The sequence below is a fragment of the Sander lucioperca genome, chromosome 4 (assembly GCF_008315115.2).
Source record: "Sander lucioperca isolate FBNREF2018 chromosome 4, SLUC_FBN_1.2, whole genome shotgun sequence".
NCBI classification, from domain to species: domain Eukaryota; kingdom Metazoa; phylum Chordata; class Actinopteri; order Perciformes; family Percidae; genus Sander; species Sander lucioperca.
The window spans coordinates 41,820,953-42,109,310 of NC_050176.1; the positions used below are offsets into that span (position 1 = coordinate 41,820,953).

The 288,358-nt window shown below is 42.2% G+C and overlaps 4 protein-coding genes and 3 long non-coding RNA genes across 15 annotated transcripts in view; 3 read left to right on the top strand and 4 right to left on the bottom strand.

Moving 5' to 3' along the window:
- Positions 1 to 10,369: 10,369 nt before the first annotated feature.
- Positions 10,370 to 35,292, bottom strand: mark1 (MAP/microtubule affinity-regulating kinase 1). 4 transcript variants are annotated; one of them, XM_031301148.2, is made up of 18 exons: positions 34,861 to 35,292; positions 28,704 to 28,907; positions 26,085 to 26,138; positions 24,397 to 24,445; positions 24,015 to 24,080; positions 23,669 to 23,739; positions 22,380 to 22,436; positions 21,976 to 22,110; positions 21,671 to 21,772; positions 21,230 to 21,349; positions 18,649 to 18,748; positions 17,896 to 18,008; positions 17,592 to 17,742; positions 16,310 to 16,443; positions 15,818 to 15,903; positions 14,674 to 14,823; positions 11,692 to 11,961; positions 10,370 to 11,099 (listed from the first exon to the last, which is right to left on the bottom strand). In XM_031301148.2, exons 1-18 carry the CDS (start codon positions 34,918 to 34,920, stop codon positions 10,757 to 10,759), a joined length of 2,265 nt encoding a protein of 754 aa, XP_031157008.1. In that variant the 5' UTR covers positions 34,921 to 35,292; the 3' UTR covers positions 10,370 to 10,756. The 4 variants fall into 4 exon arrangements, with proteins under 4 accessions (XP_031157008.1, XP_035856453.1, XP_031157006.1 ...); XM_036000560.1 differs by having other exon boundaries at positions 10,371 to 11,099; positions 17,592 to 17,739; positions 17,905 to 18,008; positions 34,837 to 35,291; XM_031301146.2 differs by having other exon boundaries at positions 10,371 to 11,099; positions 34,837 to 35,291.
- A 4,650-nt stretch (positions 35,293 to 39,942) lies between these two features.
- Positions 39,943 to 204,449, top strand: LOC116050921 (NACHT, LRR and PYD domains-containing protein 12-like). Its single transcript, XM_036000526.1, has 20 exons — positions 39,943 to 40,077; positions 44,757 to 44,870; positions 45,428 to 45,550; positions 45,641 to 45,685; positions 46,090 to 47,845; positions 47,963 to 48,136; positions 50,036 to 50,209; positions 52,339 to 52,509; positions 89,174 to 89,344; positions 89,555 to 89,728; positions 90,227 to 90,397; positions 93,814 to 93,984; positions 128,484 to 128,654; positions 134,405 to 134,575; positions 139,527 to 139,682; positions 167,323 to 167,493; positions 172,866 to 173,036; positions 193,821 to 193,997; positions 195,638 to 195,811; positions 203,848 to 204,449. The coding sequence occupies exons 2-20, from the start codon at positions 44,810 to 44,812 to the stop codon at positions 204,035 to 204,037; spliced, it is 4,572 nt and encodes a 1,523-aa protein (XP_035856419.1). The 5' UTR covers positions 39,943 to 40,077; positions 44,757 to 44,809; the 3' UTR covers positions 204,038 to 204,449.
- On the top strand, positions 85,170 to 85,594 carry LOC116050967. The gene is made up of 3 exons (XR_004105217.2): positions 85,170 to 85,259; positions 85,350 to 85,446; positions 85,540 to 85,594. It is a non-coding gene; the product is annotated as an uncharacterized LOC116050967 (long non-coding RNA).
- LOC116050974 lies at positions 130,917 to 145,103 on the bottom strand. Its single transcript, XR_004105224.2, has 4 exons — positions 144,339 to 145,103; positions 133,400 to 133,402; positions 131,718 to 131,721; positions 130,917 to 130,928 (listed from the first exon to the last, which is right to left on the bottom strand). It is a non-coding gene; the product is annotated as an uncharacterized LOC116050974 (long non-coding RNA).
- Positions 204,450 to 214,741: 10,292 nt separating the features above from the next.
- LOC116050929 (atlastin-2-like) lies at positions 214,742 to 237,564 on the bottom strand. 3 transcript variants are annotated; one of them, XM_031301150.2, is made up of 15 exons: positions 237,461 to 237,564; positions 237,324 to 237,326; positions 229,766 to 230,037; positions 227,373 to 227,504; positions 226,298 to 226,402; positions 225,718 to 225,768; positions 223,602 to 223,658; positions 222,921 to 223,013; positions 221,810 to 221,948; positions 220,783 to 220,910; positions 220,333 to 220,389; positions 218,830 to 218,901; positions 217,126 to 217,557; positions 216,724 to 216,738; positions 214,742 to 215,814 (listed from the first exon to the last, which is right to left on the bottom strand). In XM_031301150.2, the coding sequence occupies exons 1-15, from the start codon at positions 237,522 to 237,524 to the stop codon at positions 215,704 to 215,706; spliced, it is 1,731 nt and encodes a 576-aa protein (XP_031157010.1). In that variant the 5' UTR covers positions 237,525 to 237,564; the 3' UTR covers positions 214,742 to 215,703. The 3 variants fall into 3 exon arrangements, with proteins under 3 accessions (XP_031157010.1, XP_031157011.1, XP_031157012.1); XM_031301151.2 differs by lacking the exon at positions 237,324 to 237,326; XM_031301152.2 differs by lacking the exon at positions 216,724 to 216,738.
- Positions 237,565 to 255,101: 17,537 nt separating this feature from the next.
- On the bottom strand, positions 255,102 to 278,543 carry LOC116050948 (heterogeneous nuclear ribonucleoprotein L-like). 4 transcript variants are annotated; one of them, XM_031301169.1, is made up of 13 exons: positions 278,323 to 278,540; positions 271,780 to 271,898; positions 266,492 to 266,729; positions 266,118 to 266,203; positions 264,822 to 264,918; positions 262,865 to 262,937; positions 262,234 to 262,293; positions 261,419 to 261,651; positions 261,182 to 261,303; positions 260,738 to 260,936; positions 256,749 to 256,806; positions 256,315 to 256,416; positions 255,102 to 256,134 (listed from the first exon to the last, which is right to left on the bottom strand). In XM_031301169.1, the coding sequence occupies exons 1-13, from the start codon at positions 278,446 to 278,448 to the stop codon at positions 256,079 to 256,081; spliced, it is 1,569 nt and encodes a 522-aa protein (XP_031157029.1). In that variant the 5' UTR covers positions 278,449 to 278,540; the 3' UTR covers positions 255,102 to 256,078. The 4 variants fall into 4 exon arrangements, with proteins under 4 accessions (XP_031157029.1, XP_031157030.1, XP_031157031.1 ...); XM_031301170.1 differs by having other exon boundaries at positions 256,315 to 256,413; positions 278,323 to 278,539; XM_031301171.1 differs by lacking the exon at positions 260,738 to 260,936 and having other exon boundaries at positions 278,323 to 278,543.
- Positions 278,544 to 281,641: 3,098 nt separating this feature from the next.
- Positions 281,642 to 288,358, top strand: part of LOC118494911 — a 13,385-nt gene continuing 6,668 nt past the window's right edge. The window contains exons 1-2 of the long non-coding RNA XR_004897119.1: positions 281,642 to 281,749; positions 285,795 to 285,799. This is a non-coding gene — a long non-coding RNA (uncharacterized LOC118494911). The remainder of the gene's footprint in view (positions 281,750 to 285,794; positions 285,800 to 288,358) is intronic.

Below are 288,358 nucleotides of genomic sequence, written 5' to 3' on the forward strand. Positions count from 1 at the left end.
GCTTTTCTCTAGAATGGGGGAAAAATAGGGAGTGGGTTGTCTTACATATTTTAGAGGGGGACAAATCTATCTCTCCTAAATATTAGCGGGGATATAACCCCACCCCCCTCATATCATCCCCTCAGGCTGAACCCAACTTGTGGTTCCTGATTATTATTTTGTCTCTGTTCAAGCAGCTGACCCTCAGAGGGGAGCAGTCAACGCCAAGAATGGAGGGGTCGTCAACACACCCCAGTTTAACGGTGTTACCGTCGGAGGGAATCTAACGGTCCAAGTCACGCAGGGTAATGTTTCCCCTTATGTTTCAATTAATCAAATCAAATAAAAAAACACATTTATGTTTAACTATGTACATGCTTAAAATGTAACCAACAACATGCCTATAATTATTTTGCATTTCTAAAGAGATGGTCTATGTTTCTTTCAGTCACAAACTCGAGCAGTTTGACTGCTACCATGAGCAGAAAACACAAGACTTTCACCCAGGAAGCAAGCTAGTCGTGTCGGCGTCTAAACTTAACTGTTGTCGCCGCATGGCGCTCACTTTTCTGTCGGCTTAACTCAACTGCAACGGCCGCTGAAACGACTGTCATCTTAAGCCGCCTACACGATAGGCGGCAAAACCGCGAGTTAGGGTGCGGATCAGAGAGGCAACGCGCTGAGCAGGAACCTTCTGTAATGGGTTGCTCCTTGAAAGGTCAGCGGCAGCGAGGTCAAAGTTGAAATGATTTGAACATCGAGCGCAGCGCACAGCGGTGCGCGACGCCAGGGGTAACGCAGCGCCTAGTTGGGCCCCGCCCCGAAGGAAATCAATGGAACGGCCGGCGCAGAGCATTTTTACCGCGGATAATGTGTAGGCGGCTTTACAGTGCTCTGTACTAGAGGGTGACACGGGAATCAATCCTGTCCTGCAAAATCCCGAGAGAAAGACTCCCAAATCCCGTCCCGCTCCCATTTGGTTCCCTATGTTGTCTAAAGTTATCAGACTCTGATGCCCCCCTGTAGCATGTTTGGTTAATCGTGGTCAAATTACTGAGGTTGTCTCGGTAATTTAGGCTACACTGTACATGGTATATCACTGGCTTGTGAACAGGGAAGCTGCTTTGTCTTGCTCAGATTGGCTACTGCAGAGTAGCCTATCAACAAGCGTATTGTGAGTTGTAAATGGTTCTCTTTTCTAAAACAAAATGCCTCGCAATCTTTGGGCACACTCACCGCATTGCAGCGTCAGTTTTTAATTTAATCTCCGGCTCCGTCCCGCTCCCGTTGATTTCTATGCTCTATTCCGTCCCTATCACGTTACCAACAGTGAAATTGACTCCCGTACCGCGGGACTCCCGCAGGAATACTGTGATCCGCGGGAGTCCCGAAAAATTGTCACCCTCTACTCTGTACCCTGCTCAGAGTCACCTTTTCTCGGCTAAACTCAACTGTCCTGTGACGTAATTTCGTAGGATATCTGGGTTGCATGCTTACACAAAAGATGCTATATACAGTAAATAGTGTTGAGTTCTATGTATATATGTATACTTACGAACTAAACACAAGTTTTTTTATCCTGGTTGTCTTCTAGGTCCAAGTGCACCAGTTGCACAGAGGAGCGTCCCAGCAGAGCACAGCGTCCCCACTGACGACAGCGTCCCCGCTGATAAGAAACTGCTCTCAGTTCGGACACAGTTTGTAGCAAGAGTGACTAATCCTGTTCTGGACCAGCTTCTGGATAAACTGTTTGAGCATGAGGTCATAACTGATGGTGAAATGCAGTCAATGAAAATTGAAGCCAAAGCAGACAAAGCACGAGACGTGATCGACACGGTGCGAAGGAAAGGAACTACAGCCAGCTCGGTTCTGATCGCCACTCTCCGTGAGGCGGATCCGTGTCTTTCCAGAGCACTGAAACTACTCTGAAGCAAAGGCTCTGAGTGTAGTGATCAATCTCTAAAATAACTTACTACTACAAGTTACTTATCAGACCTTCCTCACCCTGAAAACGGCCGCATAGGTCGATTGTGAAAGCATTTATAATGACCCATATTTACGTTTGTTGTTAGGCATCGACCTCTCTCCAAACACAACCTACTCCTGAACTTAACAATCTCTGTTTCACAATGTTAACTACATGTTCAAAATGTCAAATTCAAACTTTTTTTCAACGTTTGGTTGTCTTTCCTGATATTTTTGTCACTTTTTACCAAGTTTTTTTCTAAGTTTTGTCTTACTTTTTCCGATGTTGTTGTCAATGTTTTTCTGCGCTTCTGTTTTTTTTTTTTTTTTACATTATTGTCATTATTGTATCATTTGTTCTCCAAATGCTATAAAATGTAATAAACACCCAAATTCAATGAAAGTATTGAACTGATCATTTATTTTACTTATTAAGAGCGTTGTATGGAACCAACCACGTTATTTCTTTTAACAACTTGGTTGAAAGAAACCCAAATTTTTGATACAACAGAAACTTTTTGAAAATGGGTCAGATTTGTCCCGAGAACAGGAGGGTTAAAACTGTGATTGTTACGTTAAAGCTACAGTGCGTAGTTTCTGTCCCACCATGAGGAATTCTAAGTAATAACAAAACTGTCGGCGCGTCCACGATACAAGCCTTCTGTAATCACAGCCTTCTGTGTATACAGTTGTGTTCAAAATAACAGCAGTCCAACATCACTAACCTCATAAATCAATTTTTTTGGTAGAAGTGATATTTCTACATGGCAAATAATTTACTAGTAAGTGTTGTAGAGTCATAGAAAACCAACAGAGCCAACAGTCATGACATCATGCTGCTCATTCTGTGGAATTGAATCTGTAATTGAAAGGGGCATGTTCAAAATAATAGCAGTGTTGTGTTTAATTAGTGAGGTGATTGATTCTGTGAAGAAACAGGTGTCAGTTATGGCCCATATTTAAGGAAGGAATTTGATTAAAAAGTTGATTGGAGAGGGGAAAAAATACAAAGTGCAGAAAATGATAGGCTGCTCAGCCAAAATGATTTCAAATGCCTTGAAATGGCATCCAAAGCCTGAACTTTTCTTCATTTTCTTTAAAGGTATAAAACAAACTTCATCAATTTTGGTCATGTTTTGATTTGGAATTGAATGTGCCGTGTTCCCAATGCATTGATATTATGGAATTAAAAGCTATTCTAAGGATTTTGAGCATTATTCACTTTTATTAAACACACCGCTATTATTTCGAACACAACTGTATATACACACAGTACAGTATACCCACTACAATACATTAGACTACACCACTGCCCTCCTCCACGCAGTTGCTGGTAGCCAAGGAGGACACGGAGGATTATGAAAACATGGAGTCTTCAGAAGAGGTCATTATCTTCACTGGAGTTTCTGCGAGGGAAAGTCGCTGGACGCCCCAATCTTCTGAACATAGTCATACTGAGAAATCCAGAGAGAGTTGTGTGGAGCTGATAGTCTTAATTAGCTTTGTAGCAACTCATTTGGTAATGGCTTGAATGTAACGGACGTTCATTAATATCAAAAAGTTACTCACTAAAGCTATATAGATAGCTTTAGTATAGAATGCGGATAATAGAACGGTCACACGTTTTAAATGTCATTAAATGGCAATGAACGGATCACTCCCATTTGTGGTTTTAGGAGTCATTGGCAGCGACGTATTCTGTCATTTAGGTATGAGGACAGGTTGTTATTACGGTCATCTTGCTGTCGTGAATCTGTCTCATTCCACTCCGTGAAAACTGACCAAAGCCTCGCTCATCAGTTTTAATTTGTTACTTCCTAAAGATTAATCGGTGTGACACTTCCTCTCCTCTGGTCCCTTTCTTATCTACCTTTCTTCACATATTCACTCACATTCAACTGGGCAACTTCCATTTGCCTTTTTGTCATACATCAAGACATCAATTTATCAGATACAAAACTCCGAGCTGTGGAGTTCATTGCTGGCCTTCAGGTCACAGTTAAAGAAGTTTATAGAAGTTTAAAGAAATAGATCAAATATGAAGGGTTATTTCATTAATAGGAACAATTCTCAGTGGAGCTACCGGAGAGAAAGCAACATTGTCAGAGCGATCTCCCTTTTTCAGGCCGTTACAACAGCATGGTGGGCTCCATGCTGCATTCATGTACATCTCCGTAAACTTTACAAACTCTGACAAACTCAAACTGTTGTTGTAAAGTAGCCTTCTGCCAACTACTAGCTCTTACTGTGGCACTGCAGTTTCTGCTGAAAAGTAAATGTTTGAATCAAAAGTCAAATCGAATGGTGGATTTGGAGAATCGTGACACTCCTGAGTACACACTCACACTATCAAAGGCTATGTTCTGACTGCAGGCAAAAGTGGCCCAAATCTGATTTTTTTGGGATCAAGTGACCAAGTCAGACTTCTTCAGAAGTAGTGTGAACACTCAAATCAGATTTAGACCACTTCCATATGTGATCCTGAATCAGACCCAGGTCTGATTTTTTTTTCAATGCAGCCGCAGTGTGAACAACGGAGGCGGATTTGATGCAACTTTTATGTCAATCTACATCGAAATTTGTCACAATTATGCACCGGTGGGAGTTAGCCCTAGACACAGACAGAAAAATTAAAAACTTGACCGAGATAATCAAAAGTTGCCCTGGACATCCGAAAGTTTTGAATAAACTGTGTCTCTGTAAAGCTTATCCCAACGCAGTCCCACCACTCCTGGCTTCGTCTCTGCATCCACACAGACCTCTGGAGTGAATTTGGAGCCATAACCCCGCAAAAGGCCAAAATAGCCAATTTGGCTCTCTTTCTCTCCATTCTTCTCCTCCTCAGCACCTGTTCATTAATGTTACAGCTGGCATTACACAAACATTTTGAAATAACAGTGAAAATGCTTCCTTCATCCATAACCTCCCTAACTTTAGTGCGACAGCGTGCTGCGTCTGATGTCATTGTTCTTTTGCGCATGCGGGTCAGTTCGAAACCGCAAACAGTTCACACTGGACTTTGGTATAGGCCACATTTTTAAAGGTCATGAGAACAGCCAAACAAAAAAAATCAGATCTGAGCAAAAAATCTGAATTAAGCATTAAGACTGTGTGAACGTAGCCAAAGAAATACACAGGTTAATTTTATCCATCAAGCCTTCCCAAAGACAAGATCAGCTGATATCAGAATGCTCACTTAATAAAGAAGTCATTGAACAGCGTTAGTGAAATGTTTCATCGTTGTGGTTTTTATTTAAAATGATCACGGCTACACTGGACTTCTGCTACGTTCCTGTTAATGACGAGCCTGACAAATCAGAGTCGGCTCCGATGGTAAGAGTTAACTTGTTATCTTAAAGCTGAGGCGAAGGCTACTTTCAAGTAAGAGGCTCAGATTTACAGTCTTTCCCCACGTGACATGAAGGCAGCGTCACATGTCGTCGCCCCTCTCCGCCCTGTCGGACGGGGATGCGAGCGAGGTTTGCATTGTTTGATCCCTTCCTGGTTTTAAGTGCTACAACATACAGTGCAAAGTGTTCTCCGTTGCACGGTGAAACCTCTGGACCTCGACGCGGTACAGACAAGTAGAGCTAGTTAGTTAGACCCTCCGTCCATTTGTGGGAACAACATTTCAAAATATACAGAAAAAAAACTTAAAACCACAAACTGCTCATTTCTTCGGAGTCCCTTTGGGGACACGGGGAATTAGTTTTTTCTTGTGTGCGTGAGATACTTTTCTCGTGAGGACGCTGTCACGGCATAACCCTAACCCTGGGAAAAAGTTGATATATCATTATGTGTCTAGGAGCTTCCAAGGTTTGCATATGAATCTAAAAAGCTGGCATTCGGCCGCCAGGCTGCAGGTTAAGTGGACGGCCCAGCTGTCACATTTAAAGCTATAGGGCCCTATTTTAACGATCTAAGCGCACAGCGTGAAGCGCCTGGTGCAGGTACGTTTAGGGCGTGTACGAATCCACTTTTGCTAGTTTGACGGTGGAAAAAAGGGCTGGGAGCATGGTTCAAAAGGGTTGTACTTAGTGTCTTCATTAATCATAGATGTGTTTTGGGAGTAACATGCAATAAACCAATCAGGATGGTGGATGGAGGAGGGAGTGTCATCTCCCATTCCCTTTAAAAGCCAGGCCGCAGGTGAAATGATCGGGTTTACCTGTCGTCCTCGGCTCTGCGTTTCTTTGATCCGTCATTTCGACCAGCCCTGTCTGTGGTTCGGCACTAATCAGCGTTGACAGTTCATTTGTAGACATTAAAGAAATGGACAAAACAGTAACACAGTTTTGTGGGGATAAACAGGGGATTCGACTGTTCTCCGCCACGACACACAGAAAACATATGTCTGAATCGCAGTTCTCTTATTTTATATCTCCTCGCTCGAACTGGAAGTGGTTCTGGTCCTCCTACTTGAAGGCCGTCAAAGCTCTTATTCCTGCCCTGAAGAGCTAGAATAAAGGAGGGATCTGTGAGTAGCTATGAGCGAGGATGGAGGAGAGATCTGTGAGTAGCTATGAGCGAGGATGAAGGATGGATCTCTGAGGAGCTATGAGCGAGGTTGGAGGGATCTCTGAGGAGCTATGAGCGAGGTTGGAGGGATCTCTGAGCAGCTATGAGCGAGGTTGGAGGGATCTCTGAGGAGCTATGAGCGAGGATGGACGAGGGATCTCTGAAGAGCTATAAGCGAGGATGGAGGAGGGATCTCTGAGGAGCTATAAGCGAGGATGGAGGAGGGATCTCTGAGGAGCTATGAGCGAGGTTGGAGGGATCTCTGAGGAGCTATGAGCGAGGATACAGAGAGAAGCCTTCCTGGAAGCCGTGCAGCTGAAGGAGTTGCTAACTCCACCCAAACAGCTGAAGAATTCACACAATGCTTCAGAGGAAAGGACGTCTCATCCCTCTATAACATCTAATAGATCTATCTAATTTTTTTTCCTCTCTCCTCTGTGTCTCCCGTGCTACCTCGGTGGGACAGACTAAGACACAAGGAAGGGAGGCAAGTAAAAGAAACGTGGATACAATTTAAGAGAACTAAGATTCAGTCTATTTTTTTACTTTCTTCTTAACTTCTGCTTTGTAAGCTCTGTGACTCAGATAAGCCCCACCCACTGCAGCCTGGCAGCCTATAGGAACGATTGTGCCGTGACAACGTTAGCAGTACTTCGTTGGATTAGATTGGTTTCCTGTGAGCACGAGACAGAAACAAATCCCCATGTCCCTTTCGTAGCTCCGTACATTTCCTCTGCTACAACTGACTGCATCAGAAATACAAAGCAGTACATTCAGAAGGCATTAAGTGGTGGAATACTTACATAATTATCTACAGGGAAACAGCAATAAACAGGCTTAAAGGGCAATTCAGCAACTAGCTGACGAGAAACTCACCTTTCTGCTCAAATTGTCCTTTAAGGATAAATCTGGTGATTTTCTACATTTCTCCTTATGTCAACAAGAAAAGACTCAAACCAACAATGTATCCAACAAGTATTGTGTGTAAGCTTTGCTGCTAATTACTCACTAGAGTAGGGCTGCACGATATGAGGAAAATATGTGGTAACGTTGTTGGATATCGCCATAACGATATAGGACTTGAGACCTGCTTGAATTACATCAATAAGTGACTCGACTTTGAGGCAAACGTAGGAGGCAGCTGTCATGGTAGGGATTATGCCCCAAAACAGTAACATTCGGATTTAAGGAGTTTGTTGTCGATGCTCTTGTAAAAAAAAGAACAGCAGTGTGCAAAGATTGTAACTCCAAAATTACGGAGACGACAACCACGACATCCAACTTCACCCGTCATTTCAAGCAAAACAACGGTACGTAAATGTTTCTTACACCTAAAATGAATGTATGACTTGACTTGTGACTTGCTTGACTTACAGCAGGGACTCGACTTGACTTTCTTGATTGACAGAGGGACTTGAGACTTGCACGTGTGAATTATTCCCACCTCTGGTATTGAGAGAGGAAATAACAGAAAAATAAATAGAAAAACACCAGACTGATCCTTTAAGTTTAAACATGTGGATGCTTGATGGTTTTATGTTCAACAGCAACATAAACATGACGTTTTATCTGCTGAAAGCTTTTTTAAAAGTAAGAAATAAAGTCATATTTTCAGCGTAAACAAAAACAAAGAATGTAGCCAGTGTGGATCAAATAAAATCAGACTAATCAACACTGTACCTGCACGTATTCACCTGGACAGGTAAATCATAAAAACACATTCTGTTCTGTCAGCTGTAAATGTGTAAAAAAAGTCTCACGGAGCGTTTAGAGTTTGTGTTTTTGAACCACCGACACCATCGACCCAGAGCTCCGGTATTATTGCAGAAGTGTTAACGTGAGCCAGCACACGGGAGGTCAAAGATCACAGGCAGCAAACAACCAACCAACCAACCGCCAGGATGCAGCCACTTCCTGATTGTTCATCACACTTCATGACTCATTACCTCGACTGTAAGCTGTGCAACTCGACTGTGCAAATGGAAAACTTTAGACATACACGAACATCAGTCAGTTATTTTAAACCTAGACGCTATCTTCCTGTGATCTGTGTCTGAGTGAATGCTACAGACAACAATCTTTGAATTTGGTCCAGTATTAATCAAGAAACAAGCTGGAATGTAACCCTACAGGACTAATGTTCAGCATCAGTTTGCGTCCCCTAAAAGTTCTGTTGTTGCTGCTGACAGACTCAGATTATTATTCTAAGTGTCTGACAACATTATGGGATGGATCCCTACAGAGATAGACCTTTTAGTTAAAGAGTAAGATCCTTTTAGTTTAACATGAAACAGCCCCGAAATCACCATCACCAAACTACACCAGACTCCATGTAAATAATCAGTAATTTTAGCGTGTATAGAGCCAGCATATTTCCACCAGACTCCATGTAAATAATCAGGACTTTTAGCGTGTATAGAGCCAGCATATCTCCACCAGACTCCATGTAAATAATCAGGACTTTTAGCGTGTATAGAGCCAGCATATCTCCACATGTAAATGGGTGAATTAAGGTTTTATTCCAACCAAACCAGAGTGGTGATTGTTGGAACAGTGGAAAGATGAACCAAGATGGCTTTTGGTAGTTTTATTTAGTTTCTGTCCACTTTGAATGAAGTGTGTTTTACGATGATAAAAGTACTGATTATTTACATGGAGTCTGGTGGGATCCTTTCCATAATGTCAGAGACAAAAAAATGGTTTTAAATTGGTCTCTAAAATGTGGATCAGAGTTTCCCAAAAAGCCCTAGATGACGTCCTCTAATGTCTTGTTTTGTCCACAACTCAACGATATTCAGTTTACTGTCACACAGGAGAGAAGAAACTAGAAACATATTCACATGTAACAAGCTGACATCACACAAGTTTACCTGTTTATACATTAAAAAAAATGACTCAAACTGATGAATGGATTATCTAAATAGTTGGAGATTAATTTAATAGTTGACGACTAATCGGGTAATCTTTGACATAGAGCTGCTATGTTAATAATTAATTTAGCGTCATAACTTTTCAACAGTCGCGTGTGTGTATATATACACCTTTTTATGTGTATTTATTTCTGTACATAGTAGTGAAATGTAGAAACCTTGTTCAGTTTTGTTGTCCAGGTTTTAGCTGTAAGTCTATTTCTGTGTTCATTGAGAGAAATAAACCCAAACTTCCTTGTACGTGTGGACACACTCGGCCAATAAAGCTGACTCAGTAACCCGTCCATAACCAGCCAGGAGAGTTGCACAGGCAGAGCAGAGGTCATGTTTCACTGACTGTTTACCTGCACTCCAGAAACCACATTACGCTTTCAAAATAAAAATCAGATAATACGCTTGCGGAGCGGAGGAACATCTTTTTAGTCCTCACAGCATTCCTGGATGGGAGAGAAACCTGCTCTGGTTTATTGGCATTTCTTTAAACCAATCACAATCATCATGGGCGGGGCTAAGCTCCGGACGGAGCCACGGTGCCTCTGCTAAATAGTCTCAGGAAGGAACTTGTTTTGGTGGAACATGTGTACGTTCAAAAGTAGTTTTAGTCGTGCAACAGAAAACTCAGATTGGACAGATAGTCTAGCTAGCTGTCTGGATTTACCCTGCAGAGATCTGAGGAGCAGTTAACCATAGTCCTCACAAATCCACCAGATTGATTAGAATTAGAAATATTAGAATATCTCCTTTTTTCAACATTTTGTTGCATTTTCACCATTTTTTTTTTTACATTTTGTCGCTTTTTCTAATGTTTGTAGCCGACTAGACCAGACCAACAGTTTGTAACACAGAAAAAAAATTGATTGTAGATCGTTTTATTTCTATAGTTTGCAGCTGACTTCTCTATTGGCTGTTGAAACAGGAGGCGTCTCTTACGTTCTAAAACCAGCCTCTGGAGACTCCACCAGCTGAGTCGCAGCAACAACATCAGCTGTTTGAGTCGAGCTGAGACGGGCCGGTCTGAACTGGGCTTTAACTTGAAAATCCGACATTATAGATCTGACAGGAAATACAGAAAAGCATAATAGGTCTCCTTTAAAGACAACAGATCATTTCTCTCTACGTGACGTTTCCGAGGATTTGTTAAAATCTGAAGTGCATGTAAACAGTGATGAACCAACGTTAATGTCTCGCTGCGGCAGGAAGGGACAGCTCCGAGGGGTTGAACCAACCTACTGAACATCCGCACCATCAGCTCTAATATTTGGTTTCACTGGCAAACATTTAGTGAGAACATTAAATAGTTAAGTGTTGAGTATAATAAGGTGGGTTTCCTCCGAGTCCTACAGCAGTTAGCGAGGTATCCTCCGTCACAGCCGGAGCTCGTTGGCCACTTTGGAGGCAATGTTTTTGAAGGCGATGGACGTGCCGGAGATCCGTTTAAAGCGCACGCCGTTGAGCGAGAGGCGGGGCAGCTTGCACACCTCCATCTCCCATTGGACCAGGCTGTCCTGCCGGGCATCGCCGTGCACGCAGAACAGAGAGTAGCGCTCGCGCTGCTCGTAGTCACAGTTGTTGGCGTCCAGGACTCTCCGGATCTCCTTCATCATGTCCCCCGGCTCCATGGAGGACGTGGTCTTCATGCTCCAGGTGAAGCGCAGCGCCCGAGGCTTGGAGTCCCGCCCCTCCTCTTTGGGCTCACCTGATAAACTCCTGGAGGACGGAGACACAACAGACCCAACAAACCCATCAACAGGAAACAGGAAGCTGCAGCAGCTCCCAACATGGTGACGGAAGAGCGTCAAAATGATCACGGTAAACCAGCGGTTAATACATAGACCGTCAAAATAACGGACGTAGCATCGGGGACGTCGCACATATTTCTTTTTTGAGTGTCCAATATGTTTGTGGTTATTATTAGTTCCCTAGCGCTGACAGCGGCGAAGGCCCTATTGAAACTATTATTATTACGTCAGATGAATTGGCTTTTTGAGGTGCTTAACATATTAAAAAACTCACCAAAATTGGCAGGCGCATCACGTCTGGTAAAAATGTACGTTTTTAAGGGTTTCGGGAATAGGCGCACAAAAATGGCTCGCTAGCGCCCCCTAAAAACGTACAAAAATTGAGCCCCTGCAGTACGTTTAACGTAGACTCCCAAAACTTGGTACACATATGTCACATATATCTTCCCATTCTTTTTCGAAAAGTCAAAAACCACCTCAAGCTGAGCGTAAAAACGTATTATTCGCGATTAAACAGCCTTCATTTCTCCATACAGTATATCTTCCCGTCTCTGACTGACCTGCGTCCAAACTTGGAGGTGATCTTCCCGATGAGGGAGGTGGAGGTGCCGCGGCGGGGCGTGGCCAGCGAAGCGGCGGCGTGCGTGGACAGGCTGGGCGAGGCCGGTGGACCGTTGTAGGTGGCGGGCCGCCGGTCTCGGAGCTGAGCGCCGTGGAAGGTGGAGCGGCTGGAGGAGCCGCGGGGGAAGCGGGTCCGGTCCGGCGTGGCGCCGCTGCTGCTGCTGGTGACGCTGAAGGCCGAGGGGGAGGACGGCGGCTGCTGGGGGGCGCTGAGGGGAGGAGAGGACGCTGTTAACCACGGTATATGAGGGGGAAATGTGGAAAAATGGTCAAATACATCGACAGTAGAGCCTGACTCGATATATCGGCCGATAACAGGCATCATCGGTATCGGCATTTATAAGGCCGATAAATTAATGTTTTTTAATATTCATTTATCAGAATCATTTATAATGACAAAATGATTCTGATAAATGAATATTTAACAGAACCCCCTTCAACCATGTTCTGAGTGTTGGCGTTGAAGAGTTTGTCCACCAGAGGGCGCTCTACACTTGTGTTTAACCCTTTAAGTTTCATCTTTTTTTTTTCAAGTTTGTATTTTTATACATTTTATTGATCAGAACTTTAATATATTCTGATGTTCTGTTGTGACAATAAAACAAACAAGTTTATTTTCAAACTGCATTATCATATTATTTTAGTGAAGACTCATAAATAACTACAAATAACTAATGTTAGGGAAATCTGTTTATGTTTTGTTACGCATTTCTGGATTTTTTGAATGAAGATTTAATAATAATATGTATATAGTTTTGTTAGATTTATTTGTGCTGGCAGATGGTTAAGCAGACGACAAAATGGTAAGAAAAAAAATCGTCTTTAAGGATTTATATTTTAGTTATGAATAAGTCACTCAAAATGAGTTTTCATCCCAGCACCTGTAGCCTGTGGAGTTGTAAACAAACTTTTTGTTATATATAAATAATATATATATATAAATATAATAGTGCCATGTCAGTTATATAGTGTGGCACTGATTGAGAGCTCTTGGACTGTTCAGCACAATCTTTGTCCATCAGCTGTCTCTGTGTTTTATTTGACATATAGGCTTACTTGGCTCAACAAGTGACACATTATTACATATGCATTCATCAGATATTTGACAGTTTTTTTTTAGTTTTTTTTTTAACGGTTTTAATTTTAAAATGACTTGGTAGCAGAGGGCCCCGTGATGAAGCTCCGCCTCCACTGTACTGAGAGTCTAGCTCCGCCTCCACTGTACTGAGAGTCTAGCTCCGCCCCCACTGTACTGAGAGTCTAGCTCCGCCCCCTCTGTACTGAGGGTCTAGCTCCGCCCCCTCTGTACTGAGAGTCTAGCTCCGCCCCCTCTGTACTGAGGGTCTAGCTCCGCCTCCACTGTACTGAGAGTCTAGCTCCGCCCCCTCTGTACTGAGGGTCTAGCTCCGCCTCCACTGTACTGAGAGTCTAGCTCCGCCCCCTCTGTACTGAGGGTCTAGCTCCGCCTCCACTGTACTGAGAGTCTAGCTCCGCCCCTGGTAGCTGCGTATTGTATCGTGCAAATAGAAGCAATTTACACATATCTAAGAATCTAGATGTAGATGCCTCATGTACTAACTAACGCTTTTGCGCCCACTTCAGGCGAATTTGCGCGTAAGAGCATGGTGAGGTATGTACTAACAGGCCACACTGAGGTAACAGCATGGTGAGGTATGTACTAACAGGCCACACTGAGGTAACAGCATGGTGAGGTATGTACTAACAGGCTACACTGAGGTAACAGCATGGTGAGGTATGTACTAACAGGCTACACTGAGGTAACAGCATGGTGAGGTATGTACTAACAGGCTACACTGAGGTAACAGCATGGTGAGGTATGTACTAACAGGCTACACTGAGGTAAAAGCGCAGACTGCCTGTCGCGGGGACTGAAAATGGCAAATTGCGCTTTTCCGTGTCATGCATATGGATTCATGGGAGGGTGAAGGGGAAAGTGGGAGTTTCCCATAAAGAGATGGGAGGGGAAGCATAAAGTGCGCCTAATTACGTATTCTGTGGTATGTACAAACACCGCCCGTAACAGCGCGCCTCTATCTTGTGGTGAAAATTCTCCGCTCTTAGAAGCAGGTCTAAACCAGCCGCCAGGCTATCCAAGCAAGACGAAGACATAGGCCAAGGAGACGAGCTGAAAGGATCACAAGGCGCTGATTACCCATGAACTGCAGGTTTGGTAAATACGACGGGAGCTGAAGCATCACAGCGTGCGCTTTCTGCGGGTTGGCCATGGCGCTGATAACGCTGCGTTCGCAAATGTACGTACATGAGGGCCTGGGTGTGAATGTTCACATAATGTACGTAGAGTCTGAAAGTGACTGTCATGAGAGGAAGCGATAGGAAGGTTTAACTTTACATACAAAGAGGAAACGAAGGAGCGTTTACGGCATCATCTGGAGTTGAAGCATGTCGTCGTATTGTGAAGAAGTGAAGTACGGTCCCCGATGTGTTGACAGCGTTGATGTTCATTTGGGCGACTTGTTAAAACCCCGAAAAACCAGCGAGTGTTTGGGCACGGGTAGCGCCCGGCTAATTTATCGATATTAGCTTCCTTTTGCCGGCTCTTGTGAAGACAAAGCTAAAGTAAACGGTTCAAATGATGTTCTGTTATAGAAGGCAAGAAGTTAGACTTTAGTTAGACACCGTTACATTAACTGAAAACATCACACCATCATTTATATTTATACTTAACCCTCCTGTCGTCTGTTTCTTTTAAACCAAATGCCCCAAACTAAGTGAATGAAGTTGGACAGAAGTCTCGGTTGAACACGGAACAGGGTGGTCATTTAGATTTATGCTTTACAAACAAAAACAGCTGTGATTATGTGCAGCCATTCAAAGAAATGAAATGACTAACTACGGGGGTTAAAGACAGACTCTGATTCTGAACGGGATGTGTGACGGACCTCTGGTACTCTGCGTTGTCGTCGATGGGGGGCAGGCAGGACTTCATGGGATGTCCCGACGCCGACATGGACTTCACATGGCGGGGGCGCGCGGAGGAGACGGTCGCCGCCGGCGATAAGGACGGGGAAGCCGCGGGTACCTCGGGGAGACTGACACAGAAACAAAAAGATTATAGTTAGGCCTGTAACAATTATTACATCATTGTCTTTGTTTAAAGCTTCCAAAGGGTCAGACTGTTTGATGTTCATTTAAGAAAAAGAGAAAAGAAAGACTTTATGATAATAAAGAGGCGTTGGGTGTTTGTGTCATCTCATTATCTGGGTCACCGATTTAAAGGATATAGTTTAGCTTAGTATATTTTGAACATGTCAAAAGTGGAGTTAAAGAGAAAGATAAAAGATAAAGAAGAACATGTACCTTTCACCACAAACAAAAAACGAAATACTCAGCAAACATAGCTGATGTCTGATGAATGATTGTAAATGATTAAAATACAGATTCCCAGGTTCAAAAAGGAGCAGGAAGAAGTTAGAAAACTCTTCTGATCCTACCCCCTTTTTCTACTTTTGTACTTGGATACAAACTATTTAATTCTTCACTAATTTATATATACACACATACATGCATATATACTATACATACACATACATGCATATACAGTATACTATATATACACATACATGCATATATACTATAGGCTACTTACACTCATATATACACATGCATATACACATACTGTACATATAGACAGTGTTTCTTTTTCAACTATCATCTGTGGTGTCCATGTTCATCTGTCAGTTAAATCCAACCCAATAATAACCCATCCAGACTGGACATACTGTAATATACAATACAGTCACCTCGAGTCCCTCTCCTATCCATTCTCTGGATTCATTTTATAATAGTCTTTTGAAACTGCTCATTGTTGTACATGATGTTATCTCTTACAGCTTTAACTCGGTTGTGATGCAGTGATATTTAGCATTTGATGATGTTTGCTCTCTCTCATTTGCAACATCATTCTGTTTACAACCAGACAGATATAACCCAAAGATGTATCTGGAATTCAGTCAAAACTTTCATTTATTTGCAAAAGTAATACATAACATTGGACTGAAAGAGACATATTGTACTTCCTCTCACCTGCCATCCTTCCCGTTGGAAACAGCCGCCGAATGGCGTTCAGTGCTCGTCCTCTCGTTGACGTACGTGTTCCTCCGAGTTATGCTCTGAAACGCGCACACACACACACACACACACACACACACACACACACATTCTAATGATCCAACATGCTGCTGCTCAGTTCATGTTCATCTGTTGTCGCCAACAAACCACAAGAAGACTTTGTACTTCACAGTTACCGTTTCCCGTCAGATCGTTTCTACATCTCAACGTTTCCGACTGCACTTGAAGGCAGCTTCATTTCACAGAAGAGAAACCTCCCGGGCCCCCCCCCCCCCCCCTTTAATAGTGGAGCATATTCATATAACAAAGCTCGAACAACAACAATATGACTAATGTTCATTAATCGTTTGGGGTAAATGTTGAATGGTGTTTTTGGGTACTGGAGTTGAACGTGCTGTTTGACCTTTAACCCTGATTTCAACCCAGAATGGGAATCCTCTCTCTCACCCCTGAGGCGGTGGCTGACCTCCGGCGGTCAGGAGCGCCGCTGGGCGACGCTGACTCGTCCTTCCTGTCGCTCTCCACGCTGTTGGCATGCCCACGCTTGGTGTAGGCGACAGGTGGGGGGATGGAGGGCGCCACTGAGACCCGGGACAGAGAGCACACACACAGATCTGGGGTTAATACTCCGATTCTCCAAGATTAAAAGGCGCTGACACACCAACCTGATTATCGGCCGCTGGACAGTCTGGCGAGGTCGGTGACTCGAGTCTGTTAGGGGTGTTCCGTGCCGTCGTCAGTCGGAGGAGCCGTCGGCCTTCATTTCGGCCGATTTGACTTGTTGAATCGACCAGTGGCCGATCGGACTCAATGACCAATTACCGGAAATGACGAGCGGGATGAGCGTGACTAACGCCTCTCAAAATCTGACGAAAATCTTTCAAACTGACCTTTGTTGATCTGAAATGAAGACAGATTCAGCAACTGCACGGCCTATTTCTCTCTTAAAATGTTTTCAGGAACACGCTATGGTGAACTATTTTAGTCCAATATGAGATCGTATTCTGAACGAGCCGCCATTATGGTCAGTTTTGTAATTCTGGAGAAGCCAGAACCACGGGACTCTTTTCCTGCTATTGTATTAAGTTGCTGTGAACTGGCAGAACATGACGTAATCTCGGAGAGTATTCCTTCACAGCGCTGTGCAATGTGAGAACATCTCAGAGCTGAACTGGGCAGACATCAGTTTTCATCAGACTCGCCCTGGGTCGGGTTAGTTAAGCCTACTGCTAATTTACAACACTAATAACATTACTGTCACCAAAATACAACCACCAATCAAATCCCTACTTCACCGTTAACCGTCAAGCCACTACACCTGTATGGAAATGAACACCTCTGCTGAAATGTTAAATTGAAGTGGTTTGGGGTCCTTCTGTAACTCATTTTGGGGTACAATTTGGTTTTGATGAATTCTACAAGCAGCAACAGCACAGGCCAAGCAATTGGCCCGTTCCAAACAGGCACATTTTCAACGGGCTCTGCACTAGTACCTTAAAGAGAGGAATTCAAGAAGGGATCTAAAAACGTCCGTAGACCTCTGAGGGTTAACTGGGAACATGTGATTAATGGCGATTATAAAATGTAAAGGATTGACAGGCCGAATGTTTTAGAGTCTGACTTCTTCTGTTCCTGTTCTTTCCTTTTGTCGTTATATAGCTGTACCCGGAGCGACGTGATGAATGAAATGAATAATGACCTCGGTGACGACGTCTGGACAGAAACTCACCGTGGTCGCTGAAGCGCCGCTGCTTCTGATTGGCCGAGGCGCTGCGGGAGTGGGCGGGGGACTGGTTGGAGCCGTTGAGGTCGCTGCTGGGGCGAGACCTGTGGAGCAGGTTACTGCTGGACAAAGACTCGCCGCCGCCATCGCCGCCCTGCCGGAGAGAGACACAGCAGAGAGGATTGTGGGTAAAGGAACTGGCTCAGCTACAGTTTCCTCTGAGCTGATAATATAATGATAATAACTTGATTTGTAAAGCTGTCCTGAACCCACCCAGCTGTCCGTACTGGATGTGGACGGTGGAACTAACCTCAGCAGCTTTCCTCCCCAGCAGCAGGTAGATGGCCGTCACCTCGTTGTACTTCTGACCCTCCAGCGCCTTCTTCACTTCCTCCTGAGGGAAGCCCATCGTCGCCATCAGCTCTGATTGGACGGAAAACACACACAGCTTTTACTGGAACTGGACTACGTGTTGTTGTTACATGACGTACTTCATTAAGGTTAGTTGGGATAAAGATATTTCATGTGTAAATTAATCTACAGGATCAGCTGCTTCCAGATAATAAAGCAACATCATCAAACAAGGAGTGTGTGTGTGTGTGTGGGTACATGCATGTGTGTCTCTGTGTGTATCTGGGTGTGTCTGTGGTGTGTGTGTCTGTGGTGTGTGTGTGTGTGTGTGTGTGTGTGTGTGTGTGTGTGTGCGTGTGTGTGCGTGCATGTGTCTGTGTGTGTGCGTGCATGTGTGTGTGTCTGTGTGTGCCTCTGTGTGTGTGTGCGTGCGTGCGTGTCTCTGTGTGTGTGTGTGTGTGCGTGCGTGTGAGTGTGCGCATGCATGTGTGTCTGTCTGTGTGTGCGTGTGCATGTGTCTGTGTGTGTGTGTGCGTGCGTGTGCATCTTTCTGTGTGTGTATGTGTCTATGTGTGTGTGTGTGTGTGTGTGTGTGTGTGTGTGTGTGTGTGTGTCTCTGTGTGTATCTGGGTGTGTCTGTGGCATGTGCGTGTGTATCTGTGTGCGTGCGTGCGTGCGTGTGTGTCTATGTGTGTGTGTGTGTGTGTCTAACCAATGCGTTTGAGGTCGTTGAAGTCTTGTTCCGGTTCATTGTACGTCTTCAGCTCCTTCTCGTCGTAGCCGACGTTCATCCATCGGTCCTTCATGATTTGCTGAGAAACAAAAACAGACATCAGCTGTTAAACATTCAGGGTCACGTCTCAAACACACAAACACGGCGGCGAGCACAGCGCGGCACGTAGAGCTGCACAGATGAATCCATTAGTTGTCAACTATTAATCTACTAAACTATTTTTAGAATCGATGAATCAGTTTTCAGTTAGCAAGCACCCCCTGGTGGCGAAGCTTTAAAATTGCGATGACAATAAAATGATAGCTTAAGAATATCTCTGGTTGTTGTTTCTGTTCCACGACATTTTGTGGTGTGGATGTGGGATGAAGAGAGGGATAACTGTAGTCATTTTAAAATAATTTAAATTTATCTTCAGTGTGTATTTGTCAATCAGATTTGTCTTGACGCGATTGCAATTCAGCCTATGCATAGCATGCATGCACGAGTTTCTACTATATCTATCAGTGCTACTTACTTACTATGTATACTAGAATTTGGGATTTGGGACTAACGAGACGCAGCTCAGCTGTACTTCATGGGGTGGAGGGGAGGGGCGAGTGAGTTTTTAAAAGGAGACAATACACAGCCTGTGTAACATAGTATCTTTAGACTCTACGTGGACCCCGCCCCAGCACCCCCTGCCAAAAATATCTTCTCGCGCATCTGCAGGAGGAGCGGAAATGCTCTTAAAGAAACATCAACACTTTAGGGCGTGTCCACATCCCCTTTTGCTAGTTTGATGGCGGTAAAAAGGGTCCGTGTGCCGGGTGCATGGTTCTAAAGGGTTGTACTTAGGGTCTTCATTAATCAGGGTGTTTTGGGCGTAACATGCAATCAACCAATCAGAGATCATCTCCCATTCCCTTTAAAAGCCAGGTGCGTTTGGACCTTGGAGCATTGCTGTTATGATGGAGGATTTACACCGTAATATTTTTATTTGTAATCTTCTGCATGTGTGTGTATCTGTGTGTGTGTGTGTGTGTGTGTGTGTGTGTGCTGTGCGTCCCTGTGTGTGTGTAACAAGCATAGTGTGCGTGCTGTGCACGAGCCTAGGAGCATTTTACTAATGCTCTGTTAAAATAACAATGAAATGCTGCGTTATTGACTTTAGACCAGGTTTTTGTTGGTCAATGGTGCCATCACTTCCCGCTGCCTCAAGATAGTAATACTCCCAGAATGCACCTGAACACACCTCCCTGTAAGACCAGCACGCCCAGAATGCACCTGAACACACCTCCCTGTAAGACCAGCACGCCCATGGGCCACAGATGGGCGCAGGTGCATTTGCTATTTAAACGACGTGGGCGCTGGACGGGAAACTGAAAACTGGGTCGGTCTTAAACTAGAACGGCCATGACGGTCATTTTGACCGTTTTGAAATGTATATGTGTAATAACTTTGCTGAATAAAAAAAATACAATCCTGCTGCTGCCTGACTTTTCCTAAAAGAGTCTGTATTTTAATTTAAAATTGTTTTTATATACATTACACAAAAGGCAAAGAAAATACAATCATTTTTACCTATTTCGGCCATACACGGTCATATTGACTGCTCGGATTTTCGCGGTATTGTTTTTCATTTTTCGCGCGGTTGAAGATGCATCTTGGTTGCTTAGTAACTACCATAGTCTCTGTCAGAGCAACGTAACTAGCGGTCTCGAGTAACAAGTGTGGGCATCACCGATGGGCCGAAGGCAAAGCCAGAGTCGGTAACGTAGGCTACTACGGCGTGGATGGACTCTGTTCTGAATCAGAAGGCAAACACCGGGCGCTCGCTCTGTGACAGGCGCCGTACACGTAGATGGCCGGTAGCTGTCTACGTGTTCATATAACTTTATACATCCTCGAACTGACTGGAATCATTGCACACATCCTCTCCAAGGAGGGCACCAGCTGTAAAATTGTCCGGAGGAGGTTTATGCAGCAACTGGCAGAGGAGCTGAGAGCGGAGTTTATGGAGGAAAAAAGGGCAGCGGCGCCAATCCGAGCAGCAGCGCTGACACCGCAGCAGAAAACGGAGGCAGTGCCAGGTTAGGTTATAGCTAAATGTTCAAATAACATACTTATAATTGTTATTTGGCTGTTATGAGTTAAGTTGAATGAATTTCCACACCATATTTTTCAGAATATTAATGTATGAAATAATTACGGTTTACTATGCCATGATATGAATTATTGAAACACGTATTACTACTCAAATGTATAATTAAACTCGTTACAATTTACATTTCGGTGTTATTACGTTTTTCTAAAGACATCCTAACACAATACATAATACAATATTGCAATTAGGTATTTATCATGAGAGATTATAGAGTTTGGAATCTGGCGGTCAAAATGACCGCTCACGGCACTTCTAGTGTTAAACTAGCAAAGACACTTAGCGCTGCGCAGGGTGCAAGATAGGGTCCTTTGTGCTTCACAGTGAAATCAAGGTCCATCTGGAAACTACTCCGAGGCTTTTACTGTGAAGCAGCTTGAGGAAGCGACAGACAGACAGGTTAAAGGTCGCGGGGCGTACCTGCAGGCTGCCTCGTTTCCCCGGGTTCAGCACCAGCAGCTTCTTCAGCAGGTTCTCACAGTCAGTCGACATGTAGAAGGGGATCCGGTACTTTCCTCGGAGGACACGCTCCCTCAGCTCCTACACACACACACACACACACACACACACACACACACAGACACAGACAGACAGACAGACAGACACACACACACACACATAGACAGACAGAGACACACAGAGACACACAGAGACACACACACACACACACACACACACACACACACACACAGGTTAGAAGTTTGATCTTCTGAGTTATTTAATAAAACTAATCCTCACTCCAGGTTCACTAACTAACCAACAAGTAGTTTTTACTGTAACCTAGCAACAAGCAGAGTGTCTCAACATCAGAAACCATCCTGTATTTGTTATTGAAAAGTGTTTCTGTTATTTTGTCCACACCTTGAGGTTCTGCCCGTCGAAGGGCAGCGAGCCGCTGACCAGCGTGTACAGAATCACTCCCAGACTCCAGACGTCCACCTCGGGCCCGTCGTACTTCTTCCCCTGCAGAGGTACACAACTACATTACCCAGCAGCCTTCACACCTCACTGGCCGGTTCAGACCGCTGAAACGTCTCTCTGCGACGTTCGCGTGGTGAATCTTTGGTCTGAACAGGGCTTAGTGGAACCAGTGAGGAGTGTAACAGTGAAGCTGAGATAAATCTGAAACAGAAGCGTAAAGTGTGGCTGTGGGCAGACGGGGTCACCTGGAAGAGCTCCGGCGCCGCGTACGGAGGAGATCCACAGAAGGTGTCCAGCTTACTGCCCAGCGTGAACTCGTTACTGAAGCCAAAGTCTGCGATCTTTATGTTCATGTCGGCGTCCAGCAGGAGGTTCTCTGCCTGAGACACACAGGGACAGTTTATATACTGAGAGATATATATGTGTGTGTGTGTGTGTGTGTGTGTGTCTGTGTTTGTATATATATATATATATATATATATATGTGTGTGTGTCTGTGTGGTGTGTGTGTGTGTGTGTGTGTGCGTGTAAGCATGTGTCTGTGTGTCTCTGTGTGTGTGTTTGTATCTGTGTTTGTTTGTTTGTATATATATATATATATATATATATATATGTGTGTGTGTGAGCGTGTAAGCATGTGTCTGTGTACCTTGAGGTCTCGGTGTACAATCCTCTTCTGGTGACAGTACTCCACCGCTGACACAATCTGACCCAAACACACAGAGAAGGAGAATCATTAGAGACCACACACACACACACACACACACACACACACACACACACACACACACACACACACACACACACACATCTCTTTTACTATTTCAGTTTTCAATACAGAAAATGACTTTTTACATACAGTATATTACATGAGATGCACAGGAGAGGGCCAGGTGGGTCTATTATAGGTGTCTGACAACATTATGACCAAAGTGTTGGAAACGATGGCCTATAAACTGAACGACAGTTTACAGATGGTATAAGTCACAACATAAGACACAGAAATAAAGACAAATCAGGAGAAGCATCTTAGAGACTGTGTCTCATTCCTCATACTTCCGTCAGTACAGTGCTAACGTGCACTGACTACGATATGGGCTGTGTTGTATGCAAATGAGTAGTGGCTGCTCGGCTCGCCGCCTCTCAAAATCTGACGAAAATCTGTTAAACTGACCTTTGTTGATCTGAAATGAAGACAGATTCAGCAACTGCACGGCCTATTTCTCTCTTCAAATGTTTTCAGAAACACGTTTCGGTGAACTATTTGCGTAAAATACGAGGTCCGAACGAGCCGCCATTATGGTCGGCTTTGAAATTCGGGAGCAGCCAGACCCACGTGAGGGTTCGTCCAATCAGCTACAGGTCGAGGGCGTGGTCCCTACCCTTCCACTCTGTAGTCAAGATGGCGCCCGTTTAGGGTCCATCGTTCCACACTGAACTTTTTGAGCGTTTTTAGGGGGTCATCCTGGTCCTTTCAGTGCACTGACGTTATCTCCACTACACACTTAAAACTAAGTGTTAGAAGTGTGTAAGTAGGCGGTTTGAGACACAGCCACAATGAATGTTTCTCCAGCTGCTCTGATAGCTGCTACGCTCACAGACCATAATGAAACTGAAGTCTTTTATTAGTGGTTACACTAATGCAGGCTGAATGGTCCTGTGGTCTGGTTCCTACATGGAGCTGGGATCTAATCACAGTGTTTAGTTCACACTGGAGAGAAAATACTATCCAAATATAATATAATAATAAAGTTACTGTGTTGGAATCAGACGGTGACGCAAATCGCTGAACATTTACACGACATGTATAAAGAAACCTAAAGACGACTGTGAGAACAACAGGATGGGTTTCCAAGTTAACTGAGACGCCCCCGAACGCACCATTAAACACATGACCAGGACACGGTGCATTGTGGGATATTTAGGACCAGATCTCACCTGGCGAAACTTGGCCCTGGCCTCCTTCTCTTTCATCCGTCCGTGAGCAACCAGGTAGTCAAAGACTTCACCTGAAAGACAGACAGACAGGCAGGCAGACAGACAGGCAGGCAGACAGGCAGACAGGCAGGCAGACAGGCAGGCAGACAGACAGGCAGACAGACACAGACAGACAGACAGGTCAGCAGATGTGTCACACCCTAGTTGGAAAACCAAAACCTCTGGATGACTTTACTGTGAAGACAAGATTATTTTCCTTGTCATTTTTATGCTCCACATAAAAAAATACAGACAGACAAGAGGACAGACAGAGAGACAGACAGACAGACAGGTTAGCTGGTCTCACCCCCGCTGGCGTACTCCATCACCAGGTACAGAGTTTTCTCCGTTTCGATCACCTCAAACAGCTTCACTGAAGAAACAACACAAACATGATTACTGAGGAGGAAGAGGAAGAAACTAGGGCTGCACAATTCATCCCAATGTTGGCGAAATAGCAATATGGACTAGTGCAATATCCAAATAGCAAGGGGGGGGACGGGACGGGGAGGGTGGCAGACATGTTGAACAATTCTGGATGAAGTATGGTGTTGCTGTAGAGACGTCCCGGCCTACAAATCCTATCCTACAGACTCCTCGCACACATCTCACTACATTTTAATATTTTTCAATAAAAACTAGAATAATGATACAAAAAGAAAAAGGAGGAGGAGGAGGAGTAGACTCACCGATGTTTGGGTGGTTGAGGATCTTCATCACGCTGACTTCCCTGAAGAGCTGAGGAGAGGATCAGATCAGATCAGATCAGAGATGTTTAAAACGTCTCGTATTCTCACAGACCTCACAAACTTTCATTACGGTTTGTAGAGATCACGTCCACGTGGATCATTCAGAAAGAGTTACTCAGGTACTTATGTCACATAGGAGTCTCTGAACACATACACACACAGCTGACTTCAGTTGATCTGGCTGATTAGACCTCTGCCGGAGCTTAGATGGGAACTTATTAGGTCACAAATCTTTTCTACCAATAAGAATGGTAAAGCTGTCATTTGTCCCGCCCTAACTGGTGCAACAACGCTAACGAGAGACTCGGGAAGATAGACAGAGATAGATAGAGAGATACTTTATTCATTCCGAGGGAAATTTTAGGCATCCAGTAGCTTAGACAACCATAACACAACAAACACACATACACACATATATCTCAAATACATAAAAATCACTCAAATGTAAAGAGTTAACAATTTGTGAAGTGATTCCAAAGGTCTGGTATGAACTGACCACGTGATGCAATGACCATGATAAGCTGCTATGGTAGAGTGTGTGTAATGGTGGTAGTACAAAAGAGAACAGTGCAGGGATTGAACAGTGCAATAGCTTATTATTAAATATTAACTATGGCTATGAAAAGACAAGAATGTCAATCAATCACTCAGTCTATCCGCACCCACACAGTCCTGGGAAGAGGTCAAATCAGCCAGGTTAACTCAGAACACCTGTGTGGGTGTTCAGGTGCATGCGGTGAGTTGGTAAAAATGAATTTTTTTATTTTTATTTAACCTTTATTTATTCAGGGAAGGTTCACTGAGAGGCAGCCTCTCTTTTGCAGGAACGCCCTGATCCCATTCACACAGTTCCACATTCATACCTGAAAGCTGCCCGGTACAACCACAGTCTGATCTGCTGCCACTGAGCAGCTCCACTGCAGCGGTTGGGGTTAAGGGCCTTGCTCAAGGGCACCTCAGTGGTATTAATGAGGGAGGGGAAAGCGCTGCTCTTTCACTTTCCCCACCCAGAATCGACAACCTCCCGGTCACAAGCTCTCTTCTCTAACCTCTAGGCCACCACTGCCCCAATGTTTGACCTGAAGTCTGGAGTCAGTTCATTCTGAAAATACTGCAGGAGTATCGCTGTGAGTTAATCTTTTGGATAAGGTGCTGCTACATTGCCTGTTTGTTATTGAAATTTCCAGCATTAAAGCATGACAGGCGTGTGGCTAATACGTCAAATGTCCTCTCTCTCTCTCTCTGCGTCTGCCGTTCTCAAACTCTGTTCTCTTCCGGGAACAACAACAACCTTCGAGCTACACGCTGAAAATGTCAAGTTCTGAAGAAGATGTGGACGGTGCATCAAGTCAGGCCTGCTCGGTTCTTTCAGGGAATGACTGTAAAGATTTACTAAGAATATGTTTAGATCATTTCCTCTCTAACTGGGAGGTTTTGGGACTGATTGGTGGGATTGCTGTGGATGAAGTACACACGGAGATACACTGGTAAGAGATAATGAGGTGTAACCATGTATCAGCTAATTTAAATAGCTCATGTTACTGTATTGTGTCAACAGTTAACTTCATTTAATATTGGATGAGGAGTTTTCTTACAGACAGACAGACAGACAGACAGACAGAGCGTACCTTCTGCAGACTGGTGGGGTTCAGCTGAGTTTTGTCGATGATCTTGATGGCAACCTGCACACAACATCCAAACTATTAATATATAAATACATATAATTTCATCTCGCGGAACACGGAAGCTGCTGGTCTACCACTGCCTCGGTTGGTTAGTTGGTTAGTCTTGTTGTGCTGACTGTTGTTGATACAATCCACCTTAAAAACATCCAAACTACCCCTTTAAGGTGTGTGTGTGTCTGTGTGAGTGTGTATGTGTGTGTGTGTCTCTATGTGCAAGTGTGTGTGTGTGTGTGTGTGTGTGTGTGTGTGTGTGGTGTGTGTGAGTGTGAGTGTGTGTGTCTCTATGTGCAAGTGTGTGTGTGTGTGTGTGTGTGTGTGTGTGTGTGTGTGTGTGTGTGTGTGTGTGAGAGCGTCCGTGCGTCAAGTTATGTAGATATGAAGTATGTGTGTCTCTATGTGCAAGTGTGTGTGTGTGTGAGTGTGAGTGTGAGTGTGTGTGTGTGTGTGTGTGTGTGTGTGTGGGAGAGCGTGCGTGCGTCAAGTTATGCAGATATGAAGTGTGTGTGTGCGTAGGTGTTCTATTTTGTCGTTACGATTGTGTGTCTTTGCTTTACTGATGCAGGAAGTTTATGGGATGTAGATTAAAGATTAAAATCAATGCAAACAACTGACATGACGTTATACGATGCTGGGGATCCCAGGTTGTTCTGCAGGTTTTTATTTAGTATGTATGCGTTTAGTCGGGAGTTTTATTGCTGCAGTTTGGGTGAGACTTCCTGGTAACATTTGTAAATTAAATTAAATCCAATGCAGCACTTTCCTGCTGTCACCTTAATCTAATTCACTCTATAACTTAATATACATGTTCTGATGTTTTCACATGAAGATGTTCAAACACTGCCGATGACGTCTGATGTGACTGAGTAATAACTTAAACATTTAAAATATTAAGTTAAATGCACAGAAGAATTCAAAGAATTACAAACTGCCGAGCAAACGGAAAGTGTTTTACAGTACAGGAGTCAGCAGGATGAAGAGTTTCTCTCAGGTCCAAGAGATGCTTTAAAGAAGATCGATGAGATCAGAATGGACTTCATCTCTCAGACCGGCCGCAGCCTGGCGTCTCCAGGGAGACACGCAGCAGCTGATTGGACGGCGCTGGCTCGCGGAAAGGGTTCTTAAAATAAGTGCAAAGCGTCACATACATACACGCACAGAGACACACACACAGATCGTCTGACCAATGGGCTGTGAGCGGCTGACGTCTGAGCATTAATAATTCATGGTGCAGCGTTACGTTTCCAGCTGATTTAACCCCAGTGACTCAGATCAAAAGAGTCTGAAACTGTATCAGGATGTCATGTAAAGCTGGAAATACTTCATTTAAAAGATCCTGGACATGTACCAGGTCACCTTGACAGTAAAATATAGAATAAGAATATAGAGGGAGGAGAAATTAAACTTCACGATGGGACAGATTTTATTTAGTCATACTTCACATATACTAAAGACATCTTAAGCTCCATGGGAAATAGTTATGTGTTTACCCACAGACCAGACACAGACACACACACAGATTTATAATTCATAAATAACGCCTCCAGATTGTGACGCTGCCACCTTGGGACGGACATCGGACTCGTAAAGACTCGTAGAAAAAGACAGACTTCTGTGTGACTTCGCAAGACACTTTTTAAAGAGTAAGATCCTTTTAGTTTAACATCAAACAGCCCCGAAATCACCATCACCAAACTCCACCAGACTCCATGTAAATAATCAGGACTTTTATCATCGTAAAACACACTTCATTCAAAGTGGACAGAAACTAAATCAAACTACCAAAAGCTGTCTTGGTTCATCTTTCCACTGTTCCAACAATCACCACTCTGGTTTGGTTGAAATAAACCCTTAATTCACCCATTTACATGTGGAGATATGCTGGCTCTATACACGCTAAAAGTCCTGATTATTTACATGGAGTCTGGTAGAAATATGCTGGCTATACGCTAAAAGTCTGATTTCTGGATCTGGTGAAATGCTGCTCTATACACGCTAAAAGTCCTGATTATTTACATGGAGTCTGGTGGAAATATGCTGGCTCTATACACGCTAAAAGTCCTGATTATTTACATGGAGTCTGGTGGAAATATGCTGGCTCTATACACGCTAAAAGTCCTGATTATTTACATGGAGTCTGGTGGAAATATGCTGGCTCTATACACGCTAAAAGTCCTGATTATTTACATGGAGTCTGGTGGAAATATGCTGGCTCTATACACGCTAAAAGTCCTGATTATTTACATGGAGTCTGGTGGAGTTTGGTGATGGTGATTTCGGGGCTGTTTCATGTTAAACTAAAAGGATCTTACTCTTTAACTAAAAGGTCTATCTCTGTAGGGATCCTTTCCATAATGTTGTCAGACACTTAGAATAATAATCTGAGTCTGTCAGCAGCAACAACAGAACTTTTAGTGGACGTTGACTGATGGTGCATGGTCCCTGCAACTCTCCCGTGGCCGCCTATGGAGGCACGGCACAGTGTAAAGATGTCTGAAGTAGAGAGTATGGAGTTATTTAGCAGTAAAGGTGTGTTTGACCTGCTGAAGAGGAGTGTGTTCTCACCTCTCGGCCGGTCAGCGAGTGCTTGGCCAGTTTGACTTTAGCGAAGTTGCCCTTGCCGATCGTCTTCAGCAGCCGGTAGTTGCCGACGTGCGGCTGTTCGTCCGCAGCCGCCGACCCGGCGCTGCGAGACGGCGGCAGACTGTGGCGGCTCGATGACTTGGTGGGCGGGGCCGGCGGCTCGGGGAGGCCGTCTGAAGTCTTTGGCTGGAAGAGACACAAACGGATTTATTAGAAACATTTAGAGATCAGGGGGGTCAAACTCAATTTCGCTAAGGGCCAGACATGTACAGTTTACATGCTTTTATTGAAGAGAAAAAGTTAAATATTTTGACTGTATTGTTGCATGTCTCATATAGCTTTCTCACTTAGAGTTTGGGCCACATAAAGCCCCCAAAAAGTCAGCAAAAAAGTTGCTTAACCATCATAGAAAAAAAGCACCAATATTGTCTAAAAAGGCCCCACAAACATCGGAAAAAGTGCCGTTATTTATTGTGAACCTATATTGAAATGTGGGCCGGATCAAAATCTGGATTTGGCCCCCTTGAGTTTGACACGTGATTTACAGTGGCTTGCATAAGTGAATACACCCATGCTAAAGTTGACTAAAAAGATGAATAAAAATCCATCTTTTGGAAATTGATCTTAATGCCTTAATTAAAAAATGAGGAAAAATCCAATCTTTAAGGACACCAATTTTCTTTGTGAATGAATAATGTATCGTAAATAAATAAATGTTCCTACTTAAAATACAGGGGGCATAAGTCAGTCCACCCCTATGTTAGATTCCCATAGAGGCAGGCAGACTTTTATTTTGAAAGGCCAGTTATTTCATGGATCCAGGATACTATGCATCCTGATAAAGTTCCCTTGGCCCCCACATCATCACATACCCTTCACCATACTTAGAGATTGGCATGGGGTACTTTCCATAAGATCATCTCTCAAAAATAAATCAAACCTGAAATAAAACCATGCCAATCTCTTTACTCAAATTAGGTATTATTTCATTTAAATGAGGTTTATTGACCATGAATTAAAAAAAAAAAAAAAAAAAAAAGTGTAAAACTAGAGTTTATAAATTGATGTTAGTGGTGAATCCGGTGGTAGTAAAAAAATAAAAATAAAAGCACAGGAAAAAAAAAGGAGAAAAACCTCGAAAAAAACATCTTAAATAGGGTTCATTTCCTATTTTTAACAGAGAGAAAAACAAGTAGCATGGTCGACGGGAAGAAACACGAGGGTTAAAAAGGAATGCTATTTCACATAATTTTGGACCATTGTTATCACCATATCTGGGTCTAAAACTTTGGAAAAGCTAGAGCGGATAATGATGATAATGATAAATAACACGTAGCTTAGTATTCTACGCACTAAAAGGTATAAAGGCTTTAAGCCGCCCTACACGTTATTGTAGGCCCAGTTTGTTATGCTATAACTTCATTTTATACGTTATATATGTAGTAGGGGGTCCCTGCTCCGTCTCTCTTTCAGCTGAGGGCTCCTTGTCTTAGAAAGTGTTGCAGACCCCTGTTCTGTTCTATGGGTGGTAGGCATTAGGTGCAGCCCAAAACAGCTTGGGTGCTGCACCTAGGCCTTATAATGGTGGAGAAACCCCTGATTATCTCATCAATAGAGACGCTGCAGTTCAGGGTGCTCTTCACTCTTTGGGGGGGGGGGGTGCATTGAGAATCACACGGTGTCTTTATTGTTTAATTTGTTCAAGTTAAGCTGCAACAAAAGCTGCTCGGTCCCTTTTGTGAATCCTCCCCTCTGTGTGATGGACTGCACCCGACACAGGGCCCGGGGTCAAAGGTCACGCCACCACTAGGTGAGGGGGAGGGGGTGTATCCGTGTGACTGTAAAGCTGCCGCGTCACACTTGAGGCTTTTAGAACGGGACTTCTAGAAGACTAAACGACATCAGTGAGCTGCTGATACTTCCTGCAGTGTATTCTGGGAAGGATCAATAGTAGACAGACAGGAGGAGGCGGCGGGAGCTGCTGCTGAAGAGTCCCAGATTAGAGGGAACGGGCAGACGTGACCGAGCAGTCACCCCTAGGGTTGGGCATCGTTTGGATTTTGACGATTCCGAGGCCGAACCGGTACTTTTAAAAACGGTTTCTGATTCCTAAACCAATTCTTGAAAAGCTGAAAAATGACATCAAAGATGAAATATGTTTACTAGCGATCACGTGCAGTGAATGGTTAATATGCTTTAACGTCCGTTTTGGTGAGCCAGAGGGAAAATATGGCTACATTTATGGTAGCTAGCCAATGGTAGACTACAGAGAGAGGGGCATATTTTTACGTCCGTTAGGAGCGACAGAGGGAAAATATTTCAGTCGACACATTAAGTGGACCCGAAATGAGGAACCAAAATTTGCGTTCTAATCCGGTCCAATTCCTACCGGTTGCGTAGGAACCGGTCCATATGGAACCGGGTTTCGGTACCCAACCCTAGTTCCACCGTCAAAACAGGAAAAGTACGAAGCGAAATGTCTCAGTTGGAGGTGTTTTCACTGTTGATTTGTTTTTATAACTTCAATAAATGCAACATCTTTCCTAAAGTAAATGGGTAATCTACAACACTACTACTACCAAATAACTGTGATTAAGACTTCTTCTATTATGGAGCAGCCCAAGAAGGAGACCCATTAAGACTTTACAGAGTGATGAGGACGTGCACGGGGAGCCTGACAACGGCCCTCTGCTAGCATTCTTGCATTAGCATGACAATGAGGAGGCTGCGTTTACCCAGAATTCCTTTAAAGCCCATCAGCCTCCACACACCCAAAGACTCGGCTCACGAGGCATGAAAACATCCCACTGCTACTCCCGTGTTTGACAGGTGACACATGGAAGCTGTAAGTATGCTTCACCCCCCTACATCCACAACTCCAAAAACTCAAAGACTCTTTAGTCAAAATGTACAGATAATCAGCAATCAAAGCAAATATTTCCTCTATTTCACAGACGGGAAACACATCAGCTGTTAGTACGGCTGACGCTGTAAGATGACGTAGTATTAATAATAGTCTAGGATGTCCAGACCTTCCTCGACAGCTCTGTGGAGGAAGGTCTGGCTAGTCCACATAGCATTCCTGGATGGGAGTAAAACCTGCTCTGTTTCGTCTTGGTTTAAAGGTGACAAAAAAGGCAACGAAACAGGTGACAAAAAAGGCGACAAAAGGCAACGTCAAAATGTGACAAAAACAGCGGAAAAAGGCAACACCGCTAAGCTCCAGACGGAGCCACGGTGCCTCTGCTAAATAGTCTCAGGAAGGAACTTGTTTTGGTGGAACATGTGGACGTTCAAAAGTAGTTTTAGTCGTGCAACAGAAAACTCAGATTGGACAGATAGTCTAGCTAGCTGTCTGGATTTACCCTGCAGAGATCTGAGGAGCAGTTAACCATAGTCCTCACAAATCCACCAGAGGTTAGAACTTCTGGCGGCACCGGAGCAATCCCGGAAGTGGATATAGACTAGTACAGCTGCTACTAACGATTATTTACATGGTTGATTAATGTGTGAATTATGTTCTGGATGAATGGATTAGTTGTTTGGTTTCAGTTTCCTGTCCCAGAGGAGAGAAGAAACTAAAACATATTCACATTTAACATGCTGACGTCACACAGTTTACCTGTTTTATCATAAAAAATGACTCAAACTGATGAATGGATTATCAGAATAGTTGGATATTAATTTAATAGTTGACGACTAATCGATGAATCTCTGCAGCTCTGTCAGCTTCCTGCTACATGACACGACAGATACGCCCTGAAGCTGTTTGTCTCTGACTCAGATCTTTAATACGCCGGTGTAGAAATACTCTGTTACAAGTAAAAGCTGTCGAGCTGCATCGTGGGTACTGTAGACACCGAGTTATTTTACAAGAAATAAGGATGTGTGGGATAAAAAAGCACAATATCTGTGGTTCTGCTTCTTCAAGCTCCATCATCTTTCTTTTAAACTGAATAATATACATCAGGGGACTCTTTTGAGACAAAACCAGCAATGTAATCTGATCTTAAAGTTTGGATGTTTGGTCAGTGTCTCCATAGCCAGTGTATTAGCTACAGCAGATCTCAGTTTGGAGAAGCAGGGAACTAAGCAACGTCCTGCTGTGGACGGGGGGCAGCAGCTAAACCCATTTTTAGACCCCTAAAAACATCTGTATCAGTTTAAATAGGTGCTAAAATTACAATATGTTCCCCACTTTACCTTGCTGTCAGACTACATTTATATTTGAGACAAAAACATGTCTCCATGCACACAGGAGATTTAGCTCCAGCAGCCATTTTCACATCTGATATCACACATCACATGACCGTTCACACACACTGAGCATGTGCGTGCCGATGTCAATATCGTTCAACCCCTACCTCAGAACTCCAAGTTCAATGTAAGACTTTTTAAGACCTTTTTAACACCACCTAGGATGACATTTAATGCCAACTTCAAGGCCGTATAATAGAAATTGTGTGTGGATTTAAAGCCAGAGAAAAGAAGTGTTTACAAAGTAACTTCACCTGAATTTAATAAAACATGTACCTAGTGTGTTTCAGGGATCCATCATAGGGCCGTTTTTGGGCAGCACTTAGCTGATGAATGTGAAATCAATGACAGCATCAAACTAAGCATCAAACATATGTGTGCACCAAATCTTCCACAACCGATGTTAACAGGAAGCAGATTGTCTGACGTTACTCTGCGGTTGGAAAACACGGATGCAGAAGTTTAAAAAAAAATACAGAAAATACTTTGGAGACACAACAACAGTGAAAAGTAAGAGCAGGGATTAATTATCTTGGAGCGACGACGAGGTGAGACTGTTACTGAAAGGTCTGGAAGCATCAGAGACAGACAGAGAGACAGACAGAACGACAGACAGACAGATAAGACTGACTGACAGGCATCGTTGTTTCCAAAAGTCTCCGTTTGTGTCCGTCCAGACTACAAAGCAACCCCTGAGTTTTCAAACCTAAAACGAGGGCAGCAGTGTTTCCAAACGTTAAAGTTTTCGGGGCTCGGAAACGCCGCAGTAGTGTGGACGCGAGGCGTAAAACTTGGCAAAAGATATGTGTTTTTAAACCCAAAAGTAGTGGTGTAGATGTAGCCTCAGACGGCCCTTTACGGAGTAGAACTGAAGCCGTTATCTCTGCTCGGTAGCACGGTGGCTCAGTGGTTAGCACTTCTGCCTCACAGCAAGTTGGCACTGCAGAGTTGGATCCCCGGTCCGGGCAGGGCCTGTCTGGGTGGAGTTGGCGTGTTCTCCCCGTGCTTGCGTGGGGTTTCCTCCCACCATAAAGACATGCATGCTGGGTAACTAGGACTACGGTTGAAAACTGGCGCATTTACAGAAATGTTGATTAATGTGCATTGTCTTAATCAAATAAATGAAATCTCTCAGACTCCTTCAACTAAAAGATTTGACCTCGGGTTGGTGATGTAATGCAACGGATGCTGATGTTGACGATGGTCGTTGTTGATTATATTGTGTTAACTTTGTAGGCTGATAAGCACGTTTTCCTACCCTATGTAGGTTACTTTGACGCTGCTATCTTGTACAGGTATGTATTTGTCCTCGTACTGTTACGCTCGTGTTCCAGTTGGACTGTGTGTAGAACTTGTATGTAGTTATGTGTCTTGTATGGGTTTATACTGCTGCACACCTAGCCTAAATCGCCCTTCGGGGACATAAATGTCACACAATAACACAAACATACAACCAAGATTTAGGTTGGTTTGGTTAACAATCGTACTACTGCCGTTACTTACTTTCAGATACTATTTCAACTGTTAAGTCTGTACTTTCAGATACTATTTCAACTGTTTAGTCAGTACTTTAAGCTTCCTGTTTACACTTCTGTGTGCAGGTGCAGCATATTCTTTGTATCCAATCAAATAATTTCTATTTTTTCAAATGAGTTTGACTGCTCACAACCCAGTCTACGTGATACGCAGGTATATAGGCCAATATACAGTAGCCTATATATACAGTTCAGTATGCCCACTACAATACATGAGACTAGACCACCACACACTGAGATAGTAATTCAATCAATCAAGGTGATCATCAGACTTACCTGTCAGAGACTCCATCAATAATAACCAGGGGTTAACCCAGACTCACCTGGTCAGACTCTCTCTCGCTCACCGGGGTCAGAGGCGTCCTGCCGGACATCTTCCTGCTTTCCTTCGCTGCTTTCTGCTCCATTCAGTCCGGAACATGCATCTCCTCCGCCGGGCTGCTCTTACAGCATCTCTGCCCCCCGGGGGAACCAGGCCACCTCAGCGGGGCTCAGCTGCGAGGCTCCGCCGGCCGCAGGGCGAGGGAGGCCGGGGCGGCGGCTACAGGAAGGCCCGCTGTTTGTTTGCGTCGGTGCGGGGCAGAGACCCGCATGGAGACGAACACAGACGGGGAGAGAGAGAGAGAGAAAAGGAGGAAGAAGATAGGGGGAGAAAGAAGATGAAGAGGAAAAAGAAGAGTTGAGAGAAGTGTAAAAAGTAATGGAGCTTCCTGCAGCTTCCAGCGGTTTGTCAGCTCACACAGCAGCAGCACTGCGGAGCAGAAAAAAGGAAAATGATCTATGACGTCAGCGCTCCTCCTTCCCGTCATCGTCGTCATCGTCATCCCTTTCAAAGTAAAGCTCACTTTAAAAACAAGGAAGTGTTATAATTATGAAAAACAAAAAAAAAACAATTAAAACTGTAAGATTGTGCTCCCTATTTAATGTACTCTATTAATTAATTAGTTTTATTCTTTCCTGACGCCTGTCGTGTGTGTGTGTGTGTGTGTGTGTGTGTGTGTGTGTGTGTGTGTGTGTGTGTGCGTGTGTGTGCGTACACGTTTTTATTCTTTCTTGACCCCTGTGTGCATGTTTTATGTTAATTTATTTTGTTTCTTTTTTGTTTGTTTTTGTTTTAATTGTTCTGTATATTTTTATATCTACTTATAAATAAGTGATGTGTTACCGTTATTTCACATATTTGACTAAGTTTAAATAAACATCAAATAAAAAAAAAAATCACCGTCATCCTGAAAATATCCCAGAATCCTCAGCAGCTTCCTACCAGAGTATATATAGAGGATATTCATTCCTACTAAACACTCCATCCATTCCATCCATCTTCGTCCGCTTATCCGGTATCGGGTCGCGGGGGTAGCAGCTCCAGCACTAAACACTCGTCCCTTTATATTTTATATTTAGCGCACAATTTCGAAGTCTTTTATTTTGTAGTATTTGTATTGTTTTAAGACACTTCAGTCTGGTTCCAGAAGTTCATTTTTCTCGGTAAGGATTGAGATTATTATCCATAATGTCTAAACCATCCAAGGTAGAAAATAAATCAACCTTGTTTTAGAAAAATAACACGTTTTATTCGCGATGTCACGGAGAAGCACTACACTACCCACAATCCTCAGCGTAACAGCCACGTCTCTGATTGGTGGAGCTCGCTGTTGCCATGGAAATCTTTACCAGAACACCTTTTTTTTTTTTTTTTTTTTTTTAACTTTCTTTCAACTTCTTTTTTTTGCCACATTCTACTTTCACTCCAAAACTATTTATTTCCTTCTTTAAATCATCATTTTCATTTCCATCTCCACATTTGAGGAAATTATATGCTTCAGTGTTTTTGGAACCATTTCCTGAGGAAACAACAGTTTGTGCTCGTGTGTCTGTCTCATCTGACTGCACTACCTCCACGTCACCAGCAGATGTCGCTGACGTCACATTCACTGTGTTCACTGGTGCTCAACACAATCTGCTCACAGTTTCTGCAAAATTTGGCTCATTATGTCAAAACCATACACACAAGCACCATTTGAATGCAGTCTTTGTGTTTCTATTTTTATTGTCAGACTCAGTCTTCTGTAAAACTCAAAAGTAGAATGTCTGCAGTAATTAAACAAGAGTTTTTACAAAAAACAAAAATAAAGAAAAATAGAATCACAAATCAAATTTAGCAACAAAACAAAAGTTAAAAAAATAAAACAATTACTGGATAAATTGCTATTGGGGAAAAAAACACATACTTGTTTTGTGTGTGTGTGTGTGTGAGATTTGTTTCATACCTCTAGTACCTTTAGAAAGGGTGGTCCTCACAAGTGATTATTTTAAAGTTGGTCCTCATCCAACATGTAAACTGGTTTGTGTGTGTGAAAAAAAACAAAACTGTAAGATTGTGCTCCCTATTTAGTGTATTCTATTAATTAATTTGTTTTATTCTTTCCTGATGCCTGTCGTGTGTGTGTGTGTGTGTGTTTGTGTGAGTGTGTCTGTGTGTTGTGTGTGCGTGTCCGTGTGTGTGTGTGTGTGTGTGTTTTTTGTTTGTTGTCGTTTATTTGTTTTAATTGTTCTGTATATTTTTATATCTACTTATAAATAAGTGATGTGTTACCGTTATTTCACATATTTGTAATGCATACTAATCAAAAAAATCACCGTCATCCTGAAAATATCCCAGAATTCTCAGCGGCTTCCTACCAGAGTATATATAGAGGATATTCATTCATACTAAACACCAACACTCGTCCCTTTAAATTTTATATTTAGCTCACAATTTCGAAGTCTTTTATTTTGTAGTATTTTTTATTGTTTTAAGACACTTTAGTCTGGTTCCGGAAGTTCATTTTTCTCGGTAAGGATTGAGATTATTATCCATAATGTCTAAACCATCTAAGGTAGAAAATAAATCAACCTTGTTTTAGAAAAATAACACGTTTTATTCGCGATGTCACGGAGAAGCACTACACTACCCACAATCCTCAGCGTAACAGCCACGTCTCTGATTGGTGGAGCTCGCTGTTGCCAAGGAAATCTTTACCAGAACACCTTTTTTTTTTTACTTTCTTTCAAATAAATTATTTTTTTTGCCACCTTCTACTTTCACTCCAAAACTATTTCTTTCCTTCCTTAAATAATCCTTTTAATTTCCATCTCCACATTTGAGGAAATTATATGCTTCAGTTTTTTTGGAACCATTTCCTGAGGAAACAACAGTTTGTGCTCGTGTGTCTGTCTCATCTGACTGCACTACCTCCACGTCACCAGCAGATGTCGCTGACGTCACATTCGCTGTGTTCACTGGTGCTCAACACAATCTGCTTACAGTTTCTGCAGAATTTGGCTCATTATGTCAAAACCATACACACAAGCACCATTTGAATGCAGTCTTTGTGTTTCTATTTTTATTGTCAGACTCAGTCTTCTGTAAAACTCAAAAGTAGAATGTCTGCAGTAATTAAACAAGAGTTTTTACAAAAAAAAAAATAAAGAAAAATAGAATCACAAATCATCAAATTTAGCAACAAAACAAAAGTTAAAAAAACAAAACAATTACTGGATAAATTGCTATTGGGGAAAAAAACACATACTTGTTTTGTGTGTGTGTGTGTGTGTGTGTGTGTGTGTGTGTGTGTGTGTGTGATTTTTTTCATACCTCTAGTACCTTTAGAAAGGGTGGTCCTCACAAGTGATTATTTTAAAGTTGGTCCTCATCCAACATGTAAACTGGTATGTGTGCGTGTGAAAAAAAACACTTAAAACTGTAAGATTGTTCTCCCTATTTAATGTATTCTATTAATTAATTTGTTTTATTCTTTCCTGATGCCTGTCGTGTGTTTGTGTGTTTGTGTTTGTGTGTGTGTGTGTGTGTGTGTGTGTGTGTGTGGTGTGTTTGTGTGTGTGGTGTGTGTGTTTGCATGTGTGTGTGGTGTCTGTGTGTGTGTGTGTGTGTGTGTGTGTGTGTGTGTGTGTGTAAAACTTAACGTTAGGTAAAGATCACGGTGAAGAATATATGTCCCCTCCAAAAGAGCCAGTTTAGCATCAACATTAACCTATAAACCTAACGTTAAGAGGCCAACAGTTAACGGCCATTAGCCGACGCTCTTTGAGCTGCAATCATCACAGCTGTCATTCTAAAAGATAAATGAAAGAGAAGAACAAACCGGTAAGAAAAGTCGCTGGATTTCTGTTGTAAAGACGTTATGGACTTGAAACCTGTGAGCAGCTTCAGAGAGAAAATATACTGAAAGTCAACAATGTCGACGTCACAACCTAAAAACAAGACAACATGAAGCAGAATCACTTTCTGCTTTCTCACGTCTCAAAGACAAGTCTGGGCAGCAGCTGAGATACAACTCACGAGGTTTGACTTTAATCTCTGCTCCTTTAACATGAACTGTGAAGTTATTATTAACTAATCTGCTCTTTTTACTGTTATTAATAATAACTGGGCTCACAGGAGAACTGGATAAAAACTTTATGATATAAAATCCTGTTTATTTCAGCTCCTATTAATATTGTCTGTGTGATGTTTATGTTTCTACAGTCAGAGCAGCTGGGTGAAGAAATATCAGCTGAAGATCCAGAAACATCACAGCTGGTAAGATGATGGCTCACTTATTAACTTATTAACTGTCACTGATTTATGTTTTGTGCTCTCTGGTTTCTCTGGTTTCTGGCGTCAGCAGTCACGATACAAAAAGTCTGAGAGAAGAGAAACACTTCCAAGAATATTTTGGACCTTTTGGTTTTTTATTGACAGAATACAGTTCAGGGTTTACATTACAAGGTTTAGCTGCAGCACCCAAACTGTTTTGGGAACCACCTAAGCTAAATTCAATTAAAATCATTTTGAGCATCAAAACTAACTAAATTACTTTTCTCAGATCTAATGATTGTAGTTGGTCCCTCAGTTTTAGTATTTATTTATTTATTTATTAATTATCTGCTCTACCTTTTCCAATGTTTCAGACACAGATATTGTAATAATAACGGTCCAAAATGATGTGATGTTTTACTGAAAAACGTAAAATAAAAAAATAAAATCTTAGGGTAAACACTGCAGTTGAGATGGAGACAGGACATGTGGACAGACAGAGAGAGGGAAGATGTTAGGCTCTTTCTAGATGAGCTGCGTCTCGCCTGTAAAGTGGACGTTAGCAAGCAGCAGCAGTGGACGATGACAAAATGCTGCAGTCAAGTCGAACAGTTTCTAGCAGCCGTCAGGCTGAACAGGAAGTCACAGAAACTCACATCCTGTTAGATCTGACCAACCAACCCCCGTGACGTCCTACCTTACGCAATAGGTGAAAAAACTATAAACAAACAACTATAAACTAACATAACATGGCTCCTATGAATTATATATATTTGACGCACTGCAACACTTTTCATCTGTGACAGTGTTTAGTTTTGTAAAGAAAAGAGATGCAGGTTTGTCCACACTGGTGGGATAGTGTGTGGGTGTTAACATGAAGCAGAATCCCTTCCTGTTTTTCTCACAAAGACAGGCTGGGCGGCAGTTGAGCTTATAACAGGAAGCAACTCACAAGGTTTGACTTTGTTTTCTGCTCCTTTTACATGAACTGTAAAGGTAATATTAACTAATCTGCTCTTCTTTTCCTCTCTTTAATAACTGGGCTCCCAGGAGAACTGGGTAGAAAGAGGCTTTATGATATAAAATCCCTTTTATTTCAGCTCCTTGTAACATTTCCTGTGCGATGTTTATTCTTTACGTCTACAGTGAGAGAAGCTGGGTGAAGGAATGTAAAACAGGAAACAGCTTTTAGTTGGGCTGTCTTAATTTATGTGCATAAGTGTTCTAGGTGTTCAGACAATGATAGCACATGTTAAAATTTAAAATGTTTATAAAATAATCTAATGTCAACATCAACAACAGCTGTTATCGGAGAAAGGTTGCTGAAGATCACTGAGAAGCCTCGATCATTAAAGACCTCATATTATGCTCATTTTCAGGTTCATAATTGTATTTAGAGGTTATATCAGAATAGGTTTAGATGGTTTAATTCATAATCCATTAATCCATATTTTTGTTGTACTGTACATTGCTGCAGCTCCTCTTTTCACCCTGTGTTCAGGTCTCTGTTTTAGCTACAGAGTGAGACCTCCCACTGCTGTAACATCTTTGTTGGGAGTCGCACATGCTCAGTAGCTAGGTAAGGACTATTAGCCAGTCAGAAGCAGAGTATGAGGGCGTGCCCTGACAGTACCTAGGTAAGGACTATTAGCCAGTCAGAAGCAGAGTATGAGGGTGTGCCCTGACAGTACCTAGAGGACTACTAGCCAGTCAGAAGCAGAGTATGAGGGCGTACCACGCTAGCAGCTAGGTGAGCATTATAACGTGTGTTCCAAAGTGACCACGTTTGTCTCTGAAGTAAAGGCTGGACTACAATAGAGCTGTTTGGAGCAGTTTGTGAACAGTGTTTTCTGTTGGAGATGGTAAGTCCCTTTGGGGGGGACTTTGGGCTTTTTCACTTTGTAAACCTATAACATGCACAACAAAAGAAGAGCATGTTCACAGTTTCTTAAGTCTGTCGACATACAAGTTAGGGCGTTTTCACACATGAAAGTCCGAACCAAGGTCCGGACCAAGGTTCATGTTTTTGTTACATTGTGTACATTTCAGTTCAGTTCAGTTCAGTTTATTCTTTGTCCCAGAAGGGCGATTTGTATGCAGCAGGAAGACATCACATGGAAATATACAACACAAACCACACAACAATGAACTTATTAAAAACAGCAATAAATATAGCAATAAAAACAGCAATAATTAATCCGGTAAGTTTTGGTTTCACACTGCAGTTATGCACTACGTCCTGCCGTCATCACCTACGTGAGCTGCGTCTCCAGATACTTATAATTGATTGGTTTGTAGACGGGCTGCCCTGTCCTCTCGTATCCTCTCTCTGTGTCGGAGTTTTTTCAACTGACTGCTGCTCTCTCCTACTGCCTGCTGCTCTCTCCTACTGCCTGCTGCTCTCCCCTACTAACTGCTGCTCTCTCCTACTGACTGCTGCTCTCCCCTACTGACTGCTGCTCTCTCCTACTGACTGCTGCTCTCTCCTACTGACTGCTGCTCTCCCCTACTGCTGCTCTCTCCTACTGACTGCTGCTCTCCTCTACTGACTGCTGCTCTCTCCTACTGACTGCTGCTCTCTCCTACTGACTGCTGCTCTCTCCTACTGCCTGCTGCTCTCCTACTGACTGCTGCTCTCCTCTACTGACTGCTGCTCTCCTCTACTGACTGCTGCTCTTTTTGTTTTGTTGCGATGTTGAGAAGCGAGACACGGGAACTTTATTTGAACTTGTTGGTTTTGTGGTTCTATTCTACATGAATTCGTGAGATCTCGTGGGTCCTCGTGACTACAGCTGTCAGTCATGGCCGCAGCCGTGCCGCAACAAATCCAGACCTGGTGGGTATTGACGGACGGCGGAGCACGCAGCCGTTCAGCAGCGGAGCCGGTCCGCAGACGTTCTGCAGCCAGTGGAAATCCACTGTCAGCTTTGTTTGGCGCAGCTCCCTGCTGCCTTCATGGACACGGGACGTCAGAGCATCGTCTTAAATGAGCTCCGTAACCTACTTCAGCGTGAAGCTGTGTTCAGATAAAAAAAAGAAAGAAAAAAGCAATCGCCGCAGGGTGGTGCGACATCCTGTTGTGTTCTTTAACCCCCCAATGTAGCACAAGTAGACTTTATATTTCACAGTAACAGTTTTTCGTCAGATCTTTTATAGAACCCAACGTTTCCTACTGTAACTGAAGGTAGCTTCATTTCACGGAGAAAGAGAGAAAGAAAAGAGACGAGCGAGAGATATCGACTGTGCTTTGTTGTTTGGCAAACAGTCAGCTGTTCCCCAAACTCCCGGGCAGTTCAGGGCTTGTGTTTGGTGTTTTAAAACTTTCTTATGGAAGCAATAGAGGCAGTGATGTAACTGTTTACTGTACAGGACTCTCACACCTCCTCAAAACGCAGCGTGATGTGGGGTCGCGTTTCTCCAAACGTTTTTTTTCTGCTATTTACACGCAAGAGAGGTGATATCAAACCTAGAATCTTCAAACCTATACTATTCTAACCTATACTCTTCTAACATATACTCTTCTAAGCATCAAAAAAGGGCTCTCACTAACTTTCAAAGGTTGTAAACTTATTTCCATATGGAAGTAAATCCTTCTGCTTTTTCCCCTTGATACGTGCAGCTTGTTTTCCATTTGGAACAATTCGATTATAGATTTAGATTTGAATGAAAAATAGATTTGAATGTTAAATTGCTAGCTGTTTCTAATTGGCTACTGTTAGTGTTTGTTTACCTAATTAAAGTTTGAATCAGAATCAGAATCAGAAAAAGCTTAATTGCCAAGTACGTTTACACACACAAGGAATTTGTCCTGGTGTTGTAGGTGCATGTCACATTAAAGCAACACGCACAGACACACAGAGTCGCCATATGCGGCGCCATCACAACTCTCTCTTAACTCTCGCAGGGAGAATACAGCATCACATGAGGAGAGGAGAGGGGAAAAAAAGCAACTCTCAGACTATCCTCATAAAGATAAGAACAGTGTGGGAACAGGAAAAAACACCTCAGCACATAAGCACACAAACAGTACATTTGCACTGCTGAACACAACATAACATAACATAACATAACATAAATGTACAGTTGCACATTTAGTGGCGAAGGCGTGGGACTGGGGAGAGGGTAGGATGGGGGAGTTTGGCCTGCTGAGAAACGCACAGCCCGGCAGTCCCACTAGTGTCCCAGTCCGCAGAATGTTATAGCGATAACACAGCACGTTGCCGTGGTGACACCCTTGAACAGTCCAGAACCGATACGACAATCAGCAGACAGTGGGGAAGACGGGGGAGGAACCAAGAGAGTCTCGCTTGCAGAGCCCCAACAGGGTGACTGTTTGTTTCAAGAAACGGCCTTGGCAAGGCCGTTCAGGATAAGGGGGCCGAAAGATTAAATTTGTTTGGTCTACACGAATGGCTGCTCTAATTTAAACATTCATTCTATTGTCCAACTGTACAATTGTTCAACTGGTCAATTTTTCTTTCCAAATCCATGACCTTCTTCATGATGGTATCCAAGCCGCGGGTCATTACCATGTTGTTTTCCATCACGCGATTAATAGTTCCAGTTTGCGAACTGATCGCTTTTTCGACAGCTTCAGTCAGGCCAGGCAGCTTCCTTAGGCTTTGGACAGCTACCAAAGTCTTTCCAATTTTCCGATAAACCAGAGCGAAGCATCCTCCAATCAGCAACATTCCAGTTATCAGGGTTCCAAATAGGTAGATATCCTCAACGTTCTCCACGGAAAATGTCCCGTCAGGACATGCTGGCTCACCCGAACCAGTGCTCCTCCTCGAGAATACAGTGTCAATTGCGCTGAGAGACCAGTTAATCAATTCCATGATTTTAGGTATTTGTAGAGCCTTGCAGGGAGAGTCTCTAAAAAGTTAACAACAGACAACACGAGACAAGATAGCAAGCAGGGTAGGCCTGGGAGGGAGAGGGAGAAAAAGCGACCACCTTCGCTGAGAGCTGGAAAGTTACATATCTAGTTGTTCTGATTGACTGCTGTTATTTAAATTGAATGTCAAATGGCTGCATTTTTTTAAACACCTGTAAATATAATTTCTATATTCACATGACTTTTTGACACCTGGGAAACTAATAAATATGTTGATTGTCATTCAATGATATGATTTTTTGATTATTTGTGACAACAATAGTAAAAACAATAATAGGCCTAATATTAGGGCGTAATCATTAATATTTGGGGCAACTAGCCACATCTACATCTTATTGGGCGTTAGGGACCTGGATTATGGATAGGGGGGCATTGGCCCAAAAAAGATTGAGAACCACTGATTTATATCAACAGATCACATATAGGGCATTTAAAGAGGCTACTCTGTCATTATCAAAACAACTGGAGACTGAGTATATATGGGTCTGATAATATTTAAATACATCAGAATCAGATCTAACAGGATGTGAGTGTTTCTGTGACTTCCTGTTCAGCCTGAAGGCTGCTTCAACCGGCTGGAAACTGTTCGACTTGTCTGCAGCTTTTTGTCATCGCCTACTGCTGCCACCTGCTAACGTCCACTTTACAAGCTTGTCTCGAACAAGTCTAACGACTAACTTGCTCTTTGTCTTCTCATTATTAATAATAACTGTGCACTTATGGAAAGATGCTTTATGATATAAAATCACTTTCTGACTTCAGCTCCTTACCTGTGTGATGTTTATTCTTCTTCAGTGAGAGCAGCTCGGTGAAGAAATGCAGAATGGGAAACTGGTTTACGACTTGGTTTAGCTGGCCTGAGGATCCAGAAACATCACAGCGTGGTAAGATGATGGCTCACAGGCTGTATACACACCAGCCTCTGAGAACAAAAGAAATAAAAAAAAGATTACTTTGGGCCTTTTTGTCTTTTATTGACAGAATAACCCAAACCCAAACTATGATGGCAAAAAGTACGAGCCAATCACATGACTTGGCCATCCTAAGAGAAAGATGATATACAGTTGAGGGGGACACAGGAAATGTTGGCAGACAGAGAGAAGATACGTGGTACCTATCTTAGAATGTTTGTCCTCCCTCACACCTAAAAGCAACGTTTAAACATCTGAATAGAGATTAGAAGCAGAAAACTGTCCGTCAGCCTCCCTCACCAACTTATCCTCCAGCTCTGCTTCTCATTTTGATTTTTAGGGGTCCAATCCCGAGGGGGCTGGGAACCACGTATTCAAGGCAGCGTTTTTATCTACCAAGCTTTATTTGTTCTTGATCTTTCAGGTCTTTGCTAAATCAGCTCTAACAAAACAGAATATCTGAACCTCTTTATAGCAGTTCAGGAGTTGATGAGTTGTGGTTCCTGATTATTTTGTCTATTCTCAACCAGATGAAACTCAGAGTGGAGCAGGAAGACCAACACTCACCGCCCAGCATGGAGGTGTCGTCAACACACCTCAGTTAAGCAGTTCCAATGTGGGGAGGGATCTAAATATCATCAACAACACGTATGGTAAATGTTTCCCCTGAATTTATAAATCAAATAAAACACATTTATGTTTAAATATGTACTGGATTAAAATGTAACATGTTTGTGTTTCAGCCTCGTCTCCTGACAGGACAGACGAGACTTCTCCCAAAAACAAAGGTATTGTGTTTGTTAACAGATTTTCACAATCAAATGATAACCATAAACTTCACCTTACTTCTGCAATGAAAACAAAACTAGACTGAATTATTATAAGGTTTTGTGGAGATTACATTGTTGAAGGTAAAATGTTTTTCTTCTCTGTTGTCTGTCCATCTTATACTTCATGTTTTGCTTGCTAAATCTTGTTAGCCTTCCAGCATCTGAGCATCTTGTTGGTGTAATGATCTAAAATGAATGACAGTTATTTAGGGTTACTTGCACTTATATGGACCAGATATCCGTCCAAGTAAATCTGGACATGGATATGAAAATACCAAGGCACACATGGACATACATACTGTATTTGCTAACGTGAAAGAGTTTGTGAAAATAATGTAACTATGATTTCATTCATCTTTCAGCAAACATTCAAAGGTGCCGAGATAACTTAAAATCTTTCCTTGAAAATACAACAAAGGATCTGTCACAAGGAACAAAGGAAGATGGATCGACTCCTTTAGACAAGATCTATACGGAGCTTTACATCAGACGAGGAGGCAGTGGGGAGGTTAATAGTGAACATGAAGTGGTTAACTTGGAATGCAAAAGGAGCTTGAGTGAGGATGAGAAAATCCAGGTCAATGCCATTCTTCAACCTTTATCAAATGAAGAAAACCCTCCTCAGAGAGTTCTGACGAAGGGAATCGGTGGCATTGGAAAATCTGTCGCTGTGCAGAAGTTCACTCACGACTGGGCAACAGGAAAAGCCAACCAAACTACTGATTTCATATTTCCATTCACATTCAGAGACTTAAACTTGATAAAAGATAAGGATTGGAGTCTTCTGACGTTAATAGGTAACTATTTTGACGAAGTAAAGGATTTGAAAGAGTCAGACTACAGCAAATCAAGTGTTTTGTTCATCTTTGACGGCCTGGACGAAAGCCAATTACCTCTGGACTTCAACAACAATGAGATGTGCCGCGATGTTACAAAGACCACACCATTAGACGTCTTGCTGACCAACTTAATCTCAGGGAAACTGCTGCACAAAGCCTCAGTCTGGATCACAAGTAGACCAGCTGCAGCCACTAAGATTCCTCCTGAGATCTTCCACAGGGTGACCGAGGTACGAGGCTTTAATGATGAGCAGAAGGAGGAGTACTTTCAGAAGAAAGTTAGTGACAAGGAAATGGCTCAGAAGATCTCTGATCATCTTCAGTCAAAGACGCAAAGAAGTCTGTACATCATGTGCCACATCCCAGTCTTCTGTTGGATTTCAGCCACAGCTCTCCAGAGTCTCCTAACAGAAACAGAAGAAGCTGAGTTGCCCAAGACTGTGACTGAAATGTACACACACTTCCTGATCATCCAGACAAAGCTGAAGGAATATCAGGAAGGTGAAACAGACAAAGATGTGATCATGAAATTGGGAAAGCTGGCATTTGAACTGCTTCAGAAGGGCAACATACTCTTCTATAAAAACGAGTTTAAAAGTTGTGGAATTGATCTGAAAGAAGCTGCAGTTAATTCAGGAGTTTGTACACAGATCATAAGAAAAGAATCTGGTCTTCACAAACAAGAGATTTACTCCTTCATTCATTTAAGTGTTCAGGAGTTTCTGGCAGCTCTGTACGTGTTAGAGACTTTCTTAGATAGAGGAGAAAATCTGCTTCCTAGCCAGACAAGTGTGAAAGTGTCATCAAAGAAAAAGGAACGTTCCATCTTCCTCCTCCACCAGAACGCAGTGGATATGGCTTTGGTCAGTGATAATGGACAATGGGACTTGTTCCTGCGCTTCCTGCTCGGTCTGTCGCAGGATAAAAATCAGGAGCTTCTTCAGAAACGAGTTGGATTCAAAGAAAGACGTCCACAGAGCAACCAGAAGACAATCAAGTTCATTCACAAGAAGATCAAGAAACTGTCCAACAGCGACAAGAGCATCAACCTGTTTCACTGTTTAAATGAGTTGGGTGACCAGTCTCTGGTAAAGCAAGTCCAAAAGTACCAGAGCTCAGGACATTTTGGTAAACTCTTACCTGAACATTGGTCAGCTCTGGCCTTTCAGCTGCTCGTTTCCAATGAAGACCTGGATTTCTTTGACCTGAAGAAATACAAAGGATCAGATGAAGTTCTGGAGAGGCTGCTGCCAGTGCTCAAAGCATCAAAGAGAGCTTCGTAAGTATTCAACCTCGAGAAACCCAACAGCTCTGCAGCTCTCCGGTTGTGTTTAAGTGTAGAGAACAGAGGGAAGTGTTTGCTAAATGTTAACACTCATTTTGTTTTTATCTTTAGGTTAAGTAACTGTAACCTCACCTACAGATGTTGTGAGAACATTTCATCAGTACTCAGCTCAAAGTCTTCTGGTTTGGAGGAGTTAGACCTGAGTGGAAACAATCTGCTGGACTCTGGAGTGGAGCTGCTCTCTGACGGTCTAAAAAGTCCCAACTGCAAACTCCAGAGACTCCGGTAAGAACATCCAGATGCACAGTATGTTTGTGGTGATTCATAATACAAGTAATGTGGACTTTGGAACTCTCAAACTGGGAGTAGTTTACTTTGCTTTCATGTTACAGTGAACATAGATGAAAGATTCCCTTCAGATATCTTATATCATGTGGCGATAATGTGCATTTACCATCTTTAATCGAGTCAGATGTTTCAGGTGGATATCAGTTTTAACTTTGTCCAGAGATAGCTCCTAGCTTAGCACAAAGACTAGAAGCAGGGGGAAACTGTTAGCACAGCTCCATCAAAAGATAAAAACTCACCTCCAACACCTCCAAGTCTGTCTGATGTACATGTTACATGTAGCTAACAAGATTCAACATGTTGAAAGGTGGAATACTTCACTTTCAATGGGGCTGCTACTTCTCTTTGTGCTAAGCTAAGCTAAGCTAAGCTAAACACATTCTGCACCTAAAATAAACTGGACACACAGAGATGAAAATATACATAATATTATGTGAATCTGGGGACATTTAACATCTAAATTAGTGTCCAGCTGGCTAAAACTCTCCTGTTGACCGTACTCCTGAAAATGTCCCGATTCTGATGTTCAACATGTGTGAGTCAGGTCTAATTATTAATATTTTCTAATTAGTTTTAACACCTCAAAACTTCATGAAGCAACATAAAACCAAATCAAACTGTCACCTACATGCCACTAGGGCTGCAACGATTAGTCAACATAATCAACAACGTCGATTATAAAAAATTGTTGACACATAATTTCATTGTCGACGTGTCGCTCCAGATATGTTCTTAAGGGGCAGGGCTCCAAACAGCCAATGACCATTTTTTGAGACTGTGCGAGTCATTTTTAAAACTTCTCGCACTTGTCATCCTGCAAATTTTATGACTTTTTATTTTTTTATTTTATGTTGAAAAGGAGAAGAGAGCGAGTCTGCCAGAGTTGGCCAATGTGTGTGAGAGGGAATGTGATTAGTTACTGCGTGGGTAGGTAAAGTCATCTACACTAGTGTCTCGCTTTCATAGCACCAACCTCATCATTCGCAGATGCTGTTGCACAGCGCTGTTGTTACCATGTTTCCGTGAAAATCATGATGTTGCAGTCCATAATACATTTAGGAGTGGTGATCTGCAGTGAGGATCATCCATTTTGTTTGCTAAAGGCCGTACACTGGCGAGGAAAATGCTGCGAAGTGATAGACGATAAGGAGTTAGCCTTAGCCTATTTACTCCTTCATTCATTTAAGTGTTCAGGAGTTTCTGGCAGCTCTGTATGTGTTAGAGACTTTCTTAGATAGCGGAAAAAATCTGCTTTCCAGCCAGACAAGCGTGAAAGTGTCATCAAAGAAAAAGGAACGTCCCATCTTCCTCCTCTCCCAGAACGCAGTAGATATGGCTTTGGACAGGGATAATGGACAATGGGACTTGTTCCTGCGCTTCCTGCTCGGTCTGTCACAGGATAAAAATCAGGAGCTTCTTCAGAAACGAGTTGGATTCAAAGAAAGACATCCACAGAGCAACTAGAAGACAATCAAGTTAATTCACAAGAAGATCAAGAAACTGTCCAACAGCGACAAGAGCATCAACCTGTTCCACTGTTTAAATTATGTTGCAGTCCATAATACATTTACGAGTGGTGATCTGCAGTGAGGATCATCCATTTTGTTTGCTAAAGGCCGTACATTGGCGAGGAAAATGCTGCGAAGTGATAGACGATAAGGAGTTAGCCTTAGCCTAACGTTAGCCCGCCTCTCTTTGTTTAGAGAGGCTGCTGCCACTGCTCAAAGCATCAAAGAAAGCTTGAAGAAACCCAACAGCTCTCTGGTTGTGTTTAAGTGTAGAGAACAGAGGGAAGTGTTTGCTAAATGTTAACACTCATTTTGTTTTTAACTTTAGGTTAAGTTACTGTAACCTCACCTACAGATGTTGTGAGAACATCTCATCAGTTCTCAGCTCGAAGTCTTCTGGTCTGGAGGAGTTAGACCTGAGTGAAAATGAGCTGTATGACTCTGGAGTGGAGCTGCTCTCTCATGGTCTAAAAAGTCCCAACTGTAAACTTCAGAGACTCCGGTAAGAAAATCCAGATGCACAGTATGCTTGTGGTGATTCATAATACAAGTAATGTGGACTTTGGAACACTTAAACTGGGAGTAGTTTACTTTTCTTTCATGTTACAGTGAACATAGATGAAAGATTCCCTTCAGATATCTTATATCATGTGCTGATAATGTACATATACCATCTTTAATAGAGTCAGATGTTTCAGGTGGATATCAGTTTTAACTTTGTCCAGAGATAGCTCCTAGCTTAGCACAAAGACTAGAAGCAGGGGGAAACTGTTAGCATAGCTCCATCGAAAGAGAAGAACTCACATCCAACACCTCCAAGTCTGTCTGATGTACATGTAGCTAACAAGATTCAACATGTTGAAAGGTGGAATACTTCACTTTCAATGGGGCTTGCTACTATTCTTTGTGCTAAGCTAAGCTTAACACATTCTGCACCTAAAGTAAACTGGACATACAGATATGAAAATATACATAATATTATCTGACTCTGGGGACATTTCAGAATCAGAATCAGAATCAGAAAGGGCTTTATTGCCAGTACGTTGCACATACGAGGAATTTGTCATATTGTTGTTGGTTCATGTCACACATTCAAATATAAGAAGGATAAAAGAATATAAACAATATAAGTATAAACATATACACACAGTATGTATTAATAACGATAAAATAAATTTAAATAAATAGTAAAATAAGTTAAACAGTAGTAAAAAAGGAACGCTACAGCAGAGTAGGTACAGTGGCATGAGGAGCCAGAGGTGGGGTGTGGAGAGAGTCAGGGGGGGTTCCGGGCCTTGTTAATAAGGCTAGTGGCGGAGGGGAAAAAACTGTTTAAGTGGCGTGAGGTTTTGGTCCTGATGGACCTCAGCCTCCTGCCAGAGGGGAGTGACTCAAAGAGCTTGTGTCCGGGGTGGGAGGGGTCAGCCACAATCTTTCCAGCACGCTTCAGAGTCCTGGTGGCGTATAGGTCCTGGAGCGGCAGCAGATTGCAGCCAATGACCTTCTCAGCTGACCGAATGACACGCTGCAGCCTGCCCTTGTCCTTGGCAGTGGCAGCAGCGTACCAGATGGTGATGGAGGAGGTGAGGATGGACTCAATAATGGCTGTGTAGAAGTGCACCATCATTGTCTTTGGCAGGTTGAATTTCTTCTGCTGCCGCAGGAAGTACATCCTCTGTTGTGCTTTCTTGACGAGGGAGCTGATGTTCAGCTCCCACTTGAGGTCCTGGGAGATGGTAGTTCCCAGGATGCGGAAAGACTCCACAGTGTCGATTGTGGAGCCACAGAGGGTGATGGGGGCAGGTGGGGCTGGGTTCTTTCTGAAGTCCACAACCATCTCCACTGTCTTTAACATCTAAATTAGTGTCCAGCTGGCTAAAACTCTCCTGTTGACTGTACTCCTGAAAATGTCCCGATTCTGATGTTCAACATGTGTGAGTCAGGTCTAATTATTAATATTTTCTAATTAGTTTTAACACCTCAAAGCTTCATGAAGAAACATAGAACTAAATGAAACTGTCACCTACATGCAACATCACAGACTAAAGACCAGTTCAGACCAAAGATTCACGATGAGTCAAAATCATAATAATATGTTAAAAACCTTTCTGAGTTCTTGGCAGAGACACTTTGTCCACTGGAGACACTGGAGTGAGTATTGTGGTCGTTATCACACTTTGAATTAAAGTGATAAAATGTTGTCACATATTCAGGTGTTCAGACAGTTTTCAGGTATTTGAAGCCATTTTCACACTAAAAGTGTATTTACATTATTATTAAATAAATGTTTTATAACTTTATAAATATTGTGAGCACATATAAGGGCATTTTAAGTGTGTTTTAATGTAGTGTGTTTGTTGTTATTATAACTTCTATGAAACATGTTTTATATGATTACAGCTGTTTTACTGTGTTGTTATTAATGATCTGTTCATACAGCAGCCTCCCCTTGGTCTCCACAGGAGGAGTTATAGATGTTAATACATTAAGAAACACTAAATCTGTTCACAGCTACATTATAGTTATACTACATTTATTATATTATTTATTATATATTTATTCTCTTCCACAAACAGTTAGAACACAAAACAAACTCTGATCTGAAAACTGTGTTTAAATGTCTCCTTCCAGCCTGAGACACTGCGAGTTAATAGCAGCTGGCTGCCGGTCTTTGACCTTTGCCCTCAGCGACTCCTCTGATCTCAGAGAACTCAACCTGAGCTACAACGACCTGAAGGACCAGGGGGTGGAGCTGCTCTCTGATTGGCTGAGGAAACCCCAGTGTAGACTGGAGATACTGAGGTGAGACTTCTCAGACAGTTTTCTGTAATTCTTTCTTCCCTGAACACCTGTTCTGAGATTAATATAATCTATCTAGCTTTTAATTTCAGATAATTTTAGTGTTAGTCAGACTCAGACTGCAAACATGTTTCAATCTGGCGCTTCATCCTAGCACAGTACAGTTAAGTAAAACATTTACTGTTTGATACAACTCAAGTAGCAGCCAATAAGTCAGAGTATTATAGTTGTTTAAAGGAACAGTTTGACATTTTGTGGAATATGTTTTTTTTTTCCCTCTCAGAGTCAGATGTTCAGACTGATGCAAATCTCATGTCTGTACGCTAAATATAAAGCTACAGCCACTTAGCTTAGCATAAAGGCTGGAAACTGCTAGCTGGCTCTGTCCAAAGGGAACAAAATCCACTATCAACTGGTTTATTTAATCTGTACTCAAACAGAAGTTTAAAATCTACAATTCACTGTTTTATAGGCGGTTACGTTCCAGAAGAGCCCACTAAAGCTGTATTTATAGTCGACAGGGTTAATGGTCCCGTCGTTGGCTGTTCTTGGTACCAGTAAGGAGTCTCACTGTTACATGTTAAACCAGCTGCAGGTGAGATGGTTACAGCAGTCAAGACCTCACCAGCTGGCTAAAACTCTCCTGTTGACCGTACTCCTGAAAATGATCCAATTCTGATGTTCAACATGTGTGAGTCAGGTCTAATTAATATTTTCTAATTAGTTTTAACACCTCAAAGCTTCATGAAGCAACATAAAACCAAATCAAACTGTCACCTACATGCAACTAGGGCTGCAACGATTAGTTGACATAATCAACAACGTTGATTATAAAAAATTGTCGACGCATCATTTCATTGTCGACTTGTCATTCCAGATATGTTCTTAAGGGGCAGGGCTCCAGACTGCGACCGACCATTTTTTGAGACTGTGCGAGTCATTTTTAAAACTACTCGCACTTGTCATCCTGCAAATTTTATGACTTTTTATTTTTTCATTTTATGTTGAAAAGGAGGAGAGAGTGAGTCTGCCAGAGTTGGCCAATGTGTGTGAGAGGGAATGTGATTAGTTACTGCGTGGGTAGGTAACATTATCTACACTAGTGTCTCGCTTTTGTAACGTCATACTCATCATTCGCAGATGCTGTTGCACAGCGCTGTTGTTATCATGTTTCCGTGAAAATCATGATGTTGCAGTCCATAATACATTTAGAAGTGGTGATCTGCAGCTGAGGATCATCCATTTTGTTTGCTAAAGACTGTACGTTGGCGAGGAAAATGCTGCAAAGTGATAGCCGATAAGGAGTTAGCCTTAGCCTAACGTTAGCCCTCCTCTCTTTGTTTACGGTCTTAACCCCGCTTGCCTGCACAAAGGTTCAGATAAAGTTCTGGAGAGGCTGCTGCCAGTGCTCAAAGCATCAAAGAGCGCTTCATAAGTATTCAACCTCGAGAAACCCAACAGCTCTGCAGCTCTCTGGTTGTGTTTAAGTGTAGAGAACAGAGGGAAGTGTTTGCTAAATGTTAACACTCATTTTGTTTTTAACTTTAGGTTAAGTAACTGTGACCTCACCGACAGATGTTGTAAGAACATTTCATCAGTTCTCAGCTCGAAGTCTTCTGGTCTGGAGGAGTTAGACCTGAGTGGAAATTCTCTGCTGACTGACTCTGGAGTGGAGCTGCTCTTTCATGGTCTAAAAAGTCCCAACTGTAAACTTCAGAGACTCCGGTAAGAACATCCAGATGCACAGTATGTTTGTGTTGATTTATAATACAAGTAATGTGGACTTTGGAACACTTAAACTGGGAGTAGTTTACTTTTCTTTCATGTTACAGTGAACATAGATAAGCTAAGCTTAACACATTCTGCACCTAAACTAAACTGGACACAGAGATAAAAATATACATACCGCAATACTGCGGTCACGTGATGCCTACCTTGGGTCTGAGCTCGTCACCGTCATCACCGCAAAAAAACATTGGCCTGCACATGTGTACACATTGTGTCTAATGATGTGGATTCATTGATTCTAATGACATGGATTATGTCTGATGACATTGTGTCTTACATGGATTCAAGGTTTACTAAACAAAACTTACCATCAAAATATTGGCTGTTCTTGGTACCAGTAAGGAGTCTCACTGTTACATGTTAAACCAGCTGCAGGCGAGATGGTTACAGCAGTCAAGACCTCATGTAATAAATCATCTCCACGGTCTCCAGATCTCCAAAAGAGAGAAAAAGGTTTTATTTTAGCCTCGACCTGATGAGCAAAAAGCTGCTGCTGATGACAGAATTAATTTGTCTGTTACACCCAGATTTCTAACTTATGTTTGGACATTTGAAGACCCAATAAAATGAAACTACCAGAGGAGAGATAATAAAGACTAGGTATTGATTTTAACACCTGACAGTGATTGTATTACTGTGGTATTAAACCAATGTGTTTCTCTCTCAGTTTGTCATACTGCACAGAGAGCTGCTGTAAGTCTCTGGCCTCGGCTCTGAAGTCGAACCCTTCACACCTCAGAGAACTGACGCTGGACCGCAGTGTTCCAGGAGAATCAGGTCTGAAGCTGTTGTCTGATTTACAGAAGAACAAAAGATACAAACTGCAGACACTGAGGGTGTCTAAAGAATGTATTAAAACGGACCAGAACTCAAAGACAACAATGGATCATTTTCCTCTTTCTGTCCGTTCAGCACTGCCCTACAAAGGCAAAAGACCTTAACTCGCTAGAGTGTGAAACTGAGAAAAATGACTTTAAAGTTTCTGTTTTGTCCAGAAAAAAGTATTATAGGTAGGACTCCCAATATTTGACAACTAGTTGCTATAATGAAGAAATGTTTGTATGCAAAAAAATCTTGAGCTCAAAATTGACCTTTGACCCTTGTTTGGCAGTTACTGTACTCTGCCTTTGTATCATGTGCCAAAAACAAAGAGTCGTGCAAAGGCAAAAGACAGTAACTGACATATAATCAATATTTGCTTGCTGTTCACCATACCTTACATACTAAGAACACCTAACCAAGGTATAGTCATCATGATATTAGTTTTAAATTATATAGAAGACCTTTGGTTGTTCCTATTTAGTGCTATAATGATCAGGATAGTGCGGCAACACTAACAGTTAAACAGTATGACAGATAAGTTACTTTGCAGTACAGTATACCATATGAATAAATACAATAAATATTTTCTCAATAAAGATAATTTAATTATAATTGAATACAAAGGTATATTTATTGTTTAACGATAAATATATTATGTTTAACACTTTTGCAAGGCACTGTATCCGTGTCATATTCTCATTAGGGGCTGAGCCCCCCTAAAGGTCTGATCCTAGAACCGCCCCTGGTTAAGAGTTAAGGGCCACCAAACTGCTCACGATGCACAGTCAACAAACTCAACTTGGATTACTACTTTTTAATTCTGAGATAACATAGACAGAGTTGACCGACCATTTAGGTTAGCCTACTTTGTACGGACGTTAGCGATAACTAGCTGCTATTATGGATTTGTGTAAGAGCTGACATGAACACCTGCAAGAAGGAAATACAAACACGTATGGATTGTTGTGGATACAGCAGATGATGTGCATTTATATGGATTATATCTTCCATGGATTATATCGGATTGCATGGAAAGGTAGGATGCCTGTGTATTTAATAATTGGTTTACGGTGTCTGATATCAGGCTTCGTCAAGTGAGGAGGTGTGTCAGCATCACCGTTAGCGCTACGTGACACAGATTAAATTTAGCTAGCTCTGGGCTGTCACTGACGTTGACAGATCTCAACCATCCCCACTTTATTTCAAAGATGTGTCATTTGTATGTTACGTGGTTTGGTGATAATTAAAAGCGGCAAACTTTGACAGTATGACAAAGCCAGAGTACAGTAACATCACGGCGGCACAGTAACATCTCTCTTGAAGCCTGGCTAAACAAAGTCAGAACACCGTAACTCAACTTCAGCGTGACGGAACAAAGGCTAAGAGCCGTAACGGCTGTTACGTCGTTCTGCTGTGGTTTCTTGTATCGTTTTGGATGTTACGGTTGTCATAGACCTTTATTTTCTCGTTGAAACAATCAAATTGACTCACGATATTTATTCACATGATAAAGGAGGTCTCAAATAACCCAAAAATGACATTAACTCATTTTTGACCAAACATGATGTTACGGCGTTTTGTCTTTGTAGGGCAGAGCAGTCCCCTCACTCTGACATCTCTCCATTAGTGTGTGTGTGTGTGTGTGTGTGTGTGTGTGTTTCAGGCCTGTGTGTAATAATAACAGAGTGTAAATTGTAATTTCTCCATTGGGGATCAATAAAGAGTATAAATTATAAAAAAAAATGATTAGTACCTGTGTAATGTCTTGTATCGCAGAAATGTCGTTGCCTTTCCTACCGTGTATTACGTCTTTGCCTTTCCTACCGTGTATTAAGGTATTAGGAAAGGCAAAGACGTAATACACGGTAGGAACATTTCTCCGTTCTCAGCTGACATTAACGTTACAGCTGCAGTGTTTACCATTGCACATTAGCCTAACAGCTAGCGGAGTTTCCTTCTGTTTATAGCTTTATCCCAATAAATCGGCACAGTTCAATTTCAGCCTGCATGCAGTAGCCTAAAACAGAGCGGCTTATATTGGTAGAGAGAGCAACAAGTTAGAGAACTGCAGAGTCGCCCTCTCTGCTCTCTGTCTGCTCAGCTGCTAGACAGGGGGTGGAGCTGCTCTCTGATTGGCTGAAGAAATCCCAGTGTAGACTGGAGATACTGAGGTGAGACTTCTCAGACAGTTTTCTGTAATTCTTTCTTCCCTGGACACCTGTTCTGTTAATAATATCATTTATCTAGCTTTTAATTTCAGAGAGATTACTCCTCTCTGTGTAACGTAGGAGCGTAATAATAACCCTAGCTCCAAAAGTTCTTAAAAGTCGTTGTGTCATTGTCATTCGCTCATTTGTACATTGGTGACATCATTGCTTATCATTTGCATAAAGCTGAGTGGTTGTGTCTGCTGCTGAAGAGGAGAGGGAGAGAGATGCAGAAGAGCCGGGGACTTTGATTACTCAGCTGGGATTTAAGCAGTATGTTCAGGAATTAATCACAATAAAATATATCTCGCTTCTTCCCTAATGGTCTGAAGACGTTACATTAATTGCTAGTCGCTAGTTGAACATGAAGAGAAGAGTTGCCAAGTTGGCAACAATCTAATTTTTAGCAGCTTTTTAATGACCTGTCGGGTTTTCGGATTTATTTGCTTTATGAATTAAGTTTTATGAATAAATTCCCTTGCCTTGAATGCTAAAAACAGTCTAACACGTACAGTCTGATTTCATGGGAAGGCAAATAAATAGCACACTACTTTTAGGGACATTTAGCTTCATGTCTACTCCTTTTAAGCTTTGTGGACGTCGTTTAACGTCCCGTTTCACACCTGAAAGTCTGGACCAAGGTTTATGTTTTTACATTTGGGCCAGTTTGGTTTCACGCTGCAGTTATGTAGACAGGCTTCCCCGTCCTCTCCTATCCTCTCTCTGGTTTTGAGCATTTTCCAGCTGACTGCTGCTCTCCCCGTGCTGCTAACTTGTTTCTCTCTCTAATATAAGCTGCTCTCTTTTAGGCTACAAAAGCATGCATGCAGGCTAAAATTCAACCACAATGAAACTAGTTGCTAAGCTAATGTATGCAGACAGTGTAGCGCAATAGTAAACACTGGAGCAGTAATGTGTCCACCTCAGCTGAGAACAGAGAATTGTCCTTTCCTTGAGCTGAGATAAGCACTTGCTGGTTTGAATCATGACCAGATCCAGCAGGACCGATCAACAAAAGGCATTAGATGGACTTTTAATCCTCCCTTTGGCTCACACCATGGAGGCTCATGGGAGAGACTCATCCCAACCATCAAGAAGGTCCTCTACTCCATTGTTAGGCAGCAAATCCTGGATGATGAGAGCCTCTGTGAAGTAGAGACTATCCTAAACGATAGACCCATCACTGCAGTTTCAGATGATCCTAGTGATCCGGAGGCCCTCACACCTAACCATCTGCTCCTGCTGAAAGGAAAACCCCTGCTACCACCAGGTGTGTTTAAGAAAGAAGAGTGCTATTCCAGACGAAGATGGAGACAGGTGCAGTACATCGCTGACCTGTTCTGGAAACGCTGGGTTAAAGAATATCTTCCCTTGATGCAGGAAAGGCAAAAGTGGAACGTGGAGAGAAAGAATCTTAAAGCACAGGATATAGTGCTGATTGTAGATGTGATTGGATCATCCATCTGTCAGTCACTTTTTAACACTTTTCCACATTTCCTAGTTCCTCTTGATGTGCTATTATCATTATGTAGCGACTTCTTTGCGACATTCATAAGCAGCTGAGAGGCTGAGTCAGGGAACAATCACGTATGACGCCCTGTTTGAATAATTCAGTTCCACTCCGTGATATCATTCAAAGATTTATTGTCCATTTGAGAATAGGAACCAACCAACCCCCGTGACGTCATACATTACGTAATAGGTGAAAAAACTATAAATAAACAACTATAAACAAACATAACATGGCTCCTATGAATTATATATACAGTATTTGACATGCACTGCAACAGTTTTGATTTGTGACAGTGTTTTATTTTGTAAAGAAAAGAGATGCAGGTTTGTCCACACTGGTGGGATAGTGTGTGGGTGTTGACATGAAGCAGAATCACTTCCAGCGGGTGCTCGTTGTGTTACAGTAAGCGGCGCTCTAAAGTTTGGCTTTATTTGTAAAAAATGTTTTTTCTGTGAAAGGAGCCAATCTGTGGAACTGGCTTCCTACAAATATAAAGACTCTAACTAAAATGTCCACCTTTAAAAAACTATCAAAAGCATGGTTCATACAGCAGCAGCAGTGTGATCATGGCATATGAAATATATAGTTGTGTGTATGTGAGGTGTGCATCTGTGTGAGTTCGAGTGAATGTGTTTATTTACTACACTTATTTTTATTGCTGCTAACTGGTTTCTGGACATTATATTGTATTCACTGTAAAAATTTGGTTCATTTATTATTTTAACTGTTAAAAGCCCTTCTAGGGACAGGTGTTGCGAATTAGCCATGGCTATAAACACTGTGATACAGGCATCGGATTGCTCTTTATGTAATAATCTATGTTTTTTTTATCTGTCCCTATTCAAATAAACAACAAATAAAAAATAAATAAATAAATATTTCACATTGAAAAAGCTGGGTAAAACTGTAAATCACCATTAAATCAATCTGTGAAATAAGCATATTTCAACTCCTCCCCTCAAAGAATCTGAATCAAAGTTGTTAAATCAAAACAACGCTCAACTCAATTCATGTGTCAACACTTTGACTAATGTTAGCTTGGAGAGTAAAATCCAGAATTGAATTTAACATCGTTCTCCTGAACTACAAAGCTCTAAATGGTCAAGCACCATCATATCTTGAAGAGCTCTTAGTACCTTATTGCCCCACTGGAGCACTGCGCTCCCAGAATACAGAGCTGCTTGTGGTTCCTAGAGTCTCTAAAAGTAGGATGGGAGTCAGAGCCTTCAGCTACCAGGCTCCTCTCCTGTGGAACCAGCTCCTAATCTGGGTTCAGGAGCCAGAGCCTTCAGCTATAAGGCTCCTCTCCTGTGGAACCAGCTCCCAGTCTGGGTTCGGGGGGCAGACACCGTCACCACATTTAAGAGTATCTTAAAACTCTCCTCTTTGATAAAGCTTATAGTTAGGGAGTGAGGAGTTGCAGCGTCCGAATAGCCTGGCCCACCTGCTTCTCATCATAGTCGTCAGATTAATTTACAATATAATCAATAATATAATCAAAGTAGAGGGAGGCAGGCCAGTACAGCCCAATCCGGTTGGGGAGAGTTCTAGGCCGACCAGGCTCCTCTCCTTAACCTGTCTCTCTTAATTATGCTGTTATAGTTTTAGATTGCCAGGGGACTTCTTTTGACACACTGAGCTTCTCTCTCCTCTCTCTTTCCATCTGTGTGCATCCATGTCCCAGAAATGCTTGTTACTAACCTAGCTCTGGGGAGCTTATTCCCCGGAGTCCTTATGTTTTTTATGATTCCTTGGATTAGGGTGGTACCAAAATCATGGTTCCAGCTGTCGCCGTGGTCCTGCTCCATATTCCTCTCATCATTACGGACATATTTTCAATTTACTTTCATTAGCTCCGCCCAACTGGAAGTTGGCCGTTTTGAATTGTTTGCTCTCTAGTTTAACATCATATTTTTTTTTCTTTGTTGACTTGTCATTAAATAATCTTTATTTTACATTTTGTATTCACTTTGTTTTAAATCTGTTGAGGTTTGTTCAGACAGAAAGCAAAGCTACTGATGATGTAATACAAAGTCAGAAAATGGAAAGCCAACTCCAGCAGACACTGAAGAATGATGGAGCAGCAGGATACAGACCAAGTCAAAAAGCAAACAGCATATTAATTCATCTGACTTGTAAATTAATGTCAATGATTTCATATTAAATGTGGAACAAATTAATGCAAATTCATTAAGAAAGTTGGTCCTGGACGTATCATGTGAATTGCAGGGATTTCTGGACTTCTTCAGCTCTCTGAACACAATATAATAAATAAAACAAAACAAGGCCACATACTCATTATTTGTGACTTGATTTGTTGGATTTATCCTTCCTGGTGTGTCTGTGTTTAAATTCCATATTAAAATGTAACGATCCATCCACTAAAAGTTCTGTTGTTGCTGCTGACAGACTCAGATTATTATTCTAAGTGTCTGACAACATTATGGAAAGGATCCCTACAGAGATAGACCTTTTAGATCAGGGGTGTCAAACTCAATGTCGCTAAGGGCCACACTGGAGAAAAAGAATCGCAGGGCCAGCCATGTATAGTTTATTTACATGCTTTTATTTCATCGAAAAAGTAAAATATCTTTGAGTACTTTTTACAGTCTTCTCACTTACAGTTTGGTCCACATGAAGCCCTGAACAAAAGTTCCAAAGCCATCCTAGAATTGAGCAAATCATGCGAAACAATGATTACATTTTCTAAGTAGGCTACCACACAGCTGACTCACAACAAGCTCTTTCACAGCCTGAATATGCAAACTCTCTCAAAGTCAGCAAATTTGCCAAATTCTGCTTTGGGTGTCAGGTTTCACAACTAGGTGGGCAAAAATATATTGTGAACCTAGATTGATATGCAGGTCGGATCAGACTTTGCGAGGGGCCGGATTTGGCCCGCGGGCCTTGAGTTTGACATGTGTTTTAGAAAGATAGATAGATACTTTATTCATCCCGAAGGAAATTTTAGGCATCCAGTAGCTTAGACAACCATAACACAACAAACACATATACACATATTTCACACATACATAAATAAAAATAAAAATAAAAATCACTCACAGAAATGCAATGACCATGATAAGGTGCTATGGTAGAGTGTGTGCAATGGTTGTAGTGCAAAAGTGACCAGTGCAGGGATTGAACAGTGCAATAGATTATTATTAAATATTAACTATGACTATGAAATATTAACTGGCTATGAATAAGAATAATATATAACAGGGACTAAATTATAAGATGTTTTGTTAAAGAGTAAGATCATTTTAGTTTAACATGAAACCCAAAATCACCATCACCAAACTACACCAGACTCCATGTAAATAATCAGGACTTTTAGCGTGTATAGAGCCAGCATATTTCCGCATGTAAATGGCTGAATTAAGGGTTTATTTCAACCAAACCAGAGTGGTGATTGTTGGAACAGTGGAAAGATGAACCATGACGGCTTTTGATAGTTTTATTTTGTTTCTGTCAATTATCATTGAAGTGTGTTTAAGTGCTGTACATTATTTAATAATCAAGTAAAGTAAAAGTATCTAAGTTAAGTACAGTAGGCTACTTGAGTAAATGTACTCTGTTACAGTCCACCACTGAATATAATAACGCTGATTAATAAACTGTATGCGTATCTGTTGTTTCCCCTGCTGCCCGCCATGTGGCGACGAGCTTTCATTTTAAACTTTTAAACTGAAAAAAACCTGACTTGGAGGAAACGAACCGGAACCGGAAGTCTCGTTGCTTCACTATGATCTTGGACTGGCGGGATATTTGGATATTTGTTAGCTGTGGAGCCTATTAGTGAGTTTTGAGGCGGTGGAGCTCCAGGTAAACCCGCACACACTCAGGTAAACACTAACTGCTTAATGCTAACGGAGCTGTTATTCTGCAGTTATTAAGGTTGAGGTAAACAGGACTCCCGTTGCTGAGCGTGTGTCTGCTCCGGTTGTTGCTCCTCTATAGTTCGGTGGACTCGGCGCGATTCGGGCTGAAGTTGCAACATTGTTGCATTTTCATTTTTGTTTGGTTTGCTTTCACACCGCACTTTATCAAACGCAGCAAACACTGTAAACACACGTCACGAGGTGAAAACTGCCGCTTGTTTATAGGACAGAATATGATAGATAGATAGATAGATAGATAGATAGATAGATAGATAGATAGATAGATACTTTATTGATCCCCCAAGGGGAAATTCAAGGTCCCAATAGCTGACAGACATCACACACAACATACACATACATCATAAACAGTATGATAAAATAACAAATCCACATGAATAATATGGACAATAAAAGAAAAGATACTAAATAAAAAATCCACATGAATGTACTAAGGCCGGGGGTGTCAAACTCATTTTGAGGTTTATTGATGTGCTTTTGATAGCTTTTTTCCTCATTTTTGTTGATTTTGTTCCAACTTTTTTATGGCTTTCTCAGACATTTGTCACCTTTTTGTAAATGTGTTGCTTTTTCCGACATCAATGCATCCATGGACATGCCCCCCCTACCTCAAAGAACTTATCAACCCACAAAACACAACACGCTCCCTCCGCTCCACTCACTCAAACCTCCTCCACATACCCAGAACCAGACTCAGGACAATGGGAGATAGGGCCTTTTGTGCTGCTGCCCCACATCTGTGGAATGCCCTCCCTGACACCTTGAGGGCACCTCAATCCACTGACTGTTTTAAAAAAGGCCTTAAGACATTTCTTTTTAGCAAAGCTTTTGGTCCCCTTTAGATGTTTTTTTTTTTTGTTGCTTATCTAGTTGTTGTTTCTAACCTGTAACTCTTTGAGATCTTTTGATGAAAAGTGCATTATAAATAAAATGCATTATTATTATTATTATTATTATTATTATTATTATCTGCTGGATTTCAGAGACAAAGAGAGGAATGGAGGACAACCAGATCCCGGAGCAGCGGAGCAACGAGGTCCCCAGAAGACAAGCAGCAGACTTGGACTCTGATACCACCGTGGATCAGGTCTGTGAGGTAGGATGGAGCCTGGTTATGGAGGGCTTTGTGGGTGAGGAGGACTTTAAACTGGATGCATGAATGTATGAATGAGTAGCTAGCAGTTGAAAATGTATGAAAATGTGTCAACTTTGAAAATTCAGTCCATCCGCTTTAAAATGCCCGCTAAACGTTGAATATTTAGGAAATTATGAATGTTATGAATATTATGAATAGTAGCGCTTGATTTTGAATTGAGCTGAACGTTTTGATGTGTGAATGTAGTTTCTATGTTGAAAAATGTGGAAGGAGTTAATGTGCAAAAAATGTGGCGGAAGAATAAGAATAAATATGTAGAATAACATAGTTGTGAATGCCTTCAGCATTCACACCAATTAATAATTAATAAGAGAGGTGTCATTGTGATCATGATTGTTGTTGGTGTGTGTGTGTGTGTGTGTGTTTTTAACACAAAGCAGAATCACTTCCTGTTTTCGAGGAAGCAACTCACGATGTTTGACTTTAGTTTCTGCTCCTTTTACATGAACTGTGAAGTTAATATTAGGTTTGTTGAAGATGAGCCAGGCCTGTGCATAATCGCTGCCCACTGCATGCCGGTTAGATTTGTGTCTAACGTGTCTGACATCATGGACACGTTGGCAACAATAACCTCTCAATATCGAGGCGGCTGCAGTTTTTAGAGCCAGGCGCTGAAGTTGCTCTCCACCGACTGCAAGACCCAGGCCATGATAGGAAACGCCTGGCTCTCAGCTGATCTAACAGCTGATTGGTTCAGAATCAACTTAAAGGAGAAATCCGGCGCAAAATGAACCATGGGGTTAATAACACATTTGTACCGAGTCTACCGTTCTCTGGAATATGTTTTCATGCTAATCGAATGTGACCAGTTTTAGCGCAAACTGCTAATTAGCTTATAAAGCTAGTCGTCGTTCACGTATACAGGCGGGCGCCATCTAGGGAAAACAGTCATGATCCGTCGAACGCCATGCTTGAGCTATGTTACTGGTTACACGGCGTTCGTCGTTTCACTGATCGAGACTGTTTTCCCAAGATGTCGCCTGCCTGTGTACATGAAAGGTACACTGTAAGACATTTCATGGTAGTTTAACTTGGAAATGCAAGTTCACCTGCTGCCTTGAAAATTGAAGTTAACTCAACTTGAAGACTGCCTTTGTTTCAACTTAGAAATTAAAGTTAACGAGGTTGATATAACTACAGTGTTCTAGTTTTGTTAAAGTCGTTCTTGTAGTTGATTTAACTTTTTATTACTTGGTTAACTTCATACTTTAAGTTAAAACAAATAATTTATTTTCTTTAATAATGCAAGAAACCTTCCTTGCCTAGTATAACAGACATACTTTTCTGCTTTATTACAACTCACAGTTTCAAGTTAAACAACATAACCACATTTATAGCGGAGATAGCGTGGGTGCTTGCCCCGTGCGAAATGGGGCCCCTCTAAAGCCACTGATCTTGCATCACTTGACATAAAAGGGCCGCTAGTGAAGTGACATGCCGAAGATTAATGGCTGAAGGAAGCCTATTACTGCTCAAAGTCTAACGCTGCAATACTCCAGCTCTTCTTATCAAACGTATCAGTCACTTAACTCATGGTTACAAATGTAAACCAGCACAACAATGACAATTACCAGGCAACAAAACGCTACATTCTAAGCAGACACGTTTAATAAACGGAATTCATAAAGTTACATTTATATTTCGAACAAACTGCAAACCTTTCAGCTTTTCAGTTGAGTTTCAGGTGGATATCAGTTTTAACTTTGTCCAGAGATAGCTCCTAGCTTAGCACAAAGACTAGAAGCAGGCGGACACTGTTAGCACAGCTCCATCAAAAGAGAAAAACTAAGCTCCAACACCTCCAAGTCTGTCTGATGTACAAGTTATTGTGACCTCACCAGCAAATGTGAGAACATTTCATCAGTTCTCAGATCAACGTTGTCTGTTCTGGAGGAGTTAGACCTAACTGAAAACAAACTGCTGGACCCTGGAGTGGAGCTGCTCTCTCACGGTCTAACAAGTCCCAACTGCAAACTTCAGTAAGAACATCCAGATGCACAGTATGTTTGTGGTGATTCATAATACAAGTAATAGAGAGTTTGTGCCACTTACACAAGGAGTAGTTTACTTTTCTTTCATGTTACAGTGAACATAGATGAAGATTCCCTTCAGATAGCTTATATCATGTGGTGATAATGTACATTTACCATCTTTAATTCTGTTTTTCTCAGAGTCGGATGTTTCAGGTGAATATCAATTTTAACTTTGTCCAGAGATAACTCCTAGCTTAGCACAAAGACAAGAAGCAGGGGGAAACTGTAAGCACAGCTCCATCAAAAGAGAAAAACTCACCTCCAACACCTCCAAGTCTGTCTGATGTACATGTTACATGTAGCTAACAAGATTCAACATGTTGAAAGGTGGAATACTTCACAAGCTAGGAAGTTTCCTGAACGGAACATGCCCACCGTTGCCAGGTCTTTTCCTATGACAGTAGCGAACCCTAGCTCCAAAAGTTCCTAAAGGTCGTTAGATGATGTCATACGCTCATTTGTACATTGGTGACATCATTGCTTATCATTTGCATGAGGCTGAGTGGTTGTGTCTGCTGCTGAAGAGGAGAGGGAGAGAGATGCAGAAGAGCCGGGGACTTTGATTACTCAGCTGGGATTTAAGCAGTATGTTCAGGAATTAACTACAATAAAATATATCTTGCTTTTCCCCTGATGGTCAGAAGACGTTACAGTAATTGCTAGTCACTAGTTAGACATGAAGTCGCTAAATTTAGAGAGAAAGTCGCCAAGTTGGCAACAATCTAGTTTTAGCAGCTTTTTAATGACCTGTCTGGTTTTCTGTTTTATTTGCTTGGTATGTTTATGGTTCTGAGTCGGTTTAGTTTCACACTGCAGTTATGCAAATGCACTAAAGAACTCTACGTGACTAAACTATGTCCTGTGGTCATCATATACGTGAGCTGCGTCTCCCGACAGTTGTAACTGAATGGTTGTAGACGGGCTTCCTCGTCCTCTCCTATCCTCTCTCTAGGCTTTTTCTAGTTGACTGCTCCTCGCCCTGTGCTGCTAACTTGTTTCTCTCTTTACCAATATAAGCTGCTCTGTTTTAGGCTACAAAAACATGCATGCAGGTTAAAATTCAAACTGCAAGGAAATGTATGCAGACAGTGTAGCACAATGGTAAACACTGCAGCAGTAATGTGTCCACCTCAGCTGAGAACAGAGAATTGTCTTTTCCTTCCGTAATGTGTGTCATATTAAACATTACCTGCTTATATCACAAGTACTTAAGACTAGAAATAATTCACAAAGGAAATTCCCTATTTATTTAATTGACTGTCAAAGTTGAAGTAAAAAACAAGTTTTTGTATCTATAATCTCTTAAATAGAGGATAGGAGACATGCAATGATAATAACTAAACAATGAATATTCTGTTAACACTCACCTTTTCAAGTTTCATGCCCCATATCTATGTTATCTATAAACAACCAAGCTAAGCTGAATTATTTTTTTTTACTGTTATTAATGTACTACTTATGCATATTTTCATTCTACTTGTATTAAATGTGCAAAGTCTGTCACAGTACCTTCTGCTTAGTGTATAAACAATCCACATCAGGATTTCTATCAAAATAACCAACAGAAATATACACAAGTATGGTTATTAACAAAACCCTGCACTCAGTTACATATGTGTACCCAGATCCTCTTGTACATCATTTCTATCTATATTACCCAGTATCTTTTACGTTCTTTAATCGGTACATGTAGTGTATGACATCACTTTATCTTATATACATATAAATCAATGCACAAATATAACTCACTAAGTTTACTGTTATTCAAAAAGACTGGACAATTGCTACCGATTTGGTATCAATTTAGAGTTAAATCCGAAGCAGGCAGATAATGTCATACTTATGGCAACTAGCAGAGGCAAGTTAGCTCAACCAACATAATAAAACACATTCTTATCAAACAGTATAATTCACTAACTTCAGAATTTAGAACATACAGTGTGCAGGAGCAAGAACTATTATTATCCCAATACTACTTAGACACATTAGCAACATCGAGAAAGGCTAGCAATAGCATAACATTGAGAAAGGCTAGCAATAGCATAACCACTGTTTTATATTTCCGGTAGCTAGCATACCTTTGGCATTCCTACTACTGTGCTAACTTATTATCACAGACTCTCAAAACCTTAACACATGTAGTTTGACATGTTACCATACTGTTCCGTGGCCATTTATATGCATGTAAAATACATACCTAAACAAAAGGATAAGTGAGACAATGAAAAAGTGCCGCTGTTCAATGTAGCTGCTCTCATCAGAATGAGCGCTAATGGGCAGCTACCCAGAAGTCCACGGTCAATGCAGCACACAAAGTCTCACACTGCTCTCTACTGACAACATTTGGGATAGCACATGTTCCTAGAAAGGGGAAATTGTGCTGTACATTATACTTACTTTGACATATATAAAACTTAACAAAACAAAAATGTGATCATACATTTGTGTGTCACACTGAAAACGCTATGGTGAGCATACCAGATTTTTTTCATACCTCTAGCACCTTTAGAAAGGTTGGTCCCCACAAGTGATCATTTTAAAGTTTGTCCTCATCCAACATGTAAACCAGTATTTGTGTGTATGTGTGTCTGCGTTTTTTTCATACCTTTCGCATCTTTAGAAAGGGTGGTCCCCACAAGTATTATTTTAAAGTTGGTCCTCATCCAACGTGTAAACCGGTATCTGTTTGTGTGTGTGTGTGTGTGTGTGTGTGTGTGTGTGTGTGTGTGTGTGTGTGCGTGCATGTTGCTGTCAGTGTGTGTGTGTGTGTGTGTGTGCATGTTGCTGTGAGTGTGTGTGTGTGTGTGTGCGTGCGTGCGTGAGTGTTGCTCTGAGTGTGTGTGTTAATTTCACACATACACATATACATAAATGCTGGTTTACATGTTGGATGAGGACAAACTTTAAAATGATCACTTGTGGGGACCAACCTTTCTAAAGGTGCTAGAGGTATGAAAAAAATCTGGTATGCTCACCATAGCGTTTTGTATGTGTGAGTGTGTGTGTGCGTACGTTGCTGTGAGTGTGTGTGTGTGTGTGTGTGTGTGTGTTGCTGTGAGTGTGGCTGTGTGTGTGATTTGTTTCATACCTCTAACACCTTTAGAAAGGGTGGTCCCCACAAGTGATTATTTTAAAGTTGGTCCTCATCTAACATGTAAACCTTATATGTTTGTGTGTGTGTGTGTGTGTGTGTGTGTGTGTGTGTGTGTGTGTGTGTGTGTGTGTGTGTGAAAATATACAGATTTACAAGAAACAAATTAACCTTTTCCGTTATTAATTTAACGTTTTTATTAGGGCTGTCAGCATAAACGCGTTAATCGCGATGCGATTAAGGGCCACCGCGATGCGATTAATTTTTTTTTAAAATTCAGAGAAATTAAAAGAAATTCAGAGAAATTAAAAGAAATTCAGAGAAATTAAAAGAAATTCAGAGAAATTAAAAGAAATTCAGAGAAATTAAAAGAAATTCAGAGAAATTAAAAGAAATTAATCGTTTGACAGCCCTATTTAGGAGTTACTAAACACTATATTGACTCTAGTAAGGATAGGGATTTTTTGTTTTTTTTAGTTAGGTACTTTGAGAAATTGTGCAATAATGACAGATTCACACATTTTTCTTTTGTTTACAGTAAATAAATAATTACAAATCTTAAAATCAAGTTCATAAAGTAACTTTCTTTGCATTCATTTGATTCCCAATCAAGATCCACTGGTAAGAATGGCTTTCGATTGTTAATATGTACTTAAAAACTGTTCTGAAATGCAAAATAATAGAATTTTAATCATGTGATAAAATATGTGATTAATCGCGATTAACTATAGACCTTCAGCGATTAATCGCGATTAAAAAAAAATTATCGTTTGACAGCCCTAGTTTTTATGCTTTTGCATCAAAGACGATGACGAAATGGAGCCAACGGTTACCAGCTTTAAGCGAACGTTAAGATAAAAGCACTAAGCCAACGGTTACTAATCCAATCCAATCCAATCCACTTTATTTATATAGCACAATTTAAACAAACACAAGGTTTCCAAAGTGCTGCACAAAAAGATAAAACAGAAATAAGTAAAATAAATAAAACACAATATGACAAACACCATACAAATATGCAAGTATACACATAAGATCAACACTCTACCAGGAGTTAAAAGGCCAAAGAAAAGAGGTGAGTTTTAAGTAGATTTTTAAAATTAGAGGACTGTCTAATGTGCAGAGGCAGTCCATTCCAAAGTTTTGGAGCTGCAACGGCAAACGCTCGGTCCCCTCTGAGCTTAAGCCGAGCTTTAGGCACCGTCAGGAGCAGCTGGTCAGCTGACCTGAGAGATCGGCTGGGAGTGTAGGGGTGCAGCAGCTCAGAGAGGTAAGGTGGGGCAAGGCCATTCAAAGCTTTAAAAACAAATAAAAGAATTTTAAAATGAATCCTCAAATGGACAGGCAACCAGTGGAGTGAAGATAATATAGGCGAAATATGCTCGTACTTGCGTGTGCCAGTTAAAAGACGTGCAGCAGCATTTTGTACCAGTTGCAGCCGAGCAATGGAGGACCCACTAGCCCCTATATAAAGTGCATTACAGTAATCCAGCCGAGTGGTCACAAAGGCGTGGATTACTGTTTCAAAATGCTGTCTCTCAAGGACTGGTTTGATTTTTGCCAGCTGCCTTAACTGGAAAAAGCTGGACTTCACCACAGCTTTAATCTGGCTATCAAATTTGAGGTCTGAGTCCACTTTTACCCCCAAATTTGTCACAATAGGCCTTTGATACTGTGCAAGAGAACCCAGATCAACTAGGGGGGTGGTCACAGACGAGCCACCAAAGACCATGACTTCTGTCTTTTCTTCATTAAAATTTAGAAAATTTAAAGACATCCAAGCTTTAATGTCGTGTAAACACTGTAGCAGGTCGTTAACAGAGTAGGAATCAGACTTTTTAAGGGGAAGGTAGATTTGACTGTCGTCCGCATAGCAGTGAAAAGAAATGCCATGTTTCCTGAGAATGGAACCAAGTGGGAGTAAATATAGAGAAAATAAGAGAGGGCCAAGCACCGAGCCCTGTGGGACCCCACATGAGAGAGGAGCAGTGGAGGACACAGAGTCATCAAGGCCGACACAGAAAGTCCGATGTGACAGGTAGGACCTGAACCATTCCAGTGCTGTGCCACCGACGCCCACCCACTGCTCCAAACGAGCAATGAGGATGTCATGGTCCACTGTATCAAATGCTGCAGTCAAATCTAAAAGTACAAGGATAACACAGTGACCAGAGTCAGTAGCTAAAAAGATATCATTAAAAACTCTTAAAAGCGCTGATTCTGTGCTGTGCAAAGCTTTAAAACCAGATTGAAAAATTTCAAGAATGTTTTGTTCATTTAAAAAGTCCATGAGCTGGGAATATACAATCTTCTCTAAGATTTTAGAGAAGAAGGGCAATTTGGAGATAGGCCTAAAATTTGTCAAAATAGTAGGATCCAGCCCAGGTTTTTTTAATAAAGGCAGCACAACTGCATGTTTAAGATTTACCGGGACTACTCCAGAGGAAAGACTGCTACTAATAACTGTGAGACAAGATGGCCCAACAGTGGTAAAAACCTCCTTAAAAAATCGAGGTGGGACAGTATCATCCGGAGAACCAGAGGGCTTCAGATGACCCACAATCTCCTGCACAAAAGACAGGGTCACAGGCTCAAACATGTCAAACACAGCAGGGCAGGGGACAAACACCGAAGGATCAGAAGTAGAAGGTGAAATAAGTGCTCTGGTAGAAGTGACTTTATCAATGAAGTAGTGAAGAAAATCCTCACACACAGCAGGAGAGGCCTCAGTTACAGTCTGTGGGTTTACAACAGTTAAGAAGAACAATATCAGAAAAATATTTTCTTTTAGCCTCTTTCACAGTGGATTGGTAATGACGCCAGCAATCCTTCAATATTTGAAAAGAGACTTGCAATTTGTCCTTTTTCCACTTTCGCTCAGCTCTTCGGCAGTCCTGCCTGGCAGTGCGGGTTGTTTCATTCAGCCAAGGCTCTGATTTGGCTTTCTTCTGCCTGGTCTTTAATGGAGCAGCAATGTCTATAGCAGTTTGACAGGTGTCGAGAAACCATAAGTTAAGAGCCTCTGTATCCTCACACACAGACTCGGGAATAACGCAGATCTGGCTGAAAACTGCGGAGAAGTGAGCAGCAGTGGAGTGGTTAAAAACTCGACATCTGCGAGCAGCAGCGCGAGGTTTAACTGTGTGACAGCAAACAGCAGCTTCAAAAAGTACAGGCATATGATCCGAGAAAAAAGCGTCACAGACCACCAGGTTAAGAACAGGCAAACCATAAGATAAAACAAGATCAAGTGTGTGACCACGTTCATGTGTAGGCCCAAGTACAGACTGCACCAGATTAAAAGAGTCAATGATGTTTAAAAAGTCTCGCGCCAAAGGGTTTTCAGGGCAACACACATGAATGTTACAATCTCCAACAATAAGGACCCGGTCATATTTGGGCATAATATCAGCCAGAAACACAGAAAATTCTGTTAAAAAGTCTCTGTTGTATTTGGGAGGCCGGTAGACCACAGCACACAGCACCGTGTGAGAATGCCCCAGCTCAAACAAACTGAGTTCAAAGCTGGTGAAGAGGGATGACAGCGATAACTGTTTACATTTAAAGTCACTCTTAAAAACAGTTGCAATACCTCCTCCACGACCAGACATCCGAGGAGAGTTAAAAAAGCAGCACTCATCAGGTAAAAGTTCTGTGAAGACACTAGACTCACCAACACTCAGCCAGGTCTCGGAGATAAAGAGGAAATCCAGTTCCCGGGATATGAAGAAGTCCTTAAGGATAAATGATTTATTCGCAAGCGATCTGGCGTTTACCAGGCCAAACCTAGCAAGAGCTGGCGGATCAGGGCGAACAGCCGACAAGGAAGCCCGACACAGAGGCCGCAGGTTCCCCAGATTTACTCCCCGCCAGCGGAGACGAGGAGAGCAGGGTCCGCGGGGGCGGAACACCACATCCGGGCCCGCCACCGGCACCAACCAGGCAGCGACAGGGTCCAGCGAACGTCGAGAGGTACAAAGGCGAGGCCCCGCTCCACATCCACCCCGATCACGACGTACCAACCCAGCCCTCAGCCTCACAAGATAGCCACCACGCCTACCCCGGCGGCGGTGCCGCTTTCGCCGCGGGAGTGGCGCTGCAGCGCGGCAGAGATATGTCGGGATGTCCGACAGGAAGGGAGGCAGAGTTTTTTGTCCATAACAATCAAAGTTGACAAGGTTTTTGGCGGAGGTTCTCAGATCTAGCAGCGTTTGGCGATCATACACCAGCAGAGTGTTGACGGTATGTGCAACAAGTGTTAGAAACAACAGAAACACACACAACAGTCGGAGCAGCTGACGGCCCGCCTCACACACTGGCGCCATCTTGCACACTATGCACAATATGAAGATTCTAGATACTAGCTTTAATCTAACAGCACTAAGCCAACAATGGAAAACTTAACGTTAGGTAAAGATGTTTGTCAAGCGCAACACAGTGATGAATGTATTTCTCCTCAATAAAAAGCCAGTTTAGCATCAACATTAACCTATAAACCTAACATTAAGAGGCCAACAGTTAACGGCCATTAGCCGACGCTCTCTGAGCTGCAATCATCACAGCTGTCATTCAAAAAGAAAATTAAAGAGAAGAACAAACCCATAAGAAAAGTCGCTTTATTTCTGTTGTAAAGACTTTATGGACTTGAAACCTGTGAGAAGCTTCAGAGAGAAAAGTTATTGAAAGTCAACGATGTGGACCGTTACAGTCGACGTCACGACCCAAAAACAAGACAACATGAAGCAGAATCCCTTTCTGCTTTCTCACGTGTCAAAGACAAGTCTGGGCAGCAGCTGACATACAACTCACGAGGTTTGACTTTAACTTCTGCTCCTTTAACATGAACTGTGAAGTTATTATTAACTAATTTGCTATTTTTACTCTCATTAACCCTTGTGTTGTCTTCCCTTCGACCATGAACTTATCTTACTGGGTCAAAATTGAAAGTGGGCTTTTTTCTGAGCTTTCGTTGCTTTTAAAAAAATGTTTTTGTCATTTTTGTTCATCGCTTTTTCTTCAGTACCACCAGGAGGCTATATATACCACTAACACCAACTTGTTACCACTAGTTTTGCACTTCTTTTTGCAATTCATAGTCCCACAATTCTAAGATGTTTTTCAAAATTAGGCCCTATGTTCCCACATTTCCTTTTTCATAAATGTGTATCAGATGTTATCCCCCTAACCCTAACCTAACCTTGTGGGAGGATAGGGCTTAAATTGAAGGGAAATGTAGGAACACAAGACTTAATTTTGAAAATGTCCTAGAGACTGGTTCAGTGGGTAGAGCAGGCGCACAAATATGAGAGGTTTATTCCTCAATGCAGAGGTCCAAGGTTTGAATCCAACCTGTGACGATTTCCTGCATGTCTTCCCCCTCTCTCTCCCCTTTCTCACCTAGCTGTCCTGTCTAATAAAGGCAGAACAGCCCAAATAAATAAAAGAAGCAGAAATTATGAATGTTTGTGACTAATAGTTAAGCTCAGACGATGTTGAGTGGATCACAGACTGCATGTCAAAGTTTAGGAATCTGTTTTGAAAGCATTTAAACATTTTTTTAAATGCTATAAAATTGAATAAAACAACCCAAAGAACGTTGTATGGAACTATCCATGTTATTTTTGGGCAATTTGGTTGAAAGAAACCTATATTTCTGAAATAAAAACAACTTAAAGAATGTGAGGGTTAATAATAACTGGGCTCACAGGACAACTGGATGAAAAGAGTCTTTATGATATAAAATCATGTTTATTTCAGCTCCTATTAATATTGTCTGTGTGATGTTTATGTTTCTACAGTGAGAGCAGCTGGGTGAAGAAATGCAGAATGAGAAACTGCTTCAGCTGAAGATCCAAAAACATCACAGCTGATAAGATGATGGCTCACTTTCCTTATTAAGATCAGGGGCATAGGACTGGGGGAAAAAAGGGGACTGAGTACCCAGGGCCGTCATGTGAGGAGGGCCCAAAAAGATGCTAGAATGTATAGCTGTGGATGCGGGGAGGACCCCATAGAAAATGCCTTTCTACAGGGCCCAGAATTTTGTGCTATCCCCCTGATTAAGATTGCTGATACTTTATTGATCTCGCAAGGGGCGTACATTACACACCGGCCCTATTACACACACATACCTAGGACCTATACCTATACCACTTGGTAAGATGATGGCTCACTTTCCTTTAACAGCTGATTATGTTTTGTGCACTCTGGTTTCTCTGGTTTCTGGCATCAGCAGTCAGGATACAAAAAGTCTGAGAGAAGAGACACACTTCCAAGATTATTTTGGACCTTTTGGTTTTTTGTTGACAGAATACAGTTCAAGGTTTACATTACAAGGTTTAGGTGCAGCACCCAAATTGTTTTGGGAACCACCTAAGCTTAATTAAATTAAAATCATTTTGAGCATCAAAACTAACTAAATTACTTTTCTTAGATCTAATGATTGTAGTATGTCCCATGTTTTATTATTCATTTATTTAGTTGTTAAATACCTGCTCTACCTTTTCCAATGTTTCAGACACAGATATTGTAATAATAATGGTCCAAAATGATGTGATGTTTTACTGAAAAACTTAAATTAAAAAATAAAAACTTAGGGTAAACACTGCAGTTGAGATGGAGACAGGACATGTGGACAGACAGAGAGAGGGAAGATGTTAGGCTCTTTCTAGATGAGCTACGTCTCACCTGTAAAGTTAAAGGTAAAGGGTAAAGTTAGCAAGTGGCAGCAGTGGATGATGACAAAATGCTACAGTCAAGTCGGCCAGTTTCTAGCAGCCGTCAGGCTGAACAGGAAGTCACAGTAACTCACATCCTGTTAGATCTGACCAACCAACCCCCGTGACGTCCTACCTTACGCAATAGCTGAAAAAACTATAAATAAACAACTATAAACAAACATGGCTCTTATGAATTATATTTGACACACACTGCAACACGTTTCATTTGCTACAGTGTTTTATTTTGGAAAGAAAAGAGATGCAGGTTTGTCCACACTGGCAGGATAGTGTGTGGGTGTTAACATGAAGCAGAATCACTTCTTGCTTTCTCACAAAGACAGGCTGGGTGACAGTTGAGCTTAAAACAGGAAACAACTCACGAGGTTTGACTTTGTTTTCTGCTCCTTTTACATGAACTGTAAAGGTAATATTAACTAATCTGCTCTTTTTTACTCTCTTTAATAACTGGGCTCACAGGAGAACTGGGTAGAAAGAGGCTTTATGATATAAAATCACTTTTATTTCAGCTCCTTGTAACATTTCCTGTGCCATGTTTATTCTTTACGTCTACAGTGAGAGAAGCTGGGTGAAGGAATGTAAAACAGGAAACAGCTTTAGTCGGGCTGCCTTAATTTATGTGCATATGTGTTCTAGGTGTTCAGACAAAGCTAGCACACATTAAAATCCAAAGTGTTTACAAAATAATCGAATGTCACCACCAACAACAGCTGTTATCTGAGAAAGGTTGCTGAAGATCACTGAGAAACCTTGTTCATTAAAGACCTTCATAATTGCATTTAGAGGTTGTACCAGAATAGGTTTACATGGTTTAATTTTCAAAAAACACCATATTTTTGTTGTACTGCACATTGCTGCAGCTCCTCTTTTCACCCTGTGTGTTGAGCTCTCTGTTTTAGCTACAGAGTGAGGCATCTCACTTCTATGTTTGTTGGGAGTCGCACATGCGCAGTACCTAGTTAAGAGTACTAGCCAGTCAGAAGCAGAGTATGAGGGCGTGCCCTGACAGTACCTAGGTAAGGACTACTAACCAGTCAGGAGCAGAGTATGAGGGCGTGCCCTGACAGTACCTAGGTAAGGCCTACTAGCCAGTCAGAAGCAGAGTATGACAGTGTGCCCTGACAGTACCTAGATAAGGACTACTAGCCAGTCAGAAGCAGAGCATGAGGGCGTGCCCTGACAGTAGCTAGGTAAGGACTACTAGCCAGTCAGAAGCAGAGTATGAGGGCGTGCCCTAACAGTAACTAGGTAAGGACTACTAGCCAGTCAGAAGCAGAGTATGAGGGCGTGCCCTGCCAGTACCTAGGTAAAGGGATATTTCACCGTTAGAAAGATGAATATATCTTTAAATTGGGTCACTTATGTAGTAGAAATGTGAATTGTTTTTAGAAATTGGTGGCTTCTAGGCCAAGAAAAGCCAGAAAATGGCTCATGTGGATGAAAGACACCAAATCCCAGAATGCACTTGCTTCACTGCTTTAGAGTCTACTCCCAAGCCATGCCTACCGTTTACAGACAGACAGACAGTGAGACAGTCAACTCAACTCAAGTGTGTTTTATTGTCATTTCAACCATATATACAAAACAACATTTCACCGTGGCTCAAGTGGTTACACATTTAAAATATATAAAAACGACATTATATAAAAACGACATACGAAACATGTCACACATTTAGTACACACACATAGGCTCTGTAAAGTACAGCTAACGCATACTAGCATTAGCGCTCGGTAGGCTGTAAACACAGAGTATAAAAACAGCCGTAAATTTGCGTGGAATGTAGACTGGTCGGCATTTAACAGTCACAAACTCCACCAGCAGTTAGCAGTTAGTTGGATAAAAGCACAAGTCCGTGTTAACACAGCCCTCCTCCACTAGTCTTACCTGGCGACAGAGCAGCAGGCCTGGTAGCTGGATAGTCTGGTACACTGTTGTTCAGCAATGTTTCCACAACAACAAAAACACAGCAGTCTCAGATCTCGCGTTGGGAGTTTCGTTGAAGTTGGATGTAGTCCAGTTTGTTGTCTAATGAGCGGAAACTGATGGAACAGGTGGCCGGCTAGCGTTAGCTTTCCACCATAGTCCAGCCCCGTCCAGCCCTCATTCTGCGTTGCACCGCTGAGGATGTCACCTTATCGGCTAGCGGCATAGAGCGAGACTGCAGGCTCAGCTGCTGGTCTCTGTTGCAGGCGAAGCTCGCGCAGTGTGTCGAGTATTCTGTCTGTAATAAAGTTTCCTTCATATTCTCCAATCTGTACCAATGTATTCCGGTGGTACACATGTGCGGTAGTTTGAATGCACATAATGTTGTAAAAGTTTTCTGCTGTAAAGACCATAGACAATATGGAAAAGACGATTCAAGATGGCTGACGCTCGTTTTGCTTCGGAAAACTTTGTGTAAAGACAACAGTCCAATCCCCTATGGGCGGGTTGAAAACATGCGGAAGTAGCTCCTACTACTGGCTGTAGTCCATTGCCTCTGGGCAAAAAATCTTCCGATGACGCAAAAAATTTCGTTTTGCGTCATCGGAAGATTTTTTCCAGACCCACAATACAGAGATCTCTGGTCTCAGGGGGACATGAGGGAGGGAAGCACGGTCATTCGAAAATACTACCATGTTTCTACTGATACAAAGCTTAATGCTAAATTGGTGAAGTATCCCTGTGAGGACTACTACCCAGTCAGAAGCAGAGTATGAGGGCGTGCCCTGACAGTACCTACATGTGTTACAAAGTGATGCACGTTTGTCACGGAAGTAAAGGCTGGACTACAATAAAGCTGTTTAGAGCAGTTTGTGAACAGTGTTTTCTGTTGGAGATGGTAAGTCCCTTTGGGGTGGACTTTGGGCTTTTTCACTTTGTAAATCTATACTATAACATGCACAAAAAAGGACAGGTTCACAGTTTCTCAAGTCTGTCTACAGACAAGTTAGAATATCTTCTTGGAGGAAAGTTACTTAGGACTGAAACATGTCCCTCAAACTACTTTTGCTTTTTCACTTAAACAAAAAGAAAAATGCCCACTTCAAGAAAACGCAGTAAATTATATTGCTTTGTAGTAAATTAATACGTTTAAACTTTCATTATTAACATGTAAATGGTAGTTTGAATTGTATTCTATGTATTCTATAGTAACAGTATTATGGAATGCATGCTAACCAACTTGTTATTTGCTAGATGATATATACTGTAGAGGTTTATTTTGAAGATCTTCTGATTTCAGGGTTACCACATTACGTGATAAAGTTAAAGACAAAACATCAGTGGGCAGCAGAAGTGGAATATTATTAATAATTAATAAGAGAGGTGTCATTGTGATCAGGATTGTTGGTGTGTGTGTGTGTGTGTGTGTGTTTTTAACACAAAACAGAATCACTTCCTGTTTTCTAATTAAAAGAGGAAGCAACTCACGAGGTTTGACTTTCTCCTTTTACATGAACTGTGAAGTTAATATTAGGTTTGTTGAAGATGAGCCAGGCCTGTGCAGAATTGCTGCCCACTGCATGCCGGTTAGATTTGTGTCTAATGTGTCTGACATCATGGACACATTGGCAACGATAACCTCACGAGATCGAGGCGGCTGCAGCTTTTAGAGCCAGGCGCTGCAGTTGCTCTCCACCGACTGCAAGACCCAGGGCATGATGGGAAATGCCTGGCTCTCAGCTGATCTAACAGCTGATTGGTTCAGAATCAACATAAAAATATGACTTTTTATAAAAAACTTTTTATTGTTGTTGAACTGGAGAGATTTAGATTGATATTGTCTGATTTGAAGCTTCTTTCTGTTAACAGAACACATGTTGTGTGGCTGACATACAAGCTGATATATGGGTCTGATAATATTTAAATACATCTGAATCAGATCTAACAGGATGTGAGTGTTTCTGTGACTTCCGGTTCAGACTCAACCTCTATTCCACCGTTTTGAGTTACTAAGACTGACTGAGCTAAATGAATATCATAATGCCTGCCTTATGTTCCAAATTGTCAACAGGCTGAACTCTAGATTCCCATCTCCAGCCCCCAGCATACATACCAAATGAGAATCAAACCACTCATATCAGGAAAATGTCACCAACATGTCCGCGCTAGTATGAGTGTTGTCTGTAGGGGGCCGCAGATCTGGAACGGGATTGATGAAGGCCTCAAGGTGCTGCCCTCTATCTCCAACTTCAAAAGACAACTAAAAAACCATTTCTTATTAACCTATATCTAATATAAAACAGTTTTTTCATGGACTACTGGGATGTATGTGTATGATTGTGTGTATGTAATGTTATGTATGTATTTGTGCACCTTTTGCGTGCATCTACTTATTTTCATCTGTGGTAATTGTGTATGCTATAGTCTGTACCACTACCCTTTCATGAAACATGGGGCCCCACCTATAAGCTTTTCTAGCTTCTTTGGGGGACCAATTCACTCTACCCAATTGATCCTGTACCCCAACTGTATTATTGTAATATTTGAAGTGGTATTGTGACTAAGTAAATAAACTAGGAACTAGGACTGAAGGCTTCTTGAAACGGCCGGAAACAGTCCGACTTGTCTGCAGCTTTTTGTCATCACCTACTGCTGCCGCCTGCTAACGTCCACTTTACAAGCTTGTCTCGAACGAGTCTAATGACTAACTTGCTCTTTGTCTTCTCATTATTAATAAAAACTGGGTGCACAGGAGAACAGTATGGAAAGATGCTTTATGATATTAAATCACTTTCTGACTTAAGCTCCGTACCTGTGTGATGTTTATTCTTCTACAGTGACAGCAGCTGGGTGAAGAAATGCAGAATGGGAAACTTGTTTAGCCGGCCTGAGGATCCAGAAACATCACAGCTTGGTAAGATGATGACTCACAGGCTGTATACACACCAGCCTCTGATGAAACATACACACTTCAATTTTACTCAATACAGCTGTCATACAGCGGCCATGTTATGGCTCACACTTCAGATGACTTTCTGGAGCTTCAGCAGTGAGGATACAAAAAGGTCTGAAAGAAAAGAAACACTTTTTGGGCCTTTTTGTCTTTTATTGACAGAATACAGTTGGTAATGTTTTCTTTCTCAGGATGGCTAAAGCATGGCCACCTTACTCTGCCTCTGATTGGCTTACCTTGATATTCTTCTCCTAACTCTATTCAATCTCACTCCTCGTGTCTAAATCCAACCAACCCAAACTATGATGGCAACAAGCACGACCCAATCACAGGCAGAGTAGGGCGGGTCATGACTTTGCCATCCTAAGAGAAAGATGACATACAGTTGACGGGGAGACAGGAAATGTTGGCAGACAGAGAGAGGGAAGATACATGGTACTCATCTTAGATTGTTTGTCCTCCCTCAAACCTAAAAACAACTTGTAAACATCTGAGTAGCGATTGGAAGCAGAAAACTGTCCATCAGCCTCCCTTACCACCTTATCCTTCAGCTGACAGCTCTGTTTCTTATTTAGATTTTTAGGGGGTCCAAGCCCGAGGGGGCTGGGAACCGGGTATTCAAGGCAATGTTTATTTCTACCAAGCTTTATTTGTTCTTGATCTTTCAGGTCTTTGCCAAAACAGCTCTAACAAAACAGAATCTCTGAACCTCTTTATAGCAGTTCATGAGTTGATGAGTTGTGGTTCCTGATTATTTTGTCTATTCTCAATCAGTTGAAACTCAGAGGGGAGCAGGAAGCCCAACAGTCACCGCCCAGCATGGAGGTCTTGTCAACGCACCTCAGTTTAGCGGTTCCAATGTGGGGAGGGATCTAACAATCAATGTCAACAACACGTATGGTAAATGTTTCCCCTGAATTTATAAATCAAATAAAACACATTTATGTTTAAATATGTACCGGATTAAAATGTAACATGTTTGTGTTTCAGCCTCGTCTCCTGACAGGACAGACGAGAAGAAAGCTGCTTCTCCCAAAAACAAAGGTATTGTATTTGTTAACAGATTTTTCACAATCAAATGACAACAAAAAACTTCACCTTACTTCTGCAATTATAATAAAACTAGCCTAAATTATTATAAGGTTTTGTGGAGATTACATTGTTGAAGCTAAAATGTTTTTCTTCTCTGTTGTCTGTCCATCTTATACTTCATGTTTTGTTTGCTAACATAAATCTTGTTAGCCTTCCAGCATCTGAGCATCTTGTTGGTGTAATGATCTAAAATTAATGACAGTTATTTACGGTTACTTGCACTTATATGGACCAGATATCCGTCTAAGTAAATCTGGACATGGATATGAAAATACCAAGGCACACTTGGACATACATACTGTATTTGCTAACGTGGAAGAGTATGTGAAAATAATGTAACTATGATTTCATTCATCTTTCAGCAAACATTCAAAGGTGCCAAGATAAGTTAAAATCTTTCCTTGGAAATAGAACAAAGGATCTGTCACAAGGAACAAAGGAAGATGGATCATCGACTCCTTTAGACAAAATCTATACGGAGCTTTACATCAGACGAGGAGGCAGTGGGGAGGTTAATAATGAACATGAGGTGGTTAACTTGGAATGCAAAAGGAGTTTGAGTGAGGAAGAGAAAATCCAGGTCAATGACATTCTTCAACCTTTATCAAACGAGGAAAACCCTCCTCAGAGAGTTCTGACGAAGGGAATTGCTGGCATTGGAAAATCTGTTGCTGTGCAGAAGTTCACTCATGACTGGGCCACAGGAGAAGCCAACCAAACTATTGATTTCATATTTCCATTCACATTCAGAGACTTAAACTTGATAAAAGATAAGGATTGGAGTCTTTTGACGTTAATAGGTAACTATTTTGACGAAGTGAAGGATTTGAAAGAGTCAGACTACAGCGAATCAAGTGTTTTGTTCATCTTTGACGGCCTGGACGAAAGCCAATTACCTCTGGACTTCAACAACAATGAGATGTGCCGCGATGTTACAAAGACCACAACATTAGACGTCCTGCTGACCAACTTAATCTCAGGGCAACTGCTGCACAAAGCCTCAGTCTGGATCACAAGTAGACCAGCTGCAGCCACTAAGATTCCTCCGGAGATCTTCCACAGGGTGACCGAGGTACGAGGCTTTAATGATAAGCAGAAGGAGGAGTACTTTCAGAAGAAAGTTAGTGACAAGGATATGGCTCAGAAGATCTCCGATCATCTTCAGTCAAAGTTTCAAAGAAGTCTGTTCATCATGTGCCACATCCCAGTCTTCTGTTGGATTTCAGCCACGGCTCTCCAGAGTCTCCTAGAAGAAACAAAAGAAACTGAGCTGCCCAAGACTGTGACTGAAATGTACACACACTTCCTGATCATCCAGACAAAGCTGAAGGAATATCAAGAAGGTGAAACAGACAAAGATGTGATCATGAAATTGGGAAAGCTGGCATTTGAACAGCTTCAGAAGGGCAACATAAGCTTCTATGAAAACGAGTTTAAAAGTTGTGGAATTGATCTGAAAGAAGCTGCAGTTAATTCAGGAGTTTGTACACAGATCATAAGAAAAGAATCTGGTCTTCACAAACAAGAGATTTACTCCTTCATTCATTTAAGTGTTCAGGAGTTTCTGGCAGCTCTGTATGTGTTAGAGACTTTCTTAGATAGTGGAGAAAATCTGCTTTCCAGCCAGACAAGTGTGAAAGTGCCATCAGAGAAAGGAGAACGTCCCATCTTCCTCCTCCACCAGAACGCAGTCGATATGGCTTTGGTCAGCGATAATGGACAATGGGACTTGTTCCTGCGCTTCCTGCTCGGTCTGTCGCAGGATAAAAATCAGGAGCTTCTTCAGAAACGAGTTGGATTCAAAGGAATATGTCCACACAGCAACCAGGAGACAATCAAATTAATTCACGAGAAGATCAAGAAACTGTCCAACAACGACAAGAGCATCAACCTGTTCCACTGTTTAAATGAGTTGGGTGACCAGTCTCTGGTAGAGCAAGTCCAAAAGTACCAGAGCTCAGGAGATTTTGGTAAACTCTTACCTGAACATTGGTCAGCTCTGGCCTTTCAGCTGCTTGTTTCCAATGAAGACCTGGATGTCTTTAATCTGAAGAATTACGAAGGATCAGATGAAGTTCTGGAGAGGCTGCTGCCAGTGCTCAAAGCATCAAAGAAAGCTTTGTAAGTATTCAACCTCGAGAAACCCAACAGCTCTGCAGCTCTCCGGTTGTGTTTAAGTGTAGAGAACAGAGGGAAGTGTTTGCTAAATGTTAACACTCATTTTGTTTTTATCTTTAGGTTAAGTAACTGTAACCTCACCTACAGATGTTGTGAGAACATTTCATCAGTACTCAGCTCAAAGTTTTCTGGTCTGAAGGAATTAGACCTGAGTGGAAACAAATTGCTGGACTCTGGAGTGGAGCTGCTCTCTGACGGTCTAAAAAGTCCCAACTGCAAACTCCAGAGACTCTGGTAAGAACATCCAGATGCACATTTTTTCAACAGTTAGTTTTCATCAGGCTTTGCCATAAATGTAAAATGTGCATTCCATGCAAACAACATCACAGTCTCCTAGAGCTCATCCACTGTGCATAGTGGCATGACTACAGTGACCTTTCTTAGGTCTTGCTCATCCAAGATTGTCTGGTGGAATGGAGACAGAGGCACCACTGTACAGTTTTCTAAGAGAAGTCTTTCTGCTGACACCAAAATACTGTGCTTCACATAAAGCATATCAGCTTTGTCATTGCATGACAAAGTCCAAACCATTTGTCTTCTTAAAATACTGGCAAATTCAGCACCATATTCACATGTCCATGGCATATGAAGCTGTTGGCTCCTCTGAAATGGCCTCATAATCTGGACTTCAATTATCCTATTGTTATTAAACTTTCCCAGTATTCCATTAAAACTCACTGTAATTCACCTCCACACCAGTCTGTACGCTGTTCGCGCCCTGCTGGTTAATCTGCTATCCTCTTTGTCTTTCTCTATCGCTCTGTCCCTACCCCCGCCTTCACTGCTTTGATTCGGAGGGGTTAGAGCAAAAGCTTCCAAAGTATGGGAGTATTTCAGGCCAACTGGTAAAAGATTTGTCTGTACACTCTGTCAGACTTCACTTGCTTATCACGGGAGTACAACCACGCACCTAAAAAGGAAACACGCAGGAGTTGTTCAACATGTACGGAGCGTTTTTTTTTTTTTCTCCTCCACGTCACCTCCGGGGCTCCGTAAAGATGCGCCCACAGAAAAGGAAAAGACAACGTAAGTATATGATTATTAATGAAACGGCGAGCTAGTCTGTACTGTTTATTAACTCTTGAGAAGTACAATGTCTGTCTTTTGATGTTAAACAGGCTACTTAGACTTTGGCAGTAATGTTTTAAACCCCACCATGCACACAAGTTTAAACGCGAGCAGCACAGCTGTGTGTCTGGCTGCTTTCAGCGCGATTCATTATTAGGCAGAGCTAAGCGGGACCAGTGTAAGTTGCTTCATAAAAGTGTATTTTTTTGGTCTTGTAATTTACAGGAAACATTACGCTGTCTTCACAACTCGGAGACAAATTGTAGGCGCTACGAACCGGAGCAAGGGTAAGATTTAAAGAATATGCTTTCATTCTGCTGTATAAGGAAATAGATACGTTAATAGACCGATCTTAACCGTACATTTTGTTTTCACAGACTAACCTCGCCTCATAACGAGGCTGTAACCTATATTTGCTCGGAGCTATGTCTGCAAGTCCAGATTTACATGATGCTGACAATGACGGCATTGTGTGTAAGTAAATTTTCCTGTTTTCTCATTCCTTGTTGAATGTTACTGTGACTTATGTTTTTTTTTTCATACCACTCTCATTTAATTGTTTTCCAGCTGCCTGTAATAACGAGACAGTAAGCAGGAGCTTCAGGTAGAAACAACCAGATCTTTCATCGCAAGCGGAAGCTGTGAAGAGTTCAGCTCGTAGTCCAGCGAGAAGAAAGAGGGTAAGATTAGATCCGTTTTGGTCAATGTGACTATTTTCAATTAATTAATAGATGTGTTGTACTGTCAGTACTGATTGTCTTTATTGATTGTTTTTACAGCTGCTGGAAGCAAGACAGAGTGTGCTGGATGGATTGTGTGTCCTTTTCGCAGCCAGCAGAAGTACAGGGCAACGCACCACAGACGTCTGCAAAACGGATCGAATTAAGACAGAATGCCGCCAGTTACCTTTTTTACCAGTTTACCATTTGTTGTGTAGGCTGTTTGTTGTGTGCTAATAAAGCTCTTCTTTTGAATAAACATCACGTTCCTGGCAAATTTTCCTTTCCTCAATAAATTCATGTCCTTGATGGTAATATAGTGTAGTCCATAGCATAACAATGACATGAATATACAACATAATAGCATATATATATATATATATATATATATATATATATATATATATATATATATATATATATATGTGTGATTGAGTGATTTTTCTTGTTTAAAAGTAGTGGCTTCAGCCAATACTGAGTGAGGAAATTCAAGCCAGGCCAGACATTCTCTGGACAGGCGTGGTGTCGCTGCTATTCATATGCTAATTAGGCCAGACACTTTTGGCGTTTTTCCATTACATGGTACCTGCTCGACTCGCCTCGACTCTACTCGCCTCGACTCGACTCGGCACACTGTGCGTCCGTTTTCCATTGCAGATTTTAGTACTGCCCCAGCGTGGCTGGTCGTCTTGCCGGCTCCACGCACACACCAGCGCACAAGTATAAACATCAGGCCACTTGAGCTTGTTTTACAGTTCTGTGGAGGCTCCACGCAGAGCTTTCTCCGTAGCCTATGTAATATGTGGCCTGATGTATACATTTGTCAGCTGGTGTGTGCGTCGAGCCAGCATGTGTGTGTGTGTGTGTACGTAGGATATGGTGAAAGCTCTGCCTGGACTGGAGCCTCCGCAGAACTGTAAACAAGCGGCGCCGCAGTAAACTGCCATGACCTAACACGACACACACACAGAATGTCGAAGGTGTGTTGTTGTTGCCAGAAGACACATTTAGTTTCTAAAGAAGCTGGAGGCAGCAAAAAAAAAAACACAGCTGGCTAAACGGTGTAAAAATAGCGGCTTTGTTCAGGACACCCCCGTCTGTCGCTTTCACGTCACCTTTTCGGCTCGCCTCAGCTCGCTTGGAACCTCGACTGAGGAGGTACTAAAAAAAGTACCTGTTAACAGGTACCAGGTACTTTTTTTCGTAATGGAAAACCAAAAAAGGCAAGTAGAGTTGAGGCAAGTCGAGCAGGTACCATGTGATGGAAAAGCGGCATTTCTGGCCAGGAGAGGTTTGGTTGGTATTCATATGCTTATTAGAGCCATTAGCACCTCCGCGGGAGCTCTCCACATACATCATGGTTCGTTTCAGACAACTTGTTGCACAGACGAACGCAACGTTCACAGCCTGTAAATTGTCGTTAACTGCCGAAAATTAGGGAGATTTACGGGCGTTTACGGGTGTTTACGGGGACAAAAATCCCACTTTTCATGCAGTGTGAGTCTGCCAGAGTTGGTCAATGTGTGTGAGAGGGAATGTGATTAGTTACTGCGTGGGTAGGTAACGTCATCTACACTCGTGTGTCTCGCTTTCGTAGCGTCACACTCTTCATTCGCAGATGATGTTGTTACCATGTTTCTGTGAACATCATGATGTTGCAGTCCATAATACATTTACGAGTGGTGATCTGCAGCTGAGGATCATCAATTTTGTTTGCTAAAGACATTAGCATAGTTAGTACATCGGCGAGGAAAATGCTGCGAAGTGATAGCCGATAAGGAGTTAGCCTTAGCCTAATGTTAGCCCGCCTCTCTTTGTTTATGGTTTTAAGCCCGCTTGCCTGCACGAAGGTTCAGATAAAGTTCTGGAGAGGCTGCTGCCAGTGCTCAAAGCATCAAAGAAAGCTTCATAAGTATTCAACCTCGAGAAACCCAACAGCTCTGCAGCTCTCTGGTTGTGTTTAAGTGTAGAGAACAGAGGGAAGTGTTTGCTAAATGTTAACAGACATTTTGTTTTTACCTATAGGTTAAGTAACTGTAACCTCACCCTCAGAAGTTGTGAGAACATTTCATCAGTTCTCAGCTCGAAGTCTTCTGGTCTGGAGGAGTTAGACTTGAGTGGAAACTATCTGCTGGACCCTGGAGTGGAGCTGCTCTTTGATGGTCTAAAAAGTCCCAAATGCAAACTTCAGAGATTCTGGTAAGAACATCCAGATGCACAGTATGTTTGTGGTGATTCATAATACATAATACAATAATAAGTAAAACGGACTTTGGGACACTTAAACTGGGAGTAGTTTACTTTGCTTTCATGTTACAGTGAACATAGATGAAAGATTCCCTTCAGATATCTTATATCATGTGGTGATAATGTACATTTACCATCTTTAATCATTCTGTTTTTCTCAGTCGGATGTTTCAGGTGGATATCAGTTTTAACTTTGTCCAGAGATAGCTCCTAGATTAGCACAAAGACTAGAAGCAGGGGGAAACTGTTAGCACAGCTCCATCAAAAGAGAAAAAATCACCTCCAACACCTCCAAGTCTGTCTGATGTACATGTTACATGTAGCTAACAAGATTCAATATGTTGAAAGGTGGAATACTTCACTTTTAATGGGGCTGTTACTTCTCTTTGTGCTAAGCTAAGCTTAACACATTCTGTGACTAAACTAAACTGGACACACAGAGATGAAAATATACATAATATTATCTGACTCTGGGGACGTTTAACATTTAAATTAGTGTCCAGCTGGCTAAAACTCCCCTGTTGACTGTACTTCTGAAAATGATCCAATTCTGATGTTCAACATGTGTGAGTCAGGTCTATTTATTAATATTTTCTAATTAGTTTTAACACCTCAAAGCTTCATGAAGCAACATAGAATCAAATGAAAATGTCACCTACATGCAACACCACAGACTAAAGACCAGTTCAGACCAAAGTTTCACGATGAGTCAAAATCATAATAATATGTTAAAAACCTTTGAGTTCTTGGCAGAGACACTTTGTCGACTGGAGACACTAGGTCGTTATCACACTTAATAAACTTAATAATAAAAGTGATAAAATGTTGTCACATTCAGATGTTCAGACAGTTTTCAGGCATTTTTCACCATTTTCACACAAGTTTATTTACATTATTATTAAATAAATGGATTATAACAGACTATAATATAGTTGTGATCACATATAAGGACATTTTAAGTGTTTATTAATGTAGCGTGTTTGGTGTTATTATAACTTTTAAAATTACAGCTGTTTTACTGTGTTAATGATCTGTTTACAGCAGCCTCCCCTTGGTCTCCACAGGAGGAGTTATAGTTGTTAATACATTAAGAAACACTAAATCTACATTATAGTTGTTATAAACCATTTATTATATTACTTATTTTACATTTATTTTATAAATATTCTCTTCCACAAAAAGTTAGAACACAAAACAAACTGATCTGAAAATTGTGTTTAAATGTCTTTTTCCAGCCTGAGCGACTGCAGGTTAACAGCAGCCAGCTGCCAGTCTTTGGCCTTTGCCCTCAGCGACTCCTCTGATCTCAGAGAACTCGACCTGAGCTACAACGACCTGGAGGACCAGGGGTTGGAGCTTCTTTCTGATTGGCTAAGGAAACCGCAGTGTAGACTGGAGATACTGAGGTAAGACTTCTCAGACAGTTTTCTGTAATTCTTTCTTCCCTCGACACCTGTTCTGTGAATAATATAATTTATCTAGTTTTTAATTTTAGATAATTTCAGTGTTAGTCAGACTCAGACTGCAGCCGCAGCTCAGCCACTGGATCAGAGGTCAGGGTCTGGAGCTGTCACTGCAGCTTACCTCCTTTAAGTTAAAACTGTTTTTCCCAACAGACTGGCTGGCTGTCAGATTACAGAGAAAGGCTGTGCTGCACTGGCATCCAGTCTGAAGTCAAACCCCTCTCACCTGAGAGTCCTGGATCTGTCTGGAAATAACCTCGGAAACAGTGATGTCAAAAACCTTTCTGAGTTCTCGCCAGAGACACTTTGTCAACTTGAGACACCTGAGTGAGTACTGTGGTCGTTTGGACACTTTGAATAAAAGTGATAAAATTTGGTCACACATTCAGGTGTTCAGATAGTTTTCAGCTATTTGAGGCCATTTTCACACTAAAAGTTTATTTACATTATTATTAAATAAATGGTTTATAACACACTATAATGTAGTTGTGAGCATATATTAGGGCATTTTTAAGTGTTTATTAATGTAGCGTGTTTGTTGTTATTATAACTTCTCCTATGAAACACCTTTCATATGATTACAGCTGTTTAACTGTGTTGTTATTAATGATCTGTTCATACAGCAGCCTCCCCTTGTTCTCCACAGGAGGAGTTATAGCTGTTACCAAATACTTTAAGAAACACTAAATCTGCTCACAGCTACATTATAGTTGTTATACAACATTTATTATATTATTATATTTTTTATTTATTTTATAATCCTCTACCACAAAAAGTTAGAACACAAAAATTCTGATCTGAAAACTGTTAAAATGTCTCCTCCAGCCTGAGACACTGTGGGTTAACAGCAGCCAGCTGCCGGTCTTTGACCTTTGCCCTCAGCGACTCCTCTGATCTCAGAGAACTCAACCTGAGCCTCAACGACTTGGAGGACCAGGGGGTGAAGCTGCTCTCTGATTGGCTGAGGAAACCCCAGTGTAGACTGGAGATACTGAGGTAAGACTTCTCAGACAGTTTTCTGTAATTGTTTCTTCCCTGGACACCTGTTCTGAGAATAATATAATTTATCTAGCTTTTAATTTCAGACCATTTCAGTGTTAGTCAGAATTTCCCCTGTTGAGCACCTATCTATTTCTATTTTGGAGCATCTGTTGTTCATGATCAGGCCGTGTGATGCTTTATATTCCTCACAGTGACTGTGTTTACTTTATTTAATTCACTGTGTGATGCAGAGCGACAGTGAGCTACACACACAGATTCATAGAACTGGAGTTACATCCAGTAACTTCTAACATTATTGTCTCGTTACTCAACAGGAGACGACGGTAATCACTGCATTGTTTCCCATACATAGGTTCTACTTTGGCGCACCACCCAGGTAGATAAAATTTGAATTAATTAATAATTAATAACAAAAAATTAACAATGATATAACAAACAAAATGAACATGAATAAACGTTAGATAGCGTAGTCTTATATGATTTAACAGAAGTTAGGAGGGAACAGTGTTGAGATTTATAATAACGTAACTATGGATCATAGTAGGCTTATAGTCTATTAGGGTTATTTTATCTGCTGAACCATTAACATTTGGCAAAAAAAACTGATTTAATTGAAAAGACACATCATGGCTACACTTTCCTGTCATTTGTTTTAACTTCATTCAAGTAATTTGTTGTATTTTAGCAGAATACTGAAAGCAGTAGAAAGGCAGAACTGAGTACATTTTAATATGTTTATTTATAAAAAGTAATATCATTATCGTGATATTCAACAACGTTGGGGCATATTGCATATTTTCCTCATATCGTGCAGCCCTAATAACTACCCTGAAATTGTGTCAGATGCAGTAAAGTGTCACAATATTTTCATCTATATCATCTTTTAGTCTAATTTGTTAAATATGTAAATAGTTATTTCTTTCTTAATTATATGATGAAGTTATGTAGTCATTGTTTTCACCTTCATTTGACTAGTTTATAACTGAACTCAGCTATCATGCGCCGCACCGTCACATCCTGCGCCCTCAACCACCACAAGTACATTCTCAACCTGTGGGAAACACTGCACTGTGTTCACATACATTCATTTTTACAAAGGGACGAATGTCTGCTGTGTCATCACTTTGTTGATGTTTGTTCCTGTAAAGGAGAAGAAGATTCTTTAAATTCTTCAATGTTGTCTTCACTCTCAAACTCCACAGCATCAGAAACACAAGCAACCAATCACGCGTCCAAGGCTTTCCTCAAAAGGCCGCGAGGTCAATCAAAGATTTAGTGATGCCAAATGGAGAATACGCATTTTACATACTTTATACAGAGTGAGCAGCAGCTTCTTGTGGAATTATGATGACGTGAAACACATTATTTGTATAAAAAGAAAAGAAACACGGCCGCTGTAATGAAACAGCGAGAGAAAGCGTAGCAGACGATCACGGACCGACTGAATGCGTAAGTAGACTAAATATATACATTAACTGACCACTCTGAATTGAAACCGTCATAATGTTACTCAGGAAATTTACCATGAAGATCAATTTTCTACAACGCTAGAGTATGACGCGTAAATATCTCTTTCACTATGTTCCTCCCTCTCTCTCATGGGTTAAAATATGAATTTCCTAAGTCATATTAACTTCCACTGCTCGCTTTTAATGCAAAGTGTACAACTGTTCATTTTTGCAAATTAGAGTGACTCATTGAATGGTTTCAGTTAAGAGCAGTAGTTCATAAATGTATATTTTTAGACTATCATTCAGTCTGTTCACTATTATCTGTTCACTATTATCTACCACGCAGTAAAATTTTTATTTTTTATTTTTTATAGAGGACTAGTTTCCTTCTCTACATATTATATGCCTTGCTCCCTTGTATATATGGACATAGAAAATAAAGACACTGAAGAAATTCATCAGTTATTTCGCCCCCAGCTAAATATAAGGTACAAAACCATTGGGGTGTCCTCTCCCTGTTGTTACATGAATGTACAGTAGCCTACATCACTAGATAGTTACTGGTCCAGTGAACTAAGACTATCATTCTAGGGACTATAATTTGGGAGGATTGTACAATTAGGATATGTTCTTTAAATTGTACAATCCTCCCAAATTATAGTCCCAGTTTACTGAACACAAATTGTGTGCTAAGAATGCCAAATACAATGCAAATGGAAGCGGAACAAACATGATCCTTATTGTTAAAGAATTTAAAAAAATTAATCAACTAAAATAATTCAAGGTGCATTGGTCAACTATAGAAATGTACAGCATTTTATGTATTGCCCTTAGTAACAGACTTCATTTAAAACACTTTTGAAATTTTATCAGCCTTTTCTAATTATCTCAACAACTGCTATAATATATTCATCAAACTTCTAACAACAATATGAACAGCAGTCTTCATACAGCAATATAACAGTAACAATGACTGTCACATGAATAATTATAAAAAAAAAAATAATGGTCACAACTTTAAATAATAACAGTATAAATGAACAGCATTATGCACCTGTTGTATTTTAATCCAGGCTGATAACAATAGGGTAAAACCACTGCTGGGTGATCAGAAAAGGCTCCAGGATTAAATAAATCCTGGTTGTTAGCCTGGTCAGGAGCAAAAAGGCTAAATTCATCCAGGATAACGGGGAAATCCCGGCTTAATCCCTTATCTTGGTTTTGTGAAACAGGCCCCTGGTTACAGCAGTCGAGACGTGGAGTAATAAAATCATCTGACCGTCTCCAGATCTCCAAAACTGAGAAAAACTAAGGTTTTATTTTAGCCTTCAACCTGATGAGGAAAAAGCTGCTGCTGATGACAGAATTAATCTGTCGAATTGAAACACTGAGTCAGAACTTACACCCAGATTTGTTTACTGTGTGACACATAGCCATGTGACAAAAATTCATCCAATCAGCGACTGATTGTATAAAAATGTGTTTTACCTGATTCAACTGTTTTTATATTTTTGTGAAATAACTTATCAAAGAAATTTAACTTACGTTTTTCCTTTTTTTAAATGTTTTTATGCCATGTGATATACTGCTCACAGACAGGAGATATTCCTGCTTCCTGCCATGGTTGCACTAGAGTGAAAAATGCTTAGTAATGTCTTGGTGTTTCAAGGTTTTTGTTGTTATTATAACTTCTATGAAACATGTTTTATATGTTTACAGCTGTTTTACTGTGTTGTTGTTAATGATCTGTTCATACAGCAGCCTCCCCTTGGTCTCCACAGGAGGAGTTATAGATGTTAATACATTAAGAAAAACTAAATCTGCTCACAGATACTTATAGTTATATAATTTTTATTATATTATTTATTTTTATTTATTTCATATTCAGTCTCTTCCACAAAAAGTTAGAACATAAAACAAACAATGATCTGAAAACTGTGTTTAAATGTCTCCTTCCAGCCTGAGATGCTGCAGGTTAACAGCAGCCAGCTGCCGGTCTTTGACCTTTGCCCTCAGCAACTCCTCTGATCTCAGAGAACTCAACCTGAGCTCCAACAACCTGGGGGATCAGGGGGTGGAGCTGCTCTCTGATTGGCTGAGGAAACCCCAGTGTAGACTGGAGATACTGAGGTGAGACTTCTCAGACAGTTTTCTGTAATTCTTTCTTCCCTGGACACCTGTTCTGAGAATAATACAATGTATCTAGTTTTTAATTTCAGACCATTTTAGTGTTAGTCAGACTCAGACTGCAAACATGTTTCAATCTGGCGCTTCATCCTAGCACAGTACAGTTAAGTAAAACATTTACTGTTCGATACAACTCAAGTAGCATCCAATAAGTCAGAGTATTATAGTTGTTTAAAGGAACAGTTTGACATTTTGTGGAATATGCTTTTTTTCTCTCTGAGAGTCAGATATTTAGACTGATACCACTCTAATGTCTGTACACTAAATACAGTGGTGTGAAAAAGTGGTTGCCCTCTTCCTGATTTCTTATTTTTTTGCATGTTTGTCACACTTAAATGTTTCAGATCATCCAACAAATTTAAATATTAGTCAAAGTAAACACAAAATGCAGTTTTAAAATGAAAGTTGTTATTAAGGGAAAACAAAATCCAAACCTACATGGCCCTGTGTGAAAAAGTGATTGCCCCCTAAACCTAATAACTGTCTGTTACGGGCAGCTCTCTCCCTGTCCTGTTTGGGATGTTTTTTCCCTGTGTGTCTGTTTGTGTTTTTGTCCTGTCTGTGTTTGATCTGTGTGGAGTACTGGAGGCGTGGTCCAAGATCTGGGTCAAGGGGCGTGGCCGCTTCAACTCTGCTCAGCCGATCTCCGCAGCTGCAGCTCATTCATTCCTCATCACCTGCAATATTTAACCCGGGCTGATCTTCCTGTCGGAGCCAGTTCGTTAACTTCAACCCCTGTGTCTTCGCTCAGTCCTGCTGCTAATCTCCACGGCGTCAGCGTGCGCCTAATCTCACCCGGCAGCTTTCCGTCTTCACTTCAGGAACCCACCAGTGATTCTCGCCTCAGCCTGTCTTCTCTCGTGTCCCGAAACTGCTGGACCCCTCCACGTCGGCTCATCTCCGCCTGGGACCAGTCAGGAGCTTCCCGGCTTTGAATTCCTTCGTTTGTGTGTCTCTGAGTTCCCGTAACTTCATTAAACCTTATTTAACTGCTCGACTGTATCTGTGTGTTACCTCTGCGTTCTGGGCCGAAACGGACACATAACAGAACGAACTGGCCATGGACCCTGCAGAGGTTTCACACCTGACGGAATGATCTGACCACTTGGACCCAGCAGAGTGGCTTCTTCTTCCGGTGGGTGCCCAAGTATTGTTTTGCTTTCTACTATGGCAGCTTCCACGGACTTGGGAAAAGTGAAACATGTACAGTCTAAGATAGATGACCTTTACGAGATCATTTGTGACATGATTGAGCTTAAAACCATGTGGAAGGAGGCTGACAGTGATTTCCAGAGGGACTCAATTTTGTCATTCGCCCGCGTTAAGTTGTCAGAAAAGCCCTGGCTTAACGACGCAATTCCAAAATGGATTCAAAGATTTGTTTCCACCCCTACTTCTCCACCACCAAGCAGTGTTACCACAGGTTTTATGTCCATCTCCCAGCCAACGCCTAGTCCTGTCCGTTCTACACCTGGAGGAGAGCCAGAGACTTTTTTGACTGTTTACCAGTACGTAGTTCAGTGTGCTAGACGTACTGAGGATGCCAAAGCCAGCCTTCAAGCTGTAAATCAGAGTACCTGTGCACCTGAGCCTGAGCTGACCTGTGTGCCTGAGCGTGAGCTAACCTGTGTACCTGAGCCTGAGCTAACCTGTGCACCTGAGCCTGAGCTGACCTGGGTGCCTGAGCGTGAGCTAACCTGTGCACCTGAGCTAACCTGTGCGCCTGAGCAGACCTGTGTACCTGAGCCTGAGCTGACCGGAGTTTCTGAACCTGAACTGACGTGCAACCCGTCTGTTCCCGAGCTGACGTGCAACCCTTCTGTTCCCGGGCTGGCGTGCAGCTCTCCTGACCCTGGGTTGACGTGCAGTTCTCCTGACTCCGAGCTGGCGTGCAGCTCTCCTGACTCCGAGCTGGCGTGCAGCTCTCCTGACTCCGGGCTGGCGTGCAGCTCTCCTGACTCCGAGCTGGCGTGCAGCTCTCCTGACTCCGAGCTGGCGTGCAGCTCTCCTGACTCCGAGCTGGCGTGCAGCTCTCCTGACTCCGGGCTAGCTAGCAACCTCCTTGAGCCACGGTTAGCTAGCAGCCTCCCTGATTCCCCGCAAGCTAGCATCTCCCCAGAATCCAGGCTAGCTAGCAGCCTTCCTGAGCCCCGGCTAGTTAGTAGCCTCCCTGAGCCACAGCTAGTTAGCAGCTCCCCTGAAGCTAAGCTAGCTAACAGCTCCCCTGACTCTAGGCAAGCCAGCAACCTCTCGGAGCACCAGCTAGCTAGCAACCTTCCTGAGCCCAGGCTAGTTAATAGTCCCTCCGAATCCAGACTAGCTAATAGCCTCCCTGAGTCCCGGCTAGCTAACGACTCCCCTGATTCCCTGCTAGCTAGCATCTCTCCTGAATCAGGGCTAGCTAGCAATCTCCCTGAGCCCCGGCCAGCTAGCAACCTCCCTAAATTCAGGCTGGCTAGCAACCCTCTTGATTCCCCACTAGCTAGCATCTCTTCTGAACCCAGGCTGGTTAGCAGCTCTTCTGAATCCAGGCTAGCTAGCAGCCTTCTTGAGCCCCGGCTGGCTAGCAGCCCCCTTGAGCCCAAGCTAACTAGCAGCCCTCCTGAGTCCAGGCTAGTAAGCTCTTCCCCAGATCCCAGGCTTGCTAGCAGCCTTCTTAGTGTCCCCGAGCTGCCCAGAGTCCCAGCGCTGCCCAGCGTCCCCGAGTTTCCTAGTGTCCCCGAGCTTCCTAGTGTCCCCGAGCTTCCTAGTGTCCCCAAGCTGCCCAGTGTCCCAGCACTGCCCAGCGTCCCCGAGTTTCCTAGTGTCCCCGAGCTTCCTAGTGTCCCCAAGCTGCCCAGTGTCCCAGCACTGCCCAGCTTCCCCGAGCCTCCTAGTGTCCCCGAGCTTCCTAGCGTTCCCGAGAGTTTCCTAGAGTTTCCTAGTGTCCCCGAGTTTCCTAGTGTCCCCGAGTTTCCTAGAGTTCCCGAGTTTCCTAGAGTTCCCGAGTTTCCTAGAGTTCCCGAGCTTCCTAGTGTCCCCGAGCTTCCTAGTGTCCCCGAGCTTCCTAGTGTCCCCGAGTTTCCTAGAGTTCCCGAGTTTCCTAATCCCCAGCTGACTAGCAGCTTCCCAGAATCCCGGCTGGCTAGCAGCTTCCCAGAATCCCGGCTGGCTAGCAGCCTCACTGATCCCTGGCTGGCTAGCAGCTTCCCAGAATCCCGGCTGGCTAGCAGCCACTCCGAGCTTCGGCTGGCTAGCAGCCTCTCCGAACCCCGGCTGGCTAGCAGCCTCTTAGATCCCCAGTTGGTTAGCAGCATCCCTGATTCCCGGCTGGCTAGCAGCCTCACAGATCCCCGGCTGGCTAGCAGCCTCTCTGAATCCCAGTTGGCTAGCAGCCTCACAGATCCCCGGCTGGCTAGCAGCCTTCCTGAATCCCGGCTGGCTAGCAGCCGCCCCGAGCTTCGGCTGGCTAGCAGCATCTCTGAATCCCAGTTGGCTAGCAGCCTCACAGATCCCCGGCTGGCTAGCAGCCTTCCTGAATCCCGGCTGGCTAGCAGCCGCCCCGAGCTTCGGCTGGCTAGCAGCATCTCTGAACCCCAGCTGGCTAGCAGCCTCACAGATCCCCGGCTGGCTAGCAGCCTCCCTGAATCCCGGCTGGCTAGCAGCCGCCCCGAGCTTCGGCTGGCTAGGAGCAACTCTGAACCCCAGCTGGCTAGCAGCCTCACAGATGCCTGGCTGGCTAGCAGCTCCCTTGATCCCCGGCTGGCTAGCAGCCCTCCAGAACCTCGGCCTGCTAGCAGCCACTCAGTATCTCCGCTGACGTGCAGCCTTCCAGAACCGCCGCTGACGTGCAGCCGCCCAGAACCGCCGCTGACGTGCAGCCGTCCAGAACCGCTGCTGACGTGCAGCCTTCCAGAACCGCCGCTGACGTGCAGCCGCCCAGAACCGCCGCTGACGTGCAGCCGCCCAGAACCGCCGCTGACGTGCAGCCGTCCAGAACCGCCGCTGACGTGCAGCCGTCCAGAACCGCCGCTGACGTGCAGACGTCCAGAGTCTACGTCGATCTCTGTTCCTGTTGCCTGTTTGGTGGACACTGACCCCAATCCAGCTGACCCGTCGCCTATCTTCAGCCCAGCTGACCCTTCTCCTGCTCGGTCTGCCCGGCCTTCAGAGGGGATTCGCCTTCGCAGCCGGCCTTCAGAAGGGATTCGCCCTCGCAGACGGCCTCCAGAGGGGTTTCGCCTTTGTCGCCGGCCTTCGGAAGGGATTCGCCTTCGCCGCTGGTCTTCAGAAGGGATTCGCCCTCGCAGACGGCCTCCAGAGGGGTTTCGCCTTTGCCGCCGGCCTTCGGAAGGGATTCGCTTTCGCCGCTGGTCTTCAGAAGGGATTCGCCCTCGCAGACGGCCTCCAGAGGGGTTTCGCCTTTGCCGCCGGCCTTCGGAAGGGATTCGCTTTCGCCGCTGGTCTTCAGAAGGGATTCGCCCTCGCAGACGGCCTCCAGAGGGGCTTCACCTTCGCCAACCTGTTCGGCCGCCTGAGAGGCTTCGCCTTCGCCACCAGTCATCTCGGTGCCCTCGACGTCCTGCCTGGCCGCCTGAGTGCCTTCGACGTCCAGTACGGCCGCCAGAGGGTTTCAGCCTTCGTCGCCGGTGGCCAGAAGGGTTCGGCCTTCGTCGCAGGCCGCCTGAAGGCTTCTGCCTTCGTGGCGCCTCTCAGTCCCCTGTCGCTGAGGCCTCTCAGTTCCCCGTTGCCGAGGCCGCCCTGTGCTCTGTTCCCTGTGTCCCAGTGACTCTATTCCCTGTGCCCCAGTGACTCTGCCCCTGTTGCTGAGCTCTCTCTCTCAGCCCCTGTGACTCTCTGTTCCCAGTGACCCAGGGCGTTGTGCCCCAGTGTATTTCGGTTCCCAGGTCCCCAGTGTTTTCTGCCTTCCCCGGACTTTCTTTCGCCCCTCCGGGGTTGATTTATGTTGTTTCTGGGGTCGTCCCTCCTCCGGGCCCCCTCCGCCCTCCCTGGGTGGGTTCTGCCTGTTTTTTTTTTTGGACGCCAGGAGGCGTCCGTTGAGGGGGGGGTCCTGTTACGGGCAGCTCTCTCCCTGTCCTGTTTGGGATGTTTTTTCCCTGTGTGTCTGTTTGTGTTTTTGTCCTGTCTGTGTTTGATCTGTGTGGAGTACTGGAGGCGTGGTCCAAGATCTGGGTCAAGGGGCGTGGCCGCTTCAACTCTGCTCAGCCGATCTCCGCAGCTGCAGCTCATTCATTCCTCATCACCTGCAATATTTAACCCGGGCTGATCTTCCTGTCGGAGCCAGTTCGTTAACTTCAACCCCTGTGTCTTCGCTCAGTCCTGCTGCTAATCTCCACGGCGTCAGCGTGCGCCTAATCTCACCCGGCAGCTTTCCGTCTTCACTTCAGGAACCCACCAGTGATTCTCGCCTCAGCCTGTCTTCTCTCGTGTCCCGAAACTGCTGGACCCCTCCACGTCGGCTCACCTCCGCCTGGGACCAGTCAGGAGCTTCCCGGCTTTGAATTCCTTCGTTTGTGTGTCTCTGAGTTCCCGTAACTTCATTAAACCTTATTTAACTGCTCGACTGTATCTGTGTGTTACCTCTGCGTTCTGGGCCGAAACGGACACATAACACTGTCTGGGCCACCCTTAGCAGCAACAATTGCAATCAAGCATTTGCGATAACAGTGCTGTGGAGTAATTTTGGCCCACTCATCTTTGCAGAATTGTTGTAATTCAGCCACATTGGAGGGTTTTCGAGCATGAACTGCCTTTTTAAGGTCATGCTACAGCATCTCAAAAGGATTCAGTTCAGGACTCTGACTAGGCCACTCCAAAGTCTTCATTTTGTTTTTCTTCAGCCATTCAGAGGTGGACTTGCTGGTGTGTTTTGGATTATTGTTCTGGAGAACCCAAGTTCGCTTCAGCTTGAGGTCACGAACAGATGGCCAGACATTCTCCTTCAGGATTTTTTGCAGAATTCATGGTTCCATTTATCACAGAAAGTCTTCCAGGTCCTGAAGCAGCAAAACAGCCCCAGACCATCCTACTACCACCACCATATTTTACTGTTGGTTCTTTTTCTAAAATGCAGTGTTACATTTACACCAGATGTAATGGGACAGACACCTTCCAGAAAGTTCAACTTTTGCCTTGCCATTCCACAGTAGTAGGAGTATTTTCCCAAAAGTCTTGGGGATCATGAAGATGTTTTCAGCAGTGGTTTCTATCTTGGAACTGCACGCCATTTTTGCCCATTCTCTTTCTTATGGTGGAGTCACGAACACTGACCTCAGCAAGTGAGGCCTGCAGTTCTTTGGATGTTGTTGTGGGGTCTTTTGTGACCTCTTGAATGAGTTGTCTCTGAGCTCTTGGGGTAATTTTGGTCAGCCGGCCACTCCTGGGAAGGTTCACCACTTTTCCATGTTTTCGCCATTTGTGGATAATGGCTCTCACTGTGGTTCGTTGGAGTCCCAAAGCTTTAGAAATGGCTTTATAACCTTTTCCAGACTGATAGATCTCAATTACTTTCTTTCTCATTTGTTCCTGAATTTCTTTGGATCTCGGCATGCCTTTTGACGATCTTTTGTTCTACTTCACTTTGACAGGCAGGTCTTATTTAAGTGATTTCTTGATTGTGTGGCAGGAATCGGGCCTGGGTGTGGCTAGAGTGTGATAAACCACAGTTAAGTTATGTTTTAACAGGGGGGACAAACACTTTTTCACACAGGGCCATGTAAGTTTGGATTTTTTTTCCTTACCAATAAAAACCTTAATTTAATAACTGCATTTTGTGTTTACTTGTGTTGTCTTTGTCTTATATTTAAATTTGTTTGATGATCTGAAACATTTAGGTGTGACAAACATGCAAAAATATAAGAAATCAGGAAGGGGGCAAAAACGTTTTCACACCACTGTATAAAGCTACAGCCTTTTAGCTTAGCATAGCATAAAGGCTGGAAACTGCTAGCTGGCTCTGTCCAAAGGGAACAAAATCCACTATCAACTGGTTTGTTTAATCTGTACTCAAACAGAAGTTTAAAATCTACAATTCACTGTTGTATAGGCGGTTACGTTCCAGACGAGCCCACTAAAGCTGTATTCATAGTCGACAGGGTTAATGGTCCCGTCGTTGGCTGTTCTTGGTACCAGTAAGGAGTCTCACTGTTACATGTTAAACCAGCTGCAGGCCAAGTCAAGACCTCATATAATAAATCATCTCCACGGTCTCCAGATCTCCAAAACAGAGAAAAAGGTTTTATTTTAACCTTCAACCTGATGAGGAAAAAGCTGCTGATGATGACAGAATGACTTTGTCTGTTACACCCAGATTTCTGATTTATGTTTGGACATTTGAAGACCCTATAAAAGTGTAGCGATAATAAAGACTAGGTATTGATTTTAACACCTGACAGTGTTTGTATTACTGTGGTATTAAACCAATGTGTTTCTCTCTCAGGTTGTCATACTGCACAAAGAGGTGCTGTGAGTCTCTGGCCTCAGCTCTGAAGTCGAACCCTTCACACCTCAGAGAACTGAGGCTGGACTTCTACAGTAATCCGGGAGAATCAGGTCTGAAGCTGCTGTCTGACTTAAAGGAGAACGGTATCTGAGCACCAGCTACCAGCCGTTTTTTTTTTCTTCCTATGACAGTAGCTAACCCTAGCTCTAAAAGTTCCTAAAAGTCGTTAGATGATGTCATACGCTCATATGTACATTGGTGACATCATTGCTTATCATTTGCATAAAGCTGAGTGGTTGTGTCTGCTGCTGAAGAGGAGAGGGGGAGAGATGCAGAAGAGCCGGAGACTTTGATTACTTAGCTGGGATTTAAGCAGTATGTTCAGGAATTAACTACAGTAAAATATATCTTGCTTTTACCCTGATGGTTTGAAGACGTTACAGTAATTCCTAGTGGCTAGTTAGACATAAAGTCGCTAAGGGACCGTTCGGTATTCCAACATTTTGTAGTCTGGGCCTTGATGTCAGCTTACTAATTGATTGCAGGTTTTGTGTAGATTTGGACTTTTATACGTTTATTCCACTTTGTTTAAACGGCGAAGTGGAGAGGCCTCGTTCACCTGTTTGGAGCTGGCTGGGGAATGTCACGCTCGTATAGGCCTTGCTGGATACACCGTGTCATTTACCTTTTTGTGGATCTACTGATCGCTGTGGATTACTTTTTTTCCGTGTCATTGGATTACAGCAAAATACGGATCTTTTTTCTATGTCTTAACGTTTTATGGTGTGACTGCGCTTGGTTTCTGCGTTTGGAGAGGCATCTCAACAGACTGTAGGTCCAACACTGATTGTTCACCGTTACATTTTAGTTGAATTTAAGCATCTGTCTATTGCGTTCCAAAACAGCCGTGCCGCGATTGGATTTCATAAGGGAGAATTGTTAAATTGTTACAATGTAACTTAAAATCTGCTTTAAAAATAAACATATATGTTTTGGAATATAATGTTCAGCTTCGGCAGCTTTACCTATGTGCTAAAATATACAATGAAGCCTAGTGACAAGTCCATAGCAACCGTATTGAATTGGTTATATCCCAGCGTCCTTTGCTGAATGGTCTCAATGTTTTATTGTTTTATTTCATATGAATACTAGTTTACTAGAGGAGTAACTTAGTATTTGAAGTAATGCAGTAATGCATGAAGTGTGCATTTAGTTTCCATGCTTATTGTGTTTCCACAACAATGTTAGTGAGTAAATCTACTGAAATGGCCACCACACTATAACAGAGGAGTGGGATTTGTAAGATGAGAATGCAGAGGTTAACTCCTGTACGTCATGGCTGTAAAAATCAAATGGTGTCTGTACTTCTTTGATAAGTGCAAACTTGCACACAAGGGGAGGGTCATGCCTCTTTTTCAAATCGTTTTGGAGGGTCATAGGAAAAATATTACTGATGAGGGGAGGGTCAAGTCTTTTTAGGTTAGAGGCCACAAAACTCCTCCGGTGGCCCCTTAATTAAATAACGAACAGTCCCTAAATCTAGAGAGAAAGTCACCACGTTGGCCTGTCGGGTTTTCTGTTTTATGTGCTTGATATGTTTATGCTTCTGTAAAGCACTTTGAATTGCCTTTGTCTCTGAATGAAGTTTTATAAATAAATTCCCTTGTCTTGAATGCTAAAAACAGTCTAACACGTTCAATCTGATTTCATGAGAAGGCAAATAAACAGCATGCTACTTTTAGGGACATTTAGCTTCATGTCTACGCTTTTTAAGCTTTGTGGACGTCGTTTAACGTCCCGTTTCACACCTGAAAGTCCGGACCAAGGTTCATGTTTTTGCATTTGTGCCGGTTCGGTTTGACGCTGCAGTTATGCAAGCGCACTAAAGAACTCTACGTGACAAAACTACGTCCTGTGGTCATCACATACGTGAGCTGCATCTCCCGACAGTTGTAATTGATTGGTTTGTAGACAGGCTTCCCCGTCCTCTCCTATCCTCTCTCTAGGCTTTTTCCAGCTGGCTGCTGCTCTCCCCGTGCTGCTAACTTGTTTCTCTCTCTACCAATATAAGCTGCTCTGTTTTAGGCTACAAAAACATGCATGCAGGCTAAAATTCAACCGCAAGGAAACTAGCTGCTAGGCTAATGTATGCAGACAGTGTAGCGCAATGGTAAACACTGCAGCAGTAATGTGTCCACCTCAGCTGAGAAGAGAGAATTTTCCTTTCCTTCCGTAATGTGTGTCATATTAAATTGTTGTAAAATGGTGCTGCGGCTCCTTTAAGAGAGCTCAGTGTGTGTGTGTGTGTGTGTGTGTGTGTGTGTGTGTGTGTGTGTGTGTGTGTGTGTGTGTGTGTGGAAAGTGGGCAGAAGAAAGATAGAAGAGAAAGAAAGAGGAAGCAGACGTGTTGTAGCTGCGATAATAAGTTTAAGTTTTGTAGGCTACATAGTGTGTGCGGTGTCAGAGATAAAGCCCAGACTGTAAGCCAAGTTCATTCATTTGCTCACCAGAAACGGGAGTTTAACCCTGACGTTATTCATTTTATAACGTCGGCCCTGGAGGTAATGAGTCTCCTCTGGTTTTCTGACCACAGTCGGAAACGAAGCGATCAGGAAAGGTTAACACATTGAACATTTTAAATTAAACAGCTTATTAACGTGCGCTTGTTGCCCCGTGTGCGCTGATGCGTTCATCTGTTGACATTTCCAAATGCCTTCCTACAGTTGCTTAATAAAAGCTTTACACACAAACAAACGTACATGTGTCATTAGTATGAGAAATAAATGTGATTTTAACTGCGTCGGGCTCGGGTCGGGCTCGGACACAAATGTCTTAATGCCTTTCGGACGCGGGCCGGGCTCGGAAAGAAGAATTCAGACTCTAGTCCCCAAAAGTGATTATTTTAAAGTTGGTCCTCATCCAACATTTTTTTATTTAACCTTTATTTAACCAGGAAAAAAGTCCCATTGAGATTAAAAACCTCTTTTTCAAGGGAGTCCTGGCCAAGAAGCAGCAAAAAAGTTATAAACATACAATACGATTACATATACATTATGAGAAACAATTACAAAGAATCGACTCAAATGCTCTCAATCTGGACTTAAAAGCGTTCAATGAAAGTAATTCAGTCAATTTCCAGTCTTTTTGCAACATGTTCCATGTGTGGGGGGCTGAGTGAACAAAAGCCCTTTTTCCCAATTCTGTACGGGCAAGTGGAACAGCGAGCAACAAAAGATCATTCGAACGCAAACAGTGAGAGCCAACACTCCTCCGTGAGATTAAATTACAGATGTAGGAAGGCAAAAGACCAAGCATGGCCTTATAAATGAAAGTATACCAGTGACCCAGCCTCCTGGAGGACAAAGAAGGCCATCCCACTCGGGAATACAGTTCACAGTGATGGGTCAAGACCTTGCAATTAGTAATGAACCGCAGAGAAGCGTGATATGCAATATCAATCTTGTGGAGACATTTAGCAGAAGCATTCATGTACAACAGGTCTCCATAGTCTAAAATGGATAAAAATGTTGCATTAACAAGGCGCTTTTTTGCCTCAAAAGAAAAACAAATTTATTTCGAAAGAAAAAGGCCAATTTTAGTTTAAGCATTTTCACAAGATTGTCTATATGGGGCTTAAAAGTCAGGGAGTCATCAAACAAAATACCAAGGTACTTGTAGGTGTGAACCATCTCTATGACATTTCCCTCAAGAGTGGACACAAAGGGGATAGATTGAGGGACCTTCTTATTGTTTGAAAACAACATTAGTTTGGTCTTTTCAGCGTTAAGGACCAGTTTTAGCTGGATAAGTGTATGCTGGACCACGTCAAAAGCTTTCTGCAGAGATTCTACAGCTTTAACAGGGTTCTGTCCAAAACAGTAAATTATTGTGTCATCAGCATAAAAATGCATATTAGCGTCAGACACATCTTGTCCTAGATCATTAATATACATGATGAACAAGAGGGGTCCTAATATAGAACCCTGCGGCACCCCCTTGTGGACATCCAAAAAATCAGAACACAGACCATCACATTTAATGCACTGGGTCCTGTCACTCAAATAATTTGTGAACCATGAAACAACATGATTAGACAGTCCCAGACATAAAAGCCTATGTTTTAAAATAACATGATCCACAGTGTCAAAAGCTTTTGACAAATCAATAAAAAGGGGAGCACAATATTGTTTTTATCAAGAGCAACAAGTATATCATTTATCACTTTTGTAGCAGCTGTGATGGTGCTATGTTTTTTCCTGAAGCCGGATTGTAGTTTAGAGAGTAGGTCACTAGAGTACAGGAACTCTTTAAGTTGATCACAAACAAGAGATTCAAGAAGTTTTGACAAAACACACAAGTTTGATATTGGTCTGTAGTTAGTCATAACAGCTGGATCACCTCCTTTTAATAAAGGGGTAACAAAAGCAGACTTCCAAACAGTGGTATTTCTTTGTTTTGGATTGAAAGATTAAAGAGGACCGTAAGAGGTTGAGCTACATAATCAGCTGCTATTTTCAAGAAGTAGGGCTCTATCAAGTCCGGTCCGTTTGATTTCCTGTGATCTAATGCTTTGAGAGCTTTATGCACTTCCTGCACAGTAAAAGGAACAAAATTAAAATACTCTCCAGAAGACATTTGAGGTTCTGTGCAGGGAGTCACGGGGGCCACTCCTGTGGAGTCAAACAAAGAACCAGAAGCTATGAAATGATTGTTAAAGCTATTTAAGACCTCGGTCCTATCGTAGACAGGAACAGAGTTTTTTAAGACATATTTTGGAAGAGCCTGAGGTCTTCTATTTACAGATAGAGACTTTATCACTTTCCAAAATTTCTGTGGATTGTTGAGATTTTCTGTTGTGACAGATAAGTAATAATCTGATTTAGCCTTCTTAATAAGAGAAGTACATTTATTTCTTAAATGCCTAAAATTAGACCAATCAGAGGGAGAATCGCCTTTTCTGGCTTTGGCCCATACCACATTGCGCTGATGGATGGACTCTGACAATTCTGGAGAAAACCAAGGGTTCTCTCGACCCTTGACTCTAAATTTCCTAATAGGAGCATGTTTATTTACAATCTTCATAAAACTCTCCTTGAAATAGGCCCAAGCCAGTTCCACATCTGGCAACAAACTCAAATGCCCCCAATTAACCAAAGCTAGGTCATGATGATAGGCTTGCTCATTAAATATTTTTAAATTTCTCTTGCAAATAATACGGGGATTGCATTTGGGGATTTTAGTGTTCCTGCATATAGCAACAACACAATGATCACTCAAATCATTGCAGAACACACCCGCTGATGAGAACTTATGAGGGACATTTGTTAGGATTAAGTCAATCAAGGTAGACTTATTTGGACTCTTTACATGTGGCCTTGTAGGTAGGTTGACCAACTGGCTTAGATTAATAGAGTCACAGAAGGATTTAAATTCACCAGAAACTGCATTTAGCCAATCCCAATTAAAATCTCCAGCCAATAAGAGTTCCTTGTAATTTAATTTTGACAAAAGATACTGTAAGGATGGTAATGCTTCCTTGATGGCAGATGGAGGCCTGTAACACCCCGCAACAGTTATAGACAGGGACTTAACTATTTCTACGTTCAAAGCCAAAAACTCCATTTGTTTAGAAATAGATTCAGATAGGACAATTGATACACCAAATCTTGATTTTACATAAATGGCTACGCCACCACCTTTTTTGGGCCTGTCTGTACGATGAACGTTGTATCCAAGTATGGCGATGTCATCATTAGAAATAGATTTGGACAACCAGGTTTCAGAAATGATCACAATATCTGCATCTGTCGATTTCACCCAAATTCTGACCATGTCCATCTTGGGTAATAAGCTGCGCACATTAAGATGAACAAATTTTAACCCAGGCATTGATTTGAAATCAGCAGGGGTCTGGGCGCATTTCAGCTCAGGTCCAGGATTTGGTTGCACGTTTCCAGATATAAGTAAAAGTAGAACAATCATCAATCTTCGTTTCACACTACATTTTGGAACAGACTCACGCGTGTCAAATGTTGAAGCCAAGCATTGCTTTTCATCAAGTGAAAGAGAAAGATTGTACAAGGCAAGGAAGGCCTGAAGTTTAGGTACAACCACAGGCAACTTGAAGTTGAGGACCAGAACCAAATGAGACAGTGGAGGCTCAGGGTGCCCTGCTGCACCAGATTTAGTGCCACTATAGGAGATACCACACATGCTCTGCTTATTATTAGCAGTACTTACCCAAGGAGCACTACTTAGTCCCAAGTCCCAAACGGTCAACACACATAATAAAACTATTAAAAGTGCCATAATCTTCATGTTAAAAAACATCAGCAGAAACAGTTTGTGAGTAGCACAACCGTAGCTATTTTCCAGGAGGTGAATGTGACAGGCTCGGGCCTGTTAGCCCAGACCCCAGGTGGAGGTGGATGAAACAGGCTCAGGCCTGATAACCCAGGCTCCGGGTGGAGGTGGATATGGCAAGCTTCGGGCCTGTTAATCCAGGCTCCAGATGAAGGTGGATGTAGCAGACTCGGGCCTGTTAGCCCAGGCTCTAGGCGAAAGGTGAATGTTGCAGGCTCAGGCCTATTGGCCCAGGCTCCAGATGGAAATGGATGAGGCAGGTTCAAGCCTGTTAACCCAGCCTCCAGGCGTAGGTAAATGTGGCTCAGGCTTATTAGCACAGGCTCCAGATGGAGATGGATGAGGCAGGCTCAGGCCTGTTAGCCCAGGCTCTAGATGGAGGAGGATGAGGCAGGCTCAGGCCTGTTAGCCCAGGCTCCAGGCAGAGGTTGATGTGACTCAGGCTTGGTAGCCCAGGATCAAGTAAAGCGGAGGCTAAATTAAACTCTTTTAATGTCCACCCAAAAAAACACTAAACTGCAACTTTTAAAACGATAAAAACAATAAAATTCATTAAAACGAATTAGTCCAGAGAGAGACACTTGAGCAGACAATGAGCTTGCTGCCATCTTGCTGCCATCTTGGATTCTTTCTTTAAAAAAAAAAGAAAAATATCTTTATATCATTTAATTTCTTTGCTAAAATAAGTGAAAAAAATGACCTTTTCCGTTATTAATTTAAAGTTTTTTACGCCTGCATCTAAAACGACGGCAAAGAGTAGCCAACAGTTACTAGCTTCAAGCTAACGTTAAGATAACAGCACTAAGCTAACGATGGAAAACCTAATGTTAGGTGAAGATGAACTCACTCGACTGGAAGGTATGGAGGTTATAATTATTAAAAATATACGGAACATGGGGCGGTCTCTAACTCACCCAGTAAGAGTGTTCGCTCCATGTTGGCTGAGTCCTGCAGCCGCGCGGGTTCGAGTCCAACCTGCTGCTCTTTGCTGCGTCTCATCCCCAATCTCTCTCCCCCTTTCATGTCTAAAGCTTTCCTGTCCAATAAAGGCCTAAAAATGCCACACAAAAAAAATCTTAAAAACAAGCCAGTTTAACGTTAACCTATAAACCTATCTAGCTAGCTAGCTAACGTTACGAAGCCAAAAGTTATCGTTACGCATCCCAACAAAAACAGCCGTTAGCCGACGTTCCTGAGCTACAATCACAACAGCTGTCATTGAGAAGATAAATGAAAGAAGAACAAACCGAAAGACTTTCCACTACATCACGGATCATATAAACTGTCTTAAAAAGTTGCTGGATATCTGTTGTAAAGACATTATGAACTTGAAACCTGTGAGAAGCTTCAGAGAGAAAAGTTACTGAAAGTCAACAATGTGGACGGTTACAGTCGACGTCACAACCTAAAAACAAGACAACATGAAGCAGAATCACTTTCTGCTTCCTCACGTCTCAAAGACAAGTCTGGGCAGCAGCTGAGATACAACTCACGAGGTTTGACTTTAACTTCTGCTCCTTTAACATGAACTGTGAAGTTATTAACTAATCTGCTCTTTTTATTGTCATTAATAATAACTGGGCTCACAGGAGAACTGGATGAAAAGAAAAAGTACACCCCGGTCCTATTACAAACACATACCTATGCCACTTGGTAAGATGATGGCTCAACTTCCTTATTAACTATTACTGATCTATGTTTTGTGCTCTCTGGTTTCTCTGGTTTCTGGCGTCAGCAGTCAGGATACAAAAAGTCTGAGAGAAGAGAAACACTTCCAAGATTATTTTGGACCTTTTGGTTTTTTATTGACAGAATACAGTTCAGGGTGTACATTACAAGGTTTAGGTGCAGCAACAAAACCACCTAAGTTAAATTAAAGTGCCCATATTATGAAAAAAATCACTTTTTCTGGGATTTGGGGTGTTATTTTGTGTCTCTGGTGCTTCCACACGCATACAAACTTGGAAAAAAAAACATCCATGCTGTTCTGAGTGAGATACGGGTTTCTGAATGTGTCCTGCCTTCAGTGAGCTGGTCAAAATCTGCAGGGCCGTCTACGTCATCGGCCCAAACATTTTGAATATTCCCACCATAAGCGTCCTGTTGAATTCTCGAGTCTCAGGTTTTGCAGGAGACTCCCCTCCTTCTTCAGGATCTGATTCTGGTTTGAACATGTATGGTTGAACTACTGCCGCCATGTCTGTAACTTTCACACGTAGTTTTATCTAGTCACGTTACTAATGTCTGTGTCCAAGCACTGACTAAGTGAGTATTTACTGAGCATGTGCGACTCCCTGGCTAGTAGTCCTTACCTAGGTACTGTCAGGGCACGCCCTCATACTCTGCTTCTGACTGGCTAGTAGTCCTTACCTAGGTACTGTCAGGACACGCCCTCATACTCTGCTTCTGACTGGCTAGTAGTCCTTACCTAGGTACTGTCTAGGGCTTTGACTCCGAACTTCAATATTCGAATATAATTCGAATATTAAAAAAAATATTGATATTCGAACGAATATTAGGCAGCCCTTAATATTCGAATTTCGAACCTGTTATGGGCATTATTTTTTTGTAAATGTGTTTGCTTGTAAGCCTCAGATTCCGAGGCTTTTTCACGCATTTCAAAATGTAACTACACGTCGCGGCAACGCGCGGCGCTCGGCCGCGGCTTGGTAGCGCATTTCCCCCGACTCATTTCCTGGTTCACCTTCTCCATAAACAACATGAAATCAAGGAGAGGGTTAACTTTTCCTGCTTCAGATTTCCCACCGTGGTCAGAAAGAACAGGGGAGACACATTGTTTCTCTCACTAAGACTATAGAGTCGCTACTCGCTCTGAAGCTACCGGTAATCACCGTCACTCTCTCACAACACACACTCCACACACACACACACACACACACACACGCGCGGCTCGACGCACACACCAGCGCAAAAGTATGAACATCAGACCACTTACATAGGCTACGGTGAAATATCCGACCTTCCTGTTGAAAGCATATTGTTTGTGTTTAATCCAGGGTCTGACTTTTAATTTAAAAAAAACCCAGTGGTGGCAGTGTGTTCTTCTTCTAACAACATCATTGCACGCCTACTGACTGATACATTGCCTTCTGGTGGACAGAACATGTACGAAGTTTGATACCAATATAAGCCTTACTGAAGGCATTTAATGGTCAAAATATTATTAATAAATATTCAAATATATTCAAATATTAATATTCATAAACAAACTTCGAATATGATTTTTGGGCAAAAGTCAAAGCCCTAGTACTGTCAGGACACGCCCTCATTCTCTACTTCTGACTGGCTAGTAGTCCTTACCTAGGTACTGTCAGGGCACGCCCTCATACTCTGCTTCTGACTGGCTAGTAGTCTTAACTAGGTACTGCGCATGTGTGACTCCCAACCAAGATGGAACAGAAGTGAGATGCCTCACTATGTAGCTAAAACAGAGAGCTCAACACAGGGTGAAAAGAGGAGCTGCAGCAATGTGCAATACGACAAAAATATGGTGTTTTTTGAAAATTAAACCACATAAACCTATTCTGATACAACCTCTAATTACAATTATGAAGCTGATGGGTGCTTTAAATTAAAATCATTTTGCGCATCAACACTAACTAAATTACTTTTCTCAGATCTAATGATTGTAGTTGGTCCCTGAGTTTTATTATTCATTTATTTATTTATTAATTATCTGCTCTACCTTTTCCAATGTTTCAGACACAGATATTGTAATAATAACGGTCCAAAATGATGTGATGTTTTACTGATAAACGTAAAATAAAAAAAATAAAAACTTAGGGTAAACACTGCAGTTGAGATGGAGACAGGACATGTGGACAGACAGAGAGAGGGAAGATGTTCTTTGTTTCTGTCAATTATAATTGAAGTGTGATTAAAAAAAACTGTTTTCTTAAATGGAGTCTGGTGGGAAAATAAATCAAAATGCTTAAAATGAGTCTTCTGTTATTTCTCTTTATATTTTACCATTATTTAAATTATTGAAGTGCTGTACATTATTTAATAATCAAGTAAAGTAAAAGTATCTCAAGTTAAGTACAGTACTTGAGTAAATGTACTCCGTTACAGTCCACCACTGAATATAATAACGCTGATTAATAAACTGCATATCTGTTGTTTCCCCTCCTGACCGCCATGTGGCGACGAGCTTTCATTTTAAATTTTTAAACTGAAAAAACAGAAGGAGGAAACAAACCGGAACCGGAAGTCTCGTTGCTTCACTGTGATCTCGGACTGGCGGGATATTTGGATATTTGTGTGTTTGTTAGCTGTCCAGCCTATTAGTGAGTTTGGAGGCGGCGGAGCTCCAGGTAAACCCGCACACACTCAGGTAAACACTAACTGCTTAATGCTAACGGAGCTGTTATTCTGCAGTTATTAAGGTTGAGGTAAACAGGACTCCGGTTGCTGAGCGACTGTCTGCTCCGGTTGTTGCTCCTCTATAGTTCGGTGGACTCGGCGCGATTCGGGCTGAAGTTGCAACATTGTTGCATTTTCATTTTTGTTCGGTTTGATTTCACACCACACTAGATAGATAGATAGATAGATAGATAGATAGATAGATATTCTGTATGTGTGCTGTGTGTCTGATATTCTGCTGCTGCAACACTGGAATTTCCCATATTTTTGGGATCAATAAAGTATAGATAGATACTTTATTGATCCCCCAAGGGGAAATCCAAGGTCCCAGTAGCTGACAGACATCACACATACACATACATCATAAACAAGATGATAAAATAACAAATCCACATGAATAATATGGACAATAAAAGAAAAGATACTAAATAAAAAATCCACATGAATGTACTAAGGCCGGGGGTGTCAAACTCATTTTCACTAAGGGCCAGACATGTAGAGGTTTATTGACGTGCTTTTGATAGCTTTTTTCCTCATTTTTGTTGTTTTTGTTCCATCTTTTTTATGGCTTTCTCAGACATTTTTCACCTTTTTGTAAATGTGTTGCTTTTTCCGACATTTTTGTTGACATGAAGCCCTAAAAAAGTCATCAAAAGAGTTCCTTAACCATCAATTTAGCAAATGAAGCAAAACAATGAAACATTTCTGTTTTTTAACAACAACCTGTTTCACAGCCTGAATATGAAAACTCTTTGCTTCTGGGGGAGTCTTAGAGTCGGCAAATCTGCCATATTTTGCTGTGAATGTCAGGTAACTGCAGTTTAAAAAACCCTTTCCTGTGTTTTGGGTTTGGTGCACAAATAGGCAGGCCAAAATTTATTGTGAACCCAAATTGATATACGGGCCGGTTCGAAATCTGCAAGGGGCCGGATTTGGCCCGCGGGCTTTGAGTTTGACACGTGCACTAAGGGATGTATAAGCATGAGACGCTTGCAGTGACATGCATTACATTTTAGATAAAGCATTAAAGCTGTCTGAAACTGGTAACATTGTTTGGCCTGTGGTATTGCTGCTTGTAGCTTTCTTAACTACATTTTAGTGTCTTCTTTTTCCTCAACGATATTGCATGTTGATATCACCACAGTTAGCGTTAAATGACGGCGGTGCTGTCAAGTTTCATCACTTCAGCAGAGGTGTTCATTTCCAAACAGGCTTAGTAGCTTGACGGTTATAAAGTAACGGTAAAGTATGGATTTATAGCAGTATTTATATAGAGGAATTTTGACGGCGGTAATGTTATTACACAACCGAGTCAGAGTGAGACAGAAAGACAGCTCTCTTTTGTTTGTTTTTTAAGTTTTATTGATGCAAAGTTCAAATGTAAAAAATACAATACGTCAAATAATTAAATATATCTTAGATAGCCAGAAGCTCAACTTAAAATCAGTTGTTCTGGGATACTGGTGCTTTTAATTGTGCTTTGTTTGATATCTAGTGTCGACAAAATAGCTTTTTATTGAGTTTCCTGTAAGCGAAATGCTCTGAGTGAATTTAAGCTGGGCTTTTATTGTAAAGGGTAGACAGGGAAGAGCCAGCGTTATGGCAGTGTGTTTTCCCTCAACTTAATTGTGCGGCTGTTTGGTTTTATTCACAGTTTGTTAATATCCAACACTGTTTTCTCCAAACTACTCCGAGTTCATTTTGTACCCAGGACGCCGAGTGTAAAGTAGGATGAACAGTTCAGGAGATATTTAAACACACACACACACAGAGGGTCTTGGTTTATAGTTAGATAAACACACAGTTCAGGGAGTGAACAGTCAGCTGACTTCAGTCTGTCCTCATTGGCTGGAGGGAGTGTACATTTGAAAAGGTTTCCTTGGGAAACCAGAGCATTCCTCAGGTAAGAGCTCCAGCTGTTTTCACGCTAACACTGAGCACATTATCAGCACTCTGTGGATGTGAGGAAAGCATCTGAATATCTCTTTGTGCTTTGATTTGTACTGAACAGAATCCGGAAGGAGTCCAGAAGCCACAGTGGAGATCTGCTGGATTTCAGAGACACAGAGAGGAATGGAGGAGGACAACCAGAACCCGGAGCAGTGGAGCAACAAGGTCCCCAGAAGACAAGCAGCAGGCTCGGATTCTGATACCACCGATGTTCAGGTCAGTGTTCAGGACACAACAATGATACTAAACACACAAGGAAGTTTACTGTTTAAATAACACCAAACTATCCAACTGAGGAAATAGAGACCTGGGGCCTTATTTATCAACCATGCAAACACACAGATGTTAGTGTATGTAATGCGTAAGAACATTGTGTCAGAGCGGAGGGGGGGGGTATATCAGGTCTGTGAGGTAGGACGGAGCCTGGTTATGGAGGGCTTTGTGGGTGAGGAGAAGGACTTTAAACTGGATGGGTGAATGTATGAATGAGTAGCTAGCAGTTGAAAATGTATGAAAATGTGTCAACTTTGAACATTCAGTCCATCCGCTTTACAATGCCCGCTAAACATTGAATATTTCGGAAAATGAATATTAAGAGTAGCGCTCGATTTTGAATCGAGCTGAACGTTTTGATGTGTGAATGTAGTTTCTATGTTGAAAAATGTGGAAGGAGTTAATGTGCAAAAAATGTGGCGGAAGAATAAGAATAAATATGTAGAATAACATAGTTGTGAATGCCTTCAGCATTCACACCAATTAATAATTAATAAGAGAGGTGTCATTGTGATCATGATTGTTGTTGGTGTGTGTGTGTGTGTGTGTGTGTGTGTGTGTGTGTGTGTGTGTGTGTGTTTTTAACACAAAGCAGAATCACTTCCTGTTTTCGAGGAAGCAACTCACGAGGTTCAACTTTAGTTTCTGCTCCTTTTACATGAACTGTGAAGTTAATATTAGGTTTGTTGAAGATGAGCCAGGCCTGTGCAGAACCGCTGCCCACTGCATGCCGGTTAGATTTGTGTCACGTGTCTGACATCATGGACACGTTGGCAACGATATCCTCACGAGATCGAGGTGGCTGCAGTTTTTAGAGCCAGGCGCTGCAGTTGCTCTCCACCGACTGCAAGACCCAGGGCATGATGGGAAACGCCTGGCTCTCAGCTGATCTAACAGCTGATTGGTTCAGAATCAACTTAAAGGAGAAATCCGGCACAAAATGAACAATGGGGTTAATAACACATTTGTACTGAGTCGACCGTTCTCTGGAATATGTTTTCATGCTAATTGAATGTGACCAGTTTTAGTTTTTAATTATCTTATGAAGCTAGTCGTCGTTCACGTATACAGGCGGGCGCCATCTAGGGAAAACAGTCACGATCCGTCGAACGCCATGCTTGAGCTATGTTACTGGTTATACAGCATTCATCATTCGACTGATCGAGACTGTTTTCCCAAGATGGCGCCTGCCTGTGTACGTGAAAGGTACAGTCTTTCTAAACTATCTTTTTAATAAACTGTCTGTACACTTACAAAGTTCTCAATGCTTTGTTTAACATGTAGGGACCCTCATTATGCTGCCGTGGAAGTGTGGTGCTATTTTGAGCCTTGTTAGTGGTGTAGAAATAGAGATTTCTTTTTACTGTACCCTCTGCCCCAACGACTAGCGTTATAAGCTAATTAGCAGTTAGCGCTAAAAGTGGTCACATTCGAGGTTCTTTTTGCGCCGGATTTCTCCTTTAACAATATGACGTTTTATAAAAAACTTGTTATTGTTGTTGAACTGGAGATATTTAGATTGATATTGTCTGATTTGAAGCTTCTTTCTGTTAACAGAACACATGTTGTGTGGCTGATGTTTATTAGTCAGAGAGACTAAAGACTTTCAGATTACAGATCATCTACAGCAGTAGTTCTCAAACTTTTTTCAATAATGTACCCCTTTTGAATTGTTTCTTTAAGCCAAGTCTGACCAGCGCTAATCATTTTCGGTAGAAAAAAAAGTGTATATAAACTAGGGCCGGGACTTTAACGCGTTAATTAAGATTAATTAATTACGGGACTTTAACGTGTTAATTAATTACGCAAAAAATAAATAACATAATTTTAACCACACTTATTTTTGCACCGCGGAACGTTTTTCAATGAATGAGTTTCGACGGACCGATTATACTGGAGCACCAACTAGCGTTCTTGACTTCCGACAACAACAAACCACAGTGAACATGAACGAAGAAGCTGACGAGACCGCTTTGCTTGGCCCCGTGGATGGGAAATTTTGTTTTAAAAAATGAAAGGATGGAAGCGTCGACAAGAGCATGGTCGTGTGCAAGCTATGCAACAAGGAATCACCGCAGCACATCGAGCCTCAAATATCACCTCAACGCAAAACACATAGGAGTTAGCGTGGACGTTAGCCCGACCGATGCAATTAAAATGCGATTAATTTCGATTAATTAATTACAAAGCCTTTAATTAATTAGATTCATTTTTTTAATCGAGTCCCGGCCCTAATATAAACAGGAACAGTACAGCGCTGTCAGCAATAGATTTACTAAACAACAGCTTTTTACCGGAAAAAAAAACATTTAAATGCTGATGAGAAAAGAGACAAAAACTGTAAAAAAGACAAAAACTTGGAAAAAGATGATAGAAAGAAGGAAGGAAGTAAGGCAAGAATAGATCAAAATAGTATCAAAAACAGTGACATAAGAAGAAAAAAGTGAGAAACTTGTAAAAAGTAGAAGGAAGGAAGGCAAGAATAGGTCCAAAGTAGGAGACACAAATGTCACATTTATGGTAGGAAAAAAAGAAGTCTACATAAAGAGGAACAATGTTCTGGACAACAGCCTTGTAACTATTAAACATTTTGTTAAATATCTCACGTACCCCCTGCAGTCCTCCAGATTACCCCTAGGGGTACACATACCCCCATTTGAGAAACACTGATCTACAGCAACAGATCGCATGTAGGGCATTTAAAGAGGCTACTCTGTCATAATCAAATCAACTGGAGACTGAGTATATATGGGTCTGATAATATTTAAATACATCTGAATCAGATCTAACAGGATGTGAGTGTTTCTGTGACTTCCTGTTCAGACTGAAGGCTGCTTCAACCGGCTGGAAACTGTCCGACTTGTCCACAGCTTTTTGTCATCACCTACTGCTTCCACCTGCTAACGTCCAGTTTACTAGCTCGTCTCGAACACCGAACGACTAACTTGCTCTTTGTCTTCTCATTATTAATAATAACTGGGTACACAGGAGAACTGTATGAAAAGATGCTTTATGATATAAAATCACTTTCTGATTTCAGCTCCTTACCTGTGTGATGTTTATTCTTCTTCAGTGAGAGCAGCTGGGTGAAGAAAGGCAGAATGGGAAACTGCTTTAGCCGGCCTGAGGATCCACAAACATCACAGCGTGGTAAGATGATGACTCAAAGGCTGTATACACACCAGCCTCTGATGAAACATACACACTTCTATTTTACTCAATACAGCTGTCATACAGGGACCATGTTATGGCTCACACTTCAGATGACTTTCTGGAGCTTCAGCAGTGAGGATACAAAAAGGTCTGACAGAAAAGAAACACTTAGAGATTATTTTGGGCCTTTTTGTCTTTAATTGACAGACTACAGTTGGTAATATTTTCTTTCTCAGGATGGCTAAAGCATGACCGCCTTACTCTAAACCTAAAAGCAACTTGTAAACATCTGAGTAGAGATTAGAAGCAGAAAACTGTCAGCCTCCCTCACCACCTTATCCTTCAGCTGACAGCTCTGCTTCTCATTTAGATTTTTAACTTGGAACCCTTTTTAAATATTATCAAACATTTTGGCTGCTGTGGACTTGTGTCCCGCAAGCGGTTTCAGGAAAGTGGAGACTCCATTTCCTGATTGTCGGTCAGCGGTTAATGACCGGTTAACGTTTAATTTCATTGTGCTTTCTTTTGGAAGGCTGGCTGCCAAAAAATCGACACTTACTAGCTAATTAATTAGAGTTAAACGCTAGCTATCATTAAACAGAAGTGACTTGGTGTCTGGTGTGTGTGCCAGTGTTTGTGCGTGTCGGTCTGCCCCCGCTTTTGGTGACTGGCGAGTTTTAATTTTTTTGTTTTTTTTTCCTTTTGTAGTTATTATATAATAGATATTGTCTCATAAAAATTAAATTTAAATGTTTAAGTCCTGTTTATCACATTTCTACCAAGCTTTATTTTTTCTTGATCTTTCCGGTCTTTGCTAAATCAGCTCTAACAAAACATAATCTCTGAACCTCTCTGTAGCAGTTGATGAGTTGATGAGTTGTGGTTCCTGATTATTTTGTCTATTCTCAACCAGCTGAAACTCAGAGGAGAGCAGGAAGCCCAACAGTCACCGCCCAGCATGGAGCTGTCGTCATCGCACCTCAGTTAAAAGATGTTCAAGTGGGAGGGAATATAACGCTCAATGTCAACAACACGTATGGTAAATGTTTCCCCTGAATTTATAAATCAAAAAAAAAATATTTATGTTTAAATATGTACCGGATTAAAATGTAACCACTGACATTTCTTAAGAGATGTTGCATGTTTGTGTTTCAGCCTCATCTCCTGACAGGACAGACGAGACGAAAGCTGCTTCTCCCAAAAACAGAGGTATTGTGTTTAACAGGTTTTTCACAATCAAATGACAACCAAATACTTCACCTTACTTCTGCAATTAAAACATAACTAGACTGAATTATTATAAGGTTTTGTGGAGATTACATTGTTGAAGCTTAAATGTTTTTCGTCTGTCCATCTTATACTTCACATGATCTTCTTTGTTTGCTAACATAAATCTTGTTAGCCTTCCAGCATCTGAGCATCTTATTGGTGTAATTATCTGAAATGAATCTGAGTGTATTTAGGGTCAAGGTTAGGTGAAAACCTAGCACACATGCAAACTGGATATGCTAACTTGGAAGAGTATGTGAAAATAATGTAGCTATGATTTTATTCATCTTTCAGGAAATATTCAAAGGTGCCGAGATAAGTTAAAATCTTTCCTTGAAAATACAACAAAGGATCTGTCACAAGGAACAAAGGAAGATGGACTGACTCCTTTAGACAAGATCTATACGGAGCTTTACATCAGACGAGGAGGCAGTGGGGAGGTTAATAGTGAACATGAAGTGGTTAACTTGGAATGCAAAAGGAGTTCGAGTGAGGAGAAGAAAATCCAGGTCAATGACATTCTTCAACCTTTATCAAATGAAGAAGACCCTCCTCAGAGAGTTCTGACGAAGGGAATCGCTGGCATTGGAAAATCTGTCGCTGTGCAGAAGTTCACTCACGACTGGGCAACAGGAGAAGCCAACCAAACTACTGATTTCATATTTCCATTCACGTTCAGAGACTTAAACTTGATAAAAGATAAGGATTGGAGTCTTGTGACGTTAATAGGTTACTATTTTGACGAAGTGAAGGATTTGAAAGAGTCAGACTACAGTGAATCAAGTGTTTTGTTCATCTTTGACGGCCTGGATGAAAGCCAATTACCTCTGGACTTCAACAACAATGAGACGTGCCGCGATGTTACAAAGACCACAACATTAGACGTCCTGCTGACCAACTTAATCTCAGGGAAACTGCTGCACAAAGCCTCAGTCTGGATCACAAGTAGACCAGCTGCAGCCGCTAAGATTCCTCCGGAGATCTTCCACAGGGTGACCGAGGTACGAGGCTTTAATGATGAGCAGAAGGAGGAGTACTTTCAGAAGAAAGTTAGTGACAAGGAAATGGGCCAGAAGATCTCTGATCATCTTCAGTCAAAGACGCAAAGAAGTCTGTACATCATGTGCCACATCCCAGTCTTCTGTTGGATTTCAGCCACGGCTCTCCAGAGTCTCCTAACAGAAGCAGAAGAAGCTGAGTTGCCCAAGACTGTGACTGAAATGTACACACACTTCCTGATCATCCAGACAAAGCTGAAGGAATATCAGGAAGGTGAAACAGACAAAGATGTGATCATGAAATTGGGAAAGCTGGCATTTGAACAGCTTCAGAAGGGCAACATACTCTTCTATGAAAACGAGTTTAAAAGTTGTGGAATTGATCTGAAAGAAGCTGCAGTTAATTCAGGAGTTTGTACACAGATCATAAGAAAAGAATCTGGTCTTCACAAACAAGAGATTTACTCCTTCATTCATTTAAGTGTTCAGGAGTTTCTGGCAGCTCTGTACGTGTTAGAGACTTTCTTAGATAGTGGAGAAAATCTGCTTTCCAGCCAGACAAGTGTGAAAGAGCCATCAGAGAAAGAGGAACGTCCCATCTTCCTCCTCCACCAGAACGCAGTCGATATGGCTTTGGTCAGCGATAATGGACAATGGGATTTGTTCCTGCGCTTCCTGCTCGGTCTGTCACAGGATAAAAATCAGGAGCTTCTTCAGAAACGAGTTGGAATCAAAGGAAGATGTCCAGAGAGCAACCAGGAGACAATCAAGTTCATTCATGAGAAGATCAAGAAACTGTCCAACAGCGACAAGAGCATCAACCTGTTCCACTGTTTAAATGAGTTGGGTGACCAGTCTCTGGTAGAGCAAGTCCAAAACTACCAGAGCTCAGGAGATTTTGATAAACTCTTACCTGAACATTGGTCAGCTCTGGCCTTTCAGCTGCTCGTTTCCAATGAAGACCTGGATGTCTTTGACCTGAAGAAATACGAAGGATCAGATAAAGTTCTGGAGAGGCTGCTGCCAGTGTTCAAAACATCAAAGAGAGCTTCGTAAGTATTCAACCTCGATAAACCCAACAGCTCTGCAGCTCTCTGGTTGTGTTTAAGTGTAGAGAACAGAGGGAAGTATTTGCTAAATGTTAACACTCATTTTGTTTTTATCTTTAGGTTAAGTAAGTGTAACCTCACCTACAGATGTTGTGAGAACATTTCATCAGTTCTCAGCTCGAAGTCTTCTGGTCTGGAGGAGTTAGACCTGAGTGAAAACTATCTGCTGGACTCTGGAGTGAAGCTGCTCTCTGACGGTCTAAAAAGTCCCAGCTGTAAACTCCAGAGACTCTGGTAAGAACATCCAGATGCACAGTATGTTTGTGGTGATTCATCATACAAGTAATACGTACTTTGGGACACTTAGGGACTGTTCGTTATTTAATTTAGGGGCCACCAGAGGAGTTTTGGGACCTTTAGCCAAAAAAGACATGACCCTCCCCTCGCCAGTAAAAAAATTTCAATGACCCTCCAAAACGATTTGGAAAAAAGGTATGACCGTCCCCCAGCAATTTATCGGTACCTTCTGTACTGGTTTGCATTTGGCAAATATATACAGATTCCCATTGTTTTTCTGCAGCCATGACATACGTGACTAAACCTCTGCATTCTCATCTGACACATCCCACTCCTCTGTTATGGTGTGGTGGCCATTTCAGTAGATTTACTCACTAACATTGTTGTGGAAACACAATAAGCATGGAAACTAAATGCACACTTCATGCATTACTGCATTACTTCAAATACTAAGTTACTCCTCTAGTAAACTAGTATTCACATGAAATAAAACAATAAAATATTGAGACCATTCAGCAAGGCACTCTGGGTAACATTCAATACACAAACTGGTTGCTATGGACTCGTCACTAGACTTCATCCACTTCGCCGTTTAAACAAAGTGGAACAAACGTAAGTCCAAATCTACACAAAACCCGCAATCAATTAGTAAGCTGACATCACATGTATATACAGGGCATTTAGGAAACCTTTATTGCAAGGTTGGCACGGTAAGATGTCCAGACTAGTGCAACAGTAATTTTCGTTTTTTGCGTCCTGCTGCTCCCATCGTCAGCCAGGTAATATTTTTTTTTTACTAAAGCAGTATATGAAATCAGATGTATTACCTATCACCATTTAGTTGTTTTGTGTTATTTAAGATATTTATAAAATATCTGGTCATGCCAGATGTAATTATTCCACTCATTTTTTAAACAATGCAATTACCCGTTTTAGCCACCAGGAGGCAGCTCCCCCTCCCCCCCCCCCAGTAAACTCATGGGTCAGACCATCTGGTAGCGAAGGAGGACCGAGACTGAGAGCTACATGGAAAACATGCACCAAACAAGCCACTTTGAAATGTTGCTGTTTCAGGAATACAAAAGTTGGGTGACCCCCCCAAAGAATAAAAAGACATGACCCTCCCTTATTTTCCTCCAGTGGTCCATTCCATAAATAAAGTTCTGGAGAGGCTGCTGTCAGTGCTCAAAGCATCAAAGAAAACTTCGTAAGTTTTCAACCTGGAGAAACCCAACAGCTCTGCAGCTCTCCGGTTGTGTTTAAGTGTAGAGAACAGAGGGAAGGGTTTGTTAAATGTTAACACTCATTTTGTTTTTAACTTTAGGTTAAGTTATTGTTACCTCACCGACGGATGTTGTGAGAACATTTCATCAGTTCTCAGCTCGAAGTCTTCTGGTCTGGAGGAGTTAGACCTGAGTGGAAACAATCTGCTGTCTGACTCTGGAGTGGAGCGGCTCTCTGATGGTCTAAAAAGTCCCAACTGTAAACTCCAGAGACTCCGGTAAGAACGTCAAGATGCACAGTATGTTTGTGGTGATTCATAATATAAGTAATGTGGACTTTGGGACACTTAAACTGGGAGTTCAATCAGGAGAGACTTCATTAGCAAATATGAACATATTTATTGTATTGACAAACATGAAATGGGAATTGTATAATCTCTGGAGATTGAACTCCATCGAAAACATAGGCTATGTCATAAAGGGTATATGAACCCAAACATATCCCCCGATGGAGTCCAGACACTGGTGGTGGTGATGAAAGTGCACAGGAACCAATCGAGAGCCAAGCGCTGACGATAGCCTACCCGAAGATGTGGGCGAGACTTCCGGTGGTTGAAGGGGAGGAAGCAGGACACACTTTATTCCTGAAATGACAACTGACAACCGCAGAGGAGAGAGCAGATTTAAAACAGGATGTCATGCTGTGATAGGCTTGTGACAAATGCCAGACTCTGATTGGTTTAATTAACGACACAGCTGAATCTGATTGACTACTGACAAGTGACATGCCGAGAAACAGCTGATCAACTAGGAGTGATGAAAAGGAATATGAAGTCTTCCTTTAAGAACTCACGCCGAGCTACATTTCAATCAGGAGAGACTTCATTAGCAAATATGAACATATTTATTGTATCGACAAACATGAAATGGGAATTGTATAATCTCTGGAGATTGAACTTCATCGAAAACATAGGCTATGTCATAAAGGGTATATGAACCCAAACATATCCCCCAAAAATGACGACTAGTGAAGAAGACTAGTCGGCACATACATACCACAAGAGCCACACGATCTGTAGAACGAACGAGAAAGCAAAGTTATACAATTGCAGTAATTAACAAAACCAGAAAGATTAGGCTATTGCACACCACCATGAAAATAAAATAGGCTAAGCCCGAAACAAATTATATCTCGACGAATGGCGGTAAAATAATTCGGTGCCCACCGAATGCAAAACCAAACCTCGGCATACGACCGGCGCAAAATAATAAACGGATAGAATCTTGCCAATATCCATAGCCATCATACCTGCAAATAAAAATTAAATAAGAAAGGCAAATAAAATGTCGGCGAGAGCCGTAACCAAACCTCGGCGAGTGCCGGAGCAAAACAAAACCTCAGCCATCAGGCCGGAAAAATAAGAAAGGCAAATAAATGTCTGCCATGGGAACAGTGGCGAAATAAAATGCAAAACAAGAAAGGAAAATAAAATCTACAAGGGGATGGGGAAAAGTAAAAACAAACAAATTATGTAACACACAGTCGTTTGCAACAACAATGCAATACCTCTGAAATCAAGCCGGTGCAAGTGTAAGCACACGGCCACTGCAGATTCAATCACATCTGGTCAGTGACTAATGAGTAAATTCAGAATGACTGAACAAATTGTCATATAATACACCACCACCAGTTATATGCATGCATACCCACCATTAAGGTTTCAGGGTTCTTTGGTTCGAGAATGTTCGCGACATCTGATGGATGTAGGATGCGAATGCAGAGGATGACCATTGACCAAGCTGTTGTAGAGAAGTATTGGATAGGCTATGCCCTGACTAGCAGCAGTCGTAGCAGCCCCTATCCTAATGAAAGCCCCAAATATGCTGGGGTAACACATTACTATATGGAGGACTAATTTCAAATGCTGATTAACCACAACTATGCATAAGGAAAACCCAGGGATAAGAAATAGGTGAGATTGAGTAAGGGTGTGGCCTACCTGACAAATATCCAATCAATAGATGTAAGATTTAATTGGACAGTACTGTGAGTCTGTCCTCGCCGTGACGATAGACAGGCCATAATCATGAGAAAAGGTTAAAGGGGATATCATTAGAAACACAGAATAAAGCATAAGTATGCTAAGCAAACTCAATACATTTTCAGAGTGGACCCAGCTAAGCCCTTCCTCATATAAAGGCAAGCCGAGTCTAATGAGAACAAAAGGGAATTTTTGCTTTAATAAATAGCCAACTCTGTGAGAGAAGGAAGCACTACTGGTACCAGGCTGCTGCCGGGCAGATGCTCCAAATGGTCTGAAACGAAAATGAGACAAGCATTAGCCACAGAGTTATAATGCCTAGGGCGTAGCGAGCAGTAATAATCAAATTGTGAGTGACTGCTGACCACGTGATGCTTCATCAAAAGGCATTATATTGTACATGAAGAGCGCCCTCTATAATTAATGACAACAACACTCTGATTATCACCCATGACAGAAATCCACTTCCGGTCTATGACAGCCCCGGACGCAGCAAGCTATAGCAACGGCAATTTCATAATGTGCAATGAAACAGCAGGTGAGAAAGTGGAAGGCCTGTGGCCAGCAAACCACTGCCCTTGAAAATAACCCCCAAAACCCTGCGGAAGGGGCTGAAGCTGAGAAAAACTTAGCAGGCATCGGCAGATATCTAGGAACCATGAATTAGAAGACCTGACATAAGAAACTGCAATCAGGATCAAAAGTGATGGAAGAAGGGGTCGAGACAACCATGATACAGCAAGGTCACGTGACCATGATACAAGCTGAGTTTGAGAAGTCACGAGTGAGACTACGCATGGTGAATGAAACCTGACCCACCGCCAAAGACAACCATGACCGAAAAGTGAGAAACACCTTGAATATTAAACCTCAAACTTTCCACATAGTACTGTACGTGTGATGCAGTATGCATTTCACAGATGTCTGGCTATCGGGTAGGTGATGCATGGAACCAGTGGTAGGTCTGGAGTTCTGTGCAACTGATAAAATAGGCTATAGGCAGTCCCATGTGAATGCCCAGCTATGTGAGACGTAGGCCAATTCAGTTTAGTTCAATTCATTAATATAACAACCATAAAAACAACCACAGTTGACCAAAGTGCTGAAAAAGCACAAAAATCACAGAGCTAAACAACCACAGTAGAAACAGGTCAAGGTATCAAGCTCAACTTGAATTGAAAGCCAGTGAATACATAAAAGGTCACAAGCAAGGACTCAACGTGTCAAAGGCCCGAGCTGGTCTTAGATGAATAGGCAACTATTCCAGAGGTTCAGTACTGTCATTGCAAAGGCTCGGTCACCTTTGTGGACTAACCTGGATCTGGCACACCGAGGAAATCTATTGAAAGACCTCAGTGCTTTGACAGGTGTGTGTGAACATGTAACCCTGATAAAAAGAAGGTGACAACCCATTACGATCCTGAAAACAATTAATACAATCCTTTATTCCATCCTAAAAGAGACAGGAAGCCAGCGTAGCATGGCCGAAGCGGATAGCATATAAGTGGACCAACAGATCCCGTTGTGGTGAGCGCTGAGCGTTACAGCGCAGCCTCCAACTGAGCTTGAAGACGTAGATGTGACGTGAGCAACCTGTCTGAAAGTTGGAAGTCTTCTGGTAGCTGTGCCAAGAGAAATCTCAATCATTCCCAATCTAGCAGAGACGGAGAGCGTAGGTATATGTAAGGAGATAACATAGACACAGGCTAATTATTGATCACTAAAATGATAGTTAACATTAGGAATTAAACTTAAACAGCTAATGGAAGTCCAAACTGCCTGAGAGCTTCTCCTGTACTATACGGTAATTCCTCTACTAGGAGACAGTAAGTCTCGTGGTTATGACCCAATCGTTAGCCTATTTTTATAAAAACGTCTGCTACGGAGCCATAACGTGAGGTACAAGGTAATGGAGCCTTTTATACATTGTCGTGTTTCTTTAGAAATAAACAATGGACAAATAGAGTCTTTAAACTCTTCAGATGTAAAGTTATTTGCTGTCAAATTGACGTCAAAATGAATGCCAGTCGATGGAATGCTAACGTCGGGTGATCGCTTCATAGCCCCCCCCCCCCGAGACAGGGAAAACACGACTAAACCAGATGTTTAGACAGCGCCATGGAACAATAACACTGACCCTTATTCAACGTGGGCGGCATCATGATTGAACATAAATGCAGCCCGAGGCGACAACTTAACTTAGCGTGCGATGGTCCAGCTGATTCAAAATGCATCGGTTCCTCTCCATGGGAACCACCCCCTGCCGACGGCCTTGTGTCGGGCGGCAACCCGGTGCTGTGCAGGTCGGAGCAGTGTAGAGCGGCAATTAGACGCTGACGACCGAGATACCACCCCCCGCACTGGAGGCGTGTGTGAGCAGAGGACTTGCTGGGACCGCATAAAGTTCTGCCAAGTCACTACCGTAGTAGGTTGATCCCCCTGAGCAGTAGAACACTTGCTTGACGGGAATGAGTGCTAGAAAAGAGTTGTTGTTGTTTGTTTGTTTCCTCTGAGAAAGACATCAGCTGTAGCACTACGAGACATGTACGTGAACAAACAATGAAGTCACGCACTCTATTCCTGAAATGACAACTGACAACCACAGAGGAGAGAGCAGATTTAAAACAGGAGGTCATGCTGTGATAGTTTTGTGACAAATGCCAGACTCTGATTGGTTTAATTAACGACACAGCTGAATCTGATTGACTACTGACAAGTGACATGCCGAGAAACAGCTGATCAACTAGGAGTGATGAAAAGGAATATGAAGTCTTCCTTTAAGAACTTACGCCGAGCTACAGTAGTTTACTTTTCTTTCATGTTACAGTAAACAAAGATGAAAGATTCCCTTCAGATATCTTATATCATGTGGTGATAATGTACATTTACCATCTTTAATAGAGTCAGATGTTTCAGGTGGATATCAGTTTTAACTTTGTCCAGAGATAGCTCCTAGCTTAGCACAAAGACTAGAAGCAGGGGGAAACTGTTAGCACAGCTCCATCAAAAGAGAAAAACTCACCTCCAACACCTCCAAGTCTGTCTGATGTACATGTTACATGTAGCTAACAAGATTCAACATGTTGAAAGGTGGAATACTTCACTTTTAATGGGGCTGCTACTATTCTTTGTGCTAAGCTAAGCTAAACACATGCTGCAACTAAACTAAACTGGACACACAGAGATGAAAATATACATAATATTATGTGACTCTGGGGACATTTAACATGTAAATTAGTGTCCAGCTGGCTAAAACTCTCCTGTTGACCGTAGTCCTGAAAATGTCCCGATTCTGATGTTCAACATGTGTGAGTCAGGTCTAATTATTAATATTTTCTAATTAGTTTTAACACCTCAAAGCTTCATGAATCAACATAGAACTAAATTAAAATGTCACCTACATGCAACATCACAGACTAAAGACCAGTTCAGACCAAAGATTCACGATGAGTCAAAATCATAATAATATGTTAAAAACCTTTCTGAGTTCTTGGCAGAGACACTTTGTCCACTGGAGACACTGGAGTGAGTATTGTGGTCGTTATCACACTTTGAATAAAAGTGATAAAATGTTGTCACATATTCAGGTGTTCAGATAGTTTTCAGGTATTTGAGGTCCATTTTCAAATTAAAGTTCTATTTACATTATTATTAAATAAATGGTTTATAACTTTATAAATATTGTGAGCACATATAAGGGCATTTTAAGTGTGTTTTAATGTAGTGTGTTTGTTGTTATTATACCTTCTATGAAACATGTTTTATATGATTACAGCTGTTTTTTCTGTGTTATTAATGATGTGTTCATACAGCAGCCTCCCCTTGGTCTCCTCAGGAGTTATAGATGTTAACACATTAAGAAACACTAAATCTGTTCACAGAAACAATATAGTTATACAAGATTTATTATATTATTTATTTTATATTTAGTCTCTTCCACAAACAGTTAGAACACAAAACAAACTCTGATCTGAAAACTGTGTTTAAATGTCTCCTTCCAGCCTGAGCGACTGCAGGTTAACAGCAGCCAGCTGCCGGTCTTTGACCTTTGCCCTCAGCGACTCCTCTGATCTCAGAGAACTCGACCTGAGCTACAACAACCTGGGGGATCAGGGGGTGGAGCTGCTCTCTGATTGGCTGAGGAAATCCCTGTGTAGACTGGAGATACTGAGGTGAGACTTCTCAGACAGTTTTCTGTAATTCTTTCTTCCCTGGACACCTGTTCTGTTAATAATATAATTTATCTAGCTTTTCATTTCAGATCATTTCAGTGTTAGTCAGAATTTCCCCCGTTGATCACCTGTTTATTTCTATTTTGGATTATCTGTTGTTCCTGATCAGGCCATGTGATGCTTTATATTCCCCACAGTGACTGTGTTTACATTATTTCATTCACTGTGTGATGCAGAGCGACAGTGAGCTACACACACCGATTCATAGAAATGGAGTTACATCCAGTAACTTCTAACATTATTGTCTCGTTACTCAACAGGAGACGACGGTAATCACTGCAGTGTTTCCCATACATAGGTTCTACTTTGGCGCACCGCCCAGGTAGATAAAATTGGAATTACGTTTGTAATACAGTGTTGTTTTCCAAACAACACTGTATTTTTCAACACACCTAGACCAGCTGCCTCCAGCCCCTCCCCCTCGTGAAGTCTCGCTCCCTGTGCATGAGTCATGACGGCGTCAACGTGAACGTTGCACTTCTGGCTCAGAAGCTATCGTTACGTTAGTAGTAACATGCTGCTGGTGGTCTGTGGGTTAACTGTAGGCTACTAAAAAAAGTAGAAACACCATGGCCACAGCGCTGTGAAAGCTCCCCGAACGTCATTTATCAGAGTCTAGTTGTTACCCCTCTCCACGGCAGTCTCCTCCGCTCCATATCTTTATAACGGAGCTAACCGGAGCTAACTAGAGCTAATCGTTGCTAATTGTTGCTAATCGTTGCTAACAGAGCCTTCAGTACTCCGTGCCTGTATCCATTAACTGTATTTATGGACTCGATCCCGAATAAAACCCATAATTTTATTAAATTGGCGGTACAAGTTTTAAACTACAACTCAGAGTTGTTTGAATGTCAGAAGTCTGCTCAGATGAGATCTTAATGAGTGTAACAGGACATGTATAGTACAGAACAGCATGTTTAGGATCCCCCAAAACACGGATTAATACACTTCAAAAAATGAACAATGATCTAACAAACAACATGGACTGTGATTAACTTTAGATAAACCTAGTCTTATATGATTTAACAGGACTTAGGAAGGAACTGTGTTGATCAGGGCTGGGACGGTTACCACAATACCACGGTCACGTGATGCCTACCGCGGGTCTGAGCTCATCACCGTCATCACCGCAAAAAAAACATTGGCCTGCACATGTGTGCACGTTGTGTCTAATGACATGGATTCATTGATTCTAATGACATGGATTGTGTCTGATGACGTTGTGTCTTACATGGATTCAAGGTTTACTAAACAAAACTTACCATCAAAATATGGAGCAAATCCGACCTTTCACGAGTTGGGGAGCGCAATGTTCCATGACAGAGACACAGACCGAAATACGGAGGTGGACTGGTAGCTGGAGAGGTGCCAGTTCACCTCCTGGGCACTGCCAAGGTGCTCTTGAGCAAGGCACCAAACCCCCTCGAACCGCTCAGGGCGCCTGTTCAGCAGTCACAGCCCCCTCACTCTGACATCTCTCCATTAGTGCATGTAAAGGTGTGTGTGTGTGTGTGTAAATTATAAAAACATTATTAGGCGAGAGTACCTGTGTAATGTCTTGTATCGCAGAAATGTCTTTGCGTTTCCTACCGTGTATTAAGGTATTAGGAAAGGCAAAGACGTAATACACGGTAGGAACATTTCTCCGTTCTCAGCTGAGGTAGACACATTAGTCAAACTCATCATTCGCAGATGCTGTTGCACAGTGCTGTTGTTATCATGTTTCCGTGAACATCATGATGTTGCCGTCCATAATACATTTAGGAGTGGTGATCTGCAGCTGAGGATCATCCATTTTGTTTGCTAAAGACCGTACATTGACGAGGAAAATGCTGCGAAGTGATAGCCGATAAGGAGTTAGCCTTAGCCTAACGTTAGCCCGCCTCTCTTTGTTTACGGTCTTAACCCCGCTTGCCTGTACGAAGGTTCAGATAAAGTTCTGGAGAGGCTGCTGCCAGTGCTCAAAGCATCAAAGAGAGCTTCATAAGTATTCAACCTGGAGAAACCCAACAGCTCTGCAGCTCTCTGGTTGTGTTTAAGTGTAGAGAACAGAGGGAAGTGTTTGCTAAATGTTAACACTCATTTTGTTTTTAACTTCAGGTTAAGTTACTGTCACCTCACCGACGGATGTTGTGAGAACATTTCATCAGTTCTCAGCTCGAAGTCTTCTGGTCTGGAGGAGTTAGACCTGAGTGAAAACAATCTGCTGACTGACTCTGGAGTGGAGCGGCTCTCTGATGGTCTAAAAAGTCCCAACTGTAAACTCCAGAGACTCTGGTAAGAACATCCAGATGCACAGTATGTTTGTGTTGATTTATAATACAAGTAATGTGGACTTTGTGACACTTAAACTGGGAGTAGTTTACTTTGCTTTCATGTTACAGTGAACATAGATGAAAGATTCCCTTCAGATATCTTATATCATGTGGTGATAATGTACATTTACCATCTTTAATAGAGTCAGATGTTTCAGGTGGATATCAGTTTTAACTTTGTCCAGAGATAGCTCCTAGCTTAGCACAAAGACTAGAAGCAGGGGGAAACTGTTAGCACAGCTCCATCAAAAGAGAAAAACTCACCTCCAACACCTCCAAGTCTGTCTGATGTACATGTTACATGTAGCTAACAAGATTCAACATGTTGAAAGGTGGAATACTTCACTTTTAATGGGGCTGCTACTATTCTTTGTGCTAAGCTAAACACATTCTGCAACTAAACTAAACTGCCTACCTACATCCAACTAGGGCTGCAACGATTAGTCGACATAATGAACAACGTTAATTATAAAAATTTGTCGACGAATAATTTCATTGTTGACGTGTCGTTCCAGATATGTTCTTAAGAGAGAAGACACACCAGCCTGATAATCGGGCGTCGGACCGTCTGGCGAGGTCGGTGACTCGAGTCTGTTCGGTGTGTCCCGTGCCGTCGGCCGTCCGAGGAGCCGTCGGCATTCATTTTGGCCGACCCGACATGTTCAGTCAGAGACAGGGCAGTCGGGACTCACCTGGAAATGGGGAGCGGATGAGCCTCTCTAAATCTGATGAAAATCTTTTAAACTAACCTTTGTTGATCTGAAATGAAGAGAGATTCAGCAACTGCACGGCCTATTTCTCTCTTAAAATGTTTTCAGAAACACGTTTCGGTGAACTATTTTAGTCCAATATGAGATCGTATTCTGAACAAGCCACCATGACAGTCTGGCTGTGAATTTCCAGTGAAAAAAGAATGACGTGACGCGTTCGTCCAATCAGCTGCCGGTTTTCATTTTCTGGTAAATAATCAGACTGTTAATGGAAACAATACAGAGCAGCGCCGCCTGCGGCTATGGAGACGTATTACGTTTCGCGCACGCGCAGAGCGTACGCTCAAGTCGGCGTCTCCTCAGTGTGTTCTGAGGCATTTTTTGGACCTCGGGGACCCGACTGATCAGTCTGACTGGCTTTACTGCCGACGGTCGGCCGTCTGGTTGGTGTGTCAGGGCCTTAAGGGGCAGGGCTCCAAACAGCCACCGACCATTTTTTGAGACGGAGCGAGTCATTTTTAAAACTACTCACACTTGTCATCCTGCAAATTTTATGACTTTTTATTTTTTCATTTTATGTTGAAAAGGAGGAGAGAGCGAGTCTGCCAGAGTTGGCCAATGTGTGTGAGAGGGAATATGATTAGTTACTGCGTGGGTAGGTAACATCATCTACACTAGTGTCTCGCTTTCATAGCGCCAAACTCATCATTCACAGATGCTGTTGCACAGCGCTGTTGTTATCATGTTTCCGTGAAAATCATGATGTTGCAGTCCATAATACATTTAGGAGTGGTGATCTGCAGCTGAGGATCATCCATTTTGTTTGCTAAAGACTGTACGTTGGCGAGGAAAATGCTGCGAAGTGATAGACGATAAGGAGTTAGCCTTAGCCTAACGTTAGCCCTCCTCTCTTTTTACGGTCTTAACCCCGCTTGCCTGCACAAAGATTCAGATAAAGTTCTGGAGAGGCTGCTGTCAGTGCTCAAAGCATCAAAGAAAACTTCGTAAGTTTTCAACATAGGCGTCGATTTAGATGGGGATGGTGGGTACGCGTACCTACCAGATTTCGTCATGAGTCATTTTGTACCCACCACTTTTTTGAAAACCTCAAGCTTAATTTAATTTTAAAAAAAAAAAAGCGAAAGAAAAACAAAATGAATGTGTCTCTGTCCCCATCACATTTCAAACCAAACTGACGCCCATGGTTTTCAACCTGGAGAAACCCAACAGCTCTGCAGCTCTGCGGTTGTGTTTAAGTGTAGAGAACAGAGGGAAGTGGTTGTTAAATGTTAACACTCATTTTGTTTTTAACTTTAGGTTAAGTAAGTGTAACCTCACCTACAGATGTTGTGAGAACATTTCATCAGTTCTCAGCTTGAAGTGTTCTGGTCTGGAGGAGTTAGACCTGAGTGAAAACAATCTGCTGGACTCTGGAGTGAAGCTGCTCTCTGACGGTCTAAAAAGTCCCAACTGCAAACTCCAGAGACTCCGGTAAGAACATCCAGATGCACAGTATGTTTGTGTTGATTTATAATACAAGTAATGTGGACTTTGGAACACTTAAACTGGGAGTAGTTTACTTTTCTTTCATGTTACAGTGAACATAGATGAAAGATTCCCTTCAGATATCTTATATCATGTGATGATAATGTACATTTACCATCTTTAATCTCAAAAAACTCACCTCCAACACCTCCAAGTCTGTCTGATGTACATGTTACATGTAGCTAACAAGATTCAACATGTTGAAAGGTGGAATACTTCACTTTTAATGGGGCTGCTACTATTCTTTGTGCTAAGCTAAGCTAAACACATGCTGCAACTAAACTAAACTGGACACACAGAGATGAAAATATACGTAATATTATCTGACTCGGGGGACATAAATTAGTGTCCAGCTGGCTAAAACTCTCCTGTTGACTGTACTCCTGAAAATGTCCGGATTCTGATGTTCAACATGTGTGAGTCAGGTCTAATTATTAATATTTTCTAATTAGTTTTAACACCTCAAAGCTTCATGAATCAACATAGAACTAAATTAAAATGTCACCTACATGCAACATCACAGACTAAAGACCAGTTCAGACCAAAGATTCACGATGAGTCAAAATCATAATAATATGTTAAAAACCTTTCTGAGTTCTTGGCAGAGACACTTTGTCCACTGGAGACACTGGAGTGAGTATTGTGGTCGTTATCACACTTTGAATAAAAGTGATAAAATGTTGTCACATATTCAGGTGTTCAGATAGTTTTCAGGTATTTGAGGTCCATTTTCAAACTAAAATTCTATTTACATTATTATTAAATAATAATGTATAACACACTCTAATGTAGTTCTAAGCACATATAAGGGCATTTTAAGTGTGTTTTAATGTAGTGTGTTTGTTGTTATTATAACTTCTATGAAACATGTTTTATATGATTACAGCTGTTTTACTGTGTTGTTATTAATGATTTGTTCATACAGCAGCCTCCCCTTGGTCTCCTCAGGAGGAGTTATAGATGTTAATACATTAAGAAACACTAAATCTGCTCACAGATATATTATAGTTATACAAGATTTATTATATTATTTCTTATTTATTTTATATTTAGTCTCTTCCACAAACCGTACACAAAACAAACTCTGATCTGAAAACTGTGTTTAAATGTCTCCTTCCAGCCTGAGCGACTGCAGGTTAACAGCATCCAGCTGCCGGTCTTTGACCTTTGCCCTCAGTGACTCCTCTGATCTCAGAGAACTCAACCTGAGCATCAACAACCTGGGGGATCAGGGGGTGGAGCTGCTCTCTGATTGGCTGAGGAAACCCCAGTGTAGACTGGAGATACTGAGGTGAGACTTCTCAGACAGTTATCTGTAATTCTTTCTCCCCTGGACAACTGTTCTGTTAATAATATAATTTATCTAGCTTTTCATTTCAGATCATTTCAGTGTTTTTCCCCCTTTGATCACCTGTTTATTTCTATTTTGGATTATCTGTTGTTCATGATCAGGCCGTGTGATGCTTTATATTCCCCACAGTGACTGTGTTTACATTCTTTCATTCACTGTGTGATGCAGAGCGACAGTGAGCTACACACACAGATTCATAGAACTGGAGTTACATCCAGTAACTTCTAACATTATTGTCTCGTTACTCAACAGGAGACAACGGTAATCACTGCAGTTTTTCCCATACATAGGTTCTACTTTGGTGCACCGCCCAGGTAGATAAAATCGGAATTAAATTTATTTCCAAACAACAGTGTATTTTCAACACACCCAGACCAGCTGCCTCCAGCCCCTCCCCCTCGTGAAGTTTCACTCCCTGTGCATGAGTCATGACGGCGTCAACGTGAACGTTGCACTTCAGGCTCAGAAGCTATCTTTACGTTAGTAGTAACATGCTGCTGGTGGTCTGTGGGTTAACTGTAGGCTACTAAAAAAAGTAGAAACACCATGGCCACAGCGCTGTGAAAGCTCCCCGAACGTCATTTATCAGAGTCTAGTTGTTACCCCTCTCCACGGCAGTCTCCTCCACTCCATATCTTTATAACGGAGCTAACCGGAGCTAACTAGAGCTAATCGTTGCTAATTGTTGCTAATCGTTGCTAACAGAGCCTTCAGTTCTCCGTGCCTGTATCCATTAACTGTATTTATGGACTCGATCCCGAATAAAACCCATAATTTTATTAAATTGGCTGTACAAGTTTTAAACTACAACTCAGAGTTGTTTGAATGACAGAAGTCTGCTCAGATGAGATCTTATGAGTGTAACAGGACACGGATTAATACACTTCAAAAAAAGAACAATGATCTAACAAACAACATGGACTGTGATTAACTTTAGATAAACCTAGTCTTATATGATTTAACAGGACTTAGGAAGGAACTGTGTTGATCAGGGCTGGGACGGTTACCACAATACCACGGTCACGTGATGCCTACCGCGGGTCTGAGCTCATCACCGTCATCACCGCAAAAAAAACATTGGCCTGCACATGTGTGCACGTTGTGTCTAATGACATGGATTCATTGATTCTAATGACATGGATTGTGTCTGATGACGTTGTGTCTTACATGGATTCAAGGTTTACTAAACAAAACTTACCATCAAAAGATGGAGAAAATCTGACCTTTCACGAGTTGGGGAGCGCAATGTTCCATGACACAGAATAACATTCAGTTTTTGTGTGTATTTCAGGCCTGTGTGTAATAACAGCAGAGTGTAAATTGTAATTTCTCCATTGGGCATCAATAAAGAGTATAAATTATGAAAAAAAAATGATTAGGTGAGAGTACCTGTGTAATGTCTTGTATCGCAGAAATGTCTTTGCCTTTCCTACCGTGTATTAAGGTATTAGGAAAGGCAAAGACGTAATACACGGTAGGAACATTTCTCCGTTCTCAGCTGAGGTAGACACATTAACTAGCTTAACACGCTGCAGTGTTTACCATTGCACATTAGCCTAGCAGCTAGCGGAGGTTCCTTCTGTTTATAGCTTTATCCCAATAAATCGGCACAGTTGAATTTCAGCCTGCATGCAGTACCCTAAAACAGAGCGGCTTATGTTGGTAGAGAGAGCAACAAGTTAGAGAACTGCTGAGTCGCCCTCTCTGCTCTCTGTCTGCTCAGCTGCTAGACGGGCTGCACTCGGCATTATCGGCAAACTATTTTATTTATATTTTACTTTATTGACAAAAGAGCTTTCTGAACTGTCTGTGGAATGGATCAACGGAGATGAGAGAAACCAGTGTGGTCCTAAATGACAGCAAAACTCAGTAAAGACTCACATTGAGCTGAAATGGAAAAAACTGTGCTGCAATCTTTTTATACAGTCTATGGCTGCAGCATATGTTGTAAGGTTTAAGCCAATGTTTTTTTGGGGGTAACGCAATTGACAACAGATAAAGCCACCGTGTCTTGAGGAGCTCTAGCTTGTTGTTTTAATGTTCACTTTTAACTCACTTTACATCATCTTGGCTATGTCTTTCTCCTCTCTCTTTCCCTCACAGCAACACTCATATTCTACTCTCCATTACCGCTCGCTCTCCTTGCGCGACCACACGGGCACTGACGTCACTCACGTAAGGCACCCTGCCATTCTCGCTCTAACTTACGCTACTCTCGTAAGGGGGTTGCGATATACCGCGATACCGTGGGAATTTCTTGCTTTTCAACTGCGGTGAGAACAAATCCATACCGTCCCAGCCTTAGTGTTGAGATTAATAATTACATGTAACTTTCTCTTTGGATCATATAATATTACAGGTATTATTTCTGCTGAACCGTTAACATTTGGCAAAAAACTGATTTAATTGACAAAGCACATCATGGCTCCACTTTCCTGTCATTTCTTTTAACTTCAACAACCCTTCACCACCACAAGTATATTCTCAACCTGTGGGAAACACTGCACTGTGTTCACATACATTCATTTTTACAAAGGGACGAAGGTCTGCTGTTTCATCACTTTGTTAATGTTTGTTCCTGTCTGTAAAGGAGAAGAAGATTCTTTAACTTCTTCAATGTTGTCTTCACTCTCAATAAACTCACAGCATCAGAAACACAAGCAGCCAATCACAGTTGCATTCCCCATGTGGTATCTCTGTCAACGCCGTAGCCCAACATGTAGACACATATCTCAGCAGCTACGGCGTAACTTCACAGCTTGCAGACTTAGTCACTGTAGCTACGACGCCGAAATCTGATTCTAGCTGCAGGTGAGCTGGTTACAGCAGTCAAGACGTGGAGTAATAAAATCATCTGACGGTCTCCAGATCTCCAAAAGAGAGAAAAAGGTTTTATTTTAGTCTTCGACCTGATGAGGAAAAAGCTGCCGCTGCTGACAGAATTAATCTGTCGAATTGTAACGCTGAGTCAGAACTTACACCCAGATTTGTTTACCGTGTGACACATAGCCATGTGACAAAAATTCATCCAATCAGCGAATGATTGTATAAAAATGTGTTTTACCTGATTCAACTGTTTTTATATTTTTGTGAAATAACTTAACAAAGAAATGTAACTTCATTTTTTCCTTTTTTTAAATGTTTTCATGCCATGTCATATACAGCTCACAGACAGTTAGGAAATGTTTCTGCTTCTGGCCATGGTTGCACTTGTTAATTTGAGATGCACAACTTGTGTTGTTATTAATGATCTGTTCATACAGCAGCCTCCCCTTGGTCTCCTCAGGAGTTATAGATGTTTAACACATTAAGAAACACTAAGTCTGTTCAGAGCTACATTATAGTTATGCAACATTTATTATATTATTACCGAGCGCCGACAGCGGCGAAGGCCCTATTGAAACTGAAGGAATTATTATTTTCTGAAAGTAAATTGGCTTTTTGAGGGGCTTAACATATTCAAAAACTCACCAAATTTGGCGGTCGCATCAAGTCTGGTGAAAATCTACATATTTTAAGGGTTTCAGGAATAGGCGCACAAAAATGGCTCGCTAGCGCCCCCTACAAAACTAAAAAAATGTAGCCCCTGCTGTGCGTTTAATGTAGACTCTCGAAAGTTGGTACACGTATGTAACATGTCAAGATGTACAAATTAATTTTTGTATAATCGGAGCCATACCCTAACCCCAACAGGAAGTCCGCCATTTTGATTTCAAAGTTAGAAATTAGTGCGATTTTGGCCATTTCCACATGTCGTACTTTAACGAACTCCTCCTAGAGATTTCATCCGATCAACTTCAAATTCGGTCTGTGCCATCTTAAGACATTAAAGATGAAAAGTTGTTAAAAGAAAAACTTTTCGTCATAGGGCGTGGCCGTGGCGGGGCAGCCATTTTGTGTGTTTCGCCATCAAAACAGGAAGTGGGTGTAACTTGAGTGTACATTGTCCAATTGGCTCGAAACTTTCCAGGATTCATAAGAGTCCAACCCTGAGGACGAATAAAGGCCGATATTTACTTAAAGTCATAGCGCCCCCTAGTGGCAACAGGAAGTAGGCCTAAAAGTCAAGGTGCTATACTTTAACGAACTCCTCCTAGAGATTTCATCCGATGTACTTCAAACTTGGTCTCTATCATCCCAACACCTTAAAGATGAAGTTATTAAAAGAAAAACTTTTCGTCTGACGGTGTGGGCGTGGCGTGGCGGCCATTTTGAGTGTTGAGCGATGAACAACGAAGTTGTTGTAACTTGAGTGTACGTTGTCGCATCTGCCCGAAAATTCTCACGATTGACAAGGGTCCAGGCCTGAGGACACCTACAGGCCATATTTGACTTTTGGTCATAGCGCCCCCTGCTGGCAACAGGAAATGCGCCTTATATGACAAACATCATCCGATTTACATGAAACTTATAATGTGTGGTCTACATGTGATACTGAGCCGCCCCCTATAATATAACCACGCCCACTTACTCAGGCCACGCCCCCTTTCATAACATTTGAACCGTTTAAGGTAGACCCTTGAGTGAGGTGTTATTGTACTCAGCAGAGAGTTTGTTTTTGATTGGTAAAGGTTTGCCCCGACCCCTATGCTTTGGCCATGCCCCCTTTCACAGCTAATGAACTGTATGACGTAGCATCTTGTGTGAGGTATCATTAAACTCAGCAGGGAGTTCCCTTTTCGTTGGTGACGATTTGTAGTGTCTGAGTGCCGCGCAAATGCACGGTCGCAAGGAGCGGCGACCGCCGGTAACCCCGACGCGCGCAGAGGAGCGAGGGCCCGTCCATCGCTGCTTGCAGCTTTAATTATATTTTATATTTTTTCTCTTCAACAAACATTAGAACACAAAACAAACTCTGATCTGAAAACTGTGTTTAAATGTCTCCTTCCAGTCTGAGACACTGCAGGTTAACAGCAGCCAGCTGCCGGTCTTTGACCTCTGCCCTCAGCGACTCCTCTGATCTCAGAGAACTCAACCTGAGCCTCAACATCCTGGAGCTGCTCTCTGATTGGCTGAGGAAACCCCAGTGTAGACTGGAGATACTGAGGTGAGACTTCTCAGACAGTTTTCTGTAATTCTTTCTTCCCTGGACACCTGCTCTGAGAATAATATAATTTATCTAGCTTTTCATTTCAGATCATTTCAGTGTTAGTCAGAATTTCCCCCGTTGATCACCTATCTATTTCTATTTTGGAGTATCTGTTGTTCCTGATCAGGCCGTGTGATGCTTTATATTCCCCACAGTGACTGTGTTTATATTCTTTCATTCACTGACACTCCTGACAGTGTTTGTATTACTGTGGTATTAAAATGTGTTTCTCTCTCAGGTTGTCATACTGCACAGAGAGGTGCTGTGAGTCTCTGGCCTCGGCTCTGAAGTCGAACCCTTCACACCTCAGAGAACTGACGCTGAACCGCAGTGATCCAGGAGAATCACGTCTGAAGCTGCTGTCTGATTTACAGGAGGACAAAAGATACAAACTGCAGACACTGAGGGTGTATAAGGAATTTATTAAAAAGGACCAGAACTAAAAAACAACAATGGATAATTTTCCTTTTTCTGTCCGGACCAAATGATCTGAACTACAGGTGTGAAAGTGACCTTAAATTCATCACGACTCTTCTCTCTTTAAGGACTCGATGCTCAAAACTCCTCAATCAGAAGTCAGAGGGTATCTGAGCACCAGCTACCAGCTGAGAGATTACTCCTCTCTGTGTAACGTAGGAGCGTAATATACTGGAGGGGGGGGGGGGGGGTGACACAGAGGAACACGCCCACTGTTGCCAGGTCTTTTCCTATGACAGTAGCTAACCCTAGCTCCATAGCCGTTAGATGATGTCATACGCTCATTTGTACATTGGTGACATCATTGCTTATCATTTGCATAAAGCTGAGTGGTTGTGTCTGCTGCTGAAGAGGAGAGGGGGAGAGATGCAGAAGAGCCGGGGACTTTGATTACTCAGCTGGAATTTAAGCAGTATGTTCAGGAATTAATTACAATAAAATATATCTGGCTTCTCCCCTAATGGTCTGAAGACGTTACAGTAATTGCTATTCGCTAGTTGGACATGAAGTCGCTAAATCTAGAGAGAAAGTTGCCAAGTTGGCAACGATATAGTTTTCAGCAGCTTTTTAATGACCTGTCAGGTTTTCTGATTTATTTGCTTGGTATGTTTATGCTTCTGTAAAGCACTTTGAATTGCCTTTGTCTCTGAATGAATTTTTATAAATAAATGTCCTTGTCTTGAATGCTAAAAACAGTCTAACACGTTCAGTGTGATTTCATGAGAAGGCAAATAAATAGCACACTACTTTTAGGGACATTTAGCTTCATGTCTACTCTTTTTAAGCTTTGTGGACGTTGTTTAACGTCCCGTTTCACACCTGAAAGTCTGGACCAAGGTTTATGTTTTTACATTTGAGCCGGTTTGGTTTCACGCTGCAGTTATGTAGACAGGCTTCCCCGTCCTCTCCTATCCTCTCTCTGGTTTTGAGCGTTTTCCAGCTTTTCCAGCTCCTCATGCTGGTCACCAGCCTGGTTACACACTGCTGTGGGATGGCATCCCATTCTTCAACCAGCATTTGTCGCAAGTCAGCCAACGTGGTCGTGTTGGTCACTCTGGCACGAACAGCACGCCCAAGCTGATCCCACAAGTGTTCAATGGGGTTGAGGTCAGGACTGCTGGCAGGCCGTCCCATCCTCTCCACTCCCACATCTGGAGGTAGTCTCTGATAAACCCCGCCCTGTGGGGGCGAGCGTTGTCATCTTGGAGGATAGAGTTCGGTCCTAGACTGTGGAGATATGGGATTGCCACTGGTTGCAGAATCTCATCTCTATATCTCTCTGCATTGAAATCGCCTCCAATGATGACAAGCCTCGTTTCTCCAGTGAGGGAGATGCCGCCCCACACCATCACACTGCCTCCACCAAAAGGTGTTACGGTGCAGCAATCAGCATAGTGTTCGCTGTATCTTCTCCACACTTTGACCCTACGATCCAACTGCCGTAGGCAGAATCATCCAATCCACCAAACACCAAACGAGTCAATGGCAGAATAAGCTGTTTGGCATTGACAGAGAAGATTTGGCAAATTTTTCATGGGCGCAACCCACACACTCAGCTCTGCTGCTCATCCCACAAATGCATGTTCCTTACAAATGGGGCACCATTTGAAAGAGAACTAAACAGGCTTTCCAACGGTATAAAATTTATTGTCAAAAAGCATTGTTACCACAGAGAAATAATCTACCAAACACAAATGTCCTTACTTTTTGTGCTAACTATATATATATATATATATATATATATATATATATATTTACTGTAAGTGAGCAAACTGAGAATATTCATTCTTGTGTACCTCAAAACTTGTATAAAATAAAAACAGGAAAGAAAATAATTTCACTCTTTTTTTAATTGAAAATATTGTTTATTGTAAAGTCACAAATTATTCAAACTGTAAAGATGAGAAGTTTGTATGTTCTGTATTGGTGTTTGATGCTAGTGTTTTTACTCTCAGTGTGTTCTGGGTGACAGTGTGTGTATCTCAGTGAGGATTGTTCTGAGTGTGTGGCTGCACTGAGCCTGTTTTGAGACGTGTGTTAAGAGTTGTGTTGCTGTGAATGAGTTTTGCAGCTGATGTGAACTGTTTAGTTCAGGTGACTGTTGGTAGTGCAGACTGTAGTTAGAGTTTTGTGCATGTGGCTTCAGTTGTGACCAGTGTTGTTTAGCAATCGAAAAAACCTGTAAATGATTGTGTTGTTCATGTGTATGTATAGATACGTGTGTTCAGTATATAATGCATATATGTGTATGTAAATATATTGTGTATATATGTGTGTGTGTGTGTGTGTGTATCTGCACAATCCTTTATATACAAGTTTTCTATCAGATTTTGTTCGAGTTATTTTGTGGAATAAAAATGTACATATAATGGGTTCCTGTGTCATTGCTGTCTAAAACATTCAATTTTGGCAACAAAAGAAAAAATCACTCTTAGAAACTGTTCTTTATAATGTAAACATGGCAATTACTTCTATTTCTCTGCATGTATTTCTCTTTTTTACACCTATTACATATGAATTATATAATAAAATATTTATTCTAACTTCTTTAATATTTTCCTCCCATAGATATAATATAATAATAGATACTGTATGACACGTCATTGTGACTTGACATTCTGCATCTATAGTATATCTATGCATCGTCCTCTATCAGGACAACAACACAACGGAGGAAAGGAGACGCGGTCGACTCAAGATGGCTGCATGATTAGTCATTCTTGGAGATGTTAGCGGAAAGTTTGGGAATTACTGAAAAATATCTTTATATCATTTAATTTGTTAAAAGAAGTGAAAATATACAACTTTACAAGAAAATAAATTAACCTTTTCCATTATTAATATTTCTGTCAGGTCCATAACGTCAAGAACAACACAGACAATGAAAGCTTTAAGAATTTATTGAATAAATTAGGAATTAAATTTGACAATATGGCTCTGTTCAGAGGAGTCCCCTGAGAGTCAGGGGACAGCAGCAGCATTAGGGGACGCTCACACAGTTTAATATTGGGAGAGCTAAACTATTCCCCCATATGAGCAGAGCAGCAACAATGACATAGAAGCAAATGCCACGTTATACATGACAAGGTGGAGCAGGGGAGGAGGTGGGTAGCAAAAAGCGAGCAGCAAGCATTTGGAGCAAACTAAAGCAGCAGTAGGAACAAGCTAAAGTAGCAGCATTTAGGAGCAGCTAAGGCAGCAAGCAGAAGGAGCTAACTGAATCAGCTTAAGTAGCGCGCCCTGTTGAGTGTAGCCATTTAGCAGCGAGGGGAGTGACCAGCTGATGCGCTAATGCAGATCAGCTGCTGCAACTTAGCTGATGCAGATCAGCTGATGAGACCGTGTTGTTGACCAATAGCGGTTAGCAGCGTCTTGACTACCTGGCCTGCCAGAACTGACGCTGACGCTCAATAAAGTTTTTTACGCTTTTGCATCTAGGACGATGATGAAGTGGAGCCAACGGTTACTAGCTTTAAGCTAACGTTAAGTTAACATCACCAAGCCAACGGTTACTAGCTTTATGCTAGCATTAAGATAACAGCACTAAGCCAACGATGGAAAACTTAACATTAGGTTAAGATGTTTGTCAAGTGCAACACAGTGAAGAATGTATTTCCCCTCCAAAAAAGCCAGTTTAGCGTCAACATTAACCTATAAACCTAACGTTAAGAGGCCAACAGTTAACGGCCGTTAGACGACGCTTTCTAAGTTGCAATCATCATAGCTGTCATTCAAAAAGATAAATGAAAGAGAAGAACAAACCGGTAAGAAAAGTCGCTGGATTTCTGTTGTGAAGACGTTATGGACTTGAAACCGGTGAGAAGCTTCAGAGAGAAAAGCAGAGCCGATCCGCCCTATACGCTCACTACGCAAGCTGCGTAGTGCCCCGCAAATTACTCGAGGCCCCGCCTCCCCCTCGTGTCATAGCGCGTCAATTAATGTTTACAACATCCATGACAAAATGAAGCGAAACTATCCTTCTGGTCACGAAAAGAGGAAAAAAAAAAAACACCATGAGAGTGAGTTGTGGGAACAACAATCAGGTAAACTTGTGTTCTCTCCTCTCCAAGTTTGATGTCAGCAAAGTAAAGTTATGTTTATGTGCATTTCTATTGTGTTTTTTTCGGTCTTGCTAACCTAGCTGGGCAGGCTGGCAGTGCATCTCTTGGTCTGTGTCTAGCTGCTAATGCCAGTCACTTCCAGGGCTGTGTTTTGTGACTTTGTGCCTGACAAAAGTGAGAGTAAAATACAATTATTTATTACATTTGATAAACGACAAAGTGCAACGGTGTTTGTTTACTGCAGCTTGGAAAAGATAACCGCGTCGGGTGTGTTATCATGCGAAATGAAACGTGCATTTTTCAAGCAGAAATATATGTGAAGACCAGACAGACTGTAGGCTACAATATATGGGCGTGAATGATGGCACTCCTCATCAAAGTACACATTATACATACTTTTAAGACATTGATTATCTAGTCTCAGACAATGTGTAGTTAAAAACTCTAAACAACTGCACTAATTATGCAAGATGGAAAGCAATGTATTGACAATTTGACATTGATTTATAGGCTATATTGAATTTAAAATGTTGATTAGCTGGACATACTGGTCAATATGGCTGCACATCCCTCAGTAAATAATAACCATGAATCAAGAATTGCTTCAACATGCATAATAATAAATAAATAAAACTTTAACATGCTATGGCAAGCCATTTTAGCTTTTATTCATTCACAATTTATGCATTTTTGATATCAAGAAATTGATTTTTTTTACTATTTGCAATGTGAATTCTTGATTATTTTTACTAGTAGGGCCCCTTAGTTAATTTTTACCTACCAATGTCTATTTTTGATATCAGTAATTAGGGCCTACATGTTCACTTGTACAAAAGTTAACTATTTAAATATTACAAGAGCCAAGCCATAGTATAAATAGTATTTTATATTTGAAAATGTATAAAAGGAAATTGGGAGCCAGTTTAATACTTATATATATATATCCATCCATCCATCTTCGTCCGCTTATCCGGTATCGGGTCGCGGGGGTAGCAGCTCCAGCAGGGGACCCCAAACTTCCCTTTCCCGAGCCACATTAACCAGCTCCGACTGGGGGATCCCGAGGCGTTCCCATGCCAGGTTGGAGATATAATCCCTCCACCTAGTCCTGGGTCTTCCCCGAGGCCTCCTCCCAGCTGGACGTGCCTGTAACACCTCCCTAGGGAGGCGCCCAGGGGGCATCCTTACCAGATGCCCGAACCACCTCAACTGGCTCCTTTCGACGCGAAGGAGCAGCGGCTCTACTCCGAGCTCCTCACGGATGACTGAGCTTCTCACCCTATCTCTAAGGGAGACGCCAGCCACCCTCCTGAGGAAACCCATTTTGGCCGCTTGTACCCTGGATCTTGTTCTTTCGGTCATGACCCAGCCTTCATGACCATAGGTGAGGGTAGGAACGAAAACTGACCGGTAGATCGAGAGCTTTGCCTTCTGGCTCAGCTCTCTTTTCGTCACAACGGTGCGATAAATTGAATGTAATACCGCACCCGCTGCGCCGATTCTCCGACCAATCTCCCGCTCCATTGTCCCCTCACTCGCGAACAAGACCCCAAGGTACTTCAACTCCTTCACTTGGGGTAAAGACTCATTCCCTACCTGGAGAAGGCACTCCATTGGTTTCCTGCTGAGAACCATGGCCTCCGATTTAGAGGTGCTGATCCTCATCCCAGCCGCTTCACACTCGGCTGCGAACCGATCCAGTGAGTGCTGAAGGTCACAGGCCGATGATGCCATCAGGACCACATCATCCGCAAAAAGCAGCGATGAGATCCCCAGCTCACCAAACTGCAACCCCTCTCCACCCCGACTATGCCTCGATATCCTGTCCATAAATACTACAAACAGGATTGGTGACAAAGCGCAGCCCTGGCAGAGGCCAACCCTCACCTGAAACAAGTCCGACTTACTGCCGAGAACCCGGACACAGCTTTCGCTTTGGTCGTACAGAGATTGGATGGCCCTGAGAAGGGACCCCCTCACCCCATACTCCCGCAGCACCTCCCACAGTATCTCCCGGGGGACCCGGTCATACGCCTTCTCCAGATCCACAAAGCACATGTAGACCGGTTGGGCATACTCCCAGGCTCCCTCCAGGATCCTTGCGAGAGTAAAGATCTGGTCCGTTGTTCCACGACCAGGACGGAATCCGCATTGTTCCTCTTCAACCTGAGGTTCGACTAACGACCGAACCCTCCTTTCCAGCACCTTGGAGTAGACTTTACCCGGGGAGGCTGAGAAGTGTGATACCCCTGTAATTGGCACACACCCTCTGGTCCCCCTTTTTGAAAAGGGGAACCACCACCCCGGTCTGCCACTCCTTAGGCACCGTCCCAGACTTCCACACAATGTTGAAGAGGCGTGTCAACCAAGACAACCCCTCCACACCCAGAGCTTTAAGCATTTCTGGACGGATCTCATCAATCCCTGGGGCTTTGCCACTGTGGAGTTGTTTAACTACCTCAGCAACTTCCACCAGGGAAATTGACAACAATCCCCCATCATCCTCCAGCTCTGCCTCTACCATAGAGGGCGTATTAGTCGGATTTAGGAGTTCCTCAAAATGCTCCTTCCACCGCCCTATTACCTCCTCAGTTGAGGTCAACAGCGTCCCATCCTTACTGTACACAGCTTGGATGGTTCCCCGCTTCCCCCTCCTGAGGTGGCGAACGGTTTTCCAGAAGCACCTTGGTGCCGACCGAAAGTCCTTCTCCATGTCTTCTCCTAACTTCTCCCACACCCGCTGCTTTGCCTCTTTCACGGCAGAGGCTTCAGCCCTTCGGGCCCTTCGGTACCTTGCAACTGCCTCCGGAGTCCTCTGGGATAACATATCCCGGAAAGACTCCTTCTTCAGTCGGACGGCTTCCCTGACCACCAGTGTCCACCACGGTGTTCGTGGGTTACCGCCCCTTCAGGCACCTAAGACCCTAAGACCACAGCTCCCCACCGCAGCTTCAGCAATGGAAACTTTGAACATTGTCCACTCGGGTTCAATGCCCCCAGCCTCCACAGGGATGCACGAAAAGCTCCGCCGAAGGTGTGAGTTGAAAGTCTGTCGGACAGGGGCCTCCTCCAGACGTTCCCAATTTACCCGCACTACCCGTTTGGGCTTACCAGGTCTGTCCAGAGTCTTCCCCCACCCTCCAACCCAACTCACCACCAGATGGTGATCGGTTGACAGCTCTGCCCCTCTCTTCACCCGAGTGTCCAAAACATACGGCCTCAGATCAGATGAAACGATTATAAAATCGATCATTGACCTTTGGCCTAGGGTGCTCTGGTACCAAGTACACTTATGAGCATCCCTATGTTCGAACATGGTGTTCGTTATAGACAATCCATGACTAGCACAGAAGTCCAACAACAGACAACCACTCTAGTTTAGATCAGGGAGGCCGTTCCTCCCAATCACGCCTCTCCATGTTTCTCCATCATTGCCCACGTGCGCGTTGAAGTCCCCCAGCAGAACTATGGAGTCCCCCACTGGAGCCCCATACAGGACTCCATTCAAGGTCTCCAAGAAGGCTGAATACTCCGAGCTCTTGTTTGGTGCATACGCACAAACAACAGTCAGAGTTTCCCCCCCCACAACCCGCAGGCGTAGGGAGGCGACCCTCTCGTCCACCGGGGTAAACTCCAACGTAGCGGCGCTCAGCTGGGGGCTTGTGAGTATCCCCACACCCGCCCGGCGCCTCACACCCTAGGCAACTCCGGAGAAGAAAAGAGTCCAACCCCTATCCAGGAGTATGGTTCCAGAACCGAGACTGTGCGTAGAGGTAAGCCCCACCAGATCCAACTGGTAGCGCTCCACCTCCCGCACCAGTTCCGGCTCCTTCCCCCACAGAGAGGTGACGTTCCACGTCCCCAGAGCCAGCGTCTGCTGCCCGGGTCTGGTCCGTCGAGGCCCCTGCCCTTCACTGCCACCCATGTGGCAGCGCACCCGACCCCAGCGGTTCCTCCCACAGGTGGTGGGCCCATGGGTTGGAGAGAGAGGTGCCACGTAGCTTTTTCGGGCTGTGCCCGGCCGGGCTCCGTGGCAAACCCGGCCACCAGGCGCTCGCTGACGGGCCCTCCATCTGGGCCTGGCTCCAGACGGGGGCCCCGGGCTTCCTCCGGGCAGGGTCACTCCATCTCTACCTCGTTTTTTCATAGGGTTTTTGAACCATTCTTTGTCTGGCCCCTCACCTGAGACCACTTTACCTTGGGAGACCCTACCAGGAGCACAAAGCTCCAGACAACACAGCCCTCAGGTTCATAGGGACACACAAACCTCTCCACCACGATAAGGTGATGGTTCCTGGAGAGGTATATATATATATTGTACTTATTCTTTGACTGTTTTGTTTAAAGGAGGGAGGATTGTATTGGGAGCACTGATGTGTCAGGTGTGACTGTGTGGCAATGGCAAATGGTTTACATAGCTCACGGCATCACGGGTCAGGTAGAGGGCCCCTTAGCAGAATTTTGCTTAGGGCCCCAGGGAGGTCAGGATCGGCACTGGAGAAAAGTTACTGAAAGTCAACAATGTCGACGTCATAACCTAAAAACAAGACAACATGAAGCAGAATCACTTTCTGCTTTCTCACGTCTCAAAGACAAGTCTGGGCAGCAGTTGAGATACAACTCATGAGGTTTGACTTTAATCTCTGCTCCTATAACATGAACTGTGAAGTTATTATTAACTAATCTGCTCTTTTTGCTGTCATTAATAAGAACTTGGCTCACAGGAGAACTGGATAAAGAGTCTTTATGATATAAAATCATGTTTATTCCAGCTCCTATTAATATTGTCTGTGTGGTGTTTATGTTTCTACAGTCAGAGCAGCTGGGTGAAGAAATATCAGCTGAAGATCCAGAAACATCACAGCTGGTAAGATGATGGCTCACTTTCCTTATTAAGATAAACTGATACTTTATTGATCTCGCAAGGGGCGTACATTACACACCGGCCCTATTACACACACATACCTAGGACCTATACCTATACCACTTGGTAAGATGATGGCTCACTTTCCTTATTAACTATCACTGATTTATGTTTGTGCTCTCTGGTTTCTGTTGTCAGCAGTCAGGATACAAAAAGTCTGAGAGAAGAGAAACACTTCCAAGATTATTATTTTGGACCTTTTGGTTTTTTATTGACAGAATGCAGTTCAGGGTTTACATTACAAGGTTTAGGTGCAGCACCCAAACCGTTTTGGGAACCACCTAAGCTAAATTCAATTAAAATCATTTTGAGCATCAAAACTAACTAAATTACTTTTCTCAGATCTAATGATTGTAGTTGGTCCCTCAGTTTTATTACTCATTTATTTATTTATTAATTATCTGATCTACCTTTTCCAATGTTTCAGACACAGATATTGTAATAATAACGGTCCAAAATGATGTGATGTTTTACTGAAAAACGTAAAATAAAAAAATAAAATCTTAGGGTAAACACTGCAGTTGAGATGGAGACAGGACATGTGGACAGACAGAGAGAGGGAAGATGTTAGGCTCTTTCTAGATGAGCTGCGTCTCGCCTGTAAAGTGGACGTTAGTAAGCAGCAGCAGTGAACGATGACAAAATGCTGCAGTCAAGTCGGACAGTTTCAGTCACAGAAACTCACATCCTGTTAGATCTGACCAACCAACCCCCGTGACGTCCTACATTACGTAATAGGTGAAAAAACTATAAACAAACAACTATTAACAAACATAACATGGCTCCTATGAATTAAATATATTTGACACACTGCAACACGTTTCATTTGTTACAGTGTTTAGTTTTGTAAAGAAAAGAGATGCAGGTTTGTCCACACTGGTGGGATAGTGTGTGGGTGTTAACATGAAGCAGAATCCCTTCCTGTTTTTCTCACAAAGACAGGCTGGGCGGCAGTTGAGTTATAACAGGAAGCAACTCACAAGGTTTGACTTTGTTTTCTGCTCCTTTTACATGAACTGTAAAGGTAATATTAATTAATTAATAATTAATATTAACTAATCTGCTCTTCTTTTCCTCTCTTTAATAACTGGGCTCACAGGAGAACTGGGTAGAAAGAGGCTTTATGATATAAAATCACTTTTATTTCAGCTCCTTGTAACATTTCCTGTGCGATGTTTATTCTTTACGTCTACAGTGAGAGAAGCTGGGTGAAGGAATGTAAAACAGGAAACAGCTTTTAGTCGGGCTGTCTTAATGTATGTGCATATGTGTTCTAGGTGTTCAGACAAAGATAGCACACATATTACAATTCAAAGTGTTTACAAAATAATCTAATGTCAACATCAACAACAGCTGTTATCTGAGAAATTTTGCTGAAGATCACTGAGATGCCTTGTTCATTAAAGACCTCATTATGCTCATTTCAGGTTCATAATTGTATTTAGAGGTTGTACCAGAATAGGTTTACATGGTTTAATTTTCAAAAAACACCATATTTCTGTTGTACTGCCCATTGCTGCAGCTCCTCTTTTCACCCTGTGTTGAGCTCTCTGTTTTAGTTACAGAGTGAGGCATCTCACTTCTATCTTTGTTGGGAGTCGCACATGTGCAGTACGTAGTTAAGGACTACTAGCCAGTCAGAAGCAGAGTATGAGGGCGTGCCCTGACAGTACCTAGGTAAAGACTACTAGCCAGTCAGAAGCAGAGTATGAGGGCATGGTAAGTTCCTTTGGGGTAGACTTTGGGCTTTTTCACTTTGTAATTCTATAACTTGCACAAAGATGGACAGGTTCACAGTTTCTCAAGTCTGTCTACAGACAAGTTAGAATATCTTCTTGGAGGAAGGTTACTTAGGACTGAAACATGTCCCTCAAACTACTTTTGCTTTTTCACTTAAACAAAAACAAAGACACCAGTTCAAGAAATTGCAGTAAATTATATTGCTTTGTAGTAAATTCATACGTTTAAACTTTAATTATTAACATTTAAAATGGTAGTTTGAATTGTTTTTCAGTGATTTTAATATATCATAAAAGAGTTGTTGCTATAGTAACAGTATTATGGAACGCATGCCAACCAACTTGTTATGTGCTAGATGATATATACTGTAGAGGTTTATTTTGAAGATCTTCTGATTTCAGGGTTACCACATTACGTGATAAAGTTAAAGGCAAAACATCAGTACGCAGCAGAAGTGCAATATTATTAAAGTGCCCATATTATGAAAAAAACACTTTTTCTGGGATTTGGGGTGTTATGTTGTGTCTCTGGTGCTTCCACACACATACAAACTTTGAAAAAAATCCATCCATGGTGTTTAGAGTGAGATACAGTTTCTGAATGTGTCCTGCCTTCAGTCTCTGGGTGAGCTGGTCAAAATCGGCACGGCTTGTGACGTCACAAGCCGAAACGAGCAGGCTAACCGCAACCATTAGCTCGTAGTGTTAGCGTTAGCATGCTAACGCTAGCATGCTACCTCGTTCTCAATAGCAAAGCACTGCTACAACACACACAAGTTCACCATAATCTACAAAAGAACTACTTCCATGTGCGCCCTCATTTAGAAGTCTCCCAGCTAATCCTGCCTTGTAACTGACCAAAGTTGTAGAAACAGCCTTTCTTTTACTGTCTATGGAGCTAGCTAGCTGACATGATCTACATCTGAGCTACTGGGCATGTGCGGGTGCAATCAAAGATAGTACAGAAGAAGAAGAAGAAGAAGAAGAAGAAAAGAGGTCTCACTCTGTAGCTAAAACAGAGACCAGCTGAAAAGAGGATCTGCAGCAGTGAGAGAGAGCGCTGCAGTATAACAAAAATATGGTGTTTTTTGAAAATTAAACCATGTAAACCTATTCTGGTACAACATTAAAATACAATTATGAACCTGAAATGAGCATAATATGGCTGCTTTAATAATTAATAAGAGAGGTGTCATTGTGATCATGATTGTTGGTATGTGTGTGTTTTTTACACAAAGCAGAATCATTTCCTTTTTTCTAATTAAAAGAGGAAGCAACTCACGAGGTTCAACTTTAGTTTCTGCTCCTTTAACATGAAATGTGAAGTTAATATTAGGTTTGTTGAAGATGAGCCAGGCCTGTGCAGAATCGCTGCCCACTGCATGCCAGTTAGATATGTGTCTAATGTGTCTGACATCATGGACACGTTGGCAATCTCACGAGATCGAGGGAGCTGCAGTTTTTAGAATCAGAATTCAGAATCAACTTAAAGGACAATTCCGGCGCAAAACGAACCTAGGGTTATTAACAGATGTGTACCCACTCTGTCGCTCTCTGGGACATGTTTTCATGCTAATCGAATGAGTTTTTAGCTTGAAAGACGCTAGCACGGACCGCCGATTAGCTTACAACGCTAGTATTCAGGGCACAGGGAACGTAAAAACAAATCGCTATTTATACCACTAAAAAGGCTCAAAATATCACCAAACTTCAACGGTTGCATAATGAGGGTCCCTAAATGTTAACCGAAGCATTGAGAATTTTGTAAGCGTACAGACAGTTTATTAAAAAGATAGATTATAAAGACACTCGCGTTCATGTTTACATGCCGTCGCCGTCTTGGAAACCAGTCATGACTTACAGCTGGCGATGCAAACTAAAATCAAAAGCAATTTGCTCAATATATCTGAAATAATCGCACCCTGCATAACTTGTCTAGTGTACTTACTCAGTGGATAACTGTCCATCTGGTCCCTCCGGTCTGGGTCGCCGAAAAAGTTTCAAGTACAGCCCTGTTTATCAGAGGGGAAATCTTCAGACTGTACAAAACACTGCGTCTCTTGGGCATCGCGACGCAACAGGTCCCACTCCTTACAACACAGACACTCCTGTTCGGTGGCCTTAGCTTCACAATGTCTGCAGGTACACCACCAGTTTCCCGAAGTACGAGGCTGTGTTTTGACTACCGGTAGCTCTCTCTCTCTCTCTCTCGTAGGCTCCCGCAGCTCTTCGTTCAATAAACTGTCTGTACACATACAAAGTTCTCAATGCTTCAGTTGACATTTTGGGACCCTCATTATGCTACCGTTGAAGTTTGGTGATATTTTGAGCCTTTTTAGTGGTATAAATAGCAATTTATACCTGTATAACTCATTCGATTAGCATGAAAACATGTCCCAGAGAACGACAGAGTGGGTACACATCTGTTATTAACCCCTAGGTTCGTTTTGCGCCAGAATTGTCCTACCAACAATATGACGTTTATAAAAACTTTAGTGTTGAACTGGAGAGATTTAGATTGATATTGTCTGATTTGAAGCTTCTTTCTGTTAACAGAACACATGTTGTGTGGCTGATGTTTATTAGTCAGAGAGACTAAAGACTTTCAGATTACAGATCATCTACAGCAACAGATCACATGTAGGGCATTTAAAGAGGCTACTCTGTCATGACCAAAACAACTGGAGACTGAGTACAAGCTGAAATATGGGTCTGATTACATTTAAATACATCTGAATCAGATCTAACATGATGTGACTGTTTCTGTGACTTCCTGTTCAGATTGAAGGCTTCTTGAAACAGCTGGAAACTGTCCGACTTGTCTGCACCTTTTCTGTCATTGCCTACTGCTGCCACCTGCTAACGTCTACTTTACGAGCTGGTCTCGAACAAGTCTAACGACTAACTTGCTCTTTGTCTTCTCATTATTAATAATAACTGGATGCACAGGAGAACTGTATGTAAAGATACTTTATGATATAAAATCACTTTCTGACTTCAGCTCCTTACCTGTGTGATGTTTATTCTTCTTCAGTGAGAGCAGCTGGGTGAAGAAATGCAGAATGGAAAACTGGTTTAGCCGGCCTGTGGATCCACAAACATCACAGCGTGGTAAGATGATGACTCACAGGCTGTATACACACCAGCCTCTGATGAAACATACACACTTCTATTTTACTCAATACAGCTGTCATACAGGGACCATGTTATGGCTCACACTTCAGATGACTTTCTGGAGCTTCAGCAGTGAGGATACAAAAAGGTCTGACAGAAAAGAAACACTTAGAGATTATTTTGGGCCTTTTAGTCTTTTATTGACAATATTGATTGGTAATATTTCCTTTCTCAGGATGGTGTGGTATATTGACAGTCTATAACTTTCTATACACTTTGACTTAAGTTTTTGGTATAAGGAGATGCATGAACTTTACCCTACATTTACTGAGAACATCTGGAAATTGTTAACATGAGTAGAGGTCCCCCCAAGACAGAAGAGACCTTTTTTGGAGTTGTGCCAGATAACAGGCATTGATTGGTCAGTCTTGTGTTCCAATCATATACTCACACATATCACGTCCTATGTTAATGTATGCATGGAATATATACGTTGTTCACACAAAGAAAAGGCAGAGCGGCAAATTTTGAGGTTTGGGTTGGTCGTTCTCCAAGCTCTCTGCAGGAGTTTGTAAAATTGATGCTGAATCTTTGCTTGTAATAAACCTTTTTGTAATCAAGAACAGTGTCGGCGGATTCCTCTTCATACAGCATCACACCATTACTATTTAAGGCACCACAATGGCAAAAGCATGACCGCCTTACTCTGCCTCTGAATGTCTTTCCTTGATGTTCTTTTCCTAACCCTGATCAGATTGATCGGTGAGATTCACTCCTCGTGCCTAAATCCAAACAACCCAAACTATGATGGCAACAAATACGAGCCAATCACAGGCAGAGTAGGGCGGGTCATGACTTGGCCATCCTAAGAGAAAGATGACATACAGTTGACGGGGAGACAGGAAATGTTGGCAGACAGAGAGAGGGAAGATACGTGGTACCCATTTTAGATTGTTTGTCCTCCCTCACACCTAAAAGCAACTTGTAAACATCTGAAGAGAGAGATTAGAAGCAAAAAACTGTCAGCCTCCCTCACCACCTTATCCTTCAGCTGACAGCTCTGCTTCTCATTTAGATTTTTAACTTGGAACCCTTGTTAAATATTATCAAACATTTCGGCCGTTGTGGACTTGTGTCCCTCAAGCTGTTTCAGGAAAGTGGCTGCATGTGTCCGACAATGCACAAAACATCAACACCGGTACAAGCCTACAGCTGTCCGCGGACACGGAGTGCGGAAAGTGTGTCATAGGCTCCCGGACGAGTGAACTGAGACTCTGTTTCCTGCTTGTCGGTCAGCGGTTAATGATCGGTTAACATTTAATTTCATTGTGATTTCTTTTGGAAGGCTGGCTGCCGAAAATCGCCACTTACTAGCTAATTAATTAGAGTTAAACGCTAGCTATCAGTAAAAAGAAGTGCCTCACATCACATCTACACAGAGGAGGACTCATATTCATTCCTACCTAACAATATTGTTTTGTTGCATAACATAGGTTGAGTATGAATTTAGTGTAAACAGCATTTCTAACCTTGAAACCTATTTTTGTTACACTCTGCTGGAGTAGAGTTCACACAATGAATGCTTAGCTGACCAAACTGCTACATTTGAATTCATCTCATAATAATCTGGGCTGCTGTAACAGCCAGTGCTTAATTTGTAAAGTGCTAGGTCCCGGAGCGCAGAGGGGGGGTGGATCCGGCGACTCAAAATAGGGGTTGGAGGTAACAGAACCAAAAAAAAATATTACACTGCCTACGTAGCTTCTCTGACTCTGACTAAAAAAGCCTAAACAACGCTGTGTGTACATCAGGGCAATGTTTATTTTTTATTTCAGAACGTGCACTGCATCGGTGCGAAATGTAAAAAAAAATTAAAAATAGGTACACTGCAACGATCGTTTTCACAAGCAGCAATTATCCATCGGACAATTAAAACAAAAAGCCCACCGTGGTCTCCACATTCTTGATCGGCAGAAACAATTTTTGCTTGTTTGGGATCCGACTGGCCAGCGTATTTGAAAAAGTTAAGCAAACGTTGTTGTCTTTTTGACATTTTTCCCCTGAGTGAAACGAGGCTAACAGCAATCTCAACCAGCACAACCGCCTGTGTCACTTCAAGTGCAGCGCCGCGCTGTTGAAGTGCCGATCCCCTCCCTCCGTCCCTCTCCCCCCTCTGTCTTACCCTGAAAATTCACCTCAAAACGCATCGAAAATGCAAACACAAGACTTTTGTGGAACTCCAATGGGGAATAAAGACTAACAAGACAGATAACAACATTGAACACTACACAAACAGTAGTTTATTTTTTTTCATTTAGGCGATTCATTTTTCATAGTGACACAGGAGGTGCCGGATCCAATAAAAAAGGTTCCGGATCCAACGTCGGAGGTGCCGGAACATGTTCCGGCGTGTTCCGGCTCAAATTAAGCCCTGGTAGCAGCAATACACTTCCATCTCTAGTTTGTGGCTGTAAAGTTTAGCGAGGCTGTGATTATCCTCGAGGTCACAACGGCTCATTCTATCCAGTGAGTTCAGGTTTCATCTACAGTAAAATGTCTCCTATGGTGTTTAACATCATCACACATGAATACACAAGAGTCTCAGCTTTCCAGTCAGATACAATTTATGCAACTCTGAGACTGTTTATGGACCCCAGTATGCAGAAATATTGAGAACTACCTTTGCAAAGGTGAGTCACATTTTTCTCAAGCCAATCAGAACAGACTGGGCTTTTTTTTGGGAGGGGAGCTTAAAGAGACAGGTGTTAAAACAGAGCCTCTCACACAGCGGGTGAATCAAGATATATTCAGACAGACAGTATGAGGAAAATAATGTTTTTACAACATTAACGCATGTAAACATGTTGTAGTAGAAACCCAAACGAGATGCAGGTTAGTTCCCACTGACGGAGTAGTGTTGAATAATCTGGGTGTTAACACAAAGCAGAATCACTTCCTGCTATCTGACGTCATTAAAGACAGTCTGGGCGGGAGTTGAGGATAAAAAGAGGGAGTGACTCCTGAGGGTTGGACTTTAATAACTGCTCCTTTTACTCTCAATAATAATAACTGGGCTCACAGGAGAACTGGTAGTAAGTAAATAACTTCTTCTTTAAGCTCCTTGTAACATTTCCTGAGATGTGTATTCTTTACTTCTACAGTGAGAGCAGCTGGAGGAAGTAATGCAGAATGGGAAACTGCTTCAGCCGGGCTAAAGATCCAGAGACATCACAGTGTGGTAAGATGATGGCTCACTTTTATTATATTTTATCAGGCTGTGTTGGAGAGCATTCTCAGGTATATGGCATTTCAATCAGGAGAGACTTCATTTACAGATATGCAAAAATTATTTATTGTACAACTGCATGATAAAATGTAACAAGTCTTTTGGAGATTAGACTCCATCTAATTAATAATATTATTTAAAGGGGTAGAGAATAGGAACAATGGAGTCTAGACACTGGTGGTGGCGGAGAAGGAGACCGGAGACCAGACCGACGAGGCAACGGAGCGATCAGCCAGGAGAAACATGATGACTGGAGGATGGCAGGGGAGGTGGAGGGTTGAGTGCTATGCCTGGAACGACAGCTGACAGCACAGGGAGAACATATTTAAAGCAGAGCTGTATTGCTGTGATTGACCCTTGAATATCGAGGCCATGTCTGATTGGTTTAACTGAAAGTATCGCTTCTAAACAGCTGATTTGATTTAAGAAGAAAGAGTAGTGATTGGGTAAACAAAGTCTTCCTGCAAGAACTTATGCTGAGCTTCATTTCAATCAGGAGAGACTTCATTTACAGATATGCAAAAATAATTTATTGTACAACTGCATGATAAAATGTAACAAGTCTTTTGGAGATTAGACTCCATCGAATTAATAATATTATTTAAAGGGGTAGAGAATAGGAACATAACCCCCAAAACTTGACAGGAATTATAGATTAAAAGATAAAATATTTAATATGTATAGTCCTACTGTAACAAGCATACATACATGCATGCTAGCATATACACCTTAATACTTACCTCCTGTAGCTTTACCTAGCCTATCTAGCTAGCCTTACCTGATCTGAAACTAGAACTATCGGTGTAGTAGGAAGACAAACTAAATAACGGCATCTCACTGAAGCGGCCATTCAGGTGGCAAAACACGGAATCACCCAGGAATCTGAAAAGAGAAAAACAAATGTAATGATCCATCCCCAACACAGCATACAAAATACTTCCGTATTTTGATCATCAGCAACTAAAACCGGCATCGACCACCACGGCCGGCATCGGCCGCTTGGCCGGCATCGACCACCACGGCCGGCCAGCGCCATTCGACCCGCCTTGGACTGCAGGGCCGGCATCGGCCGCTTGGCCGGCATCAACCACCACAGTCGGCCATCGCCGTTCGACCCGCCTTGGACTGCAGGGCCGGCATCAGAAACACTTTTTATTACACAGATTATTTTGGGCCTTTTTGTCTTTTATTGACAGAATACAGTTGCTAATGTTTTCTTTCTCAGGATGGCAAAACCACCTTACTCTGCATCTGATTGGGTTACCTCGATATTCTTTTCCTAACCCTGATCAATCTCACTCCTCGTGCTAAAATCCAACCAACCCAAACTATGATGGCAACAAGTACGAGCCAATCACAGGCAGAGTAGGGCGGGTCATGACTTCGCCATCCTAAGAGAAAGATGACATACAGTTGAGGGGGACACAGGAAATGTTGGCAGACAGAGAGAGGGAAGATATGTGGTACCCATCTTAGATTGTTTGTCCTCCCTCAAACCTAAAAGCAACTTGTAAATATCTGAGCAGAGATTAGAAGCACAAAACTGTCCGTCAGCCTCCCTCACCACCTTATCCTTCAGTGCTGATTCTCATTTGGATTTTTAGGGGTCCAAGCCCGAGGGGACTGGGCACCGCGTATGCAAAGCAACGTTTATTTCTACCAAGCTTTATTTGTTCTTGATCTTTCAGGTCTTTGCCAAATCAGCTCTAACAAAACAGAATCTCTGAACCTCTTTATAGCAGTTCAGGAGTTGATGAGTTGATGAGTTGTGGTTCCTGATTATTTTGTCTATTCTCAATCAGCTGAAACTCAGAGGGGAGCAGGAAGCCCAACAGTCACCGCCCAGCATGGAGGTGTCGTCAACACACCTCAGTTAAAAGATGTTCATGTGAAAAGGGATATAATCTTCAAAGTCAACAACACGTATGGTAAATGTTTCCCCTGAATTTGTAAATCAAATAAAACACATTTATGTTTAAATATGTACCGGATTAAAATGTAACATGTTTGTGTTTCAGCCTCGTCTCCTGACAGGACAGACGAGACGAAAGCTGCTTCTCCCAAAAACAAAGGTATTGTGTTTGTTAACAGGTTTTTCACAATCAAATGACAACCAAAAACTTCACCTTACTTCTGCAATGAAAACAAAACTAGGCTGAATTATTATAAGGTTTTGTGGAGATTACATTGTTGAAGCTAAAATGTTTTTTCTTCTCTGTTGTCTGTCCATCTTATACTTCACATGATGTTTTGTTTGCTAACATAAATCTTTTAGCCTTCCATCATCTGAGCATCTTGTTGGTGTAATGATCTAAAATGAATGACAGTTATTTAGGGTTACTTGCACTTATATGGACCAGATATCCGTCCAAGTAAATCATGAAAATGAAAATACCAATGACACTTGGACATGCATACTGTATTTGCTAACGTGGAAGAGTACGTGAAAATAATGTAACTATGATTCCATTCATCTTTCAGCAAACATTCAAAGGTGCTTAAAATTTTTCCTTGAAAATACAACAAAGGATCTGTCACAAGGAACAAAGGAAGATGGATTGACTCCTTTAGACAAGATCTATACGGAGCTTTACATCAGACGAGGAGGCAGTGGGGAGGTTAATAGTGAACATGAAGTGGTTAACTTGGAATGCAAAAGGAGTTCGAGTGAGGAGGAGAAAATCCAGGTCAATGATATTCTTCAACCTTTATCAAACGAAGAAAACCCTCCTCAGAGAGTTCTGACGAAGGGAATCGCTGGCATTGGAAAATCTGTCGCTGTGCAGAAGTTCACTCACGACTGGGCAACAGGAGAAGCCAACCAAACTACTGATTTCATATTTCCATTCACATTCAGAGACTTGAATTTAATAAAAGACCAGCGTTGGAGTCTTTTGACGTTAATAGGTCACTATTTTGACGAAGTAAAGGATTTAAAAGAGTCAGAATACAGCGAATCAAGTGTTTTGTTCATCTTTGACGGCCTGGATGAAAGCCAATTACCTCTGGACTTCAACAACAATGAGATGTGCCGCGATGTAACAAAGACCACAACATTAGACGTCCTACTGACCAACTTAATCTCAGGAAAACTGCTGCACAAAGCCTCAGTCTGGATCACAAGTAGACCAGCTGCAGCCGCTAAGATTCCTCCTGAGATCTTCCACAGGGTGACCGAGGTACGAGGCTTTAATGATGAACAGAAGGAGGAGTACTTTCAGAAGAAAGTTAGTGACAAAGAAATGGCTCAGAAGATCTGCGATCATCTTCAGTCAAAGACGCAAAGAAGTCTGTACATCATGTGCCACATCCCAGTCTTCTGTTGGATTTCAGCCACGGCTCTCCAGAGTATCCTAACAGAAACGGAAGAAGCGGAGTTGCCCAAGACTGTGACTGAAATGTACACACACTTCCTGATCATCCAGACAAAGCTGAAGAAATATCAGGAAGGTGAAACAGACAAAGATGTGATCATGAAATTGGGAAAGCTGGCATTTGAACAGCTTCAGAAGGGCAACATACTCTTCTATGAAAGCGAGGTTAAAAGTTGTGGAATTGATCTGAAACAAGCTACAGTTAATTCAGGAGTTTGTACACAGATCATAAGAAAAGAATCTGGTCTTCACAAACAAGAGATTTACTCCTTCATTCATTTAAGTGTTCAGGAGTTTCTGGCAGCTCTGTATGTGTTAGAGACTTTCTTAGATAGAGGAGAAAATCTGCTTTCCAGCCAGACAAGTGTGAAAGTGCCATCAAAGAAAGGAGAAAGTCCCATCTTCCTCCTCCACCAGAACGCAGTGGATATGGCTTTGGACAGCGATAATGGACAATGGGACTTGTTCCTGCGCTTCCTGCTCGGTCTGTCACAGGATAAAAATCAGGAGCTTCTTCAGAAACGAGTTGGATTCAAAGAAAGACGTCCACAGAGCAACCAGGAGACAATCAAGTTCATTCATGAGAAGATCAAAAAACTGTCCAACAGCGAAAATAGCATCAACCTGTTCCACTGTTTAAATGAGTTGGGTGACCAGTCTCTGGTAGAGCAAGTCCGAAAGTACCAGAGCTCAGGAGATTTTGGTAAACTCTTACCTGAACATTGGTCAGCTCTGGCCTTTCAGCTGCTCGTTTCCAATGAAGACCTGGATGTCTTTGACCTGAAGAAATACGACGGTTCAGATGAAGTTCTGGAGAGGCTGCTGCCAGTGCTCAAAGCATCAAAGAAAGCTTTGTAAGTATTCAACCTGGAGAAACCCAACAGCTCTGCAGCTCTCCAGTTGTGTTTAAGTGTAGAGAACAGAGGGAAGTGTTTTCCAAATGTTAACAATGTTAACTCATTTTCTTTATAACTTCAGGTTAAGTAACTGTAACCTCACCGAAAGATGTTGTAAGAACATTTCATCAGTTCTCAGCTCGAAGTCTTCTGGTCTGGAGGAGTTAGACCTGAGTAGAAACTATCTGCTGACTGACTCTGGATTGGAGCTGCTCTCTGACGGTCTAAAAAGTCCCAACTGCAAACTCCAGAGACTCCGGTAAGAACATCCAGATGCACAGTATGTTTGAGGTGATTCATAATACAAGTAATACGGACTTTGGAACACTTAAACTGGGAGTAGTTTACTTTTCTTTCATGTTACAGTGAACATAGATGAAATATTCCCTTCAGATATCTTATATCATGTGGTGATAATGTACATTTACCATCTTTAATCAAGTCAGATGTTTCAGGTGGATATCAGTTTTTACTTTGGCCAGAGATAGCTCCTAGCTTAGCATAAAGACTAGAAGCAGGGGGAAACTGTTAACACAGCTCCATCAAAAGAGAAGAACTCACCTCCAACAACTCCAATCTGTTTGATGTACATGTTACATGGAGCTAACAAGATTCAACATGTTGAAAGGTGGAATACTTCACTTTTAATGGGGCTGCTACTATTCTTTGTGCTAAGCTAAGCTAAACACATGCTGCACCTACATGCAACATCATAGACTAAAGACCAGTTCAGACCAAAGATTCACGATGAGTCAAAATCATAATAATATGTTAAAAACCTTTCTGAGTTCTTGGCAGAAACACTTTGTCCACTGGAGACACTGGAGTGAGTATTGTGGTCGTTATCACCCTTTGAATAAAAGTGATAAAATGTTGTCACATATTCAGGTGTTCAGATAGTTTTCAGGTATTTGAGGCCATTTTCACACTAAAATTCTATTTACACTAATATTAAATAAATGGTTTATAACAGACTATAATATAGTTGTGAGCACATATAAGGGCATTTTAAGTGTGTTTTAATGTAGTGTGTTTGTTGTTATTATAACTTCTATGAAACATATTTTATATGATTACAGCTGTTTTACTGTGTTGTTATTAATGACGATCAAAATCTGCTCACAGATACATTATAGTTATACAAGATTTATTATATTATTTATTATTATTTAATTTATATAGTCTCTTCCACAAAAAGTTAGAACACAAAACAAACTTCTAACATTATTGTCTCGTTACTCAACAGGAGGCGACAGTAATCCCTGCAGTGTTTCCCATACATAGGTTCTACTTTGGCGCACCGCCCAAGTAGATAAAATCGGAATTATATTTTTTTCCAAACAACGGTGTATTTTTCAGCGCACCCAAACCAGCTGCCCCCAGCCCCTCCCCCTTGTGAAGTCTCGCGCCGTGTGCATGAGTCACGACGGCGTCAACGTGAACATTGCACTTAAGGCTCAGACGCTATCGTTACGTTAGTAATAGCATGCTGCTGGTGGTTTTGCTGTGGGTTAACTGTAGGCTACTAAAAAAAACATAGAAACACCGCTTTCACCGCTGTGAAAGCTCCCCGAACGTCATTTATCAGAGTCTGGTTGTTACCCCTCTCCACGGCAGTCTCCTCCGCTCCATATCTTTATAACGGAGCTAATCGTTGCTAATTGTTGCTAATCGTTGCTAACAGAGCCTTCAGTTCTCCGTGCCTGTATCCATTAACTGTATTTATGGACTCAATCCCGAATAAAACCCGTAATTTTATTAAATTGGCTTTACAAGTTTTAAACTACAACTCAGAGTTGTTTGAATGACAGAAGTCTGCTCAGATGAGATCTAAATGAGTGCAACAGGACATGTATAGTACAGAACAGCATGTTTAGGATCCCCCAAAACACGGATTAATACACTTCAAAAAATGAACAATGATCTAACAAACAACATGGACTGTGATTAACTTTAGATAAACCTAGTCTTATATGATTTAACAGGACTTAGGAAGGAACTGTGTTGATCAGGGCTGGGACGGTTACCACAATACCACGGTCACGTGATGCCTACCGCGGGTCTGAGCTCATCACCGTCATCACCGCAAAAAAAACATTGGCCTGCACATCAAAATCAGAATCAGAATCAGAATCAGAAAGGGCTTTATTGCCAAGTACATTGCACATACGAGGAATTTGTCATATTGTTGTTGGAGCATGTCACACATACAAATATAAGAAGGATAAAAGGATATAAACAATATAAGTATAAACATATACACACAGTACGTATTAATAACGATAACATTTTTTTAAATAAATAGTAAAATAAGTTAAACAGTAGTGAAAACTGCAGAGTAGGTACAGTGGCATGAGGAGCCAGAGGTGGGGTGTGGAGAGAGTCAGGGTGGATTCCGGGCCTTGTTTAGAAGGCTAGTGGCGGAGGGGAAAAAACTGTTTATGTGGCGTGAGGTTTTGGTCCTGATGGACCTCATCCTCCTGCCAGAGGGGAGTGGCTCAAAGAGCTTGTGTCCGGGGTGGGAGGGGTCAGCCACAATCTTTCCAGCACGCTTCAGAGTCCTGGTGGCGTATAAGTCCTGGAGCGGCGGCAGATTGCAGCCAATCACCTTCTCAGCTGACCGAATGACACGCTGCAGCCTGCCCTTGTCCTTGGCAGTGGCAGCAGCGTACCAGATGGTGATGGACGATGTGAGGATGGACTCAATGATGGCTGTGTAGAAGTGCACCATCATTGTCTTTGGCAGGTTGAATTTTTTCAGCTGCCGCAGGAAGTACATCCTCTGTTGTGCTTTCTTGACGAGGGAGCTGATGTTCAGCTCCCACTTGAGATCTTGGGAGATGGTAGTTCCCAGGAAGCGGAAAGACTCCACAGTGTCGATTGTGGAGCCACAGAGGGTGATGGGGGCAGGTGGGGCTGGGTTCTTTCTGAAGTCCACAACCATCTCCACTGTCTTTAGAGTGTTGAGCTCTAGGTTGTTTTGCTTGCACCAGGTCACCAAGTGGTCAGCCTCCCACCTGTAGGCAGACTCGTCTCCATCAGAGATGAGTCCGATGAGGGAGGTGTCGTCCGCAAACTTCAGAAGCTTGACGGACTGGTGACTGGAGGTGCAGCTGTTGGTGTACAGGGAGAAGAGCAGAGGAGAAAGAACGCAGCCCTGGGGCGATCCGGTGCTGATGGACTGTGAGTCGGAGACATGTTTCCCCAGCTTCACATGCTGCTTCCTGTCAGACAGGAAGTCAGTGATCCACCTGCAGGTGGAGTCAGGCACACCAAGCTGTGTGTGCACGTTGTGTCTAATGACATGGATTCATTGATTCTAATGACATGGATTGTGTCTGATGACGTTGTGTCTTACATGGATTCAAGGTTTACTAAACAAAACTTACCATCAAAATATGGAGCAAATCCGACCTTTCACGAGTTGGGGAGCGCAATGTTCCATGACACAGAATAACATTCAGTTTGTGTTGACTATTAGTGGGTGGCAGTATCTCAGTCTATAGAGAGTTGGGTTGGGAACCAGAGGGTCGCTGGTTCAAGTCCCCGTACAGACCGAAATACGGAGGTGGACTGGTAGCTGGAGAGGTGCCAGTTCACCTCCTGGGCACTGCCAAGGTGCTCTTGAGTAAGGCGCCAAACCCGCCCGAACCGCTCAGGGCGCCTGTTCAGCAGTCACAGCCCCCTCACTCTGACATCTCTCCATTAGTGTGTGTGTGTGTGTGTGTGTGTGTGTGTGTGTGTTTCAGGCCTGTGTGTAATAACAACAGAGTGTAAATTGTAATTTCTCCATTCGGGATCAATAAAGAGTATAAATTATAATTATAAAAAAATTATTAGGCAAGAGTACCTGTGTAATGTCTTGTATCGCAGAAATGTCTTTGCCTTTCCTACCGTGTATTACGTCTTTGCCTTTCCTACCGTGTATTAAGGTATTAGGAAAGGCAAAGACGTAATACACGGTAGGAACATTTCTCCGTTCTCAGCTGAGGTAGACACATTAGTCAAACTCATCATTCGCAGATGCTGTTGCACAGTGCTGTTGTTACCATGTTACCGTGAACATCATGATGTTGCAGTCCATAATACATTTACAAGTGGTCATCCATTTTGTTTGCTAAAGACCGTACATTGACGAGGAAAATGCTGCGAAGTGATAGACGATAAGGAGTTAGCCTTAGCCTAACGTTAGCCCGCCTCTCTTTGTTTACGGTCTTAACCCCGCTTGCCTGCACAAAGGTTCAGATAAAGTTCTGGAGAGGCTGCTGCCAGTGCTCAAAGCATCAAAGAGAGCTTCATAAGTATTCAACCTGGAGAAACCCAACAGCTCTGCAGCTCTCCGGTTGTGTTTAAGTGTAGAGAACAGAGGGAAGTGTTTGCTAAATGTTAACGCTCATTTTGTTTTTAACTTTAGGTTAAGAAACTGTAACCTCACCGACAGAAGTTGTGAGAACATTTCATCAGTTCTCAGCTTGAAGTCTTCTGGTCTGGAGGAGTTAGACCTGAGTGGAAACAAACTGCTGGACTCTGGAGTGGAGCTGCTCTCTGACGGTCTAAAAAGTCCCAACTGCAAACTCCAGAGACTCCGGTAAGAACATCCAGATTTGAGGTGATTCATAATACAAGTAATACGGACTTTGGGACACTTAAACTGGGAGTAGTTTACTTTTCTTTCATGTTACAGTGAACATAGATGAAAGATTCCCTTCAGATATCTTATATCATGTGGTGATAATGTACATTTACCATCTTTAATAGAGTCAAATGTTTCAGGTGGATATCAGTTTTAACTTTGTCCAGAGATAGCTCCTAGCTTAGCATAAAGACTAGAAGCAGGGGGAAACTGCTAGCACAGCTCCATGAAAAGTGGAAAAACTCACCTCCAACACCTCCAAGTCTGTCTGATGTACATGTTACTTGTAGCTAACAAGATTCAACATGTTGAAAGGTGGAATACTTCACTTTTAATGGGGCTGCTACTATTCTTTGTGCTAAGCTAAGCTAAACACATGCTGCAACTAAACTAAACTGGACACACAGAGATGAAAATATACGTAATATTATCTGACTCGGGGGACATAAATTAGTGTCCAGCTGGCTAAAACTCTCCTGTTGACTGTACTCCTGAAAATGTCCGGATTCTGATGTTCAACATGTGTGAGTCAGGTCTAATTATTAATATTTTCTAATTAGTTTTAACACCTCAAAGCTTCATGAATCAACATAGAACTAAATTAAAATGTCACCTACATGCAACATCACAGACTAAAGACCAGTTCAGACCAAAGATTCACGATGAGTCAAAATCATAATAATATGTTAAAAACCTTTCTGAGTTCTTGGCAGAGACACTTTGTCCACTGGAGACACTGGAGTGAGTATTGTGGTCGTTATCACACTTTGAATAAAAGTGATAAAATGTTGTCATACATTCAGGTGTTCAGACGGTTTTCAGGTATTTGAGGTCATTTTCACACTAAAAGTTTATTTACATTATTATTAAATAAATGGTTTATAACAGACTATAATATAGTTGTGAGCACATATAAGGACATTTTTAAGTGTTTATTATAGATGTTAACAAATACATTAAGAAACACTAAATCTGTTCACAGCTACATTATAGTTATACAACATGTATTATATTTTATATTTTTTCTCTTCCACAAACATTAGAACACAAAACAATCTCTGATCTGAAAACTGTATTTAAATGTCTCCTTACAGCCTGAGACACTGCAGGTTAACAGCAGCCAGCTGCCAGTCTTTGGCCTTTGCCCTCAGCGACTCCTCTGATCTCAGAGAACTCAACCTGAGCTACAACGACCTGGAGGACCAGGGGGTGAAGCTGCTCTCTGATTGGTTGAGGAACCCTCAGTGTCGACTGGAGATACTGAGGTGAGACTTCTCAGACAGTTTTCTGTAATTCTTTCTTCCCTGGACACCTGTTCTGAGAATAATATAATTTATCTAGCTTTTAATTTCAGACCATTTCAGTGTTAGTCAGAATTTCCCCGTTGATCACCTATTTCTATTTTGGAGTATCTGGGTAGCACTTTATAATAACTACACATAATTCATCATTTATTAAGCATTAGGTACCTATTAGTTAATGGTTTGGTCATCAATGTTTTTGTTCATACATAATTCATCATCAGTAAAGCATTTGCTCACACAGTTATAAATGGTTCGTTCATAGTAAATAAGCCTATCTAGAAAAATACGTTTGTAAGTACATGATTTATACTTAATAGATAATGAAACATCCATCCATCCATCCATCTTCGTCCGCTTATCCGGTCTTGGGTCGTGGGGGTAGCAGCTCCAGCAGGGGACCCCAAACTTCCCTTTCCCGAGCCACATTAACCAACTCCGACTGGGGGATCCCGAGGCGTGCCCAGGCCAGGTTGGAGATATAATCCCTCCACCTAGTCCTGGGTCTTCCCCGAGGACTCCTCCCAGCTGGACGTGCCTGGAACACCTCCCTAGGGAGGCGCCCAGGGGGCATCCTTACCAGATGCCCGAACCACCTCAACTGGCTCCTTTCGACGCGAAGGAGCAGCGGCTCTACTCCAAGCTCCTCACGGATGACAGAGCTTCTCACCCTATCTCTAAGGGAGACGCCAGCCACCCTCCTGAGGAAACCCATTTCGGCCGCTTGTACCCTGGATCTTGTTCTTTCGGTCATGACCCAGCCTTCATGACCATAGGTGAGGGTAGGAACGAAAACTGACCGGTAGATCGAGAGCTTTGCCTTCTGGCTCAGCTCTCTTTTCATCACAACGGTGTGATAAATTGAATGTAATACCGCACCCGCTGCGCCGATTCTCCGACCAATCTCCCGCTCCATTGTCCCCTCACTCGCGAACAAGACTCCAAGGTACTTGAACTCCTTCACTTGGGGTAAGGACTCATTCCCTACCTGGAGAAGGCACTCCATCGGTTTCCTGCTGAGAACCATGGCCTCCGATTTAGAGGTGCTGATCCTCATCCCAGCCGCTTCACACTCGGCTGCGAACCGATCCAGTGAGTGCTGAAGGTCACAGGCCGATGATGCCATCAGGACCACATCATCTGCAAAAAGCAGCGATGAGATCCCCAGTCCACCGAACTGCAACCCCTCTCCACCCCGACTACGCCTCGATATCCTGTCCATAAATACTACAAACAGGATTGGTGACAAAGCGCAGCCCTGGCGGAGGCCAACTCTCACCTGAAACGAGTCCGACTTACTGCCGAGAACCCGGACACAGCTCTCGCTTTGGTCGTAGATTGGATGGCCCTGAGAAGGGACCCCCTCACCCCATACTCCCGCAGCACCTCCCACAGTATCTCCCGGGGGACCCGGTCATACGCCTTCTCCAGATCCACAAAGCACATGTTGGGCATACTCCCAGGCTCCCTCCAGGATCCTTGCGAGAGTAAAGATATGGTCCGTTGTTCCATGACCAGGACGGAATCCACATTGTTCCTCTTCAACCTGAGGTTCGGCTATCAACTGAACCCTCCTTTCCAGCGCCTTGGAGTAGACTTTACCAGGGAGGCTGAGAAGTGTGATAACCCTATAATTGGCACACACCCTCTGTTCCCCCTTTTTGAAAAGGGGAACCACCACCCCGGTCTGCCACTCCTTAGGCACCGTCCCCGACTTCCACGCAATGTTGAAGAGGCGTGTCAACCAAGACAACCCCTCCACACCCAGAGCTTTAAGCATTTCTGGACGGATCTCATCAATCCCTGGGGCTTTGCCACTGTGTTGTTTAACTACCTCAGCAACTTCCACCAGGGAAATTGATGACAATCCCCCATCATCCTCCAGCTCTGCCTCTACCATAGAGGGCGTATTAGTCGGATTTAGGAGTTCCTCAAAGTGCTCCTTCCACCGCCCTATTACCTCCTCAGTTGAGGTCAACAGCGTCCCATCCTTACTGTACACAGCTTGGATGGTTCCCGGCTTCAAGGTCTCCAAGAAGGCCGAATACTCCGAACTCTTGTTTGGTGCATATGCACAAACAAACAGAGTTTCCCCCCCCACAACCCGCAGGCGTAGGGAGGCGACCCTCTCGTCCACCAGGGACGGGGGCTTGTGAGTATCCCCACACCTGCCCGGCGCCTCACACCCTGGGCAACCCCAGCGGTTCCTCCCACAGGTGGTGGGCCCATGGGATGGAGAGATGGATGCCACATAGCTTTTTCGGGCTGTGCCCGGCCGGGCTCCGTGGCAAACCCGGCCACCAGACGCTCGTTGACGAGCCCTCCATCTGGGCCATCTAAAGTGAGGACTTGCTATCGTTTACAATGCATTTATAAATGAGTTGCAAAAGGCAAGCAGATACAAAGAGACACAAGTAAAAAAAAGTATTTGTAACCCTTATTACGATGTAGTAAGAATGTACATTTATGAAATAGCTCGTAGTAGTGTTATGTAGTTGATAGCAGTGTGAATTTGGACCAGAACCAGAAGAAAACTAGATTGTTAAGAGCCAGAGAATTGAACATCAATAAAGAGATTAGGAAAACAGGATACAGTTTGAGAAGTGTATTAATATACACAGAAACATGGCATACATACAGATAAACACAGGTATTGTAGGCGGCTTGAACTTGAACTTGACCTTATCCGCCGAGAGGCTGAGCAGGGGAATAACTTGCCAGACACGCTTTCCGTTCACGATTAGGTACAGATTTATTTTGCACTAACACAAACAAGGTTCTGCTTCCAATACATCCCATAATTGTGTTACTGGTATACGAAATTGTGTCCAAAGTCATAAACAGCATAGAAAGGCAAAAAAACAAGCGTGAAAACAGCACAGCAAAAATAAGACTTCCCCCTTTCACCCCCTCTCTTAGTCACAAAACCAGAACAGGTATTATAAACAATATTACTTTGCTTCCTCCGCCCCTACCAGGTGCCTTGATGACCAAAAATGTCCTTTCAAAATAATAGAACTATACCTGGCTCTAACAGGTATGAAAAATAACAACTAAAATTATAAAGTGCACACATAACAGAAACCCTTTTCAGTTCTATAAGCTCAATTGTTCTTTGATGACGTGAGTTCAGAGATGTTCAACGTTGGAGCCCATATGAGTTTGGTTTCTGTTTGTCCTTCCACCATGAAGAAGGAATCCAGGGCAATCCGTCTAAGTTCAGAGTCTCGATCCTGTAGCTCACCACCCAGCCAACTGAACTGGGAATCTCTAAACCCTGGAAGTCTCTGGGATCTGAAGAGTTGATGTGATCCAATATCCCTCTGTGGACCGGACCTCCCCTGTGTAGCGTTTCTCAAATCTCCACCTCTTCCACCTATAGATAAGGCTGAATCATTTCTCTCAATTACTATTCAGTAATAAAAACAATTGCTAAGGCTACAATGAAAATAAAATGAGGTAATATTTCAGTTAATCCATATTGAAATATCTAAATCTCTATTCAGTTGTAAAACCGTTCTTAAATGTCTTCTCTTAGGTATCAAAAGTATATAAATCCCTTTCAGGTATCAAAAGTACATTTATAATTAACAGGTAACCTTTATACAAAAAAAATGCATTTCTAATTCAAGTTTTATGGAACCTACCTTAGTAACATTAACACTATCCTAAATAAAATTGCATAGATTGCATGTAAAAATCTCTCAAATTGTATTATTTTCCCATAACTTAAGCTACAGTGTTGTAATCTAGAGGCATTAAGACATGCATGCTTATTTATCCCTCCCTGTACTGGTAACAGGTAAACTCCAGTTAAACAATTAAACTCACAATTTGTACTAACATCCATTCAACAAAATACCCACAGCTAGCAATAGTGTTGAAAAGCAACATTACTTTCCATAACCAATAGATAGAATCATTAGCCTTTTCACAGGCAATATGCAGTAGTCCGCTAGCCTTTTGTGGCTAATTACCCTATTAGCATATGAATTCAGCACCTTAGCTAACCCGTTAGCTTTGCACCATTAGCACCTATTAGCATGGATGCTAGTGATTGGTTGTTACCCCTCTCCACGGCAGTCTCCTCCACTCCATATCTTTATAACAGAGCTAACCGGAGATGACTGGAGCTAATCATTGCTAATTGTTGTTCAGTTCTCTGTGCCTGTATCCATTAACTGTATTTATGGACTCGATCCCGAATAAAACCCGTAATTTTATTAAATTGGCTGTACAAGTTTTAAACTACAACTCAGAGTTGTTTGAATGACAGAAGTCTGCTCAGATGAGATCTACATGAGTGCAACAGGACATGTAGTACAGAACAGCATGTTTTTTTGGGGGTAACGCCATTCACTTTACCGGCAGTATTGAGAAGCTCTAGCTTGTTGTTTTAATGTTCACTTTTAACTCACTTTACATCATCTTGGCTATCTCTTTTTCCTCTCTCTTTTTCTCACAGCAACACTCATATTCTACTCTCCGTTACCGCTCGCTCTCCTTGCGCGACCACATGGGCACTGACGTCACTCACGTAAGGCACCCTGCCATTCTCGCTCTAACTTACGCTACTCTCGTAAGGGGGTTGCGGTATACCGCGATACCGTGGGAATTTCTTGCTTTTCAACCGCGGTAAGAATAAATCCATACCGTCCCAGCCTTAGTGTTGAGATTAATAATTGCATGTAACTTTCTGTTTGGATCATATTATAATATTACAGGTATTTTATCTGCTGAACCGTTAACATTTGGCAAAAAACTGATTTAATTGACAAAGCACATCATGGCTCCACTTTCCTGTCATTTGTTTTAACTTCAACATGTAATCTGTCTGTTGAATTGTAGCGCTGAGTCAGAACTTACACCCAGATTTGTTTACTGTGTGACACATAGCCATGTGACAAAAATTCATCCAATCAGCGACTGATTGTATAAAAATGTGTTTTACCTGATTCAACTGTTTTTATGTTTTTGTGAAATAACTTAACAAAGAAATGTAACTTCAATTTTTCCTTTTTTAAATGATTTTATGCCATGTACTGCTCAAAGACAGACAAAGAAAGGTTTTTGTTGTTATTATAACTTCTATGAAACATATTTTATATGATTACAGCTGTTTTACCGTGTTGTTATTAATGATCTGTTCATACAGCAGCCTCCCCTTGGTCTCCACAGGAGTTATAGATGTTAACACATTAAGAAACACTAAATCTGTTCAGAGCTACATTATAGTTATACAACATTTATTATATTTCATATTTTTTCTCTTCCACAAACATTAGAACACAAAACAATCTCTGATCTAAAAACTGTGTTTAAATGTCTCCTTCCAGCCTGAGATGGTGCAGGTTAACAGCAGCCAGCTGCCGGTCTTTGACCTTTGCCCTCAGCGACTCCTCTGATCTCAGAGAACTCAACCTGAGCGAAAACATCCTGAAGGACCAGGGAGTGGAGCTGCTCTCTGATTGGCTGAGGAAACCCCAGTGTAGACTGGAGATACTGAGGTGAGACTTCTCAGACAGTTTTCTGTATTTCTTTCTTCCCTGGACAACTGTTCTGAGATTAATATAATTTATCTAGTTTTTAATTTCAGATCATTTTAGTGTTAGTCAGACTCAGACTGCAAACATGTTTCAATCTGGCGCTTCATCCTAGCACAGTACAGTTCAGTAAAACATTTACTGTTTGATACAACTCAAGTAGCAGCCAATAAGTCAGAGTATTGTAGTTGTTTAAAGGAACAGTTTGACATTTTGTGGAATATGTTTTTTTTCTCTCTGAGAGTCAGATGTTCAGACTGATACCACTCTCATGTCTGTACGCTAAATATAAAGCTACAGCCACTTAGCTTAGCATAAAGGCTGGAAACTGCTAGCTGGCTCTGTCCAAAGGGAACAAAATCCACTATCAACTGGTTTGTTTAATCTGTACTCAAACAGGAGTTTAAAATCTACAATTCACTGTTTTATAGGCGGTTACGTGCCAGACGATCCCACTAAAGCTGTATTTATAGTCGACAGGGTTAATGGTCCCGTCGTTGGCTGTTCTTGGTACCAGTAAGGAGTCTCACTGTTACATGTTAAACCAGCTGCAGGAGAGATGGTTACAGCAGTCAAGACCTCATGTAATAAATCATCTCCACGGTCTCCAGATCTCCAAAAGAGAGAAAAAGGTTTTATTTTAGCCTTCAACCTGATGAGGAAAAAGCTGCTGCTGATGACAGAATGAATTTGTCTGTTACACCCAGATTTCTGATATATGTTTGGACATTTGAAGACCCAATAAAATGAAACCACCAGAGGAGAGATAATAAAGACTAGGTATTGATTTTAACACCTGACAGTGTTTGGATTACTGTGGTATTAAACCACTGTGTTTCTCTCTCAGGTTGTCATACTGCACAGAGAGGTGCTGTAAGTCTCTGGCCTCGGCTCTGAAGTCGAACCCTTCACACCTCAGAGAACTGACGCTGGACTGCAGTAAACCAGGAGAATCAGGTCTGAAGCTGCTGTCTGATTTACAGAAGAACAAAAGATATAAACTGCAGACACTGAGGGTGTCTAAAGGATTTATTGAATCGGATCAGAACTAAAAGACAACAATGGATCATTTTCCTCCTTCTGTCTGGACCAAATGATCTGAACTACAGGTGTGAAAGTGACCTTAAATTCATCACAACTGTTCCCTCTTTAAGGACTCGAAGCTCAAAACTCCTCAATTAGAAGTCAGAGGGTATCTGAGCACCGGTATCTGACGACACAAAGGAACACGCCCAGTGTTGCCAGGTCTTTTCCTATGACAGTAGCTAACCCTAGCTCCATAGCCGTTAGATGATGTCATTCGCTCATTTGTACATTGGTGACATCATTGCTTATCATTTGCATAAAGCTGAGTGGTTGTGTCTGCTGCTGAAGAGGAGAGGGAGAGAGATGCAGAAGAGCCGGGGACTTTGATTACTCAGCTGGGATTTAAGCAGTATGTTCAGGAATTAATTACAATAAAATATATCTGGCTTCTCCCCTAATGGTCTGAAGACGTTACATTAATTGCTATTCGCTAGTTGGACATGAAGTCGCTAAATCTAGAGAGAAAGTTGCCAAGTTGGCAACAATCTAGTTTTCAGCAGCTTTTTAATGACCTGTCAGGTTTTCTGATTTATTTGCTTGGTATGTTTATGCTTCTGTAAAGCCTTTTGAATTGACTTTGTCTCTGATTGAAGTTTTATGAATAAATTTCCTTACCTTGAATGCTTAAAACAGTCTAACACGTTCAGTGTGATTTCATGGGAAGGCAAATAAATAGCACACTACTTTTAGGGACGTTTAGCTTCATGTCTACTCTTTTTAAGCTTTGTGGACGTCGTTTAACGTCCCGTTTCACACCTGAAAGTCCGGCTCAAGGTTCATGTTTTTACATTTGAGCCAGTTTGGTTTCACGCTGCAGTTATGTAGACAGGCTTCCCCGTCCTCTCCTATCCTCTCTCTGGTTTTGAGCATTTTCCAGCTGACTGCTGCTCTCCCCGTGCTGCTAACTTGTTTCTCTCTCTAATATAAGCTGCTCTCTGTTAGGCTACAAAAACACGCATGCAGGCTAAAATTCAACCACAATTAAGATAGTTGCTAAGCTAATGTATGCAGACAGTGTAGCACAGAGCCGCAGGAACATATTTTGAATTGGGGGTGCTGACAAATTTTCCAGAGTGAAGTTTTCAGCCAAAGTCAACCACCACACACCAAACTGTATCCATCACAATTTATTGAACTGTGTATAAAGATTCAATTCATTAAAAATAGCCTTTCCAAGACAACAATTACCCTGCCATAGGATACTGATCCCGAAACACCGGAAAATAATAGGCCGTTATTGCTATTCAACCAAGTTACATTTCTTATACTGTCAAGATGAAGACAGAATGTCTCTATTTATTGAAACAAAGGCTTTTGTGTTGTCAAAACAGTACTAAGGCTTCGGTAATAAAATTGGAACACAGGTACACGCTCCACAAGCGAAAAAACTAAAACAAGAATAAAGTCCAAAATCCAAGACAGAACAAACTAGGCATGGGTAACGCAAGATATAGGTACACAGCTACGACAATGGTACAGAATATGCCTACTACAAGCTCAAAAACGGAGCCACAAAACACAACGGTATAAAACACATCACTGAATTACAGTATATTAAATCAAATCAAAGTGAAGCAAGCCGGTCTGTTCCTCCACAGCTCTCTGCTGGTTGCCACTGTTCCCACAGGCGCAGTCCTGACACAAACATTTAAATAGAGAAATGCAACCTTAAGTTTTTGTAGCACAGCAATAGTAAATTAAACGCATTAAGATATTGGGCCTAATGTATCAAAAGTTCTTAACGCGTGTTAAGCTGGGCCTAATCATTTTATAACAATACGGTAGGATAATTAAAAATAGGTGTGACCTCATTCTGGTTTTCCAATACGTAAGTAGGCTTTACACGCGTGTAAAAAAACACAATTATCTCCAATAATTCGTATAAACTTTCAGTTGAACTGTAACTGAACAGTTGATAAATTATGCCAATACTAACTGCATGGCGGCAGCATAATAATAAACCAGTATTATTACCTTGTGCTGCAGTTATAATTGCCAGGGGGGGCAATTATGACTGCAGCACAAGGTAATAATACTGGTAATTATTTAGTTTTAAACAATGCAATTACCCGTTTCAGTGGCTGAAACGGGTAATTGCATTGTTTAAAAAAAAATAATTGCATTGTTTAAAAAAATGATATATTGTAAATATTTTAAATAACACAAAACAACTAAATGGTGGTAGGTAATACATCTGATTTCATATACTGCTTTAGTAAAAAAAAAAAATTCAGGGCTCTGGGTCATGTGACAAGTGACAGGCTAACGTAAGTCCAGCGATTCTCAGCTAGCATGTAATACCGTTGTAGTTATCTGGTCGGACTCGTTACACAAAAATATGGACATAAGGAGATTTTTAAAACGTCGAGGTTTTCAGTTTTTTATCGAAATATGATGCTGATTTTGAAAACATACAATCCAATTATTTTAATGCCACAAGCCCAGATTTACAAAATGAAATAATTGACATCTGTGCACACGTGCTTTTTTTTTTACAACATTGCTGAAAAGGTGCAGGAAACTGGATTTTTCTCCATAATTGCGGACGAGGCTAGGTCCTCCAAAACTGAGCAGCTTTCAGTGTGCATACGATATGCCGAGGAATTGGAAATGAAGGAGCGTTTTTTGTGTTTCATGGACTGTTCTGCATCTCGCAACGCGGCTGGGATTGTGGAGGCCATCTACAAAGGGCTTGATATGTGTGGTGTTAAAAACGTCCCAATTGTGGCACAGAGTTATGACGGTGCGTCTGTCATGTCAGGTCATGTGTCTGGTGTGCAGCAGCGCATCAAAGAGACTCACCCCTACGCAGCCTACATACACTGATTGGTGCACAAATTAAATGTAGTGCTTGTGGAGTGCTGTTCCGTGAACCGATGTGTGAAATCATTCCTGAGCATTATTGACAATGTGTTGTCATTGTTTTCGGAACCGTCAAACCACCAGAGATTTATTGAACTCCAAAAATCCTTGAACGTGAAAGTAACTGAAGTAGTTCAGCCCAGTGACACAAGATGGGCATGCAAGTGGAGATGTGTGAAATCAGTGAAAAGTCACTACTCTGCGATTTCGGAGTGTTTGAGAGAAATTAGTGAAGAGGGAGAGAAGTGGTCAGCGCAAGCCAGTGGTATCCATGACTTCATGTTGAGAATGTCATTCATTACAAGCCGCGTTGTGTTTGAGGAGCTACTGTGTGTGATCCACGTTACGCACAAGGCCGTACAGTCATCCAACTGCACACTGTCCGAAGCTGCGGCCCTTACTGACAGCCTGAAAGCACACTTCTAAAAGTGTTTAAAAGGCAGGCAGACTCCTGGAGCGATGTGTGGAAGTCAGTCAAACAGTTCTGCCTGGACAACAACATTGCCATGCCCGAAGAAAACACTGACCGTCAGATTCACGTCTCCGCAGTCCCCGCCGCACCCAAAATTAAACGTCTTTCAAATCCACCCTCCTCCCTTGATGGGTTCTTGATTACCAGTACTTTAGGGCAAAGGGAAACAACCCACGAAGAAACAGCAGCGAGTCCTAGCTATCAGCAGAAACTGTATTTCCCCGTGCTGGACACTCTCATCAATGAGCTGGAAAGGAGGTTCTCTGGAGAGTCCATGGAGCTTGCACACGCGTGTGCCGCAGTTTTGACATGCGACGAAAATGGAATTGATCCACTACTACAAAACTGCACTCCGGCACTAAAGGTTAACCCCCTTCTTGTTGCAGCCGAGATGAAGCTTGTCAAAGCCTCTGCTAACGCACCAATTTCAATGGAGCATCTTAAAAGAACTGTAAAAAAAACAACTACCCAAATCTCTATAAACTTTTACAGTTAGCGCTCACTCTGCCGATTGGGTCATCTACCTCTGAGAGAAGCTTCTCTGTGATGAGGAGGATAAGGGACTGGCTGCGGTTGACGATGGGAGCAGCCAGGTTTTCTTCTCTTGCCATCCTTCACATCGAAAGCGACATTACGGCCAAGCTCTCACCTGAGACCATTATCGACGCATATGCAGGACGCAAAAAAGGAAAATTACTGTTGCACTAGTCTGGACAATGCCTAGGTCTGTAAGTTTTATTTCTCTGCCAAATAACTGCTTTAAGCTGGAGAAACTCAACACACTGCTTTCAATATGCTGTCTTTTGAGGGACGAGGGGGTCCCACTGATATAAAAAATCAAAAGTGGGGATTATTGTGTGACTGTCAGTTGAAAATGTTCCATCTTGTCAGACTTATAAACCAAGAGAAAGGCAATTCTGTATCTATACATACTGTAGCCTCTCCATGGCCTCTTTTTTCTTTTTTCCCCGTGTCTCAAAAAGTTTTAAATGTTTTATGAAGTACAACAAAATGCGAAATATAACTTGTTTTTGAATCGCTCTCATTGCCACAGTATGTGTTTTGAAAAAAGGAAAGAAAAACTTAAAAAAAAAAAATTGTTTTGGTTGAAGATAATATTTTAACAGTGCAAAAGTGGTCCACATTTCATTGCCTTGATCCTAATTGTGTCCGAAGATGCGATGCGAAGTCAAGTGGCTTCTACCTGTTTACAAATAGAATATGATTGTATTGTTGTACTGTTTTTTCTTCTTCTTTGGGTTAAAAATAAATATATGTGTTTATTTAGCATGTTTGTTTTGTCAATATGTGCTAGTGCTGTGTTCCCCAATTGATAGGCCAGGTCCCAGCTGCTGTCCTGCTGTCCCTTGATGCAGGAAAGGCAAAAGTGGAACGTGGTGAGAAAGAATCTTAAAGCAGAGGATATAGTGCTGATTGTAGATGAGACTTCGCCACGCAATTCATGGTTGATGGGAAGAATAACAGAGACGATCTCAGACAGCAGAGGCCATGTTAGACGGGTTAGGATACGAACCAGGACCAATATCCTGAAGAGACCCATCACTAAACTATGCCTTCTTCTGGAGACTTGACTTGACTCGACTCTGACTGACCACAACACTGATCTTTCTCTTCCCTTTCCCTTTCAAGGAACCTCATTTTTGGGATTTATTTTTTACATTTTGAACCTTTTCTCAAGAGCTCTGAGTTGGACTATATCATTTTTGTCTACATTTTTCCTTTTTTGGATAACGGACTATGGCATTTTGTTGCCAATAGAATATGGACTATATATGGACTATAAACTGTAAGAGAAATGAACTCTATTTGATGATGGCTCCGTGCTTATTATTGTAATTGTGATGAGGGGAAGCCATCATTAGACACTGTTTGGAAAAGGGCATGTGATTGGATCATCCATCTGTCAGTCACTTTTTAACACTTTCCATATATATACATATACCTGCTCCATATTCCTCTCATCATTACAGACATATTTTCAATTTACTTTCATTTGTTCCGCCCAACTGGAAGTTGGCCATTTTGAATTGTTTGCTCTCTAGTTATTGTTGTTTTGAGGTTTAACATCATATATTTTTTTTTCCTTTGTGGACTTGTCATTAAATAATCTTTATTTTACATTTTGTATTCACTGTTTGTATTCTCTGTGACTGAATTTGGTTTTAAATCTGTTGAGGTTTGTTCAGACAGAAAGCAAAGCTACTGATGATGTAATACAAAGTCAGAAAATGGAAAGCCAACTCCAGCAGACACTGAAGAATGATGGAGCAGCAGGATACAGACCAAGTCAAATACCAAACAGCAGATGAATTCATCTGACTTGTAAATTAATGTCAATGATTTAATATTAAATGTGGAACAAATTAATGCAAATTCATTAAAAAAGTTGGTCCTGGACGTCTCAGGTGAGTTGCAGGGATTTCTGGACTTCTTCAGCTCTCTGAATACAATACAATAAATAAAACAAAACAAGGCCACATACTGATTATTTGTGACTTGATTTGTTGGATTTATCCTTCCTGGTGTGTCTGTGTTTAAATTCCATATTAAAATGTAACGATCCATCCACTAAAAGTTCTGTTGTTGCTGCTGACAGACTCAGATTATTATTCTAAGTGTCTGACAACATTATGGAAAGGATCCCTACAGAGATAGACCTTTTAGATCAGGGATGTCAAACTCAATGTCGCTAAGGGCCACACTGGAGAAAAAGAATCGCAGGGCCAGCCATGTATAGTTTATTTACATGCTTTTATTTCATCGAAAAAGTAAAATATCTTTGACTCAATTATTGCATGCCCCATACAGTCTCCTCACTTACAGTTTGGTCCACATGAAGCCCTGAACAAAAAAGTTCCAAAGCCATCCTAGAATTGAGCAAATCATGCAAAACAATGATTACATTTTCTAAGTAGGCTACCACAGCTGACTCACAACAAGCTCTTTCACAGCCTGAATATGCAAACTCTCTGGTTCTGGGAGAATTTCTGAGTCTCAAAGTCAGCAAATTTACCAAATTCTGCTTTGAGTGTCAGGTTTCACAACTAGGTGGGCAAAAATATATTGTGAACCTAGATTGATATGCAGGTCGGATCAGACTTTGCGAGGGGCCGGATTTGGCCGGCAGGCCTTGAGTTTGACATGTGTTTTAGATAGATAGATAGATAGATAGATAGATAGATAGATAGATAGATAGATAGATACTTTATTCAACCCAAAGGAAATTGTAGGCATCCAGTAGCTTAGACAACCATAACACAACAAACACATATACACATATTTCACACATACATAAATAAAGATAAAAATAAAAATCACTCACAGAAATGCAATGACCATGATAAGGTGCTATGGTAGAGTGTGTGCAATGGTTGTAGTGCAAAAGTGACCAGTGCAGGGATTGAACAGTACATTAGATTATTATTAAATATTAACTATGACTATGAAATATTAACTGGCTATGAATATAAGAATAATATATAACAGGGAATAAATAATAAGATGTTTTGTTAAAAAGTACGATCATTTTAGTTTAACATGAAACCCAAAATCACCATCACCAAACTCCACCAGACTCCATGTAAATAATCAGTACTTTTAGCGTGTATAGAGCCAGCATATTTCCACATGTAAATGGGTGAATTAAGGGTTTATTTCAACCAAACCAGAGTGGCTTTTGGTAGTTTGATTTAGTTTCTGTCAATTATAATTGAAGTGTGTTTAAAAATGATTAAAAAAATAGTGTTTTCTTAAATGGAGTCTGGTGGGAAAACAAATCAAAATGCTTAAAATGAGTCTTCTGTTATTTCTGTTTATATTTTACCATTATTTAAATTATTGAAGTGCTGTACATTATTTAATAATCAAGTAAAGTAAAAGTATCTCAAGTTAAGTACAGTACTTGAGTAAATGTACTCCGTTACAGTCCACCACTGAATATAATAACGCTGATTAATAAACTGTATGGGTATCTGTTGTTTCCCCTCCTGACCGCCATGTGGCGACGAGCTTTCATTTTAAACTTTTAAACTGAAAAAAAACCTGACTTGGAGGAAACAAACCGGAACCGGAAGTCTCGTTGCTTCACTGTGATCTCGGACTGGCGGGATATTTGGATATTTGTGTGTTTGTTAGCTGTGCAGCCTGTTAGTGAGTTTGGAGGCGGCGGAGCTCCAGGTAAACCCGCACACACTCAGGTAAACACTAACTGCTTAATGCTAACAGAGCTGTTATTTACGTTTTAGGTGAGTAAACACTGCTTATGTACGAGCTGTTTATCAGTTATTAAGGTTGAGGTAAACAGGACTCCGGTTGCTGAGCGACTGTCTGCTCCGGTTGTTGCTCCTCTATAGTTCGGTGGACTCGGCGCGATTCGGGCTGAAGTTGCAACATTGTTGCATTTTCATTTTTGTTCGGTTTGATTTCACACCACACTAGATAGATAGATAGATAGATAGATAGATAGATAGATAGATAGATAGATAGATAGATAGATAGATATTCTGTATGTGTGCTCTGTGTGATAGTTTGCTGCTGCAACACTGGAGTTTCCCATATTTTTGGGATCAATAAAGTATAGATAGATACTTTATTGATCCCCCAAGGGGAAATCCAAGGTCCCAGTAGCTGACAGACATCACACACAACATACACATATACATCATAAACAGGATGATAAAATAACAAATCCACATGAATAATTTGGACAATAAAAGAAAAGATACTAAATAAAAAATCCACATGAATGTACTAAGGGATGTATAAGTATGAGAGGCTTACAGTGACAGGACAGGGACTAATGCTGTTGTAAGTTGCTCCAACTAAATAATGGAGCAACACTACATTTATAACGTCTTGGGTTTTCTGGTTCAGATCACAACAGTTCACATGTAGGGCATTTAAAGACAACAACATTTGTCCTGTATCCACACCTAAGCTCTATACACGCAGCTCTATTTTGCACCATTTGCAATTTAGTTATTTTTTCTTGAGTTGCATTAGACCATACTACTGAACCATAGTCAATATTAGACAATATTAAAGCTTTAGCTAATACTTTGATTGAGCTTTGTGGCTAATATGGTGCACATCTTTTAACAACAGTTAACAGTGGTTCCTGATTATTTTGTATATTCTCAACCAGCTGAAACTCAGAGGGAGCAGGAAGCCCAACAGTCACCGCCCAGGAAGGAAGTGTCGTCGCCACTCCTCAGTTAAAAGATGTTAATGTGGGAGGGACTCTAACGAAGAAGACTCCCTCCAGAACCAGTCTGATGGACCGGCAGGCTCTACAACTGGCCAAAAGGAGCAACCAGGACGACAGGTACACACACACACACACACACACACACACACACACACACACACACACACAAACAACCAGGACGACAGGTACGCCTCACAGACAGGTAAACTTAGAGACGACCCACGGTAACCATGACGACAGGTACGCCTGACTGACTGACAGGTTGAGGTTGTAAGGCAAGGCAACTTTACTTCTACAGCACCTTTCAGCAACAAGGCAATTCAATGACATTCCTTTGCACTTAAGTTAGTTCTCCATTAGTTCAATGTTGACAACAGGGCAGTCACCAAGTTTAGTGTTAAAGGTTTGTGTCATTATGCAGTTTGACCTAAAAAGTCTTTGTTCTTTACAGTCCTTTGCACTTTAGTTAGTTCAATATTAGCCTGTACACAATGTCATTTGTTTATGTTCATGTTGTGGCAAAAAGGTTTCTCTATTTTTGTTAATTTTTAGTTCAGATTGATCCTGAGTATCTGACTGATGCACCCCTATCCAAAAGCACAACCAGTGTTATTAATGTTACTCTGAGTGAGCACTGTTACCAGATTTTGTTTTGTTTTGATTCACAATTGAGGTTTTGTGTTTAATGTATTTTTTTGTTGATGTTGAAATAGATTTTAAAACATATGGTATTGAAAAAAGTATCGTTAAGGAACCGGCATCGAAACTGAGGTATCGATATTGGCACCGGATCGAAAGATTATGAACCTTGAAATGTGGGCGAGAAGGATTTTTATACCGGGGCTCAAACACCTTGGCCGTGTCGTGTGTTTTCAACAACTGAATATGGTCGTAGATCCGCTGCTATAAAAACACCAATAGCATTTGTTAATGCCCGATCTGAATTACCAGCAAAAGTCTGTTTAAATGCCGAGGGGAGCTGCATTAGGGCTGCAGCTATCAATTATTTTAGTAATTGAGTATTCTACCGATTATTCCATTGATTAATCGAGTAATCGGATAAGAAATACTTAGTAAGAAATACTTAGTAAACAGCGATAGTAAATATTTATTATAGCTGTTTACTACTTGTATATATACAAAAGCAAGTACATTTTTGGTGGCCCAAATGTTAATATTTTTCACCCCCTTCCCCTTCTTGCCTCTGGCTCTTTGCACTGGATATGTAAAGAGCTGTTCACTAACCAGAGGGTAAATGTGACGGTACAAAGCTTACAGCAGGGCTATTCAACTACACTGTTCTGGGGGACACCTTTTCAGAAGGCTAATACACAGTGAGGAGAAAGAATAAAGAATGCAGACATCACCGGCATGATGACCTCATTCACGTGCATATTAAGTGGCCATGCTGGGGGGAGGAGGAGCCGGTTTGTCTCCGGCAGCAGAAGATTAGTAACAAACTAATAAACAGTTAGACTACAAACCAACAGCTTTCGTTTTAGCTTGTTGGTAAAACATGGCTGTTAACAGAGTAGCATGCTGTAGGCTAGTTGTGTAAAACAGCGCGGTGGACGAGAGCAGCAGACGTTTATTACCTTGTGTCGGGTTCGCTCCGTGGAATGGATGAGTAGACTGGATGTTTTCTACAGAGATGATGTAGCAGCATGTTTGCAGCTTAAAATTATCCCAAACTTTCTGTTGTTTTTCTCGCCTGTCTCTTCTCTTAGACCCTCGCTATTTTCGTCTTCGTTCATTTGTAATCTGGGCCGTCAGTCTCGTGCATAGACAGTATATAAACGTTGTGTGTCCACAGAAGCATCAACCTCTTGTGCGCTAGTAATAATCCTCCGTGCGGAAATACAGTGAGCCGTACAACCTTAATTACATTGATTTAACGAAGCTTCGAGGATTTTTTGTAATCGAATTATTCAAGTTATTCGAGGAATCGTTTCAGCCCTAAGCTGCATGTATGTATGAGCCCATATCCACGTCATCCATCTGTGAGGTGGTCAGCTTTGTGTCTGCCTGCATGTAGGACGGCTGATTTACCTGCCAGTCTTCAGTGATGTAGTGGCATGTGTCATGTAGCTCTTCGCTCTCAAAACGCTCTCAAAAGTTAGCGTTGGCTGCTTCTCGCTTACCATGATTGCTCTGCTACCAGCCTCTGTCACGCACTGCGTGGTGCTTGTGACTATTGCGCATGCATGCAGCTGAGTAGGCAGTAGGCCTGCAGCGACGCGTCGATGACGTCGACGCATCGACGTCAAAATTACGTCGACGTCGTATTTTTGCGTCGACGCTTCGCCACACACACATGTGGGAGACCAAAACATTGCAGGAAACAGCAACCTCCTCACAGAATTCCCAACAAAGCCCTGCAAAAAGCCCCATGAAAAGAAAAAGTCCTAAAAAAAACAGCTCGCCCTTAATCATCGAGGGTATGGGAATACTTAAAATATAGTCCCAAGTACTAACGTTAGCTAAATTAATTTCATGTTTGTGTAGTGTGTTGTGTAGCCTGCGCACTTAGGTGGTGCTAGCTAACTATCTTAGCTCTCCGTGCAGTTTGTTCGTGCTAGGTTAGTAGCTAACGTTAACGTTAGCTAGCTACTGGCGCCTAGGCAGCTGTGTTTAGCTAACGTTAGTTATCATCTAGCTTACGGCTGCAGAACACAGCTATCTATAGTAGCTAACGTTAGCTAACGTGAACGTTAGCTACTAACCTAGCACGAACAAACTGCACAGAGAGCTAAGATGCGTTGGTTAGCCTAGCACCACCAAAGTGCACAGCTGCATTAGCATGTAAACCTACAGAATAGCAGTTAAGAGAGTCAGTTTGATTATGCATCAGGTTTTATGTTGGGACTGTTATGTTGTGTTAAACACTCTCAGGAATGTCTGTACTGTTCACTGCAGTGTTTTTCTTTTTTGCACTACAACTTGATTTTTTTGAACAAGAGAGTTATGTTGGTACTGTAAAAGAGTAAACAGGCTGGCCTTTCATTTTGTATAACAGTAAAATAATTATTTTATTTTGTGTAAAGCAGAAGATTTTTTGCTGTGCAAAATTGTTTAATAAAATATATTATTAAGAATTTTTTGGTATTTATTTGAGATACATTATGGTTTTTATTAATCGAGCAAGAGAAAAATAATCGTTATATTAATCGTCCAATTAGTCGTTAGATTAGTCGACTAATCGATAAAATAATCGCCCGATTAATCGTTTAATAAATAATCGTTTACCCCCAGCTGAGTAGGCAGTGTCACTGTCAAATCTGTACCTGGGAAAAGTAACGTTGCACCGAATTGATAAAGGAACTCAGTTCCATTACCAAATTTTCAGTAGTAGCGCGTTACACTACTTTTTACCCGGAAAAGTAGTTACGTTACTGTAACGCGTTACACACGTTAAACATTTGGTCCGCCGCTCAATGTGTTCGTGTGGGAACTTGTTGTGTCGTAACAATAACGACTCTATCTTGACTTATTCACTTTACTTTATTCCAACCAACGTGAACAGGTAGGGTGCCAGCATACATGTGTCTATCTGGACCACAACTCTACATTCACTTCTTATACTCTAAACTGGATTCATTGCGCACAGCGCTAAGGTTGAAACACCACATATCCCCATTAATAATAAATCACATGTATAGCACTAAGCAGTGTATGTCTAGTCTTCTTAAATTGTTCTCTACTGTTATCTTTTAGGAGAACATTACGAGGGCATAGAGAACATGAACTTACCATTATTTTGTTTTTCTGAAAAGTAACCTTTAGATTAACTTCTCTGAATGATTAATAATGCTTAAATCTCAGGGGTATTACAACAAACATGAACAGTGGAATATAGCAAGTTCAGCCCCTACATTTGTGCTTATTGAGGTTATCACAACACAAAGTCCTTAGTCCATTCTGGTGCTCTTCTGAGCTGCTGCGGTTGAAGCGTTCAGTCTCACCATTTGTCCTCGGATAGTAGACGGATGACTTTCTACGCACAGTACCAGCTCTACTCGGCCACGGTGCCCCGTCCTCCTTTTTCCATTGCAGATTTAGTACCGCCTCATGCGTGAGGCGATCATTATAAAAACCTTTTTATTGTTGATGAACTGGAGAGATCTAGATTGATATTGTCTGATTTGAAGCTTCTTTCTGTTAACAGAACACGTGTGGCTGACGTTTATTAGTCAGAGAGACTAAAGACATCCAGACTACAGATCATCTACAGCAACAGATCACATGTAGGGCATTTATAGAGGCTACTCTGTCATAATCAAAACAACTGGAGACTGATTATATATGGGTCTGATTACATTTAAATACATCAGAATCAGATCTAACAGGATGTGAGTGTTTCTGTGACTTCCTGTTCAGACTGAAGGCTGCTTCAAAGGGCTGGAAACGGTCCGACTAACTTGCTCTTTGTTATCTCATTATTAATAATTGGGTGCACAGGAGAACTGTATGAAAAGATGCTTTATGATATAAAATCACTTTCTGACTTCAGCTCCTTACCTGTGTGATGTTTATTCTTCTACAGTGAGAGAAGCTGGGTGAAGAAATGCAGAATTGGAAACTGGTTTACGACTTTTTGGTTTAGCCGGCCTGAGGATCCAGAAACATCACAGCGTGGTAAGATGATGGCTCGCAGGCTGTATACACACCAGCCTCTGATGAAACATACACACTTCAATTTTACTCAATACAGCTGTCATACAGCGGCCATGTTATGGCTCACATTTCAGATGACTTTCAGCAGTGAGGATACAAAAGATTATTTTGGGCCTTTTAGTCTTTTATTGACAGAATACAGTTGGTAATGTTTTCTTTCTCAGGATTGCTAAAGCATGACCGCCTTACTCTGCTTCTGGCATGATCATCTAAGGCCTCTGTTAGGCCCCAGTCTAGGGGTGCCTAGGACGCAACACAAAAACCAACCAACATCTTCCCCGTCTCCCAAGTAGCCACAAACAATTAGGTGGTTAGGTATCAACAAACTTATTTATTTTACAGAGAACATATACAGAATATATACATAACATATATTCGTTTAAGGCTTCAGGGTGGCCTACCACCAAAATAACAAACAAAACAATTCTGACTGGGAGATAAAACTAACCTAACAAACAACAGGGCAAAACAAATTACAAAAGACGTACCTCCCTAACTAACAAAAACAGGAGAAAATAAGATTGGAGGTCCACCCTTACTAAACAAACCAAAAACAATATCTAATATAAAGCAAAGTTACACAAAGCAAAAGCGTGGCCAGTTGGGAGATGAGGAGGACGAGGAATGCCTGCTGCCCACCGACGACCGCCATCTTGGCTCCTTTATAACTGGGTGGCTTCCCCAGCTGCAGCCAATCACAGGGTCGGGCCTGAACTTCTCCACCAATCATCCTTCGGCTATGGCACACCCCAATTTGCATATGAAATTGGAAACACAACAGAAGAAAAAAACACAGGGCACACAGCAGACCAAAGAACAATATGACCACAGTCATAACAGCCTCTTTCACACTGCGTGGCGTGAGCGTGGCATGTCAACTGTGTGGCGTGTCAGCTGTGTGGCGTGAGCGTGGCATTTTCTATGTCTTTGCACTCCAGAAACGTGTCTGACGCAGCACCAGAGATGGGGACTTTAGTCTGAGACTCTGACTCGAGTCGCACTAACAGCTGACTTCAGACTTGACTTGCGACTCGACCCAAAAGACTTCAGACTTGACTCGAGCTTCGAGACTTGTCAACAACCTGTTTTCATGCAATTATTGCTTTTTAAATCTAAATGTATTAATGTATTTCTATTTTCTTTTATTGGCGCATATACGTTGGGGAAACGTATGACAAGCTGCATGTCCCCTGCCCTTTGCCATAATGTGCAACGTAACGCATGCCTTATGCCTTATGTGCACGCACTCACATATTAAGCTTGTTGTACTCATAAAATTTCTTCAAGGTTGGCAGGTCTGTGTACCCGCTCCACCAAACACTGGGCCGTCTTGACTGTCTTAATTCTGCACATATTTCTGTTGCTGTAGTCCTATTTACTATTTCATTATTTCATCCATGCGTGGCACAGCGGATCTGTGCGCACTGTCACCTGCCGTGGAGACGCTGGCCTCACTAACCTCTCCTCCTCTGAGTCGGGTCTCCCTCGCGCTGGACTCAGTTTCACTGAGCGTACTAACACATAGAAAATAAATGGCATTACATCAGTGAGATCAAACTGCTTATTGTGCATAATTTGGACTGACACTGAGATGCATGTTGTTCTGTAACTGGTGTGGCGCTGCCACTATTCTCTTGATTTCCACTTCAACATTAGACATTTTTTTGAGTGAAAGAGATGTTACATTTAGCATATATCGTCACAGGTAACAAGCTAACCATCGCAGTGTTATGCTAATGCTGGGAACAGGCTCATTGTATCTTTATAGTTGTATCCATATGATGTGACAGACTTAGGTTACTATTTCACCAGGTCTGAGGGCTAAAGGCATGTGTTAAGTAGTTGAACTAGCCCCTGAAAGACTTGAGACTTGACTTGGACTCGAGCTCAAAGACTTGAGACTCGACTTGGACTTGCAAATAATGACTTGTGAACATCTCTGTGCGGCACTGCTAGCCTTGTCTGTACACATGTACGTTTCCAATTGATAAAATTAAATAATAGCGTGTTCTAGGGCTGGGACGATCTGTCGACATAATTGATTACATAAATGGTTGACACAAATAATTTGCGTTGACGCGTCATGCGTAGAAATCTAAAGCGCAAGTATGGATTCCTCGCAAGTTCAACGACACATTGAGAAAAAGGCTTGCACACGGTCTTCTAAAGTGTGGGAGTATTTTACTCTTAATGCCAACAACAACGTCGTGGTCTGTAGACTTTGTAAAATGCATCACTGAGTCAGATAACAGCAGCAAAACACCGTAAGTTCTACTCACCTTTTTGTCCCTTTCCCTCCCAAGTAGAGTTTAGATTCTCTGCCCGAGCCCGAACTTGACCCACGGGCCGGCTTGGGCCGATATGTCCCGCCACTATCCTCGGGCCGGTTCGGACCCTTGACCAAGCATTTGTGTTTTTCTAATCATTACTTTATTAGCCTAAGTGGGTGGGGAGAAAGCTATGCCTCTCCAGCTTCTCCCGTAGCTCTGCCTATATGTCCTGCACTGACTTGAGTGTGAGGTAAACTGTGCTAAATCGTATCTCCCCCATCTGTAGCACTGTCTTTGATAATTGCGCAACCAGGCCAGATTGTTTCAGATATCTCACGAGTCCTTTATAACGTCACTTAGAACTGCCCACGTATTAAAAAATGTTCTGGTCTTGAGCTCATAATTACAGTTAAAGTGTTGGGCCGGGCTCGGACACAACATGCACTGTAGACGTGTGCGATTATCAACATAGTGACACGGAATGTGTTGCCAGTAGTAGCCCAAAGGTAGGTTAGTCTGTTGATGCTGATATTTTTTAGGTTTACCATCATCATGAAATAATAAACAAGAGCAGTATTGATTATTTTACCTACTACTGTTAAAAAAAGCAAACAGTCTACTCTTTTTGCACTTGTTCTGTTTTATTTTTGTATTCCTCCTGAAAGTGACTTTATTTTGTTGTTTGATTGATAGCCTTCTTCTGGCTTCAGGTTGCACTACAAATTTTACTTGAACAGTGCAGTGTTAAACAATTTTAATAAATAAAGATTTGAAGCTTATTGAAATTAGTTTTGTGTAAATTGTTAATAATTCAGCAATGGGAAAATAATCGCTAGATTAATCGTTTAAAAAATCATTTGGGACAGCCCTAGCGTGTTCTTAAACCCTATATGCTAATTTGATAACAGCAAAGACAACATCGGCAATATTGACGGCAAAATAGGCTACAGAATATTTCATTCTGTATTGACAGGTGCAATATTTGAAAATTGATAATTATTTATTATTATTTTTTAAATTAAATTCATATCTGCATTTATGTGAAAATCTAGAGACTTTCAAACATCAAAATGTCATTTATTAAATGTATTTGTGTCAAAATGACATAAACATCTTTTCATATTTTATATTTCCTGGAAACGCTTCCAACACTCTTGAGTGTCGCGTGAAAAATGGGTTCAAAGTTGGTCCTATTTCTCGCATTCACACGTTTTCGGCGCGGCTCGAGACGTGCCGGAGACGTGCGTGTCATGCAGGCAGTGTGCAAGTTCTAACCTGTTAACATGGGAGCCGAAATAAAAACGGACACGCCACACAGCTGACACGCTCACGCCACGCAGGCGGTGTGAAAGAGGCCTTACTCTGCCTAAACTGTCCGTCAGCCTCCCTCACCAACTTATCCTTCAGCTCTGCTTCTCATTTTGGTTTTTAGGGGTCCAACCCTGAGGGGGTTGGGAACCGCATATGCAAGACAACATTTATTTCTACCAAGCTTTATTTGTTATTGATCTTTCAGGTCTTTGCCAAATCAGCTCTAACAAACATAATCTGTAAACCTCTTTAAAGCAGTTCAGGAGTTGATGAGTTGTGGTTGATTATCCTGTCTATTCTCAATCAGCTGAAACTCAGAGGGGAGCAGTCACCGCCCAGCATGGAGGTGTCGTCAACGCGCCTCAGTTTAACGGTGTTACCGTTGGAGGGAATCTAATGGTCCAAGTCACGCAGGGTATTGTTTCCCCCGGATTTATAAAATCAAATAAAAATACATTTATGTTTAAATATGTACCGGATTAAAACATTTCTTAAGAGCTGTTGCATGTTTGTGTTTCAGCCTCGTCTCCTGACAGGACAGACGGGATGAAAGCTGCTTCTCCCAAAAACAAAGGTATTGTGTTTGTTAACAGATTTTTCACAATCAAATGACAACCAAAAACATCACCTTCTGCAATTAAAACAAAACTAGGCTGAATTATTATAAGGCTTTGTGGAGATTACATTGTTGAAGCTAAAATGTTTTTCTTCTCTGTTGTCTGTCCATCTTATACTTCACATGTTTTGTTTGCTAACATAAATCTTGTTAGCCTTCCAGCATCTGAGCATCTTGTTGGTGTAATGATCTAAAATGAATGACAGTTATTTAGGGGTACTTGCACTTATATGGACCAGATATCCGTCCAAGTAAATCTGGACATGGATATGAAAATAACAAGGCACACATGGACATACATACTGTATATGCTAACGTGGAAGAGTACGTGAAAATAATGTAACTATGATTTCATTCATCTTTCAGCAAACATTCAAAGGTGCTTAAAATCTTTCCTTGAATATACAACAAAGGATCTGTCACAAGGAACAAAGGAAGATGGATCGACTCCTTTAGACAAGATCTATACGGAGCTTTACATCAGACGAGGAGGCAGTGGGGAGGTTAATAGTGAACATGAAGTGGTTAACTTGGAATGCAAAAGGAGTTTGAGTGAGGATGAGAAAATCCAGGTCAATGACATTCTTCAACCTTTATCAAACGAAGAAAACCCTCCTCAGAGAGTTCTGACGAAGGGAATCGCTGGCATTGGAAAATCTGTCGCTGTGCAGAAGTTCACTCACGACTGGGCAACAGGAGAAGCCAACCAAACTACTGATTTCATATTTCCATTCGCATTCAGAGACTTAAACTTGATAAAAGATAAGGATTGGAGTCTTCTGACATTAATAGGTCACTATTTCGTAGAAGTAAAGGATTTGAAAGAGTCAGACTACAGTGAATCAAGTGTTTTGTTCATCTTTGACGGCCTGGACGAAAGCCAATTACCTCTGGACTTCAACAACAATGAGATGTGCCGCGATGTTACAAAGACCACAACATTAGACGTCCTGCTGACCAACTTAATCTCAGGGAAACTGCTGCACAAAGCCTCAGTCTGGATCACAAGTAGACCAGCTGCAGCCGCTAAGATTCCTCCTGAGATCTTCCACAGGGTGACCGAGGTACGAGGCTTTAATGATGAGCAGAAGGAGGAGTACTTTCAGAAGAAAGTTAGTGACAAGGAAATGGCTCAGAAGATCTCCAATCATCTTCAGTCAAAGACGCAAAGAAGTCTGTACATCATGTGCCACATCCCAGTCTTCTGTTGGATTTCAGCCACGGCTCTCCAGAGTCTCCTAACAGAAGCAGAAGAAGCTGAGCTGCCCAAGACTGTGACTGAAATGTACACACACTTCCTGATCATCCAGACAAAGCTGAAGGAATATCAGGAAGGTGAAACAGACAAAGATGTGATCATGAAATTGGGAAAGCTGGCATTTGAACAGCTTCAGAAGGGCAACATACTCTTCTATGAAAACGAGTTTAAAAGTTGTGGAATTGATCTGAAACAAGCTGCAGTTAATTCAGGAGTTTGTACACAGATCATAAGAAAAGAATCTGGTCTTCACAAACAAGAGATTTACTCCTTCATTCATTTAAGTGTTCAGGAGTTTCTGGCAGCTCTGTATGTGTTAGAGACTTTCTTAGATAGCGGAGAAAATCTGCTTTCCAGCCAGACAAGTGTGAAAGAGCCATCAGAGAAAGAGGAACGTCCCATCTTCCTCCTCCACCAGAACGCAGTGGATATGGCTTTGTTCAGCAATAATGGACAATGGGACTTGTTCCTGCGCTTCCTGCTCGGTCTGTCACAGGATAAAAATCAGGAGCTTCTTCAGAAACAAGTTGGATTCAAAGGAAGATGTCCACAGAGCAACCAGGAGACAATCAAGTTCATTCATGAGAATATCAAGTATCTGTCCAACAGCGACAAGAGCATCAACCTGTTCCACTGTTTAAATGAGTTGGGTGACCAGTCTCTGGTACAGCAAGTCCAAAACTACCAGAGCTCAGGAGATTTTGGTAAACTCTTACCTGAACATTGGTCAGCTCTGGCCTTTCAGCTGCTTGTTTCCAATGAAGACCTGGATGTCTTTGACCTGAAGAAATACGAAGATTCAGAGGAAGTTCTGGAGAGGCTGCTGCCAGTGCTCAAAGCATCAAAGAAAGCTTTGTAAGTTTTCAACCTGGAGAAACCCAACAGCTCTGCAGCTCTCTGGTTGTGTTTAAGTGTAGAGAACAGAGGGGAGTGTAAGTTAAATGTTAACTCTAACTTTGTTTTTAACTTTAGGTTAAGTAGCTGTATCCTCACCTACAGATGTTGTGAGAACATTTCATCAGTTCTCAGCTCAAAGTCTTCTGGTCTGGAGGAGTTAGACCTGAGTGGAAACAGACTGCTGACTGACTCTGGAGTGGAGCTGCTCTCTCACGGTCTAAAAAGTCCCAACTGCAAACTCCAGAGACTCCGGTAAGAACATCCAGATGCACAGTATGTTTGTGGTGATTCATAATACAAGTAATGTGGACTTTGGGACACTTAAACTAGGAGTAGTTTACTTTTCTTTCATGTTACTTTGAACATAGATGAAATATTCCCTTCAGATATCTTATATCATGTGGTGATAATGTACATTTACCATCTTTAATAGAGTCCGATGTTTCAGGTGGATATCAGTTTTACCTTTGTCCAGAGATAGTCGACGATGTCAATTATAAAAATTTGTTGAGGCATAATTTCTTTGTCGACGTGTCGTTCCAGATATGTTCTTAAAGGGTGATTAGTTACTGCGTGGGTAGGTAACGTTATCTACACTTGTGTGTTTCGCTTTCGTAGCGTCACACTCATCATTCGCAGATACTTTTGCACAGCGCTGTTGTTACCATGTTTCTGTGAACATCGTGATGTTGCAGTCCATAATACATTTACCAGTGGTGATCTGCATCTGAGGATCATCCATTTAGTTTGCTAAAGACCATACATTGGCCGAGGAAAATGCTGCAAAGTAGGGGTGGAACGGTACACTGAAGTCACGGTTCGGTTCATACCTCGGTTCAGACATCATGGTTCGGTACAATGGAGGGAAAAGCATAACAAAAATGCAGAAGGCAATTTTTTTATTGTGCATGTCTCAGGCTGTACCACCTAGTGTCATCCAGTCTCTCCCCTGAGCTAGCTGCAACAGCCTGAAGCGTATAAAGTAAGATGTAAACAGTAAACAATAAGTAGGCTACCCCACATCATCTCCAGACTCCATCTGGAAACAAAATAAGACAATCAGCTAGTAGTGTGATATGGGAGACAAGTGCTGCTCTCATATGTGAATGCACAGAGCAGAGGTGTTAAAAGAGCAGCTTCGGTTACACAGAGCAGTTGGCGAATTGTGGCATTAGCTTCACACGCTAACAGCGGAGCTAGCAGCAAACAGCGGAGCTAGCAGCAAACAGCGGAGCTACAGCTAACGGCGGAGCTTAAAGTGGAGCTAACAGCGGAGCAAACAGCAAAGCAAATGGGCCTGGAAGCCATTTGTGGTCGAGGCAAGAAGGGATACAGCTACAGTACATCCGTGTTTGGTTGTATATGGAAGGCACTAGTTTGCTTCGTGTGGACTCACTGGACTGACTCGACATGTAGGCGGAGCTCGGGAGCTTCAGAGCTAAGGCAGGGCTACAGATTAGGTGTCCCTAAGAAACGCGTATGTAACAGTAGTTCCACATTAATTCATTTGCACGCAAGTTTTATTTATTTTTATACTGTGTATTCTCCGTGTAAATTCATGTACCGAACCGAGACGCCCGTAACGTTTCGGTTCAATACGAATACACGTACCGTTTCACCCCTACTGCAAAGTGATAGCCGATAAGGAGTTAGCCTTAGCCTAACGTTAGCCCGCTTCTCTTCGTTTACGGTCTTAACCCCGCTTGCCTGCACAAAGGTTCAGATAAAGTTCTGGAGAGGCTGCTGCCAGTGCTCAAAGCATCAAAGAAAACTTCATAAGTATTCAACCTCGAGAAACCCATCAGCTCTGCAGCTCTCTGGTTGTGTTTAAGTGTAGAGAACAGAGGGAAGTGTTTGTTAAATGTTAACACTCATTTTGTTTTTAACTTCAGGTTAAGTTACTGTGACCTCACCGACAGATGTTGTGAGAACATTTCATCAGTTCTCAGCTCAAAGTCTTCTGGTCTGGAGGAGTTAGACCTGAGTGGAAACAGACTGCTGGACTCTGGAGTGGAGCTGCTCTCTGACGGTCTAAAAAGTCCCAACTGTAAACTCCAGAGACTCTGGTAAGAACATCCAGATGCACAGTATGTATGAGTTGATTCAGAATACAAGTAATGTGGACTCTGGGACACTTAAACTGGGAGTAGTTTACTTTTCTTTCATGTTACAGTGAACATAGATGAAAGATTCCCTTCAGATGTCTTATATCATGTGGTGATAATGTACATTTACCATCTTTAATAGAGTCAGATGTTTCAGGTGGATATCAGTTTAAATGTTGTCCAGAGATAGCTCCTAGCTTAGCACAAAGACTAGAAGCAGGGGGAAATCTTCTAAACTTGAGGTTCATAGGGTTCACCTTAAAGAACTAAGGGTTACCTTAAAGGTCCCATGGCATGAAAACTTCACTTTATGACGTTTGTTAACATTAATATGAGTTCCCCCAGCCTGCCTATGGTCCCCCAGTGTCTAGAAATGGTGATAGGTGTAAACCGAGCCCTGGGTATCCTGCTCTGCCTTTGAGAAAATGAAAGCTCAGATGGGCCAATCTGGAATCTTGCTCCTTATGAGGTCATAAGGGGAAAGGTTACCTCCCCTTTCTCTGCTTTGCCCACCCAGAGAATTTGGCCCACCCATGAGAGAGAGAGAGAGACATCATGGATTTCAAACGAGCAAAGTGGCAGTTGGTCAAGGCCAGTCTTGTATAAAGTACTTGAAAGTAATACTTGAGTAAAAGTAGTAGTAAGTATCTTACCAGAAAATGACTTTGGTAGAAGTAAAAGTCTCCTTTAAAATATTACTTGAGTAAAAGTATCTAATATTTACTGTACTTAAGTATCAAAAGTAATTTTCTGATATTAAATGTACTTAAGTATTAAAAGTAAAAGTAAAAAAAACTTTGATTATGAACTTTATGTCCAAATGTGTAACGTTATCTTCATCACCACTGTCGTCGGGGTGATCATCGTCTGTTACCATGGCGGCAGAGCCTGCACCAGGTGCTTCCATGACACAGAATGACATGATCAGTCATTCTGCTTCCTCCTCTTCTTCTTTAGTTTTGGCCTATGTTTTTTTTTTTGCCACTTGGCAACAAACAGGCATTAGGTCACCAACTGGAATGGAGCGTACATTATCTTGGCAATTTAGGAGCAATGATTCGCCCAACCTGCTTTTTTTCCAGTTTAACAAATTACTTCTGATTTTATTTTGTAGTAACGAGTAACTAAGATGCTCAGGGGAAATGTAGTGGAGTAAAAGTATAAGTTTCCGGAAATCTAAATAAAGTAAAGTACAGATACATGAAAATTCTACTTAAGTACAGTAGTGAAGTATTTGTACTTCGTTACATTACAACACTGGTCAAGGCAGTTCAGATACAGTATTAGGGGACCACTAAGGTCTATATAAAAGCATCCAGAGAGCACCATGTCATGGGACCTTTAAACAAGATATTTTCTCAGCTTATATCCTTGAATAAGCACAATCCCAAAATCTTATTTGACACCATTAAAGAAATAGTTTCTTATTCTGGCCCTCAAGCAACTGTGTCATCTACAGTGTTGGGCAAGTTACTTCCAAAATGTAATACATTATAGATTACTAGTTACTGTCATTTGAGAGTAATTAGTTATATTACAATATTACTGTCTCTGAATTGTAATGCGTTACACTACTTTTGCATTACTTTTGAGTTACTTTTACCAAAATAACAGGACAAGTTTGATTTGGCAGCTAGCTTGTGAATCCACTTTAATACATCATAGATTATTCATATTTTGTATAATTAATATAAATATGCAAAGTAACTAAAGCTATAAAAAATAGATAAGTAAAATGTATAATAGGCAATTAGGAGAAAATGAAAATACTCAATTAAAAGTACGACATTGTTGTAAAATGTTTGTTTATAGCACTTAAATAAGAGATTCATGTTGTTTAGGTTAAAACACTCTAAAGGAAATGTTCAATTATAGTGTGATTAAAACTCACTATTTACATTATTTACAGTACTTGATTTACAGCTGATTTGTGAAAAGGTAGCCTACACAACCTTATTTAACAGTAATTTAGTATTACTGCGAACCGTCACAGGAAGTGCTTTTATTTTGAAGTAGGCTACACGGAAGTTGTCTGTTGTGTAGCTACTCTTGCTAGCTTACTCAGGCTCAAGTTGTTCACTTTCTTGTTTGTAAAACTGCAACATATTGAACAGTAAATGGTCACAGTAAAAGACAAGCGCTTTTGGTCGTAATTCGAAGCCATTCCACTACAGGCAGAGTTACTCTCCACGGCTGATAAAATGTAATGATATTTACGTGTAGCAAGCCTCAACATTAATTCCTGACATGTTTATATCTGTCAGCCGCTGACGTACCGTCACCTGTTGGGACATACATGCTGTCCGTACCGTCACCTGTTGGGACATACATGCTGTCCGTACCGTCACCTGTTGGGACATACATGCTGTCCGTACCGTCACCTGTTGGGACATACATGCTGTCTGTACCGTCACCTGTTGGGACATACATGCTGTCCGTACCGTCACCTGTTGGGACATACATGCTGTCCGTACCGTCTCTGGTTCTGACCACGGGAACAGAAACAGGACAGCTCACTTCAACGCAGCGTAATAACTCCTGAAAATAATATCCATCTCGCAAATGTATCTGTCTCTGCAGTCATCTCAACCCTCGAATACAGCGACAGGAAAATAATACGGCTTTTTTTTTTCCTGTGAAGAAATGTGTTGCGGTGTTGGTGAATTCTTAAAAAAAACGCACCATTAAATGTTGCGTTAAAATGCGTTGTAACTCGCGTTACTGAGACTGTAACGAGTATAATATTACCGAAATTTAATTAGTAATGCGTTATATTACTGCGTTACAGCAAAAAGGAATACATTATTGTAATTGCGTTACTTTTGTAACGCGTTACTCCCAACACTGATCATCTAAATTGGACTGTAATGAATTCCTCCACTTCTTTGTAGATAAGATGAGAGATGTTAGGGCAAACATCTCACCATCACTTTATCAGAATTCTGCCTGTGACTTCTCTCCCGCTCATTCTTGGTCTACTTTTAAACCTGTGACCTTACATGATATCACCTCTCTGCTACATACTTTGAAACACTCATCTTGTCCTATGGATGTTGTTCCTTCTGTGCTATTTGTACAAGCTTTTTGACTCCATTGGCCTCTGTATTGTTGAGATGCTTAATACTTCACTTTTAACTGGTGTCGTCCCTATTTTTTTTTTAAACATGCTGTTGTTAAACCTGTACTAAAAAAGCCCAGTTTGGTTTAGAGGTGTGAATCTTCACTGATCTCCCGATTCGATTACGATTATCAGGTCAGCGATTCAAATCGATATCTCGATGCATCACGATGCTTCAAAATAAATGTTTCTATTAAAGCCATATAGGATATTTGACTTGACAAACTTGCATTGTCAAGTGCAATGCCCAAGCTGCAATACATAACTTCAGACTGGAATGATGAAGTGTTTGGGTTCATTTCTTTAAGGTAGCTACCACGAAGGTTTACCTATTTTGGATTAGTCATATACCACCCTACTTTAACCAGCAAATCTATTGTTCTGTATTGGAATAACTGACCCCAGACAACTCTTTAACAAAAAAGGTATTGTTTAATGAACAATAACTTACATGTATAACATTTAGCCGTTAGATTGAATAACAAAAAAAAAACATAACACAAATCACACCCTTCAAATATGCTAACTGCAATATTTCTTCAAATGATATTACACACAACTACCCCTTTACCCGTTTCTCTATCAGTTTCCACTTATAACACTCCAGCTACACAAAATGATTCCTCCTTACACAGTTTCAATATAAAACTTACTCAAACCCTATTAAACCACTGTGTTACCACACACCTACCCACCCACATCCACACACGACGAGAGGGGGAAAAAAAAAAAAAAAAAAAAAAGTTGCGGGCTCATGTGGACGTGCAGCAGCCAGCAGGACGTTATCTTCAGTGAAGCAAACACACAAAAATCCAACATACAGTTAGCTGTTAGTCCAAGAAACACACCTCAAACACGAAAACCAGTCACCAGCTACGGCAAAGTCCTCTTCAGCAGGGAAACACGCTGTCGTCCTCTCCGGTCCAAAATCAGCGTCCTCCGAACCAGTAACTCTCCGCCGTTAGCTCCAACTTTAGCCAGGCACACTAGCACGTTTGTTCTAGCTAAACCACTGCTGTTAGACAGGAAAAGTGCCGTAGTCTAGCTACACCGCTTCAGCTTCGTTATTACACTTAGATCGTTACCAAGCTAACTATTCTAGTGTCTCTCGATGTTTCTCAGTGTTTTCTTTCCTCTTCTCAATTTGCGATCCTCTCCACTCTCCCGTGTCTTCGCTCAGCCGTTTTGCAGCTTGCAGCATCGTCCATGTCCGCATCCCGATGCATCGATTATTTGATTAATTTCAACACCTCTAGTTTGGATCCACTACAACCTAAGAGCTACAGGCCAATAGTCAGTAGCTAGAAATATATCCCTTAAAAGAGCAGTTTCGGTTCTGTGCAGTTTTAAAACCGGATTGGAAGAATTCAAGAATGTTGTGTTCTTCCAAAAAGGCCATTAGTTGACTGTAAACCAACTTTTCAAGTATTTTAGATATGAAAGGTAGTTTAGATATTGGCCTGAAATTGGACTACTGCATGTTTAAAATTTCCAGGGACCACACCCGAGGAAAGGCTACTATTAACAACTGCAAGAACTGATTGACATATAGTAGGGAAAACATCCTTAAAAAGTCGAGGAGGGACAATGTCACTTGGAGAACCTGAAGGCTTCCAGTGGCCAACAATCTTCTGTAGTGCAGACTGAGTAACAGGTTCAAACTTTCCAAAGACAGCAGAACAGACAACAGAAATGGAATAATCATAAGTAGAAGGTGTCATTTTAACCCTAATAGAAGTGACCTCCTCAGTAAAAAAGTGAACAAATTGTTCACACACAGCATGAGAGGCGTCAACACAGGCACTTTGCTGGCCATTAAGAACAGAGTCAATAGTTTTAAACAACATACGAGGGTTGTTAGAGTTAGACAGAATATTTCAGATAGATAGATTGCCTTTTTGCTTCTTTCAAAGTTGTCTGATAATGACGCCAGCAATCTCGTACTATTTGAAACAACACATGCAGTTTGTCCTTCCATTTGCGCTCAGCTTTACGGCACTAACGTCTTACAGCACGAACTGTGTGATTTAACCAGGGCTCCGCTTTTGCTTTAGGCTGCCTATTCTTCAATGGAGCTACCCTGTCTATAACCAGTTGACAAGTGGAGTTAAGCCATAAGCTGAGCTCTTCTGGATCATCACAAATAGAGTCTAGTATGGCACTATTCTGACTGAAGACCGATGAGAACTGAACAGCAGTGGAAGGGTTAATTATCCGACAGCGCCTAGCAGCAGCGCGAGGTTTAAATGTATTACAGGCAAGAACAGACTCAAATAATACAGGCAGAGAACACTGCATCGTAGATCTAGGCAAATATAGGCAAACCAAAGGATAAGACAAGGTGAAGTGTGTGCCCGCGTTCATGTGTGGGGCCAGACACATGTTGCACAAGATTAAAAGAGTCAATAAGATATAAGAAGTCTTTTGCCACTGGCTTGTCAGGACAACACACATGGATATTAAAATCCCCAACAATAAGGACACGGTCATATTTAGGCATGATTTCAGCCAAAAAAAAACGGCAAAGTGATTTATAAAATCCTTATTATATTTGGGAGGCCGATAGACCACTGCACACAGCACTGTGTGAGAGCAGCCCAGCTCGTATAAGCTGAGTTTGAAGCTTGTGTGCTTGGATTCTAGCGATAGCTGTTTACATTTATAGTCATTCTTGCAGACAGTCGCTATTCCTCCTCCTCGATCCGATATCCGTGGGGAGTTAAAATAACAACAGTCATGCTGCAATAATTCAGAGAAAGCACTGGACTCACCAACAGTCATCCACGTCTCTGTCATAAAAAAGAAATCCAATCCACGGGACATGAAGAAATCATTCAGAATAAAGCGATCTAGCGTTGACCAGGCGGAACCTGGCAGGAGCCGGCAGGTCTGCGGCGTTGACTGCCCTGGGAACCCAACACAGAGGCCGCAGGTTTCGAAAATTAACCCCGCGCCAATGGGGACGAGGCGAGCCGGGGCCGCGGGGCTCTAACACCCCAACCAGACCAACAATAGGTACCAACCAGGTGTCGGCAGGGGCAGGGTCACGCAATCGCCTCAAGGTGGAGAGGCGAGAGACCACACGGTATTCACTCCAGGAAGTTGTGTCAAGGCGGGCCTTTATCCTCACCAGCCGTCCGCTGCGTTTACCCCTGCGGCAGTAGCGTTTCCACCGGGGAAGTGGAGCTGTGGGTCGGCACAAGTATTATGGGATCCCCGATAGAAGCGGCGGTAGAGTTTTATATCCATACTCTGACTTTACTAGGTCTTTGGCAGAGAGCTGAATATCCATTAGTGCCTGGCGATCATACACCAGCAGAGGGTTAACAGACAGACGGCAGGCTGCTAACACAGGCGCTAACACTGGCGCCATCATCATCCATATCTCAGCAGCTACGGCATAACTTCACAGCTTACAGACTTAGCCACTGTAGGTATGACGCAGAAATCTGAATCTAGCTGCAGGCGAGCTGGTTACAGCAGTCAAGACGTGGAGTAATAAAATCATCTGACTCCAGATCTCCAAAAGAGAGAAAAAGGTTTTATTTTAGCCCTCAACCTGATGAGGAAAAAGCTGCTGCTGATGACAGAATTAATTTGTCTGTTGAATTGTAACGCTGAGTCAGAACTTACACCCAGATTTGTTTTCTGTGTCACACATAGACATGTGACAAAAATTCATCCAATCAGCAAATTATTGTATAAAAATGTGTTTTACCTGATTCAACTGTTTGTTTTTTACTTATGTTTATCCTTTTTTTAAATGTTTTTAAGCCATGTACTGCTCAAAGACAGTTAGGAGATATTCCTGCTTCTGGCCATGGTTTCACTTGTTAATTTGAGATGCACGATTTGCAGATAGAGTGATATATGCTTAGTATTGTCTTGGTGTTTTAAGGTTTTTGTTGTTATTATAACTTCTATGAAACATTTTTTATATGATTGCAGCTGTTTTACTGTGTTGTTATTTATGATCTGTTCATACAGCAGCCTCCCCTTGGTCTCCTCAGGAGGAGTTATAGATGTTAATACATTAAGAAACACTGAATCTGCTCACAGCTGCAGTATAGTTGTTATAAAACATTTATTATATTATTATATTTTTATTTATTTTATAATTAACTACCACAAAAAGTTAGAACACAAAACAAACTCTGATCTGAAAACCGTGTTTAAATGTCTCCTTCCAGCCTGAGCTGCTGCAGGTTAACAGCAGCCTGCTGCCGGTCTTTGACCTTTAATCTGTACTCAAACGGAAGTTTAAAATCTACAATTCACCCTTTTATAGGCGGTTACGTTCCAGACGAGCCCACTAAAGCTGTATTTATAGTCGACAGGGTTAATGGTCCCATCGTTGGCTGTTCTTGGTACCAATAAGGAGTCTCACTGTTACATGTTAAACCAGCTGCAGGAGAGATGGTTACAGCAGTCAAGACCTCATGTAATAAATCGCTCAATGGTGTTTTTTGCCCCCAACAGCTCCTTCCAGGCAGCGATGCGACCGCTGCCTCCAAGGCACCTAACCTTAACCCTAACCATAACCAGTGCCTAATCCTAGTGCCTTCCAGGCAGCGCTGCCTGGAAGGAGCCGTTGAGGGCAAAGAACACTGATAAACTAATAAATCATCTCCACAGTCTCCAGATCTCCAAAAGAGAGACAATGTTTTTATTTTAGCCTTCAACCTGAATTACTTTGTCTCTTGGATTGTGATGCTGAGTCAGAAATTACACCCAGATTGCTGACTTACGTATGTTTGGACATTTGAAGACCCAATAAAATGAAACCACCAGAGGAGAGATAATAAAGACTAGGTATTGATTTTAACACCTGACAGTGTTTGTATTACTGTGGTATTAAACCAATGTGTTTCTCTCTCAGGTTGTCATTCTGCACAGAGAGGTGCTGTAAGTCTCTGGCCTCGGCTCTGGAGTCGAACCCTTCACACCTCAGAGAACTGACGCTGGACTTAAGTGATCCAGGAGAATCAAGTCTGAAGCTGCTGTCTGATTTAAAGGAGAACAAAAGATACAAACTGAAGACACTGAGGGTGTCTAAGGGATTTGTTTAACCGGATAAGAACTTAAAGACAACAATGGATCATTTTTCTCCTTCTGTCCGAACCAAATGATCTGAACTACAGGTGTGAAAGTGACCTTATATTCATCACGACTCTTCTGTCTTTAAGGACTCGATGCTCAAAACTACTCAATCAAAAGTCAGAGGGTATCTGAGCACCAGCTACCAGCTCAGAGATTACTCCTCTCTGTGTAACGTCGGAGCGTGATATACTGGAGGGGGGAGGGACACAGAGGCAGTGTTGGACCCCCAACCGAAAAACTAATAACTAAAGTTATATTAAAAAGACATGAGGAAACTGTTCTAGGAACACACTGAAACAGTAGCAGTAGTAGTAGGAAAAGCATAGCAATCTCCAAACCCCCAAACTACAGAAGACAGATAAAGAAAGTTATCTGGAAATAAAAAATGGCATTGTTGAACTGCTGTGTTCTTCAGAATGAATGGAGAGTACGAAAATAAGAATAACAAAAACTAAACTCTGTATAAAATCTTTAAAAGCTGTAACAGTATCTCGTAGTTTGGAGTGTTTAGTTTAAACATTGTAAGAGCAGATACATTTTGAAATGCTGAGCTCCATAGAGTTTTTATTTTGCATACATTGCATAAAGTCTTGTCGTGTCTTTATATGATTCAACCAATCACAGATTAGAGTTTCACCTGTGACAAATACTGTAATTAACACATTCCTGGGTGTGTATAAAAAGAACTCCAGCACACCAGACCTTCATGTGAAGTGCAACCTGACCTCTCACAACATGCCAAAGATTCAACCACAGACCAAAGTGCTGATCATCAAGAGCCTGAAGACCAAGTCTGCTGCTGAGGTGGCAGACATCTTCAATGTATCCAAACGTCAAGTGGAAAGGATAAGAAAAAGATTTGAAGAAACTGGTGAAGTTCATGACAAGTCCAGGTCAGGCAGACCCCGTAAGACAACTGTTCGAGAGGACCGTTTGTTGCTTCGACAGTCCAGGGCCAGCCCTTTTTCTGGGCTGGCCACCAGAAACCCCTGTATCTATAACAACAGTTTGTCGAATTCTCTCACGCAGTGGCCTCCATGGCCGAATTAGTGCTCACAAACCAGCATTAAACAGAAGACAACTAAAAAAGTGTGTTGCATTTGCAAAGGCCCACAGCTTGGTGAAAGGATGGACAGTGGAAAAGTGGCAGAAGGTTGATTTTTTTCTGATGAATCATCCATTGAACTGCATCCCAATTGCTGCAAATACTGCAGAAGACCTGTTGGAACCCGCATGGACCCAAGATTCACCCAGAAAACAGTCAAGTTTGGTGGAGGAAAAATCATGGTTTGGGGTTACATGCAGTATGGGGGTGTGCGAGAGATCTGCAGAGTGGATGGCAACATCAACAGCCTGAAGTATCAACAAATTATTGCTGCCCATTACATTCCAAACCACAAGAGAGGGCAAATTCTTCAGCAGGATGGCGCTCCTTGTCATACTTCAGCCTCCACATCAAAGTTCCTGAAAGCGAAGAAGGTCAAGGTGCTCCAGGATTGGCCAGCCCAGTCACCAGACATGAACATTATTGAGCATGTCTGGGGTAAGATAAAGGAGGAGGCTTGGAAGATGAAACCAACGAATCTTGATGAACTCTGGGAGTCCTGCAAGACTGCTTTCTTTGCTATTCCAGATGACTTCATCAATACGTTATTTGAGTCATTGCCGAGACGTATGGATGTAGTCCTCCAAGCTCATTTTCTTTTTTCCAAGGCACCATGACTTTACGTATGCTCTGATGTTATTGTAGCATATTTGTGTATTCACAATAAAGTATAATTTCTACCGTACATTACTGTATTTTTGTATGCGACAAGACTTTTGTCCAAGCCAAATCTGACCTTTCTGTCCTAATTCAATGATAAAACTCAATGAATGATACAAACCTTTATTTTGGTATAATAAGCATAATCCAGAAGCCTTTGCCTTTCATATAAACCATTTCTGATTCCAATTGATCAACTACAAGTCAAGTTATTATTTGTTGTTCCTACAACTTAGATAAGCGACAAGACTTTTGTCAGGCACTGTACCTGAAGTAAAAGTATCTTTCTTTAGTAATCTTATCACTAGAATTAATTATTTGGTTGAAATAAACCCATAATTCACCCATTTACATGTGGAAATATGCTGGCTCTATACACGCTAAAAGTACTGATTATTTACATGTCTGGTGTGTTTGGTGATGGTGATTTCGGGGCTGTTTCATGTTAAACTAAAAGGATCTTACTCTTAACCCTTGTGTTGACTTTGGGTCACATTGACCCGTTTTAAATTTTTGTTTTATATCAGAAAATATGGGACGTAGAAATAAGCACTGAAAATGTATAGAAGAAAAATGTAAAACGTTGGAAAAAGCAAAAACAAATTGTGAAAAAAGGCGTCAAAAATGTCAGAAAAATGTGTTTTTTTTCAAGGTTAAAGGGAAGACAACACAAGGGTTAAACAATAACGTCTATCTCTGCAGGGATCCTTTCCATAATGCTGTCAGACACTTAGAATAATCTGAGTCTGTCAGCGGCAAAAACAGAACTTTTAGTAGACGCTAACTGATGCTGAACATTGTCCTGTAGGGTTACATTACAGCTTGTTTCACGGCTGCCGGTTACAGCGTTCATCGCTCAATACTGAACCAGTTTTAAAGATGGTTGTTCACATCAGTTTGGACATCAATGCCTGGGAAAACAGGGTTCAGGTAAAAGAAAACTGAAAATATTTTGTTGCAGTTCCGGTTACCTTAGTTGAGGTATCGGCTGATTTTGGAGGTAATCACTACAATTCAGCATGAATATCTGATTCTTTTCTCCACATATCTTTGTTGTATATCATTTTATATATGCATAAACAAGCACAGTACTTGAGCAAACTACGCATTACACTGCAAAATGTTGAGTGACAAATAAAAACCTTGAAACCCTGAAACAGTAGGGGTGGGAATCTCTTGGCACCTCACGATTCGATTCTAAATCGATTATTGATGCATCTCGATGCAACAATTCTTTTATGTATATTTATTTTTCACACACAAGTTTTAATGAAATGTTTTGTCTACTGAGGTTTTTATTTTGTAGTCATGCTTAAGCCTTCAACATGCTTGTGAAAGTCACCTTCTGTCCCAGTAATCTTCCACGTCAGAGGCCCAGTCATGTTTAAATGTGGATCATTGGCTTCTTAGAACATGAAACATGACGTGGTCAGATGTAATGTGATAAAGTAGATGTACAGCCTATATGTGTTTTGCCTAATTATTTTATGTATGTCTTATTAGATCATTAGATTCCTTTTGGCCATTTTTGTGTTGTTGTTTTTTCTGCCCTCTTGCCTAAACTCTAAATTGTTGTCCATTATCCTATCCTCTTTCATCACTCTGTTTTCTGATTTGTACTTGTCTGGAGACAGTAACTTTTGAATAAAAATCGACGCATAAAAAAATGTTTTTTCGATTATTAACTTCTCAGAATCGAGCATAGTAGACTATAGACTATAGTTACAAACTGCAGACACTGGCAGTGTCTAAGGAATATATTAGATCATGAACTGGATCAGAACTAAAAGACAACATTGGATCATTTTCCTCCTTCTGTCCAGACCAAATGATCTGAACTACAGGTTTGAAAGTGACCTTAAAGGTCCTATGACATGCTGCTTTTTGGATGGTTTTATATAGGCCTTAGTCATCTCCTAATACTGTATCTGAAGTCTCTTTTATATAGGCCTTAGTCATCCCCTAATACTGTATCTGAAGTCTCTTTCCCAAAATTCAGCCTTGGTGCAGAATTACAGCCACTAGAGCCAGTCCCAACATGAGCTTTCATTAGTATGTGCCATTTCTGTGTCTGTAGCTATTGAGGAGGAGAGAGGGGGGGGGGCAAGGTGGAGAGGGGGGAGTGTGGTCTTGACCAACTGCCACTTTGCTCGTTTGAAAGCCATGATGTCTCTCTCTCTCATGGGTGGGCCAAATTCTCTGGGCGGGCAAAGCAGAGAAAGGGGAGGTAACCTTGCTCCTTATGACCTCATAAGGAGCAAGATTCCATATCGGCCCATGTGAGCTTTCATTTTCTCAAAGGCAGAGCAGGATACCCAGGGCTTGGTTTACACCTATCGCCATTTCTAGCCACTGGGGGACCACAGGTAGGCTGGGGGAACGCTTATTAATTAATTCATAAAGTGAAATTTTCATGCCATGGGACCTTGAAATTCATCACGACCCCTCCCTCTTTGAGGACTCGATGCTCAAAACTCCTCAATCAGAAGTCAGAGGGTATCTGAGCAGCAGCTACCAGCTGAGATGGCGCGTTCATGCCACCCCGGAATGACAGAGACCGCCCCCGTGATTACGTTGTTTTTCCGGCTACCAGCGTTCACATGGTTAGGAGGGTCGGGATGCGTATTCTTCTTCTGTTATATTGGTGTTTGGCATAACAACTTGTTGCATGACTGCCACCAACTGTTGGGCGTAGCCTAGAGCATCAGGTATGTGAAAACATGGAGGCCACAATAATTTGCTGCTGTTTTGCGAGCATACAAACAGCACATCGTCAGGTGTTTTTGTTATCTGCAGTAGATCCCTGCGCGGGACTGTTTTCTTCATCCCGCTCACGCCCGCTCCCGGCGAATTTCTGACCATTACCGCCCACACCCGCAACATGTGTGCTACACTCCCGCCCACTCCCGCAATGTGTGTGTCCACTCCCGCCCGCACCCGCAAAACTCTGAGAATTAATGCCTGCACAATAATAGACATGCATTGATGTTGTGTCTTCTCCCGTCCCACATGAGAAAACACGTCATTTTATAGGTTAATAGGGAGAAGATGCAGGCAAAGAAGGCAGGTGCTTGCTGCCGTTAGACCGGGAGGAGGGAGCAGGCGGACGGAGCCTTGGCTCGGAGCTCCCCCGTCCTGGGAGGCTCAGACACGCTGTTGTCTGCTCATAGATGGGCTATACAGTATATACTCAGTCAGCATATATGTATATCTATGGTTTCTGCTGGCATTGGGGCGTTCCAGGCTACATCCCGATCCCGCAGTGTTTTTTTTAGCCGCCCGCTTCCGCCTGCAGCAAAGTTAAAACCGCCCGCTCCCGCAAGATTTGCGTTGGGTCCTGCGGGACCCAATCCCAATGCAGCCCTCTAATCTGCAGGACAACGAACTGGAAGGACACGGATAAGGTGTTGTTTTTTTATACATGGGCCTATTTATGAATAATTTGAAACATGTTATGTCTGTGTATGTTTCTCAGCAGAGGCATTTGTCCACAATAAATAAGTTTATTGTCATTGAAATATGTTCAGTGAACCAAAGTCGCCTACATCAAACGTCAGTTGTCAGCAACGCGTCACCAACTGGGAAACTCGGTTGGCAAAATCTGGCCCGAGTTTCCCACCTCTGATTCCCACAGGAAGGGACGTGAATGATGACGTTTTCACTCGGAAAAATGTTTTTCCGATGTCCATGAACGCACGGAGAGATTACTCCTCTCTGTGTAACGTAAGGGTGTAATATACTGGAGGGGGGCACAGAGGAACATGCCCAGTGTTGCCAGGTCTTTTCCTATGACAGTAGCTAACCCTAACTCCAAACGTTCCTAAAAGTCTATACCCTTGGGGATTAGTAAAGTATCGATCTATGTTGCTAGATTATGTCATATGCTCATTTGTACATTGGTGACATCATTGCTTATCATTTGCATTAAGCTGAGTGGTTGTGTCTGCTGCTGAAGAGGAGAGGGAGAGAGATACTTGGTGCTGTTGAAGAGCCGGGGACTTTGATAACTCAGCTGGGATTTAAGCAGTATGTTCAAGAATTAATTACAACAAAATATATCTCGCTTCTCCCCTAATGGTTTGAAGACGTTACATTAATTGCTAGTCGCTAGTTAGACATAAAGTCGCTAGATCTAGAGAGAAAGTCGCCAAGTTGGCAACAATCTACGTCTCCTGCACTTTTTCAGTAGGCAGTTTTTTAATGACCTGTTAGGCTTTCTGATGTATTTGCTTGGTATGTTTATGCTTCTGTAAAGCACTTCGAATTGCCTTTGTCTGTGAAAGTTAAAGAAAATAATTTACTATGTAACTTTTGTGCAATGTTTAATGAAAAAGAAGGGGCATATCATCTAAGAGGACATTGTATGTTCAAACAACCTCTCGTGCTAACTGCTGTTAAAAGCATGTGTGTTTCAGTTTGTGGGGTGAATGGACTGAACTATGACATCAAACAGCCATAATATTCAGTTCAAAAATAGAAAAAGAAGTCAATACTACAAAGAATAGACTGAAACAGGAATGGAATTGTAAAAGTAGTGAACTGATCATTTATTTTACGGAACCATCCACTTTATTTTTATTTATTTTTTTGACAATGTGGTTGAAAGAAACCCAATTTTTCTGATATAAAAACTGTTTTAAAATGGGTCATTTGACCAGAGGACAACAGGATGGTTAACAGGGGAAAGGTAATGGTTTAAAAAGGTTTGTTTTGTTGTCGGTATGATTTCGGTTGGAAAATATCCAGACAGTTTCTCATTAAATCTTTTGTAAATGAGTAGAGAGCTTTTTTATTGCTTTTGTTTTATAGTGCCAAATCATAATAAATTATCTTTTCCTACAGAGTAGGTCTAGACCACATTCCAAGACTTTGATTTACAGAGTCCCATCAATTCCTCCATGAGCAACAGCAAGGTGCAAAATGTATGCGTTTGTGTGTTAAACCTATATTTTAACAGGCAGGCATGTCAAACAGACCCGTCTCTATGGTAGGCCGCCATTTGCCTTGACCGGTTTAGAGGGAGAGATCAATTAATATTTACTTTAATCTCCTAAATATTCCTATCAAGCTTAGCGATATCAATCAATCATATGTTTTGCTATGTTGTGAAGATGTGTGATATGCAAAAGTGATGGTTTGAATCACTCACCTTTTCAAGCTTCATGCTCCATATCTACGTTATCTATAAACAACCAAGCTAAGCTGAATTTAAAACTTTGAACTGTTAATGTACTACTAATGTATCTTTTTATTCTACTTAGATTAAATCTGTACATTAAACCTTTAACAAATGCAATAATCTGAGCATTTACTAGCTACAGATGCATGTCATTTGTTATTACTACACTTGTTGCAAAGTCCCCACTAATCATGTTCAATGGGAATTTGTGTGAATTATGTAAATAACGTGCAAATGAGGTCCCCACCAACGTTGACTCTTTTTTATAAGTCCCCACGTAGATGGTCAAGTAATTACTTTATCAATTCAGATGTTTGAAGTCATGTATAAGCTAACAAGGCTATGGTGAGTACACCAGATTTGTTTCATACTTCTAGTACCTTCAGAAAGGGTGGTCCCCACAAGTGATTATTTTAAAATTAGTCCTCATCCAACATGTATACCAGTACGTGTGTATTTGTTAGTGTGTGTGGTGTCTGTTTGTTTGTGTGCGATTGTGTGTGGTGTCTGTGTGTTTATGTGCGTTTTCTTTGTGTGTGATTTTTGTCCTACCTCTAGCACCTTTTGGAAAGGGTGGTCCCCACAAGTGATTATTTTAAAATTAGTCCTCATCCAACATGTAAACTAGTATGTGTGTGTGTTTGTTAGTGTGTGGTGTCTGGTTGCGATTGTGTGTGGTGTTGGTGTGTTTGATATTGTGTGTGTGCCCAGTCTGTGTTTGTGATTTGTTTCATACTTCTAGGACCTTTAAAAAAGGTAGTCCAAGTGATTTTAAAGTTGGCCCTCATCCAACATGTAAACCAGTATGTACGTGTTTGTGTGTGGCTGTGAGTGTGTGTGTGGCTGTGTGTATGTTCTTGTTTTACTATATTCGTGGGGTCCAAAAACCGGGGAATACAGTATACTTGTGGGGTCTGCACAGCCTTGTGGGGCCCAAAATGCTGGACCCCACAAGGTTAAAGGGCTGTTTGAGAGTTAAGACTTGGTTTTAGAATTAGGTTATGGTGAGGGTGAGGGTTAAGTTTAGGCATTTAGTTGTGATGGTTAAGGTTAAGCTAAGGGGCTAGGGAATGCATTATGTCAATGACCGGTCCCCACAAAGAGTGAAACAAACGTACGTGCGCGCGCGCGTGCGCGTGCGTGCGTGTGAGAGAGTGTTTTGGTTCTGCAGAATAAAAACGTAAAAACGACGACACGGCTCTGTGTATTGTAGGAGTTTGGTTTAATATTGTATTGAAAAATAAATTAACGAAAATTTTAAAATGCAACAGAAGACAAAAAGAAAAGAAAGAAAAAACAGATTTCAGATTATAAACATTCTTTACCAGCAGGGGGTGGAATCGCAGTGCTCACATAAGATTAAAATGTACAAATATTTATATATAAAAAAGGAATTTATTAGACATATCCACAAATCACGAAAGCATTCCTTTACATCCAGTGAGCTGAATCTCGTCTATACCACCCGATAACCGTTGTTCTTCCAGCTACAAAAAGGTCTAGAAAAGTTATATTTATATATGTATATATTTCATACACATGCCCAGTGCGAGGATGAGGCTGTACAAAAACTTAAAAACTGTACACAAACAAAAAGCACACAGCGGTGATGTTGTGGATGGAATGATGAATAAATTAGGAAAATAGGATTCAGGGAAACAACAACGTGATGATGTTGATGTTTGGAATTAACCTTTCAGTCACAGATTTGGCTTTTAAAAACAGAAAAACAGGGATGCACTGAATCCAGGATTCGGCTTCGGATTCTGCTGAATATTTAGAATTCTTTCCCAGCGAACTGAACCCTACGCTTGCACTACGCTGGTCGACGTAATGACGGCGCCGTTGATTACGGGATGGTGTTTACGTAGGTGGAGCGTTCAGTGCAGCAGGCTGTGAGGAAGTGGAAATGGAACTCGTGAGCAGAAAAAGTGTAGTTTGGCAGTACTTTCAGTCAAAAGAAGGCCATTCAAGTCCAGCTACATGTTCAATCTGCAATGCTGATTAGTCTGGTGGTGGCGAGGACCCTAAACTATACACAACATCACCGCTGTTACAACATCTGGTATGAAACATCTGAAAGAATACGAGTTGTGCATGAAGGAATCTACAGACAGCAGCCAAAATGCAGCAACTTCAGGTACGGTAAAGGAAGGACAGTCACTGTTTACTTCATTAATGTTTACTGTGTTCATGGACTGAGGATGGGAGGAGGATTCAGCAGAATCTCAACCAGGGGATTCAGTATTTGGCTGAACCCCAAAAATCTAGATTCGGTGCATCCCTAGTTTGGAATGAACGTTTTAGTCGCCAGTCACAGATTTGGCTTTTAAAAACAGAAAACACTGACTCATTTTATCAAAGTGCTCGTGTTTTATGTGAGGAAATGTTTTTAGTGTTTGTGGTTCTTTAAGAACAAACATGAGGCGGTTCAGTCCTTCAGGAGGAATGACGGAGAGCAAATGAATAACACTCGGGTTTAAAATAAGAGAATTAAATATCTACGAGGTCTCAGCTGAACGGGAGCAACGGATTTAAAAAGCTTTATTCTCAGAAACGCTGGCTGAGGATCATCATCATGAACAGGTTCAACATTAAGAAGCTTGAGATCCTAAAATAATCATTCAGAGATCATTAGATACTTTAGGAACTGTTCATAGTCTTTACTTTCTTTCTAGGATATCAATGTCATGTACGTTTAGTTCCCAGAAGGATAAACTGTTCTGTGAAGAAATAGTTCCTGACTTCAGACACGAGATCTGTCTGAACGTCTTCCTTTTCTTTCACAAGAAAACGTAACTGGGAGTAATTTTGACCCTTTAAAGTAACTGAAAACACACAAAAAAAGTTAATACTGAAAATCATGATCATGTCATTACTGATAATCTGAAAATAAACAAATCCATCAATCAAGATAAAATAATGAAGACGACATTCAGCCGACTACGTGGAGGCTTAGCCGTTCTTTAACTTACAGTTCTACTTTCAGAGTCGGACAAACTCATGGACGTTTGGGAGAGGAACCGTCTGCAGGTAGCGTTTTCTCTACGCAGAAAGTGTCAGAAAAGCATCTGAATCCTGAAGACTTTGTTTGAAATTAGTAGATTTAAATAAAGCGTTAATCACGTCGAGTTGAGCCGAGTTTAGTGCTCACGTCACGTAGTTTTCTAACGTTTGTGAAGATGCAAGGACAAAATATTGTTCGTACACGATGTAGGCTTAAAAATCGTTCTAAAGACGTTCTGTGCAAATTCACAAGCGCACAAAACACCGTTGGACTCTGCTTTAACTACGGCTTCATTTCTGTATTTAAAACATTGAAACGTACTGAACATCTGAGACAGTTACTGTATCTGCTCGCACAGCAGCGTACAAAAACTAGTTAAAAAACGCGTGGTGTGAGGAGAAGACAGATGAACAATGAGTGATGCTAAGCATCAAATTTACTCTGAGCTTTCGACCCGAGTCCTGGACCGAGGTCACGTGGAGAGACGGTGGAAAGATCCAGAAACCAACAACTAAGGTGGAGAATACGTAGGGGGACCATTCAATGCAGTAGGCTGTGAGAAAGTGAAAATGGAACTCGTGAGCAGAAAACGTGTTGTTTGACAGTACTTTCAGTCAAAAGAAGACCATTCAAGAGTTGTGCATGAAGGAATCTACAGACAGCAGCCAAAATGCAGCAACTTCAGGTACGGCAAAGGAAGGACAGTTAATTTCTGACTTCATTAATGTGTTTACTGTGTTAATGGACTGAGGATGGGAGGAGGATTCGGTATTAGGACGAACACCAAAAATCTGGATTCGGTGCATCCTTAGTCAGAACAAGGAAGATGGATAAGAGTTGAGAGAACACGAGTCGGTGTCCGAACGCTGTCCGCTCTCTCTCTTACTCGCTACACATAGTCACACATCATTCTCAACCCAGCGGTAGGTTTTCTCCCAGAAGCAATGAATGTTCTTTGGAAACGATAATCGTTAAAATACAAACAATTCCCAACACTAGTGCTGTGGCAACGTGAGACCAGTAACACACCGACTACAGAGAAGTAAAAACCCAAACTGACCCTTTAAGCTAAACCGTAGGAGTCGTTGTTCGGCCTGCACAGAAACGTAGAAACATCCATGAGTTTGTGATTCCGAGTAAGTAAGAAAAACTGTAAAAAAAAAAAAAAATGTCCCAGAAACCGACTTGTTGATGACGTCCTGAATGCGTTGTGTCAGCCCGCCAGTCTGAGAGCCTCTAAGAGTAAAGCTGTAAACTTTGGTTGGGACGCCTCGTCGTAGCGCCGCCCAGCGACAGAAACCGACCTGACGGAGACGTTGGGACAGGAGGGGAACCGTGAGGAGGGCGCGTGGTCATGCTCTTCATTCATACGTTCACATAAATAGGAATCATTAATGTTGAGTCGTCCGACGGGCAAACGCTTACCCGGGACGACGCTCGGTGATAGAATAATGGCCCCTCCCACCAATAAATACCTAACCCCCGCCCACTGACAAATACTAAAATACGTCACACTGCTTCGTCCGGGTCTACAGCCGGCACGGCGAGGAACCTTCATCTACAGTCAGAGAACAAAAACTCATTTACACGTCTCAAACCGTCTTAAAAAAATGTTTTCAAAACTGAGCAGAGAGTGAAAGGAGAGGAAAGATCAAACGCCTTGGGAAAACAAGATGGCGTGCTGCTAGTTTTTCTTCTTGACGTTGTTGTTTGAGGCGAGCCGGGGCCGCGGCGCCGGGATCAGGCTTCCCAACGGGACTCGACTCCGAGCCACTTCGAAGAGCTTGGAGAAAATCTGGAGGAAGAGGAGGAGGAGGCCAGGTTAGGATCGGTAAGTGCAAGGCTCTAAATACTAAAGATGGGTCGTTTTTTCAACCTGGACCATATTTCCCCATGTTTCTGTGTCTAAGGGGCGCTTCCTAGGACTGCACAATATACCGTTTTATTTTTATCGTCATCGCGATATCAACTGGCGCAACATACGTATCGCGAAAGGCATATCGCCACTCAGATTTTTTTGTTAGTTGAAAGAACATGGCAGCAGAAAACTGCTTTTTTAAGTTCTGCCTTTTTATGTTTAATTCAATGTTCAATTTGTTCAATAAAGGAATATTAGAAATTATTTCCTTTTGTTTGTTTCAAAATCAACAAGCAATTTGTTGTATTTTAGAATACTGAAAGCAGCAGAAATACAGAACTGAATACAGTTTAAGACCTTTTTATTTATCGCAAGTAATATCGTTATCGTGATATTCAACAACGATATCGCATATTTTCCTCATATCGTGCAGCCCTAGCGCTTTCACACCTTCCTCGTTTAGTTTGATTGAATCAAACTAGTGTTCGTTTGCCCCGCTGGTGCGGTTCGTTTGGGCAGGTCAGAACGCGGCAATCAAACTCTGATGTGCACCAAAAGCGGACCAAACAAGCGCACCGAGACCTGCTTGGAGAGGTGGTCTCGGTACGCTTTCAATCCAACTCTGGAGCAGTTCGTTTTTGGAAGACCAGAGCAGACGTAGTAACGTCTCTCGCGAAACAATGGCTGATTATTTTAATGAAATGAGCTCGTATATCCTGTATGTGTGTGCGCATGTTTTAGGTTAAAAAGAATAATATCTGAAGATTTTCTTTGTGTTCGATTTCAAAACATCAGTCAGGATTTTAAAACTGGCTTTAGGAACCTAAACAGGAAGTTAGAACTCACCTTTCGTGGAGTCCTCTGGAAGCATTGAGAGAGGAAATAAAGAGGAAGAGGAGGATGGATGAGAGAGAGACAGACAGACAGACAGACAGACAGAGTGAGACAGAGAGAGAGTGAGAGAGACCGAGAGAGAGAGTGAGACAGAGAGACCGAGAGAGAGACCGAGAGAGAGAGTGAGACAGAGAGAAGGTGAAGGATGACAGAAATAAATCATCAGCACAGAGTCTCAACTACCAGTGAAAGTTTCAGTTTTCAGAGAGCGCTGACAGCCGTAGACTTAGAGCCCGTGTACTATAAATCATTCCTGCGTTTCCTCTCAGGTTCCATTAACAAAATAAACAAACATGTAAAGATAAGAGCTGAGTGACAGCAGAGCGGCGTTCAGAGCGTGTGGCGTCCTCTCACCTGCTCCCAGAGGGTTTCAGCCACCTGGTCGATGACTGCTCCCACCTCGCGGAACTCGCCCGAGTATTTGGCGTACGCCCAGACGCAGAGCGCCGTCAGCGCGGCGCCCATCACCAGGTTACACAGCGTGGCCACGGAGCTGATACCCATGAAGCCCGTGACCAGCGACACCACGTACATGGCGAACATGACGGCGAACAGCGTGGCCGGCGTCCGCGCCGCAAAGAAGATGTTCTTGCCGTCGTTGTGCTTGCTGAAGTTGGTGTAGGCCTCGTCCAGCTCCGCCTCCAGCTGCTCCTGGTAGCGTCGGCAGAAGTCCTCGCCGCCCATCTTCTTCACGGAGCGGAAGTGTCGCACCGAGGCCTGCCGATGCTCCGCGTGGAGACGCTCCAGCTCCGCCGGGGAAATGTAGGGCTGGTCTCCGCCGCAGACCTGCGGACAGGACAGGTTCACACAGCAGCAGCTTTTTAACATTTAAAAAACAAACAAACAGTCATCCATCAACGGCATCCTAGTCTGTAGGGCTCAGAGATATGGATTTTAAAAAAAAAAAAAAAAAAAAAAAACATTTCGGTATTTTTTGGATGAATGGAGATAGACGAGAAATATCTCAGTACTTTTTACTTTTTTTACAAAGTAGGCTAAATGTTTAATTGTAAGTTAAAGCCACATGTGAGTCTATTAATACAGAGCTGCAACAAATGGAAATGAAAAATGATCACACGCACACGCCCCACTCCACCTGAACGGCGTCTGTGTGGAAAGGGTCTCATCTTTTAAATTCTTGGGAGTACACATTTCCGAAGATCTCTCTTGGTCCACAAACACTAAAGAAATAACAAAGAAGGCCCAGCAGCGACTATACTTCCTGAGAATTCTCAGGAAAAAACATCTCGAACAGAAGCTGCTGGTGTCCTTCTACCGGTCAATCATCGAAAGTGTACTCACTTTTTCCATTACAGCATGGTAAGCGGGGTGTTCAACGGCAGACAAGAAGGCTCTGCAGAGGGTCATAGGCACAGCCCAAAAGACCATAGCCTGCCCTCTGCCCTCCCTGGAAGAGCTCGCCAACTCCCGCTACCTCAACAGTACTAAATCCATCCTCAAAGACACTGCCCACCCTGCTCATCACCTGTTCAACCTGCTTCCCTCTGGCAGGCGCTATAGGTCAATGAAAGTATGCACCGCCAGATTAACAAACAGCTTTTTCCCCTGGGCCATACGTTCACTGAACAATCAATAACCCTGTAAAACAATGGCCATTTCCCACCTTAACCCATCTACTATCCCCTGTCATGACCAACCACACTATCCCTGGCAACTGAACTTTTTGATCCTGAAGCCTGTTGCTATTTTACACATATGTGAGGGAGGGTGTGTATTGTCTGGGAGGGATGGGAAGGTGTCAGTCAGCTGTCTGTATCCCAAGATACATGTGCTGTATATGTGGGTGGGTGAGTGTGTGAGGGAGAGAGAAAATGAAATGAGTGAAATGTATGTAGGGAACGGGGGGTTGTCTGTTTGTCTGGTCTCTACATATTTTATTATTTATCTTTTTAAAAGCACTGATCTGGAGCAGCACCCTGAATTTCGTTGTTTTAATACACTATTTTTTCAATGACAAATAAAGCTTGATACACACACACACACCTTTTTTTTTTTTTTTTTTTTTTAATATAAAAAAAAGGATAAATATAAAGTTACCTGCTCCATGCTCTTGTTGTACAAGTCTTTGGCTCCTGCTACAGCGGCAAGGTTATTAGCTTCAGCTGTTGCCTAGGTAACAGATGACAGAACACGCCTTAAAACATGGGACGAGTGGAGTCAACACGTTACAGATCAACAAGAGTCCTTTTACGGTCTGATCTCTGGGTTACGATAAATTATCTTCATACTTAAACATCTGAAACAATATTTTATATCTTACAAGACTCAGAGAAAGCAACATGTTTAAGATTTGAAGCCTTTAAAAAGCTGATTATTCAGCTTGGTTAAAAAGGATGTACACAATCTGTTTTTTTTGCTTTTAATATCATGACGTAAAGTGTCCAGCAGGCGGAGCTGTTGATCAGTGAGAACAGTCTTTGAAACTGGTCCAGTACTGAGCGATGAACGCTGTAACCGGCCGCCATGAACTGGGCTGCAACGTAACCCTACAGGACTGTTGTTCAGCATCAGTCAGCGTCCACTAAAAGTTCTGTTGTTGCTGCTGACAGACTCAGATTATTATTCTAAGTGTCTGACAACATTATGGGATGGATCCCTACAGAGATAGACCTTTTAGTTAAAGAGTAAGATCCTTTTAGTTTAACATCCCCGAAATCACCATCACCAAACTACACCAGACTCCATGTAAATAATCAGGACTTTTAGTGTGTATAGAGCCAGCATATTTCCACCAGACTCCATGTAAATAATCAGGACTTTTAGTGTGTATAGAGACAGCATATTTCCACATGTAAATGGGTGAATTAAGGGTTTATTTCAACCAAACCAGAGTGGTGATTGTTGGAACAGTGGAAAGATGAACCAAGACGGCTTTTGGTAGATTTATTTAGTTTCTGACAACTCTGAATGTTTTACGATGATGAAAATTACTGATGATTTACATGGAGTCTGGTATATTATATCTGAATAATAATCTGAGTCTGTCAGCGGCAAAAACAGAACTTTGGTGGACAGAAATTGACGCTGAACATTTGTCCAGTAACGTTACATTACAACTTGTTTCTTGTTTAATACTGGACCAATTTCAGAGATTGTTGTTCCCATTAGACGCTTAGACACAAAAACATGAGGAAATAGGGACCAGCTTATCATAAAAACATTAGCCTTCAACAAAATGAGATGTCTGTGCTTTGGAACAGTTCCTTCAAAGCGAAATCAATTAAATATGACGCATCATGGCTCAGCTTCATGATTTCCATATGTGTCAGGGCTATTTCATATATCGGAGCCAGAAAGACTTCCACTAATGATACACCTGTGCCTCCTCGTTTCGTGCCTCCTCGAGATGTAACTTATGATTTGAGACATCCTTTAAGATGGAGCGCCGCTGAGAATGATTCGTGGGTCACGGACCAGAGGAGACAAAACAGAGACGTGAGAAGATCTGTGTGTGTGTGTCTGTCGGCAAGTGTTTGTGCACCTGCGTCTGCGTGTGTCTGTCCGCCTGCGTGTGCGTGTGTGTGTGTGTGTGTGTGTGACCTGCAGCATGGACTTTGGGTGAGGAAGCTCCTCTCCCTGGTAGATCTTCATGTAAGCCTGAAAACAACAAATATAAAATTATAAATCAGGAGTTTGACTCTAAATGAAATAAAAACAGATTACATCCAAATGACAGACCAGGATTTGCAAAACAAAAACTTTAAAACTAACATTTTAATGTTTCCTGAGATGACCCTCAGAACTCAGTGAAGTTGTGAAAGTATTATGGGATTTTGACAAACCAATCGTTACTCAAGAAACATTTACTAACATTCGAGAGCTTTCAACCAGGATTTTAAAATGGGAAAATAAAATTTACTTTGAAAATTGAAAATTACAGTATTAAACTGAAAAAGAAAATTATTCTTTCCCATAATAATCGGCAACCTTTTCTCTCGTTGGGTCGATCTAGACTGACATTTTCAGGCGTCCGTAAAGAGATAAACTCACTTTGAAGTAGTGCAGCAGGTCTCTGCAGGTGATCTTCACTCCTCCGATCTCTTTCTCCACCAGGTTCTCTGGAGCGAGCAGCGTCGGGACGAGGCTCACCAGCTCCGCCTTGAACTCCTCGTCGATATCTGAGACGAGGAGAAAACAAGTCGCGTTTAGAACGTGTGGAGGACACGCTGCTGTGCCTGTAGAGTCGCTGTCGTGTCCGTTTTATCCCTATTTCCCAACGGGTGCGTCTGCGCTGCGTTACAGAGGTGCTGCGAGCTGTCACCGCCATTCAAGTCATCGTTTGTTTAATGATATTAGTCGCATTTTGGGTTGTGCCCACGGTAACGTATCTTATTTAGTACGCTTTGGTCAGGAATTTAAGATAAAAAGTACGGATTTCCGTCCGTTGAATGACATAGCTACACAACGCTGAACAACCACAAAGATACAGAAGAGTGTCAAGAAATACAATCACACACACACGCGCACACGCTCTCTCTGCTCCGCTAAAGATAGGCGCCAGGTCTAGGTTTCACACAAGCCATCGGGCGTTCAGATGGCAGGAAGTGAAACCGTGAGAGCATCCAGTCAATATGTCTTCCCTAAAACATCCCGGATGATGAGAGGCTCATCTTGGAGGTAGAGAAACATAACAGATCCTTTTTCTATCAGGACTTTAACGCGCCCGCAAAGCATCCTGGGAAAGCGGCGCTGCATGCTGCGCGTCAAAAAGCTGGCCGATGCCCATCTTTATGCACATTAATCCGTTGAACGCAACGCGACTATCCAGTAGAAGTAGAGCACAGGGGAGACTGAGGGAAGTCTCTCGCGGGTCCTTTGTTCTAGACGTCCTACTACAAAAAAGCTCAGGAAACCTTAGCGACACCACGCTTGAGTCGTGTCACAAAAGTGGATCCGCAGCGTGAGGCGCTCCCGGCGTGGTACGGCGCGTGGCGGAGGACGGAACAAAACCGTGGCACAGCCGGAAAGCAACACAGACACGCCCGGTGGGGGTGAAAAAAAGGGCTTATTATTTTACCGCTGAGGCGTCCGTCGAAGTGCGGGTTTGTGGCCACCTTGAGGCCCGGGTGAGGCAGAAGGAAGCAGCCGATGTTGGAGAAGCAGGAGTGGATGTGTTTCCTGACGTTCTGCAGCTCCTCGTGTTGGTTCTGCTTCACCTGAACACACACGGAAACACACACGGAAACAGACGTTGTGAGCGCCGGCCAGCCGAGAGCCATGAGAGCTTACAAACGCATTTTTTAGTATTAACCCTCATGTTGTCTTCCTGTCCACCGTGAACTTGTCCCTCTGGGTCAACTTTTTTTTGCACGTTTCTGCCGAGGTTTTTTTCTATGCTTTTGACTCTTTTTAAAACATTTGTCACATTTTTACAGCACTTTTTGTCTTCATGATCAATAAACCTTATTTATATGACATTAAACACCATTTTTGAGTTAAAGAAAATATGGAGGTATTTGGACTAATAGTTAAGATCAGAGCATGTTGAGTCTATCACAGATGGGCTTATGTCAAAGTTTAGTTTTTGAAACCATTAAAAAAAAAACAACTCAAATTTGACCCAAGGAAAACATGTCCTCCATTGGACCATGCACACAGGACCTCATTTTTGTCCCCTTTTCGGCACTTTTGGCACTTTTTTCCCCCCAATGTTTTTGGTGCTTTTTTTGCCGTGAACGCTTCTTTTCACTAAACTACCATTTATAAACACTCACACCAACTTATTATTAGTTTTACACTTTATTTGTGTAATTCATGGTCATTAAACCTAATTTATATGAAATGTCTTTTTCAAATGCTACAAATTGAACAAAAACAGCCCAAATTCAATTAAAGTAGAGATGCAATCCCTCGTTGTACTTGTTTTTTTTGGGTAAATAAAATTAGGTAGTTATAAAGAAATCCATATTTCTGAAATAGAAATTTAGAAAAAAACGGGTCAAATTTGACCCGAAGACAACACAAGGGTTAAGTAAGCACCAACAAGTTAACTAGAAGTTAAGACCCAGATTGTAAAGCCGGTTTTTATTTTATCATGCAACAAACAGTTTGTTTTACTAGTATAGTTTAGCTGGTTGATTGATAGTATAAGGGTTAATCTCTAGGAAACACAGACTGGTGAAACTAACCTGCAGTCTCTTCTCCAGGAAGCTCTGTCCTCCCGTCAGACCGTACGGATGTTCGTAGGGGTAGCTCCAGTCTCTGATCAGGAACATCAGAGACTGGACACAGGGACAAACAGTCAGCGCACTGATCCAGAGTTAAACCCAAGTCATTTAGGAACAAGATAAACTAAACATGTATTACAGTTTCCAGCTTCAGATTGGTTTGACATCTGAAATTATAACTGCACAAACGTTCAGATGTAGCGTCTAATAAACAGCTCAAGAGGTTCTTCCTTATCTTAATATCTAAATAAAGTAGGACATACATAGGATTAGTATTCTTAAAGTGTAATCTGTTGAGTTGTCACACACACAGAGAAGAGAGAAGGAAAGACAGACAGAGAGAGAGAGAGAGAGAGAGAGAGAGACAGAGAGAGAGAGAGAGACAGACAGACAGACAGACAGAGAGAGAGAGAGACAGAGAAGGAAAGACAGAGAGAGAGACAGAGAAGGAAAGAGAGAGAGAGAGAGAGAGAGAGAGAGAGAGAGAGAGAGAGAGAGAGAGAGAGAGAGACGGACGGAGAGAAAGAGACAGAATAGAGGGGGAGAGAGAGAGGGAGCGTGAGAGATAGAGAGAGAGATAGACAGAAGAGAGATCTAACCCAGGTTAACCGGTGAACGGTGAACATTTTTAGCGGCTCTCACCTGAAAAGGTTTCTCATAGACTTCCTCCATGGCCAGCCGTCCGTACTCTGTGAAGAGCTGCGGAGAGGAAACAACATAAAGATCACTTAGTGGGGGAACACGTGTCTGATTTGGCCTCATCCGGTCCCTGAAAGCTTTTCCATTTTGCTGCCGTCCAAATCAACCTCATCTGCAGCGCGACAGCAGACAACATTTATTTATGTTTGGAATTAAAACATAAGCTGCAACTATTCTGATGCTCGATTCATCAGTAAAACTTCCGTCAGCCTCTTAAATGGGATCATTTTCTAGTTTCTTCTCTCCTCTGACAGTAAACTGAATTATCCTTCCTCTCATCCTTCCTTCTGTCTTTACCTACCTTTCCTATGTATTTACTTTCTTCCATCATCTTTCCTTCCTTTACTGTCTTCCCTTTTCTTTACATCTTGCCACATTTCTTTCATCCTTCTTTCCTCCCTTACATACTTCCTTTCTTCTTTCCTTACATCCTTACTTTACAGCTTAAAGTCTACAGCTTCAAACATTCATTTATTCATTCATTCATTGATTAAATGTCAACTATTAAATTAATCTCCAACTATTCTGATAATCCATTTATCAGTTGGAGTCATTTTTTATGATAAAACAGGTAAACTTGTGTGATGTCAGCTTGTTAAATGTGAATATGTTCTAGTTTCTTCTCTCCTCTGGGACAGGAAACTGAATATCTTTGAGTTGTGGACCAAACAAGACATTTGAGGATGTTATTTTGGACTTTGGGAAACACTGATCTACATTTTAGAGACCAACCATCATTATTATACACATTATTAAACAATGAAGATAACCGATAGTTGCAGCCCTGATGAGGAATCCAATTTAAAAGGATCTAACGTGTGCAGAACCATGTGGGCATCATTTAACTCTTTGGTGGAAAAAACTGCAACTTAAACTGCAATAATATGAATGTAAAAATGAGTGTTAGATTTATACATCATTTTTTCTTAAAATATGATTTATTTTTGACTTGAAACATTTATCAATAACCCTTAAGATCTTAACGTCAATTAAATGTAGGAGGTTGTTGATCAAGTAAACCAGGTTAACATAAGGGGGGAGAAAGAGAGGGAGAGAGAGAGACAGACGGAGAGAGAGAGAGAGAGAGAGAGGGGGAGAGAGAGAGAGAGAGAGAGAGAGAGAGACAGATGGAGAGAGAGAGAGAAAAAGAGAGACGGACGGAGAGAGACAGAATAGAGGGGGCGAGACAGAGAGAGCGAGAGAGCGAGAGAGAGAGAGAGAGAGAGAGAGAGAGAGAGAGAGAGAGAGAGACGGACGGAGAGAAAGAGACAGAATAGAAGGGGAGAGACAGAGAGGGAGCGAGAGAGATAGAGAGAGAGATAGACAGAAGAGAGATCTAACCCAGGTTAACCTCTTTCTTTCCGTTTAGCCATCTTTCAAATGATCTCTCACCGTGATTATATTCTCTCCCTCTTCAGTGTCTGCCGTTTGACGGTTGATCAGTGATGAGCAGCCGGGACCAAAGATGGAAGAGAACTTTCCACCGGGAGAGATTTGAGTCTGAGCTGCTTCCTGCCTCATAAGGAAGCCAGTTGGCTTTAGTCCTGAACTCATCACAGATCACCTGACATACGGAGGTCTTGAACTTTAACAGAAATGCTGCCGCTCTGTCAGTCGGACAGTGAAGGAGGCCTTGTCTAAAAAATTTTTTTAAAAAAGACACTAAAAAAAAAGTTGATCTGCTGATCAACACGAGAAAAACTGACCCATAACTGGACACACGTTTTAGGGGTGGACCAGACGTCCAGAGTTAGACTCTCATTGTCCAACAGGGTCTTAAAAGGTCCGTCATAATCTATAATTACCTGTCAATTAGGGCTCCGAAAAAACTAATGTTTTGATCATGTCCTGGATGAATGGATGAGTTGTTTGGTCTCTAAAATGTGGATCAGTGTTCCCCAGAAAGCCCAAGATGACGTCATCAAAGATATTCAGTTTACTGTCCCAGAGGAGAGAAGAAACTAGAAAATATTCATATTTAACAAGCTGACATCACACAGAGTTTACTTGTTTTGTAACGTGTTTGTAAAAGCGTGTGCAGGCAGATACCGATACTGACCTGGAGATGCTGCAGGTCGTCTTCCTGGACATTTTGGGAGAGGTTGTACACCTGAAACACACAGAGACCTCTAATTACTTTACTCCCCAAACCCCACAGGACTGGGACCCTGAAGCGTCTCGTCTGAAGCCTGAACGCTGGGTTTCCACAGCGCAGCTTTTCTCAACTGCAACTCGTCACGCTCCATCTGTGACGAGCAGCGGATGCCGTCATGACGCCGACGGTTTTCACGTTTTGCAGAAAATGAGTGGTTGGTGTCGAGACGTTTCTGGCCAATCACAAACTATTTGGTACGTTTTCTACTGCAGTCACACTTTGCTGCTTAAAAAGTTGTGTTTAGTTCAACTTTGGGAGAGAGCGCAGAACATCCGAGCGCTTTCGCCGCAGTCAGTAAAATTCATTCATACCGCTGTCACAGGGAATGCATTGAATCGCTCCGCTCTGCCTGTGGAAACCCAGCGTAGTATTGGCTACAGAGAGAGACAGGCAGACGGAGAGAGAGAGAGACACAGACAGACAGACAGAGAGAGAGGAAGAGCGTAGCATAGCAGCGGCTCTGCAGCGATGAAGAACAGCTGACCTGGACGGAGCTGGTCATGGTGCTCAGGGCGAACAGCGTGGCGCAGTCTTTGATGGTCGACTGGCTGTCAAACGCCCCCTGTGTGTCCATCAGTAGAACTGCAACCTGCAACAACACACTCATTACAACAGGATCATCTGGTGGAGTTAGTCGGATTACCGTCAATGTAAACTAAAAGGAGGATTTCAAGGGTAACTTCATTTTATTTTATTTTTTTTTTTTTTTTTGCCTGGACACTATTCCCTCGTTTTTGTGGCCAAGTGACAGATGGGAACAACAAACATGAAATCGGTTCAGTATAAAGCAGCAGATAGACCTTTTTGTTAAAGAGTAAGATCCTTTTAATTTAACATAGAACAGCCCTGAAATCACCATCACCAAACCCACCAGACTCCATGTAAATAATCAGGACTTTTATCATCGTAAAACACACTTCATTCAAAGTGGACAGAAACTAAATCAAACTATCAAAAGCCGTCTTGGTTCATCTTTCCACTGTTCCAACAATCACCACTCTGGTTTGGTTGAAATAAACCCTTAATTCACCCATTTACATGTGGAGATATGCTGACTCTATACACGCTAAAAGTAGTGATTATTTACATGGAGTCTGGTGGAAATATGCTGGCTCTATACACGCTAAAATTACTGATTAATTACATGGAGTCTGGTGGGTTTGGTGATGGTGATTTCGGGGCTGTTTCATGTTATCTAAAAAGGATCTTACTCTTTAACTAAAAGGTCTATCTCTGTAGGGATCCTTTCATAATGTTGTCAGACACTTAGAATAATAATCTGAGTGTGGCAGCGGCAACAACAGAACTTTTAGTGGACGCTGACAGTGATGCTGAACATTTGTCCTGTAGGGTTACATTACAGCTTGGTTCACAGCTTCCGGTTACACCGTTCTCGCTCAATACTGGACCAGTTTCAAAGATTGTTGTCCACAATAGTCCAATTGGTCACTCAGACACCAATGCTTGGGAAAACAGGGTCCAGGTTGAGGACAAAAAAAGCTAAATTAACCTTCAAAGCAGCGAGAAGATGCCGGCTGGGCGTCGGCCTGTGAACTGACCTTGCAGCCGTCTGGTTTCTCCACCACGAACACCTCGCTCCAGGCCAGGATGCCCGTGGTCTCCCTCTCGCAGCCGCCTCGCCAGCTGAAGCCCGTCAGGGGCTCGTCGTCGCGGCCGACCCACGAACCCGACTGCACAGAGACCAGAGAAGGGAGGAGACTGCGTCACGCGGATCCTGTTACACTCTTAACGGTTACGTTACAGACTCCAGCTTCAACACGCAGACTTTAAAAACAGCGCAGGGGAAGAGTTTACTTCATTTAATGGATCAATACGTGTGTGTGAAAAAGGAGGCTGTGGTTGGAGCAGAGGTGGGGGATTCAAGTCTTACATTGATAAACTAAGACTGCTTGACGACTCAAAAGGACTTTTTATTAATGTAATACGATGTAATGTTTGCTCTTTAAAGATAGAGGAGTTACATTAAAGCTGCAGTGGGTAGAAAGACAAAAACAAACAAATTTGAAGTAGAGTGAGACCTGATTCTGCAGCTCTCCCCGCTCGGTCTGCAAGTGAAAACCCTAAGCATGCTACTAGCGCCGTATCTTTGCTACTACTAACGTTAGCCTCCGAGCCCGAGAGGAAAGGTTGACGTTGTGTCAGACGCGTGCAACTTCACAAGGGGAGGGGAGGCGGGCTGAGACACTCAGTCTTTGTGAGATTTTGTCTCTTTGAAGTCGTGTTGCGTCTCATTTTTACATCATTTTGGATGTCATTACCATAGCTGTGTCTTTTAGTTACATTCATTCAGCTAAGGTGCTGCACCTATAAACCTTATAATGGCGGGAAGACTCTGCACTCTTTTCTCCAGACCTGTGCAGGAGGGGTGTAATACTGCAGCCCTGGCATGTCCTGACCTGTGTGGGTCAGATGGCCTTTTATGTGTGGAATGAGCAGCGGTGAGCTGTGCGGAGGCCCAGAGGCACAGAGACGGCTTTGTGACGGCCTTAAATCCTCTTTACATCACGGCGAAACCCCCCCCCAGAATGTTCCTCAGTGCTTACCGTAGATTAACACGGCCAAAGGTCGAGTAACAAATCAGCACATAACCCTCTCAGTTTACTCTGAACCCGGTCAGCGGTTCAAACTGAAATCACTCTCCTGCTGCGGGGTTTAATACCAACAACAGCTGACAGGAAAATGGCTTTCTCAGACACAAGAGTCTCAATGAAAGGATGTATGGAATTAAACTAGATTATCTTGTGATCATGGAAGATTATAAAAACATTTGACCAGTTAACACATGTCCTGTTACTGATCATTCATGACATGCTGAATGACTTATCTCTGGTAAACACGAGTGTGTGTGTGTGTGTGTGTGTGCGCGCGCATCTATGCCTGAGTGTGCGTGTGTGTCTGTGCGCGTCTGTGCGTGTGCATGTCCATGCGTGTCTGTGATTTTGCATGATTCTTTGTGGAGCAACTCAGCTTTTACAGATCTGTTGATTAAATTGTGTGAGTGGAACATCTTTAGTCGAGGACAGCTAGCACTATTTATGTCAACAATGACCAGCCCTTGGTTGTTCACACTGCAGTTCACAGTTGGTAGAGACTGGAGGAACCGTTACAGCCACCAACGACTGTCAGTGTCGGGTTAAGAGACTTTAGACTAGAATGAATAAAGAAGGTGACACAGTGGAGAAATCCTTACTGAGCCTGATCATCAACTAGGGCTGCAACTAACCACTATTTCAAATGTTGATTCATCTGTGGATTATTTTCTGGACGAAGCCAAAGCTTGTTATTTCCCCCCCACCCCTCATTCATTAAATCACTTATTTACACCTGGTTTGAATCATTTTTTTTGGAGAAAACAAAGTGAAAATTCTTTCTGAAGTGTCAGAAAATTGTGAAAAATGTAGATCAGTGTTTCCCCAAAAAGACGTCCTCAAATGTCTTGTTTTGTCCACAACTCAGAAGATCTTCAGTTTCCTGTCCCAGAGGAGAGAAGAAACTAGAACATATTCAGCGTGTGTGTGTGTGTGTGTGTGTGTGTGTGTCTGTGCGCGTGTGTGTCTGTGCGCGTGTGTGTCTGTGCCTGTGCGTGTCCATGCGTGCGTGTGTGTGTGTGTGTGTGTCTGTACGTCTGTGTGTGCGTGTGTGTCTGTTTGTGTCCGTGAGTGCCTGTGCGTGCGTGCGTGCGTGTCCGTGCGTGTCTGTGTGTGCATGTCGATCAGTTTTCCCAAAAAGCCCAAGATAATGTCCTCAAATGTCTTGTGTTCTCCCCAACTCAAAGATATTCAGTTTCAGAGAAGAAACTAGAACAGATTCAACATTTAACACGCTGACGTCACACAAGTTTTCCTGTTTATAAACAAAATGACTCAAATGTTGTAGGTATAAATGACTTCAGACGGCAGTACAGACATGTTTGAGCGTGACGTCAGCGTACCTGTTTGTGCATGTAGCGCAGCATGAAGTCCAGCAGGAAGGACTTGCCCTTGCGGAAAGCTCCGGCCACGGAGACGACGACCACGTGGAGGTCCTGCACGGCGTCCTGCAGCAGCAGCCGCTCCAGCGCTGCCTCCTGCAGCGAGAACGAGTGCTCCTCCTCGTCCGCCGACACGATCTGCACCGGCCGCGCCACGCCCGCCTCCTCTTCTTCCAGCAGCTCGTCCTCCTCCTCGCACCTCATCGGGGACGTGGAGTTAAACCGGTCGCCGCCTGAGAGAGAGAGAGTCCAGTTTAAAGTTTGACTCACAGCAAAACATCACAAAGAATATCATCATTCTATAAATCAGGAACCCTCTGTCTGTGTGTGTGTGTGTGTGTGTGTGTGTGTGTGTGTGTGTGTGTGTATCTGTATGTCCGTGTATATGTGTGGGTCTGTGCGCGCACGTCTGTGTGTGAGCGTGCGTGTGTCTGTGCGTGTTCGTATCTGTGTGTGAGCGTGCGTGTGTCTACGTGTCTGTGCGTGTGTGAAATATCTCATGAACCGTTGATCCAATCTACTTCACACTTGGTTTCCTGGGTACCCAAAGAACTTGGGGTTTGGAGCATATGGAGCAGTTTGGGCTGCGTTGAAAATTAAACTGTCAATAAAACTAAAAGACTGCAGAAAGAAACAGGATGAAGTGCTGCCATAACGCTGGCTCTTCCATGTTTACCCTTAACAGTAAAAGGTCCATTTTAAAGTCACTCAGCGTTTCACTAAGAGGAAATTCAATCAAAAGGCATTTTTGCTGACACTAGATCGTATCAAGTTGCTGTGAGCTGTAAAATCCCCACTTCATCCTGCTCACTCAGACTGCCCCTCTACGCTCACCCTGGGTCCGTGCTGCTTACTTATAACGCTAAAAAAACATTACTGTCGGCGAAATACCCCCGCCAATCAAATCACGCACAAATACAAGCCCATACAGAGCCTGTACGAGCAAGCTGTTAAAAAGAGTCACTGCGGTCTCTCAACTCCCCCTCTTTCCTGAAATATGAACTTCTGCCATCAGGGAGAAGAGTCCGTGTGCCGAGATGTAAAACAAACAGACTCAAAGTTATCGTTTATTCCAACATCCGTCAAGCTGCTGAACTCCCAAGAAAGACAGCAGCACTTTTAGCACTTAAGAGGTCATGTTGTCTTCGGGTGAAATTTGACCCAAATTCAAAACGTTTCTATAATCAGGAAATTTGGGGTTTCTTTCTACCAAATTGTCAAAAAAAAAAAAAAAAAGTAACGTGGATGGTTCCCTACAACCATTACTCTTCACAAGTTTAAAAAAAAAAAAAAAAAAAGACACCCAGTACTTTCATTGAATTTGGGCGTTTTATTCAATTTTATAGCATTTGGAGAAAAAAAATGAAAAAAATGACTCTTGAAAAGAGTGACAAAAAAGTTGGAAATAGCTTCAAAAACGTGGGGAAAACAAAAAAAAAAACGTCCAAAAAAGTGCAGGAAAAATGTGACAAAAACATCGGTAAGAAGTGACCCAAAAAAAAAAAAAAAAAAAAAAAAAAAAACTTTGGGGCAAAGCGACAGGTGTCGAAAAAGACGACCGCAACGTTGAAAAGAGAATACATTTTGACCCAGAAAAATTGATTCCAAACATAAAAAAAGTTGCACGGTCGACGGGAAGACTACACCAGGGTTAAAAAGGCAGCGTTGATAAATTATTACAGTTCAGGGTTCATACGCAAATTTCCATGACTACGTATTCCTGAAAATGTCAGTCGACATTATACAATAAGAATACTAGAGATGGTCCGATACTGCTTTTATCTTCCCGATACCGATTCTGATACCTGAACTTGCGTGTCGGCCGATACCGAGTACTGCTCCGATACCAGTGTGTTATATATTTTATTATGTTTTAACAGCTGTATACTACTATCCCTGTATGATGCTATAATGTATAACAGCTGTATACTACTATCCCTGTATGGATGATATGATGTATAACAGCTGTATACTACTATCCCTGTATGGATGATATGATGTATAACAGCTGTATACTACTATCCCTGTATGGATGATATGATGTATAACAGCTGTATACTACTATCTCTGTATAGATGATATGATGTATAACAGCTGTATACTACTATCTCTGTATGATGATATGATGTATAACAGCTGTATACTACTATCTCTGTATGATGATATGATGTATAACAGCTGTATACTACTATCTCTGTATGATGATATGATGTATAACAGCTGTATACTACTATCCCTGTATAGATGATATTATTTCTAATCTTTGTTGTCGGTCTGGCTCAGGTTAAACTCTTTGTGAAACATGAACAAACAAAAACAATGAATGCCCCAGAACTTTCTGTTATTCTGCAGTTTGACAGTCAGTTATAACGGAGAAAGAACATAAATAAACTACTTTAACCTACATTTTCTTTAGGGCTTTATTACGTGGTATCTGATTGGTGCATTAACTCCAGTACTTCCCGATTCCGATACCAGGATTTTAGGCAGTATCAGAGCCGATACCAATACTGGTATCGGAACATCTCTAAAGAATACAAATCTATGTTAAAGTTTACTCTGAGGTTTAACAATAAAATGAATGACAATTTATGTGGTTCATAGTGGGAGTCGTAATAATAACGCGCCCCGAATAGAACGGTGAGGTTAAGACAACGTGAAATACATTTCTTAATCACGTTTTATTATGCTGTGTTATAAAAAAAAATAATTCCATGACTTTCTGGGTCTTTTAATGTTCCCAAAACCTTTCCAGGCCTGGAATTTGCATTTTTCAAATTATATTATAACACATGGACCCTGACAGTTACTACTTAAGAGGTCGTGTTGTCTGTACAGTCATGTGTGTCCTAGGATGCTTCGTTGAGCTTTATATATATTTGTATGTCATGTTGATTTTAGGGAGTTTTTCTCTGTGACACGTTTGTGTTGTGAAGCAACAGATTATGTTGTTATGTCCAAGACAAACTTCCCTTGACCTTTGGTAAACACAATGTAATACTCTGAGAAATTCAATACCTTTAACACTCCTGTTCTCTTCGGGTCTAATTTCACCCATTTTCAAAAAGTTTCTATAAATCAGAAATTTGGGTTTTTTTCAACCACATTTTCAACAAGAAAAAGCAACGTGGATGATTCTCTACAACGCTCTTCACAAGTAAAAAAACACGTTGAAAAAAGTGACAAAAATGTCAGAATAATCCCACAAAAATGTCAAAAGGCGCAGAATTTCTTTTGATAAAACAGAAAAAGTGACAAAAACTTGGATAAAAGTGACAAAAACGTCAAAATGTTGACTCAAAAGTTGCATGGTTGACGGGAAGACAACACAAGGGTTAAGGGCCTTTTTCTTTAAAAAAAATATTAAATGAAGAATATTAAATGAAGACTTGACATGACCCCTGGTCATCAGTTTTATACGGATAGTCGTCATGACAGAAGGAAACATAAACGGGGCTGACGCCTGGAGCGTGTGATGAGAAACACTGAAGACAGTCACAAGAGACGGGCTGATGTCTTCTAAACGTTGCTGCTGCTGCTACGTGGAAGTGTTTGATCATGCGGAGTATAAAAATAAAAACTGCCAGAACTTTCCACATTGTTGTACATCATTTTTAAAATAAATCCCCATTTTGAAAAAGTCATCAGAGAGGACGCGGCCTTCTTCTTCCTCCCCGCAGGGATCAATAAACTCAGATGCTCAGAAGCGACAGCGAGTGGAGCTCAGCCACGAGGAAGGCTGCATGCTATTATGGGATGGAAGAGCTGGCCGGAGGTTTACAGTAAATAGACCGAGCCCAAACCAGTTTAACCTGTGAAGCCTTCAGCTCTCCTTCTACGGCAGCGCTCGCTGATGTGCAGCCAGCGGGACGTTTCAGGGAGACAGAGTTCACCGTTTTTGGTGCTAATCTCTCATCTGGCCGGCTGGAGCAGAAGGTTTTGTTATCTTATGCTCAACGGTCTGAAACGACAGTGGCGTTTTTTGCTTATTGTGATGTCATTTCCTGGAGTGTGTTTCAAATGTCTTCACATCCCTGAAAGCAGTACAACCTAAGATAAAAAGGTTACACACACACACACACACACACACACACACACACACACACACACACACACACACACACACACACACACACACACACACACACACACACAATAGTTTCTGCTTGCAGTTTTGCCCCGCCACACAACGTGATGACGTCATTGCGAGCGAACAACGCAACGACTGGAAAGACTGATCTTTCTGCTGCAGGAAGAAGGAACGCTCTCGCTGTTGTGGTTTTCATTTCAGAGGCTTGAAGAGGACCAGTGATCCGGTAAAAGCCCTCTGTCCCTAATGTTCTCTCTGTGCAGAACATGAGCTGCCTCAGGAAAAAATAGTTCTTAATGAAAAACCAACAACGAATTCTTCTCTGTACGGCTGCAAGTAACAATTATTTTCATATTTGATTAATGTGTGCTGGATGAATGGATGAGTAGTTTGGTCTCTAAAATGCACTGCACCTACTCTGCTGTAGCGTTCCTTTTTACTACTGTTTAACTTATTTTACTATTTATTTACATTTATTTTATTGTTATTAATACATACTGTGTGTATATGTTTATACTTATATTGTTTATATTCTTTTAATCCTTCTTATATTTGAATGTGTGACATGCGCCAACAACACCATGACAAATTCCTTTTATGTGCAACGTACTTGGCAATAAAGCCCTTTCTGATTCTATTCACCCATTCATAAACTCCACTAACCCGGGTTAAACCAGACTAAAAGGTTGGGATTAGTTAATCTTTTTCAGAGGCCAGAAGTTGTTTATTGCTGTCTGGGTGTAGACAAGACCATTTCATTCCCCCTGCTCTGGCGTTTCCCCCTCTCATTCCCCCTGCTCTGGCGTTTCCACCTCTCATTCCCCCTGCTCTGGCGTGTCCCCCTCTCATTCCCCCTGCTCTGGCGTTTCCACCTCTCATTCCCCCTGCTCTGGCGTTTCCCCCTCTCATTAACCCTGCTCTGGCGTTTCCCCCTCTCATTCCCCATGCTCTGGCGTTTCCCCCTCTCATTCCCCCTGCTCTGGTGTTTCCCCCTCTCATTCCCCCTGCTCTGGTGTTTCCCCCTCTCATTCCCCCTGCTCTGGTGTTTCCCCCTCTCATTCCCCCTGCTCTGGCGTTTCCCCCTCTCATTAACCCTGCTCTGGCGTTTCCCCCTCTCATTAACCCTGCTCTGGCGTTTCCCCCTCTCATTAACCCTGCTCTGGTGTTTCCCCCTCTCATTCCCCCTGCTCTGGTGTTTCCCCCTCTCATTACCCCTGCTCTGGCGTTTCCCCCTCTCATTCCCCCTGCTCTGGCGTTTCCCCCTCTCATTAACCCTGCTCTGGTGTTTCCCCCTCTCATTCCCCATGCTCTGGCGTTTCCCCCTCTCATTAACCCTGCTCTGGCGTTTCCCCCTCTCATTCCCCATGCTCTGGCGTTTCCCCCTCTCATTCCCCCTGCTCTGGTGTTTCCCCCTCTCATTCCCCCTGCTCTGGTGTTTCCCCCTCTCATTAACCCTGCTCTGGCGTTTCCCCCTCTCATTAACCCTGCTCTGGCGTTTCCCCCTCTCATTCCCCCTGCTCTGGCGTTTCCCCCTCTCATTAACCCTGCTCTGGTGTTTCCCCCTCTCATTCACCCTGCTCTGGCGTTTCCACCTGCTCTCATTGCCCCTGCTCTGGTGTTTCTCCCTCTCATTCCCCCTGCTCTGGCGTTTCTGAGCCCCTAAACCGGAGACATTTGGAAACACTTCTGACCCTTTAGAGTTTGGAATCTGCGGGGTTGACACCGACGCCAACGTTTCTCCTCCTGATTGGGTCTCATCAGGTCACGACGTCTCGTTCTCTGAGACTTAAAGCTACTAACGTTACCATGGTAACTACCAGCAGTGGGCGAAGTCTCCACGCTGCCTCCTGTTTATGTCAAGGGGGTAAGCTTCTCCTCGGACCGCGAACCTCCTATGGCGCCATTTTGATGCTAACAGCCATCACCTCCCGTTAGCATCCCATTGACTGCCATTCATTTTGACGTCACTTTGACAGAGAATAACTTTACATCTGAAGAGTTTAAAGACTCTATTTGTCCATTGTTTATTTCTAAAGAAACACAACAATGTATAAAAGGCTCCATTACCTTGTAGCTCACGTTACGGCTCCGTAGCAGACGTTTTTATAAAAATAGGCTAACGATTGGGTCATAACCACGAGACTTACTGTCTCATAGTAGAGGAATTACCGTATAGTACAGGAGAAGCTCTCAGGCAGTTTGGACTTCCATTAGCTGTTTAAGTTTAATTACTAATGTTAACTATCATTTTAGTGATCAATAATTAGCCTGTGTCTATGTTATCTCCTTACATATACCTACGCTCTCCGTCTCTGCTAGATTGGGAATGATTGAGATTTCTCTTGGCACAGCTACCAGAAGACTTCCAACTTTCAGACAGGTTGCTCACGTCACATCTACGTCTTCAAGCTCAGTTGGAGGCTGCTCAGTAACGCTCAGCCATCACCGGGAAAGAGACTTCTAATATCCTTCACTGGTCTCCGTCCAGAGCCACGGGACCTGGTGGTCCATTCTTATATACTGTCTATGGTTTATGTCCAGTACACCTGAATGTTGTTGAGATATGAGGTTTTGGGCGTGTTAGTTTAAACAGAGATTAGTTCTTCTACTGCAGCTAAAAACACTCAGTGCACCGAGATCACTTTTCGCTCCAATAACCAAAACGTAGCCCAATGTAGATGTAGCCTTAAGCAGTGACCTCGGAGATTGTCATTCCAATAAGCTGATAAACTCAAACATAATCCCATTGTTTTCACTCAAATAGAAAGTTTAACTCAAATCTAACCGTAGAGCCTCTTTCTTTCCTATAACATATATAGCAAAATAGCTTTTTTTTGTAAACCAGTGTTGTGCTTTCCACTTGCCTTTCTTTTCGTGCCACTTTCTACTTTTTACTCCACTAGCTACATACACAGTACTTTTACTGCAGTAAAGGATCCTAATACTTCTTCCACCGCTGATGAAAATGCAATAAAGGGAGATTTCACCGTTATTTTTTACATGAACTGTGTGTATTTACATGTATAAACTCGAAAAGGAACCGATTTTGTGGAAAATACATGAAAATGGAAAAAACAAAAACCTCGGTCCGCCCATGACTACCGTTGCCGTTAGCTTACTAACGCAAACTGCCGTTTATCAGCCGTTAGAACCAACGGAACAATGACGAATTAGCTCGAAGAAGCTAGCAGCTCCGTTAGCTAGTCCGCTAACAACAAACACACAGTCGGCTGAAGGTGACGACACTAGCTGCTCCATTTCAACACACCGAGCACACCGGGGGGTTAACGTTTAGCCGCTGTCGGTTTTAAAACACCCTCGGCTGTCACTGTCACCGTGTTTTCAGGGATATTTAAACCGCGCGGAGACGCGTAGGGAAGCGAAGCGGCAGGAGACGCGGTTAATCGGCGGAGCGGAGCGTTTCATTACCGCCTTTTAACAAACACTAACACTGACACACATAACACGTACGTTTGGGGGGCCACGTATTACTGGAAACCCCCTCCCCCGCTGTAATCTGTCGTTTCGGTTACATGGTTTTATCTCTGCTGTGTGTGTTTAATTACCTTGTGTGAAGAAGCTGTTTTTATGATTCCGCTGCTTCAGCCCGCTCTCCGCCGCCGCCGCCATCTTTCTTGACCTGCAGAAAGACTGGACTGACGTCACAGAACTGGAAGCCGCTGTGGTGTCCGCGAGGTCCTAAAGTACTGGGCGAAGCCCCGCCCTCGGGTCCTTCTGACCCGTTTATTTATTTATTTATTTATTTTTTTCATACTTTTTTGTAGTAATATTTAGTAATCTAAAAACTATTATAATTAGCTGCATTTATCAAATATCAAATATTGACATGTTTAAGGGAAAAATAACAGAAATATTCAGTAATAGCAATAACAAAAAAATGTTTTTTTATCTGCGGAGACATATATTGACTTGCTCAACCCACAAGAACACAACAAAACTACAGAGTTCATTAATTTGATGTACAGTACCGGTTTATATCCCTCAATCACTCGACCAACCAGAATTACAACAAATAGTGCTACATTAATTGATAACATATTTACCAATGTCATTGACTATAAAGTTGAAAGTGGACTAATAATAAACGACGTCAGTGATCATCTACCAGTTTTTGCAAACGTACATAGCTACACTAAGACCAGGAAAGACAACAAAATATACACAATGGCCCGACACAGAACCCAAGAAAACATTAATAATCTGATGAAAAACCGTGGATAACTAATGGAATATTAAATGCATGTAAGAAGAAAAATGTATTATATAAAGAGTTTTTAAAGAAGAGGACAAAAGAAGCAGAAAATAAATATAAGACATACAAAAACAAACTGACCAGAATCATGAGAAGCAATAAAATGAATTATTATAGTAAACTACTGGAGGACAATATAAGAAACACCTGGAAGGTGCTGAATGAAATTATCAAGAATAAAAAAGGCAAAACAGGAGACACTAACTATTTTCTGACAAAAAACAATACAGAAGTTAAGGATATGACCTTAGCGGCAAATTAATTTAATGATTATTTTGTGGGAGTTGGTCCAGGTTTAGCTGAGGAGTTTACAAAGACTGGCAGTATAAATGATGTACTAAGCAAGAATGTAAACATTAATGAATCTATGTTTGTTAAGGAAACTGATGAAAAAGAAATTATAGAGATTGTTAAAACATTTAAGAGTAAAAAGTCAACTGACTGGAATGGTATTGACATGTTTATGGTAAAAAGTATTATTGGTTGTGTTGTTAAACCTCTGACGCATGTATGTAATCAATCTCTGAAAACTGGAGTCTTTCCAGATAAAATGAAAATGGCAAAGGTGATACCAATATATAAGGCTGATGAAAAACATACACTTTCAAACTACAGACCTGTTTCACTGCTCTCCCAATTTTCAAAAATACTAGAAAAAATATTCTCTACAAGGCTCGAAAACTTCATTGCTAAACATAATATACTGTGTGATCAGCAATATGGTTTCAGGGCTAATAGAACAACTTCACATGCACTTATTCAATTTGTGGAAGAAATAACAACAGCAATAGAACAAAAAAGTTATGCAGTGGGGATATTCTTGGATCTTAAGAAGGCATTTGATACAGACACAATTTCTTGATTATGAAATTACACAAATATGGAATTAGGGGGACTGCACTTTCTTGGTTAAATAGCTACTTACATAATCGACAACAATATGTTGAATTGCAAAACCATAATTCAAAGTTAAAGAACATTACCTGTGGGGTCCCCCAGGGGTCAGTGTTGGGACCATTGTTGTTTAACTTGTATATAAATAATATATGGGAGGTGTCAAAAACACTGAAAACCATTTTATTTGCTGATGATACTAATTTAATCTGTTCTGGGGAAAATCTGGAACAACTCTTGGATACAGTGGAAAATGAATTAAAAAAGATGAAGAGCTGGTTTGATGCAAATAAAGTAACACTGAACTTAAGTAAAACTAAATTTATAATTCTTGGTAATCGTGCCACAAATTTAAATAAAAAACTTATGATCAATGATATTGAAATAGAAAGAGTAAAAGAACTTAACTTTCTGGGAGTGATAATCGATGAAAAATTATGTTGGAAGCCACACTCTATCAAGGCCAACATATCAAAATGAATTGCTATATTGTATAAAACCAATTACCTATTAAATCAACAATCACTGTACACGTTGTATTGTTCCTTATACTGCCATACATTACTTACTGTTTGGAAGTATGGGGAAACACTTACAAAACCAATACTGAACCTATATTCATCCTTCAAAAGAGAGCCTTAAGAATTGTAAATAAAACCACTTATAGAGCACCAACTACTCCACTGTTTATTAAATCAAAGGCACTGAAATTCAGAGATATTGTTGACTTCAAAACAGCACAAATGATGTACAAAATAACTAATCAACAGCTATTGAACAGCATTCAAAGGTTGTTTCAAATGAGAGAGAGCAAACATCACTAAAGAGGAACATTTGTATTTAAAAAGAAACTAATAAGAACAAATTCTAAATATCATTGCATCACAACCAAAGGAGTTAATGTATGGAACAGCTGCAGTGAAGAGATGAAATCATGTACAACACTGAGTAATTTTAAAAAACTATTTAAACTGAATATATTAAATGGATACGAAAAGGACTCGAGGTGATAGTATTGTATGCAGGTTCCTTGGTCTACATATTAAGTCTAGTATGGAGGTGTTATTATTTGATTTGCTATAGATAGACGGAAATGAAGAAGATAGATGGAAAAGAAAGAAGAAAAAATTGTGAATGTGTATGCATGTATGTATGCATCTGTTTCTATGTGAATGCATGGGTTTATGTGAACAGTAGGTAGGTAGATTTACGGTGTATGTAGAAGAGAAGCAGCAAATTGTTTTGTATTTAACTAAAGGATAAAAATAGAGAAAGGGGGTAGGACCTGAAAAGTTTGGTATGAACTTCTTCCTACTCCTTTTTGAACATGGGAATTTCGAATTTGAATTACTCACAATAATTTTGGAAGATTATGCTGAGAAGTACATGACCTTATTAAGCTGTCATTTTAATTTAAATTTTATATATGTATGCATGTCTGTATATATATATATTTTTATTTTATATTTTTTTACATGTTCAAAATAAACTACTACTACTATAAACTACTACTACTACTACTATTAGGATACTTTTCTTAGTGTCAAGTGCAAAAAAACATTACATTCTTTATCATACTACACATCCCCCCCCCCATATTAACATTCAATAGAAACACCAAGGGGGAAGACATCACACAACTAATATCACAAAATAAAATAAAAATAGAAATAATAAAAAAAAAACAGAAGACAGAAAATAAGACAGCAACAAAACGCACAAAAAAGGGTGTGTGTGTGTGTGTGCTTGTTTTACTATATTCGTGGGGTCCAATATGGTGCTAAAACAGTCTCATAAGCATTTGCAACTTGTAAAACACATTTCACAAATGAAAGCAGAGCGATTTGTATCCGCAAATGCATATCTGTGTCCGTGTGATTAATTTGTAACTTGTATTTCATTTGTAAATGAACTTAGTATTTTTCAATGTAAATATATGTGTAAATCTCCTTCTATTTGTGTGGGTACTGGGTGTGAGACTGTTTTTCCGTGCCGTTGTTGCCACTAAACAATCCGTGTCTTCAGTGACGATCCCAGCACTCTCCAGTAGATGGCGGTAATGCAACACTTATGGATGCAAACCGCTGTTAAACTACATAGAAGCCCATGAAGAAGTCTTGTACATTTTTTCAGAGACGATTGGCAGAAACTACTTGACGTGAGGGCCTCTGGTTGGTCGGTGAATAGCCTGACTTGTAAAAACTGGTGTGTAGCAGACAGCAGCACCAAAGAATTTCTAATATGGGAAGAAGTTCCACTCTCTCGTTACTTCCGGCTTCTGAACTGGTTGCAGTTCCACCAGAGTTCCATATAGGGGGCGCTCACAGGCCAGTGCAGAATGAATGGGACTCTATGGAGCTATACCCCTCAAAATCCACTTTTCTCAGAATATAATTTTTTGTCTAGTAATTTGAATGTTGCATTTGAAAGGGGAGGCTAAGAAAATACACACTGCTGGGTGTTAGATTTTTTTAAAGTGGCTTTTTTGTTCTAAAAAGCCTTTTAAAATGTCAATGACGTCATACACATATACGGCCAGAGATACTGCTTTACGGCAAGCTCTGAGTCGCTTCTTTTTTTCTCTCGAGGCATCGACAACACAGCTGACAGATTAGCCTCTCCCTGTCAATACACGTGCTAGAAAGAGGTTTGCTAATGTTTTAAAGACCACGCCGAAATATTCACTCTGGCATTCTGGTTCTGCTTCGGATGCCGTCAAGCGGGATCTCCGATCGTAATCAGTCCTTCACTGACCAATCAGCATTCATTAGCAGAATGCTAGCGTGTTATGGGCAACAACGACTCAACCTGTAACAAATCGAAAGGGCATAAGTACTCATTCATTCAACTTTTGACCTATAATCCATGTTGAACTTGCAAAAACTACAATCAAATCTGAGATTTCTCAACGACAATCAGGCGAAAGAGACAAATTTAGCCGTCTAGCTCCATAGAGTCCCATTCATTTTGCACTGGACCGTGATCAGCCCCAGTGGAACTCTGGTGGAACTGCAACCAAAGTAGGTACAATGGGGCTTAATAGGGAGTGGAACGGCTTTCCGTAGACGGGCTTTGGCAGCACATAGTGGATGCGCTTTAACGTGGCGCAGTTGCTGCCGATTCCGACCCGCGAGGGAGATGGCTGCTTCTGGAGGAAAGGAGCGTAGACGTTTGTCTGTTGATCGTGAGCTTCGGGCGGTTGGCAACAACTGGACTGTGAATGGTCAGGGGTTAGGAAGTGACGGATCAGGAAGTGAGGATGAGGAGATGGATGTTGGACGCGGGAATGTGGAAGAGTGGAAAGTAGTTAAAAAGAAACGCAAAAATAAAGACAGGGATAAGTCAGATGCTAGTGACAGTGATAAAGGAACGACTACGGTGAAAAGGAGTGAAGATGAGTTCAAGGTATTTATCAAACTGTTGCAAGAGGGGACTACTTTTGATAAGTGGAGTCCAATCCTACTAACCAAAGCTCTACATAAAGATATTGGGGAGGTAAGGAGTGCTAAAAAATTGAGGAATGGTTATTTACTGGTAATGTGTAGAACTGTGGAACAACAACAGAAAGCAATAAAGATAAATAAATTAAATGGACAGCGAGTGAAGTGTTCAATGGCGTTTGACAAGAAGCTTGTTAGGGGTGTAATCTCAGGGATTCCTCTAAGTGAGTCAGTGGATTCAGTGAAAGAAGGAATAAACAATGTTAAAGTCAGGGAAGCAAAACGACTAAAGACAACATGGAATGGAAATATATGTGACAGTCTTTCAGTCTTGTTAACTTTTGAGGAAGAGAAACTCCCAGAAAAAGTCTTAATTGGCTACATGAGTTATGATGTCAGGGTTTACATCCCTCCACCACTCCGGTGTTTTAAATGCCAAAGATATGGGCATGTAGCTGCGATATGCAAGGGAAAACTAAGATGTAGCAAATGTAGTGGTGAACATGAATACGGAAAATGTGAAGAGAGGGCAAAACCAAAATGTTGTAATTGTGGAGGAGAACATAGTATATGTATCATATAGTAGCATATGGTGGATGTGAGACTAATAAAAGAATGCAGGAGGTTCAGCGAGTTAAAGTAGTCCAAGGTGTTTCCTTTGCGGAGGCAACTAAGAAAGTCCCAAAAGGTGTGCCGGTAGAGGCAATAAAGACTAGGACTGAAGTTGTAGGGAAATGTGTAAAGTGTGATAAATTGAAAGAAGAGACATTGATTGTGAGTAAAGGTGATTTTGTGCTCTTCACGGCTGAGATAATCAATTGTTCGGCACAGACCAGTAGTAGAACTGAAAGAATTAAAATAATTGTTAAGTCTGCAGAAAAATACTTGGATGCAAAGGGAATGCCTTGGGAAAGAGTAAGAGACATTCTTAATGATGAAGCACAACAATCTCAGACATGGGTTGGGGATACATAATGGTTTTAATTATACTCCAGTGGAATGCTAGGAGTTTAATTGCAAACGGTCAAGAATTCAAGACATATGTCGACAGTTTTAAAGACAAACCTAATATAATTTGTGTACAGGAAACTTGGCTAGTACCTAGGTTGGATTTTGTAATAAAGGGGTATAATTCTATAAGAAGGGATAGGAAAATAGGTAAAGGAGGAGGAGTTGTAATGTTTATACAAAGAGGGCTTCAATATAGGGAGATAAAGACCGGGAATGACTTGGAGTACATAGTTGCAGAAGTAAGGATGAGCGAGGAGAAGGTGACAATTATAAACTTTTATAATCCATGCAGGAAAATGGAGATGAAACATCTGGAGGACATTTGGAAGGATTTGACAGGGAGAATTGTTTGGTGTGGGGATTTTAATGCACATAGTACATTATGGGGAGAGAGGGATGGTGTTAATGGAAATGTAATTGAAGAATTTATGGAAGAGAAAGAGTTGGTATGTCTGAATGATGGTTCTGGTACCAGAATAGATGTGGCAAGGGGTACAGAGACAGCAATAGATCTTACTATTGTCACAAAGACAGTTGCAGTTAAATGTACTTGGGAGGTATTGGGGGAAAATACAGTAGGAAGTGATCACTATCCTATTAGAATTCAGGAGTGGAATTAAGAAAGGAACATGACGTAAGAGAAGAGAGATGGATTTTAGATAAAGCAGATTGGGATAAATATAGAGAAGTTAGTGATGAATTATTGATATCTATTGATAATGATCATGATAGAGAAATTATGTTGTGAAATTAGCAGTGGTATAATTGTTGCAGCAGGAGTTTCTATTCCAAAAACTAAGCCTAAGACATTAAATAAAATAGTACCATGGTGGTCGAAAGATTGTAAGGAAGTAATAAAAGATAGAAATAGAGCGTTTAAAGAGTTAAAGAGAACACATAATTTTCAGAATTTAGTTCAATATAAAAGATCGCAGGCAATAGTCAGGAAAACAATAAGACAAGCAAAAAAAGATCACTGGAAACAGTTCTGTGATTCTATTGGTCGAACTACTCCAGTGGAGAGAATTTGGAACATGATTAAAAAAATGAAAGGGAATGGAAGGGAATATGGATATCCAATGCTGATTGAGGGGCAAAGAACTATCACTAGTAGTAAAGAAAAAGCAGAGGTTATGGCAAAAACTTTAGCTAAAGTGCACAGCACAGGAAATTTACATCATGAAGAAAAGAGAGGTAGAGAAGAAACAGTTAAAACATACCAGTATGTGTTTGACGATGAGGATAGTGGAGGAGGTGTGTTGGATGTGTTATTTACAAAGTCTGAACTCAATAAGGCATTGAGGAAATTAGGTAAGTCATCTCCAGGGAAAGATAAAATCTGTTATTCCATGTTGGAGAACTTAAGTGATAAGGGGAAGGATGTGTTGTTGAGTATGTATAATAAAGTATGGATAAATAGTTGCATTCCTAGAACCTGGAAGGAATCTATAATCATTCCTATTAGGAAACCTGGGAAAGATCCTCAAATAGCGAATAACTATAGGCTGATTGCTTTACCGTCTCAGATGGGGAAAACTATGGAGAGGATGATAAATGACAGGCTTACATATTGGATGGAACATAAAGGCTTAATGCGAAATGATCAAAGTGGTTTCAGGAAAGGTAGAGGTACCATGGATCCCATTGTATACCTAGAAGATACAGTAAGGAAGGCTCAGGTGAATAAAGAAACTGTAGTGGCAGTATTTTTTGATATTGAAAAGGCATATGATATGTTGTGGAAAGATGGTATGCTGATTAAGTTAAGAATATTGGGAATAAAGGGAAGGATGTTCCAGTGGATAAAAGGGTTTTTATCTGACAGAACTATTCAAGTTAAAATAAATGGGGAACTAAGTAAGAGCTACAATGTGGAAAATGGTGTCCCACAAGGGAGCATTATCAGTCCACTATTATTTTCAATAATGATTGATGATATTTTTAAGGATATACAAAATTCAGTTGGGGTAGCATTGTTTGCAGATGATGGAGCAATGTGGAAAAAGGGAAGAAATATAGATTTTGTAGTGGATAAGATGCAGCAGGCAGTAAACAAAGTCCAAGAATGGGCTGTTCAATGGGGATTTAGGTTCTCTATAGATAAAACAAAGACTTTATTCTTCTCTAGGAAGAAAATACGTATGAATATGGAAATCAAGTTATCTGGGACAGAGTTAGAACGAGTGGAATTCTTCAAATATTTGGGTATTTGGTTTGACAAAAAACTGACTTGGACAATGCATATTCAAAAAATTATAGATAAATGCAAGAGAGTGTTGAATGTGATGAGATGTTTGCGTGGAGTAGAATGGGGTGCAAGCAGACCTGCTTTGAAATCCATTTATACAGGGCTGATGAGATCGGTATTTGATTATGGGTGTATAGTGTATTGGTCAGCTGCTAAAACATCATTAAATAAGTTAGATGTCATTCAAAATCAAAGTTTGAGGCTTTGTTGTGGGGCAATTAAGACCACTCCAGTGGCAGCAGTTCAGGTAGAGATGGGGGAGATGCCTCTCCATCTTAGAAGAGACCAGTTGTCTCTTGTGTACTGGGCGAATTTGAGGGGTCATGGTGACAAACATTTAAGTCAGTCAGTTCTATGGCATTGTCAAGAAAGAGAGAATGACCTAATTAAAAGTTTTGGATGGACAATAAGGCAGAAGGTAATAATGATGGGAATCAGTGCATTGAAAATAAGCCCTTCAGTTGTTTATCCAGTTGTTCCTCCTTGGCTTTTGTCAGAGGTTCCAGTGGACTTAGTCTTATTGGGGGAAAAGGAGGTTAATGAAGTGGATCATTACAGGGTACAGAGATACATTTCAAGGAAATATAAAGAAGGAATCATTATATACACTGATGCATCTAAGAAGACGGATACGAAAATGGGAATTGCTTATGTTATCCCTCAATTAAACATTGGATCTGCTAAAAGAATTAATCATGATTTAGCTGTATACACAGCAGAACTGTTAGCAGTATGGATGGCCTTGATGTGGGTAGAGAGCAATAGACCTAAGCAAGCTGTGATTGCCTCAGACTCCAGCTCAGCTTTGACAAGCATCAAGTTTCTTCACTCGGAGTCTAGACAGGACATAGTGTATGAAATAATGCAACTAGCTAACAATCTGATTAAGTCCGGTATTAGTACTACATTTATATGGGCACCTGCCCATATAGGTGTAGGAGGTAATGAATTGGCAGATAAGTATGCAAAGAAAGCAGCAGAGCTGCCTGATATAGAGGTGGATATTAAATACAGTAAAGCTGAAGTCAAGAGTATAATTAAAGCTAAAACAAATAAAAAATGGCAGTTTTTGTGGGACACTGAACAATCTGGGAGACACCTGTATAGCATTCAAGAAAAAGTGGGATGGACAGGAAGAACAGGAATACATACAGAAGTAAGCAAGAAGAAGATGTGGTGTCCAGAATGAGGCTAGGGCATACAGGATTAAATAGAACATTATTTATAATGAAAAAGCATGTTGATGGAATGTGTGAATATTGCGATAGTCAAGAAACCATAGAGCATGTAATTATGTATTGTCCTAAATTGTTAGGCCTACTGCTGCTAGGTAGCTCTCTCTCTGCTCTTCCCCTCCCCTCTGTCTGTTCTTAATTGCAGGAGTGAAGTCTGGTGTGCGGGAGTCAGGGTTCCAGCTGCAGCTCATTCACCATAATCACCTCAGCCTTTAATACCCGGTCAAACTTGCCACTCATCGTCAGATCATAGTCAAGACGACCATGTTAGTCTCGCTGCTGACTCAACCTGCTTGTTTTTGCCCTTTGTGTTTTTGGCCTGTTCTATTTATATTTCTCCTGTGCCACAGATTATTGGAACCTGACTCCTGCCTCCGCTTCACTCCTGCCACCACCATCCTGCTTTCCACTATTGGACGTCACATTTGGACTCACCACGGACACTAGGACAGTACGGTACCACTCCTGCTCAGAACTCTGGATCTGTTACCCTCCCTGTAGACCTGGACCTGCTCTTCCCCTATTTTTGGAAACCTGGACAATTTAACTTTGAAATAAACCTGTTAAACCTTCTCTGGCTCGGTGTAGTGGTCTGCATTTGGGTTCAATTCAGTTTAAAACGTGACAGTATGATCTGACCAACATGAACCCAGCAGACAGTAGCTCAGATACCACCCTCCATAGCCATAGCCAATCAGGGCATTTTACTTGGCCAACATGATACTTTGTTTAAGACTATTTCTGAGAACAGTCAGATGCTGCTTACTCAGGTTCAATTATTCACCAATCAAGTGTCTGCCCTTACTACCCAAGTTAATGCTGCACCCCCCCGTTCATGGCATACAAACTGCTCCTTCTCCCGCTCCGCCTGTTTTTCCTGCTCCTCCAGATCAGAGATCCTTTTGTTCCTGCTCCAGAGCGCTATGACGGGAACATGGGAACCTGTGGTGATTTTTTGACTCAATGCTCGTTAGTGTTTGAACAACAGCCACTCACCTACGCCTCAGAAAGATCCCGTATTGCCTACCTTATCAACTCTACTAGCGGTTCCACTCGTTCTTGGGGATCAGCGGTCTGGGAGTCAGTCCGACGTTTGCAACTCTTACGTTGCCTTCACCACTGAGATGAGGAAGGTTTTCGACCACCCCGTACGGGGCAAGGAGGCTGCTAAACGGTTGTTTTCTCTTCGGCAGGGGCCTCGCAGTGTGGCGGAGATGGCAGTGGAGTTTCGGACTTTAGCGGCAGTGAGTGGTTGGAATGACGAGGCATTACAAGGAGTGTTCATTAATGCTTTGTCTGAGACTTTGAAAGATGAATTGGTGTCATATGATGAATCGCCTACGCTGGATAATCTTATTTCACTCACCATCAGGTTGGATAATCGGATTCGGGAGCGCCGCCGTGAGAGGAGTGTTCCAAGCAACCTGTCTGTCGTCAACCAACTCCTCCCCGCCTCTTCCCTACGGAGAAGGCCGAGTCTTCCCGAGTCAATACTAGGAGCGCTGAACCCGAAGCCATGGAGGGGGGTCATGCAAGGTTGTCCTCAGAGGAGCGTGCACGTCGACTTCAGGCTCGTGTCTGCCTGTATTGTGGAGAAGCTGGTCATTTCGTTCCTTCCTGCCCAGTTCGTCCGGGAAAAGGGCTGGCTCATCATTAATGGGAGAAGTTTTGGTGAGCCGAGCAGCGTATTCTTCCTCTTCTCCCCGCATTCTGCTCCAGGCATCCCTCCAGTGGCAGTCCCAGAATTTCCCTGTTAGTGCGCTGGTTGACTCTGGTGCCGATGAAAGCTTTTTAGATCGAGAGTTGGCTCAACAAATGGATTTAGAGACTGTTCCTATGGACTGTCCGCTGCAGGCTAAGGGTCTAAATGGACAATTGTTGACCCGTATTACTCATCAGACTGTTCCTGTTTGTCTCAGAGTGTCGGGTAATCATCAGGAGAACATTCAATTTCACATAATTGACTGCCCACAGACCCCCCTGGTCCTTGGTATCCCCTGGCTCATAAAACACAATCCACACATTGATTGGGTGACAGGTAGAATTGTTTCATGGAGCACATCTTGTCATGTTAACTGTTTGTGTTCTGCTCAGACCCCTGCCAGCACTGTTCCTCAACCTCCACTGGAGTCCATGGATCTCTCTGCTGTCCCTGACGTGTATCATGACCTGGCATCCGTTTTCTGCAAACACAGAGCTACTTCTCTTCCTCCTCACCGGCCATACGACTGCGCCATTGACCTCCAGCCAGGAGCCCCTCTCCCTAACAGTCGCCTGTACGATCTCTCCCGCCCGGAGACGGAGGCTATGGAGAACTACATTCGGGACTCCTTGGCGGCAGGTATTATTCGTCCTTCCTCGTCACCTGTAGGAGTGGGATTCTTTTTTGTTGGGGAAAAAGGATAAGACCCTCAGACCCTGTATTGATTTCCGTGGACTTAACAACATCACCATTAAGAACAAATATTCTCTGCCTTTAATTAATTCTGCTTTTCCCCTCCTTCATGGTGCAACTATCTTCACGAAACTGGATCTACGAAATGCGTATCACCTGGTGCGCATTCGTAAAGGCGATGAATGGAAGACTGCCTTCAACACACCCTTGGGACATTTTGAGTATCTGGTTATGCCTTTTGGTTTGTCTAATGCCCCTGCTGTTTTTCAGGCACTAGTGAATGTCCTTCGGGACATGTTGAATCGTTTTGTTTTCGTCTATCTGGATGATATCCTGATTTACTCAAAGTCCTCCCAGGAACATGAACTGCATGTGCGCCAGGTGTTGCAAAGGTTGTTGGAAAACAAACTATTTGTGAAGATGGAGAAATGTGAATTTCATGTGTCTGACACCTCTTTTTTGGGTTACATAATAGCTCAGGGGGAGTTGCGGATGGACCCAGCTAAGATCTCTGCTGTCACGGACTGGCCAGCCCCCTCCACCCGCAAACAACTTCAACGATTCCTGGGGTTTGCGAGCTTCTACAGGAGGTTCATCAAAGACTACAGCCACATTGCTGCACCACTCACCGCTCTCACCTCCATCTCACTACCGTTCGCTTGGAATGAAGGGGCCGAATCAGCGTTCAAAGAGCTGAAACATCGCTTTGCCTCGGCTCCCATTCTGATGCAGCCTGACCCCGACCGCCAGTTTGTTGTGGAGGTGGACGCATCCGACACTGGGGTAGGTGCGGTGTTGTCACAACGTTCACCTGAAGATGACAAACTGCATCCCTGTGCTTTTCTTTCACGAACACTTTCTCAGGCAGAGAGGAATTATGATGTTGGCAATCGTGAACTGCTCGCTGTTAAGCTGGCTCTCGAGGAGTGGCGGCATTGGTTGGAGGGGGCGGAACAACCCTTCATTATTTGGACGGATCATAAAAATCTTGCCTACATCCAGTCAGCGAAGCAGCTCAATCCCCGTCAAGCCAGGTGGGCACTATTTTTTGGTAGATTCAATTTTTCCCTGTCTTACTGTCCTGGGTCACGCAACGTCAAGCCTGACGCCCTGTCTCGTGTTCATTCTGCTGTTGATACTGGTAGTAACCCTGAAACCATCTTGCCTCCTACCTGCAGTATTGCTGCCATTACATGTGACATCGAAGGGATTGTTAGACAGGCTCAACATCTACAAGCTGACCCTGGGAGCGGTCCTCCTAACCGGTTGTTTGTCCCTGAGTCTGTTCGCTCCCAGGTACTTCAGTGGGCTCACTCGTCTCCCCTTACCTGTCACCCTGGAGTTACTCTAGTTCTGGTTGCCCAGGATGGAGGCGGACACTCGAGCCTTCATTGCTGCTTGTACGGTATGTGCACGAAGTAAGAACTCCACCCAGGCCAGCGCTGGTCATCTACGACCTCTGCCAATACCCAGCCGTCCCTGGTCCCACATTGCATTGGATTTTGTCACTGGACTTCCCCCCTCGTCTGGAAAGACTGTCATTCTTACTGTAATTGATCGTTTTTCTAAGTTTGCTCATTTTTTGGCCCTACCTAAACTGCCCACTGCCAGAGAAACTGCTGATATTTTGGTTGAATATGTGTTCCGCTCTCATGGTCTACCCACTGATTGTCTCTGACAGGGGTCCCCAGTTTGTCTCCCAGGTATGGAAAGCTTTCTGTAAAGCTTTGGGCATCACATCCAGCCTGTCCTCTGGATATCACCCCCAGACCAACGGGCAAGCCGAGTGAGCGAACCAGGAGATGGAGACCGCTCTCCGCTGTGTCACAGGGTCCAACCCTGGGTCATGGAGCTCCATGCTCCCCTGGGTGGAATATGCTCATAACACCTTGACTAACGCTTCCTCTGGTTTGTCTCCCTTTCTGTGTGCTCTTGGTTATCAACCTCCCCTGTTCCCTTCTCAAGAGAGGGAACTGGCGGTACCCTCGGTGCAGTCCCACATGCGCCGCTGCTTCAAGGTCTGGAGGAAGGCCAGGGTAGCTCTGTCCCGAGCTTCGTCGTACATGCAGAGGCAAGCCAACCGTCACCGGTCCCAGGCTCCCGGTTACTCTCCTGGGCAAGAGGTATGGCTTAAGTCACGTGATCTTCCATTAAAAGTGGAATCTAAGAAGATGGCGCCGCATTTTATAGGACCGTTTAAAATACTGTCTATTGTTAACCCCTGTGCGGCTAAACTACAGCTTCCTGCCTCTCTACGGGTTCATTCCACTTTTCATGTGTCCCAGATTAAGCCTGTGTCTGTTAGCCCTCTGTGCCCGCCCTCTCGTCCCCCTCCTCCATCCAGGGTCGTGGGTGGGGGTCCTGTCTACACTGTCCGGCGACTTCTGGATGTTCGCCGCCAGGGTCGTGGTTTCCAGTATCTGGTGGATTGGGAGGGTTATGGTCCCGAGGAACATTCCTGGGTCCCCAGGAGCTTTATTGTGGATCCTGCTCTGGTCCGTGATTTTCATCGGTTACATCCTGGTAAACCCTGTCGGCCGCCGGGTGGCATCCGTAGAGGGGGGGGGGGGGTACTGTTAGGCCTACTGCTGCTAGGTAGCTCTCTCTGCTCTTCCCCTCCCCTCTGTCTGTTCTTAATTGCAGGAGTGAAGTCTGGTGTACGGAGTCAGGGTTCCAGCTGCAGCTCATTCACCATAATCACCTAATCCTTAAATACCCGGTCAAACTTGCCACTCATCGTCAGATCATAGTCAAGACGACCATGTTAGTCTCGCTGCTGACTCAACCTGCTTGTTTTTGCCCTTTGTGTTTTTGGCCTATTCTATTTATATTTCTCCTGTTCCACAGATTATTGGAACCTGACTCCTGCCTCCGCTTCACTCCTGCCACCACCATCCTGCTTTCCACTACTGGACGTCACATTTGGACTCACCACGGACACAAGGACAGTACGGTACCACTCCTGCTCAGAACTCTGGATCTGTTACCCTCCCTGTAGACCTGGACTTGCTCTTCCCCTATTTTTGGAAACCTGGACAATTTAACTTTGAAATAAACCTGTTAAACCTTCTCTGGCTCGGTGTAGTGGTCTGCATTTGGGTTCAAATTCAGTTTAAAACGTGACATAAATACCATCAAGCCAGACAAAGATTGATTTCACAACTGGGTGAAAACCAGATGACATTAAATTTACATGATATACTGCGAAAAGGATCAGGTGAAATTGTTTTTATTTTTTGTTTTCTTTTTTTGAAGATAACTGGGTTATTAGAAAGGATTTAAGAAAGTGTAGGTTGACCTCTTGATCCACACTTCAGTCCAGATGGTGGCGGTAATGCTCCAAAAAGCTGGTTGCCAACCACCATTCAAAAACACAAGAACTACTTGACGTTCCTCCGGGTCAGTTGATATTATTAGGACTTTGTCATCAAATAAATTACATTTGTTTTCAGCATCATTGTGGCAGTGCATTTACAATTTGTTTTGTTACGGCCTGATCAATGTCTATGGACACAGTACAGTCCTTACAGTAGCAGTTGATACTTTAGTTACTGAGCAGTTGAGAAGTATGACACCTGTCGAGCAATAACTTCCCCCTGATGGTTTCTCATACTGTGAGGAGAGTCTGGTGGGTCCAAGTACACATCATGGTCAGTCAGATCTGTAAAACACAGCAGACTCAGTTTTAGATTAAACTAGGCTATCATGTTTTATCACGGTGTACAACTGCACATACATTTAGTCTTGAATAAAGGAACATCATGTACTGTATTTAACCCGGTGCGTGACAATTACTGTACTAAAACATTTACAATATGTTGAGCAAATGTTAAATTTAAATTCTTTATAGTTTAACTTGCAACATCATCGATTGATTCCTTAGATCACCTAGTTTCATATGATACCAAATATATTCACTAGCTTTACAACTTGGCATACTAACAGTTTAAGCAGAGATTAATAACATTTCAGACTGCCAATTCCATACAGCCCATGTACAGGGCTGACTTTAACGAGCTAAGTTAGGATCGCTCTACAAGAACGTGAACTTAACATAAAGCAAATTGTAAATGCACTGCCACAAACTTTGTGTGTGCGTGCATGCATATCCATCTACAGTATGCACTTATTACAAAGTTTAATTAATTTTGACCTGTTTTTAAAGTTTTTATGTCCAATATGGGTTGCTTACAACCAAATTGCCCCAAAATAACATGGATTCATAGATGTGCTTCGCAGGTAAAATCAATGATTACTTTTATTGAACTTTGGGTGTTTTATTTAATTTGACAGCATTTGAATAGAACAGCTGTTGGCTGTATGAGGTTTCCTCTGGGGTGGGTTGCGTGTCACAGGACGCCCTCTGCAGCTGTTTCCATCAGATAACATCAGTCTGTCTTCACACCTAGATGGCAGATAACGTGAGCTGCAGACATTTGCAACTGAAAAAAAACCCTTCAACTGTCACACTTTTACACTTTCATTGAAGTAGGCCTGTGACTTTTGTCTCCGGCTGGCTACCGGGTGGCTGCTGGGCTGTGGCTCTGTGTTATAGTTTCCATCCACATACAGCTGCAGCACATACAGGACTTCTTTTTTTTTTGCAGGGTGTTGAGAGATGTAGCAGGGCGTTGCGGGGTGTAGTAGGGCACAGCATGGGTTCAATTAATAATGCTGTGCTTTTAATGTGTATTCACCTCTTGACTGATAACTGTAGAGGGAAACTATAAACTATGATATTCATCAATTCCTCAGTAAAACAAGAATCAATGTGCTTTAAACGTCATGTCTGAAGAAGTGCAACTGAAGAGGAAGCACAGAAGTCAAGTAATCTTTATTTATATCGCACATTTAAAAAGAAAAAAAAACAAACAGAAGTTGACCCAAAGTGCTTTCCAGTCGAGGCAGAGGGTTGAAGATCTGCTTTAATACAGATAAACATCACAGAGACATAAGAACCACAGCTTTAAAGGGTAGCTTTGGGGTTTTTCAACCTTAGACCTACTAGTCCACTAAAAGTTCTGCTGTTGCCGCTGACAGACTCAGATTATTATTCTAAGATTATTATTCTAAGTGGCTGACAACATTATGGAAAGGATCCATACAGAGAGAGACCTTTTAGTAAAGAGTAAGATCCTTTTAGTTTAACATGAAACAGCCCCGAAATCACCATCACCAAACCCACCAGACTCCATGTAAATAATCAGGACTTTTAGCGTGTATAGAGCCAGCATATTTCCACATGTAAATGGGTTAATTTAAGGGTTTATTTCAACCAAACCAGAGTGGTGATTGTTGGAACAGTGGAAAGATGAACCAAGACGGCTTTTGGTAGTTTTACTTAGTTTCTGTCCACTTTGAATGAAGTGTGTTTTTACGATGATAAAAGTACTGATTATTTACATGGAGTCTGGTGGGTTTAACGATAGCTATTTCACGTATGTTTTTTAAAAAAAGGATCTTACTCTTTAACAAAAGGTCTATCTCTGTAGGGATCCTTTCCATAATGTTGTCAGACTCTTAGAATAATAATCTGTGGGTGCCCGGGTGGCCTAGAGGTAGAGCAAGCGCCCATATAAACTCAGTCCTCGGTAGGTTGCAGGTTCAGTTCCGACCTGCGGTGCTTTCCTGCACGTTCCCACTCTCTCTCCCCTTTCATGTCTAAGCTGTCCTAAATGCCAAAAGAATAATAATCGGAGCCTGTCAGTGGCAAAAACAGCATCTTTGCTACGTAAATTTAAGGTGTGTAATTGGACTTTTAACATAGATTGTAGCTTGTTTTGCCTTATTACTGGAACAATGTCAAGTTGTTGTTCCCATCAGTCACTTAGACACAAAACCATAGGAACATAGGGTCCAGGTTGCAAAACAAAGTTAATGTTACCCTTTAAATTGACACCCACCAACCCAGCTTTGTCAACTGCAAACTACGTTACATAAAAAAACACAAACTGCCAAACCAACCCAAACTAACATGAACTATTACAAAATAAAAGACATTTTCGTCTCTCTGACATCTAACTGGTGCGATTCCTCCCTGAGTTTGGTTCAACAACAAATACATCGCCGACTAAACCGCCGTCTCCTGTGTGATTTATTCTTAATACAGTGACGGCTGATATCTAAAGGCCCAGATATAGTTGCTTTTAACTATGCGTTTGCGTACGTAAGATGGCCTCCACGTGTATCCTTTGCCGGCTGTGTACGTCTTCAGAAATTAACGCTATGCGTCCGTGAGATGCAATTCAGCACATGAACGTGCAGGGAAGCATATCATCTGACAGGCTGGTCAGCAGCTGTTCCACCCTCCAGCCCAGGAATATCTTCTGGTGTCGGCCGGGGATGATATATGGCCCTGATCTGCCCCCTAGTGCACTGGTTCTCAAGCTTTTTTCAATAAAGTTCCCCCTTTGAACAGTTTCTTTAAGCCATGTACTCCCTAACCAGCGTGTATAATTTTTGGTAGAAAAAAAAAGTCTCTATACAGAGGACGAATACAGCGATGTCAGCGATAGATTTACTAAACAACAGCTAGTATATCTGGGCCTATACGAAAGGGTCTTTTCGTGGATGATTAAGTCATTTATTGATTTGATTTCTAATGAGTGTGAGAGTTCAACATCCTCTCTGGTTCGACGGTTTGTCCTGCAGCGGCGAGGACTGCGGCGGCGGCCATCCTTCTCCTGGCTCACAGATGGGAGGAGGTGGAGAAGCAGAGTTTCAGGGTGAAGGGGTTGGAGGTGTCTGAAGGTCACAGAGAGAGAACACGTTCATATATATAGATATATATATATCTATATATATGTATGTATGTATGTGTGTATGTATGTATATGTGTATGTGTATATATATATGTATATATGTATATTTATATGTATATGTATGTATGTATGTATGTATGAGCGAGAGTATCTGAATACTTACCGGGTGTTCTGATTGGATGGTGGTTGAGGACGGTGAGAGCCTCCACAGCTTCAGTTTTACTCTCAAACTCCAGCAGACCAGACAGAGTCTTAGAGCTGGCTGCTGGGAGGAGGAGGAGGAGGAATGAGAGGAGGAGGAGAGGAGGAAGAGGAGGAAGAGGAGGAGAGGAGGAGGAGGAGGAATGAGAGGAGGAGGAGAGGAGAGTAGGAGGAAGAGGAGGAAGAGGAGGAAGAGGAGGAGAGGAGGAGGAGGAGAAAAAGAGATCCAAACTGTCAGATTTCAGCTAAGTATTTATTACAAAAATGTTCTATTTAAGTAAAAGTAGAATTACTTTGATGAACGTTTAACTAAGTACAAGTAAAAGTACTGGTATAAAAATCTACTCCAGTATATCCCTATATCTCCTGGTCTGCGCTGTGTTTGGTTGAACTCACGTTTGGCATCGAAGATCTTGAACTTGGTGAAGGCGGGAACGTCGTGTTCGGTGCAGAGCTGCAGAGGAGAAACAGAGGAACAACAAGTTCTGTTTTAAAGGGGTGATAGAATGCAAAACCGATTTTACCTCATCATAGTTGAATAATGACAGTTTATTGGGTAACTAAGACGTACATAGAGCCTCAAAATCCCATTGACACCTCTTTCCTCTGCAAATCTCACTGCCTCTTTGTCACGCCCAAACATTTACATAGGCTACACCACTGATCTGAGGTCAGCTTAGTCTTCTGAATAGATCGCGCAGATCTCAGAAATTGTATACATTGTTCATCTGCTATTTTACCACTAAATTCACTTCTGAGACTTTTTATGCGAGAAATCAACTATGTAGAGGTCAAATATGGGCCGTTTTACGAAAATTGATGGCTAATTGCAAATTTTGTTTTTGTGTGTCGGAGTTCAGCGGCCGGTGCTGCCTGTGTTGCTGTCTCGCCGACCGGCCCACCTTCCTTCACAGACCCCGGCCTGCTGTGAGGTAGATGGAGCTCCATCACGGCTGGCAGCCCACGGTGCTCCATACCTGCGCAAAGTCACCGTTTCTGGGTTAATGGACTACCAAACGCTGCTGCCCTGCCAGAGCTCCAGGGCCTGCAGCTCCCCTCTTCCTGCTAAATGGCCGGTGTGTGTGAGTGAGAGAGCAGTCAGCGAGCTTGTTACGCCAGCAATCTCTTACCACAGGTTCCACTTAATCTTATAATGTGTGTAATTATAATGTGTTGAGTTATTTAAACAAACGATTGGGGAAATAACGCCTCTTGTCCGTGAGTCTCATTGATAGAGCCTGCGGCTGGATGGAACTCTATCAATGAGAGCTAGCTAGCCTCCTAGAAACATGCATTAAATTGAAATCGGACACCATAGTTAGCTTTATAAGACATTGGGGTAGCTGTAATATAAGTGGCGTGACGAAATTCTAACTGTAAATATACTCTAGTTATGCCGGCAGCTGGCAGCCGGCCAGCTCCGCGCCGCGGAGCCCTGAGCCCCGGTAGTCCAGTAACCGAGAAACGGTGACTTTCACTGGGTATGGAGGTTGCCGCTTTCTCGTTAGACTGTGTGGAGCTCCTAAAGTCCGACATGTCTTACCAAATTTGCAATTATCCATCAATTTTCGTAAAACGGCCCATATTTGAGCTTTATATAGTTGATTTCTCGCTTAAAAAAGTCTCAGAAGTGAATTTAATAACGAAATAGCAGACAAACAACATATAACTTTGCAGTGTCTGAAATATGAGACCTGCTGTCTCGTCTCCACTGTGTTTCTATGGGGTTCGTTCAAACCAATCAGCGCGCAGCTCATCTAAATATTCATGAGCATCAGTGTTGGGCAAGTTACTTCCAAAATGTAATACATTATAGATTACTAGTTACTGTCATTTGAGAGTAATTAGTTATATTACAATATTACTGTCTCTGAATTGTAATGCGTTACACTACTTTTGCATTACTTTTGAGTTACTTTCACCAAAATAACAGGGGAAGTTTGATTTGGCAGCTAGCTTGTTAATTTCACCACCGGATCAATAAAGTCTCCTCTTTATCCACTTTAATACATCATAGATTATTTATATTTTGTATAATTAATATAAATATGCAAAGTAACTAAAGCTATACAAAATAGATAAGTAAAACATATAATAGGCAAGTAGGAGAAAATGAAAATACTCAAAAGTATGGCATTGTTGTAAAATGTTTGTTTATAGCACTTGAATAAGAAATTCATGTTGTTTAGGTTAAAACACTCTAAAGGAAATGTTCAATTATAGTGTGATTAAAACTCACTATTAACATTATTTACAGTACTTGATTTACAGCTGATTTGTGAAAAGGTAGCCTAAACAACCTTATTTAACAGTAATTTAGTATTACTGCGAACCGTCACAGGAAGTGCTTTTTATTTTGAAGTAGGCTACACGGAAGTTGTCTGTTGTGTAGCTACTCTTGCTAGCTTACTGAGAAGCAACATGTCCGTCAGGCTCAAGTTGTTCACTTTCTTGTTTGTAAAACTGCAACATATTGAACAGTAAATGGTCACAGTAAAAGACAAGCGCTTTTGGTCGTCATTCGAAGCCATTCCACTACAGGCATAGTTACTCTCCACGGCTGATAAAATGCAATGATATTTACGTGTAGCAAGCCTCAACATTAATTCCCGACATGTTTATATCTGTCAGCTGCTGACGTACCATCACCTGTTGGGACATACATGCTGTCCGTACCGTCACCTGTTGGGACATACATGCTGTCTGTACCGTCACCTGTTGGGACATACATGCTGTCCGTACCGTCACCTGTTGGGACATACATGCTGTCCGTACCATCTCTGGTTCTGACCACGGGAACAGAAACAGGACAGCTCACTTCAACGCAGCGTAATAACTCCTGAAAATAATATCCATCTCGCAAATGTATCTGTCTCTGCAGTCATCTCAACCATCGAATACAGCGACAGGAAAATAATACAGCTTTTTTTTTTTCCTGTGTTGGTGAATTCTTAAATAAACCAATGCACCACTAAATGTTGCATTAAAATGCGTTGTAACTCGGGTTACTGAGATTGTAACGAGTATAATATTACCGAAATTTAATTAGTAATGCGTTATATTACTGCGTTACAGCAAAAAGGAATACATTACTGTAATTGCGTTACTCTTGTAACGTGTTACTCCCAACACTGATGAGCATACCATATTTGGAAGAAAAGCTCTTGTTCCAAATAGGGCCATATTCACAGGGTAGTTAAGGGCCTAATAAAATAGCACCCAGGCCATTTTCAGCCCAACCAATGTTACATACCCTATTAGGAGACCTTAAGGAACAGTGTGAAATACCCTATAAAATCACTCTATCACCCCTTTAAAGGATAACTCCGCTTTATTGAGTCTCTCGGGGTCGCGCTAACGTTGCGTTCTCCAGCTCCGTTTGGAGAGTTTCAGTGCCGATTTCTACAAGAATCATTGCATAGGCTTGTCTCTGAGTCTTAACAGAAGCAACGACAGAAAGTAGTTGCCTGGGTCGCCTACATGGCTGACTGCAGAGGGATCAACATACACCTTGATTTGATTACACGTCGAATACCGGCGCTTTGTCATGGCCCTCTGCGATTTAACACCGGCAAACAAGTCACCCTTCAGGTCAGGCTCTTAACTGTTAACCCATCCGTGGCAAAATGAAGACGCTCAGAGCAAGTGTGACAGCGGGGTGAAGTCTGAAAAAGGCGAAAAAAGTGTAGAAAACAGGTGACAAATGTCTTGAAAATAAGCGACAAACACATCTACCCCTCCTGTTACCCATTTTCAAAAAGTTTCTATATCAGAAAATTTGGGTTTCTTTCAGCAAGATTGTCCCAAAAAATAACGTGGATGTTTTATTACAACCATTACTTATTAATAAATGATTAGTTCACTACTTTCACTGAATTTGGGTTTGTTATTCAATTTTATAGCATTTGAAAATAACAGTGACCAAAAACGTAAAAAAAAGTGCAAAAAAACTGACAAAAACATCGAAAATTTGTGACCAAACAGTCGCAAAAAAAGTGGAAAAACAAATCGAAAAAAGTTACATTTATTTTTGAAAAAATTGACGAAAACGTCACAAAAAAAAGTTTTAATTTGAAATTCTGACCTAGAAAAAAAAACAAACAGTGCAAGTCAAGTCAAAAGTGTCAAAAAAAGCATAAAAAAAGTGATGAAAAAGAGAATTAAGACAACGGAAAAAGCAAAAACGCCCGCCCGGACTCTCTCCTCCCACGCTTCCTTGCTGGGACGGACTATGACGCGAGGAAGGGAAGCGAGTGAAGGAACCAAGGATGCATTTTAAAACGACCCCGGTGTGATGTCACTGTGTGCAGCTGGTGCGTGTGTCTCTCTGTGTGTGTGTCTGTGTCTGTGTATGTGTGTGTGTGTTTGTATGTGTGTGATCTCACCGTGTGCAGCAGGTGCTGGCTCAGCGTGGGCGGGGCGTTGTAGAAGTGCAGGACAGCGGACGCTGGCTGGATGATGTTCCTGCTGCTCTGTGATTGGTTGAAGCGGTTGTTTCTGCTCAGACTGAAGTCCTGAAAGCTGCTGCTGCCGTCGCTCAGAACAAACTCCTGACTGGGAATCACCGCCTGCTGCTTGGACACACTGGGGGGGGGGGAGGGTGGGGGTATCATCAGGAAATGTACTAGTACTAGTTAAAGTATTAAAAGTAAAGAACAATCCTCCCATTTTACAAGATGAGTTATACGTTTGGTAATAAGTTAGTGAAACGCTGTATATGGAGAATACACACACACACACACACACACACACACACACACACACACACACACACACATTACACACACACACACACACACACACACACACACAGGTTTCTCAGGACTCACCAGACGTTGAGTTTCTTCCCGAGCACCGTGATGGCGTGGAGGTGAGTCACGGCTCGGTCCACGGCGTACTCGTCTCCCATCTCCACCAGCGCCGTGCCGGGAACGCTCTTCAAGAACTTCACCTGCAGACAACAACCAATCAGGTCGCAGAGATTATTTCAGATGATTGACGTCAAAGGCTTTCATAAAAACACACTGTATGTAACTACGGTGAGGGGGGGGGGTGACAGCTCACACCTTTTCCACGTTGCCGTACAGACAGAAGAGGTTGAAGATGCGGTTGCAGTTCATCTTTGCAGGATGGAGGCCGCTCATCATGGCGACGGAGCTGGAGGCGGCGTGGCCCAGGAAGGAGGAGGAGGAGGAGGAGGAAGTCTTAGGCAGGATCAGCGGGTAGGAGACGATGTCGTGCACCTCCTCACTGCTCCTCCTGTAGCGGCTGTTGGCAGGCAGCAGGGGGCGCTGTGGGCCTGCAGGGACACACAGTCAGCATAGAGCTATATACAACTAAAGCTGTAAAGTAACTAGTAACTAAAGCTGTAAAGTAACTAGTAACTAAAGCTGTAACAGATAAATGTAGTGGAGTCAAAAGTACAATATTTCTCTCTGAAATGTAGCGGAGTAGAAGTAGAAAGTGGCATGAAAAGAAAAGACTTAAGTAAATTACAAGTACCTCAACATTTGGTACTGAAGGACAGTACTGGAGTACATGTACTTAGTTACATTACACCTCTGCTACTATGTTTACATTTTTAAGTTGCGTTTTTGAAACAAAGACACACAGATGAACAGACAGACAGACAGACAGACAAAGAGACAGACAGACAGAGAGAGAGATAGACAGACAGACAGACAAAGAGACAGACAGAGAGACAGAGAGAACGACAGACAGACAGAGACAGAGACAGACAGACAGAGAGAACGACAGACAGACAGAGAGACAGACACACAAACAGACAGACAGAGAGAGACACACAGACAGACACACAGACAGACAGACAGACAGAGAGAGAGACAGACAGATGGACCGACAGACAGACAGACAGACAGACCGTAGCCGTTGGATGGATGCTCTCCCAGGATGGCCTGACGCTGCCTCCCTTTTCCTCGCTCTGCAACACACAAACACACATATTATCACACACTCTCACACACACACACACACACACACACACACACACACACACACACACACACACGAGAGAAGTGTGTCTTGGTGTACATTTTTTTCCAGCCCCCCAGGCTGCAGTTTAACCTTTGAGTCTCGCTGAGCTCCATCCTGCGTCACCTCGGCAACCCCCTCTATTCTTCACCATGCAGTTATTTAAAGAACAATATGAAGGTCACATTGAACGTTCAGGATCATAACAAACACCTCTTCACCCCCAGAAGAGAGGGAGTGGTGTGTGTGTGTGTGTGTGTGTGTGTCTGTGTGTGTGTGTGTGTGTGTGTGTGTGTGTGTGTCCATTTGCGTGCGTGCATGCATGTATGTGTGTGTGTGTGTGTGTGCGCCCATGTGCGTGCGTGCATGCATGCATGTGTTAGTGTGTGTGTGTTAGTGTGTGTGTGTGTGTGCGTGTGTATGTGCATGCGTGTGTTAGTGTGCCCATGTGCGTGCGTGCATGCATGCGTGTGTTAGTGTGTGTGTGTGTGTGTGTGTGTGTGTGTGTGTGTGTGTCCTACCTCGCTGCAGGAGGAAGGGTTTGGTGTAATCCCAGCTGCTGTTGTCATTGCGGAGGACGTTCAGTCTGTTGGGCTGCAGGGGGCGACAGAGCACAGCACCTCTGGGTGGGTGTGTGTGCGTGTGTGTGTGTGCGTATGTGTGTGCGTGGGCATAAGACTGAGTGTGTGTAAAGAGAGGTGAAGTCCCTCCCTTTCCGCTGGACCCCATGGGACTTTATTTCGGAAAACATCTGTCCGAACGGGGGAGAGACAAATAATGTTTAGATCCTGTTTGTACTGAGCCATGAATTACACACATGATGTTTGTCAGTTTAAAAGATAATTTAGCGAGTGAAGAAAGTGTCAGTTTGTCGTGTGCTTGTCGTAGTACCACTTAGTTTAGTGTGAAACCGCTCGGTGAACTACATCTCTTGTCTCTCACAATATACAGTACATCACCTAACTAGCTTATGTTCCCCATATAGACAGTATATATAAAATGGACCAACAGAGCCTATTGCTCTGGACGGAAACCAGTGAAGGATATTAGAAGTCACTTTTCCGGTGATGGCTGAGCGTTACTGAGCAGCCTCCAACTGAGCTTGAAGACGTAGATGTGACGTGAGCAACCTGTCTGAAAGTTGGAAGTCTTCTGGTAGCTGTGCCAAGAGAAATCTCAATCATTCCCAATCTAGCAGAGACGGAGAGCGTAGGTATATGTAAGGAGATAACATAGACACAGGCTAATTATTGCTAGCTAAAATGCTAGTTAACATTAGTAATTAAACTTAAACAGCTAATGTAAAGTGACTTCACTGGTCTTCGTCGAAGTATATGACGTCGCTGTGTCCATTTCTTTTACTGTCTATGTGTAAAAAGGGGACTGAGTACCCAGGGCTCTCATGTGAGGAGAGCCCAAAAAGATGCTAGAATGAATAGCTGTGGATGCGGGGAGGGGCCCATAGAAAATGTCTTTCTACAGGGCCCAGAATTTTGTGCTACGCCCATGACAGTAATGTATTTATTTTTGCTGTAACGCAGTAATACAACACATTACTAATTACATTTCGGTAATATTATACCCGTTACTATCTCAGTAACCCGAGTTACAACGCATTTTAACGCAACATTTAGTTCGTTTTTTTTTAAGAATTCACCAACACCGCGAAACATTGTGTTATTTTGAGTGTTATTTCCTGTTGCTGTGGTTGATGGTTGAGATGACTGCAGAGACAGATACATTTGCGAGATGGTCATTATTTTCAGGAGTTATAACGCTGCCTTGAAGAGAGCTGTCCCGTCACTGTTCCCGTGGTTAGAGCCAGAACCAGAGATGGTACGGACAACATCTGTGTCCCCAACATGTGACGGTACGTCAGCTCGGACAGCAGTGTGTCCGAGCTGCTGACAGATAGAAACATGTCGGGAATTAATGTTTAGGCTTGCTACACGGCTGACAGCCATGGAAAGTAACTATGCCGTACTTCACTACAACTGTAAGGTACTTTTAATTGAGTGTTTTCATTTACTCCTACTTGCCTATTGTACTTTTTACTTCTCTATTTTTATAGCTTTAGTTACTTTGCATATTCATATCACTTATACAAAATATTATGAATAATCTATGATGTATGTAGTGGATAAAAAGGAGACTTTGTTGATCCCATGATGAAATTCACAAGCTACCTGCCAAGTCCAACTTCTGCTGTTATTTTGGTGAAAGTAGCTCAATCGTAACGCAAAAGTAGTGTAAAGCATTACAATTCACAGACAGTAATATTGTAATGTAACTAATTACTCTCAAATGACAGTAACTAGTAATCTATAATTTATTGCATTTTAGAAGTAACTTGCCCCCAACTGTGTGTAATTCATGGCTCAATTCAAACAGGATCTAAACATTACTTGTCAAGTATTCCTGTGTGTGTGTGTGTGTGTGTGTGTGTGTGTGTGTGTGTGTGTGTGTGTGTGTGTTTACCCGAGCGTATTCGATCTTCAGCGTGCAGCAGCCGGAGTAGATGTCGGCTCCGTTCAGAGCCAGTTTGGCCTTCTGAGCGTCCTCCATGGACCCAAACGTTAACGAGCTCGTTAAGGATGACTCCAGCAGCCTTCCAATCAAAGAGGAACAACAACAACAACCTCCACTGTGCCTAAACAGGTCTCCAAACATTTCCCTCAAGTCCAATTACCTTTAATTCTCTGTGTCTCACAGCAGAAAAGGATTCAGCAACTTTTTTTATTTGTTATTTTTCAAGCAAAATGTTTAACATTAGCTGGTTCCAAATTCCCAAACGTGAGAATTTGCTACTTCACTTTGTCTTTTATTTTATAAAACTGAAGATCTTTGGGTATTAGATTATTTTTTTTATTATAACTATTGTAAGACTTCACCATCAGGGGCATTTTTCACAGTTGTCTGACGTTTTATAGCCTCAACAATTGATACATTTAGAAAATAATTGGCAGATTATTGCAGCCCTCGGGTAAATCTACAAGTGAGAGAAAATTACCCGTATGGATTTTGGAGTGGTGATTGTTGGAACAGTGGGAAGATGAACCAAGACGGCTTTTGGTAGTTTTAACTTATTTTTTTTGTCTTGTTGTTTCTGTAGACCATGAAGTGTGTTTTACGATGATAAAAGTACTGATTATTTACATGGAGTCTGGTGGCTCTCACTTAATACTGGAATCATTTCAAAGATTGTTGCCCCTAAAGGAACACGCCGACTTATTTAGGCTTTAGCTTATTCACTGTATCCCCCAGTGAGATAACTCCATACATACCCTTCTCATTAGCAGTGCTTGGCCTTCTGAGAATATAGTTCCCAGTATGTATACGGTTAGAAGATGGCTGTGTCTCATGTGACCTTGTTACTTGGCCACTCAGTGACTATACAAATCACAACATGTAAATAAGAACATGTTGGCGTTATTTTATCACTTATTGGGAGCAGTAGGCTAGATGGAGCCGGTTACCTCCAGGATCTGTGCTAAGCTAGGCTAGATAGAGCCAGTTACCTCCATGATATGTGCTAAGCTAGGCTAGATGGAGCCAGTTACCTCCAGGATCTGTGCTAAGCTAGGCTAGATAGAGCCAGTTACCTCCAGGATCTGTGCTAAGCTAGGCTAGTGGTGGGTATGTATGGACTTATCTAACTCTGGGGGATACGGGGAATAAGACAAAGTCCCAATAAGTCGGCGTGTTCCTTTATGTATGATTTTGAATGTAGTACCTTCCCTTCTAACAGAGTATTTAAACACACGGTCAGGATATTCCACCATGGCCTGGATGCCGTTGCGTTTGAAGATGACGATGCGCACGACGTTGACGATCGGGTTACATACGTTGTACAGAACATCCTGAGAGAGAGAGAGAGAGAGACAAAGAGAGACAGAGAGAGACAGAGAGAGAGAGAGAGAGAGCGAGAGCGAGAGCGAGAGAGAGAGAGAGAGAGAGAGAGCGAGAGAGAGAGAGAGAGAGAGAGAGTTACCTAACAATGTTATATAATAACATAATAATAATATAATAATTATCGGTTGTTGATAATGGGCCAGTTTGGCTCATAGGACCGATGTTGATGTATATAAAAAGGACAAACATCGGTATATTAGGGATATCATTGCCTCCCTGGTCCCTGCAGGACTCACGGTGGTGATGGGGTACAGCGGGTTCTGGATGGACAGCAGCAGGACCTTGTTCCCACTGGCGGGGTCGTCAGTGTTGGTGGGTCTGCTGATTCTCTGGCTGGTGGAGAAGTTGAAGAAGGCCTGGCGCTCGGCGATGCAGACGGCCTCGCGGGTTCCCCGCGTCACGCAGCGCCCGGCGCTCTGCACGCAGTCGAACTCCACCAGAGCCTGGCGCTTGAACGGCATCATCATCACGTAGCTGTGGACAGAGCAGAGCGGCGTTGGGGGGGGTTGTATTTGTGCAAGGGCAGCAGCAGATTTGTTACTTATTACGTAGGTATGTTTTGACAAGTATTGACATTCTGTTGAAAATATCACAGATTCATGCCCCCCAGGTATTGATCCTAATGGCACTTTACAAGTGAATGAATCTGAAAATGTTTTCTGCAGGGTAAAATGTAATACTAGTACTATTCCAGTTATAATCAACAATAGACCATACAAAGTGTTGAATCCCCTAAGTAATAAGGAGTTGACTGCAAACATAGTCAATTTAGCATCCAGTTCACGTCAGCCACAGGTAACCAAAAAAGGGGCAATACTTAACAACCTAATTGGAATTACAACTACCACTGCAATGATAGAACAGGATAGGAAAATTAGATGCGGTCTACTAAATATCAGATCTCTGTCTTCTAAAGCAATACTAGTAAACGAATTGATATCCGATAATCAAATTGATCTATTCTGTCTAACTGAAACCTGGCTGGGCCATGAAGAGTATGTCAGTCTAAATGAAGCCACTCCTCCCACTCATATTAATACTCAAATTCCTAGAGGCTCAGGCCGAGGAGGGGGAGTTGCAGCCATATTTGACTCTAACCTGTTAATTAATCCTAAACCTAAACTAAATTATAACTCTTTTGAAAATCTCGTTCTTAACCTTCAGCATCCAACATGGAAAACAGTACAGCCAATTATATTTGTTGTTGTCTACCGAGCACCAGGTCCATATTGTGAATTTTTATCGGAATTCTCAGAGTTTTTATCATGTGTAGTCCTAAAATCAGACAAAGTACTTATTGTAGGTGATTTTAATATCCATGTGGACGTTGACAGCAATAGCCTTAGTACTGCTTTCAACTCACTACTAGATTCAATTGGTTTCAGTCAGAGTGTGCATGAGGCCACGCACTGTTTTAACCACACCCTCGACCTTGTGCTGGCATATGGCATCAAAATTGAAGACGTAATAGTATTCCCGCAAAATCCTTTATTATCAGACCACTTCTTAATAACTTTTGAATTCTTACTACCCGATTATACGAAATTAGATAAAAGCTTCTACGCTAGAAGCCTATCTGACAGTGCTATAGCTAAATTTAAGGAAGATATTCCAACAGCACTAAACTCATTAATGTGCCGTAATATAACAGAGGATCTTTATGTAAACTTTAGTCCCTCTCAAATTGATCATTTCGTAGACGATGCTACGGCCTGCCTACGGACGACTTTAGACTCTGTTGCTCCCCTTAAAAAGAAGACGATGAAGCAAAGGAAACTAGCACCTTGGTATAACTCCCAAACTCGTAAATTAAAGCAAATCTCGCGCAAACTTGAAAGTAAATGGCGTTCCACCAAACTGGAAGAATCTCGTTTAGACTGGCAAGACAGTCTGAAAACCTATAGGAAGACCCTAAGAAAGGCCAGATCAGACTACTATTCATCACTAATAGAAGAAAATAAGAACAACCCAAGGTTTCTTTTCAGCACTGTAGCCAGGCTGACAGATAGCCACAGCTCTATAGAGCCATCTATTCCTATAGCTCTGAGTAGTGATGACTTCATGAGTTTCTTTAACGATAAAATTATAACAATTAGAGATACTATTCATCACCTCTTTCCCCCAACCTCTAATGGGTCACCTTTAACTGACAGACTGCTAGAAAGAACGACTAGACCTGACATATACTTAGATTGCTTTTATCCTATAAACCCTCAACAATTAATGCTAAAGGTCTCTTCAGCTAAGCCATCTACCTGTCTCTTGGACCCCATCCCAACGAAGCTACTTAAAGAAGCGTTACCCGTGGTTAACACTTCATTGTTAGATATGATAAATATGTCTTTATTGACAGGTTATGTACCGCAGTCATTTAAAGTAGCTGTGATAAAACCTCTACTGAAAAAACCCACCCTCGATCCTGAGGTCTTAGCCAACTATAGACCTATATCTAACCTTCCCTTTCTCTCCAAGATCCTTGAGAAAGTAGTCGCTAACCAGTTATGTGATTTTCTACATAGCAATAGCTTATTTGAGGACTTTCAGTCAGGATTTAGAAAGCATCATAGCACAGAGACGGCACTGGTGAAAATCACTAACGATCTTCTAACTGCATCAGACAAAGGACTTGTCTCCGTACTTGTCTTATTAGATCTTAGTGCTGCATTCGATACTATTGACCATACCATCCTCTTACAGAGATTGGAACATTTAGTTGGCATTAAAGGAATCGCACTAAACTGGTTTAAGTCCTACTTCTCTGATCGATCGCAATTTGTTAATGTTAACAATAAACCCTCCAATTACGCTAAAATTAACCATGGCGTTCCTCAAGGCTCAGTGCTTGGACCAATTCTATTCTCCTTATATATGCTTCCTCTAGGCAATATTATTAGGAAACACTCAATTAACTTTCACTGTTATGCGGATGACACCCAATTATATCTGTCAATCAAGCCAGACGAAACCAGCCAGCTAGCTAAACTTCAAGCTTGCATTAAAGATATAAAATCATGGATGGCCTACAATTTCCTGATGTTAAACTCAAACAAAACCGAAGTTATTGTCCTGGGCTCCAAACCCCTACGAACCTCATTAGCCGAAGATATAATTACTCTGGATGGCATTGCCCTGGCCTCAAGTACTACTGTCAGAAATCTAGGAGTTATTTTTGATCAGGATCTATCCTTTAACGCCCATCTAAAACACACCTCTAGAACAGCCTTTTTTCACCTTCGTAACATTGCTAAAATTAGGAACATCCTGTCTCAAAATGATGCAGAAAAACTAGTCCATGCATTCGTTACTTCCAGGCTGGACTACTGTAATTCCTTATTATCAGGATGCTCAAATAAGTCCGTTAGGACTCTCCAGCTGATCCAGAATGCTGCAGCGCGTGTTCTGACAAGAACTAAGAAAAGAGATCATATTTCTCCTGTATTAGCTTCTCTCCATTGGCTTCCTGTAAAATCCAGGATTGAATTTAAAATCCTTCTTCTGACCTATAAAGCTCTAAATGGTCAAGCTCCTTCATATCTTGAGGACCTCTTAGTACCTTATTGTCCCACTAGAGCACTACGCTCCCAGAATGCAGAGTTACTTGTGGTTCCTAGAGTCTCTAAAAGTAGAATGGGAGGCAGAGCCTTCAGCTATCAGGCTCCTCTCCTGTGGAACCAGCTCCCAATCTGGGTTCGGGGGGCAGACACCGTCGCTACATTTAAGACTAAACTGAAAACTCTCCTCTTTGATAAAGCTTATAGTTAGGGAGTGAGGAGTTGCAGTGAACGCCTAGACCGGCGGGGCAGGGTATATAGCTGCAGACACAGCACCCCTGCTTTTCTCTGCTTCTCTTTACAGTCATCAGATTTACCTATCGTATAATCAATAATATAGTGCCTCTCCTAGTTATGCTGTTATAATTCTGGACTGCCGAGGAAGTTCCTTCTTATGACACGCTCTTTTCTTTTGTTTCCTTTTATGCACATCATGTCTCAGAAGTGCTTGTTACTCACCTAGCTCTGGGGAGTTTACTCCCCGGAGTCCTTATGTTTCTTCTTCACCCAGAACATCGCCTCGGATTAGGGCGACACCAAGACCTGGGTCTTGGGTGCAGCTGTGGCTATGGACCTGCTACACCCTGCTACGCTCTGCGATTCCCTGCAATGCCCGACTACGTCCTGCTGCGTCCACCGCGTCCACCCATGCTCTGCTGTGCCACGCTACATCCTGTACCGTCATAACCCCAACCGTCAGACACCGCCCACCAAGAGTCTGGGTCTGCCGAGGTTTCTTCCTAAAAGGGAGTTTTTCCTCGCCACTGTCGCAATAGCCACTGCTAATGCTTGCTCTTGGGGGAACTATTGGAATTGTTGGGGCTTTATAGAGTGTGGTCTAGACCTACTCTGTCTGTAAAGTGTCTCGAGATAACTCTTGTTATGATTTGATACTATAAATAAAATTGAATTGAATTGAATTGAATGTTTGAGCTTACGCACGGAGGGAATAATAACGATCAGCTCGTCAGAGGTTTCCTAAAAATAAAGATTATTCTCGAGTCTGAGTCAAGTCTGACGTCACTGTGTGTGGGACATATTCCTACCAGACACGATGGACCCTAGCTTACCCCCGGCACAGCGCAAAGCCTAACGCAAGTGTCTTTGCTAGTGTAAGACCGACGCAGTTGTCAGTTCCCCGTCCAGCGCCCACGTCGTTTAAACAGCAAATGCACCTGCTCCCATCTGTGGCCCATGGGCGTGCTGGTCTTACAGGGAGGTGTGTTCAGGTGCATTCTGGGCGTGCTGGTCTTACAGGGAGGTGTGTTCAGGTGCATTCTGGGCGTGCTGGTCTTACAGGGAGGTGTGTTCAGGTGCATTCTGGGCGTATTGCTATCGCTACGCAGCATTTCATTGTTATTTTAACAGAGCATTAGTAAAATGCTCCTAGGCTTGTGCACAGCGCGTGCACACTATGCTTGTTACACACACAGGGACACACAGCAGCACACACACATGCAGAAGATTACAAATAAAAATATTACGGTGCAAATCCTCCATCATAACAGCAATGCTCCAAGGTCCAAACGCGCCTGGCTTTTAAAGGGAATGGGAGATGATCTCTGATTGGTTGATTGCATGTTATGCCCAAAACACACCTCTGATTAATGATGCGCCCAGCACACGGACCCTTTTTTCCGCCGTCAAACTAGCAAAAGTGGTGGCCGGGTTGGGTCAGTGGGTAAAGCAGGAGCACATATACTTAGAGGTTTATGCCTCGACGCAGAGGTCCAGGGTTCGAGTCTGACCTATGACGATTTCCTGCATGTCTTCCCCCTCTCTCTCCCCTTTCTCACCTAGTTGTCCTATCGATTAAAGGCTGAAAAGCCCCCCAAAAAAACTAGCAAAAGTGGATTCGGACACGCCCTAAACGCACCGTGCGCTTAGATCGTTAAAATAGGGCCCTAGTCCGAGTCTCAAACTCGAGTCCCCATCTCTGGTACGAAGTGAGTATTTTGAAGGTATAATGTTACCAGATGTTGCCGAACTTGCCGAGCGCCTCCACCAGATCGGCCTCCACCACGGCGTCACAGAGCCCCCGGACGTGAACGACGGGGGACGGGGCGATGCGGTGACTGTCCTTCACGCCGTCCTGCAGAGAGAAGACAACTGAATCTCTGAGACAACACACACAGTGTTTACATGCAGTATGAAATCCAGATTATTTTCAGGTTAAAGCAATATCCTGGTTTCTCAAACGCCATGTAAACAACGTACCCTGGCTCAACTCAGAGTTCTCTGAGAGTTCAGACCTAGATAACTCTTTTAATAACGGGGTGACGCATCTGCACACGCCTCATAGTCTATAACTGCCCCTCCCCACGCCGCTGTAGTGACCTGGTACAGAAGAGAACACGCTATTATTTCATTTTATCAATGGGAAACATACATGTGTACAGACAAGGCTAGCAGCAGCAGCGCCGCATCAGACACGTTTCTGGTGTGTAAAGACATAGAAAACGCCACGCAGCCCCCACGCTCACGCCACACTCACGCCACTCTCCTGTCACACTCACGCCACGATCACGCCACACTCACGCCACACTCCTGTCACACTCACGCCACACTCACGCCACACTCCTGTCACACTCACGCCACACTCCTGTCACACTCACGCCACACTCCTGTCACACTCACGCCACACTCACGCCACACTCCTGTCACACTCACGCCACACTCACGCCACACTCCTGTCACACTCACGCCACACTCATGCCACGCAGCCAGTGTGCATGAGACCTTAATTTATCTCACAGAGTCCTTTATTGTGACCATCTTTGTCTGCTGTGTGTTGTCTGTACTTTTACTTCTGATACTTAACATTAAAACTGAGAATACTTGTGTACATGCAGGACTTTTACTTGCGATGCAGTATTTCTACATGGTGTTATTCTACATGTGGTATTTGTTACCTCAGTAAAGAATCAGAATACTTCTTCATGTGTGTCTTTGTTCGGCTTCTATCTTGAATAACATAAAGCTTTATTGATTCTCGTGTGTCTCTGCAGACGGGACGTGATCTCTGGCTGAGACACAATGTTGACGGTTACGGTCGGAAAATCTTGACAGAGATAAGTGATAAAAAACATGTTTTTTTTCCGTCTCTGTCAGGAAGTCAGCGCTGCAGGTTTTGCAGCCTGACCCGCTTTCTGCAGCAGCTTCAGACGCTCTACACCAAACGGCGGCAGGAAACGTGCCCTCGTTGGGGTTGTTCGGGGCGTTGACCTGCAGATGCTCTGATCTGACTCACAGCATCAGTCCTACACTTCTGTTTGTCTCAGCTCAAAGAGTCCGGTTGACTAAATGACACACAAATACACAGTTTCCTGCATTTAAAGGGGGGATGAAGTGGAGGAGTTGGTGGTGGAATGAGCTCCCTATTGACATCAGGATGGCCGAAAGCCTACGCATCTTCCGCCGAAGGCTAAAAACACATCTCTTCCGACTACACCTCGGATAAAATAAAATTTATATATATTTCCTGACATGTGGATGACAGTTAAGTTTAGGCACCAAGACGACTCGTTGAGCTTAGGAAAAAGATGGTGGTTTGGATGAAAACGCTCCTGTGGGTCGTATTAGAGGGTATTGTCGTATGGAGGAGTTGTTCAGAACGCCTATGGGTGACTCTGTTACAGATGCTACGTCCACTATTTTTTTTACAATCTACAGTCAGGTGTCTCGGCCTATCACAGCAAAGCGTGGTTGATTATGTCTGAGAAGTGTTAACCACAGACTACAGCTTCTCAGAGATGTTATTACAGGCTGTGGTCTGCTCGGACGACTGCACACTCCACACTGCACCCACGCTGTGTTCCTCGGTTACTATAGCAACGGCATGGCGGGAGGCGGGTGTTTGAAACATGACAGCGGGGCATCGAGGAGGAAGAGAAGGTGTTGCAGACGAAACTCATGAGTCAACCGTGGAAACGATCCGAGATATATCTTTGATTTCCAAAATGCTTCTGTTGGTTTATAATGCACTGAACGGTTTATTTCTGATCTGCTGCTACGGGGTCAGCCCTATAGTCCCACATTTCTACAATTTTTCTTAAAATTAGGTCTTATGTTCCCACATTTCTACGATTTTTCTTAAAATTAGGTCCTATGTTCCCACATTTCTACAATTTTTCTTAAAATTAGGCCCTATGTTCCCACATTTCTAGGACATTTTTGAAGTTAGGTCTTGTGTTCCTACATTTCCCTTCAATTTAAGCCCTATCCTCCCACAACATTTTTTAGGGTCAGGGTTAGGGGGATACAATCTGATACAAATTTATGAAAAAGGAAATGTGGGAACATGGAGCCGAATTTTGAAAAAAATCGTAGAAATGTAGGAACATAGGGTTGTGGGCCTAATTTTCTTAGAAATGTGGGAACGTATGCACGCTCCGGCTGTTACATTACGAACCATCCAGACTTGTCAGGTGGTCCGGGACACGTCTACTTTCTGTCCCCAGAGTCAGAACTAAGCACAGAGAAGAAGCAGCGTTCAGTTTTTACGCTCCACATATCTGGAACAAACTGCCAGAAAACTGCAGCTCTGTTATTTTACAGGAGACTTTTCTTATACTGCACTGTAACTTGTATTCTTGGATTTGATCTGTTTTTATATTTTTAACGGTTTTAACTGCTCTTTAATGTATCTTTTATGTAAAGCACTTTGAATTTGCCTTGTTGCTGAAATGTGCTGTCCAAATAAAGCTGCCTTGCCTTTGAAACCTCTTCACCTCTGCAGCTTACGCAGCCTTTTTTGGTGAATGCGTGTGTCTTTATAGTCTGTGTGTGTGTGTGTGTGTGTGTCTAAGCGTTCACTGACATGTTGCTTCCTCCCTGTCAGGCTGGCTCTCTTCCTCCTCTTCCTCCCTGACGCTTCACTGTAAACATCAGCTGAGCTAAGGAGCTTTTAACGCCGCTAACGAGGCAGAATGATATATCATTTAAAAACCCTGGTGTGTGTATGTGTGGTTGTGTGTGTGTGTGTGTGTGTATGTGTGTGCCTGTGTGTGTCTGTGTGTGTGTGTGTGTGTGTGTGTGCGTGTCTGTGTGTCTCTGTGTGTGTGTGTGTGTGTGTGTGTGTGTGTGTGCCTGTGCGTGTCTCTGTGTGTGTGTGTGTGTGTGTGTGTGTGCCTGTGCGTGTCTCTGTGTGTGTGTGTGTGTGTGTGTGTGTGTCTGTCCCTGTGCAGCTCCTGTAAACAGAGCTGTGTGATGTCTGAACGAGGTTTAACACTGTGTGTTTTTTCAAAGACAAGTCGCTCAACTCATACTCATACTATTCCCATCTTTGTCTGCACATCGCTGTGGAGGAAGGTCTGGCTACACCACAGATGCATTCTGGGATTTTCAGATATCTGATATTCCTTAGAGTGTATGAAACTAAATAACACTGCCATTGCCGTTTTCAAAGGCGTCCCTTGACCGCTGACCTCCAGATATCTGAATGAAATTGGGTTCTCTGGGTACCTACGACTCTCCTCTTTCTACATCAGTCAGACTGAGGGACTCGGGTCAGTTTTATACCTCGACTGGTGATTTCTGTTTGATCTTCTCTCTCTTTCATAACCATAAAAAACTGTGAGATCAAAGGTGCTTTGAAGTCTGCAGAGAGCTGCAGCTCTGAATATATCACTGAAAATAACTGGTGACACATGAACTCATCTTTAATTCAAAGTTTGATTAATTAAATGTTTAATCTTGTCCCGTTCGAGAGCACTTAGCTCCATGAGATCAGAAAAACAGAAGCTGTGAGATTTAAATGATTCAAATGTAAAGCTGTTCAGACCGGTGAGTTTGGTGTCTTGGGCCGATGGGACAAACATTTCTGTTTGGATATATGTTTCCCATTATGCTCTTTGTCTGCAGAGCATTTGATCAGACTTCAATGAAATCTCTATTGTTGTCTCTCTACATACTACTCTACCGTTGTCTCTCTTCATACTACTCTCTATTGTTGTCTCTCTTCATACTACTCTCTACTGTTGTCTCTCTACATACTACTCTCTACTGTTGTCTCTCTTCATACTACTCTCTACCGTTGTCTCTCTTCATACTACTCTCTATTGTTGTCTCTCTACATACTACTCTCTACTGTTGTCTCTCTTCATACTACTCTCTACCGTTGTCTCTCTTCATACTACTCTCTACTGTTGTCTCTCTACATACTACTCTCTATTGTTGTCTCTCTACATACTACTCTCTACCGTTGTCTCTCTACATACTACTCTTACCGTTGTCTCTCTACATACTACTCTTACCATTGTCTCTCTACATACTACTCTTACCGTTGTCTCTCTACATACTACTCTTACCGTTGTCTCTCTACATACTATGTTGTCTCTCTACATACTACTCTCTACTGTCATCTCTCTACATACTACTCTCTACTGTTGTCTCTCTACATACTACTCCCTACTGTCATCTCTCTACATACTACTCTCTACTGTTGTCTCTCTACATACTACGTTGTCTCTCTACATACTACTCTCTACTGTTGTCTCTCTACATACTACTCTCTACTGTTGTCTCTCTACATACTACTCTCTACCGTTGTCTCTCTACATACTACTCTCTACTGCTGTCTCTCTACATACTACGTTGTCTCTCTACATACTACTCTCTACTGCTGTCTCTCTACATACTACTCTCTACTGTTGTCTCTCTACATACTACTCTCTACTGTTGTCTCTCTACATACTACTCTCTACCGTTGTCTCTCTACATACTACTCTCTACTGCTGTCTCTCTACATACTACTCTCTACTGCTGTCTCTCTACATACTACTCTCTACTGTTGTCTCTCTACATACTACTCTCTACTGTTGTCTCTCTACATACTACTCTCTACCGTTGTCTCTCTACATACTACTCTTACCGTTGTCTCTCTACATACTATGTTGTCTCTCTACATACTACTCTCTACTGCTGTCTCTCTACATACTACTCTCTACTGTTGTCTCTCTACATACTACTCTCTACTGTTGTCTCTCTACATACTACTCTCTACCATTGTCTCTCTACATACTACATTGTCTCTCTACATACTACTCTCTACTGTTGTCTCTCTACATACTACGTTGTCTCCCTACATACTACTCTCTACTGTTGTCTCTCTAAGTACTATGTCATCTTACAGCACCACGGCCCATCTGCTCCTCTGCCCTCCCTACAGACGCTAAAGGGGGATTTAGGTGTCGGTATCTGGCGCTGAGAGACATTGACCAAGTGCCAATATTTTAATGAGAATGGGTTGTAATAATAGGTGGGCAACGTAGAGGGTAGGTAGGTAGCACAGAGCTTGGAGAAGCGGACTAGTAGACCGAAGGTTGCCAAACTAGGGCTGCACAATATATCGTCAATTTTATCATCATCGCAATATCAAGTGGTGCAATAAACACATCGCGAAAGGCTGCGACATACTGAAAGACACTCAGGGTCCGATCTTGCACCCGGCGCAGCGCAAAGCCAGAAGCAGAAGTGTCTTTGCTAGTTTAAGACCGACGCAGATGTCAATTTCCCGTCCAGCGCCCACGTCGTTTAAATAGCAAATGCACCTGCGCCCATATGTGCGCCCATGGGCATGCTGGTCTTACAGGGAGGTGTGTTCAGGTGCATTCTGGGAGTATTGCTATCTTGAGGCAGCGGGAAGTGATCGCGCCATTGAACAACAAAAACCTGGTCTAAAGTCAATAACGCAGCATTTCATTGTTATTTTAACAGAGCATTAGTAAAATGCTCCTAGGCTCGTGCACAGCGCACGCACACTATGCTTGTTACACACACAGGGACGCACGCACAGCAGGAGCAGAGGAGCTAAGGCCAGGGTCCTCAGGAGATGTGGCACACCTGTTCATCCTGGCTCCTGGGATTTAAGATGGCTTTCTCCACATCACCCCAGAGACACCATCTCTTTGTTTAGACATTACCTTTTGACTTTTTCACTTTTACACTCATGACATTACTGATTTTCATGTTTGCATCATTTTCAGTTTGGCCAAAACAAGCCATTACGTATATTCTTGTGTGAGCTTCCTCTGTTTATGTTACAAGCAGGAGCCAACTTGTAACAGCTGAAAGTAAAATCTCAGCAGAAAACTGCACTTTAAAATGTCATTCTTTTTTAGTGCTGCCTTTTATATTCAATTCAATGTTCAATTTGTTCAATAAGAGAAAGTTAGAAATTATTTCCTTTCATTTGTTTAAATCCAACAAGCAGTTTGTTGTATTTTAGCAGAATACTGGAAGCAGCAGAACTGAGAACACTTTAATATCTGTTTATTTATCGCAAGTAAGATTGTTATAATATTCAACAACGCAGCCAAATGACAGCTGACAACCAGAACGTTGGCAGCATCCCATGTCCCTTATGTTAAGCAGATGACATTTTACTTCTTCCCATCATATTTATTTAAATGTTATTTAGTGTTAACTTGCCTATTGCAGTTTTCTAATGACACAAACATTGTTATTTCCATTCTAACCAGATTTTACAGCAGTATTGACAGAAACTGTTCCCCCACCTTCTCTGCACTCCCCTGGCTCCCTGCTGCCTCGTCCCCGGCCTCGGGCTCCTCTCCCCCGGCCTCCTCCCCGATCCGGAGCCGCTTGGCTGTCCAGTGGTATCCTCCTCTGGCTTCACTCTCCATCACACACGAGTCGGTCAACTCACGGAGGAAGATGTTCTGTAAAGATGCAGCAGGAAGTGACGGTGACACCTGCCTGGACTGAACCTCTCTCTCTCTCTCTCTCTCTCTCTCTCTCTCTGTCTCCTCCCCTCTCTCTCTCTCTGCCTCTCTCCCTCTCTCTCTCCAAAGATAGGAAGAAACAAACACACAGACGTCTCACTCTGCTGGCTCACGTTCAGCCTCATTATTACCAAAACAAAGGGGAAGTCCTTCCTATAGACCACCACGGGACATAGACCTTTTTCACGGCAGACATGTTGACATGTCATAGTAGGAAAAGCACAGGTGTATTCAAAATCATTATTGATGGCTGCGTTCCACTTAGGAGAGGTCCTGGTATTGTTCATGCTGACTCACTGAAATAGCTTACTGGGACACTTGATGGAACTGAGCCATCGTTAAGGTTATCAATGTCAGCTGTGCTTTTTCTACTATGACAAGTCAACATGTCTGCTGTGAAAAAAGGTCCATTGCTTTTCGGTTGTGATGATAATGGCAACCTAAAGTAAGCTGGTTTTGGGTCGACTCACACCTCCTCCATCTCTCTGTTCAGACACTATCAGATGATGTGAAAAACAGTCTAACAAAATGAAAACTATTAGATTGTTTCTGACATTTCTTTCAGGTGGATATTAATTAAGTTTATTTTTAAAAGATGTGCAAAAAATGCTCTTGAGTTTATGTTTGTTTTTTATCCCACATAATTACACCAGACTTTATCGCCACCTGGTGGTTGTTAAATGCATTCAAATTCATTATTATTTATCATCTTTTTGTAGGAGGCAGTGAGAAACTGGGCGGTGACATCATCACGTTTACTGACTTTAACACGTCGTTACTGTAGTAAAATATATTATCTTCTGTTATCAATCATGTTTCTGTGTGTGTGTGTGTGTGTGTGTGTGCGTGTGTCTGTGTGTGTGTGTGTGTGTGTGTGTGTGTGTGTGTGTGCATGCATGTGTCTGTGTGTGTGTGTACATGTAGATGAAAAGTCGTGAGCAGGTGTAAACACTCAGGAGAAGTCAAATTGAGGTTAAAAAGATGGGATTTTTATTACTTACCCCAATAAAGGCCAATAAGGCAAGAATAATAATATAAAAATAAATTAAAGAAAATGTAATTATAAAATAAATTAAGGAAAGCAAAATATATACTTTCAAGTAAATTGACATGAGAGTCAAAAACGGTCACATTATACAAACATACAGCCGTTTCCAAATTGACCTTTAAACAAGTAACTATTCGTCACTAAACTGAGAGCAACAGACTTACGTCCTCCTTAGTTCCTGCATGGTGTCACTTCTGTTGACGTTCCAAGTAAATTTCAAAGAAAACAGAGCAAGCTCACCCTTCCCCCCATCTTTCCGTAACTGTCATGACTAACTGACTAAGAGAGGTGACACACCAAACAGATAATCGGCCGTTGGACACTCTGGCGAGGTAGGTGACTCGAGTCTGTTCGGTGTGTTCCGTGCCGTCGTCCATCCGAGGAGCCATCGGCCTTCATTTTCGCTGACCTGACATGTTGCGTCGGTGGGCGGGCAGTTGGACTGCATGACCAATCTGATTGGTGGAGTGCTAACCCGGAAATGATGAGCGGGATGAATGCCTCTCAAAATCTGATGAAAGTATTTTAAACTGACCTTTGTCGATCTGAAATGAAGACAGATTCAGCAACTGCACGGCCTATTTCTCGCTTAAAATGTATTCAGAAACACGTTTCGGTGAACTATCTTAGTACAATATGAGATCATATTCTGAACGAGCCGCCATGACAGTCTGGCTTTGAATTTCTGGAGAAGTCAGACCCACTTGACGCGTTCGTCCAATCAGCTGCTGGTTTTCATTTTTTGGGCGACAATACAGATTAGCGCCGTCTGCTGTTATGGCGACGTATTACACGCTCAAGTCGGCGTCGCTTTGGTGTGTTCTGAGGCAGTTTTTTGACCAACTCGGGGAGACTGATCAGTCCAACTACCTTTTCTGCCAACGGTCGGCCGTCTGGTCCGTGTGTCAGGGCCCTAACTGTCACTAACCCCCCACCCCCTCCCCCAACCATTTTGTCGGTGATTGGCTGGAATGTGGTTTGTTGTATTTTGGTGCACAGCCTGTGCATCCAGCGCTTTTTCACAGTGTATTCAGGGGGCAGGCAGCTAGCGGATCAAAGACAGATAACTACCATTTGAGACAAAAATTAAATCGTGCTGAAACCATGCAGGAACTCATAGTGCACCTTTAAAACAGCCAAAATTAATATATCTATAAAGCTAGAAATTTACAGAATATCATTTATAGGATTCACGCTAACATTTCACAAAGCCACAAGATACATTGACGGCTAATAAATTAATGACTCAAACTCCGGGTCACTTCCTATTGCCCCGGAAGTCATAGCGTCATTTAAACCTGACAATCGCGGCAAATATTCCTTTATACACACAAAAAGGAGACACCAAGATGATATGTTACACTATGCTACCTTTTAAGCTCAATAAACAGACACATAGTTAACAAAGACATATGTGTTGCATGGTTATTATAACCTGTCATGTTTGTGAAGTAAATGGTATGGTTTTAAACAATCAGAGAATGCTGTATTGATGGTTGTAGCTATAGCATATAAATCACCGCAGTATTGGACGTTAAATATGTGCACAAGAAAGCTACGGGATTACTGTGGGGGGTTTGATGAATGGCTAGGTTAACAGATGATTTGACAACAGTGTGATAATTAACAGAACATAATGACACGCTAGACAAACATTTACACTCAGTCTTTGAGAAATGAAATAGGTAGCGCATCGCTACCGTGACGGAAGCTATGCGCCCCGTCACACAGATTCATACAAAATAATATGAATAAATTATGATAAATATAGTGGATAAAGATGAGACTTTGTTGATCCCGTGGTGAAATTCACAAGCTACCTGCCAAGTCATACTTCCGCTTTTATTTTGGTGAAAGTAACTCAAAAGTAATGCCAAAGTAGTGTAAAGCATTACAATTCAGAGACATTAATATATCAATATAAATGTCTCTGAATTGTAATGCTTTACACTATATATATAACTAATTACTCTCAAAATACAGTAGCTAGTAATCTATAATGTATTACATTTTGGAAATAACTTGGCCAACACTGTTAGTTTAATACAATAACCTGAAATATTTCGGTAAGTGTGATCCTGTACAGACTCAACTGATCAGCAGTGAGAAACAGGAGGAGACTCTCCGTCCTACAGAGAACACAGAGACACTGAGGTACCAGAGCTAAACCCAAACCCAGGATAGAGAGGCTGAGTGAATGTGGTGTTGAAGGTGTGGAGGAGGATCAGTGAGTCAGAGGAGACTGAGTAGAAGGACAGAGAGCCAGCAGGACAGTCCACATACACTGCTACTCTACCAGAGATAGAGGAGGAGGAGGAGGAGGAGAGGACTGTTCTTCTCTTATTGTGCCAGACAGAGTAACTACCATCAGAGCACCTCAGACTCCAGGACTGATCATTATATCCAAACTCACAGTCATCACTGCGTCCTCTCCTCCTGATTCCTCTGTAATTCACTGATATATAAACATCTCCTCTCCTCTCGACCTCCCAGTAACAGCGACCAGTCAGACCATCTCTACACAGCAGCTGATGACAGGAGTCAAACCTCTCTGGATGATCAGGATATGGCTGATCCTCCTCCACTAATGTCACCTTCCTGTTGTTGTCAGACAGTTTGAGTTTTCTGTTCACTGTGTTTGATTCGAGTGTGAGTTCACAGGAATCTGACGGAGAGAAGGAGACACAACACAGCTGCAGTTATTAACCAATCAACACTTGATGACATCAGAGGGTTGAATGAGTGATGTCACAGTTACACTTCTTCAGACCTGGTGTCAACCATCTGACTCCAGCAGGCTCCATCCTGAAAGGAGGGGGGGCATTACATCACTCTCACACAAACAGCTTTGTTCTGATCAAATGTAGGGTTGGAATTTACTAATTTTATATTCATATTTGGGCTGTCAATCAATTAAAATATGTGATTCAGTTTAATTACCTTTAAAGTGCCCAATCATAACAAAAGTTATCTCAGGACACTTTCCAGATAGAGGAGGTCTAAGTCAGGATTTTATTTCATAATACGCACAACAACCATCAGCCCTCTAAAGCTGTTGACTGCTCCAGAAATTAGCTGATCTTATAATAGACTATTTGATGTGTATGAGAGTGTGTTCATAGTGTACTTTATCATATCATAATGACCAGGTCATGAGAATATTACTGAAACTACAGGTTGTTGTTTTTAGAGCCCGACCGATAAAGGATTTTTAAGGCTGATATCGATACAAATATTTGGGGATTTAAAAATCTGATATATCGGCCGATATACATATTTTTTTAAAAATCCAGAAATGCGTAACAAAACAAACAGGTTTTACCTTAGTTATTTGTAGTTATTTATGAGTCCTCACTAAAATAATATGATAATGCAGTTTAAAAATAAACTTGTTTGTTTTATTGTCACAACAGAACAGTCACTCAGAACATGGTTGAAGGGTGTTTCGTCTGTTTTTATTTTATTTTTTAAATATTCATTTATCTGCCATTATAAATGCCGATACCGGTAGTTTGGAAAATGCCTAATATCGGCCAATAATATATGTATCGTAATGTCGGGCTCTAGTTGTTTGATAGGATGGAGATGTCCGTCTCCAGGTCCTGATAAACTGATCTATAGGCTATATTAACGCTGTGTTATTTAACCAAAGCTGCATGACAATAAAAGCCCTACAGAGGGAAATGAATGAGATACACTTTGAAAATAGTGACAAAAACTTTGAAAAAAGCAGAAAAAAATCTTGGAAAAAAGTGACAAACTCTGAAAAAAAAAAAAGACAGTAGAAGTAACTGCAGCCTTGTAACTGAAAAACAAAAAAATCTTACGTACCCCCTGCAGTCCTCCAGAGTACCCCTAGGGGGACACGTACCCCCTGCAGTCCTCCAAAGTACCCCTAGGGGGACACGTTCCCCCTGCAGTCCTCCAGAGTACCCCTAGGGGGCAAGTATATCTCGCTGCAGTCTGCGGGAAGTCAGCCATTTTTTTTTGCTTACGTCATTCCCCATACGCTCTAACGGACCAAGACCGTTCTCTTAATACATCCATGACCAAGACAGCCTGGTAGAATTTTTTTACTATGAAGAAAATTATTTGGATAAATGCCATGTTTTTTATTTTGAATCTTTTCATTTTATTTGAACATTTTATATCTATAAATGTAAATGATCTGAAAGAAAACTGTATAGGCTAGTCACCAATTTAAAAATGACATGAAATTATATTTTAAAACTTTAAAAAAGGACTGACAAATAAGAAAGCCATCCGGACTCTGAACATTTACAATGCCTTACAACCTCTTTAATGTAAATTTAATGCGCCCCTTTTTTGTGTATGTATGTATGCATTTATTGTTTTCAATGTGTTTATGGATCTGTACTTGAATAATAAAGTTTTTTGAAGAAAAAAAAAAAAAAAAAAGACAGCCTGGTAGCGAATCTGATATAGCCTCTTGATTCACATTAGATAGAAACTGATGATGTGAATGTGATGAATATTTTAGGCTCAAAGTGTCCCACTCTAATCAGCTAATTAATCCAAAACACCTGCAAAGGGTTCCTGAGTCTTTAAATGGTCTCTCTGTCTGGTTCAGTAGAACTCACAATCATGCCAGATGCTCCTCGGATATTACCTGCACAGTAACACACCTAATCTAAGTATTTCAAAAGGGCGAACACACATACAGATGTCTAGATACAGTAAAATCGCTACGTGATTACCGTTATATCCGAGGGTTGAAGTTGCATTTTAACGGGACAGTGCAAGTTGCTGCTGTGGTTTAGCTGAAGCTAACGCAGCCTGAGCTTTCACGTTACAATATAAAAGGTGTTGACCGTTGACTTAGCTAGCACGCAAACAGTTCATTTACAAGTAGGCTACTTCCATACTTTTTAGCATTGGCTAATTAGCAACCTGCCTGCCATCAGATGTAGCTTCCGAGCTAGCTAGCAGCTAGCCCCAGAAGCTCATGAAAACGAGGCTTTCACCGGAGCAGTCTTACGTTATTTCCGAACCACTCTTTTCGTTTCAAAGTCGGAAATCAAATGAACGAAAAATTACACGGGCCCAATTACAGTTCACTGTTGTTGCATGAAATGTCGTTTGTGTTTAGCTTACATCAGTTTCTGTCATCTAATGTGAAACAAGAGGCTATATATCAGCTTTGCTACCGTCTTGGTCCGTTCGAGCGTATGGGGAGACGACGTAGGTAAAAAAAAAAATAAAAAAAATGACTGACTTGGATGTGGGCGGGGCTTGATGTCAAGCCCCGCCTTCCCGCAGACTGCAGCGATATGCTCCTCCTAGGGGGACACGTACCCCCTGCAGTCCTCCAAAGTACCCCTAGGGGGACACGTACCCCCATTTGAGAAACACAGAACTAGAGTGTAGTTATAGCATTTATAAAGAATTTATTTGTTCTTGTTGACTAAGCTAAAGCAGTTTGCCTACTGTTTCTCTAACATTCCTGAGGCAGTGATCTCCTTTGCTGTTTGTTAGAGAAGTTGAAAGAAAATCCCCAGTATGCACTTATTATTATTTTACTATTTTTTTATTATTTATTTACATATGGCTGTATATTAAAATATGTGGAGTATAGTTATATCATTTAAAAATCAGTTTGCCTGATGTTTCTCTAAGATTCCTGAGGGTGGGAGCAGAGGACAATATATAAATGATTCCCTCTAATAAACTACGGTCATGTAAAGCATGGGAATATCTGATTTTTTTCTATTCTAAAGAATCTGTTGTAGTTTTTGTTTAACTGTTAGACCAGGGTTCTTCAATATTTTTTAAGCCAAGGACCCCTTAACTGAAAGAGAGACAGAGCAGGGACCCCCTACTACATATATTGTAAAAAATTAAGTTGCATATTAAACTGGGCCTACAATAAAGTGTAGGGCGGCCTAATGCCTTTATACATACCTTTTTTAGTGCATAGAATACTAAGCTATTAAAATAATAATTTTCAGCATGATATTATAAATCATGTTTTAATGTTAAACTGTATCTGTGGATGGCTACATTAGTGACGACCTTACCTATAGGCCAGTCAGCCTATCATCAATGGGTATTTATATTTGCTAATAATATGTTGGAATCATGGTAAGACATTTTCATTTTTTTTTTAACTTTTCAAATATTAACAATATTTGGTGGCCCCCCTGCAGTGACTCTGAGGACCCCTAGGGGGTCCTCAGAGTCACTGTTGAAGATCCCTGTGTTAGACATTGTTTTTTTGGCATTATTGTAAAAGGTACACAGTCATTTTAATCTATTTTATTTTAATTGGAATTTTATTTTATTGTAAGATTACAACATGAGCACAAACTAAACTAAACCTGCAAGTTTAAGTTTTGGAATCCAACAAAGTAACCTACAGCAAAGTATGATTTTCATGATGTGGTGGAAGCAATCCATCTATTTATCTTCCTGAATGGGTGTGTCCCATTGCAGAATAAAATACTTCCAAATGCCCCATCCATCTTTACTCCTGTGTCATATATGAGTCAGTTCAAAAAATGAAGACTAAAAGAGACGGACAGACATGTTCCTCAAGATCTTTATTGTTGTTGTTGATACGTGAATTTAAAGTCTTACAGAATCCTTCACGTGGCTCTACATATTATTAAAGGTCCAATGTGTGTGAATTTCTCCCATCTAGCGTTGAGATCATATATCGCAATCAACTCTCTCGCGCCACGCAGTTCAAACTACTACGGTAGCCTTCACGCTTCAAAAAGCCGGTGTCTTGCTCTTTTCAAGACCTTTTTTCTTTTTCTGGGCGAAGAAGAAGAAGACTCCTGTTACTGAAATTTGGATTTTGAATACGTGGTCCTCCATGTTTCCTTCTTCAAACTTGCTGTGGCCGGGAAGCTACGATACCCATTACCAGCATTAGCAGCACCTGTGAGTTTATCGTGTGACAGCGAAAACGCGAAAGGTGGAGCAGTATGTCCTGTATGTCATGTCGGCTAACGTATTTCAAGATGGAGCATGAATATGGAGCGTCTACCCCAGTTCATGCAAACGCAAATGTAAAAATTCAAGCCAAAAGGAATACTTGGAATTGATGGTGGAGGTACATTTTCATGAAAAAGGAGAAGTTTGTGAACGGGCAACACAGATTTTGATAATAAACAACTAAACAAGTTACACACTTGGACTTTAAAGTATATCCTTCATAAAGAGCACAAATTAAACCAAAGTACAGCTAAGTTACGGCCATATTTCTTCCTCCAGTGTCCTGTTGTCTGTCATGTTGTTACTGTGGAAAAGAATTCGACCCACAGGAGCATTCTCCGTCCTCATATCTAAACCAGAGAAGGTAATGGTCGCCGTTTTAAACACGGGGCGTTGAATTTCCCGCTCCTCATTTGCATAAAGTTGAATTCAGGCGACTTATGGAAATCAGAAGCGTCAAGCTGGACTCTGGAAAAACTCCAGCACATCTTTTTAAAGTGAGCGATTGATCGGAAATAAAGATTCAGCAGCTGCAGATTATTTCTCACATAAAATGTTTTCAAAAACACGTTTTCAGTGAACATTTTTAAGGTAAAATAAGATGTTTCCAAACAAGCTGCTTTTGTTGGTCAGTTGTGAAATCCGGCAGCAGACAGAAACCACGAGCAGGGATTTAGATTGACACATTGATATTATGAATTTAAAAAACATTTCTGGCTGCCGATGGAGCTGAGCGGGGCGTCTTTAGATGCTGAGGGCAGCGCACTAGGAACTGACGGCCAGTCATCGCTCTCCGATCAGTTCCTGATGCAGTATCACCAACATCTGGAAACCTGTGCAGCTGTTACACTCACCTGCACACACATACACACACATACACACACACACACACACACACACACACACACACACACACACACACACACACACACACACACACACACAGAAATATACTGTAGGGATGCACCAAATCCAGATTTTTGGGGTTCGGCCGAATACCGAATCCAGTGGTTAAGATTCTGCCGAAACCGAATACTGAATCCTACTCCCATCCTCAGTCCATTAACACAGTAAACACATTAATGAAGTAAACAACGTCCACAGCCTCTAAAATAGTTAAATGTTTAACCGAGGGTTTCTTATATCACCTAGACTCAGGTTTGGCTTTAAAATAAAGACACAGGCTTCCAATGCTGGAACCAAGATGAAGCTGCACGTCTCACTTTAATCAACCCTAACACAGTCATCCGTCAGAAAATACAACACTTTATTCACTTCCGTTTTTCCAGTCACAATAAAAACTCTATGTTTACTGTAACTTCCTCTTATCCTTCAACTGAGAGTTTACACAATAAAATACCTTACAAATGTAACAACTTAATGTTGAATTCACATGCTCTTTTCACATCGTAGGAAATGCACATCGCTATCGCCAGATGAGTGACAATTTTGTTTGGCAAATTTTCACTAACCAGTGTATGATGAAGGCATGTTGGGGGGGGGGGTGAAATTAGAAAGCTAACGTTAGCTAACGAACAGCAGTCGCTGCGCTCCCACTGACTGTAGGGAGACTCTGAGAGAACAGCTGACAGCCGGGGAGAGGCACTGTCTGGTTAACACAGGTTTTTAGCTGTGACTGTCCTTCCTTTGCTGTACCTGGGGTTGCTGCGTTTTGGCTGCTGTCTGTAGATTCCTTCATGTGCAGCTCGTATTCATTCAGATGTTTTATGTGCAGGTGTTTTGGCAGCGGCGATGTTGTGTATTGTTTCTGCTCACGAGTTCCATTTTCACTTTCTCACAGCC

Excerpts from the sequence above, each read along its gene's own strand:
- LOC116050948 (XM_031301169.1), bottom strand. The coding sequence starts at position 278,448 with ATGGAGAGTGAAGCCAGAGGAGGATACCACTGGACAGCCAAGCGGCTC. Across the intron at positions 266,730-271,779 it reads GGCAAGTTCGGCAACATCTG|CTACGTGATGATGATGCCGT; the intron begins GTAACATTATAC and ends CTCTGTCCACAG. Across the intron at positions 256,135-256,314 it reads CCATCCAATCAGAACACCCG|ACACCTCCAACCCCTTCACC; the intron begins GTAAGTATTCAG and ends TGTGACCTTCAG.
- LOC116050929 (XM_031301150.2), bottom strand. The coding sequence starts at position 237,524 with ATGGCGGCGGCGGCGGAGAGCGGGCTGAAGCAGCGGAATCATAAAAAC. Across the intron at positions 223,659-225,717 it reads ACGACCTGCAGCATCTCCAG|CTCTTCACAGAGTACGGACG; the intron begins GTCAGTATCGGT and ends TCCTCTCCGCAG. Across the intron at positions 221,949-222,920 it reads TCCTGGAGAAGAGACTGCAG|GTGAAGCAGAACCAACACGA; the intron begins GTTAGTTTCACC and ends GTGTGTGTTCAG.
- LOC116050921 (XM_036000526.1), top strand. The coding sequence starts at position 44,810 with ATGGGAAACTGGTTTACGACTTGGTTTAGCTGGCCTGAGGATCCAGAA. Across the intron at positions 45,551-45,640 it reads TATCATCAACAACACGTATG|CCTCGTCTCCTGACAGGACA; the intron begins GTAAATGTTTCC and ends TTTGTGTTTCAG. Across the intron at positions 47,846-47,962 it reads AAAGCATCAAAGAGAGCTTC|GTTAAGTAACTGTAACCTCA; the intron begins GTAAGTATTCAA and ends TTTTATCTTTAG.
- mark1 (XM_031301146.2), bottom strand. The coding sequence starts at position 34,920 with ATGGAGCAGAAAGCAGCGAAGGAAAGCAGGAAGATGTCCGGCAGGACG. Across the intron at positions 22,111-22,379 it reads TTGTACACCGAGACCTCAAG|GCAGAGAACCTCCTGCTGGA; the intron begins GTACACAGACAC and ends TGTGTGTCTCAG. Across the intron at positions 18,009-18,648 it reads CAACGACCTCAAACGCATTG|AGCTGATGGCGACGATGGGC; the intron begins GTTAGACACACA and ends CCGTCCAATCAG.